At 36.2% G+C, this 232,770-nt stretch overlaps 5 protein-coding genes across 6 annotated transcripts; 1 reads left to right on the forward strand and 4 right to left on the reverse strand.

Moving 5' to 3' along the window:
• Positions 1-483: 483 nt before the first annotated feature.
• On the reverse strand, positions 484-92,959 carry dnr1 (defense repressor 1). Its single transcript, XM_069819942.1, has 7 exons — positions 92,684-92,959; positions 92,332-92,525; positions 16,948-17,191; positions 13,724-13,902; positions 7,743-7,959; positions 4,433-4,687; positions 484-1,720 (listed from the first exon to the last, which is right to left on the reverse strand). Exons 1-7 carry the CDS (start codon positions 92,768-92,770, stop codon positions 1,292-1,294), a joined length of 1,605 nt encoding a protein of 534 aa, XP_069676043.1. The 5' UTR covers positions 92,771-92,959; the 3' UTR covers positions 484-1,291.
• Positions 92,960-105,958: 12,999 nt separating this feature from the next.
• Positions 105,959-114,505, reverse strand: Vha13 (V-type proton ATPase subunit Vha13). Its single transcript, XM_069819943.1, has 4 exons — positions 114,350-114,505; positions 114,112-114,212; positions 107,929-108,027; positions 105,959-106,785 (listed from the first exon to the last, which is right to left on the reverse strand). The coding sequence occupies exons 1-4, from the start codon at positions 114,429-114,431 to the stop codon at positions 106,711-106,713; spliced, it is 357 nt and encodes a 118-aa protein (XP_069676044.1). The 5' UTR covers positions 114,432-114,505; the 3' UTR covers positions 105,959-106,710.
• A 3,593-nt stretch (positions 114,506-118,098) lies between these two features.
• On the reverse strand, positions 118,099-140,540 carry LTV1 (LTV1 ribosome biogenesis factor). The gene is made up of 8 exons (XM_069819944.1): positions 140,209-140,540; positions 139,585-139,725; positions 137,360-137,588; positions 135,583-135,757; positions 131,296-131,455; positions 128,679-129,002; positions 123,910-124,158; positions 118,099-118,433 (listed from the first exon to the last, which is right to left on the reverse strand). The coding sequence occupies exons 1-8, from the start codon at positions 140,209-140,211 to the stop codon at positions 118,320-118,322; spliced, it is 1,395 nt and encodes a 464-aa protein (XP_069676045.1). The 5' UTR covers positions 140,212-140,540; the 3' UTR covers positions 118,099-118,319.
• A 1,789-nt stretch (positions 140,541-142,329) lies between these two features.
• LOC138695766 (protein CASC3-like) lies at positions 142,330-196,883 on the reverse strand. Of its 2 annotated transcripts, none has more exons than XM_069819946.1 (9): positions 196,431-196,883; positions 196,029-196,187; positions 195,720-195,838; positions 193,340-193,576; positions 186,414-186,788; positions 181,476-181,891; positions 177,699-177,968; positions 168,824-169,113; positions 142,330-165,319 (listed from the first exon to the last, which is right to left on the reverse strand). In XM_069819946.1, exons 1-9 carry the CDS (start codon positions 196,533-196,535, stop codon positions 164,984-164,986), a joined length of 2,307 nt encoding a protein of 768 aa, XP_069676047.1. In that variant the 5' UTR covers positions 196,536-196,883; the 3' UTR covers positions 142,330-164,983. The 2 variants fall into 2 exon arrangements, with proteins under 2 accessions (XP_069676047.1, XP_069676046.1); XM_069819945.1 differs by having other exon boundaries at positions 177,579-177,968; positions 196,431-196,881.
• Positions 196,884-197,134: 251 nt separating this feature from the next.
• slbo (slow border cells) lies at positions 197,135-200,191 on the forward strand. Its single transcript, XM_069819948.1, has one exon. The coding sequence runs from the start codon at positions 197,528-197,530 to the stop codon at positions 198,662-198,664; it is 1,137 nt and encodes a 378-aa protein (XP_069676049.1). The 5' UTR covers positions 197,135-197,527; the 3' UTR covers positions 198,665-200,191.
• Positions 200,192-232,770: the final 32,579 nt, after the last annotated feature.

Below are 232,770 nucleotides of genomic sequence, written 5' to 3' on the forward strand. Positions count from 1 at the left end.
AAGAGACACCAAAGGCTTGGCAGCCAAAATTTTAACAAGTGCATTCTTAATTTTCTTTGTTCATCAATAGAAGCCTAAGGGAGAGCATTTGTGCGCTAAGCGAAGGGTCCTGGGATTGATACCCAGCCCCGGAACAATTTTTCCTTGAAATTATTCAAACCTGCTTTACAGGGAGCTACTACCTGAAAGCCAGATTTGCATAAGGTAATACATGTTAGTGATATAATCTCTGGGTTCCAAATTCCCTTTAGTACGCATTTAAAACGACTGTTCTATTTATGCAAATTTGTTTGCATCAATCCACTTCACACAGAACTGTATATTCTAACTTTTCCACTCCTCAAGCAACTTCTTGCAACCAAGAAACTAAAGAAATTAACAGCAGAAGTCCTTTCTCACTTCTTTTCGTAATTATCGATAGAAATTTACTTATTTTTCACAACTAAAACTTTTTAATTATATAAGTACTTAAATTTTATAAAATATTATAAAAGTTAAAAAATTAAAACACTTTAAGAGCTTGACCGTGTTGATGTGCATGTACAGCAGTTTCAGAGCCCATTTACTCCATCATCAGCATTTCGACTGTTGCTTGCTGTGAGTCTTGTGGATTCAGCACTGACGATGGAGTGAACAAACTTCGAAATGGCAGTATGTGCATGTCAAGATTTATTACCTTTTTTTAAAACTATTTTAACATAGTTAAGTTTTTAATTTTTGGACTTTTGTCATATTTCAAATAATTAAGAGTTGTAAAGCAAATCGATAAGAAATAAATATTTTAATTAATGTTATAAAATTATTTGTAACAAATCATAAAAAACCGAAAACATGCCATGAACAGCACGAAAATCAAGTACATGGAGCAATAACATGAAAAACACAGACTTCTCAGCTCAGTTTGGTTCCAAAGCTGACGTGTGTATCACTGATTTGTTTGGCTTTTAAGTTGTTTCAAGAGTACTCAGGTAACAACTTATTTGTTGATGAAACTTCAACTTCTATGGACAGAAATAACCCGTGTAAATAAATACTGTGTTACACAGTCATCACCACATATTATGCATGATAAATAAAATTGCTAGTATAATTTTCAAAGAGGATTACATTTAGTAAGCCACATTTCAAACATTATAATCTAGCAAGTCCAAAACTATAAGAGGCCAAATAGTGTGCACTGAGTCCAGAACCATTCACTAAATTTCTACACCAACAGACTAAACAATTAAGAGACAGACAGACATCCATCTCGACTGTGGTCAGGGTAATCAGTGCACAGTTACACAAAGTCTTAGCTTCCGTCCATGGCCACCGGCTCAGATCCAGAACTCGTGTAATTTCCTCCCACCTGCTCCTGCGACTGATTCCTGCGCAGCCTCCTCTGCGGCTGCTGGAACAGTTCCTCCGCATGCTCCTGCAGCTCTTCAGCTGGTAAGCTGGGTTCGTGGAAACTGTGGTGGCAGTCATTGCATTCTTCGAACTGCTCTTTAGACTGGTCCTGCTGCAGGAGGTGGTCAGTGTCCTGCAGTTCGATGGGCAGGAAGATTCGGCGTGAATGCTGGATAGGAGCTCTGCAGAGTGGACACCTGTCACACCGCGCACCGCACTCGCCACACGCCATCACGTGCGCGCAGGGGAAGAAGGCGGTGTCTATGGCACGGTCCATGCAGATGCGACATGACATGGCTTCCAACAGTCTTGCCAATCGTGCCTGTGTAGACTGACAAACAGAGAAAATACACGTCATAATCTTTACTCATTACTAGAGCTGTGCGTTTTCCCTTTCAAGCCTGCCTGCCCCGTGTCATTCAGAATACGTCTGATATTCCGCTCTTGACCAATCAGACAACAGGCCGAGCGCAAGCTTGCCTGGCAGTTCCCGCTCCTTCTCATACCAAGCATAGTATGACCCAAGCGAGCCCAATGGGTTGTTACGAAGCCTATGTGTATAATCTTTTCGCTGTAAGAATAATCCTACAGTAAACAATGGCACGTGACTGAAGTGAGGCTTGATTGGCCACAATTTGGCGGCAGAGATTTTCAGTAAGTGATACTGCCCACTCCTGTACATTCTGTTTCATGTTAAACATTTCCCGTTTCTCGTCAAAGTAGACCTAACCTCACTACTATGCATTCGTTTGCTAGGAAACTGTAACTTTATAATTTATTAATTGGAACTTACTATATACATTCAACACTATTTCTTTCTCTCCGCATTTGATAGGGTTTCCACTCTTATGTTTAGTAACCACACACATTGAATATGCAGAAGCCATTCTAACACGTGCTTACGAGAACAAGCTCATGTGGCACCAGCACATTACAAGAACAGACTACCTCGGCATTACTCTTAGTATTCATCCGCTTACAACGTAAATAACAAAATATAAAAGTAGCTTTTCTTTTACATAGCGTTTTACATATGAGTGAAGTTATATCTTTCGTCATATTTAATAACTAGAATTCAATTTTTATTTTCAAATAATACAAGATTATGATTTCCAAATAAGGAACTATATTTTCCTGCGTCATGTGAGTGTTTCGACTGTGAGCCAATCACGGGTATGACAGCCACGTGCTTGTGTTTACATCAGGATTTTTCTTACAGCGAAAACAGTATAGTTTAACTGTACGCTATGGATTCTCAACAAGTGCAAGACAAGTTAAGTGCGGAGACTATGTTTTGGTTAATGGGAATAGGACTGGATCTGAAGCCTGGAACAAATTCTGTTGTGTAAATGAAAAAGAAACACTAAAACCAGAGGGTGCTGCTGGAAAGATTTTAAAAGTGAAAACAGGTACCTCAGGCATGCTGCGTCATATATTATGTAAAGTGAAAAGAAATCTTCAAGATGGGTAAAATATTTAAAAAACTGAAAGATTTTTAGTGGAAAAGTGTGTGGAAATGTGCGCGAAAGACTTGAGACCATTTTTCTATTGTGGAAGGGGAAGGATTTTCAAAGTTAGGACAGGCCCTACTGGATATATTTTTTTCTCCTTAAAAACAGTATTTATTTAGAGCTATTTCAATAACTGAAGTTTTACGAGAAAGACACTTTGAAATTAACAATAAAATAAAAAGTTAATGGTTATCTTAGACACAACTTTTATATTTATTGAATCCAGCACTGACTGTGAAAGCTAACTACACGTAAAACAAAACAGAAGAGACATGATAAGAGCCTGCCTTCCTAGGAGCAAGCTCACGTGGAACCCGACACATAAACTTGCTTCTACTGTTGGGTTAAATACGCTTGTGCCTGTTCACAAGTCCAAGCAGGCTGAATGTTGCTGTATGCACAGCTCTACTTGTTACATGGATGTTTTTACTCTACTTCTGATCTCGACAAGACTTAAGCAAAGTCTTATTCAATGTTGATCAAATGCCATATAACGTCACAATTTCGTGGTAGCAGGAGTGGCATCAGGAGAGGAGTTTCAATTGACTATCAAGCTGTGCCCACTACTCCGTACAGATACTGAAAGTGCAACTGAATCTTTTTCAGAACATTTTCAATAGAATTTACTCGTGACCTGTATTACTGTTATATTTAGGTTACTAATTTTCCTTAAAAATTACTTTACAGTTTCCTTCGCTGCTGTGCATAAATCATGACTGAATTTATTATATCTTTAAATTTTAGTTTCAACTTGTTTATTTTTGCTTCACATCTACGTGCTGCATGAAGATAACGTTAATAATATGCTATCAGCATTAGTATTTAATATCAGAAGTATCTGTCTTGGGCAATAACAATATGCTTTTAAAATACTTTCAATGGTGCACAGTATAAGGAAGGAAGGCTGCAAGAGGCTCCTTGACTCATCAAGTTGACACATCCAAGTCACCTCTTCTTATATGACGCAACTTATTTATTTTTTTTTTTCTGGTCTTCCTTCGTGGCAGTGGGTTAGTTGTAACCCATGTTACATATGTTTCTATATCTTCAAGTCAATTTATACTATTATCAAAAATTTAATTAATCAAACCAACTCTTACATTTAGAAGTAAAGCAAGTACTCTCAAACAGCATCACTTAAGAAGAGTTCAACTGCAGAAATGCATTTCACGTGGAAAATTGCAGGCTATACGTTATGCAATACTAAAGAAAGTGTAGAGATATCAAACGATTTGAAAGTTACTCCCATGTTAGAACATCTTCATAATTAAAGAACAAAATGAACTGAACATATAAATAGAATGGAAATTCAAGATTACTGAAAGAAATTCTAACTTGGCAGGAACATGAGAAAAGAAGACTGTGAAGACCTAAAAAAAGATGGCATGAGAGTGGAACAGCCCACTCGGCCTAATTTCCCTGACAGGAAAACGACAATAAAAAATTACTGTTACGAAACTTGTACATGAAGTTTGGAGTAATTGGGATCACAATAGTCAGCATAAGGATGGTGATGTTCGTCTTGTTATTACCTTGCATTGTTCAGCCTGACAATTGCCATTGGAGACCTCTTCACCATTTTCATGTTCGTTCTTATTTCCAATTGAGGAGTGAGTGGAATTAATTCCAGAAGGAGAAGGGGACAGTCGAGATCCTCCACCACTTCCTGAATTCTGGTATAAAGCACGTCTTGCATTGTCGTACACTTCACGGCAGGTTCGCCTGATATCGAACACATACTTCTTACCCAGTGACGTATCTTCATTGAAGATGGACACAATTGTACCCTAGAATTGAAAATAATAATATATTATGTAATGAAGACAAGAGTCACAAAATTCAAGAAAGAGAGAAATCTTACCAAAGCTCAAAGTTATATACATAAACAATAAAATGTAAGTATAAATTTGTAATTACAATAAAAGTATCCAGCTGAGGTTAGTTTCTGTGGCAACACTATCTCTCATAAGGTGATAACGCAAAATGTCAGAGCCTCTTCTACTAAACTACTTAACGAATTCCACTCATACTCAACATCCTGAAAGTAAGTACATAAAATACAGAGAGTTACACCAGTTACCAGCATTCTTACTGAGCTGCGAGGTAGTGCATCAGGGTTTTCCAACATCTCGTTTGTTTTAAGCCTTATCAGCTGTTGCACACTTCACATTGTCTGAACTGTACTGAGCATTACGTATTTTTAAGCATGATTAAAATATAGTCAGGGCTGGGCAAAATACTGATATCCAAGTATTTGAAATACAAATACAAAATACTTAAAAAAAATTAACCAAAATACATTTGTATTTTAAATACTCAAAATACATTTGTGCGAGATCGTGCGTATTTGCTTGGTTTTCGCACAAAACCAATCCGCGGAAAGTCTAAAATTCCACATTCGGTATTCCCAACCTAACACACATAACAATTTCCCTCTCCTTACCGCTTAAGTGACATATTGATTTTACTGCTTTAGGCTTTTAACATATTATTTTTAGAAACATTCAATATAGTAATAATTATAAATTGGAAACTTACCACTGCAATTTCACCTAAATTCCACTGTTAATTATTGTTTTTAAATATTTGCAAAAATTAAGTAAACTCTACAACTCCACTAAAGTTACTGCATTCGTGATGCATGTAAAGCAGTTTGTTTTAAGTTCGCATTTATAGATTGGGGGAAAAAAAAGACAGACATATATCACGGCCTGCTGGAGTATAGTAAACACAGAAAACATTTTAAAGCAACAATGTTGAAGATAGATATTTTTGTTTTGCAAATTTGCCGTCATTGAACAGAAACCAAGATGGAGATTTCATTGCAACAGATATGTAATAAACGATCTTCGCACAAAATAATGTACGATACACAAGCGGTATGTTTTCTTTCAATTCTCGGAAATTAAAAAAGCTCAACTACGTTTCACTTTTTCAAACTTTTCCTCGAACGTGAAAACTTCAACATACCGCTCTTGTAACGCATATTACTATTGTATTTGAAATACTCGATACAATATATAGGCCTAAAGAAATAAGAATATTACTGAAAATCTAAAATATTATATTAACATTAAAAGTATTTTTACCTCGAAATTTTATATAAACACTGAAACTGAACATTCTTCCTTTTCCCAGTCAGCAATGAAATTATGCTACATATGAATAATTACTGCTCCCTTAAAAAAACCAGTTTCTCAAGAAGTTTATCAGATAAGGATCCCCTTGCTTGTGAATGAATAAATCCTGCAAAACAGAACAGTCTTTCTACAGGTGCAGAGGAAAACAAACTTGTATTATACTTTATAAAGGCTTGTTTCACTATTGGGTAATTCTCTGGAGTGCACAGGTTGTCCCTTTGCCATTGAAGATGAAATGGCTATCTGACACTGCCTCACCAAATGATAGGAAGAGGACACAGAATATGTGTGTGAAACCAGCTGAGCAGTTCTCTGTTACACCTGTTTATATCATGTTTGAATTGCAATATTTGAGAAACTGAGTCATAAAGAGAATTCCATCGAGTTGGGCAAGGAAACTGATGAATATTTCAAAATATCTGATATAATTTCTGAGGATTTGGATCTCCTAGACACATTCCATAATGCTGAACATTTAGCAAGTGTTGGGTGATGGATCCTTGATGTTGTTGGAGATTTCTTTATGGCATTGAGGAATCAGTTGTGGCAAGAAAAATAGCAGATCTGAAATGGATAGGCAAATAAGACAAAAGTTCATTCTTCAAATCCAAATCCAAAACTTGAAGGACAAGAAGAAAAAAAAAAGTATTTCAAGTATTTGAAATACAAAATACATCAATTTTATGTATTTAAATACAAAATACTTTCGAAAATCCTTACAAATTACAAAATACAAATGTATTTCAAATACTGCCCAGCCCTGAATATAGTATAGCAAAGTATTTTCCTCATTGAAACCTATCTACTGAAGAAGAAGTCGTACAAGTTGTGTTTACACAAGTTTCAGTAGTGTTTTCGAAACTACACAACCATCGAAAAGGCATGTTGTTAAATTATTTTTTTATCTTATTACAGAGGAAGGCTTGAAGGTCAGCACCGCAGCCTGAGACTTATTGTGCTTACCTCTTTTGATAAGAATCTATATATATATAATTCGAACTAGTAATGAAAATTACGGGAAAACGGCTGAACGGATTTTAATAAATCATCCCTCATTTTGAAGCTTGGAACCCAAAGTTTTTCAGAAAAATAGTAGTTTTCAGTAAAATGTCAATTTTCCTATATCATTTTCCTATTTTACAAAATCCATCTTTCGTCAGTTTTGGGAACTAATTAATTGCATTTCAGAATAAAACAAAACGCACACTACAATAAACAATAGACTATTACACGAAGGCCATGACCTACAGGATTGCTGACATACTTAGAGTTCAGATGGGTCAGATTCTTTAACATCATAATGCCAATATGTCGATCTTCATTTGTGTAATTTTTTGATAACGTATAAAAATAATTTACAGGTCTGATTCTCTGGTCTGTAGTTTTCCGAGTACAGCTGTGTATTCCATATTAAGAACTACAAAATTTAAGAATGTTTGTTGACATTTTTACCATTAAAAATGAAATATTATTATAGTTAATGCAACACATGATGGTATACCTACTGATGATATGAAAGTGAAACCTTTTGGGGCTAATCTCACTATGGAAATTTAAATAATTTTGAAAATGAAAAAGACCAAAAGGGGATGTTGTTGTTCAGCCAGCTATCCAGAAACAGGAGATAATGGTAGCATGGCCAGTTCCTTTCACCCTTCATTGCATACATTGCTCACTAGTTCCATATCACACTAGCACACACCTTGAGATCTCTTATAAACTGCGCTGTCACAGCACTCCGCACAGTCTCGCAACTGTAGAACGCGTGTTTCTCGGTGATGGCTCTGTACACGCCACTAGCTGCCTGCGACGATTCTAACTTGATCTGAAGTGATGTCTCGTGTCCATCTAAATCAGCATAGGCCAAATGAAACAGTCGACGTTGTGATGCTGCAGTCTGGATGGCTGTGTATGGAATGCTGAAAGTAAAACCTTCACATTAATATGTTATACACTGCAACAATGTAAGGGCTATTCCATATGAATCGATCAGTAAAAAACCTCGCATTTTTTATACTCTAATTTTCTCCATATTTATACAAGGTGCTGAGGAGAGTGCATTTGCAAAAATATACTATAGTAAGTCAAACGGTTTTCGTATTATTGAGCAACAAATTTAGCGTATTTTATAAAAACAAGCCTCTTTCAGCGCTCAGAACTCTGGAACCATTTACTGCAGAACATTGAACGAGAGCTCATTTTGAAGCTGACATTTGGTAGGTTATGATAAGAAGTAATCCTTATTTTTATTGTAACAGACAGATAATCTGATTTTACTTACTTTTAGCCTTTTTGGCCATTTGTAAAAATGTAAAAAATATTGAGAAAAAACCTTGCATTATTAAGAGGGATTCGGCATTGTTTGGTTAGTGGCTCGGCAATAAGTTTCGAGGGTATTAAATAAATTATTTTCACACGCCTAGACTTGAACGGCGCAGTACCGCACGCACTGGCCGAGAGATGAAGATAAACGAGTGTTGGGCGTCATTTTACTCCTGTGTTTATGAAAACCTGTGATAAAGCTAGCCCAGCTATGCGCTACTAGACGAAACATCACGTGTTTTTCTCCTGGCCTTGCTTGTCTCGGCTAGCTCCCACCTCACAGTCAGCTGGTTAGTTCACGCGTGTACTATTTATTTTCTTTATTTGGTATTTTCAATACTTTCTTATTAACGTTGCACCAGTAAAAATGTGTTTATTTGTACTTTCAATGCGGAATCTAACCATATATTTTAAAAATACTTTTTCGTGGGGAAAGGCGTCTCAATGAAGAAAAATCTAAATTTCTCCATTTCCATTAAAAAAAAAAAAAAAAAAAAAAAACTGTTTACATGTCAATATAAACTTTAACTTCTCAGCATCAAAATAAACCATGATTTTGATTATTAGGTGAAAGGGTTTCGGAGCCACAACAGTTTAAAGTTGCTAATTTTATGAAAATATGATAAATTTAAATATTTTTAATTTAAACACTATGAAGTTCTGATGCCTCAAACTTTGCACAAAGCATTATATCACAGTTGTCTACGGACAGAAAAAGTTTTATTGTATTTAAAAATTGCAAGGTCAATTTTCTCTATATTTCGGTCGATTTGAGATGGAATAGCCCATAAATACAGTCAGTCTTAAGATGATTGAATCGCACACGTTGGTTTTAAAGGCATTATTTATTGCTAACGAGTGAAGTGTGGTCACTTTAATTCAATATTACCACCACAGTTACAACTTAGTTTTCGCATTTAAAATAAACAGTAAACAAGTGAAGCGCTTCAAGCTCTCTTATTTCTCAATGCTGTTTTATTATGAGTGACATATCACACCGACTTTACTTTGCTCTTACACTTCTGTAGCATAAATAACCGATGCTATCAAATTGATAAGAGGAAAGTTCAGTACAGTTTTGTAAGCAGTAAAATAAAGTTACAGTCATGGTTAAAATTAAGAAATTACTAACAGTTCTGCTAGCCTATTTCAAAGAAAAATATCGCATTTTTGTAACTTCACTATCAGCCTGCTTCTGCTATCCGGCTATGAACTGATAGTGATCAACAAAGACGTAGACGCAACAAATAAGTCTGCTGAACTTGCAGTGTAGGCTTTCACGGCCGGAGTCTATAGATGTAGATTCATTTTCCGGGCTGAGAGGCCGTGGTCTATTAGTTGGTTTTATACCAGACGTTTCGTCTGCAACTGCGGCAGACATCTTCAGTGGAGTGGTATCCGAGGTCGCAAGACTCTTCTTGGCGTACCTGAGGCAACTGATCCTGTGTCTGGTTGTGCGGGCGTATTTATAGTGCGGCTCGCGGGCCAAGGCCTGTTGTCGCTGCGGTCCACGCCGCTTTGTTCGCTGCTCCCGTTCTGGGTTCCGTCCTTTTGTTGTAGTGGCTTCTTATCTGTTCTGTTTAGGACCAGGTACCAACACTTGTTTAGCTTTACGCCTTCTTCCTTGCGATTAAAGTTGTTGTTATGTTTATATATTTCGATCGCTTCTCTATGTAGACGGGGGAAGAAGTGCGTCGTAAAGCTAAACAAGTGTTGGTACCCGGTCCTAAACAGAACAGATAAGAAGCCACTACAACAAAAGGACGGAACCCAGAACGGGAGCAGCGAACAAAGCGGCGCGGACCGCAGCGACAACAGGCCTCGGCCCGCGAGCCGCACTATAAATACGCCCGCACAACCAGACACAGGATCAGTTGCCTCAGGTACGCCGAGAAGAGTCTTGCGACCTCGGATACCACTCCACTGAAGATATCTGCTGCAGTTGCAGACGAAACGTCTGGTATAAAACCAACTAATAGACCACGGCCTCTCAGCCCGGAAAATGAATCTACATCTAAAGTCTGCTGAACATTTGATGTTTTTGCTTGCAGGCTGTTCTGCAACTCCACAAGGTTATCTGGCATCTCAGGAAAAAAGATGTTTATGTGGCATTCCCCTATATCTTTATTGCTGTTATAATGACGCTTGTATAGCTATGACGAGCAACTTGGAGAACAAAACATGAATACAGTGCGAAGATCACTGCCTTCTACTTTCATGTGAAAATTACAGACGCTTTATTAGAAGGTGGAAGGTGTTAGTTATAACTTTTGTTGCATCTCTATTGTGTAACAAATTACACATGGAACTGTACTTCAAGAACATGCAATGAGTAACACTGTACTAGTACCAAGTTCAAAGCAAAATACAAACATGTGTACCTGATTTTATAAAACCTGTTTTTCTTTGTACGACTTTCATGTAGTGACGTGGAAAAAGAAGTGTGATTCATTACAAGTGTTCTTGATTTATATAGCTACAATCCTGAATAAGAAAATAAAACAGCTGATTATCTTGACAGATCTTTGAGCATTCTGCACATGTCTCAGTAAGCACAACTGTATCATACCTCCAACAACTAGTGTCATATACAAGGACAGATTGAAGTATTTAGATTATTGTTGGTTGAATGTTTCAAGTCTTTTGGTATTCCTTTAAAAATTTTGAAAATTATTGCTGTAGACGTAATGAAATATTCTGTTCAGATTTTACGTAATCAGCTGTACTCCTAAATTTCTTTATGCTCGACCATGCCGAAATGTAGTAATTATACACCTGATAGCAGTCCTTTAATGCATGTCATTAAAGTACACCTACTCATTAAAGTACAGGTGTTTTCAGCCAATGACAACTCAGCTTACAGGTATTCAGCCAATGACAAGTCAGCTTTGTACCGTTATAAAACTGCAAGTATCGATTATTCTCGGATATGCAATCGAAAGAGAATTAGCAAAAAGTCACCGAGGCTGGAAATCCAATACTGTCGCAGAAGGTTATGTTCTGTTACTATAATAATTAGCGTTAATTGTAAATAATATTCAAATAAATTCAATTTGTCATCTCGTTTTTCAATGTCGAATTCAATAATCAAGGTTATACCAAGTTTAACGGGATTACACAAGGTCAATGACATTATTGTTACTCGGAAAAAATCAATACTTTCGCGTCTGCGCACATCTCACAATTCACGACCTAGAACAAGGTCACTTCCGATCTTGTCAGATACAAGTAAAATGTATACATCTGAATAATTTCAAGTTAGAAATATGGTCGAGCATAAAAAGTCGTATGAAACTCGCCTATAATGGTAATTAAGAAGCTCGTATGAAAATTATGAAACGAGCTTGCGCTCGTTTCATAAACAAACATACTCGCTTCTTAATTACTATCATTATAGGCTCGTTGCATAATGTACTATTATATTCTATCTGATTACTAATAATAATTATTGAATAAACGTACTTTCCCCAGGGTAGCTTCCATTTGAAAATAATAATCATAACACAAATGTTTATTTTATTTGTTCAGTATGCTGTGTCTTTTGGCAACCCTTACTGAAGGGCAGCTACTTTTGTGGGATTTATATACTGTACAATAGAGAAACAGTATGATTCCAGTTACTTGTCTTTAATTGCTCTGATATTCGAAGGAGGAGGTGCACTGTTAGCTAAAAAGCTAGTGTATCAGCTTTCCACATTGGTAACCCAGGTTCGAATCTTGGTGAGTCCACGTGGAATTTGTGAACAAAGACAGTATTAGGTGGTAGATTTTGCAGGATACTCCTGTTTCTCTACAAGTATTTTACCATTAATCATCATAATTATCATACTCGTGCAATGCAGACCACATCTCTGGTGCACTAAAGATAATGCAAGGAGTCTTTAATTATTGTAGCATATGGGTACACTTGAGCGAAATTGAAGTCAACAGAAAAAAATAACTGAAGGAGGGAAAATAAATAAAACAATTATACAAATCAAGATTTCAGGTATAACTCCCTGTAAAGTTGATTTGAATAATTTCGAGGGAAAAATTGTTCCGGAGCCGGGTAGAACCCGGCATAATACACGTCACTGTTCGTTAACAGAAAACCACAATTTAAGTCACACAGAGTTAGTGTGCACTCGAAGTTGGTTGCTTGACGGTTGTCAGCCCACTTTGAGGTCTGTGGATATAGAGGGAAAAATTGGATCGGTGTCGGTTAGAGTTCCCGGGTAGCTCTGTGGTAGAGCGTTGGTACGTTAAACCAAAGGTCCCGGGTTCGATACCCGGCTCCGGAACAATTTTTCCCTCGAAATTATTCAAAACAATTATATTACACAATTCGGAGATTGTATAAAGTCGCAAAAATACTTGTATGGCAAATGAGTAAACAATATGCACAGAAATTTTAACGCAATAGAAATTTTAGTACTGGGTATTTTGACATCCTTCTTTTTTATGCGAGTAAAAATGTTCCTCATCTCAGAAATTGATGGAGGAAATATCTGTTTATATACATACCGCGCAAGCAATAATAAAAACAAAAACTCAGATTTACGTAAACTGCAGTCCATCACAATTTATAAATGCAGGGAAAAAGGGTTTATATATATGCTTCGAAGACTACTCAAACAAGATACCCCAAAAGAGAATGAGTTCATATTTACACATATGGATCACTTACAGATAAAAATTGAATTGCAGGTGCTGGAATTTATAGTAAATTGTTTAGTTTCTATATATCTCTTGGAAAGTGGAACACACACTTCGATAGTGAAGTGGAACGCACACTTCGATAGTGAAGTGGAAGCAATAGGGACAGCTCTTACACAACTCCCCAGTTACATACCAGTAACATTTTTAACGGGGTAGTAATTTTGAGCGACTCCAAATCAACTCTACAAGCAGTTACTCAATTGAACCTACAAATGGCAAAATTAATGAAATCCAGAATAATATTAAAATTCTCCAAAATCTACAAAAAGAAATAACATTTCAATGAATACCTTCCCATTGTGAAATCCAAGGAATGCATACTTATTCGGCTTCTAAGAACTGTTACTAAGTTTATCTCTAATTGAGAAAAAAATATTGTCACACTGAAATAACGTTTTGAGTATTTCAGTTTCTGCAATAAAAAACTAGGATTTAAACAAAGACAAATTGCGCTGTGTTACGCAATTTAACGAACTGAATTGAAAGTTTTTCTATTAACATAAATATCGAATTTATAGTATTAAAGACTTCATTTATCTTAATTCCATGTTGTTAAAGCACTTATCACAAGTATCAGCGTATCTACATGAATATCTTACTCTCTCAAGTTTGACCTTTATCTCTTGACTACAATCTTAACCTTTGTTCTTTCATAATAAATACCTGATTTTTTCTGACAGATCTTCTCCGTGATAGAGAGATATCCCGTGTGGACCAACTCCTAAGCAAGCTCCGACATTGCCTTCACCTGTAGGTTTGCTGTGGAACAGTTCTTCTCCAAAACTGTCCAGGTATGACGCTTCCTTCAATAACCAATACTCTGCTGTAGATGCCTTCATTCCCTGGGGGGATAAACAAACAGTGGTCTGACTAAAACATACTATTAAAACTTGTTTGTAAAATGGAACTTGGCATTAATGATCTTTCTAGATAAGTTATTTATTGTAAAAATGTCAGCCTAATTGATCTCAAGCAACTGTTGGCTCAGATTCATTCTTATAACGACCTGATGCAAAATTTTCAGAACTTTGGCAACAGTGCTATAAGCCATTTTTTTATTTCTTATAACTGGGTGTAAGATGTCACTGCAGTATTACAGGTCCTGCAGAGATTCATCTGCGAAGCAGAAAATAACCAAATTTCTCAGTTTGCATATTATTGTCGGACGATCAGATCTGTGCCCCTGTAAGATATGCGAACTGAACCCTAATTCCTTCTCAGCCTCGGTAATTCATTTCTCTCCCTGCATTCCTATCTCTCTCTTTTCTATCTCTCTCCCTTTCTGTCCCCCACTATTCAAATTTTAGCCTTCTTGCGGGATAATTTATTTGCACTTGCAGTCCAGTGTTGTCAACTCAACGTGAATACTGTAGCCTGGAGTGGCGAAAGAAATATTATTAAGCAAGTAATAGCAATTTGCGATGAAGAGAAACAAACAAGTCAATATCTGTTTCCTATAAATCAGGCAACGAAAAGAGCAACTGATATCACAGGTGAGGCTTATTTTATTTCAATTGATTACGTATTAAAATTACTTACTTAACTAATACTAATAATACAACATTTTGTGTAATTTATATAGGCAGGTCAGAACTCCTAATAAAGAAAATCAGGAGAGAGGGAGTCTGTGCAGGAGATGAAAAGCTAGAATCACCAGGGAAGAACAGACCAAGGGAACTTTTAATTCTTGTAGATGATATGAACCAATGTATTTTAAGAAGAAAGATACAAGAATTTTATACCGTGCAGGAAGAAGTTCCAACATTGAAGAAATTACTGAAGGTTGCGAAAAGCAATAATTTTCGAGGTTGGAGAGAAACGCTACGGAAAGTGATTCAAGACATGGGATTTAAGTTTAAAAAATGTAGAAATACAAGATGTATTTTGATTGAAAGAAATGATATTGTAGCATGGAGGACCAGTTATTTATGACACCGTTTGACGGAAGTTCGGCAACATCCCTATTCGGCAAGGTTCGTGGCCTGCTGTTTGACGTGGTGGGAGAAAGCGGGTGGAATGGAGTGAGTACAGGCGTTAACTTTTCCAAGAACGACGACAGCGCTGAAGGGGTACAGATCCGATGGTCCGACAATAACAGAATAATAAGCTGGAAAAATCATTTTAAAGAAATAACCCCCAAATTCAGTTCAGCATGCTTCGCAATTTCTAAACAGCAATATCTTAAGGACAATATATTTTGCTTATCTTCATTTCATTATGTCCTACAGAATAATATTTTGGGTAAATTCTGTAGGTAGTAAAAATATATTCTTACTAAAAAAAAGAGCAATTAGAATAATAGTTGGAGTAAAGCCTGGAGAATCATGTAGATCATTATTTAGAAATTCTGACCTTAACAAATCAGTGCATATACTTATTAGTAAACTTCCTCTTATGTAATAACAACGTGTTCATAATGTGTGTGTCCGTTTCATCTGCAATACTCGTAAATTTGACCATATAACGCCATCTTTTGAAGTTCTTTCTTGGATCCGCCTAAAGGAACGTAGAAAAGCACATTCTTTATTTGTCCTATTTAAAATATTGTTCACTTCTACTCCTAAATATCTGAGAACTCGCTTTGAATATCTTACAACGTTACAGAATCAACATCAGGCCTTATTATCCATTCCTCGTCACCGTACGTCTTTCTATTCATCCTCTTTCACCGTGTCAGTTTGTCGCCTATGGAACTCCTTACCTTGTCATGCCGAACGGTTAATCAATTTAAATTAAGAATTAAGAATTACATACTTTTACATGAAATTGATTTGTGAGTGTTAGCCGATTTTTATAGGTTATTCTGTGTATATAAATTCTCATTTAGGCCTATCATAAAGTAGAATTAGGATATGAATTGTAAATAACTTAATTATGTACCATGTTTAGTTAATATTTCATTATAGCCCGTGTAAGCTTGCTAATGTGCATGAAAATTATTTTTATATTTAAGTATGACTTTACTATTTTTGGCATTGTTTCGTTATGTATTTCACTTCTGGTAGTGTGGAAGAGAAGGCCTCATGACCTTAACTCTAGCAGAATAAATAAATAAATAAATAAATAAATAAAGAAAATTTTCCAACAAATTCTGCCATACATTGTATAAATATCCGTAGAAAGGATGATTTTCATACATCATCAAATTTATTACCGTATGCTATCAAAAGGGAGTATGATACATGGCAATAAAACTATTCAATAGTCTTCGTGAGGATATTAAAAATCATAACCAAAAGTCTGCATTATTTAAGGCAAATCTAAAAAATTATTTAACATCTCACATCTTCTATCCTGTACAGTAGATGAATTCTTGACATTTCACAGTGCTGTGTCAATATGAATGTAATAATCCTCTGTGTAAATTTTTCATACATTGAATTGGACATGTTATTTATTCTAGTTATAAAGCAACTGTAAGTATATTATGGAAAGAAGAAATTTATTCATATATTTACGAGCGGGGAAGTTGCCTGGGTACTCTCATTTCGATAGACGTTCCTTCACATCTCACACTTTACTTTTCTTCTGAAGAAGGCATACTGACTTTATTACGCTTGAAAACTAATTGTCTTCTTCAGGAATTGAACAGTGAATTTCGGATCCAGCGGTAAACAGGTCACCATTAGTCCAATGAGGACAACTTCAATACGCAGTTAGTGCTGAGATTTTCTCGAAACACTTTCGTTTTCATTGCCGCCATTCCATCTATTGTCCCAATAATATCTCACTGTGTATGTCAGACAGCACAACACACTCTCTACTTGAAATGAATACGCAAGGGAAGGGCAGACTGCTGAACAAAAAAAAAATATTATTTTTAATGATCACACAAATAATTACATATGACTCCGAAATATGGAACACTAAACAAGCAACGTACTAACCTTAAGTTCTTTGTGTTCCATGGCCACCCTATGCAAGAAGTCTGGGGGCTTGGAGTCCTCTCCAGCCCCGAGTTGGGAGCCCTGTTCCAAATACAAGTTGTGGGGTTGTGGGGATGCCAGGGGATCGAAGTCGCCAGACTCAGCTTGCACCATGAGGGCTATCAGCTTCGCAGTGACGCTCCAGTCATTTATCTTCAGCCTGCCTTCCAACAGATCGAGTCTTGCATGGAGGTAGAACTGGTGCCTGTGTACAATAAAAAAACCTCTTAACATTTTCATGTACAGGGACATCATTTTATTTTTACTTCAATTTTTATTGTACCTGAGTTTCTGAATGTACTTCACTCCCACCCCTTCTACAAATGAAGTTCAACCGTCCTCCACACAGATCCAAGACCGCATATACAGTCATAGTAGCCTTAGTCATAGTAAACAGTACGTTCCAAAAATATGTTCGCGTTTTCCAGAGCTTTCAATATTGAATCATTTTCGCACAGGACTGTCGTCCATTTGCCTACGTCGTATCCCGATTTCCCTTACCAGCTTTTATTCGCCAGCTAGTGGCTGGGCTGTCTTAGCTCTTTTCTGAGAACATTAATTTCTGTTAGGAATTGGACCTCTACGTAATATTATACAACTGTTTAAAATAACTTAAATAAAAGGGCCTTGTTAAGTAATTAACTGTCACGTGATTTCCTCCCTTTCTACGACCCTACGACATAACCACTTGGACGGACAGTAGATACCATGTCTGAGTAATTTTATGTTTTCGGATCGGGCAGAAGTGAAGATTGAATTTACAGTACGCAAGGTGCTCTTTTATAGAGTAGGTACAGAATTATTTCAACATGAGTTACTAGTACGAAGAACGAAACTGGTAATTGGGATTAGGTACAATAGTCTATAGTGCGATAATATGCACAAAAGAACTGAAGCCTGTATCGAAATGATAAAATGTGTTTAAATATCCATATTATGATTATTTTTCAATTTAGCTTCATTCTCTATAGTGTACGCTAATGTGCTGTAGACAGTATAATATACACTGCATAATGAATACGTCCACATGGATAACTCAGTTCGTGAGTAAAAACACTTATTTTTAATACTGTACTGTATCTTGATTAAACAAAAACCTAATGAAAATTATCAAACTCAAAAGCGCGATATTTCCTAGTTTACGTAAATGAATGAACCCTCCTATACCTAGTAAAGTGATTTGTTTGTATATTACGCCAGTATCATCGGACTCCTGTCGGGGGTAACAAACGGCGTTGATCCAGAGGTATAGGCAAGTTAATATTAAAAATGTTAGCAAAAATAAAATGATGTCCCTCTATATTTTAGTACCGTACATTACTATGATGTTTCACTATGTAACTGATATTTTGTGCTACCTTCATCCTAACAAAAAATAATTTTATATACAGGGTACATATACACAGGGTGAACCGTAAGTAACGTCATTAATTTCTTCGAGATATTTCAAATAAAAAAGTTTAATATAATTTTGCTCGTTTTTGCTTCCTTTTTGAGAAAAAAAAATTGTTTTATATGAAACATTTCATAGCGTGTTTTGAGAAAGCCACTGATTTAATTTTCAATATGCTCAGTCAATACAGCACTGAATTAAGATAATGAATGATTGAAAGAATTTTAGTTTTGTCCTTAAGGGAAGAATGTAGGTATCGGTAGGTCCTTATCTCCACCATGTTAAATTGGTACACTTTATGTACCTTTTTCTCTGAATGTATTTAAGGTAGAATCATGCAATTTTGCAAACTAGTAGACAAGAATGTTTTTAATCATCCTTGGATTTTTCAGATTATGTTAGAAATATTGAAAATTTTCACCAAATATAACTACACTTACTTACTTACTGGCTTTTAAGGAACCCGGAGGTTCATTGCCGCCCTCACATAAGCCCGCCATTGGTCCCTATCCTGAGCAAGATTAATCCAGTCTCTATCATCATATCCCACCTCCCTCAAATCCATTTTAATATTATCTTCCAATCTACGTCTCGGCCTCCCTAAAGGTCTTTTTCCCTCCGGCCTCCCAACTAACACTCTATATGCATTTCTGGATTCGCCCATACGTGCTACATGCCCTGCCCATCTCAAACGTCTGGATTTAATGTTCCTAATTATGTCAGGTGAAGAATACAATGCGTGCAGTTCTGTGTTGTGTAACTTTCTCCATTCTCCTGTAACTTCATCCCTCTTAGCCTCAAATATTTTCCTAAGCACCTTATTCTAAAACACCCTTAGCCTATGTTCCTCTTTCAAAGTGAGAGTCCAAGTTTCACAACTATACAGAACAACCGGTAATATAACTGTTTTATAAATTCTAACTTTCACATTTTTTGGCAGCAGACTGGATGATAAAAGCTTCTCAACCGAATAATAACAGGCATTTCCCATATTTATTCTGTGTTTAATTTCCTCCCGAGTGTCATTTATATTTGTTACTGTTGCTCCAAGATATTTGAACTTCTCCACCTGTTCAAAAGATAAATTTCCAATAAATATAACTACACTCTCCCCTTAAAATGTGCAGAAATTTGAATCTGAACAAAAGTAAGTTTTTTAAATTCCTATTCATTATTTTGTCTGCATTATGAATGAAAAGAAACGCCGTGATAGGCACCTGATTGTGACTACGTGAGATAAAATGTTATCAGCAAGTTCTTAACCTTTTGGCTGTAAACAACTGCATCTGTAATGTTGTTTTGCTTCCTTATCTGAGTTCATTATTTTCTAGTATGCAAGTGAAAGTTTGGTCATTGTCCTATGAATAGCAGAGTGCTCATCCTATCCCATAACACAAACTATGTTTTTGCTTTCTTCTTTGTATGAGAGTTGAACTTCATTTGCAAGCTGATGAAGAAACATTTATTGCTGAAACTACACACTTTAGTCAAATATTTCCCTGCGTTGTTTTACTACTTCACAGGGCTCATATTATCAACAAGCTTTAAATGGCACACAATACAAAAATGTAATGCAAAGATAGACGCCTTTAACACTCCGATAAACAGCGTGACCTTGTATTGCATACATAGGTGTTTACGAGTTTACAGTCAATGCCTCTGAAAAACAGGGTAAGACGTAAGACAAAAGAAAACGTGGGCGTCAGTGAGAAGACTTTCGCACACATCTGCATTTCCAACATTCTTCACAAGTGAGGCAAACTAACAAATTATTTAAGTATTCTATTTTTAATTACATCTTATTATTTGTAATTAGTGATTAGAAGATTTCCAAGTCGGTGATTAAGGTTTCATATACAGACAGTTGCCTAGGGCGGCAATTTCCAAGGGGCGGCATTCTCTCTCTCTCTCTCTCTCTTCCTTTTTTATTTTTATTTTGCAATGAAATTTGTTTTTAAAACACCTGTTTGTAAATCTTTTCTGAAGTTTGTTCTTGAACACATTGCGGATGTCGGATATTGTTTTGTTATCGCATTGTCGCGGTCGCGGCGAGAGTAAAAGGAAAGTGTGCAGCTGCATAGTTGTATTATAATGCCGGTATTATCGCCGCGGCCTCATGCTTAACATGTCGGCATCATACAATAACGTGCGGTGTGCTTTTAAAACATAATTTTGCGACCGATTGTTGCTCTGTAGGTTTCACTCTAAGCGTCACGTTGTCACGTCTACTTCCTCGATAAGAATAAGCACTAGTTTGTTCTATTGTTAAATTATTATTATTATTATTATTATTATTATTATTATTATTATTATTATTATTTAATATACGAGTACGTTGACATTCTTAACTCTTAATAATAATTTTTAATCACATACCTTAATGTTCGCCCTCAGCACAAGACATTGCAACCTCGGTTTTAGTCCACGTGGATTAGACAAGTAGGTGTCATTTAATAATGGATGTGCTTAAATGCGACAGGCTCATGTCAGTAGATTTACTGGCATGTAAAAGAACTCCTGCGGGACAAAGTTCCGGCACATCCGGCGACGCTGATATAACCTCTGCAGTTGCGAGCGTCGTTAAATAAAAAACATAACATAACTTTAATAATGGAAGCAGCTTATTGGATGCAATACTGAAATTGAGGCGAGTGATTGGAGCGGCGACATAAGAAATTGAAAACAATAATGCAATTAAATTTCAAAGACCTGTCGAATGTTATGCACGAGCTATTTATTTGTCTATCTGCACGAGGCCGCTTAAAGATCTGCCGAATGTTAACCATGAGAGCGCGGCGATAATATTACGTTATTGTACTACAAAACTGCTTAAATTTAACTGCTTGTATAAACAAGAATGCAATGTTGAAAATCAAATTGGATGTATGTTTATTAGCTATTTATCGTTATGGATAGTAACAACAATTCTCAGTTAGGCCTACATTTCCAATATAATTGTATCGTCAACAATACTACTGTATTTAATCACTTCCCAGCATGTGCACTTAAATATTTACAAATGGAGGTTCATTGCCGCCTTCATAAAAACCCGCCATCGGTCCCTAGTCTGAGCAAGATTAAACCAGTCTACCATCATATCCCACCTCCCTCAAATCCATATTTATATCATCATTCAATCTACATCTCGGTGTGGAGTAACGGTTAGCGCGTCTAGCCGCGAAACCAGGTGGCCCGGGTTCGATTCCCTGTCGGGGCAAGTTACCTGGTTGAGGTTTTTTCCGGGATTTTCCCTCAATCCAATATGAGCAAATGCTGGGTAACTTTCGATGTTGGACCCCGGACTCATTTCACCGGCATTGTCACCTTCATCTCATTCAGATGCTAAATAACCTAAGCTGTTGATAAAGCGTCGTAAAATAACCTACTTAAAAAACAACTCTACATCTCGGTCTCCCCAAAGGTCTTCTTCCCTCCGGCCTCTGTTCTAACACTCTATATACATTTCTGGATTCGCTCATACGTACTACATACCCTGCCTATCTCAAACGTCTGGATGCATTACCGTATATAATTCGATATTGAAAAGTTTATTCCGCAAAGAGCTGGAGTTTATTTTTCTATTTACTTTATACTTCCTAATCTTCAAATGTGCCCTGGACTTATGTTTGGTGCGCGAGGAACAATTCCCAAATTTATATTGCAGATCCTCAGAAAATTAAAGGTTCCTGATAAGACTCTTCAGACAATTGCATCAACCATTTTAAAATCTTCATTGAACATCATCAATCACCATCTCTATTCATCTTTATAATATTCAATGTATATTATTTATTTTCAATAAATTTTTATCGTTTTGATAGCTACCAAACCTTGTCGCAAAATATTCTTTTTTAAAATTTCATTATGTATTTTTTTAACATTATTTTACATTTTCTTTTTTGTCCATTTGAATTGATTAGGATGCCGATTTTTAAATCCAAGATTTGGACGGCTATCATTTCGATGATATTCTCTCTCTGTATCATTTTCTGTGTACCTTCTTGCTTTGTCTGTTTAATCGAGAAACACGGACTCTCTCAAAACTGACTGAACATAAATTAATAGAATAATTTGAATAATTTAAAGGGAAAAATTGTTCCGGGGCCGGGTATCGATCTCGGGACCAGGTCCCGGCCCCGGAACAATTTTTCCCTTGAAATTATTGAAATCTGCTTTACAGGGAGCTTTACCTGAAAGACTAGATTTGCATAATATATACGTCACTGTGTACGTTAACAGAAAACCACAATTCCAAAACACACAGAGATTGTGTGCACTCGATGTGGGTCTCTGGCGTTTCGTCAGCTCACGTGAGTTGTGTGGATATAAAGGGAGAAGTTGAGACGGTGTCGGGTAGAGTTCCCGGGTAGCTCAGTTGGTAGAGCGCTGGTACGTTCAACCAGAGGTCTCGAGATCGATACCCGGCCCCGGAACAGTTTTTTCCTTGAAATTATTCAAATCTGCTTTACAGGGAGCTTTACCTGAAAGACTAGATTTGCATAAATTAATAGTTTCCGAAAACAAAGTGTAGCAAAAAATTTTTTGGCCCAATAAGTGAAGACGTAGTTTGGCAAACAAGAAAAAAAAAACAGTGAAATCAGATCCTTACTTCCTGAACCAGCCATAACAGCAGAAAGACTCCGTTGGTTGGGACACGAGTTGAGAAGAGAAGATTTCTCACTATTAAAAGCAGCTCTAGTGCTACTGGACATAAACCACAGGGAAGACCCAACTCAGAAGGAGAGAAATATTAAAAATAAATGTAATGTTTTATTTAACGACGCTCGCAACTGCAGAGGTTATATCAGCGTCGCCGGATGTGCAGGAATTTTGTCCCGCAGGAGTTCTTTTACATGCCAGTAAATCTACTGACATGAGCCTGTCGCATTTAAGCACACTTAAATGCCATCGACCTGGCCCGGGATCGAACCCGCAACCTTGGGCATAGAAGACCAGCGCTATACCAACTCGCCAACCAGGTCGACAGAAGGAGAGATCAAGTCCAGTCTGACCTGAACCGCGTAAGAGAGAACACAGGATAGATAGAATGGATCAGACCAAAAACCTTGTTCTGTTTGAAGCACTACAGAAGTAACAGTGAAAAAATAACGAAGAAAATCATTTGGCGAGCCCAGAAATGGAGTACCATTGTTTTTCCTTGTTTTTTATTACAAATAAATACTCATTACCTACTATTTTACTAAAGATAATTACATTTCGCGTGCATAATTTTCAGATAAAATGACTCGTAGATACAGGATATGAACAACATTCGTCGAATAGTTTGGGCGAAATCTCTGTCCACAGGCAGATGACATAACCCAGATTATTATTATTATTATTATTATTATTATTATTATTATTATTATTATTATTATTATTATTATGACATAAGATATACTAAAAACGTGTATTTCCGCTAATTCTGGATATTTATATTTATAGCACTACAATACTTCATAACTGTAATGAGGAAGTAAAACTTACGAGGAACAGAAATTTTCACGCCAAGTTAAAAAAGTGACGCCGAAAAAGACATTAAAACTGATATACTGTTGGTACAGAAAAATAACTACCTATAGAGCCATATCACATTACTTACTAACGCTAGATAACACTGCACACTTTCCTTCCACAAGAGCAGGTCTCCACGCGCTGACCTAGAGACAAGATTCGTAAAAAGAATTCTTTAGGTTAAGAAGTGAAAAACAGAGAGTGGCCTGCATGAAATACAGTAGAAAAACTGGTTTTTTATTTAGTGACACCCAGTCTCGGTAGGTACAACTGTTACAGCAACACAGATTTCAGAGGTATATTGTTCCAGTGACGTCATTAATAGAATTAAGTGTTATTACAGTTCTCAAGTAAACTATAAGTTGACTTCAATGAATTTCTTGAAAAGCTTCTCTATTCAGTCAACTTTTAACTATTAAATACAAAGAAAACTAGAAAAAAAGTAACAATGGATTCATCGAACATGAAATGTGTACGCTGTTGTTTGCCACTGTTATTGAAGTAATGGTTGGAGATTTGAAATAACATTTTGATACTTATTTTCATTTGTATTTATACTCCACGCATTTAAATTTAACAAAGTGAAGTCTTCTGTAGCACTGAAATAAATAATGACCTAAGTGCCAAAACATAAGAAATTGGATTAATCTATACTAATAATAAATCTGTAGCCGAAATTTTTCTGGTAATTTTCGATTTTCCAAAAATAATTGTTCCTAACATATATAATTAACCGCCCTGAAACCGAAAATCGCTTTTTTGAAATTTTTGTTTGTATGTCTGTCTGTCTGGATGTTACCTTTTCACGCGATAATGGCTGAACCGATTTATATGAAAATTGCAATATAAATTAAGTTCGCTGTAACTTAGATTTTAGGTTATATGGCATTCAAAATATTTTATTTAAAGGGGGGTTATAAGGGGGCTTGAATTAAATAAGTCGAAATATCTCCCTTATTATTAATTTTCATGAAAAATATTACATAACAAAAGTTTCTTTAAAAATAATTTCCGATAAGTTTTATTCCATGCAAAATTTTGATAGAACCGACATTTAATGAGATAAATGAGTTTCAAAATTACAATAACAACGCCATCTAAGGCGGTGTAATGAAATAAAAAACAAACGACTTCGTCTACAAGGGGTCTTGGACAAAAACAATCGAAAGCTATGAAACATAGCCTACAGAGAATGTTTCTGTGTTTGTATGAAGTAATATCGGAAGCTAAATTAACCGATTTGTCTAATTAATTATTAATTCACCATTGGAAAGTGTAGTTTCTCTAGATGGACATAATGCTATAATGTTATTACAGTAACTTCTGAGTGAATCGAGGACAGGTAAGATTAAAATAGCTTCTTATGCACAGAAAACTTGATAGGCTATTCTGTACATTCGTTTCCTGTATTTCCTAAAATAATTTTTATGACTGAATGAGTGGTCTCTGGATCAAAATGATCGCATTTTAATTTTTTTAATACAATTTAAATTAAGTAACATATTAAACGATTTATCCTTCTATCAACCACGAATGTTCCCTGGATCAAATGTCCTATTTTAATTATGTAATTACTTTATATTTATTTCTAACGGGTGCAGCGGAGCGCACGGGTACGGCTAGTGATGAAAATAAAATTATGTGTCAATGCCTATAACGTATAAACTGGGCTAACTTCAAACACCAGGAGAAGTAGGGGAATAGTATAACGAGTTGTACCCGCCATTGTTGCATAGAACGTATGTAACAGAATATGTTTGAACTTGTTCAGTTGGCTATAGCGGCACGTGGTGGTGAAAAAGCAGTTTTCAACGCAAATTTAACCAGTGTAAGTTGTTGGTAATATTAGAGTGAAATTAAGATGAAAACGACGTAGGCTTAAACGTGGCCGAGGCGGCAACGAGAGAGCATCCTGTATTTATAAGGCCTTCGCATGACTGGGAAGAAAGTTTTAAATACGTGTGAAACAATTGCGCTGCACAAAACAAAACCAAATTAATTAATTGATTAACTAGCGGACTTACTCGTGTTAATTATGTAAGATTTGTCCGGCTTACAGCTGTTTCAGTGCTTCACGCACCATCCTCAGAGCCTACTAGATCACGGCGTCATCTCGAACTTCTCTGCCTGTTAAGTGGGTGCGTTTGATTGTTGAAAAGTGTTGAAAAGTGGAGTCAAATAGTGTGTGTGTACTGAAATTGATCTGTGTGTTGAGAATTTGATCGGGGTGTCTTTCAGTGTGTTTGTATATTTCGTATTGTTTTAGTGTGTTGAGTTTTTGGTTCTTGGGTTGTATGTGTAGGATTTCCATGTCCGCATTTATGTTATTGTATGTATGGTTAGCATTGGTTATGTGATCGGCGTATGTAGATGTATTGTGTCCTCTGGTTATTGCTTTAATGTGTTCTTTGTATCGAGTTTGGAATGATCTGCCTGCCTGTCCTATGTAGAACTTATCGAAACTATTACCGTGATGACGCCGTGATCTAGTAGGCTCTGAGGATGGTGCGTGAAGCACTGAAACAGCTGTAAGCCGGACAAATCTTACATAATTAACACGAGTAACTCCACTAGTTAATCAATTAATTATATTCAAGAGTCAAAAGTAGTGTACGCAAGATTCAAAATGGAAAACCAAAATGTTGTTATTTGTGTGGTTGTATCTTGTTGCTAATTATACATTTGATGAAATTAATCATAAATATTTGGTAAATGAGTTCTGATAGAGACTTTGCGAAAATGGAGAAAGGAGAAGTGTGAAGTACCGTACCTTTGGACTTGGTTAAAATTATGGTAACAACAACATCGAAACCATTTCATGTCACAATTATGAAAGAAACTTCTTGGACTTCAAATCTGTTGCAGGTTCATTACTGAATACCACTAACATACACATCATATAGGGTAAATGGATCAAAATTACAAATGATAGGCCAGGAATTGTGCAAGTGAAGAGAACCCTCAATGATATGGAAGGCTGGAGTGACATCTGGGTGATGAAGAAAAATGTTGGACCAGAAACAATGTTGCAGACACATATCCCTCAACTGAAGTGCGGAAGCAAACTGAAAAAATAAACAATCCAAGAGCTATGTTGCCATTCCTGGAGCGTGAGAACAGAGGATTCTATGAACAGTTATTTGAACAAGAGTGATGTTTAACATTGTACTGCGTTAGAGTGAAATTATTTTGTTCTGTAACATACTTTTGATTAATATCTCTGGCACATACTATTAATTTTGTTTCTAGTGGACGTACGCCATTATTCATGTAAATACTTCGGTACTTAACGTCGTTTCACTTTTCTTCAAATTGCAATTTTAATTGCAGGAGAATTATGCGATAATATTGGAAATTATAAATAGGCATTAAAGAATTATAGTCAATGATTAAATCATAATTTTTCTGTAAATGCATCCATGATTATATTTAATTTAAACAGTTTTCTTCTTGCCTAAATAAATATGATTTTGGTACTTAACTCGTTATTTATTTCAATGGTACAATTGCTTCCTCTAAGCCTCGAGGCAAAAATGCAACTGAAAGTCGAAACGATTCACACATCAATGACACCGTGAGTTGTTCGAAATAATATAAACATGTTATTACAGAGAAATTGATTTTCATTTGGAAATTAGAACCATAGTTCAGTATTTTAGAATTAGGTAATGTTATAACTATTTCTGCCTCCATACTCCCAGCATTTATTAATAACCCCATTTGTAAATGAATAATATTGTATTAAATTAAAATAAGCTTCAATATTTCGCTAAACTTATACGCGTTAAAAAAATAATTCTTTATGATGTTCCAGTCATTTGTTTCCCCTTTTTGTTCTATCACGGCTCGTTGGACTCGACACTACTTTGTTTTAAGTACACCATAATTTCAATCATCTAAGGCCTACTGTAATTAATAACGTCACTGCATTAACAGAAAGTCTGGCCATATTTCTCGAATGTCACACGCATTAAAAGCAATAGTTTGTCAACAAATTTCAACCAAAGAGGGAAACATTTCCCATAAAACGTTTAGATTTGTAGTTCGGAAGGATTGTTTAAATTCTTGTGTAAAGATGTCTAGTTTAAAGATGAACTGTATCTTCCTTAATATTGGAAGACAAATGAAGATAATGTAGAACTTGCAAGAAATTTAGCGGCGAAGGACCATCATTAGTTTAAAATGAAAAGAGTTTTTGTAAAATATGTAATATTAAAATATATTGTTTACTTAATAAAACGGATTATCCGTCGTTTTCGGTTAACCACCACCCTTTCCCGTCTATTATGACGGATAATCAGATTCTAATGTATATTATACTGGCAAAGAGAAAGTACCTTCATTTATTTTTATTTAACTTCTGTTCGAATTATAAATATTATTCACAGACTGCAATAGTGACGACAGAGCACTAATACTCGTATAACCACATTAACAGTCGAAGCAGCGGCGGCACGATCAGTTGCAACTAGAGTCCTGCGTTTGGTTACCTAAAGCCTCCAAGCAACCCGCAACAGTATGGAATATAGCTTGACTAAGTATACTTAGTTGAGGTCTCCTATCCATTTCATTAGGAAAGAAGAAAATGTATTTTGTGCGAGATTGTGCGTATTTGCTTGTTTTCCGCACAGAACCAATACGCGGTAAGTGTGAAATACCACATTCAGTATTCCCAACGTAACACACATAACAATTTCCCTCTTCTTACCGCTTAAGCGCGACATTCATTTTACTGCTTTAGGCTTTTAACATATTATTTTTAGAGGCGTTTAACATAGTCATAATTATAAATTGGAAACTTACCACTGCAATTTCACCTAAATTGCACTGTTAATTATTGTTTTTAAATATTTGCAAAAATTAAGTAAAGTCTACTACTCCACGAAACTTATTGCATTCCTGATACAAGTAACATTAAGGAAGCCGTGAAAAAATCAACAAGATTCAAGATGCCGATGTTATTATATATAGATTGGGTTATTTTACGACGCTGTATCAACATCTAGGTTATTTAGCGTCTGAATGATATGAAGGTGATAATGCCGGTGAAACGAGTCCGGGGTCCAGCACCGAAAGTTACCCAGCATTTGCTCGTATTGGGTTGAGGGAAAACCCCGGAAAAAACCTCAACCCGGTAACTTGCCCCGACCGGGATTCGAACCCGGGCCACCTAGTTTCGCGGCCAGACGAGCTGACCGTTACTCCGCAGGTGTGGACTCGATGTTATTACTGTAATATGTTATATAAATAATATTGTTAAAATATTAAAATGAAAAATAAATCATTACATAACCTTACCGTTTGTTTTAAGTTCGCATTTATAGACTGGGGGGGAAAAAAAAAGACAGACGTATATCACGGCCTGCTGGAGTATAGTAAAGGTAAAGGTAAAGGTATCCCCGTAACATGCCATGAAGGCATTTGGGGAGCATGGAGGTAGAGCCCCATGCTTTCCATGACCTCGGCACTACAATGAGGTGGTGCGGTCGGCACCACGCTCTGACCGCCTTTTACCCCCGGGAAAGACCCGGTACTCAATTTTATAGGAGGCTGAGTGAACCTCGGGGCCGTTCTGAAAGTTTGGTAACGAGAAAAAATCCTGGTAAAGGTATCCCCGTAACATGCCATGAAGGCATTTGGGGGGCATGGAGGTATAGCCCCATGCTTTCCATGACCTCGGCACTATAATGAGGTGGTGTGGTCGGCACCACGCTCTGGCCGCCTTTTACCCCCGCGAAGGGCCCGGTACTCAATTTTATAGGAGGCTGAGTGAACCTCGGGGCCGTTCTGAAAGTTTGGCAACGAGAAAAAATCCTGTCACCACCTGGGATCGAACCCCGGACCTTCCAGTTCGTAGCCAGCTGCTCTACCAACTGAGCTACCCGGCCGCCGGAGTATAGTAAACACACAAAACATTTTATAGCAACAATGTTGAAGAAAGATATTTTGGTGTTCCGAAGTTGCCGTCATTAAACAGAAACCAAGATGGAGATTTCATTGCAACTAATTAGAAATTCGTCTTTCAGGTATGTAATAAAGATCTTCGCACAAAATAATGTACGATACACGAGCGGTATGTTTGTTTTCATGTTCTCGGAAATTAAAAAAGTTCAACTACGTTTCGCTTTTTCAATCTTTTCCTCGACCATGAAAACGTCAACATACCGCTCTTGTAACGTATATTACTATTATCAGAAAGAAGGAAAACGTTTACCGTCGTTGATTGTAATATGTAGACTCGCCAAGCACGCGTTCATAGTTCGTTTTAAGTTTGTGCTGGTTATATATTTTCATTTGTTAATTCCAAACTTTAATTAGATTCGAAATATCTAGATGCGTTTCACTTATTGTAAAAATCATGAGTGGACAAATTCCGGGAGCATGGTAGCCATGGCAACTAAAAAAAAATTATGTGGCGCCTGAATTGTTTATTGAGATCAAAATTTTTTCGACTTCGATTTCTTTTATGTTAGTTACTACGACAAATACATAATGTTAACAAAAGCGGTTGTAGGAAGAAATTCGGGTGTTTTTAAAATGAATATCGTTACATTTGTTGCGCATCTCAAGATATTGTCCTACGTTGCTTCAGAGCGTCTTTGAGAGCGTGAGTTTGCATTGCACAGATATTTGATATTGTTTAATATACTTCAGTAAATGTATCTTTATCTTAGCTGGAATGGTTATTTCATTGCATGTGTGGACAAAATGTGGTGGCTCCTGAAAGTACTAAAAGGGCTGTCTCCTGAGTTATTTTTAGTTTTGTCTATCGCTAGTAAAAATTATCTTCTATTACCGGTACATATAAGCTGCCTTTAAAAACACTCTGTTATTAAATCCAAGCAGTATTTTTGTACATGAGTACTATTCCTGTTCTTTACCGACTTATATACACGAATAAACAAATATATCGGAGCGTATGGGAAGATAGCAGCGTGAACTGTCGGCTCGCAACTTACTTACCAAGCGATGGTAGTATGATCGATGTACAGCTAACTTGTATTCAAAGCAACCAAACGCAGGACTCTAGTTACTGTGTAACTCAATAGGGTGATCAGCGACAGTTCTCCCTCTCCGTGCCCCCAAGCTCTTACGAACTTAATCAAGGAGAACAGCTCCCCTTCGACGTGCCTCAACAAGGCTGGAAAGAGTACCGGTACTGGAAGAAGCTGGACCAGACCTATTAAAACCTAATTCATGAACGTCACTTCTGCCCATTTCAATGAAAACGCAGACTTTTTTTTCTGTATTTCAAGTTACAGTAGCAGACGATCTTTACCAAAGAAGAACGGCTGCCATTGTGACGGATATGCGGATTATCATAGGAAAACGTCCAAACTGAATTTATCCGCAAATTCCATAGATCACTCCAAAAGTACACACATTCGTCTTCTTGTAAAAAAAAAAAAATGACGCGGACAAGCGGTGATCACTAGGGAGCGAATTTTTATGTACTAAAAAATTTTAATATATTTATTTTTATGTGCTAAAAAGTACGAAAATATTTGCTAAAAATTAATAAAATATTTTTTTTAATATGACAAAAATACCTTACTTAGCTTGAAAAAAAAATGTTACTAGGTACTCAGCAACCACACTTGAGTGCTAGTAGTTGGCCGAGAATTGCAGTGAACAACAAAGGTCATCTCCAAATTCTCCATCACAAATGCATGCCGATTATCTCTGAACAACGACTTATACTGTGAAAACGATCTTTCCACATCACAGGACGTCAGACGTGCATAGTTAAATAGAGGAAAGTCACAAACACAAACAACATCAATTTCACCTATAGGCACATCCTCCAATACTTGAGCAGCTTTACACTTTTTTTTATATCCACTGTTTTTCCCAAACACATTCTGGAATTTGTCCCTTAGTACTTGTACTTCTGAACCTGGTAGCGAGTCTAGTGTAATTTCCACGACACGCACCTCCCTGTTTCAGACAACAGGTTTTTGGATGTATCGAGTTTTTTATGGTGTCACATAAAACCCTTAGATTTGCTAATAGGAAAGCCAAATCGTTTTTAAACAACCATCTTTCAGTATATCTTGAAGGATATCGATTGACGAAGCCCGATAAAAGGGAATCACAACAAGACTTATTGCCTTACTTGATAGACATGAGCGAGAGGCGAGAGATTTGTTTAAATTAAATAATGTTCATACCCATGTTGTGTTTCACAAACAAAGCGTGGAATGAAATCATCTTCAGCAGCAATAAACATTCCTAATTATGTGTCCATGTTAATTTATTCTCTAATAATAACACTGATATGCTGCCTAGCAGTTCTCAGAACTTGAGGCGATACTATTACGAAAATGGATCACGGATACACCACACAGCGCTTAGAAACACGAAGCAACCAAGAATTCTTTAAAAAAGGTAACGTACTTCTGAGTGATATAATTGGCTTAGGTTTAAAATATTTAAAATTTCTTGTAAAAAATTATTTAAGTAAAAAAACTCCAAGATTTATGTGTTTATAATAGATTTCGTGAAAAATATGTATTTACATTTTTTTTTGTGAAAATATGTGTTTTTATGTGAAATAAAATTCGGGTTTTAAACTTGAAACTTCATGTTCGGAATTTTTAACTTTGTTAATTGTGTTTTATCACACGCAAAAATAATATTTAATTACATAGGAATCCGCTCCTTAGTGATCACAATGACGACGCGTAACTGCTATAGGTTGCCAGAGAGAGGAGCCCAGGTACGAAAGCCTGGAAGGATAATGGAAATAGAGGAGTAAAGTGGGAGAATTAAAATTAAAGATGGAAGGAGAATGAGGGGGAAGATAAAAGGAGAAGAATAGAAATGGGGTGTGAGTGTAAAATTTCATATATAATATTACAATTATTGACCTCCATCATTAAACTAATGGTGCCTTTCAGGACACCCGTTATATTAATACTAAACACGTAATTTATATTCCATTGGCGCTTCGACTAGATGTGAAACAAAAATTAACACAAAGCCACCGGCGTAGCTCAGGCAGTAGCGTGAATGCTTGTTGATTCGGGGCTAGGTTCGTGCGTGGGTTCGATTCCCGCTTGAGGTAATTACATGGTTGTTTTTTTACAAAGGTTTTCCTCAACTGTGAAGCGTAAGTCGGGTAATCCCATGAGTGAATCCTTAGCTTCGTCTCGTCAACAATTCCAGAACCTCTAAATAGCCTACAGTGGTAGTTCATACAGTGTCGTTAAATTAAGCAATTAAAAAAAAGTGGCACAGAATTTGGGAGAAATTCCCATGACTGCGTATAACATCTATACAGGAATTAGTATTGGAATTAGGATAAATAAATACAATTTTCTGCAAAGTTTGAGTATGTATAATGAACGGAATAATGCCGAAGACAATAATAATAATAATAATAATAATAATAATAATAATAATAATAATAATAATAATAATAATAATAATAATAATAAATTAGAACAGAATGTATTAAGCGGACTAGTAAAGAACTTTTGTTTTGGTTATTTAACGACGCTGTATCAACTACTAGGTTATTTAATTTAGCGTCGATGAGACTGGTGATAGCGAGATGGTATTTGGCGAGATGAGCCCGAGGATTCGCCACAGATTACCTGACATTCACCTTAAGGTACGGTCACACGTCGCTACTTTTGCAGCGCTGCAGTACAAAAAACTGCGCAACTCTCGTACTGCGACGTGTGAACAACGGTGCAACCCGAAAAGTAGCGCTGCCGAACCTGCTGCCCGCTACTTTTCCATGCTGCGCGCAGCTTAGAAGTAGCGACGTGTGAACAGGGTTCTCAGAGTTGCAGCCGCAGCATTTTTGATATCGGTTTTGTTGAAACTTTTGCTGCGGTTGCAACCAGTGTTGCCACCCAAATGTGCCAATGATACTTTTATTGTTTGGATGTATTTTAATGTTAGATGTGGTGAAAATAAATTATTTGTAACAGTTATTAAATGCACAACATAGTCTGAGCATAATTGCTGATGATATAATTCATTTTTTTAATTTTCTGTAGCGTAGTTCCAAACAGGAGGGTTGCCAACATTGATTACGTGAATATGCTGTTGGTTATCATTTAAGTACATAGGCGTTTTTAAAAGCTTTATAGTAAAAATAATGCCAATTTCTGAATACTAGTTACGACAGAAAAGCAAATAATATATAAGTAAGCTTTCGCGTGAGTTTCTTAATAATGCGAACATAACCACAAAATGTATATTGAGAAGTCAACACGGAGATGGAAACCTGCAGCATGACTGCGGCTGCAAAAGTAGCGCCTTGTGTGTGAACAGACTCGCAACCTCCAGTTGCAACTTTTGCTGCACTCGGGTTGCGCAGCACGAAAAGTAGCATACAGCATGTCGGTGAACACGACACGCAACTTTTGCAGCTGCAGTACAAAAGTTGCGCAGCAAAAGTAGCGACGTCTGACCGTACCTTTACGGTTGGGGAAAACCTCGGAAAAAAAAACCCAACCAAGTAATCAGCCCAATCTTGGGGATCGAACCCGCGCCCGAACGCAACTTCAGACCGGCAGGCAAGCGCCACACCGGTGGCTGGTAAAGAACTGTTTTTGACCCACTGGCAATTAACAATTTAACTGGTATACTGTATATGTTAGGTAAATTTGATGAAAAGGCGAATTTACTTAATAATCGGTTAAAGATCACTGAGGATCAGTGGTTTGGTTTGTTGAGGTTTTTGGTAGCATTCCAAGTCATGCAATCAATCTTCATTTGGTACACGGATATTTCGTCCACTTTTTTGTCCATAAAGGATTCGTCAATTTTCAATATTGTCCATTAATATCATAGGTCCACAAACATTTTGTCCATTTTCTTTGCTCCACATTTTCTGTCCATTTTGTCCAAAGTCCATATAACATTTTGTCCATATAACTAAATACAGGGTTTGGAGTTGAATGGGTTACATCAGCTTCTTGTCTATGCGGATGACGTGAATATGCTAGGAGAAAATCCACAAACGATTAGGGAAAACGCGGAAATTCCAGTTGAAGCAAGTAAAGCGATTGGGTTCGAAGTAAATCCCGAAAAGACTAAGTATATGATTATGTCTCGTGACCAGAATATTGTACGAAATGGAACTATAAAAATTGGAGATTTATCCTTCAAAGAGGTGGAAAAATTCAAATATCTTGGAGCAACAGTAACAAATATAAATGACACTCGGGAGGAAATTAAACGCAGAATAAATATGGGAAATGCCTGTTATTATTCGGTTGAGAAGCTTTTGTCATCTAGTCTTCTGTCAAAAAATCTGAAAGTTAGAATTTATAAAACAGTTATATTACCGGTTGTTCTGTATGGTTGTGAAACTTGGACTCTCATTTTGAGAGAGGAACAGAGATCAAGGGCGTTTGAGAATAAGGTTCTTAGGAAAATATTTGGGGCTAAGAGGGATGAAGTTACAGGAGAATGGGGAAAGTTACACAACACAGAACTGCACGGATTGTATTCTTCACCTGACATAATTACGACCATAAAATCCAGACGTTTGAGATGGGCAGGGCATGTAGCACGTATGGGCGAATCCAGAAATGCATATAGAGTGTTAGTTGGGAGGCCGGAGGGCAAAAGACCTTTGGGGAGGCCGAGACGTAGATGGGAAGATAATATTAAAATGGATTTGAGTGAGGTAGGATATGATGGTAGAGACTGGATTAATCTTGCTCAGGATAGGGACCAATGACGGGCTTATGTGAGGGCGGCAATGAACCTCCGGGTTCCTAAAAAGTAAGTAAGTAAGTAAGTAAGTAACTAAATGCAAGACAAGTTGAATTGCAATTAATAGAAAACAATTTCATCCTTATTAATGTGCTTTCTTATGGTTTCTATTTATTATTGGGTTATTTTACGACGCTGTATCAACATCTAGGTTACTTAGCGTCTGAATGATATGAAGGTGATAATGCCGGTGAAATGAGTCCGGGGTCCAGCACCGAAAGTTACCCAGCATTTGCTCCTATTGGGTTGAGGGAAAACCCCGGAAAAAACCTCAACCAGGTATCTTGCCCTGACCGGGATTCGAACCCGGGCCACCTGGTTTCGCGGCCAGACGCGCTGACCGTTACTCCACAGGTGTGGACTTTATGGTTTCCATGATAGTGAAATCCAATTTGATCTATGCACCAGAACTCTTAGTGAAGAAACAATTTTATACAGCATTTCAAAGGCATTACAATGGAATATTTACTTTCTTCGTGTAAAGGCAAGCATAAAATAGTTTATAACAATTAGGCCTACATATACGAAATCCACTCATTCAACAAAAATAGAGATCGATAGTATTGCGAAAATCGTGATATATGTAATGTCCGTTGCGTCACAAATAGGAATAAAGAAAGATGTTCTTATCCGCGTATTTAAGGAAGGTAAGCACACACATGTTGGGAATGGAGCTGAAGTTGGTGCCAGAAACGTTATGGCGGGAATCAAAAGAAGGACCGAACAGCACTGAAATGAACCTCTCGCAGCCGTAATAACTGAAGAAATTCAGACCACTGAAGATCAAGAAATACTATTTAATTTATCAGGAAGAAATTCATTATTACGTACCGTGCCATCAGCTACAGATAAATTTCACAATATCGAAGAGAGGGATAAAAAAGAAGTAGAAAATAATTAATATGTTATTTAAATTTTTCTTTATTGCCTTCTAAAATTAAATTTGTAACTATTTGATTGTATTTGACTGAAATAAAATAGCCTAATATAATTCTGTAAATAATATATTAATCCATAAATATTGTGACTAAAATATATGGACTAAAAACATAATATTACAAAATGCACATTTCAGCATGGTGGACGAACTCATAAAGTGGACGATTTTTATAAGTTGACATAAATAGGTGGACAAAATTGTTATGGGCAAAAAATTACTGCTGATGAAAATCTCAACTGGACGAAAATATATGGTGGACAATCAGTTTGGGAATGTTTGGTAGGCATACTAAAAACCTGATCAAACCAAACCTAACTTGTCACTGATCCTCGATGATGTCCGCCATATTGACCAACACAGAATTACCGGCTATTATGTCTAATTACTTTGATCGTAAAATACACAGTACAAGCACATGAGAAAATCCCGTAAATATTATTATTGATTTATTGTTATTATCCATCTGAGTGTGTGTAATCACAACGCAGAACTGCACGCATTGTATTCTTCACCTGACATAATTAGGAACATTAAATCCAGACGTTTGAGATGGGCAGGGCATGTAGCACGTATGGGCGAATCCAGAAATGCATATAGAGTGTTAGTTGGGAGGCCGGAGGGAAAAAGACCTTTAGGGAGGCCGAGACGTAGATGGGAGGATAATATTAAAATGGATTTGAGGGAGGTGGGATATGATGATAGAGACTGAATTAATTTTGCTCAGGATAGGGACCGATGGCGGGCTTATGTGAGGGCGGCAATCAACCTCCGGGTTCCTTAAAAGCCAGTAAGTAAGTAAGTAAGTAAGTAAGTGTGTGTAATACCAACCTTGTATTAAACTTTTTTTTAGTTGCCGGTACACATATTTTGCGCATGCACTTATTTCTCATCCATGTCAAAGCACGACTGAATAACACATTTAAAAATATATATTGCAAACTCTCATGGATCATAATAAACTCTTCCAAGTGGGTTATGTACTATATACTGTATATGCCGACTCCCCTTGTGTTTATAGGAATGGACTTGTCCATAACCGAAGTCGAATAACAGTATACTTCCCGTTAAGCATAATCATTTCACTTCTTCTGTTAATGTTAGGTCATTTATAGAGAGAGATACTTTAAAATTGGAATAAAAATGTAATTACGATTTTACGAATGAAAAAATGGGCACTGTCTATTTATGTACAGCAGTAAGAAAAGCCACGAAGTAATTGTTAAGAGCTAAATGAAACAGTTAATTAAAGTAATTAATAAATGAGTAAATCAAGTTGGAGGTGTTCTAAGAAGATACGTTCAACTTGCACTTTCAATGTGCGATGTGGAAGATCTGCCTTTGCTCGGAAAACATGCAGAGTAACTGGAACATAGGCCTACTTCTGGAAATTCGGCTTATCTATACTAATAATAAATCTGTAGCCGAAATTTTTCTGGTAATTTTCGATTTTCCAAAAATAATTGGTCCTAACATATATAATTAACCACCCTGAAACCGAAAATCGCTTTTTTGAAATTTTTGTTTGTATGTCTGTCTGTCTGTATGTTTGTTACCTTTTCACGCGATAATGGCTGAACCGATTTCGATGAAAATTGGAATATAAATTAAGTTCGTTGTAACTTAGATTTTAGGCTATATGGCATTCAAAATACATTATTTAAAAGGGGGGTTATAAGGGGGCCTGAATTAAATAAATCGAAATATCTCGCTTATTATTGATTTTTGTAAAACATTTTACATAACAAAAGTTTCTTTAAAAATAATTTGCGATAAGTTTTATTCCTTGAAACATTGTGATAGGACTGATATTTAATGAGATAAATGAGTTTTAAAATTAAAATAACTGCCATCTGAAGCCGTGTAATGAATTAAAAAACAAATGACTTCGTCTATAAGGGGCCTTGCACAGCAACAATCGAAAGCTATGAAAGATAGCCTACAGAGAATGTTTCTATGTTTGTATGAAGTAATATTGGAAGCTAAATTAACCGATTTGTATAATTAATTATTATTTCACCATTGGAAAGTGTAGTTTCTCTAGATAGACATAATGCTATAATGTTATTACAGTAACTTCTGATATAATATAATATAATATAATATTATTATGTAATATTATATAATATAATTTAAGTTATTTGAAGGGTTCAGTACCATAGTGGGGCCAAGCGCCATTTACTGAATACGTAGAAAGCTAGGATTAAAATTAAGTTATTACCATAATTCAATGGAAACCTATAACAAGTAAAATAAAATATACACATTAAATCTAAATGATGTCATCTTCATTAAACTATGGTTGAATGTAATAAAAATTAGAAACCTGTTAAAGGAATTGTCATTGCACCAAATGAGTGTCTCTGGACCAAAATGATCGCATTTTAATTATTTAAATACAATTTAAATTAAGTAACATATTAAACGATTTATCCTTCTATCAAACACGAATGTTCCCTGGATCAAATGTCCTATTTTAATTATGTAATTACTTTATATTTATTTCTAACGGGTGCAGCGGAGCGCACGGGTACGGCTAGTATTAAATAAGGTTATCTTTGAAATTCAGATAGTGTTTTGTGTCACTTTGGTGTGGAAAACAGTTGGTAAGTTATTGGCCTATCAGCTGTCGAATGTGATCATGCCTAGAGTACAGAGGCAGACTCTACTGAAAAAGTGTAGCAGTACATGCCCCCCCCCTTGAACTTTTCGTTATTATCATCATCATCATCATCATCATCATCATCATAATCATCATATTTAAATAATTAAACACTACATAGAATAGCTCTGACTTCGTTTATAAAAACAAGAGATCATCTTTAAATAATGAAACACTGCCCATCACCGTTCTGGCTAGAGCAAGTGGTGGGCGTGTTAACTTCTTCCGAACAGTAAGTTAAACGGAAACGGCGACTTTGCCCCTGAAGGTTGTGAAGGAGCCGCCACAAGCAGTATAGTTGGCACAGAAATTGTGGCGTTCCTTTACCTATACTTTGTCCAGCGAAAGAATGAGGAGATATAAGCCATAGAACACCAACATATGTTTCTATGCCAACAAACAAAAGTCACTGCCAATTCAGAGATTTCATTAAGCCACCGGCGTAGCTCTGTCGGCTGAGGCGTTTGCCGCCGATCCGAAGTGGCGCTCGGACTTGGGTTCGATTCCCGCTTGAGCCGATTACCTGGTTGGTGTTTACGAGGTTTTCCCCAACATAAGGCGAATTTCGGGTAATCTATGGTGAATTCTCGGCCAAATCTCGCCAATACCATCTCACTATTACCAATCCCATCGACGCTTAATAAACCTAGTAGTTCATACAGAATCGTTAAACAACCAACTAAAAAAAAAAGATCTCATGGCCAAGTGCATGTGTTTACAACACTTTAGTCTTTCGCTGAACAAACTTTAATAAACTCGTGTAAATAAAAATGTGTTCGTTTTAGAATTTGTTTACATGATTACAGTCCTGTGAAAATGTCTAGTTTGTTCCTGTCTGTAATTTCGTTATGAAAATATGCATATTACGAATGTAACATGCATGTAATTACAACATTGTTGGTAAAGAACTAACCATGGAGGGCAGGTTAGAAATAAAACAATTATAGTCACGTCGCTGTAATTTCCGGCAGCCAATCACGTTGCAGGTCGGCTACACTTAAACGTGTGCGTCTTGTGATTCGCTGATGAAGATGTTAAGCATTTCGTAAGGCTCGATAAATACTTAATATAATCGCCCGCCATTTTGGCTCTTTCGTTTGCGTTCGCAGAAAGCACACGAGGACGTTATTTGCCGCTCAATTATTTGCTGAATTACAGTGCGTTTGATTTATTATCATAGGAGCTACGACATGATAATGTTTAACGGTGTGGCAAATAGATTCCTCGTCTGGTAGCTCGGCAACGAAAGAACAAATGACGAACGATACTACCTACCTAGACTTTATAGAGCCTTCACTTCCTAAGACGTAAGCAAAGAGCAGGAGTCACGCTGGGAATAACAGCGTCGCGACTATAATAACAGTTCGGTGATACCGTTCCACTCCGCACACATCACGCTAAAATATAACCCACGATAAGTGTAGCGGTGTACTCGTATATTGTCTGTTGTTATGGTCGTATTCAAATGCCCGTTGTTATGGTTACAAACAATTGCTTTCAACAAGATTTATATCAAACGACATCCCGACAACATCAACAAGGACGAGGGCTTACAACTCAGCAACTCATGGGGAAATCTATTCCAAGATCATACTTAGGAACGAGACACCAGGTCTGCACATGTACGCGGCGCCCCCCCCCTCTTCATCCGGACATCGGGCACGGTATCAAGGTCACTCTTTCGGACCTTATGAAGGCCAGTATTTAATATGAATACTTACTTCCCTTCATACAGACCTCAACCGGATTGGATAACGCAGGACCAATCAGATGCCAGAAGGAGAACCTACGCCCTATCACCGCAAGTACTCCCACCAACGAGACTACTATACAGAGTGTTTCAAAAATACGGGGCATAATTTCAGGTATGTATTTCCCACATGTAGACAATCAAAATAGTTCATTACATGTGTCCGGAAATGCTTCATTTCCTAGTTATGGCTTTCACAACATTGAAATTCACCGGAACGTTTTTCTTTCCGCAGGTCGTTGTCATTACAGAAGATGTTCAAAATGTCCACCTCCTGCTTGAATACAGACCTCACATCGATGTCTCATTGACCTGCGAACACGATCCCAAACTCCAGGAGTATTGCGTATGTCCTCAGAACATGCCACAATTCGATTCCGAAGGAATTCCAACAGTCTCCAGACAGTCGTATGAGGAACATTGACTTGCAACGCTAACCTTCGTGTGCTGATAGAAGGAGTCATGTTCACAGCCTCCAGAATCTTCTCCTGTACTTCTGGAGTTGTAGATCTTGGTCATCCCCTTCCCAAACCAGGAGAGTTAAATTTTCCATACTCGCACAGACGGTAATGGAGACGTACAAATGTCTTCCGATCTGGACATTGTCGCTGTGGGTACCTCTCCTGGTACAAACGACATTGCCGTCCGCCTTACCGTACATGAAGTGTATCTCTGCCAGCTCTTGATTTGAATACATGTCGCACAGTCTAACGCCTACACAACACTGAATGTAACCTTCGCCTCGGAATGAACTGTCAGAGTGCCCTCTTAATGTCTCCTTTGACGGCAACGACCTGCCGAAAGAAAAACGTTCCGGTGAATTTCAATGTTGTGAAGACAATAACTCGGAAATAAAGCATTTCCGGACACATGTTGTAATGAACTAGTATTCTGATTGTCTACATGTGGGAAATACATACCTGAAATTATGCCCTGTATTTTTGAAACACCCTGTATATACGAGCTCGCAGACTATTTCCTTAAGACAAATGTCGGGATGAACCCTAAAAGAAATGGGCCACGGACCTGCATTCACATCCCTATGACCCCTTAATTATTCTAAATTAATTAATAATTACATCTATCATAAATCAATCGACCTATTACTTAAAAGCCAAATTGGCTAGTCTCTTATATTGAGACAACTCATCCTGCCTAAGGTATTTCCGTGGTTTTCCTAAGGCGTTAAGACAAATGTCGGGATGAGCCCTAAGAGAAATGGGCCACGGACCTATATGCCCTTCCCCATAAAATCCCCCTTTTTCTTTTCTAACAAACGACTTAATGCCCTAGTTCAGAGTTTATAAAATTACTAAATACATGTGCAAGGTCACTCATGTAGTCGCAATGTGAAATGACAGGGAACCTTTCAATTTGCAGATTCAGAATTCACGGCGTCTCTCCTGGCGGTCTTCACTTGCCTTGTCATCGAACAACAGACGACAGAGTCTTCTCGGCTCCTCCTGCACTGCGAAATGACACAGTTCATTTCAATGTGCAGATTTAAACCAGCCATCTCCTCCTCGTCTCGTCCCGTGATCATTTTGATCACATTTCCGTCCCCTTCGCGTATGTGGTACCCAAGAGGTTACGTCCAATTTCGGCTTCCCCTTCAAAATTTTCTAGAGCTCCTTCAGTGGAGCAGCGTAACCCGGAGTGAGACTAGTGGCCAACAAGCTTGGAGCTCACATACTTAGTTTTGTACAGCCCCCAACCCCTTGCAAGGACGCGTTTGCGTACCTTTTAAATTTGTCCTCCCAATTCTCCTCTTCGATTTTTCGATTTATTTCCTTATCCAACAACTGCTCTGAAGATGGCCACAACACAGCGGTCGAAACGTCAGCCACCAACACCAAGACAACGCGGTAGAAGCCCCGAAGCTTATCCACACACCAAGATTTATATGTTTTCTGCTTTTTTTTTTTTCCTCGCTGTTAAAAAAAAAGTAGCCACGTTCAATTAGTAGGCTAGCGGTGTTAAAGAGGATGGAAGCTTTGTAGTTTCAATAATTTTAATTATGTCGCGCTGTCCATTGTTGTCGTCAAGTCTTTTGAAGGCCGCTCCAATAACTCCCCGCGGAGTATATAAACCAGAGTTGCAAATTTTAGCAGTGTGTCTTGTTCTAGTTCACAGTGAAAATTAGTTATATTACAGTTCTTTAAATAATTAATTTAAAATAAATAATATAAATAATCTTCAAATTAACTCATGCTTTGAGCAATTAAGCCTAGCCCATATCCATGTTATATTAATATATAGCAGCAACAAACAAGACGTGACAACGTCGAATTTTCATTTTATTATCGGTGCATGCAATAAAGACCTACAAATCTTAAAAGGAATGCCGCTGCCTGATAATTAAACGAGGCAACTCGCTTTAACATCTCTGGTCATATCGCGAGTTAATCTTTGGTTGAAATCCGAAGGCCTGTGTACTATTGTTGAGACTGGTTCTATTGTTGTGAACTAGATGGCGAGTGTATATATATATATATATATATATTACCCTAGATCATATATGTAACAGATAACTCCTCGCTACGTTAAAATCGGCAGCACTTTGAAGAGAACAACCGCCGTAAACGAACACGAGATGGCAGTATAGTCGCTAATGCAATTCAAATGGGAATTATGACGTGACTCCTTATGTAAGAACTAGATGGCAGCGTAGTAAATCAGACAAAAGTTGTTAACCTCAAAGCCTATAAGCCCGACATATCTGTTACATATATGTATGTATGTATTTATTTACACTGCAAGTGGGCAAGCACCCGGTGGCAGTGGTATATACAATATTATCTAGGATATTACTGATATGTTATGAATATGATTTCGGTGATGAATGAGGCCGGTGATATTCAGGGATGTTGTGGCCCGAATTTCCTGGTATTTGCCTTACGGTTGAGGAAAACCCTGAAAAACCTCAACCAGGAAATTCAACCCAACCGGGAATCGAACCCGGGCCCTCTCGTAAGAGACCAGCATGCTGACCCCTACACTACAGAGGTGGTCTTCTGCTGATTAAAGCCTATTTACTGAACGATATTTTTATTACAACAGGTGGTTGTATCAATAGGTACGCATTCTTTCGCTTCTCTTGTACATTGGTCTTTTTGATCTTTGGACAATAACCGTCGTTTCGGACCTGAACACTTCAAGAAGCATGCGGGATGCTATAACTACTGTATATTTGCAGAAGGAAATTAACCTCAACATATTACGTAGACACGACTTCAATTGGAGGATGCGTATAGGTTGTCAATTTGAAAAAGAAACACACGGGCAGGTAAACAAAAAACAAAACAAAAAAAAGAAAAAAGAACACACACACAGGTACTACATATACCGCATAACGTTTTGTTTAATCTATGAATTTATTAGTATTGTGACAGCTACACCGGGGTTCGAACGCGTGTCCGTTGGTCGCTTAGGTGTGGTGGCGAGGGGAGCATCTGGATGCCGAGAGGGTAGAGGGGCGGTGTACTACTGCGACGCGCGAGGGGAGGTTGCGCGCGCATCTGGTGCTGGCAGAGAGGAGAGGGGTCTGGATTGTTCGAGAGTGCTATCTCTGGACACGCGTGGAACTTTCTCGTCTACGTTGCTGTGGTTATAAAAGGGAAGACGCAAGTGAACGTCATTCATTCAGTCAGTAAGCCAGTCTTGTGTAGCAGTGAAGCCAGCTTCGAGACCAGAGCGCGACTTGAGTTGTGTCCGTAACTGTGGAGCCTGAAGCCCGGAGTTCGAGTGCAGTGGACCGTAGTTGGGGGACCTGAGTTCGAAGTTCAGCGGATCGTCTCTGAAGGCCTGTGGTTCGAGATTCTGTGAACGCGAGTGACTGAGCTAGAAGAACTAGCCAAGACAAACGAGCTGTGAGCTGAGAACTGACCATTCTGTGTTGTAAATAGTGCTTTGTAAATATTAGTTAAGATTAACAGTTCATTGTTGTTCGTAATAGTCCAAGTAAATTGTCATTGTCGTCAGGAGTGCACTAACGAATACTGTGTTACTGTGTGGAGAGCAAATCCCATTGTTGACGGGAATGAAATTAAATTGTAGAGAGTGATAATTATTGTTGCTTTGAATAAAAGTTATATTGTTGAGTTGGAATAAATTTACAGTATTATTATCAATTGCCGAAATACAAAATGTTACAAAGAAATGTACCCAAACACCATGTAAACAGCTTAGAGATTCCGCGATGGCTGAATGGTCAGACTTTCAGCCTGTCATGCAGGCGGCCCGGGTTCGAGTCTCGGACAGCACTTGGGATTTTTCACTGAAAAATCCAGTGACACTTGTGGCGGAAAAGGTCGCAGTTGGGGGTTTTCTTGGGGTTCTTTCGTTTCCCATATTAGGTATCTACGTCATTCCGGCAACATTCCACAGCATTCCCCGAAAGGGCCGGCCTAGAGACGAAGGGATTGCCTGCTCGAAACCTGGGTACGCAGCACTCGGTGTGGTTTTGGGAATGCGCCTAGTTTGAGGATTAGCGCAACAGAACTGCTTGCTGTGTACTGTATATTTCTGTACAGATCAACTGATTAATTATATGTTTGTATGACTGAATTTTATTATAACACTAGCCGTACCCGTGCGCTCCGCTGCACCCGTTAGAAATAAATATAAAGTAATTACATAATTAAAATAGGACATTTGATCCAGGGAACATTCGTGTTTGATAGAAGGATAAATCGTTTAATATGTTACTTAATTTAAATTGCATCCAAATAATTAAAATGCGATCATTTTGGTCCAGAGACACTCATTTGGTGCAATGACAATTCCTTTAACATGTTTCTTAATTTTTATTACATGCAACCATACTTTAATGAAGACTAACATATCACTTAGATTTAATGTGTATACTTTATTTTACTTGCTATATGTTTCCATTGAATTATGATAATAACTTAATTTTAACCCTTGTTTTCTACGTATTCAGCAAATGGCGCTTGGCCCACTATGGTTCTGAACCCTTCAAATAACTTAAATTATATTATATTATATTATATTATATTATATTATAAGTTACTGTAATAACATTACAGCATTATGTCCATCTAGAGAAACTACACTTTCCAATGGTGAAATAATAATTAATTATACAAATCGGTTAATTTAGCTTCCGACATTACTTCATACAAACACAGAAACATTCTCTGTAGGCTATCTTTCATAGCTTTCGATTGTTGCTGTCCAAGGCCCCTTATAGACGAAGTCATTTGTTTTTTAATTCATTACACGGCCTTAAATGGCAGTTATTTTAATTTTAAAACTCATTTATCTCATTAAATATCAGTCCTATCAAAATTTTTCAAGGAATAAAGCTTATCGCAAAATATTTTTAAAGAAACTTTTGCGATGTAACATTTTCACAAAAATCAATAATAAACGAGACATTTCGATTTATTTAATTCAGGCCCCCTTATAATCCCCCCTTTTAAATAATGTATTTTGAATGCCATATAGCCTAAAATCTAAGTTACAACCAACTTAATTTATATTCCAATTTTCATATAAAGCGGTACAGCCATTATCGCGTGAAAAGGTAACAAACATACAGACAGACAAACAAACAAAAATTTCAAGAAAGCGATTTTCGATTTCAGGTGGTTAATTATATATGTTAGGATCAATTATTTTTGGAAAATCGAAAATTACCAGAAAAATTTCGGCTACGGATTTATTATTAATATAGATATGCTTGCTATATATTGCATAATTTTGTATGGTTCAGCTAATGAATTGTTTAGGCTTGAAATTTGAATTAATCTGCTGTGTACTGTGTTCAACTGCTTGCTATGTACTGTGTAGTTCAACTACCGGTACTTGTCAAGTATTGTACATTCTTGTAGGGCATCAGCATAGCTCAGTCGGCAGACTCACTTGTTTGTTGATCCGGATCTGCGCTCGGGCTTGGGTTAGATTCCCGCTGGCTTTTTACCGAGGCTTTTCCCAACTACAAGGCAAATGTCGGATAATCTATAGCGAATCCTCGACCTCACGGCATCTCGCCAAGAAATTGTATAACTCTTGACTTGTTCCACGTCTTAAAGCTTCAATGCTGATGTAAGAACTATGGAATACAAAAAACTAAATGAAAAAATATATGTATCATGAAAGGTCGCAGTGTTGGGTTGTAGTGTCTCCCTCCCGAAATTCCATTCCATTCCATTCCATAGCTGAGGCGTGTCACGCTATAACGCTGCTAAGACAAGGATTACTTCAAATGGGCATATTTTCTACTCTTCGTGGCTGAAACCTTGGAACATTTGAATAATTCATTTCCAAATTAATTATTATACACAGTATGTAAAGGATGTAAATGATATTTTGTTATTGAAGTGTTGTATCAGTGAAGTGTGTTGTGTCAGTGAAGTGTGTTGTGTCAGTGAAACGTGTTCCTGTCAGTGAAGCTTTATAGTTTATAGTGGCAGTGCAAAGTATTTGAACAGTGAAATGTTTTTGAAGTGTTAGTGAAATCAGGATAGAATCAGCGAAATGTGCCGTAGTTCCAGTGCAGTGAGTGAGTTGCCAGCGAAATGAGTGTAGTGTGGAAAGGTACTTGTGCAGATATGAACATATCATACTCGTGGGTTTTAGTTCGAACTTAGATTTACGATACAAATTGGATTTATTTCAAATGTTATTTTAAGTGATCGTGCTTCATTTAATTTAGGATATTCCCTATTATTATTATTATTATTATTATTATTATTATTATTATTATTATTATTATTATTACTATTAATTATTGTTAGTATTAATTATTTGTATTAATTATTGGTATTATTATTAACTGTATTTTTAATTAATAAGTTTATTATTGTCATTATTGAGTGTAATTAGTTACCACTGCCACCGGGTATATACCCATTGCAGTGTGAATAAATACATACATACATACAAACAGAATTATAAATGTACTGAAGGGACTATCTCCCAATAGCGAAAGCAGCCAGTGCCACATCTTTGGCGCAATTTATCAAACATAACCTAAATGTGTTTTCTCTTAGAGTACAAGTACTTAAGGCTATAATGACACTTCCATAAAATGAAAGGAGTTCCTCAACACTTAACACGGTTATACGCAATACTACTGTATGTGCCAGGAGGGACTGAATGTCAGTTGCTAGGAAATTTATCAACCGCATGCATTAATTAAACGAAAATAGTAATTTAATCGTCTGTAGAATGCAATTCGATTATATGTGAAATATCAATGCAAGCTAAGGTTCACACAATGCAATGTAACTACTCTTAACTTTCGGCTTTTGTTCTCACGCTTGAATTTTATTCACCAGCCGCCACTGAGTACACATTAGAGTAATGATTATTTATGTACGATAATTGTGTGAAAACTGAGTCACGGGACAGCAATAAGGATGTTTACTGGAAATTCGCTACACTCTGGACGAATACTTGCACTCAGGCTTAACATTGGCTCATTGTGCGCTCTTCAGCCCGCAATGAAACGGTTACGTCGAGTGACGAGCAACCCTTTAGAAAAATTTACAGAAAAGTGCATAGGAGCAATTCACACACTGAATGGTAATAACCAGGGAACGGATTTATATGGACTAAAAATATATGAAATATGTAAATATATATGTAGTTATTTTTACCAAAATATGGAATTAAATATGGATTTTTACCAAAATATGGAATTAAATATGGACTTAAAATTATAAAAAAATGACTATGTACGTTAAATATTGGTACATTTTAATCAAACTAAACAAAAAATATAATGGACGTACCTTATCTTCCAATGTAGTTTCAACAAAACACAATTTTTATTGTCTGTTACCATAACAATAGGTTACAAACATTTCTTTCAAGTGCTGAAAAGTGAATCTTCTTCTATTGTCTCTGAGGATAGATTTATACTGACTAAAAGAGCGTTCGACGTCACAAGAAGTAACTGGTACATAATTCAACTTCACAATGTCTGCTGGGGATAAGTCCAAGTTAATCTTCACTGTTGATTCACCACTCATCACAGCAACAACCTTTTGTAGTTCTTCATATCCAGGGTTTTTTGAAAGTACAGTGTCCACCTTAGCTCTTACTGCATCTGCAACTTTACCTCTACCACGATTCAGTTGTTCCACAGTACTATTTATAATTTCAAAACTTTCAGATAGTGAAAGGTGCCTATTTTGGAGACTTTTGAGCGTTTTTATGATGCATGAAAATGTATGCTGAATGTGAGCTAAGTCATTCTTCACACTTATGTCACAGGTAACTGTTTTCGCAGTATCAATTGAGACTGCATCTTCAGAGTCCAATGCAAGGAGAACATTGTTAATAGAGTCTATATGTTCGGCATAATATTCAACTGCTTCTAGCCATGTACCCCATCTAGTTAAAATTGGCTTTGGTGGCAATGGAATTTCAGGGTACATTTCTTTCAACACGTTAACTCTACTGGGAGCTTTGAGAAATACTTTTTTCACTGATGAAATCAACAAATCTACTTTAGGGAAATTGTCTCTGACCACTTCTGCCACACGATGAAATGCATGCGCCACACAAGTAAAATGAGTCAATTTAGGATATACAACAGATAATGCTTGTCCAGCTTTGACCATATAAGGGGCAGCATCGCTAATAAAGAATAACACATTATCGTACATAATACCCTTTGGCCACAGGATACCCATAGCTTCGTTGAACAGTTTAACTATAGTTTTGTTATTGCACTTTTCTAGAACATCACAATGTAAAAGAATTCGTTCAGAATATTGTTCACTTAACAAACCGATAACTACATTACCAACAAGTCTACCTTCTTTGTCGGGAGTCTCATCAATGGAAACCCAAATTGAACTATCTTTAATTTCATCTCTTATCTTCTGTATTGTCTCATCGTAGATGGATGGAGCATACGTCTTCCTAAGTATTGACTCATCCGGGATTGTATGTTGAGTATATTTTTCAAGGAATTCCCTGAAGACCTTATTCTTTAGTTTGTAGAGAGGAATATCAGCAGAGATGAGAGAACGGCACAGGTCGATGTTAAACTCAGATCTTACATTCGATGTTGTTGGTTGTGTTAAAAACAATTGTCTCTGCTTGGAATTTAGTTGTTTGTTGGCCTGATGTTTACTAGTTGTAATGTGTTGTTGCACCAGGAACTTTTGTGTAGATGATACTGCACACTGACACAAATTACAAAATAATATTTTATTGTCAGTTGATAAACCATCTTCTTTAAATTCTGAAATGTAACTTGTTAGTTTTGATTTTAAATTGACTGAATGACGTACTTTTGGCATATTTACCGTCTTTATAGTATGATTTACAAAACTGAACCTATGTGTACTCTGACTGGCATTTAACTGTTGAGCTGCACAACTGAAGTCTGTTAAAAATTTTAAATTAAATTAATACAGTTTTGTAACTTACTTTCCCATTGTTGATAGGACTGCTAATTTTCAAATAACTCTGATGTTAAAGGGATTACTGAACATGTGTTTAAATCTCTATTGTTGAAATGTATTTTTAAAAGTTAATGGAATTTTGTTTTGTTTTATTGTTAAACCTAATATAATATGGACTGTTTTATATGAAATATGGAAAATATATGGAAATTAACGAAAATATGTACTAAACTCTAAAATATGGAAAAATATGGAAAATAAAAGTAGGATTTTTCAACCCTACACATTGTGAAACATAAAGATAATGCAAAATATAAATTATATTAGCTTTATAAGTAAATATGTATTTACATATAAATCCTTTCCCTGGTAATAACATACGTAGTGCTGCAAAAATAAACAGAAAAAAAAATTGTAAGTGGTATTCGTGAAGCATAAACAAGTTAGAAAATCACATCTATACTAATAATAAATCTGTAGCCGAAATGTTTCTGGTAATTTTCGATTTTCCAAAAATAATTGGTCCTAACATATATAATTAACCACCCTGAAACCGAAAATCGCATTTTTGAAATTTTTGTTTGTATGTCTGTCTGTATGTTTGTTACCTTTTCACGCGATAATGGCTGTACCGCTTTATATGAAAATTGGAATATAAATTAAGTTCGTTGTAACTTAGATTTTAGGCTATATGGCATTCAAAATACTTTATTTAAAAGGGGGGTTATAAGGGGTCCTGAATTAAATAAATCGAAATATCTCGCTTATTATTGATTTTTGTGAAAAATGTTACATAACAAAAGTTTCTTTAAAAATGATTTCCGATAAGTTTTATTCTTTACAAAATTTTGATAGGACTGATATTTAATGAGATAAATGAGTTTTAAAATTAAAATCTTGGACAACAACAATCGAAACAGGGGCCTTGGACATCAACAATCGAAAGCTATTAAACATAGCCTACAGAGAATGTTTCTGTGTTTGTATGAAGTAGTATCACAAGCTAAATTAACCGAATTGTATAATTAATTATTATTTCACCATTGGAAAGTGTAGCTTCTCTAGAGGGACATATTGCTATAATGTTATTACAGTAACGTCTGAGTAAATCGAGGACAGGTAAGATTAAAATAGCTTCTTATGCACAGAAAATTTGATAGGCTATTTTGTACATTCGTTTTCTATATTTCTTAAAGTAATATTTACGTACACTCATTTTAATCTCAGAGAATTAACGAACAACGAGAGTGTATTGATTTAGTATGCAGTAATAGTACGTTAGCTTAGCAATCCATTATTTTATAATTCAAATTTTAACTATGCTCAATTGAATCGTGTTAAAATACATAAAATATATATGCAATAAATGCAATGCAAAAAAATTGGGTAATGAGCGAAGCAGATTATCTTGCGCTGTTGTAAAGGTTATTCCCTGGATCAAATGTCCTATTTTAATTATGTAATTACTTTATATTTATTTCTAACAGGTGCAGCGGAGCGCACGGGTACGGCTAGTTCTAAATAATCCTTTGGCATATTGCGAGAAACATATACAAACTCTGCTATGATTTTTTAAATTTTAGTTGGTTATTTAATGACGCTTTATCAACTACGAGGTTATTTAGCGTCGATGAAATTGGTGATAGCGAGATGATATTTAGCGAGATGAGGCCGAGGATTCGCCATAGATTACCTTGCACTCTGCTATGATTAGGCGCTTATGAAGACATTAGATCTCCTTAAGGAAGTGGGTGTTGAACCTCAGGTACTATGCTGAATGCATACGGGCTATTCCACATGAAATCGATCAGTAAAAAACCTCGCATTTTTTATACTCTAATTTTTTCCCTATTTATACAAGGTGCTGAGGAGAGTGCATTTGCAAAAATATACTATCGAAAGTCAAACGGTTTTCGTATTATCGATCGACAAATTTAGCGTACTGTATTTTATAAAAACAAGCCTCTTTCAGCGCTCAGAACTCTGGAACCATTTACTGCAGAACATTGAACGGGAGCTCATTTTGAAGCTGACATGTGGTGGGTTATGTTAAGAAGTAATCCTTATTTTTATTGTACACAGAGATACAGATAATCTGATTTTACTTACTTTTAGGCTTTTTGCCCATTTGTAAAAATGTAAAAAAATATTGAGAAAAAACCTTGCATTATTAAGAGGGATTCGGCATTGTTTGCTTAGTGGCTCGGCAATAAGTTTCGAGGGTAGGCTATTAAATAAATTATTTTCACACGCCTAGACTTGAACGGCGCAGTACCGCACGCACTGGCCGAGAGCTGAAGATAAGGCGTCATCTTACTCCTGTGTTTATGAAAACGTGTGATAAAGCTAGCCCAGCTATGCGCTACTAGACGAAACATCACGTGTTTATGTTCTCCTGGCCTTGCTTACCTCGGCTAGCTCCCGCCTTACAGTCAGCTGGTTAGTTCACGCGCGTACTATTTATTTTCTTTATTTCATATTTTCAATAGTTTCTTATCAACGGTGCACCAGTAAAAAATATGTGTTTATTTGTACTTTCAATGCGGAATCTAACCATATAATTTAAAAATATATTTTTTCGTGGGCAAAGGCGTCTTAATGAAGAAAAATCTAAATTTCTCCATTTCCATAAAAAGTGAGAAAAACTATTTACATGTCAATATAAACTTTAACTTCTCAGCATCAAAATAAACCATGATTTTGATCATTGGGTGAAAGGGTTTCGGAGCCACAACAGTTTAAAGTTGCTAATTTTATGAAAATACGATAAATTTAAATATTTTTAATTTAAACACTATGAAGTTCTGATGCCTCAAACTTTGCACAAAGCATTGTATCACAGTTGTCTACGGACAGAAAAAAGTTTCATTGTATTTAAAAATTGCAAAGTCAATTTTCTCTATATTTCGGTCGATTTGAAATGGAATAGCCCGTATGCTTAATTTGATATTTCAAAATTATAATGTTTTTACAAAACATTTGATTTTTATAATTGTATCCATCCATCACTAACTTCACGAGCCGCTACTGTTGTGGGGTCACTTAAATTTCAAATTTACAACATTATTTACTACATATTACATTTCGATTTTCATAATCGAGTCCCTCCGTCACGAGTTGCCACTGTTGTTGAAACAACTCAAGTTTCTTTGCCCAGTCTTTTTCCATCCCAGCTACATGTAAGAGAAACTACATTAATTTTAAGTTGAGAATTTAGGTCCATTCATAAACTAGTACATTAGCTTCAGCTTCTTATTAAGGAAAGCTTAATTCGTTCCCCAACAACGATCCCATGACTTTTTTTATTGCTAGAATGTAATTCCTGTTTTATCAATGAATTTGCTGAAAATAGCCTACCAATACATACAAAAGCGTTGTTGTAAACAAAGTCATATTTCAACGTAACTTCCAGGAAGCAATAATTTTCTTCATGCCAACATTCACACAGCACATGCTGGTTAGACCGGTTCTGTAGAAAATTTTCTTTTTAAGTCCATGTTATCATAATGCTATGTCAATCGCAAAAGCGTGAAAATTAATATCTTAAGTAAAACATTTATTGTTCAAACGGAGAAAAGGAGTAAACATAAAATAAAATAAGACAAATGGTGTGATGAAAAATTTGAAATACGTTCCCATTAAACAATTTATGGCATGCGCTACGTTGATTTGAAACTCTGTAGACTATAACGTACTTTCGGCTTTTGTTGAAAAACCATTCAAGTCACGTTTTGCTGTCTGCAGAAGATTAAGTATACAACACGAAACAAATAAATAAACAAACATTTTCTTGAGCGAAGTAGATAGCACTTCGGTACACGTTCACAGCGTAAGGAGATGACAGCCCTACAACCGCTTAGTGAGAATCTTCTTAGAATAACTTAAACTTTTAATGAACATCGTGATTACTAAAACAATCGCTGCCCAGGCCACTTGAATGTAATCCATATACGAACGACGACGGTTCTTTCCTTCTTTATTCGTCTGGTACAGTGAAGTAAGCCTTCAGGCTTCCTTCCACTCAACCAGAACTAACTACTACAAACCATATTATGAAATACAATAGAATAAACTAAAATAGATACAATAAAATAATTTCACAAGACAGTAGCCTAATGACATATAAAGATTCAAATAAAGAGTTGAACCTAATTATGCAAGCTACACTAAGTAATTAATATTATCCAGTAATGAGCTATATTAAGCCTATAGTCCCGTCGCTCTAATTTCCGGCAGCCAATCGCGTTGCAGGTCGGCTACATTTAAATGTGTGCGTCTTGTGATTCGCTGATTCATTTCTTAAGGCTCGATAAATGCTTAATATAATCGCCCGCCATTTTAGCTCTTTCGTTGGCGTTCGCAGAAAGCATACGAAGACGTTATTTGCCGGTCAATTATTTGCTGAATTACATTGCGTTTGATTTATTATCATAGGAGCTACGACATGATAATGTTTAACGGTGTGGCAAATAGATTCCTCGTATGGTAACTCGGCAACGAAAGAACAAAAATGGCGAACGATACTGCCTACCTAGACTTTATAGAGCCTTGACTTCCTAAGACGTAAGCAAAGAGGCGGAGTCACGCCGGAAATAACAGCGTCGGGACTATAGTAATAAATTACACACAATCTGGGCAGTACAATTAATAGAGCAAGGAGATGAAAGTATAAGTATATATTAGTCGCGACGCTGTTATTCCCGGCGTGACTCCTTCTCTTTGCTTACGTCTTAGGAAGTGAAGGCTCTATAAAGTCTAGGTAGGTAGTATCGTTCGCCATTTTTGTTCTTTCGTTGCCGAGCTACCATAAGAGGAATCTATTTGCCACACCGTTAAACATTATCATGTCATAGCTCCTATGATAATAAATCAAACGCACTGTAATTCAGCAAATAATTGAGCGGCAAATAACGTCTTCGTGTGCTTTCTGCGAACGCCAACGAAAGAGCCAAAATGGCGGGCGATCATATTAAGTATTTATCGAGCCTTAAGAAATGAATAACGTCTTCATAAGCAAATCACAAGACGCACACGTTTAAATGTAGCCGACCCGCAACGCGATTGGCTGCCGGAAATTAGAGCGACGGGACTAATAGCAAGCGACACTGAGAAATATAAAAGAGTGCACTGTAGTGTTGTGTGAAGGAATTGTTAGGACAGGGCATTGTTGGGAGTGGGTATGAAAGTTATCAAAATGAGGAATCTGCAGCCATGATAACATTTTCGTCCACACCTGTGGAGTAACGGTTAGCACGTCTAGCTGCGAAACCAGGTGGCCCGGGTTCGATTCCCGGTCGGGGCAATTTACCTGGTTGAGGGTTTTTCCGGGATTTTCCCTCAACCCAATATGAGCAAATGCTGGGTAACTTTCGGTGTTGGACCCCGGACTCATTTCACCGGCATTATCACCTTCATCCCATTCAGACGCTAAATAACCTAAGCTGTTGATAAAGCGTAATAATATAGTAATATGAAAAAAATAACATTTTCAGATCGACAAATGTTGCAGATGAACTGTACACAGATAGGCTACACATTATGAACACGCCGAGATTGACACTTAAACCAGTAAATAGTCATAAAATGGGGCATAACGAGTCTTTGCACTAATCGCTTTTCAGTAGACGGTAATTTTTGAGCCAATTTAGTGTATGAATCAGTGAAAACATTTTCTTGATGTTCAAACTTCATTAATTTTTTTTAATAATGATAGTTTCGGATTGCATCGACAAACTGCCGCTAGAACAATGATGTGTGATGCGGGTCTCATCGGCAAGGTCCCTCTGAGGAGCAAGATACGCATGGGGTATTTTACAGAATGGTAAGGGACGTTTTTCCCGAATTACCAACATAAATGTCCGTCGCGCTGAACACATTACCCCATCCTTCCAAACTCTAAACTGGCTACGGCTTAACGAACGTAGAAATTTTCATTCTCTTGTTCTCCTTTTCCAAGTCCTTCACACCTCTACACCTACCTACCTTGCCTCCCGTTTCAGTTACCTGTCATCATATCATAATCTCTTCACACGCACGCAAAATAGCCGCATACTAGCCATACCAACACATAAGACATCATCGTATTCATCATCATACACAATCTCGATCTCGCGCTTGTGGAATACCCTACCCAGTGACGTCAGAGACTGTCGGAATTTAGTAGCGTTCAAAAGCAAACTTATTAAGCATTTTCTTACTGCGTAGAGTAGGTTTAATTTTTACTTAATTAATATGACTCGGTTAAGAGAGAAGTATTATATGATATTCTTATTGAATTTGGTATTCCCAAGAAACTAGTTCGATTAATTAAAATGTGTCTCAGTGAAACATACAGCAGAGTCCGTATAGGTCAGTTTCTATCTGATGCTTTTCCAATTCACTGCGGGCTAATGCAGGGAGATGCACTATCACCTTTACTTTTTAACTTCGCTTTAGAATATGCCATTAGGAAAGTTCAGGATAACAGGCAGGGTTTGGAATTGAACGGGTTACATCAGCTTCTTGTCTATGCGGATGACGTGAATATGTTAGGAGAAAATCCACAAACGATTAGGGAACACACGGGAATTTTACTTGAAGTAAGTAAAGCGATCGGTTTGGAAGTAACTCCCGAAAAGACAAAGTATATGATTATGTCTCGTGACCAGAATATTGTACGAAATGGAAATATAAAAATTGGAGATTTATCCTTCGAAGGGGTGGAAAAATTCAAATATCTTGGAGCAACAGTAACAAATATAAATTACACTCGGGAGGAAATTAAACGCAGAATAAATATTGGAAATGCGTGTTATTATTCGGTTGAGAAGCTTTTATCATCTAGTCTGCTGTCAAAAAATCTGAAAGTTAGAATTTATAAAACAGTTATATTACCGGTTGTTCTGTATGGTTGTGAAACTTGGACTCTCACTTTGAGAGAGGAACATAGGTTAAGGGTGTTTGAGAATAAGGTGCTTAGGAAAATATTTGGGGCTAAGAGGGATGAAGTTACAGGAGAATGGAGAAAGTTACACAACGCAGAACTGCACGCATTGTATTCTTCACCTGACATAATTAGGAACATTCAATCCAGACGTTTGAGATGGGCAGGGCATGTAGCACGTATGGGCGAATCAAGAAATGCATATAGAGTGTTAGTTGGGAGACCGGAGGGAAAAAGACCTTTGGGGAGGCCGAGACGTAGATGGGAAGATAATATTAAAATGGATTTGAGGGAGGTGGGATATGATGATAGAGACTGGACTAATCTTGCACAGGATAGGGACCGATGGCGGGCTTATGTGAGGGCGGCAATGAACCTTCGGGTTCCTTAAAAGCCATTTGTAAGTAAGTAAATAAAAAAAATGTTTCTCTCTTCTTAACTTTTACAATAAACTGTCTAGCTTTTATAAATCAGTTAATCTTTTAGTACCTTGATTTTTATTGTATTTGTAAATTTAATATTAATTGTAATTATAATTGTAATTGTATTCTTAATATTGTAGTTGTAATCCCCTGGTAGAGGAGAAGAGAAGGCCTGATGGCCTTATCTCTATCAGGTTAAATAAATAAAATAAATAAATAAGGAGAAGTAATTTTTGCGACGCGAGCAAAACGTACGAGAAAGCATACTGTCTTCTAACATCGTATTTTAGAACGAATTCGGTATCTGTAGACTATGTACGATAATTAAAGAGTTCTTTATTGAAATCACACGTGACGAGTAGACAGTAACAGCAGGAAGTTTCCTGTATATACTGCTATATTACTGATATCTTTCACAAAGTGAAGGTAAACATGACCTTTGTAACTTGGAATTATCGTGACGATTGACGACATGAGACAAAGTTCTACTCGTGCTCAATACAGGAAGTAGATAAGAGGTGGACAATCAGCTACTATACACAAGCAACCTAAGTTGTAGTATTCTGGACATCCGTACGTAGTCTCCTCCAGTACAAAAACTACACTACTGATTTCACAATTACGACTGCAGTTGATTAGTGGGATAAAAATTACGTAAAGTCAAATATATTAGGCCTAATGGGTCAGAAAATGGCTGTAATTTCACGAAATAACTGATACAATATTGTGAAATAACGAAATCCATGAATCTGGACTTGGTCGCAGTGCCAGCGTGCTGTTCTTCCATCGAGACGACCCGGCTTCGATTCCCGGCCAGGTCGTGATGGAATTTGTGGTGGACTAAGCAGACGTTCCAGAGGGTTTTTCTCAGGGCACTCTCGTTTCCTTTCTATAATTTCACCAATCCTCTCCACGTTACTCTAATTTTACTTATGGTATCTCAAATAGTTAAAAGTAAGGTTGAGGTGAAGTTTCCGATGACGCTATAGGAACAGCGTGGGGATGGGACGCCTGAGGCGGATGGCCCACCTGTCAGGATCGGATTAAGACAATCGTCGCATATATAGGACGCACAATTATATTGGGACACAAACGGCAAACCGACGCTGTAAAGCTCCTCGACATTTCCCCCGTTAAACTAAGTACAGTGCATATCCCTTTCAGTTCTTCGGTAAAAAATCTTGGCATTCACATGGATAATAATCTCAACTGGGACATGCAAATCACAGAAACCTGCAGAAAAGTATATTCTATTACCCATGTGCTAAAAAGGATAAATGTTCATCTTCCCTCTTGCTTAAAAAAGTCCCTTGTGCAGACGCTTGTATTTCCCTATTTTGACTATGCTGACATTTTACTGACTGACCTTTCCAGCGACAACAAAACGAAACTTCAACGTGCTCATAATTTGTGTGTACGTTTTGTAAGCAATGTTCGTAAATATGATCATATTACCCCATCCCTGGAAGCAATAGGTTGGCTTAAACTAGATAAGAAAAGAAATTTACATTCACTTCTCCTTCTCTTCGAAATCTTGAACTCTTCTATTCCTTCGTACCTGTCGTCTCGCTTCACTTACCTTTCTTCCTACCACAATCTGAACACACGCTCTCGTCATGAAACAATATTAACAATACCATCCCATCGCACCTCCTCATACTCATCCTCTTTCACAATAGCCCTGCCAAGACTCTGGAATTCGCTACCTGCTAGCATCAGGGACTGTCGAAATAAAATTGAATTCAAACGCAAACTTGCTAGGCACTTGGTCGGTAATTGATTTCTTGCAAATAGTTTCCTTAATCCATCACAAAATATTTCAATATCCAGTAATTTCATCACTATACAATTTTGTTATTCCAGGTTTAATTTGTAATTCAGTAAATATAAAATATTCTTTGTTTTTCTATGATAAATTATCTAGCTTTAATTAGTCAGGTAATCTTTTCGTACTTTGATTTTTATTGTAATTGTAAATTTAATACTAATTGTAATTTTATTGTTGATATTGTAGTTGGAATCTCCTGGTAGAGAGTCAGAGAAGGCCTGACGGCCTTATCTCTACCAGGTTAAATAAATAAATACTACTACTACTACTACTACTACTACTACTACTACTACTACTACTACTACTACTACTACTACCTACTAAAAGCAAGGTTGGGGTGAAGTTTCCGATGACAATATAGGAACAGCGTGGGGATGGGACGTCTGAGGCGGATGGCCCACCTGTCACAATCGGATTAAGACAATCGTCGCATATATATAGGACGCACAATGGGCCAATGCAAGCTCTTTAAGTGCAAGGATCCCTCCCAGGTAAAATCGCGAAAAAAGACAAACTATCATAGTCAATTACCAAATGCTGGATGTTATTAACTCAACGGATTGCACCAGTGGTGGAGGCTGTTCGAATATTTAAAACTTGGAGAAGTGGGATAGGAGTGTTAGTAAATGGGGCCCCTAAATTTCCAACATTATTTTTTCTCTTTCTCGTAATCTAAAACTGGCATTCGTTTGTATTACTATGTAAGTAACACGCAATTTCTCTTACTATGTCAGTAAAACGCAATATTTTCTCTATGTCCTCTTGCAAATGAATCAAGGATTCCCATAAGATGAACGTGGCGGGAGACAGAATTTTTCAATGAGCCACTGACAAATCCCCTTTCTTGTGTGTCACTCACTTTATTGAAATTATCTCCTAGTTCAGATTCATGGACTACCATAACTTGTAATGAGTTCTTTATGAAAATACTTATACTTGGCTAGGGTTCAATTACTTCCTGGTGTAGCCTATTTCTAGGACTGATTAGCCGAAATTCACTTTCAAATTGCGCACAGCCTACATGGCAAACAAAATCAAAAAGGTTAAAAATGTAAACAATATTTAAACTTCAAATATGAACATTTCTAATTTGTGCACAGAGATAAAAAGCTATCATTAATAAAATTGCTAAGGGGAAGTTGTGAGGAGATGATGATGATGATGATGATTAGGGACCGGATTTTTATGTAATTACATATTATATTCCTTTCAACCTAACCGTATATAAATAACAAACCTTTGCGAATCTTGTAATTACCGTTAATATATTAAAATTTGATACTACATATTTTTACATATTTACCTCACATTACATATTATGGCTTGGTATTACATAAATCTACATATTTAGGGGTTTTATTCATTTTTACTTCTCTAAAAGGGAGGGGGGGATATTCTGCTGGGAAAGTTTACAATTTGAAATACACAGATTTAAAAAGCCTTTTTACCTACCTAAGAAAGGATATATTTCGGGACGAAACATAACATCCTTGCAGCTGGCTACGGACTGGAAGGTCCGGGGTTCGATCCCAGGTGGTAGCAGGATTTTTTCTACTGCCAAACTTTCAGAACGTTCTGAGGTTCACTCAGCCTCCTATAAAATTGAGTACCGGGTCCTTCCCGGGGGTAAAAAGCGGTCAGAGCGTGATGCCGACCACACCACCTCATTCTAGTGCCGAGGTCATGGAAAGCATGGGGCTCTACCTCTATGCCCCCCAAGTGCCTTCATGGCATGTTACGGGGATACCTTTACCTTTACATAACGTCCTTAGTTCCAGGAAGTGGGTGCTGTGGAGTGGGACGAAGACGACATGATTTGAAAACCCGTGTCAAGTCTGACGTGAGCCGCAATAAAGTAGCCGACTTTTAAAAAGAAGCTGGAGTGAAGGAACAAAGTGGAAAGATGTTGAAACATTAAAATAAATAACTTTTCAGATTATTTCTTGATCTCTGTACTTTAAATTTGTAAATTTGGTAGATCTATACGAAAATGGGATTTTCCGAGCAATTAGAAAGTATGGGTCTCGGCTGGAATAACCCTACCCTTTTGAATGAGACAGAAATGTCACTTTTCAAACAACAGTTTGTAAATACTTAGCCTATAGTTTGAGGTTTTAGTAGGTACTTTGTTTCTTACAGGGAGCAGCTAAAATGCATGTGTCCCACATCTCCTCTTATTTTCTCCTAATCCAATAAAGCGAAACAGTGCTTGCAGTACTGTTGTGTCATTCATTTCAGTCAGTTCTCTAGTTTTAGTACTTATAGTATAAAGTGCAAGTGAGTTTATCTACTACTTTTAACTAAAATGGCCACTGTACCTTCAACCCTAACGACAAAAATAAAATCATGGATTGCGATGGACGAAGCTTTCACTGCAGATCGAAAAATAGTAATGTGTCAAGTGTGCGGTAAAAAAGTCGGAGGCTCTATGAAATCACAACTGGAGAGTCTTACATATCCTATACCTGCCAGATATAGATATTAAATATTTTCATGATTTTACATATTTTTCTTACATAAATATGTAAAAATATGTTCACACCTTGATATTACATAAAAATCCGGTCCATGATGATGATGATGATGATGATGATGATGATGAGAACGAGTAAATTGCTTTGAAAGTGTCCTCAAAGTTTGGCTTCACTGTCAATAGTTAAGCCGAATTGAGAGAGAGGTTCAATTTGGATGGGTGCGAGGTAGTTCTTCGATGCTCATCTGTTGACAGAGTGCAATGTGATGTGGTGGTGGTGATAGTAGGAGTATTTAGCAGTAAAATCAGCAACAGTAATTAATAATAGATGATGAAGATAAACTCAATTATCTGCGTAACTTATAATAGCGTGACCTCCAAAAACAAAGGCAAATAACAATGTATCACTGTTCAAAACAATTGCGAATCAGCTAGGAAATGTAACCATCTTCCAATCCACAGTGTGACACTATTGGACGACGTCCTTTGCATATTACATGCACTATTAATTGCTAACATCAATTCGTTCACCTCCCACACTTGCCTTTGTTCTTCCAAGTGACCTCTTTCTGTCACGATTAAATTAGACACGTTTTATTTCATATTCATTCCGTCCAACGTAACTTTATCTAATAAGCTCAATTGTAAAGGACGAGTTTCATTATTCTCAATCACTTTTAAAGTAGTAGGCCTATCCCCTTTCATTAGTACTAACAATTCTGCGACCATGAATGAAGATAGGCTACTACATTGTTAAGGTGTTATTTATAATACAATTCCACTCGCCGGCGATCAGGATTGAAAGACAATGGAATAGCAATCAGACGTAATAATGTTAAACGGGACTCGAACCCGGAACACCTGGAAGCCATGCTGAAGGTCAAGACCACTTAGCGAGGCCACCTTAGGGACAATATTCAAGTTTGAACGTGTGGTATTTCCCTGCACTTCTTCACAACTGTCTGGCCCCAAATAATCTTTACAAATGGCACATGTTCGCACACTAATGAGACCTGTTGCTTGTTTTGCTGAGTCATTGGACAACTGATAAAAATAACCACCTCGCATCTCCTTGACAAGCAGGCGCACGTGGACCGCTCATGATGGGTTTGTTGTCACACTTGGAGTAAGGCCATGAAACCGAATTCTGTTATCAGCAAGCAAACAAACGTCTACCTCCTCAGATAGGTTGGTTGCTATGAATTCAACGACGGCTCAAAGGTGAAGTTCCCCATGCGGACGGACGCAATTCCCTCCCAGCCAGCTTTCTTATCCTGAGCACGTGAGGCTACTCACATAACGTCATATTCCTTCCAGTCACTCCACTGGCATTACAGGTCCGGCGGGCTAAGGCTTTTCGGGCTCGGCAATTAGAATAAATCTTCTTCAGGCCTTTTCTTGAACCGTAATAACGTTTTCTTTTCTTCTCAATAATGAACATGTTAATAATAATGTTCAACGTCACAAAAAATAAACTTAATGACGGAAAACAAGTTCTACAGAAAACACTTGTCTTACGTCTCCACGAGGCAAATACGCAAGCTTCATATTTTATTATTTTCTAATTTAATGATGCATCCAGAGTAAAGTACAAAGTATAAGGCTCATTCACAATGAAAATTAAACATAACGTAAGCGTTAACTTAAGGTTACAGTAAAATCAAGAAGTCATACCATCATTCACGATGGGGACATAAACATAACAGCAAACATACTTGGTAACCATGGAAACATAACAACGACGCCATTTCCTCAAATTCTGTCGTATACTACAGTCTACTATACAGGGTGTATCAAAAATACGTGTACAAACTTCAGGCATAGGTTCCTTACACCAAAAGAAGGAAAAAAGTTCATATGAACATATGTCCCATAATCCTTTGTTTCCCCGTTAGGAACTGTTCAACACATTGGTACACTCATAATGTGCCAACACACAAAACTCATAACCAATGCTCGAAATGTCCTCCTCTTGCTTCTAGACATGCATGCACTCGTCGAATCATGGACTGTCGCACCCTTTCAAATACTCCGGGATGATGTCGAATGGTTTCGCAGGCTTCCATGACACGTCGATGAAGAGTTTCTTGATCCGGGATGTCTGCTCCATAAACCAATTGTTTAAGGTGCCCCCAAAGATAAAAATCCAAAGGATTGAGGTCGGGAGAACGTGCTGGCCATTGAACTGGTCCTCCTCTGCCTATCCATCTGTCATGGTAGACACCAGTCAGTGTATCTCGAACAAGGCGACTAAAATGTGCTGGAGCCCCATCATGCATGAACCACATGTTTTGTTTTATGTTCAGAGGCACATCTTCGTGCAGTAATTCTGGAAGAGTGTTTTGGATAAAGTCCCTGTAGATAGCACCTGTAAGACGTGCTGGTAGAACGTATGGACCTACCAGACAGTCACCTACAATTCCAGCCCACACATTAATCCTAAATTGTTGCTGATGTCTAGCCTGAAATACAGCACGAGGATTACGATCTGCCAATACGTGTTCATTGTGGAAATTGGTAATTCCATCTCTCCCAAACGTTGCCTCGTTTGTAAACAAAACTGATGAGACAAACAATGGATTGGCTATTTGTGCTAGAAACCATTGGCAAAAGTTCTCCCGTGGTGGATAATCGGCAGGCGAAAGGCCCTGCACACGTTGCATATGATACGGATACAAGAGCTGCTCGTGAAGTACCCTCCATGCTGTACTGTGTGATGTACCAGTTGCCACAGCCAATTGTCTTGTACTGATACCTGGATCGTCTTCGGCACAGTGTAAAATGTCTTCTTCGAGGTTCGGCGTACGAACAACTCTTGGTCTTCCTCGATCACCAGTCTGTGGTGCAATGGTTCCTGTCTCAGCAACGCGACGATACACAGCAACAAAGGTTTGATGATTCGGTTGTCTTCGGTCTGGAAACGCCATCTGATACAGCCGTACAGCCTCGCGTCCATTACCATTCGCGCGACCATACATAAAAATGATGTCAGCCTGCTCATGAAATGAATATCGTCCTGCCATGGTTGAACGAAACACGTTAACTCACTCCACGTTCACAATTGCAACGTTGAAGACAGACTAATGACAAATGACACATGTAAACAAGTCTCCATGGCAACACTTCGCCATCTGCAGTCCATTTCTGATACAACGAGTCACAGCCTTCTATGAATGAGTGCATAAAGAAATGAAGTTTTGAGGTTGGACCTCGAAGGCCGTTGAACGCAAACTTTTAGTAATAAATGAATAACGGGGAAACAAAGGATTATGGGACATATGTTCATATGAACTTTTTTCCTTCTTTTGGTGTAAGGAACCCATGCCTGAAGTTTGTACATGTATTTTTGATACACCCTGTATACAGTCACGAAGCTTGAGTTTTGAGGGTGCTAGAAACAATAGACTGTGACGGTTCTATTTTACATTGCCTGTAATGAGGCGATATTAGCGATCCTAGTGGTGAGCAACTATATAATGTTTGCATATTTACTACGTATTGAGCTTCGCGACTGTATATAGGCCTACTAGACTGTGCGTATACTTCAGCGCTCCACGATTGTGTTCTGTTTGCAAATCACGTAAGCATAAGCATGGAAGTTTGGAGTTCGCAAACTTTCATGTTAACATCTTACGGTAATGTTTATGTCAATGCTTATGTGAATCATTGTGAATGATCCCATTTGGTAGCCTGGGCGCAAACTCTGTGTTTATGTTACGGTTATGTTTAATTTTCATTGTGAATGGGCCTTTACATTCATACTGTCCGTTAAGACTCATTGACAATGAAAATTAAACATAACGTAAGCGTTAACTTAAGAATGTAAACGTTACGGTAAAATCAAGAAGTCATAAAATCATTCACAATGGGGACATAAATATAACCGCAAACATACTTGGTAACCATGGAAACATAACAACGGCGCCATTTCCTCATATTCTGTCGTATACTTCAGCGCTCCACGATTGTGTTCTGTTTGCAAATCACGTAAGCATAAGCATGAAAGTTTGGAGTTTGCAAACTTTCATGTTAACGTCTTACGGTAATGTTTATGTCAATGCTTATGTGAATCATTGTGAATGATCCCATTTGGTAGCCTGGGCGCAAACTTCTGTGTTTATGTTACGGTTACGTTTAATTTTCATTGTGAACTCAGGAGAAGACGAGCGGAAAGAATGTGACCTTCTTGACTATCGCTGTTGATTATTATAAACATCGCTCAGATAAGCATCCCAGTAGCCAGGTTATTTCTGTGCAGGAAACATGAGTAACAATGCGTATGGAAATTAAAGCTGAGTTGAACAGAAGGACACCTAATGTTTCCGCTTACTGCAGTACAAATATTGACGTGTTGTCATACGCTATCTGTTCACATCCCTTCCTCCTCAGTCCGCTCTCGTCTTCTCCTGAGTCACCGACAGTAGATGTCGACTTGGGGGGGGGGAAGAAGGCACTTTCTACCCCCTCAACTTATAAGGCCAACGGTGTCGCCCCCAATAAAATAGAGAGGTCTAGCGCCTCGAATAATTCGAAGACAGATTTCTCTAGTAAAATAAATTATTTATTTTTTTGGAGTAGGCCTAGTACCTAAGCCAAAAATGGTTATTTCATAGAGGGTCGGCAGTCGCAATGAACACGTTGGTGACGCAACTCAAGATGCTCTCTCCCTTTCTTTCCTCCTACATTAAATTTGAGATCGATGAATCCGCACACATGATGATGCAACAGCGATTCTATTTCTTCGTCTAGGATCCACATTTCTCTTCAGTTCAGTTCAAATCTATCAACTATTGCGATCAGACAGTAACGGTCATAAGTATTACCAAGCAGAAACAATAATAATAATAATAATAATAATAATAATAATAATAATAATAATAATAATAATACATTAACAATTAAATTAACAGAGTACTCTACTATATTTTTGCCTGATTGTTGTTTAGTCAACTGTCCGAAGACAGATCTGAACCTCACAAGTGATACCAACATGACACCACTTATGAGGCAACTAGGCCAGGAGATGATGGGGTAGGAGGGCCAGTTCCTTTCCCCCTCCATTGCATACATCGCCGATTAGCTACATATTCCACTAGTCAGACTTCAGATGCATACAAACAATTGTTCTTCCTCTGACACATATCGTCAAGTGAGATGTACTGCCTGATAATAGACTGCGGAAATTATAAAGGGAAAATTAATTTTGCTTTACTCTAAATCGCATCTGCGCCCTTTTATATAATCCCTAATCATTCTGTCAACAGTTACTTCTACACAAAATTTCAGTCAGATATCCCTTGCTATATTGCTTCACCCTAAACATCCCAACAGTCTAATAACTTATTGGGAATTTATACGACCTAAAATATCTACAAATACGCATGCATTTGTCCAAACTTACCAAAATATGACGTAAGATAAACATTACTACAAGTACAAACTACGCTATTTATTAAGCAATTTACAATATCATAATTATTGTGAATATACAATATTTGTGCAGTATAGTGTCGATCATAACATACTGTTGCCTATAAAACGATCAGAAGATAAACCGAATTAATATATATATATATATATATATATATATATATATATATATATATATATATATATATATCTCGTGATACTTTTATTACGAATTAAAAATTCAATGCCGTAACTGAACCTTCATTTTCTGTACACTTGCACTAGAGGACGGCATGCATTTTTAAAGTGTCAAACTTGAAGGGCTTCCGGTTGTCAGTAAGCAGAACCTTGTACTTGAAGAAAATGCTTTCTACACCACTCGACAAAATAGGAGCATATATTTGAAAAATATCGAATCGTTAGCGGAAAGTTCTAGTTCATTTTCATCCAATTCTGATCTGTCATGATAATTTCCCATCCAAAAGTCAATCTCCCTCTCTTCTTCACTTCCTCATAAACACAAGTTGATTCTGTTGTTATGATTACATATACATACTGAGAATTCCAACACAGGGGTTTCCTTCAAATTTGAGAATGCTTTTCTCCCATTGTACATCTTATCCAATAGAAAACAGAGTTTACGTTCTCTTAAACATAACAATCACGTTTGTCAGATTATTAAATTTCGTGGGGGGGGGGGGGGGGAAACTGAAAGGTGAATATAAGGATATGTTACAGTCTCTAAAGTTTTTGACAAACAAAAGATATTCTAACCGGTACTGAGACTGGTCGTCCTGTCGTCCTTGATACACGCAGCAGATCTCGTGTACCACGTCACTGAAGATGTCCACCAGAGCAGTGTTGCCAACAGTTGTTCGTATAATCCCGCTAGATGACTTTCGAAAACCCGCGATTTTCTAACAAATATCTCTAGATTTTAATGTATGCTTATTATTCGATAATAATAATAACACTCATGATTAAGCATCCACCCGTCAATGTAACAACATCCACCCACCAATGTAACGAATATTGCACACTTTTTTTCATTTCCAATGTGGCGCTATAAAGCAATTTTGAACACTTATCACAGACACAACAAATTTAAATTCTTATTGCAATATATAGTTAAAACCCAAAATCCGACAAAACCAGTTTCAACTAGTAAAAACTAATTTTAAAATAGATACTGTAGACAGAAAGCGAATTTTCGTCAGATCTAGAATCAATGACAGGTTAGGTTTGGTTTGTATAGGTTTTTTTTTTTTTAGGCTTTTACCAAACAAAAACCTAAACAAACCAAACCTAACCTGACATTGATTCTAGATCATACGAAAACTCACTTTCTATCTTTATTTGCTTAAACTAGTTTTTACTAGATGAAACTGGTTTTGACGGATTTCGGGTTTTAACGGTAACATATATAATATTGAATTATCACTACATTAACACATCCATTATTTCACAAAACACACACTGAACGAATTAAACGTAATTATGAAAGCCGCTTATAATGCTAATATGAATTTCATTTCAGAAACTTTAAAGATTAAAAACCGCTAGTATTCCCGCTAAGCGGGATAATACAATTTTACCCGCGAGATGGTTATCAAAAAAAGCTAGATTTAGCGTGGAAAACCGCTGAATTGGCAACACTGCACCAGAGTAGTGGACGAAACGTTTGCTCGTATTACCGACAGACCACGGCCCTCTATCACCGGAAAATACCAATCCTAATGACGCCGGCCGTGAAAGCCTCCATTCATAGAAATAGCTATTTTATGTAAATTGGTGTAAAAATTAATTACATACAGGGCGTTTCATAATTATAGGTACAAACAGCGGGGTAAGTAGAGGACAATGAAATAAGGTAAAAATAAACATAATCAATTGAATACACCTCGTGCATTTGCAACCTGATTTCTTACTTGGCAGACTTAATGGCTGTGAGAACCTCCATTTTTTTCAACATGAGCTACACGACCTTTTGGATGATGTGTCTCTATGGGAAAGGAAGTTACTGTGGTACATGCATGACGAAGCATGAGCTCACTTTCATTTGAAAGTTCGAACGTGTATAGTCATGACTTGCCAACATCATGGCCTCCCAGGTCCCCCGACTTGAACCCTCTAAATTCTTTTTGGGCTATTTGAAACGCTTTTGTATTCCAGTCCTGTTGATCATGTTATCGTACTCTAGTAACGCAGTGTCAATGGTTCTCAACTCATTATAAACATGCGAAATATTCCAACGTGTGCGATTTTCCATGAGGAAACGTGCTAATGCCTGCTTTATGAGTGATAGTCATATAGAACACATGTTGTAATAACTAGGGAGCGGATTTCTATGTAATTAAATATTATTTCTGCGTGTGATAAAAAACACAATTGACAAAGTTAAAAATTCCGAACATGAAGCTTCAAGCTTAAAACCCGAATTTTATTTCACATAAAAACATATTTTCACAAAAAAAATTATGTAAATACATATTTTCAGGAAATCTATTATAAACACATAAATCTTGGAGTTTTTTTACTTAAATAATTTTTTAGAAGAACTTTTAAACATTTTAAAACTAAATCAAGGGTATGAACATTATTTAATTTAAACAAATGTCTCGTCTCTCGCTCATGTCCATCAAGTAAGACAATACGTCTTGTGATTCCCTGTTATCGGGCTTCGTCAATCGATATTCTTCAAGATATACTGAAAGATGGTTGTTTAAAAAACGATTTGGCTTTCCTATTAGCAACTCTAACCTTTTTGTGTGACACCATAAAAAAACTCGAAACATCCAAAAACCTGTTGTCTGAAACAGGGAGGTGCGTGCCGTGGAAATTAAACTAAACTCGCTACCAGGTTCAGAACACAATAAATTACTAAGGGACAAATTCCAGAATGTGTTTGGGAAAAACAGTGGATATAAAAAAATATGTAAAGTTACTCAAGTATTGGACGGTGTGCCTGTAGGTGAAATTGACCGTGTTTGTGTTTGTGACAATCCTATCTTTAAATATGCACCTCTGACGTCCTGTGATGTGAAAAGTCGTTGTTCAGAGATAATCGACATGCATTTGTGATGAAGAATTTGGAGATGACCTTTGGCCAACTACTAGCACTCAAGTGTGGTTGGTGAGTACCTAGTAACATTTTTTTTTGCAAGCTAAGTAAGGTATTTTTGTCATATTAAATATATATATATATATGTATATATATATATATATATTATTTTTAGCAAATATTTTCGTACTTTTTAACACATAAAAAATAAATATATTTAAATTTTTAGCACATAAAAATCCGCTCCCTAGCTATCACACTCTCTTCCTCCATGCATATCGTCCACACCTGTGGAGTAACGGTCAGCGCATCTGGCCGCGAAACCAGGTGGCCCGGGTTCGATTCCCGGTCGGGGCAAGTTACCTGGTTGAGGTTTTATCCGGGGTTTTCCCTCAACCCAAGATGAGCAAATGCTGGGTAACTTTCGGTGCTGGACCCCGGACTCATTTCACCGGGATTATCACCTTCATCTCATTCAGACGCTAAATAACCTAAGCTGTTGATAAAGCGTCGTAAAATAACCTACTAAAATTAAAAAAAAAAATAAAAAATCCATGCATATCCGATGTTATGTTACTTCAGAGAACCTGTACCGACGAGACACAATATTAAAACCCCATAGAACGCGGAAACGGTTGGTTTTCGGGTCTATGCTTATTAGGACTTCTTACCTTCTTTCACTGTCATCTACTTACCCCACAGTTTGTATTTATAATTATGAAACACGCTGTGTCAACTTCAACCATAAAATGTATGTTACTTTTGGGATTATAAAGAATGCTTTTTTTTGTGCAATTCAGTGAACGAAAACGTATCATCAACTTCCGCTGCATAATACATGACTCCGTTTCTGTGAGCTTTTTAAATTTGTGTTCATAAAAATAAACTACACCCTGTAATATCATTACAGCATGATGAAGGAACTTAATTGCTGTGAACGTGAAATTACAATTGAGCACCTTCGTGGCATTCATTTCTCCTCTCAACTACAAAAGCTAATAGGAAGAGTCGCGAGTCGGTCAGATGATATGACAATGGAGGAATGGTGAAAAAAGAAGGGCGGCAGATATTGAAATAAAAGAACACCTGCTCCATTGCTGTTTTTATAATAATAAATCTCATAAAATCTACCTGAAATCGAAATTCGAACGTCTCTGGTGAGACATCTTCAATTAATTTACTGAGACACGACTGGTCTCACAATAAGTTCAAACATGGACGTGGGTGAAGTCCTGATAAATATGTGGGTGGTTATGAAAACCTCTGATAAAACGAATTTATGAGATTATAATCAATGTTCAGATTCCAAGGGTTAAACGTGTCTTTATCTAAATGAGTTCCACAAAGCGACAAAAATCGTCACAATCTGAACAAGATGTACTGATAAAAATATGCGTAAGTACGTTCTTTAAATTCCTTGGACAATGGTTTAACGTGCTGTTAAAGGGATCAGTTCTATGTACAACAGCGGCATATTGGTCGGAGTTCTTCCTCGGTATTCTTGATCAGAAATATTTCTAGTCCTCATTTTATTTTAATCTCTCGATTTCAACAGTACGTTTCCGTTGAAACTGGGTCAGCTTATCACAATTATTTTTATATACGCATATTTCTCCCGTAATTATTACAACTCCAAACACATAAAAACCAAGAATGATCCTAATCCAGGGGCGGCTCGTCCATAAGAGCTGCGGAGCTGCAGCACTCCATGCTTTGACAGGAAAATAAAAATAATATTTATTTTAATTTTTAGAAGAATTGTTACAGCTTTTATTGGTAAATTGCTTTATATTTCACCTGGCCGGGAATATGTACTATTATCTTATGCATAATCTTTTTGCGCGTCGACTGTATTGGAATTGACACTGCATTTAAAATTGTCCTGGGATCTGCAGGGTGGGCAGCTCATAGAGAGTGTGTCTTGCATGGTCAGGGGGTAGAGAGGTGAAGGGAAGCAGAGGGAAACTGCCGCTGTTAAAACCCATATTTCGCTGCAGTGACTTGCAGAGCCAGGCCGTAAGGGAAGATCTTTCCTCCACTCCCACACCGCTATTGTAATGCTACGTCAAATGGATTCTCTATTCCCTTGAAACTTAATGACAACATTTTTATTTTCTCTTCACATACTTATTGTTGTAGAATCTTATCGAGTTAATATAACGAAATTAATATTCTTTTTTTGCCTTATTGTTACGTATATATCCAGCCTCCAGTAGAACCTTAGGATTTGCCTTAACTCAAAATGATTGCACGAGTAGAATCCTTTTGATATAGCACGTAAAATACGAAAGAGACTTCTTTTCCAGTTTTAGAACATTGTTGACCATCAGTATATCTGAGTGTTGCTTTGGTGTGACGTCTTAATACCGTAACTTAACCAGTGCAAATGTGCAAGCATGAGAGTGTGTGAATTACAGAATATTAATATTATTTTTCTGAACTTTCCCTCGCGGAGAAGACTGATGTAATGAAGTGAAATTACAGGGTCGTCCGTTACCAGACTTAAATCTTACTCAAGTTTCATCCAGTCGAAATAGTGCATATATGTAAGGAAGTATAACAATGAAATTTACGCTAAGCATTTGTGGTTACGTGGATGTGAACAAAAAAAAAAAATTCTGTATTTTGTTTTCCTTGCCTCCTCTTCGGTGGTGATGCTGCATGGACTAGGAGTGGTGTGACAGATTTAGGACATTTGCCCCTAAAAATTAAAAAGAACGAAACTTCGCAGTCTCAACTGAAAAATGTTGTTTCATTGGCTATGTTAGGAAAAACTAATATTGCTGCGCAATTAAGTGAAATGAACAGAACAAACATTCTCAAACATAATCAAGAAATGAGAAAAAATCGTGAAATTATTTAAAAAAAATATTGATTGTATCAAATTTTGTGGCCAATATGAACTTCCCCTTAGAGGACATGATGAAAAAACGATTCGAAGAACTCTGGTGTATTTCGTGAGTAATCTAAACGAGTCTCTCAAAAATCATTTGGAACATGCCACTGTTTAAAGGTAATTCTAAAACAATTTAGGATGAACTGGTAGATTGCATGTTGAGTATCTGCCGATTTGAAATTCAGACTGAAATCGATGGTATCAGTTTTTTTTAGCGATTATGGCAAATGATGCCACAGACATCTCCCAACTAAGTCAGAAAGTTTTGGTTTTTCGATATGTAGTGCATTTATTTTTGTCCTATACTATTAGTAATGATATCAAGAAGTGAAATTTGTATGTACCAAAATCTACTGCAGCTCCCCCAATCCACAAGTTCACGAGCCGCCGCTGTCCTAATCACATTATTATCCATAGTTATATTATCGTGTGTGCGTTGTCTTTAATTACTATTTTGAATACTGAGACTCAGCTGCGGTGCAGAAGAAGAAGAAGAAGAAGATTAGTCTACTTAACCTGTCCTGGTTCCACTCTTACGAAAATCCCTGCTCATCTCGTCAGTATTACCCAAGAACTTCACTTTAGGCTAAGGGCGTACTAGCGACTTTTTCTGGACAACTAAACAGTTGACAAAATAGAACACATAAATCCAAATGTCAGAGCGCGCACTGGTAACTTTCAAATCGCCGCAATTAAAAAGTTAACGGCATGCTCTATTTTCATGAGTAGCCTACAACGAACATGGAGTCCACACCTGTGGAGTAACGGCTAACACATCTGGCCGCGAAACGAGGTGGCCCGGGTTCGATTCCCGGTTGGGACAAGTTACCTGGTTGAGGTTTTTCCGGGGTTTTCCCTCAACCCAATATGAGCAAATGCTGGGTAACTTTCGGTGCTGGACCCCGGACTCATTTCACCGGCATTATCACCTTCATCTCATTCAGACGCTAGAGATATTTTTTTAATAAAAAAGCCGCCCTAAATAAAGGTTCGAATAGATCAGCCTACTAATCAATTCATAAAGAATAATCATTAAAACCAATTGTGTGACAATTTGAAAGGAAAAAGAAAACAAGTTAAATGATGTGAAAACATAGGAAATCATTTACAATACAAGTTTGTTGGGTACAAATGATTACTAATTATAGCCAAGGATGATTTTAACACAGAAATTTTAAATTGTTTAAGTTGATTTAAAGTTTCTCGTTTCTCTGCCCAATGTGTGATGTGGTATTGTGCTCCGAGATGCTGACAACAAGGCTCATATATGACTTGTTTTTCACGACACACCTCTTGTGGCTGTTGCTCGTGCATCTCGAAACGGATTGTGGGATCAAGAATGACACCCTTATCCTTCTGCCGATCAATTATGATATCAGCATGTCTAGTAGAGCCATCAGAAGGGACGCAACCAACCTCCTCATAAACCTCATAGGAAGCATTCTGACAGATTGAAGATGCGATGAGAGAACGAACCTATTATGTCTGTTGATTCGGAGCAATTCTCCATGATGGCAGAAACCCAAGACGTGAGGAAGCGTTTCTTGCTCGTCGCATCTTCTTCAGTCGGGCGGGGGTTCGATTCCCGCTTGGGTTGATTACCTGGTTGGGTTTTTTCCGAGGTTTTCCTCAACCGTAAGGCAAATGTCAGGTAATCTATGGCGAATCCTCGGCCCCATCTCGCTATCACCAATCCCATCGACGCTAAATAACCTCGCAGTTGATACAGCGTCGTTAAATAACCTGAGATGTTGACAAAGCGTCGTAAAATAACCTACTAAAAAAACGAACATGACGCAATAGTAACTACAGGCCTACAACTGGCAAAACTCCGTTGTAGGAGGTTACTAAACCTTACCGCTGTGCTGGAGGCGAAGTCTGGAGTTCTCCTCCATTAATCTGAACCATTGTCGCTACAGATTAACAAGTCATCTGACGCATCACTGCAATTCAGTACGCGCTACTATTGGCTGACAATAAAGGAAGGAGGATGTGAATAGTATATACTGTCACTCATTATGACTGACGCATGCGCAGACCAACGGAGTTTTGTAAGTTGTTCCCCTATATTAATCCGCATTTCAGTTTGGTTGATAGGCATTTCCTCTCAACTCACACTCTCTACCGTCAGTGAAGGGGAATATTCTACTGTCCATCTCGACTAATTGACTGTCAACATAGTAACAAATTTTATTACTTAAAATGTTTACCGGTAAATCTATATTTATAAAGTCTATACTAAGCGTTTATATTTCATTTTATTGCTGTTTCTATCAATTGGCACATTAAAAAGCTACCGACAGCAAAAGATAAATGGGACAATCTGCACTATATCGCTTCCCCGACTTCAGAATACAAACTAACATTGTGCAAGCCTTCTTCGAAGAACGACGGGTATCACTGCTTCCCTGGCCTACACGTTCGCCAGACATGTAGCCCATCGAACATGTCTATGCATCACCTTGTTGAAACTGCATTTGTAAACCTAGTTTTAACCGTGACAACGCTTTGAGTTCTTTTAAGCATTCTGGTTATTGTATTGTATTTTTGTTTTATGAAAGATTTTAGAAAAGGGCGCAAATAGCCATAGTAGCTGACGCGTCCTTTTTAAACCCCACTAACTCGAACATGTCTGGGATACGGTTGGTCGGCAACTTGTTCGTCATGGTCCTCCAGCACCCACTCTTGACGTTTCGTGGATTCGCATACAAACTGAGAAGAGGGAGATTCCCCAGGAACATATCCATGCCACGACGCGACGCTTACAGGCTCTGATTGCAATGCATGGAGGCTCCACATCATACTGAAATCTCACGGTTCTGTAATTCTAATCATTTGTGTACTGTCATGTACCTAAGCTGTGGTATCCATTTCATTTCAGTCACATGTATCCTTCTTGGTTTGCAATTTCCACAAACATTAGTGTATACAGTGAAACCTCTCCTTACGGACACCTCCAAGGTACGGACACTCCTCATATACGGACAGATTTTTATGTCCCAACTGAAATAATATAGAAATAATGATAAATTAAACTCTCGTTTACGGACTCTCTCAGACGCGGACACGGACAGCTGTTTCACAGTCCTAAAGCTTGCTTTACCTCCTGACTGCGGACAGAACTTGGATTTCAAGACCTAATGTATTACAATAATGGAAAATTTAGTTTTGAGAACTGTACAGAAATTCCTTAACATGAAACATAACATAAGGGTCTCTTAGGCCACCGCTAGCCCAGCCGGCTACCCCTTGTTAGCTGGAAGCGGGTGGATAAACAAAGTCATCAAATTTAACCTGTCTGATGGTTCAAGGTTTCCGCGATCGTGAAATTGTATTCGATACATGATAGGGTTAGTAGGATTATTCTCTCCATTTCAATCAGTTGTTCTGTTTCGAGAGACATGGCACCTGAACGTAAAGGTTAAGTTGACAACTGTAAATTACAGTACTGCATAACTGTAGATCTAGAATAAAATTGCATGGCACAGTACTGTATTTTTCTTTTTCAGTTTTATCTACTGTAGTTCAAAGTTGTAAAGAATTTACTGCAGTACAGTAGACTGTATTTAGAATTAAACTACAGTAATACATTTCAACATTTCATTTAAAGCGTGAAGGGATACATAATCCATATTATAAATTTACTATTACATTGGGGAGCCCTCCCTCCCAATAAAGGACACCTCCCAGATGCGGACAGATTGTTACGTCCCTTCGATGTCCGTAAATGAAAGGTTTCATTGTAATATGAAACAAGTTTATTATGTTTTAGTTTATGGCACGAATCAATGTTTAAGGAACGAACGACGCAAGTGTTCTAATTTTGACGAGTTGAATAAAACATCATAAACGTGTTTCAAACGTTACTTTTTGTACGACAGCATTATAAACAATTGATAAAGGAACAACATAACATTTGTAATGATGTCTAGTTTGATATCATGGTCTATGAAGAAAGAGGTTGCTATGGCAACAATGATGTATTAAATATTATAGCATGACAAATCGTTTCATAATGTTAACTTTATGGCAAAAGTTATGCCGTTGTAAGTGATGTCATGACGTTTTAATACAGGGAGGTTATTGTACTGCGGGACTCCACTCCGTAGCTCATCCGCGTCTGCCTTGCATTTCATACGCACTCCGTTCCACAGCGCAATAACCTCCCGTTATTTTACGGCTGTGCTACAACAATGTGGCATATTATGCACGATTTTCACTAACGATAAAGACTGTTTATAGTGCTGGAATATAAAAAAAAATGTTCGTATAAATATCCCCTCATATTAGCCCTGGAGTTTGCGGTCAGCCAATTTTACAGGTCTAGACGTAGACCTATTGGGCTATTCCATATGAAATCGATCAGTAAAAAACCTCGTATTTTTAATACTCTAATTTTTTCCCTATTTATACAAGGTGCTGAGGAGAGTGCATTTTCAAAAATATATTATCGAAAGTCAAACGGTTTTCGTACTATTGAACGACAAATTTAGCGTACTCGTATTTTATAAAAACAAGCCTCTTTCAGCGCTCAGAACTCTGGAACCATTTACTGCAGAACATTGAACGGGAGCTCATGTTGAAGCTGACATTTGGTAGGTTATGATAAGAAGTAATCCTTATTTTTATTGTACACAGAGAGAGACAGATAATCTGATTTTACTTACTTTTAGGCTTTTTGGCCATTTGTAAAAGTGTAAAAAATGTTAAGAAAAAACCTTCCATTATTAAGAGGGATTCGGCATTGTTTGCTTAGTGGCTCGGCAATAAGTTTCGAGGGTATTAAATAAATTATTTTCACACGCCTAGATTTGAACGGCGCAGTACTGCACGCACTGGCCGAGAGCTGAAGATAAGCGAGCGTTGGGCGTCATTTTACTCCTGTGTTTATGAAAACCTGTGATAAAGCTAGCCCAGCTATGAGCTACTAGACGAAACATCACGTGTTTATGTCTCCTGGCCTTGCTTGCCTCGGCTAGCTCCCGCCTCACAGTCAGCTGGTTAGTTCACGCGCGTACTATTTATTTTCTTTATTTGATATTTTCAGTACTTTCTTATCAACGGTGCACCAGTAAAAAATGTGTTTATTTGTACTTTCAATGCGGAATCTAACCATATATTTTAAAAATATTTTTTCGTGGGCAAAGGCGCCTTAATGAAGAAAAATCTAAATTTCTCCATTTCCATAAAAAGTAAGAAAAACTGTTTACATGTCAATATAAACTTTAATTTCTCAGTACCGGTATCAAAATAAACCATGATTTTAATCATTGGGTGAAAGGGTTTCGGAGCCACAACAGTTTAAAGTTGCTAATTTTATGAAAATACGATAAATTTAAATATTTTTAATTTAAACACTATGAAGTTCTGATGCCTCAAACTTTGCACAAAGCATTGTATCACAGTTGTCAACGGACAGAAAAAGTTTCATTGTACTTAAAAATTGCAAGGTCAATCTTCTCTATATTTCGGTCGATTTGAGATGGAATAGCCCTGTTGTCCACTTAACAATAATATACCTCAATGCTTCAAATTACGGAAGTAAATTTATAACAGTCCTTTTTCCTAAGAAATACATTTGGCTCGGAAGTTGTTAGATTACTACTAGTGTGGCGTGTGCATTGTCTATCAGTGATTTATGGTATTGTGGTTCAAAACTTTTCCTTGGCTTGGTTTGGTTTTTCGAGGGACAGATCCAGACTCAGGGGTTGCTTTGACCCATGGTGTGCGCCCTATTTATACCACAGGTGGACTAGGTGGCATTCGTGAACTCGACGCTGACATGTGCATCACTCCGAAAGCGCCAGGTCGTCTGCTCATATTAGAGTGCTGTAGCTCCAAGGGAAAAATACGTTATACAGGGACATCATTTTATTTTTACTTCAATTTTTATTGTACCTGAGTTTTTGAACGTACTTCACTCCTACCCCTTCTACTAATGAAGTTCAACCGTCCTCCACACAGATCCAAGACCGCATAAAGTCATAGTAGCCTTACGCTCATAGTAAACAGTACGTTCCAAAATATGTTCGCGTTTTCCAGTGACGAAAGAGCTTTCAATATTGAATAATTTTCTCACAGGTACTGTCGTCCATTTGCCTACGTCGTATACCGGTTTCCTCCACCAGCTTTTATTCGCCTCCTAGTGGCTGGGCTGTCTTAGCTCTTTTCTCAGAGCATTAATTTCAGTTAGGAATTTGACGTCTACGTAATATTATACAACTGTTTAGAATAACTTAAATGAAAGGGCCTCGTTAAGTAATTAACTGTCACGTGATTTCCTCCCTTTCTACGACCCTACGACATAACCACTTGGACGGACAGTAGATAGTATGTCTGAGTAATTTTATCTTTTCGGATCGGGCAGAAGTGAAGATTGAATTTACAGTACGTAAGGTAGGCTACTCTTTTATAGAGTAGGTACAGAATTATTTCAACATGAGTTACTAGTACGAAGAACGAAACTGGTAGTTGGGATTAGGTACAGTAGTCTATAGTGCGTTAATATGGACATTAGAACTGAAGTCTATATCGAAATGAACGACCACCATTTAAAAAAAATGTGTTTAAATATCCATATTATGATTATTTTTCAATTTAATTTCATTCTCTATATTGTACGCTAATGTGCTGTAGACAGTATAATATACACTGCATAATGAATACGTCCGCATGGATAGCTCAATTCGTGAGTAAAAACACTAAGTGTTAATACAGTACTGTATTTTGATTAAACAAAAACCTAATGAAAATTATCAAACTCAAAATTGCGATATTTCCTAGTTTACATAAATGGATGAACTACTTTTCTTCCCTCCTATACCTAGTAAAGTGATTTATATTTTACGCCAGTATCATCGAACACCAGTCTTTGAAGGGGGAGCAAGCGGTATTTCCGGTTCTAGACCTTTAATCCAAAGGTATAGCCAGGTTAATATGAAAAATGTTAGTAAAAATAAAATGATGTCCCTGTATATGTCATTCCTTGCAGTCTTTCTGGAGCGAACATTGAAAGTTTGAACGACCGTATAACCTGGTTCGTAACAACGGATTAGAGAGAAAAATAATTGAGATATGCTTGTCATCTTTTACCACAATAAAAAGACCATCAGGATGTACAACATAGCTTATCATAAAATCTCATTTTCGCAAAAAATTAACATATCATCTTCTGCCTTTGAACTACAGAATGGTCCTTTTATGTAAATTTCTCCGTAACAGTAAACCAGACGGCATGATCCAAGAAAACAAGTGTCTTCTTTCATAGGGCACTGTTGCTTGTAAAGTGAAGACATTCAGTGAGCTTTCTATTGGCTGAAACTTAGCGATTTGTAAATGAGCGTTACAATTCTTAAGTTTTTAACCTGAGACGTTTACCGTCGCTTAAAACGGGAATGTGACACAAGTCGAAAGTACTCTTTAACATTCGAGGCGATGTGAGTGATCGTCGAAAGTGAGAAAGAAGTTTCAGCTAGGCAAATAAATAACATTAAAAAAAATCGGTGTCACGAAGATGACACACTTCCTCATTGCATGTTCGCGAGTCTCGTGATAATTCTATTTCTTACCATGTTCCTGTCTGTAGTTTTTCTCTTGAACTATCTTATAGGCCTACGTGACAAAAGGTAATGAACTAACTCACTCTGATAAGTATTAATGTGTTTTCTCTTAAACGGGTTTCTTCTCTAGTACTTTTCAACTCTTCTTCTTGGCTTATATCTCATTATAAATAAAAAGTATCTTGTAATATTTAATGTTTAAATAGGTTTACTAATTTTCATTAACTAAAGGCTGGTTCACAATAAACCGGGAACTGAAACGAGAACGGAAATAATGTTAAAATAAGTGTATTTAAATGTGAGCATTCACAATAGTTAATTGTGAATGCCCACATTTAAAAACATGTATTTTAACAATATCTCCGCTCTCGTTGTCGTTTCCGTTCCCCGTTTATTGTGAACCAGCCTTAAGCGATAGGCCTATTACATGTTATAGGCCTACCTACTAGTCTACAAAGAGGTAAACGGTGTTGGTACTGTACTCCAACCACGAGAAAGTCTCCAGGGAATGAGAGGGAGCGGGGCGATGCTGTGAATGAATGTTGATGTCATAAGGTGTCATAAGGTCACACACGTGGGTACTCGTATCTCTAATGGCTAGCTCTCTCAGCACAAACAATAACACTGATATACACATTTTTGTACTTCCCTAGTTACAAAATTAGATCACAGTTGATCTCCTGGTCTTTTAATTTCTCCATACAGTAAATAACATATGGAGGAGAGCGCATGATTTTTAAACTGACGTTATAACGGTAATATTATCTGTCTACTTCGCTCCAATAGATGACGCAATAGTAAGCACATTCCTTTCACGGTTTATCTCCTGGTTGGAGAACAGTAGGCCTACTGGCAGGACGCTGGCTTACGACGACCGCGGATCTGACTTCGAATCTCGGCGATAGCAGAATTGCATTTGTGGTGAACAAGTCGATTCTCTCGTTTTCTCTCGTCATTCATCCAACACTCTCTGCAATTCCCCTTTCCCCATCACTAGGGCTCGGAAGTTGATGAAATATCATCTTTTTTCTGAGACATCACATACTCTGCAGGATGCAATACAAACTCGTTTCACTTCAATACGAACTAATACAGCCTACTTTTATTTTGCACTTTTCGATCTTTCATTGAATATTGGTCTTTTTTAAGGAAATATAGTACTTTTTGTTGCATTTTTTGTCCTTTTCTTTTAACCAGCGGCGGTTCCTCTATATGAGCAGAAGAGCACGTGAACACCTTAAAAACCAACAATAATCATACATATTACTGTATTAATATTATTACATCTATTACTTTCCAATGTGTAATGACGTTCCTACATTTTTCGTCTCGAGAGAATGTCCCGTTCGTGTGTCTTGTGTCTTTAAATCTCCATTGGACAGATTGACAGCAGCTCGCACAATTTTTCTCTAGCAGGGTGAAATTGCCTGAGGCGAGAATATTTTCTGGTTTGTGACAATGGTTACAGTAGCTCTGCTCGCACAGGTCTGAACGTGCTAGTGACAGAGAAACAGAGATGCTCCATCTCCCTTGGGTCTGGCATCCTGTTTCTTTCTCCCTCTTTCCCGTTTTCTCTCTTTACTCTTTCTTTTCAAAATACCGATACGCGGGGGGCTGATTGTTGTCTTTTGTTCAGCAAAGTAAGGAAAATACAAGCTGCATTGATGCGTATTGAAATTTGAACCAGTAACACTTGAAGTTTGGAGACGGATGTGTGTGAAATTGTGTGTTAAATTAAAAGAGGATTAAAACATTCCTCCGCACCATGACAGAAGACCGATTAAGTACATTGGCTATGTTGGCAGTGGAAAAAAAGTTGTTAACGACATCAGAGACTTCAATAATAAGTTATGCATCTCTCAAAACTAGGCGCATGGAGTTTCTCTACAAATAAATCTAGATCTTCAACACCATCTACAACAGCAGTGAAGGTGAGTCCTATGAATTAATTTTACCCTACTCTACTCTTGTTTAAAGGTTTTAATTTTGGTTTATATGCGTAGATTTGGTACATGCATATTAGAAATGGTTTATCTCTGACGTGTGACTCAGCTATACGAACACCAATCCAAGAAAGGCACGAGCCGCCACTGCTTTTAACGGCCTTTCATTTACGTTGTGGTCGTAGTCCTTATTCGAGAACCTACTGCAGGTTACTTACGCAATTTGATTGCTTCATGCAGTAATTTTCCTTATGGTTGCATCAGCCTTGACTCCTGATCACGTGTGTTAAGTGCTTCCCCCCTTTCAACGCAATAGAACAAATACTGCAGCCGCAGTGCCCGCAGTCAGCATTTTATTGTACCTCACAAGTGAAGAAATACAAATAGTAAAATAGACAACGCTTTATGCAACAGTTACTGTCATCCTCTGAGGAGTTTAGTGCTGAGAGGAATGCGGTTCCGACTAGTCTAGCGCGGTACTGGAGTGGGAGGGAACAGTGACAGCGGCAGTCTGGAAGGAAGTACAATCATACTGAAAACATTCGCCCAATTTACGAGAGCAGTATGCCTATTAGTTTTCTAACGTATTTTTGGCGAGATAGAGATACAAGTATTGTAGAAAATTTTATTATTTATTTATTCATTCTGGTAAAGTTAAGGCCATCACACCACCAGAAATACAAATACAATAAAATAAATAAAAAGAAAAATCATAATACAACTACAATAATATATACATACATACAAATGGCTTTTAAGGAACCCGAAGGTTCATTGCCGCCCTCACATAAGCCCGCCAGCGGTCCCTATCCTGTGCAAGATTAATCCATTCTCTATCATCATACCCCACCTCCCTCAAATCCATTTTAATATTATCCTCCCATCTACGTCTCGGCCTCCCTAAAGGTATTTTTCCCTCCGGCCTCCCAACTAACACTCTATATGCATTTCTGGATTCGCCCATACGTGCTACATGCCCTGCCCATCTCAAACGTCTGGATTTAATGTTCCTAATTATGTCAGGTGAAGAATACAATGCGTGCAGTTCTGTGTTGTGTAACTTTCTCCATTCTCCTGTAACTTAATCCCGCTTAGCCCCAAATATTTTCCTAAGCACCTTATTCTCCAATACCCTTAACCTATGTTCCTCTCTCAAAGTGAGAGTCCAAGTTTCACAACCATACAGAAGAACCGGTAATATAACTGTTTTATAAATTCTAACTTTCATATTTTTGGACAGCAGACTGGATGATAAGAGCTTCTCAACCGAATAATAACACGCATTTCCCATATTTATTCTGCATTTAATTTCCTCCCGAGTGTCATTTATATTTGTTACTGTTGCTCCAAGATATTTGAATTTTTCCACCTCTTCGAAGGATAAATCTCCAATTTTTATATTTCCATTTCATACAATATTCTGGTCACAAGACATAATCATATACTTTGTCTTTTCGGGATTTACTTCCAAACTGATCGCTTTACTTGCTTCCAGTAAAATTTCCGTGTTTTCCCTAATCGTTTGTGTATTTTCTCCTAACATATTCACGTCATCCACATAGACAAGAAGCTGATGTAACCCGTTCAATTCCAAACCCTGCCTGTTATCCTGGACTTTCCTAATGGCATACTCTAGAGCGAAGTTAAAAAGTAAAGGTGATAGTGCATCTCCCTGCTTTAGCCCGCAGTGAATTGGAAAAGCATCAATAATATAAATGAAAATAAGAATCATACTATAAAATTTAGTGATTAGTAGAATTGAATTAAATTTGGAAAGTAATCAATTTAAATATACTGTACTACTGAACTCACTTGAGAAGTAAAACTACTTGATTTGTATTTTAAGATATCACCAACAAATGATTTTCGCATGGCATTTATAGGAATCTGTTTTTCACGATACCAATCACACATATTCTAAAATTGCAATAGAATAAAACCAAAAACTTTTTCACAGCATGTTTCCTTAAAAATGACTTATAACGGTGAAATATTTAACATGAGTAATTCATATAATATTAACATAGCTAACATCAGGGAGATGTTTGAGCAAAAATTACAACAATATATTTAATATATTAATAACAAAACCATATAGGCCTAGGCAAACAATATGTATATGAAATATTCACACACTACTACAAACTGAAGACTGCATATTTTTGGACGATTAATACTTCCCACTCCGCTTGGCTCGGCTTGGCTGTAGCAACAAAAGAATCTACCTGCAACCCCCCGCACCGATGGCAAGAATACCTCAGGGCCAGCGCTGAACTCGTTGGAGGAAGACAGTAGTGACAGAGTTTGGTGACAATATATTTTCCACAGATGGAAGTAAGCTATACTATTTTATAAGTTGTGTGAAATTAAAGAAAGTGCAGATGCAGCCAGATATATGGTGAAAGCAGGCAAGGAAATAAAATCATTTCACACAAAAATGGTTCACATAACATGCACGGCTCTTGCTATTCATACAGTGTATGAACAATGCGAGTTTTAATCTACATATTACTCTGTGAAACGATTTATTAAATCTACATACTTAGACTTCACCAAACAAAATTTGATAACACAATCTCAAGGGGAAAAATGGAACTCTCTGCATCATAATCCACAGTTAATTCCCGATTTACCACGAAAATCGTCTGTAGCTGCATTTAGATTGGCAACAGGCCATGACTGTTTGGCCAAGCATCTGCATAGAATTGGAATATATCAGTCCCCTAACTGCCCATTGTGCAACTCAAACCAAGAAATGGATTCGGAACACCTCAAAATCTGTGCTTCAGTGGCTGGCCATGACAATATCTTTGAAAAATATTGGAGTGCAAGAGGTCAAATGACTTTATTGTCAAACGTCTGGCATTAGAAAACAACAACAATTAATGCCAGTTAACAATTTGCTAAAACATGTAGGAAAAATTGGACAAGAAGTCAGAAAATGAAAACGGTATTGGAAAACAACATTGGGTACCAGTCAATGTGTAAATTCGAGAAAGTTCTGCAAAGTGAAAATTTCGACTTCATTGCTTTTGATTAAGATTTTTCACCAGGGGACCTTGATCGTTTCAAGTATGCACCATTGACGTCAGTTGAAGTAAAAAGGAATTATTATTATTATTATTATTATTATTATTATTATTATTATTATTAAAATCTTCGTCCTTTTTAAATTTGTGTCAATTTCTTAGAAATTTAAGGACATTTTATCGGTCATTTTTTTTGTGATTTTTAGATCATCACCTTCCAAGCCCTAATCATCACCGCTTCCAAACATATGGAATCTCCTGTGTTTATGAGGCATCAGAGCTGCCACAGATGTTCCTCACGGTCTGTTCAAATATTGGTAAATAAGCTAGAGATATCGATATGCCCTTCAGGTTCTCACTCTCCCCCTGACGGGGACATAAGTGAGATGAAGGTGACAATACCAGTGAAATGCGTCCAAGGTCCAGCGCCAAAAGGTACCCAGCATTTGCTTTTAATGGGTTGAGGGGGCGAAAAAAAAAAACACACCCCCCGCGCAAGGTGCATTAATTTTAAGAAACAGAATCTTTCGGTTGTAAGTAAGCAAAAAGTCAAATGTCATTTTGGTATTTGAATAACAGTTTTGCCGAAAAAAATAATTTGTGTCTAAAGTCTGAATCCCATTTATGGTAAAACTACTGGGTATTGAGACGTATGAGTGGTAAGATAGCAACATGAATAACAAGTCGAAAAAAATATTCCTTTGTCATTTCTTCAAAAAACACTTCATTTGCGTAATAACAATAACACACAAAATTAACTGATTAAATTTCCGTGACACTGTAAATGCGTTTTCAATCAGTTAATTTTGTACGTTATTATTACACAAATTAAGTTTTTTTTCGAAGAAATTACAAAGGAATATTTTTTGGCTTGTTTTTTGCATTGATATCATACCACTCATATTCTCAATACCCAATAGTTTTAACCATAAATGAGATTCAAACTTCAGACACAAATTATTTTTTTTTCGGCTAAACAGCTATTCAAATACTAAATCACATTTTACTTTTTGGTTACTTACAACCTAAAGATTCTGTTCCTGAAATGTATACCCCTTTCAATGTATATATATATATATATATATATATATATATATATATATGATTTTAGCTTAAATAGTAGTAGGTATAGGTCCATGTCTGGCCGCGAAACAAGGTGACCCGAGTTCGAATCCCGGTTGGGGCAAGTTAGCTGGTTGAGTTTTCTTCTGGGGTTTTCCCTCAACCCAATACGAGCAAATGCTGGGTAACTTTCTGTGCTGGACCCCGGACTCATTTCACCAGCATCATCACCTTCATTTCATTCAGACGCTAAATAACCTGAGATGTTGATACAGCGTCGTAAAATAACCCAATAAAAAAAAAAGTAGTAGGTATTTACGTAAACGAACATAGAACAACTGATTTATGTCAAATTGTCTGAAGGCAAATTGTCTGTGGGTACCAAAGCTTAATTTTGTAGGTTTTTAAATGGTGTATAATCATTCGAAAACCATACTAGCATGATGTATTATGATGAATATTAGACGAACCGTTAAAGTAAGGAATGACTTAGTTATTTCATTTTACTTTCGAATCACGACACCCTCAACAACAAACTTAAATTGGCCTACTCAAGACTCGCTAAATTATATCCGCTCCTCATCAAGAAATCATCTCTAAAGCTACAAAATCGCATGCTACTTTACACATCTCTATTACGACCTCTACTGCTTTATGCCTGTCCTGTCTGGGGAGGAGCTGCAATAAGTGGAATTAAACACATCCAGTCATTTCAAAATAAAGTCCTACGAATTTCACTCAATTCTCCTTGGTTTGTCCGTAACAGCCAACTACACAGAGAAACTGGTATTGACACAATCAAACAGTTTATTCATTCACAAACTAAGAAGTTCTATAATAAAAGGTAAAGGTATCCCCGTAAGATGCCATGAAGGCATTTGGGGGGCATGGAGGTAGAGCCCCATGCTTTCCATGACCTCGGCACTAGAATGAGGTGGTGTGGTCGGCACCACGCTCTGACCGCCTTTTACCCCCGGGAAAGACCCGGTACTCAATTTTATAGGAGGCTGAGTGAACCTCGGGGCCGTTCTGAAATTTTGGCAACGAGAAAAAATCCTGTCACCACCTGGGATCGAACCCCGAACCTTCCAGTCCGTAGCCAGATTCTCTACCAACTGAGATACCCGGCCGCCCAAGAAGTTCTATAATAACCTAGAAAATGTTCAAGGCGCCATCCACTACTCTCTCGGAAGGAAGTCCACATTTCCCACCAGAATCAAGAGCCGACTTCCAATGGACCTCATATTATAATCAAAATTTATCATCACACCAACCTATGTAAATAATTATTTATTAACAATTATTTTTGTTCATTGAGGAGCCCAATCTAGGCTGCCCTCAATTCAGTGTCATGTATTGTATTTATATTTTTTAGAAATGATCTGTATAGCGCTAAATGCGCTGATCGATCAATAAATTGTTAAAAAAAAAAGTTTTTCGAAACAGTTGTAATGATGAGAGAGTGAATTAAACTGGATCGGAAATGGTAACAATTAGTGTCCTATTTTAAGAAGTTTATTTTACTGACAATACTGAGAAAAACTTGTCACGACAGTGAAACTTGGAAATCGAATCTTGATTATTCAAAAAACTAAACGAAACACTGCATTAAGGCTATATAGTACTGATCAGTCAATTTCTAAGAATATATTACTAATTTACAAGAGAAGGTTGCGAAAGAGGGTAATTATGTACGCAAGCAGCAATAACATACGAAGATTTCACATTTTTCTTAGAGTGACTGATGTAGTATACAGAGTGTTTCAAATGTGAGGGTCAGCAATTTACAAATGGATAGCACAAACTAACAAGGTCCGATACACATTTGTCGAGATAATGCACATTTTCTGTAACAAACAAAATTTGATAACTCAATCCCAAGGGGAAAAATGGAACTCTGCATCAAAATCCACAGTTAATTCCCGATTTACCACGAAAATCGTCTGTAGCTGCATTTAGATTGGCAACAGGCCATGATTGTTTGGCCAAACACCTGCATAGAATTGGAATATATCAGTCCTCTAACTGCCCATTGTGCAACTCAAACCAAAAAATGGACTCGGAACACCTCAAAATCTGTGCTTCAGTGGCTAGTCATGATAATATCTTTGAAAAATATTGGAAGTCCAAGAGGTCAAGTATGACTTTATTGTCAAACGCCTGGCATTAGAAAACAACAACAACAACATTTTCTGTTGATGATTTCTCGATGACTGAGAGCAGACGTCAGACATTTCTAAATGAATTCTACCTACAGCAGGTGTTCAAAATGCTGTCCATGCATCTTCTCTGTATTGAGCTGCGAATCTTCTCAGACAGTCCTGGATCATTCCTTATTTCTGAAAAGCACGTTAAGTCCAAAACCGCAATTCCTGAAGTGTGTTGGCCTCAGAAGTGTAAACCAGGCTTTTTACATGATCCCAAACACAGAAATCTAACCAGATTTAAATGTGGTGATCTAGGAGGCCACAGTATAGGCTCTCCTCTGCCTAAGAGAATATTGCATTAACGGTTAATTTGGGGACCAATATTCATTGGAGCTCTTTTGCTTCTTTCAGTTTGTACTTTTCATTTATAAATTATTGTGGTGTAATAATCATGATGAAGATCTGGAATACATTCTTCTATACTGTCCATCCATAACCACAAAAGAAGTAAATTAAAATCATCAGTACCAGCTGCAGAAGACACAGCCCTGCAGTATATATTGACTACACCCCAACTCTGGCTACTAGCAACAGGCATCTATAATGAACACCAATCAAAATATCCTCATTTCTCGTGCAAAACAACAACTGAATAGACTACAGTGGACTTTATGTTGTCAGCAAACAGCTGGATACATTAAGAAGATTGATTGATTCATCTATAAATTATTGGCCATCACTTTTGAAACATCCTATATATGGTAAACAAGCATACTCACAAAAAAATGGAAATCACGATTTTTCATACAATGAAACACAGGAAAATAGACATCACATATTAATACATAGGCTATATAAATTATATTACATAATATGGGTAATGATTTATGCTGAAATTATACAATTCTAAGAGTTAACACTTTAATGGAATGATTAACGAATTTCTTTATTGCAAGTCTTGAGAGTTGTCCGTAAGTAAGTATAGGGTAGAAGTCCGTCACATAGACCTACTCCATTTTAAAGCAAAATCACAATCTTAACTTGGACTTAACACAGAATCCATACTACTTGCTTACTTACTGGCTTTTAAGAAACCCGGAGGTTCATTGCTGCCCTCACATAAACCCGCCATTGGTCCCTATCCTAAGCAAGATTAATCCAGTCTCTATCATCATATCCATTTTAATATTACCTTCCCATCTACGTTTCGGCCTGCCTAAAGGTCTTTTTCCCTCCGGCCTCCCAACTAACACTCTATATGCATTTCTGGATTCGCCCATACATGCTACATGCCCAGTCCATCTCAAACGTCTGTATTTAATGTTCCTAAATTATGTCAGGTGAAGAATACAATGCGTGCAGTTCTGTGTTGTGTAACTTTCTCCATTCTCCTGTAACTTCATCCCTCTTAGCCCCAAATATTTTCCTAAGCACCTTATTCTCAAATACCCTTAACCTATGTTCCTCTCTCAAAGTGAGAGTCCAAGTTTCACAACCATAAAGAACAACCGGTAATATAACTGTTTTATAAATTCTAACTTTCAGATTTTTTGACAGCAGACTGGATGATAAAAGCTTCTCAACCGAATAATAACACGCATTTCCCATATTTATTCTGTGTTTAATTTCCTCCCGAGTGTCATTTATATTTGTTACTGTTGCTCCAAGATATTTGAACTTCTCCACCTCTTCAAAAGATAAATTTCCAATTTTTATATTTCCACTTCGTACAATATTCTCATCACGAGACATAATCATATACTTTGTCTTTTCGGGATTTATTTTCAAACCTATCTCTTTACTTGCGTCCAGTAAAATTCCCGTGTTTTCCCTAATCGTTTGTGGATTTTCTCCTAACATATTCACGTCATCCACATAGACAAGCAGCTGATGTAACCTGTTCAATTCCAAACCCTCTCTGTTATCCTGGACTTTCCTAATGGCATACTCTAGAGCAAAGTTAAAAAGTAAAGGTGATAGTGCATCTCCTTGCTTTAGCCCGCAGTGAATTGGAAACGCATCTGACAGAAACTGACCTATACGAACTCTGCTGTATGTTTCACTGAGACACATTTTAATTAATCGAACTAGTTTCTTGGGAATACCAAATTCAATAAGAACATCATATAGCCTAAAACTTCTCTCTTAACCGAGTCATATGCCTTTTTGAAATCTATGAATAACTGATGCACTGTACCCTTATACTCCCATTTTTTCTCCATTATCTGTCGAATACAAAATATCTGGTCAATAGTTGATCTGTTACGCCTAAAACCACACTGATGATCCCCAATAATTTCATCTACATATGGAGTTAATCTTCTCTAAAGAATATTGGACAAAATTTTGTACGACGTCAACAAAAGTGATATCCATACTACATAATGATAAAAACTATTGTTGACATCTAAATTAAAACTATAAGCCTTATATATAATTAAAGACTTATTGAAACTTTAAGCAAATCAACATTTTCTATTTAGGCCTACATTTAAATTTGTAAAAATACTACAGATAGCAGGCAGACTAATTTTATCCAAAACTTAAAACAATACAACATACACGACCAACTTAAAAGTCAAACATCAAAACATAACGCAGTGAATTTAACATCAATATGTGGCTTTTTGATAAAACTACTGTCCTATAGGCTTGGATATTTACCTTAATATAATATGCATGCGATAAGTTAATTTCGGGGCGCGCTTCCGAACAGGGGCAGTGTAATTTTTGGTCCAGGGAAAATACTAGGAGAAACTAGCCAACAGGTATTTATTGGTGATTTTGGAAGTGAAAATAGTTGAATTTGTACTATGGGATCTTTCTGTGGAAATTGAGTTGTAAATGTAACGATATAGTCTATCTGAAGGAAGAAAAGTTGTTGGAAAATGTAGTAAATTACATTTGAAATGACTGACTTGTGTTCTTATTCTGTAATTTACTATGTAGTAAAGTAAAAGGATTAAATTCCAATAGTCATCTGTAACAACAACAACGTTTGAAATGAGTGGTGCGTCGTAAATCAAGTCTTTATTCGCTTCTTCACGTTAGCAAATTTTCCTCTTACTTCGGTTCATCGTTAAACGAAAAAAAAAAAAAATCAAGATTCTTCTTATTCCAAATACTCTGTTAAAAATATAATGCATTTAACAACACTATCTGGACACACCCAGATATCAACCATCATTGTTTATATTGTAACTGTCAAATTACCTTGTTGAATCCTGGAGGAGAAGATGAGGCGGTACCCAGAATTTTACTCGCAGAGCAAAGCGGTGTGGTGGAAGGCCCACCACCTGCCGTTCTATAGGATTGCGTAAATTGAGCCACAGTTCTTCACCTTTTGCTCCATGGTACTTAAGGCCGAAATAATCCGACTCCTTGCTTATACCAAGGCAGTGGCACACCTGACAAATATTTTGGCAACTTTAAAACCAACCTTGACAATGGTACAATAAAATGATGTTCTTCCTAAAATAGCACAGATAGTATTTTCACACTAGGCCTATAAGAGAATTAAAGAAATATATATTTGTAAAATCAGTAACAAATAACAGAAAATTACCTTTTCTAAGCATTCTTGGCCTTTTGCCTTTGGATCGACTTCAACTTCTAATATCACAGAATTCGGTTGACTTACAAGACACCACATATTCGTTCGATTAGCTAGCCAAATGCTAGCACAACACTTTCATTTTATAAACGAAAAAATGTTTATTACTTCGTTCACTGCAATGTGGATTTGGAACAACCCAAACACACAATCCCAAAACCATTGTCTGTCAACGTCCATCAGTTTATTAGCAGACATGAACAATGAATGTCCACAGTTCCGACTTTTTCCACCGTGCACTTGGTGGCGTTATTGCATAACACACATAACGTTCATTGGTCGAAGGATGAAGATAGCCCTGCCCCCTTGATGCGGTAATGGGTGCGCAGGGGAATAACAGATATCTGAATGTTCCTATTGTATTACAATTAGTTCTCGCAGTTGCAGGTCCAGTTTGATTGCTATTATTTATCCCCGCACACTTTCAAACAGCAAGGGAACGTGACAACCAAGTGTTGTGAACGTGACTTCTGTCATGGCTAAGAAGTGTTGTTTACCTCGTAAAATTGTTCATGACCTATTATTATATGAAACACAGTTTGTGTTAATATAATAGATTTAGTATGTATTGGAACTTATTTATATTTCAATAACACATGACATATAGGAACAATAAACGCATAAACGTCAGCACTCCTAGACAAGAACTTACAATACAAAGACATTGTTCCAGTTCGCACTTCAAGTTTTCCGCTTCCCATTACGATCGCGTGTAACATTGACAAACATCCTTCAAACCTGGAAGGGTGGCCATGCAGTAATAATAATATACTAGGATTGTTAGGGTAAATTTGCTGTGACTTTGAAAATAGATGAGAAAAGAAGCAATTACGTAGCTACAAAACAGTATAATTTGTTGCTTGCGCGCATAACCAGGGTTGCCAGATCAGGAATCCAAGACAGGTGATATACTGCGTTACTACTAACGTGACTACACATTTGAATTGATTCAATTTGAAATACAACTGATTTTATTCGTTTTATGTATTTCAACTAATTATACTGGGCCTAAACTTTTACTTTTGTTATGTTTTTCCTAGATTATTAAATTTTCTTAGAATTATTGATAGAAGTCTGGAAAAATAATGTCATTATTACACCTTATTTTGTTTAGAAGAAATGGATGATACAGCATTTAAATCCTATCAATAATAAATCAACTTCCAAACAGACTAAAGAATAAAGATACCAATTCTATATAATATAATACCTAATGCATACTATAGTATTATCCTTTTTATTTCAATTCAACTCCATAGAAGGCGCCAGGCGGCATTAATGACCAAAAGTTGAAGATCTAGGGTTGAAGCAACTTTGAACATAGGTTGGATAGGATCAAAGACGTTGTAGTTATATATCGGATGGGATCTTGAAAAAAAAACGAAGAAAGAATTTTAGAAATAAATAATTGATTAAATGGCGATCTTACTCGTGTTAATTGTTACAATTGTCACAATTAACACGAGTAAGATCGCCATTTAATCATTTATTTATATTCAAGTGTTAAAAGTAGTGTACGAAAGATTCAACATGGATTTAGAAATAATTTTGGTATAGAAATGAGCAACAATAAAATAAATTGTTTCTTGTATGGAAGATTGATAACTGGGCAACTTACTAGTGTTATATATTTAAGCACGTGGGCTTACAGCTGTTTCGGTATATACACAGCTGTAAGCCCACGTGCTTAAATATGTAACACTAGTAAGTTGCCCATTTATCAATCTCCTATTAATAAGTGTTAAAAGTAGTGTACGCAAGACTCAAGATGGTTTCTTTTTTTATTATATATATATTGGCATTTCGGGACAAATCCAACTCGCACCATTAAAACCCAGAACAATCCTGGAAAATCAAGGACGTCTGGCAACTCTACGCATAACACTATAGCATTATACATGTGGTAATTTTAAACAAAACTGCATGCAGATTTATTATTATGTGCTGTATACATACAAGAAAGATCTACATTCACCTCTATTTTAATTAACTGAAACAAACTAGAAGACACACTTCCCTTATGCAGCGCGGTCCGAATGTTCGTGGGTTCGAATCCTACTTCGGACACACAGGACAGAATATTAATAAGGGACATCCACCGTCCCTTATTAATGTTCTGTCCCGTGTGTGTCTCAGTGGAGGCTCCAACACTTTGCTGATTCCAGACTAGGGGAGGCCCACAAATGTGTGTCCATAGAATCGTGTCCTTCCCCACAGACATTGGTACCTATGTAAAACCTATAGCAAAGGAGGTTCATGACCAATGAAAAAGACAAGAGACGAACTAGTCTTCGGCAGTGAACAAGTGCGATCTGTTGGATTGCATTCAAATACTGTGCTGAAGAAAGTGCGTCTAAATATTTTACTTTAGTTGTAAGCTGATCATAAAAAGTTTAACTAAAGAAACGAATTAAAATTAATGAAGGGCCTGTCCTTCGTTTTCAGTGATATTTACATCAGCCTAAAAAATACTGGCTCTTTCCTCCAGATCTCATCTCGCTAAAAAAAAAATAGTATAACTCTTGCCTTGTTCCACATCTTAAGGGGAAGACTCCACTGAAAATCATGAAAATTTTTCCAAATTTTTTTAGCTATTTCACTTATTCAGAATTTATATTTTCATACCCCAAATGGATTCAGCTCAATTCTGATTACAAATTATCGTATGTTTAAATTAAGGCTGGAAGGGGGCGTGGAATTTAAAGAGCTGTCAAAATTGTTTTCCATCGAAGAATTCTTTTTTAAAATTTCTGATTACAAATCTTGTAACTTTTTGTTGGCTCCCTGAAGTTACTAGATGAATGTAGCGGAGGAGAATATTAATTTACATAAATATTCATTTTATTTTCAAATCTATTTTTCTGTGTTCATTTTTGTTGATTCAACACCAACTTTCTTATGCCAAATATTAATCAATCCTGATGAAATTTTTACTGCAAGTATTTATGAGGTAGCTGCATGTTTCTATGCATTTATTTTTTGAGAAATGCTGCATTAAGAAAAAATTAATAAAATAAACTAGCAGCATTTCTCACAAAATAAATGCATGGAAACATGCAGCTACCTCATAAATACTTGCAGTAAAAATTTCATCCAGATTGGCATAAGAAAGTTGGTGTTGAATCAACAAAAATGAACACAGAAAAATAGATTTGAAAATAAAATGAATATTTATTTAAATTAATATTCTCCTCCGCTACATTCATCTAGTAACTTCAGGGAGCCAACAAAAAGTTAATTTACTAGATTTGTAATCAGAAATTTTAAAAAAGAATTCTTCGATGAAAAACAATTTTGACAGCTTTTAAAATTCCATGCCCCCCTCCAGCCTTAATTTCAAAAGTGTTAACATACGAGTATTTGTAATCAGAATTGAGCTGAATCCATTTGTGGTATGAAAATATAAATTCTGAATAAGTGAAATAGCTAAAAAAATTTGGAAAATTTTTCATGATTTTCAGTGGAGTCTTCCCTTAAAGCTTCACTGCTAACGTAAGATCTGTCGAATACAGTAAATGAAATGGAAAAAAGACAAAGATCCTTCTACTTCTGATTATTACTTTATACGAGGGTTGATCCCTATGCTGTAGTCCTGACACACTTATAGTTGAAAAAAAAATCTTACTTCATTTTTCCATATAGTCCCCTAGAAGATTATGCACTTCTCCCAACGTTGCTCTAACATTTCCACAGCTTCCTGGAATAAGGGATATCCAATCTCTGCAAACCACTGGTTTATGGATTGCATGACTTCTGCAAATAGTCTGTCAAAATAACACCTTGACATCTCAAAAACCAGAGAGCAAAACCTTGCCTGCTGATGGCTGCACCTTGAATTTTTAGGGGTCAGTGAACCCTTATGTTTCCACAACATATTTTGATTTTTGGTTTCAGAGTCACAGTGGTGAACCCATGCCTCATCCATAGCCACATATCATTCAAGATATTTTTTTTGCTCTAAAATTTGTTAAATGTTGCTTGCAGAGCATTGATTGCTCTTTGTCGTTTTTGTGTCAGTGTCAACATTCGAGGCACCCCCTTGCACAGAGATGGGCATCGTGCCTCACTTGAGAAATAATGCCTCACTGATCTTCACAGAGCTTATCGCTCTGAGTGACATCATCTTCACAGTCCCCGTTCCTCCCTCACGCAGCTCCTAGGCGTGGGCAGGTTCTGTATCAGTTTCATAAGCAATATCAGTGGTGGCATAATGGCATTATCAAAGCAGTGTGTACGCGTTAGAAAACGATTATTTCGTGAGAAATGGGAGGAAGAGTTTTTTTGCTGTTTAGAAGGGGAGAACATACGATGTATGTTATGCTCGAAAATCCTATTAGGCATTAATAAATTTAATATACAACGACATTACTCCTTATGTCATAAAGAACATGCTGAATTAGAAGGTAAGACAAATTAAATGTTATTTTTCGTACTATTCCGAAGAAAACTTATGATCTTAACATTTGCATAGTATACTAAATATGGCATTATACCTTAAACACGCTGCACTAAAAGGTACGAGGAATTAAATATTGTCTGTACGTATTATTTCCAAAAGAAATATCAAATGTGCGTAGAAAACGAAATATGATTTTCTGAAATTATTTTAGGTCGAGAACTTGCAAATCTATTAAGTAATCTTGAGAAACGCCAGAATATTCAAGAAAATGAACGTAGACAACGCGATGGAATATTATTGGCTAGTTACGCAATTCCTCGCCTGTGATTTAAATCAATTCAATGATGGAGATATAGTAAAGAGGTTTATGATTAAAGCTGCCGAATTAATTTGCCAAATTGAATAAAAGTTTTCGAGTCTCTCACGTTAACCAAGCGCTTTCCTGATAATTCGCCACTGACCGCCTTAGCGATTACGATAAGGTGATGCAGGTCACAGCAGTTTATATTTCCCATCCTACTCTGCAGTCTCCTCTCCTAGTAAACAAACTATTTCAAATCGAGTGCCTCACATAACCGAAAATTGTGCCCATATATGGCCTTGCAGTTATTTTTTTCATGCCCAATTCGTTTACCAAAATATTATGCACACTATGATATGAGAAGCCTGTTTCCTTCACCATATTCCTGATGGTAACTCGTCGATCTTGCAGCACTAAATCATGCACTTGATTGATGTTTTCTGGTGTTGTGACAGTTCATCTTAATCTTAATATGAAAGATCTTTTGGCTGCAAAAGGGTATCTGTCGGATACAGGGACGAGAGCCATTAATCCTTCCCATTGAAGGCTTTAAGGAACCAACCTGGACAAATACCCAACGTCCCATCCCTACCTTCCCGTGGTGCAGCTGTTAGTAAGCATAATTTTACGAGCTGAACTAAAGGGAGGGGCTACTCATCAATTAGCACTGGTCAGCTTGATGAGTTAATGACTGAATTTGGTATAATTTTCCTCTATCCAATACCTAATTCCCTCTTTACCCTTTCCTATCCAGTCCTCTGACTGAACTCTTACTTTCTTCGACCCCAATGGCATTAGAGCATTCGAGGCCTAGAGGTTCATTTCCCTTTCCTTCCTCCTCTTTCTACTTTTCTGTTCCTAGTGCTGACCTGCTATGGCACTAAAATCGTCCTCCAGTGGCTTAAGGAGGGAAAGCTGGTGATCAACAAGATCTCCCAGCTAGGTCCAGTGGACCCGTCGACCAACAGCAGGTGTGGTCCTCCAGACATTCTGGGGGTTGTGTGTGAATGAAGTAGCCACCAAAACGTTAAAATATGGTGTTCACTTAAATTGGCTACAACTTGCCATTTTCACTCTAACCAAGAAATGGATTCGGAACACCTCAAAATCTGTGCTTCAGTGGATGACCATGACAATATCTTTGAAAAATATTGGAGTGCAAGAGGTCAAATGACTTTATTGTCAAACGCCTGGCATTAGAAAACAACAACAACATAAGATGTTCTCCCACATTTAAACATTCATCATCATCTTTCTACTATACTATAAGATACAGTCGATTTTCCCAAGGTACCTTGGTCATATCTTAGTGAATTTGAGTTGCAGACATTCCCTTCTTTTGCAGGTATTTAATCACAGCTCTTTGCTCGACAGGCTCATTTCTCTACTGACACAGCACCTCCGATCACTCGAGCACCTGCTACGAGCCAACGTGGACATGTACAGACTTGCAACTTGGCATGTAGCCATCAGTGGCGTAGCTTATACACTTTTGCAATGGGAATGCTGACTTTCTGGGGAAGAAAGCTAGTACAAATTTTTCTGTCATGGGGATGAAATTATATAATAAGCTTCCCAGTCAATATTATAAGTTACCAACCAATAGTTTCAAAGCTAGATTTTATAATTGGCTTTTAATTAATCCTTTCTACTCTGTAGATGAGTTTCTTAACATAAATTCATACGAAATTGTTTTTTAATAAATAAAGTTATTTACATTTAGTTACAAATATTTCATTAAGAGTGAAGTGTTTTCATTAATTTTTAGAGTTTCAAAATGTTTTGTGTTTTCATTCTAATTAAACTTGACTGTTTTCAATTGAGGACCGTTTTTGCAAAACTTGCTAACTGAAAAAAAACTAAATTTTACAGGAGAGACAAAAAACTGAATGGAGACAAGTAGATTATAGGTGCAGCAATCACACTTTGATACTATAATGAAGAGAAATAATTCAATTTTACTAAGATAACTTTAACATTGTGTAGAGGCCTGCTTTATGTTAACGAATCCACCAAAATCTCAATTTTGCAAATTTTGCAGTTAGCAAGTTTTGCAAAAACGGTCTTCAATTATATGTGTATTTTCAAATGTATGTTTTTTTTCCCTCCCTTCTGTATTGTGACGAAGCCTATCACTGTATGTTTAATGGCTTAATAAATTGAATTGAATTGAAGTGGTGTATGAAATGAAGGTGCATTTTGTATATAACTCACTCCGAACATGATTTTTTTTTCAAAACAGAAAATCAGTATATAAAATAATAATTTTGAAATAATATGCATAATGTACATACCTTAAACAACCTTGCACCTATATCAATTTTCTGCAAAAACATCCACAACCTTCCCAACAAATGCTCACCCAGAAGTCTCTTTTGAATTTCCAAAGAATTTAAACATGACAAGTGACTGTTGTTCATGGAGTTTTTGAGGACAGTTTTGAATCTTTTGAAGGTACTCATGCTTCATTCACTGCTGACTATAGTTGCTGAGATATTGCCGGAATTAAGCAGAGTAACTTCGTTACTTCCTCACAGATGGAGACTAAACCATTGTCTGTAAAATATTTTAGCAGTTCTGGGGATTTAAATGCTCTGATTCATCTGCTTACACATTATGTAATTCATCTTGTAGCTGGTGACAGTTAAACAGCTGATACAACTTTACTAATTATTCACTTTAACCTGGGCTAATGGCTTGCAATACTGGGTGTTCATTTCAAAGTGTGTCATGACGTCACTGTTGTGAGTCAGCGATTTGAAGCAAGTTTCAGCTTTTGTGTCAGAGAAGTTGCCTATTAATCAAGGCGTTCAATCTGAACTTTAGAACGTGTACGGTATAACTTGAATGTCGTAGCAACAGATGGCCGTCTGTAAAGTCTGTGTGCTACCATAACCTCTTTCGAACTGTGTTTTGCGCAGGCAAGTCGTACGCAGGGTATTTGTTATCATCGATTGCGTACGGCAACATTCCACAACACAAATCAAATGCTCCGTGTCCATGTTGACCGTCGAAGTTAATGTCAACAAATACTTAAGTAATCGTCTTAACCCTCTCCCCATATCCCGACAGTAAGAAAAAAAAAATCAGTTCAGTACGTGTTTCCAAACAGTTCACATTCTTGCCAATACTGGCATTACCGTACGTATCGGTAAGTAATCTTCAGAATGAACGCCGTACTTGCTAGGCAACTTCTCTCGCATTTAGGTAATACGCCTTTGCGGAAGTGTAGGAAGATTGAATTCTCTAGGCTCATCGGCTAGCCACATGACGGCATACAGCGAGCCATGACGCATTTTGAACTGAACGCCCAGTAGTCCTGTCACTCACAAAGTCTAAATGAGCAATGGCTTTCATTTGAACAGCCTGAGGATCTGTCTCTTCAAATGCCAGCCATCTCAGGCTATTCTTTATTGTAGTGCTAGAAATTAAGCTTTCATTCAATTTGATTATTTTCTCGACACACCTATGTGTAAAACTCTCTTTTCTCAAGTTTTCTCTATTCTTCTGATAGCAACACATATTTCCTTATGACAGGTTACGATACTTACTGCTGATGACTGCAGGATATTGAAGAGAGGGTCAATGCAGACAGAATAAGTTCCGAGAGCACAGAGCAAGATTATAAGGTTTCGGTTATACATTTGCCTTCTTTGGTCCTATTGCGCTGTTTATTGAGTCACTATCCCACAGTGAATCCTCATCAACAATTATTTCATAAAAATGACGTATAATTTTGAGAAATACTTTATATTTATCACAACAGCTCTTGAATGGAAATTCTATCTCGTACTATTAGCTTGTGGCACCTTGAAACCGTTGCTGAATATCTTTCTGCATTGGACCTCAGGCTCATTTCACCTTCATCTATCATCTTCAATAGTTTTAGGTCGACCAGGAGATGCAGATAGAGTTTTCACAGTGGACTATGGCATACCAGGAACTATCAGAGCTGTGTAGGACAGATTGCACCATGGTGAATCACGATATTCATGGTGCTGTGATCTTTAGAATGCAGCAAGACGTAGTAAATGATTTGAAAACAAATGTTGATATGAGGAAGCTGCAGGACATCAACAGGGGGATGGAGGTGCATTCCTGTTTAAGCAGACTCCATCAAACCTGAAGTGATAAGATGGCACCAAACGCACTCAGAGAAATAAGCACAATAAGCCTCAGGGCGTGGTGCAAGCCTTTGAGCCTTCCTCAGGACAAAAAAAATCAACAAAGTCAACAGAGCACAGACAAAGCTTTTGGTTTTGCTGGGATTACCTTCAGTTACTTTGTACTTTCCTTTTTTTTGCAACACCTTCTACATTACCACAGCACAATATACTTCATTTCTTTCTATTGTACTCATACTATAATCCTGTTTATGCTCGACCATGCCGAAATGTAGTAATTATACACCTGGTAGTAGCCCTTTAATGGACCTCACTAAAGTACACCTATTCATTAAAGTTCAGGTGTTCAGCCAATGACAAGTCACCTTTGTACCATTATAAAACCGCAAGTATCGATTATTCTTGGATATGCAATCGAAAGACAATTTGCAAAAAGTCACGGAGGCTGGAAATCCAATACTGTCGCAGAAGGTTATGTTCTGTTACTATAATAATTAGCGTTAATTGTAAATAATATTCAAATAAATTCAATTTGTCATCTCGTTTTTCAATTTCCAGGTTATATCAGACTAATGTTCATCTTATTCTCTATCAAGGTCAATGACATTCAGCCTCGGAAAAAATCAATACTTTCGCGTCTGCGCACATCTCACAATTCAGGCCAGTTCGCACATAACCATAACATGACCTAATTTTGAATAATTTCAAGTTAGAAATATGGTCGAGCATAAAAAGTCATATGAAACTTGCCTATAATGGTAATTAAGATGCTTGTATGAAAATTATGAAACTCGCTTGCGCTCGTTTCATAAACAAACATACTTGCGTCTTAATTACTACCATTATAGGCTCGTTGCATAATGTACTATTAACGTTTCTATAATTTTCTTATAATATTAAGCAGTGACTTTAAAGAAACTGTAATGTGTCCCTTTAACTGGCATTTCATCTGCAATGTTTCCATTACCCAGTATTTTTGTCGTAAGTCCATTTGACACCGTTATTACTATGCTCTCGTCTGTTTCAAAATACTGTCCACTTAGAGACCAATCTTGGCATTTCTTCCAATTCTTAAAGCATTGCTGGAATTTTTCTTGTGTGCGCTCAGCTCTTCTGATCACTTTTATCAACATTTTCTTCTATCTTGGGAATGAGAGAAAGTCTGAAGTGCAATACGAATATGGGTGAATAGGAAGATTTGCAAAGATGTGATTTTCATGCGTAACAAGGAAGTCACTGCATGTCACAGATGTTTCATTAGTCCTAAATAATAATATCTGTTGAATTATAAATCCTGGGGCAAGAATTGAAGAGTACAGGAGAAAAACAATCAAAGTCAGAATTCTCATAAGGATGATACTCTTGGCTCCACAAGTAAAGAACCCTGATCCACATCAGTGACAGTGGTTGACAGACCACTTAGGGGAAGTTGTCTTTTAGCTGTTGCAACGTTTCTTCCTGGCTGGACTCTTTCAATGTATTTTCTTTTGCAACTGGTTGGATTCTTTTCAATGTACTTTCTATTTACGAACAAATTAAGTCAATTGTTTAATAATAAATAATAATTTATTTATTTACTAATATTTAATGTGCTGTACAATAGACAGAGGGCCAATAACAGTTCAGCACATGACAATTTCATATTATTATTATTACTATAAATCATGATTGAGTGGTTAGCATGCCTGTCATTAGATTGAAGCGTCTGTCCAGTTTTTCATGCGACACATATGACAATCGTACCAGGTTTCATCTAATTAAACGTCATCACAGCTCTCTTATCTGTTCAAGATACGAGTACCTCCAGGCAATGATGTCACAGGCTTCAGCTCTAGTGGATTTTCTTTGCACTGTTTTATGTGAAAACCCCATACTTCCCATAAGGAAATTCGTAGTCAGTGCCACTAGTTTTCTCCCGCATGGCATATGTTATGGACTATACTGTTGGTGACATTCCATTCGTGACTTGTACACTTGTTTGTCGCACCAGATCACGTGTAAAATCATAGATCTTTTCAAACAGATGGCTTCTGTCTTTCCTCTCCCCCCCCCCCCCCAGAGTGTGATGTGTAGACGGATCTTCAATATTTGAGATTATTATTTTTTTAAGCTGCTTAAACTAAGGCCTGTCATTTCTTCCACCGATTGATTAATATTTCTCCTTTTCAAAACTCCATTTTCAATTATTCTTCTAATAAAGTTCTTAACATTTTGCACTATCAATACACTTTGTTTTCGTAACTTCGCCCCTGTCCACACCTGTGGAGTAACGGTCAGCACGTCTGGCCGCGAAACCAGGTGGCCCGGGTTTGATTCCCGGTCGGGGCAAGTTACCTGGTTGAAGTTTTTTCTGGGGTTTTTCCTCAACCCAAGATGAGTAAATGCTGGGTAACGCTAAATAATCTACTAAAAAAAAAAAAAAAAAACTTCGCCCCCCTTTCCTATTGGCCATTTATTACAATTCTTATGCTTAGTCAGCGTCCTTTCAGAAGAAGGTCTTGGTTGTGGCTGGGAGGCACTTCATCTGCCGACACTTCACTATTATTATAGTTTATCCACGGCCGAAAGAAATTAAACATTGTAAATTCACTATCGACTATCGTACTGCTGGAGACCACAACATGCTGTTACGAAGACACAAGTGAAACTGTAATGCAATGGCAGGAAAATTCTTTCAAAAATGGAAAATTCACAACACAGCATTCTAGGTGGCTTCCTGGCGATATCTTTGTCCACGGTTTCACTAATTGGGGGAGCGTGTCAGTCAGATTTATGGCTTCCTGAACCCAACCCTGCAACGAAGGTTCTTTACTTGTGAAACCAAGAGTATCTAATTCAGTATATTACTGGAAACTTCAGTGTTTTCTTATCAAAACTGGTGAAGGAGAATTATAACCACAGACAGTCATTGTTTCCTATTTTTTCATTACAAACAGTAATAAATTTTGCAGTAATATACTGAATTAGAAGACGACATCACCCTTAAGAGAAATGTGACTTTCATTGTTTTTCCTCTGTACTCTTCAATTAGTGATGAATACCAGTAATGCTTCTGATATAAAAAAAATACAGTCAATATAATTTTTAACAGTCCACAGACTTTTGGATCCGAGGAAGGTCTTTGAAACCCTCTGTGAAAATTGTGCTTTTTGTGTCAATGTCATATCCGAATACCCAGGTATTAAAATAACACCCACCATTACTTAAATTTCGCTTTTTGACTTGAAAGCTCAAAAATTATTCTTGGACCTGTTTTGTAACAATATTTATTTTCAGATTCTTTTATTAAAATCTTACAACATGACATTCTTGTCATACAAAGTCTTCAACTGCTTGCCACATATCAGACATTGGTTGAAATAAAATCATTTCCACCAAAATTTCCAATTATTTTGTTATCTTTCAATTTTTTAAGGTTTCCCTCAATCATCACCTATCCATTTGGTTGCTTTTACAGTAGGTGTTCGTAGATCCAAATTCAGCTCAATGACTATCACAGACTGCTTGAACATGTCATATTCACATGTCCTTGTGAAAGCACAATTTAATGACAAAAAATGTAGTATCCATTCATTGCTGTACAATTTTAAATAACTGAAAAATCACCTTACATTAAAGGTAAGCGTTCACTACATTGTATCGCACACATTGGACGAATCGCACGGATCGGAAAAAGACAATCTTTGCTGTAATTGTTATGTAACTGCGTTCACTACATCGTATAGCACGCATCGGCTCTCGGCAAATCCGTCCACGTTTCTCGGATGGGCAACTTTTCCGATGCGTGCGATCATGGCCTTCTTTAATAAATCAATTTTAATTGGTCAACTGTTACTATTATGTTGTGCCATGTTCAGTGTCGCGCCAAAATGGCAGACGGAAAACTTATTTCGCGTGTAGAAAATTGCGAAGAATTATATAATTTGAGGCGTTCCCATTTCAGTAATCAAGTCGTTTCTTGCAAATATATTATGTAACCAATATTTCTTTCGTTTCTTCCTCTTCAATTAAGACGCATGAAACAATTACAAATTCTTATTTGCTAACAGACGTAATTAATAGACCTAACCTCAACTCCTCTGCTTTCAGCAATGTCAATATCGTACGACGTCATGTTTTAAACAGCTGATAGTGGAATCTGATGAGGCGATGAGGTGAAGCCGTTACAGTGAATGCACTGCACTTAAAATATCCGTTGTGTGCGATTCGTACAAGGAGTGCGATACGATGTAGAGAACGCTTACCTTAAGAACATGCAGCTACTCAATGACTCGGCAAGAAACCAGAAGATAGAAAGATGTAGCACATTGGCTAGATATTAAGGAGACTTCACAGATAAATCTCGTATCTGCAGGGCTTTCTTGCAGTATGGAATTAAATACTGCATAATAAGTACAGGTGGCTTCAACATTAATGTATTCCAATTTTAACTTTTATTGTTTTAATACTGTACAAGTTCGCTTCATTGCACAAAACTAAAAACAAAGCATTTACATTACCTACTATGAAGTGACATGTCAACACAGTTACCAACATTCCATCAAAAAATATACATGTATTAAATTTTTCAAGTCTCCAACTCTGCATACTAAGTACCGATATGAAACAGGAATAAACTGACAAAATATTTCATTTGGAATGAGAAATGCAAGGAAAAACAAACAGATCTTAATACACATCAAAATGGTCTCTCACATCACAAGAAAATTACAGCCTTATTGTCATCAAACACACTGATACAGTAAAAACAGAACGTGGAATGCCTGGCAGAGGTAAATTTACAGAAGTTGGACTTCCCTTTAATGTTGACAACTTAGAATGATGGAACATGAGTTAGGTTTCATTTGAACAGAAAAGGCTAGCACTACAGAAGGAGGATGTCAAAATAAAACTAACAGCTCTGTGTGCTCGTAAGTACAAATATCTACAATATGTCACAATGTGCCTAAATTTCAAGTCTCGAGAAGTTTCACCAATTTCTACATCCATTTAAACATATACCAATTTCCAACACCTGATTATATTAACAATATAGTACAGATATATTTCAACAACTATTGAATTCATATTTCATAAAGTCACCTTTGCATGCTCTTCATGAATCTAGTAAACAAGTGTTAAAACAGAAATGTCATTTCATTTTCCTTCCATGGATTTACTTAGAAGCCTGGTAGTTCTTGTGGAGTTCAGGTTTGATGTCGTATACCAAGTCGAGAATCTGCGCTATTACCTGTAAACAGAAAGCATTTACTGACTGACAGTAGAGGAGTATCAGTGTCCCTAATGCAACAGAGACTTGTTTCTGATTAAGAGTACTGTTCTCATCGTACTTTTGTAAGATTTCCAATTTTTCTGACACAGAGAGGGCTTTTCGTTTAACACTCGTTGTAATCACATTCACAGACACTTCAATACATAAAACTGCCCAGCAAAAATTTCCAGAATTTATTACGGCCAAGTGAGGAATGCTGTTTGAGAGAGAGGGTTAGCAAGAGGGTGAGGTATTGTAACTGTATGTAGGCTTTAACCACGCAGACAAGGAGTCGAATAAGAGAGCGTAACAAGAGGGTGAGGTATTGTAACTGTATGTAGGCTTTAACCACGCAGATAAAGAGTCAAATAAGAGCGTAACAAGAGGGTGGGGTATACTAAGGTATGAAGTATGAAGGTTTAAATGCGCAGGTAAAGGGTCGAATACCAATACTTTTCAGGTTAATGGCACCAGTGAGCTGAATGACCAAGATGTTTCATTGCTGTTAACAGTATATTGCTGAAAAATACATCGAAAATATTCCACAAAAACAGTGTATTATGCGGGACTTGAGCGCAACAAACGGGGTATTATATAAAGGCGTTATATAGAAATGTGCAGGGACCAGACAAAAAAAAAAGTATTACACGGGATAGCGTAATAAGCGGGCGCGTCTTATCGAGATTTTACTGTACTTCCCTTCGTAAGATATTACCCTTTCCTTGACTAATTTTTATATTATTCAGGAGTAAAATTCAAGTTCTATGACTTTTAAAATAATGTATATATTTATTTGAAGCATCATATATCATTGCTGCCTCGTAGAATGGAATGGACACATTTTGGCAAGAACTTTCCCTCTGTAGAAAAAAACAACATATATTACACTGAAATACTCTTTAGACAACAATATTTATTTACAGCTATATGTATGTTGTATGAAAAGATTTTAACATAACAGATATAGTAAGTGTTCAATACTATTTAAATATTTTAACTGTAAAGAAATATATGTTGTAAGTATTTCTGAACACTCTATAAGAATCATACTTGATATTTAAAAAATTGAAACATTTTGTAGATAAGTTATTTAGTTGTAAACAACAGAAAGTCGTAACTCACAGCTTCCTTGTGGGTGGTGATAGCTCTGTTCATCTCGTCTATCTTGATCTTAGTGTCTGCCTCTATACGGGCTGCTACATCTTCCCTCGAACCCATGTGCTGAAAATGAAAGGAGACATTAATTCACTGTCTGACTTTTTCCATGTGGCACACATTCAGCCTAATGGCTAGAGCAGTGATGTCAGTTGATGCCCATAGGGGCAAGTGCGCGCTTTAGAGCCCAGGAGAGCCTGAGCGCTTTACAGCAGAAAGGAAAGAGACAGACAAAAGAGGTGGTATATGCCGCTTGGTCGAGCTATATACAGGGATGGCCAGCACTGATTCAATAGATAAAGGGAAGAGAACTTATTAAAACTGTATCCATGGTAATTTTTAGATTTGTCTGAGAAGTATAAGTGCATTATAAGAATGTAAGTTTTAATTTTAATGTTCATTTTTCACAAGTTTGCTTTTTTATTCAAAAGGAATATTTTCTCAACTTTTTTTTACAGAAAAGTGAAATTTTCAGATGTTTGTTTAGTAGCCTTATAGGTACTAAAACAATGTTTTCGCAAATCTAATGTATCGCAAAGTATTACTGGAGATAGTGTATTAAAATGTTTGAAAATATTCGTATGGAAAATGTTTGTAAGGAAATGAATTAACAAAGCAAATACTGTTACATCACAAACAAAAGATATGTGCCTATGTGTTGGCAAAACGTCAGCTCTATAGCTTCAGCAGATTTCGAGATAATTTAATATTCTGAAAACAGAAAGTTGCGCACCAATATCACCTAAAATCATAATGCGATAAGAGTTTTATTATGTAATATTAGTTACAGTTAAAACATATAGCCTACCTAGACAACTTTGCTTTGTACTATAATATTGTTTTGATTACTTTTATAAGGCTAGATATACCATCAATATCAATTTCAACTTATCATGTCATATTCAGTGTCTTTCTTTTGGATAACACTTTCTTCATGAATGATGTGTTTAATTCACTTAGTACAGTATAGTTGTAGTTATTATGGAATTTGTGTGAATATTCCTTCTTTACTCTTTATTATGTTATTAACGTTTAAAACACAACTGCAATATTAGGCTAAGAAATAGGTGTTAGTACTTTTGTTTTACAGACAATATAGAAAATAACAAACAGAAAGAAGCCATATAAAAATAACGACATAAAATTTCACGTTCTGTTTGAAGTTTGTGCACCACTGTTTTCTTAATCCAATAAGCTGCTTATTCCTCCTAGCATACCTAGCGTTTAATGCCCGCGCACGACGTCAAGGTCAGAAAAATGCGCTTGCTTTGACATCACTGGGCTAGAATATCAGTTTCTCACCCTGATAACCCAGGTTCGAATTCAAGCGAAATTTGTGATGAACAATTGTGCCTGGTGGTAGGTTTCTGCAGAGTACTCCCATTTCCTCTAGAGGCATTGCACCGCTGCTCCATGAATCACTATCATGCAGTACTATGCAAGTCACTGCCTACAGCAGCCATGTCATGTAGATGGGGTTGCTTGGGTGAATGATGCAAAGTCAACTATCTGCCACTGGATAATGTTTTCTTTTATCCGTACTTGGCTCTTATAATAACATTTCGTTTTTGTTATCTATTCACAACTGATTACTTCACCTGCTGAAGACGAGAAATTCGGGCAAAATTTGGTTGCTTAGTTTATATTTTTGTTTTAATTTCGAATTCACGTGATATAATTAGTGAAGTTAAGAGTTATTCAACAGTTATAGAAGCTTCGTCATTGTTTTCTACACAGTGTCAAAGTTTTGTGTCAAAATAACCACATCAACAGCCATGTATACTTACTGGCTTTTAAGGAACCCAGAGGTTCATTATCGCCCTCACATAAGCCCGCCATTGGTCCCTATCCTGTGCAAGATTAATCCAGTCTCTATCATCATACCCCACCTCCCTCAAATCTATTTTAATATTATCTTCCCATCTATGTCTCGGCCTTCCTAAAGGTCTTTTTCCCCTCCAGCCTCCCAACTGACACTCTATATACATTTCTGGATTCGCCCATACGTGCTACATGTCCTGTCCATCTCAAACATCTGGATTTAATGTTCCTAATTATGTCAGGTGAAGAATATAATGCGTGCAGTTCTGTGTTGTGTAACTTTCTCCATTCTCCTGTAACTTCATCCCTCTTAGCCTCAAATATTTTGCTAAGCACCTTATTCTCAAACACCCTTAACCTATGTTCCTCTCTCAAAGTGAGAGTTCAAGTTTCACAACCATACAGAACAACCGGTAATATAACTGTTTTATAAATTCTAACTTTCAGATTTTTTGACAGCAGACTGGATGATAAAAGCTTCTCAACCGAATAATAACAGGCATTTCCCATATTTATTCTGTGTTTAATTTCTTCCCGAGGTCATTTATATTTGTTACTGTTGCTGCCAGATATTTGACAACCATGTATACAGTACATTCATTAGCTGGTGACGAGTGTAGCATAAAATCTAAGCTCTACAGTAGGCAATGAATCACTCGGGCTCTTATCAGCAAATGAGTTAGCCTATTTATTTCAGTTATCATAAATTAAAGCCATGTGTACATAATCATCGAGCAAATAATCTTTACGCGAGATTTATAAATCACAAGTAAAATATTCCTTTACATGTTATGAACATCAGTCTGCTATGTGATCAATAAAAATACGATATCTGGGCGAATGTTTTTCTTATAGTATGAATTGAAATAATTAGAAATAAAATTCGACAGATACATTAGCTGTCTGGTTAGCAGCTAATATAATTGCGGAACATTTATTATCATTATTAGGTAATACAGGAAGACAAAGTATATGATTATGTCTCGTGACGAGAATATTGTATGAAATGGAAATATAAAAATCGGAAATTTATCTTTTGAAGAGGTGGAGAAGTTCAAATATCTTGGAGCAACAGTAACAAACATAAAGGATACTTGGGAGGAAATTAAACGCAGAATAAATATGGGAAATGCCTGTTATTATACGGTTGAGAAGCTTTTGTCATCCAGTCTGCTGTCAAAAAATCTTAAAGTTAGAATATATAAAACAGTTATATTACCGGTTGTTCTTTATGGTTGTGAAACTTGGACTCTCACTTTGAGAGAGGTTAAGGGTGTTTGAGAATAAGGTGCTTAGGAAAATATTTGGGGCTAAGAAGGATGAAGTTACAGGAGAATGGAGAAAGTTACACAACACAGAACTGCACGCATCGTATTCTTCACCTGACATAATTAGGAACATTAAATCCAGACGTTTGAGATGGGCAGGGCATGTAGCACGTATGGGCGAATCCAGAAATGCATATAGAGTGTTAGTTGGGAGGCTGGAGGGAAAAAGACCTTTAGGGAGGCCGAGACGTAGATGGGATATGATGGTAGAGACTGGATTAATCTTGCTCAGGATAGGGACCAATGGCGGGCCTATGTGAGGGCGGCAATGAAACTCCGGGTTCCTTAAAAGCCAGTAAGTAAGTAAGTATGAGGTAATATAGGATCATCTTTAAATTACCTACATATTATTAAGGCTATTGATTGGTACTCAAATTGCATTGCTGACTCTGTCCTTTACGACACTCCAGAAGAACATTTCAAGAATGCAATCGCGCAAATTTCAGTCATCAAGATTACTTAATGATGAAACTTACGGAGGGGAGGGGGGACACTATGGCCCAGCACTGCGCCCTGTAACGATCTATTGCGCTAACCCTCAAGCTAGCTGCATTTCCAAACCCACACCGGCCGACTACACTAAGGTTCGCTGTGTACCCATGTTTCGAGCAGGCAATACCCTTGTCTCTAGGCCAGTCCCCTCCATGCATCACCAGCTGGTGATCGGGAAATGCTGTGGAATGATGGCGAAATGATATAGATGCCCAGCATGGGAATGTCACTATGAATTTTTCAATGAAAAAATCCCAGACCTGACTGGAACTCGAACCCAGGCTGCCTGTGTAACCGCAGTCACCGCAGAGATAACAATGATAGTATGATTAGTGGAGGATTTTAACACTTGATATCAAAATTGAAATCCTGGTGATTTATATTTACGGGGGAAATTGATTATGAATAATTCTCGTGGCACGACAGCCCATGGAGGGCCAAGGCTGAGCAGCCAACTGCTGGCCTCCAGTTCACACGCCTCAGCAGAGATGATCATGCAACCACCATGGATATACGTGTGGTCAGCATCTGCTACAGCTGGCTTATGAAACCGATTGCACTACTTACTGCAGCTCCCAAAATTCATCACAATGCTGGGTGGGCATGGTTCCATACATTGGCCAAAATATCATGAGAAAAGATCTTCCCCCGATAGGACTCGAATCAGCACCTCATAAGAAAGAAGTTAACTCTTCGATGTTTCAGGTAAGTTAAATTAGGGTGAGATTTTTACATTTGAAAAAATTAAACTCCACTGTTTACAAGATAAGAGTGCACTGGTTTATGGCATCAAGGCTGCTTTGCATTTGATGGCACTCTACATAAAATGGAGATCCAGAAGTTTCAAGTTATTTTGTAAACTTAATATATTCGGCAAGTGTAACAACATCTTATCACAGTCTAGTATATACAGTCGCGAAGCTCAATATGCAAACTTTACATAGTTGCTCACCACTAGGATCGCTAATATCGCCTCATTACAGGCAATGCAAAATAGAACTGTCACAGTCTATTGTTTCTAGCACCCTCAAAACTCAAGCTTCGTGACTGTATATAGTAGACTGTGATCTTATATTAATTTCCAACCATTTTGAACTAAAATACAATATCTTTACACTTTATTCAGAAATCACATACCAACATAATCTATAACTATTTGGTTAATTCTGTCATTCTCTCTGATTCTAAAGCAGCATTATATGCAATAAATTCATATAAAATGATGTCAATGCAAATTAAAGAATGTCACAAAATGATCCAACAACTTCAAAAACTACAGAAAAGAATTCAATTGCAATGGATACCTGCACATTGCGGAATTGCTGGAAATGAAACTGCTGACTTTCTTGCCAAAAAAGGATCCAATTTAATTCAGAATACAAATACAAGCCTACCTTTTACATCCATCAAAAGACTAATTAAAAATAAATATAAAATCAAGCAAAACCAAGCACTATGTACCAAAGCCAAAGATAAAAAATGGAGCATTTTAATAAAAAAACCAGAAATTATTCCAGAAATCCCACGTAAATCTGCAGTAGCAAAATTCAGACTGCTTACAGAACACGATTATTTGGCCAAACACTTGAATAAAATAGGAATTTACACAAATCCAAATTGCCTTCTATGCAACAAAGAAGAAGAAATGACTGGAGATCATCTACAAACCTGTGAAGTTCTACCTGATGGATCCACCACAGAGAAATATTGGACAGCAAGAACGCTAATGGCTTCGTTGCCAAAGCCCGGCATTAGATAACAACAACAACATAATCTATAACTACAAGTAGGCCTACAACATGGGAGGGAGATGAATTTAAAGTCCACATATCACCACAAGGAATCGAACTCAGTTCCATTGGATTTATACTAACTTACTTATAAATACTCTGATTCTTCGAACTTTTAATTGGTACAAAAAAATGAAACCTAGTTTTGAGTAATTTGAGTAAGAAACTACTTTACAATTTAATAATGTAGAAGACATTTACTAAAATAGGTATATAGATACATCCAAGTTACTTTCAAATCTTGAACTGTTCTAAAATATTACATATATTTCTATTACTGTTGCTAAATTATCTATTCAAAAATGTTTATGATATTGTAGTAAGAAAACCAGTTTAACAACCAGCCTTGAGAGACTGTCATGGCAGACACTGTGAAAGTCATGTGATATTCCGGAAAAAGACCCAATTTCGTAAACTGCATCCTCTATGTTATTTGTCCATGAACAGCACTGTGACAACGTTGCAGTATCATTCAGTGATTAGCTGTAAATATGATATTTACTGTAACATAACTCAGTAATTAGTCTATAATAGACTAGAAGAGTGACGAGAGAACCAGGTTCATTATACTAACCTGTTTCTTTCCCAGATATCAGTTTAAATCTATGATTATCAAAAAACCAAAGGAAATAAAACAGTGAATTGAGTAACAAAATTTTGGAAATCAACCCTTCTGTAGTCTACATGTTCAGGTTTACCTATACCATCCTGCAACTAACCTTGGCTTCGAATTCCTTGAACTGTCGTTCTCTTTCTTGCCTATACTTTTCAATTTCATCTTGTGCTTCTTCCTTTGCTTGTTTCAACCGACGTGCTTTCCCTGCAACAGTAACATAATTTGTATTGCTTGCTATATAGGTCACACCCCCTTACTTATCTTAAAATTAGTGTTTCTGTTCAGAAACCTGTTTACTATTAAAACTGCGGGAAGAGAAAGTTATCTTATATCTAACTTACGCTTTCTGGCTTCTGAAACCTTTTCTGCAGCACGTTTTTCCGCGGCTAAGAGCTGTTGAATTCCTTGCGTCTGGCTTGCCATCTTGAATGATCAAAGGATCAATCATATGACAAGTAGTTACAGAAGTATCTAGTAGATAGCGTTTCAATTCGCATCATGGTAGCCAACCTACGTAAATTTTTTACATTGTACAAATAGCGCGGAATATGAATAAAGAATGTGTTATTTTACTTCGTAATTTGTGCAATATTGAAAATTGATATTGTGAAACCTAATTTCTCGAAGATTTAAATTTCAAGATGAGAGCTATTACCTTCGCCAAAGACTTGTTAGTATAAAGTCTTTGCCTTCGCTTACGAACACGAATCCTTGAAAAACTGCGAGCTTATGTGAAATTTATAATTGAATGTATTCTTGTTTATAAAAATTCTGCGCTGTATAACAGCTACACCAGCACGTAGAATATGTCACGCAGTTTCGGGAACGAAACTAGTTGTGTTGATTTGAAGTTTTATTTTTGTTTCTGATTCTGGTGCTTTCATGCCCATAGCAAGAAGAGATGACAGCACAAAAGTTACATTGGTTCATGGTCTAACTATTAATAACATTAGCATTCGGTTGTGGCTTATAGCCTTGTTACAGCAAGCATTTGGAATTCCGTCTTTTTTGTCTCACCATTAACCCCCGAATGGGTGCCCATACTCCATGCGTGAGAAGACGTGCTCTATGTCAAAATGAATTTTTTCCAACATTTAACAAAGGAAATGAGAGGCTTAGGACTACTTGGAAAATCTCTCTACACCATCATAAGATTAAATATAATGTTAGTATGCAAGCACAGTTCAACTTTGTCCCTTCTCATATATTTATATACATATGTTTATTTAAATGAATGTGTGTATTTCACTCACCGCACTTTCACTGTTCAACTCTCAAGACATAGACCCAGTCTTTAACTAAGACAATGGACAACGGACATTATGCCCTAACTAACATTCGAACCCATGACCCGTTTTTTTAACAATGCTTAACCCTGATTTTGAGTGTATTCAATGTCAATATTATGAAGTATTGCATCAGTGATCAAATTAAATTTTTTCAATGTATAAAAATATAACATTCTAGAATAAATATACTTTCGAACCAATATTGAAATACCGGTAGATATCTAGATTTCCTTGAGCAATTGCAAAATTTTCCTTCTCACTCATAATAATAAATTACAATGTACATATTTCCTTGCTACTCTCCAGGTTTGATATTCGTACAAATAATCGAATAATATCATGCATTGAGAGAGTTGCTTCCATTTTTATCATATTTATATCTATATTTATCAACAACAGGTTTTAGGATTATTTTATTCCTTCCAAAAAAATTCAAATCCTGCTGTTCCTCCCTTTGGGTCTTAAATCACTCATCCTGTCTGGCAATGTGTTGATCCAATGACAACGTTGTTTCTGTATGTCTTTTATTGTACTGTACATCCAATTTCTAATTTTTCTCGGATGTCGGTTTGCTTTGATGGTATAATCATGTGAATCTTAAAAATGGTCTCAATAAGTTAATTTCAGCTGCTTACAGTTGTCGATATATTTCTGTCTAAAATTTGAATTTCACATTCATATTTCAGAGTTGCTTTGGATAAAAGATATTCTGAAGCCTTCCAATTTTGTATTAATTGACATTTAATTAATTTTTTTTACGAATACCGCACTGTTGATATTATGTGTCCATTTGCACCTCTGCATACTTTTTGGCGATTATGATGAAGGATCCTGTTCTGAGGTTTGGGTAGAAATTAGATTGGATTTTGTTAGCCTTGCATGGTAGGATGATGTGAGAGTGGAAGTAGGCAGGAGGGATCAAGATAAGGGTGATAATGACGACGAAATGCTCTAAAGTTACCCAGCATTGCTCTTAATGGGTTGAGGAAAAAACCTCAACCAGGATTCGATCCCACATCCACCAGTGTAGCAGTCGGACATGCTGACCACTACTCCAAGGCAGCGGACTTATTCAAAATGTAGTATATAATATACCTGCATTTGTGCCCTAACTGTAACCTATAGAATTTTTTCAGCATTTTTTCTCATGTCAGTGACTTTTTTTTTTTTTTTTTTGACGTGTAGAATTATACTGAACTTTAAAAACAAAACAACAAATGTCTCAGGACTCAGGAGGATAAGCATCATACTATGCCTTTCAGTTTGAAATCTTTAACAGAATAAGTTTCGAAAATGTATTTATGTGAAAGATGAATCAGAAATAACGAAGAAATTGAAAGAATATTGAATAATGAGAATATTATTAGATTTATTAAAGCAGGAAGATTGAGATGGATCTGTCATGTAGAAAGAATGTCGGCAGATTGTGTACAAAAAAAAAAAAAAAAAAATTGAAATCAGAGATCCATGGGACAAGAAAAAGAGGATGACCTAGAAGTACATGGATTGATGAGACAGAAAAGGATTTAAGAAAAAATGGGAAAGAAAAATTGGAGGATGGAAGCTTTGGATTGTGAGAGGTGGGAAGCTCTTGTGAAGGAGGTCAAGGGTCGCATCGACCTTTAGCGCCAAGAAGTGAGTAAGTATGTATTTATGTGAAAGTTGACAATTGTTCGATTATCTATTTTTATTTTTCAATTTTGGCTGTCACTGGATTTCGTCCACATATAGTAACATTTGCTTTGGAAGTCAACCTTTGGTACTATATTATGTAAGGTTAATTTGATTAAATTTGTGTGTTATTTTTCCTGCATTTTTTTGCGATTAAACTGACCTGCTATAAATTTGTTCAATAATTCTACATCTTTTCAGCCAATCTGTTTGCATTCTTTTAGCATTTATTTATGTAGAAATTCAAACATTAGGAACAACCTGCATCCTGTTGTACTTTTTTACTTAAAAAATGTCATTAAATACATCATCATCATGCTTAATCGTAACATTTTTGTTGTTTCTTCACTTTCAGATCCACTTTTATGTACAAACTGTATTTGCTGATCTATGTGAATGCTCAATATCCTAATTTCTAACTCTAACTACAACATACTTCTCACTTCTTTATTGTGTTTCTATTAGAGAAAGAACTCCAGACTAAATTCTTGTAAAATTATATATTTAAACTTTTTACAACACATATACAAATGACCAGATGTACTGACTGAATGTTCAGAATATGGAATGCCAGGTGGTATGTGTTCTAGTGACCACAAACTAGGAGAAACCACTCGTGTGGCAGCGTAAGTAAACATAATATTATGTACCTTACACATTACTGAATATAAGAGATTGCAATGTTTAGCTCATACTGAAACTGCCGGACTTCCTTTACAGAGGAGTAATATTATTAGTTATTCTGCAAGTTGACACAGACACGGAAATGGAACCAGGCGTCATGTGAGAAAAGGGTTAAATGGATTATCTCTCCATTATGAACCTGATTCACATAATGTGGTCCTACAATCAGGATTGCCCACTTACAGACCTTTTATCACAGTACCATCATAAGGTTTGCTACTTACAGTGATGATTACAGAATTCCAATTTGTTACACTAAACATGTAATGAATTTTATAGGCAATCAGCAGTGCCATCTAAAGTTTCTCTGGTGAGAACTGTACATTGTCTTCTGGGCCTTTTATCTGTAACATTTGTGATTCGTCGAAATTTCATAACTAGGTTATGGATCATTGTAAGGTTTGGAGCTTTAATGCCGAAAAATTGTTCTTTAGATCATTTTAAAACTTGCTGGGCCTGCTATATTACACTGCACGATGAACAAAACCTTACATATGGCTGCTCAATAATGAATATAGCTTGCGTTGAGTGCGAGATCTAGAAGTGAAAGCAGCAGAGATGACGTCATTTACAACACAATGCCACCTGATATTTCACACCGCAAAAAGACACTCAGAACACAAAGTAGAAAGCAAGAATAAATATATTTTCAATAACGTTTGAGAATTCAAAGCATGTGAATGCCTTGGACATTCTTCTTGTTGTTTAGAATTACTTTTTCTTGTCTCTTCTTTTCCTCTTTAAAAGCAAGAGTATTTGCTTTTCGTTCCATTCTTCTTTCCTGTTAAAAAGACAAATAAGCATTAACAATTATGTCCATTTAAGGGTTCCTTCGTTAGACCACTGGCTCCCAATTGGGGTTGACAAACCATGTATAGATTTAATATTTCATTACTGCAACGTTACCTCCTGGCTAGCAATTAATTGGAGGGACATTTTCTTGTTTTCAAGTCTATCATAAAATATGGCCGGAAAATCGCATACACACATACACGATTCATCAAACCATCCCATACAACATAAACATGCAGCTTCCCGTACAATGACACACAGATTAATTAATATACCAATGAACAATGACAACTACACTGAAGAATTAAACACAATAAAATATATAGCACAAGACAATGGATACAACCCTAACATAATAGACACACTAGTAAAAAGGCAAAACAAAAACAGACCAAACCAACACAAACAGCACGCGAGAATAAATACATAACATTAACATATCACAATACCAATACCCACAAAATTGCAACTTCATTCAGAAAACTAAAATACAAGATAGCATACAAAACAAACAACACAACACAGAAATAGCTAAATAATCACATTAAACATTCAAATAAATATAATTCAATTGGGGTTTACAAACTAAAATGCAATAGTTGCCCACATTTTTACATAGGACAGGCAGGAAGATCCTTTCACACAAGATATAATGAACTTATTAAAGCTATAACCAAACCCTACATCACAGCAAATTATGCAGACCACATTATCAACAATAATCATGACTACAATAATATAGAAACAGATATGGAAATTTTACACATCACACCAAATAGTTCACAGTTAAACATCTTAGAACAATACGAAATATATAAACATACAATAGCACACCCACAACATATACTTAACACACAATTACAGTTCAATACCCACACATTATTCAACGTCATGATACGTCATAACACACAAACAACCAGCCCCCACCATAAGAGCAACACACCCCCGCCCCTACAATCGACAAATGCACATCGCAGAATTTAAGATCACCAGTAGTTCAAGAGACACTGATGAAGACGTGACATAACGTCGAAATGGGCCGTCTGTCGAAGGTATACGTATTACCTTTTTAAAAATTGTATCACTTTTTAACGTATGACTAAGTAATTTTATGTTTTTAACAAACAAAGTGTTAATGTGAACTTTAATGAAATTCATGCACCACACAGCAGGCTATACGAAATGGGATAGGAAAAGAAATGAAGATGTCTTGAACGAGCTCCAAATGATACCTGTTCTGGATCACAACATCAATATAATATCAAAGCAATTGGCTTCAACATGTAAATCGAATGTCAAACAACAGAATCCAAAAGGAATCCTGAATTATAATCTAACAGGAAAAAGGTCGTTGGGACGTCCTCAAAAACGATGGAAAGAAAACTTTGGTAGACCATTACAGTTCTTCTATTGTTTGACATTCCACTTACATGTTGAAGTCAATTGCTTTGATATTGACTATAACCTGTGAGAAAGATGATGATGATTACTCCAACAACGAAAAAAAATTCTTTCATCGAGTACACAGGATGTTTGAGTGAGTTTGTTACGAACTTCGGAAAGTGACAGGAGGTTCAAAATGGAATAAATTCTGCCAATGAATACTCTATAATGCTTCAGTGCGATGACACGTGTCCTCAGGAGCTTGGTTTCATGCCTGGACATTAGACAACTTTCAGTGAGATGAGAGGAGCTAAGAGGTAATTTTTATTAATACAACATTCTTAATTTGTTTATTTTTATTTACTGTATATATGTCCATTACATGCTTCTACACAGCTACTGATTATATATCATTAACTTATAACATAAGATCACTTAGCTCCTAAATGACGCATCGGAGGAAATGAGTTTCCTGACAAAAAAGGGGGAGGAAGTCCTCCATGTGTAGGGCTGCCAACCCTCCTGTATTTCCCGAGATCTCCGTATTTGTCCCTAATTTTTAACAGACTTCCGGCTCCCATATTTTTCTTCTCTTCAAGCATTTTCTCTCTTATTTTTGCACAATGTAAAAATTGTAATTCTAAACATTTGAGTAGTAGGTTTTTTTTAGTAGGTTATTTTACGACGATTTATCAACATCTATGGTTATTTAGCGTCTGAATGAAGTGAAGGTGATAATGCCGGTGAAATGAGTCTGGGGTCCAGCACCGAAAGTTACCCAGCATTTGCTCAAATTGGGTTGAGGGAAAACCCCGGAAAAAACCTCAACCAGGTAACTTGCCCTGGTGGGAATCGAACCCGGGCCACCTGGTTTCGCGGCCAGATGCACTGACCGTTACTCCACAGGTGTGGACCCTAAATATTTGATTTTGCCGTGAATGATGATAATTTACTTACTTACTTACTGGCTTTTAAGGAACCCAGAGGTTTATTGCCGCCCTCACACAAGCCCGCCATTGGTCCCTATCCTGAGCAAGATTAATCTAGTCTCTATCATCATATCCCGCCTCTCTCAAATCCATTTTAATATTATCTTCCCATCTACGTCTCGGCCTCCCCAAAGGTCTTTTTCCCTCTGGCCTCCCAACTAACACTCTATATGCATTTCTAGTGCTACAATATGGAGGAACTGTGCGTTACCGACCGATGGAGTAGGAGAAGGTGACGAACAGTTATTAAGAGGTAAATTGACAAATAGAAACTCTATCAGAAATAAAGTAGATTCAATCAAAACTATAGATACTGAACGAAACTACCTACTAAGAGATAGGCATCAGCAAAGACTAAATTTTCCTAAAATTAGAAACACTTATTATTAATTAAATTAGATAAGCAGACAGGTTTTGAAAAAAGATAGAATTACGTCAAGGTTTTAAAATAATAAAAATTGAAAATAGAGAATTAAGGCAGTTATTAATGTATTCAGATAGCTATATTATTTAGTAAAGGTTCAGAAGATAATTTTGACTTTATAAATTGCTTTACTAATATGTCTTAATTTCAATAATAATGCATTTATAATAAATTTAGTAGGCATTATAATAGTAATTAATTGATAATGAGTACATGCGACACAATAATGAAACTAAATTGAGGTTGATTATGTAAGCAACTTGTCAAGTTTCTTTTTAAGCAGGTATGCGGTAGTCTTCATTGAAGTTACGCAAACGTTTCTGCTGACAAGGAAATATTGTAAGAAATAAAGACAACCTACATATAGAACGTATCGAGTCAGCTAATTCAGGTTCATGACTTACAGTATGTCGACATCTGATCACCTAATTGGAATAATAAGTTATTATTAAAATAAGACCTAAATAATTACATTTAAATTGTGAAAAGGAGCAGATAAATAAGGTTTAATGTCTTAATGGTTATCATTATTGGTTTAAACATGCACTAAAACCAGACGTAAGTGCAAGTTTGAACCAATAAATTATTGAGATTTGCGATAAAATAATGAGTCTAGGAAATTGTATATTTAGTATGTAGAACTACATTTGTTTATAGATCTTTTGTTATATTATTAAGTTTTGTACTTGTGAACTATATCAATAAATCAATATGTCAATATGTCAATATATGCATTTCTGGACTCGCCCATACGTGCTACATGCCCTGCCCATCTCAAACGTCTGGATTTAATGTTTATAATTATGTCAGGTGAAGAATACAATGCGTGCAGTTCTGTGTTGTGTAACTTTCTGATGATAATTTATGTGATGAATTTTGTTGTTCAAGAAATGCATTAACATGTGCAGTCTTTATAGAAGGTAATGCTTGCTAGAAATGGGTTTTGGGTTTTAATGTTGACCTGTTTAAAATCAAACAGTGTTAATGTTATAAATTTGGAAAAAAATGGCTAGTTTCGTTCTAAGCATACCAAGTAGTAATGCTCATACAAAGGGGAGTTTCATCTCATGAGCAATAATTGAGGAAAGGTTCCAAGCAGGAGCACGACACATCTAATCAAATCAGAGCTCGAAACTGCAATTTACTTCAGCTATTACACGAGACAAAATCTGTCTCAAAATACTCTTAATTTACGTCTAGCTGCCGAAGTGTAGAATAAAGTGTTGTTTTTTAGTATTAGTATTAATATTTATTTATTTAACCTGGTAGAGATAAGGCCGTCAGGCCTTCTCTGCCCTCTACCAGGGGATTACAACTATAACATGAACAATAAGATTACAATTAATATTAAATTTACAATTACAATTACAATAAAAATTAAAGTACGAAAAGAATACCTGATTAATGAAAGCTAGACATTTTATCATAGAAATTAAGAACAAAGAATATTTTTGAATTTACTAAATTACAAATTAAACCTAGAATAACAAAATTCTATAGTGATGAAAATATTGGATATTGAGATATTTTGTAATAGATTAAGAGAACTATTTACAAGAAACCATGTCTGAACGAGTCTCAATTACTGACCAAGTGCCTAGTAAGTTTGCGTTTGAATTGAATTTTATTTCGACAGTCCCTGATGCTAGCAGGTAACGAATTCCAGAGTCTTGGCAGGGCTATTGTGAAAGAGGATGAGTATGAGGGGGTTCGATGGGATGGTATTGTTAGTATTGTTTCATGGCGAGAGCGTGTGTTCAGATTGTGGTGGGAAGAAAGGTAAGTGAAGCGAGACGACAGGTACGAAGGAATAGAAGAGTTCAAGATTTCGAAGAGAAGGAGAAGTGAATGTAAATTTCTCTTCTTATCTAGTTTAAGCCAACCTATTGCTTCCAGGGATGGGGTAATGTGATCATATTTACGAACATTGCTTACAAAACGTACACACAAATTATGAGCACGTTGAAGTTTCGTTTTGTTGTCGCTGGAAAGGTCAGTCAGTAAAATGTCAGCATAGTCAAAATAGGGAAATACAAGTGTCTGCACAAGGGACTGAACTTTTAGTAACTGAACTGAATAATTTTATTTTGACTGAATAATTTGTCTATTTCCTATGTGAAATTTTGTCGATTCCTTAGTCTCCAGTATTTTCTTCAAAAAGTTGGCAACCCTATCCATGCAAGACCTACCATCCCTCAGAGTCTGGTCCAAAGGTCCATAATCATTAATCACTCTATGTAAGTATAAATGTTAAATTTCACTTTATTTTAAGAAAAGTAAATGGATGTGACTAAGTTTCTTTAGGGTAACCAATGAATTAGACATTTAAAATGGGTGCTAATTGTAGAAAAACACGGAGATAACCTTTAAAAATAGTACTGTTTAGTAGTATACCATTTACTATTAATTCTGATTGACAGACTTCATAAAATGACAAATAAATTTAAGCTTATTCTTATCGAAGTCTTTAGTCAAATAACTTAAGTCCAAGTATCAGAAAAAACATTAAATATCTTTTAGAGAGACTTCTTCCTGTAATTATTAATTCAGCTGAAAATGGAGTTTGTGAATTTTTATAAAGACTCCCTTAAATTCTGAAGGAACAGTATATCACATGGATTATATGGTTATTTCAGGCTTCATAAGATAGGCTAATGAGTAGCACTTACCTTTCTGTATTGCCGTAAAGCTTTCTTCCTTTCAGAGCGCTCCTCTGGTGTTTCATTTTTAGGACGTACAGAAAGCATAGACAATGTTGATATTACTGATTCTGTTCCATCAGCATCATGGTCTGAATGATCGGTGTTGTTATGTTTGGCTAGGGCTCGTGCTGTTAACTTTGAAACTCCACCATCACTGCCATCTAACACACCAAGTGGGATGCCAGTTCGTCCCGAAACACGTATTTTCTTTGGAACCTTTAAATAAAAGCCGTGTAATACAACTGACAAGTTCATACTTGGCCCCTAGCTTTATATGCTTATGCAAGGTAATTCACAAGTCACAACACTTTTGAAATCACTTCAACTTTGTTAAAAATACAGTTTACATGAAAAGAAAAAAAGATCCACACCACAGACACGTTGTCCATAAGTGTCATGCTTTACACTAGTGATACAGAATGAGTGCTGGTTCGAGTTTCATGGGGGAAGAAATTTTGGCTCAACTGCAGTATTTGTCCCCCTATGCTTTAACATCTGAAGGAGTGCTAACATACTTCTTGCGCTTTTTGCGCTACCAACCTTAACTCATCTGCCTCCACTGTAACGAAAATTGTTACTTATGCCAATCTTCCTCTCGATAAAAACCCAATGCAGGTCGAGCAGAGAGTACAAGAAGCGCAAAGAGTGTAAAATACTTCTGTCTTATTACAAAGATTATGTTTGTATTAGGAACGGTTCGTCTATGGAACCGCCAACATAGGAACCGATTAAGGCCGAGTTCGAGCACCGAAAACATATAATTCATCATTATAGATATAAAAAATTACAGAAAAAGTCCAAAAACATGTACACCCAATGCTCCACTTTCGTTAAATTACAGTCTGTAGTTCGGACTCAGTGACGGCATTATTTCCTGAATTTTTAGCCCCGAAAATTTATAATTCTTTATTAGAGACATAAAAAATTGCAGGAAAAATCTAAAAACTTGTATACACACTGCTCGACTTCCGCCAAATTACAGTCTGTAATTTGGATCCAGTGACGGCATTATTTCCTGGGTTTGAGCCTAGAAAACTTATAATTCTTCATTAGAGACAGGAAAAATTTAAAACTTGTATACACAATGCACATCTTCCGCCAAATTACAGCCTGTAGTTTGAACCCAATGAAGGTATTATTCTCTGTGTTCGAGCCCCGAAAATTTATAATTGAGAAAATTTCGGCCAGTATATGGGACCAGTGCCCACCTAGTATCATAATGAATATGGGTGCTGCAGTGAGTAGCAAAATCTGGTTTCATAAGCAGCTACAAGGCCCAACGCTTTCCTCAGATCGCAAGCTCAGCAGTATTCCCTGTTATATGCCTCGGACAGTTACCACGAAATTGACCATAACTTCTATGATAGTAATTTCAGTTTCAAAAATCTGTTTAGCAGGGAAAATGTTTACAGACAATTTAAAAATGAATACAGGCACATCTGACCTGTGTCTCAAGAGATGTTCAAAGTATCTTTCTCCTGCTTCGATACATTTTTGACACCTCCATCTGAAATACTCAACTACAGTAATCTCTTCTTGCAAAACGCTCGAAATAATTTGTCAGGCATTTTTTTTCTTAACTTTAAACTCGAAAACTCGCTGCAATATGCTACACGCTGATCCCATATTGGTTGAATTATTGTTCACCTCTGCTGAAGCCTGTGTATGTGAGGCAAGCAGTCAGCTGGTAGCAAACGCCACTAAATATAAATAGTAACTATAGTAACAAACACAGAACAGTTGATGGGGAATGACATACTAGTATTGATATCAAGCTACAAGATTTCACACTCAAAAGGAAAACCTATTCGACGTTTTAAATAAATGACATGCGAAAATTTTACTAACATTTTGAGTGCGCCTAGGCCCAACTGGTGCACTGCTGGCTACAGCATCTTTGGTACACAACCGAACTGAGTCACTGGATTAACCCAGACACCCACTTTTATGCTGTACTTTAATAAGCACACTTTCTGAAGTCGAAATTGCGATAGGAAATCTGAAAAAGTACAAGTCTCCAGGTATCGATCAAATTCCAGCAGAATTAATACAAGAGGGTGGAAGCGTATTATCTAGCGAAATTTATAAACTTGTACTTGCAAATTGGGAAAAGGAAATTTTACCAGAACAATGGAAGGAGTCCATAATCATGCCTATTTTTAAGAAGGGGGACAAGACTAACTGTAGTAACTAATATCACTTTTGTTGACGTCGTACAAAATTTTGTCGAATATCCTTTTGAGAAGATTAACTCCATATGTAGATGAAATTATTGGGGATCATCAGTGTGGTTTCAGGCGTAATAGATCGACTATTGATCAGATTTTTTGTATTCGACAGATATTGGAGAAAAAATGGGAGTATAAGGGTACAGTATATCAGTTATTCATAGATTTCAAAAAGGCGTATGACTCGGTTAAGAGAGAAGTTTTATATAATATTCTTATTGAACTTGATATTCCCAAGAAACTAGTTCGATTAATTAAAATGTGTCTTCGTGAAACTTATAGCAGAGTCCGTATAGGCCAGTTTCTATCTGATGCTTTTCCAATTCACTGCGGGCTAAAGCAGGGAGATGCACTATCACCTTTACTTTTTAACTTCGCTCTAGAATATACCATTAGGAAAGTTCAGGATAACACAGGGATTGGAATTGAACGGGTTACATCAGCTTCTTGTCTATGCAGATGACGTGAATATGTTAGGAGAAAATCCACAAACGATTAGGGAAAACGCGGAAATTCTACTTGAAGCAAGTAAAGAGATAGTAGGGTTGGAAGTAAATCCCGAAAAGACTAAGTATATGATTATGTCTCGTGATCAGAATATTGTACGAAATGGAACTATAAAAGTTGGAGATTTATCCTTCGAAGAGGTGGAAAAATTCAAATATCTTGGAGCAACAGTAACAAATGTAAATGACACTCGGGAGGAAATTAAATGCAGAATAAATATGGGAAATGCCTGTTATTAGTCGGTTGAGAAGCTTTTGTCATCTAGTCTGCTGTCAAAAAAATCTGAAAGTTAGAATTTATAAAGCAGTTATATTACCGGTTGTTCTTTATGGCTGTGAAACTTGGACTCTCACTTTGAGAGAGCAACAGAGATTGAGGGTTTTTGAGAATAAGGTTCTTAGGAAAATATTTGGGGCTAAGAGGGATGAAGTTACAGGAGAATGGAGAAAGTTACACAATGCAGAGCTGCACGCATTGTATCCTTCACCTGACATAATTAGGAACATTAAATCCAGACGTTTGAGATGGGCAGGGCATGTAGCACGTATGGGCGAATCCAGAAATGCATATAGTGTTAGTTGGGTGACCGGAGGGAAAAAGACCTTTCGGGAGGCCGAGACGTAGATGGGAAGATAATATTAAAATGGATTTGAGGGAGGTGGGATATGATGGTAGAGACTGGATTAATCTTGCTCAGGATAGGGACCAATGGCGGGCTTATGTGAGGGCGGCAATGAACCTTCAGGTTCCTTAAAAGCCAGTAAGTAAAGTAAAGTTTAATAAGCATTTTTGTTTCTTTTTATTTAAGCATGTTGTTATTCATTCTAAAATTCAACAGAGTGTGGTCTATTCTTTGACCCACTACAACAGAATAGGTTGCTAGGTAGATCTTCATTTTTTCTGAGATTCCATTCAGAGTAAATGAGGCAGACTGAAAATTAAATCTGAATATTTGAATGAACTGGCGTAAAAATGGGGAAGAAATACATGTACTACACAGGAAGCTACTTCTTTTTTCTTTATTTCATTATACTTTTTTGTAGATTATTTAACAGCGCTGTATTAACTAGGTCATTTAGCATAACTGGTGCTTGTCTATGCAGATGACGTGAATATGTTGAGAAAATCCAAAACGATTAGGGAAAACACGGGAATTTTACTAGAAGCAAGTAAAGAGATAGGTTTGGAAGTAAATCCCGAAAAGACAAAGTATATGATTATGTCTCGTGACCAGAATATTCTACGAAATGGAAATATAAAAAGTGGAAATTTATCTTTTGAAGAGGTGGAGAAGTTCAAATATCTTGGAGCAACAGTAACAAACATAAATGATACTCGGGAGGAAATTAAACACAGAATAAATATGGGAAATGCCTGTTATTATTCGGTTGAGAAGCTTTTATCATCCAGTCTGCTGTCGAAAAATCTGAAAGTTAGAATTTATAAAACAGTTATATTACCGGTTCTTCTTTATGGTTGTGAAACTTGGACTCTCACTTTGAGAGAGGAACATAGGTTAAGGATGTCTGAGAATAAGGTGCTTAGGAAAATATTTGGGGCTAAGAGGGATGAAGTTACAGGAGAATGGAGAAAGTTACAGAACACAGAACTGCACACATTGTATTCTTCACCAGACATAATTAGGAACATTAAATCCGGACGTTTGAGATGGGCAGGGCATGTAGCACGTATGGGCGAATCCAGAAATGCATATAGAGTGTTAGTTGGGAGGCCGGAGGGAAAAAGACCTCTAGGGAGGCCGAGACATAGATAGGAAGATAATATTAAAATGGATTTGAGGGAGGTGGGATATGATGGCAGAGAATGGATTAATCTTGCTCAGGATAGGGACCAATGGCAGGCTTACGTGAGGGCGGTAATGAACCTCCGAGTTCCTTAAAAGCCAGTAAGTAAGTAATAGCCAATGTCCAGACCACTTGATATGATATTTGAACACCAGAGAACAGAAACACCACGTTAAAGTTGTAATTATAACCTTACCATTGGTTCTGCAATGAGTTTTGGACGGTTGTAGATATTTGAGTAAGTAGATAAAATGGATTCACAATCCCATTGTTCTTTTGTATCTTGTGGAACTTCCAATGGTACAAGTTCTTCTTCCTCTTCTCCGTCGGTGCAACTATTATCTTTTTCATGTTCTCTTGACTCCTTACTAGGTTCAAGAATTGGTCTATTAATTTTACGTTCCTCTTCCATTTTTTCGGCATACTGTAGCATTAGTTCTGAATCAGGCTCTATATGTCCTTCAATTTCATCGCAGTCTAAAGCTCCGATTTCACTTTCTCCGTAACAACTTGTAAACATCTGTTAAAACAATAAAAAAATTAGAACACTCATAACTTAAGGTACGGTCACACGTCGCTACTTTTGCAGTGCAACTTTTGTACTGCAGCTGCAAAAGTTGCGTGTCGTGTTCACACGTAAGCCGAAAGTAGCGTGCTGCACGCTACTTTTCGTGCTGCGCAACCCGAGTGCAGCAAAAGTTGCAACTGGAGGTTGCGAGTCTGTTCACACACAAGGCGCTACTTTTGCAGCCGCAGTCATGCTGCAGGTTCCCATCTCCGTGTTGACTTCTCAATATACATTTTGTGGTTATGTTCGCATTATTAAGAAACTCATGCGAAAGCTTACTTATCTATTATTTGCTTTTCTGTCCTAACTAGTATTCAGAAATTGGCATTATTTTTACTATAAAGCTTCTAAAAACGCCTATATACTTAAATGATAACCAACAGCATATTCACGTAATCAATGTTGGCAACCCTCCTGTTTGAAACTACGCTACGGAAAATTAAAAAAAATGAATTATATCGTCAGCAAATATGCTCAGACTGTGTTGTGCATTTAACGGTTACAAATAATTTATTTTCATCACATCTAACATTAAAATACATCCAAACAATAAAAGTATCATTGGCGCATTTGGGTGGCAACACTGGCTGCTTTTATTTTCATTGGGTTATTTTACAACGCTGTATCAACATCTAGGTTATTTAGCGTCTGAATGATATGAAGGTGATAATGCCGGTGAAATGAGTCCGGGGTCCAGCACCGAAAGTTACCCAGCATTTGCTCGTATTGGGTTGAGGGAAAACCCCGGGAAAAACCTCAACCAAGTAACTTGTCCCGACCGGGATTCGAACCCGGGCCACCTGGTTTCGCGGCCAGACGCGCTGACCATTACTCCACAGGTGTGGATACACTGGTCGCAACCGCAGCAAAAGTTTCAACAAAATCAATATCAAAAATGCTGCGGCTGCAACCCTGAGAACCCTGTTCACACGTCAAGCTGCGCGCAGCATGGAAAAGTAGCGGGCAGCAGATTCGGCAGCGCTACTTTTCGGGTTGCACCGTTGTTCACACATCGCAGTACGAGAGTTGCGCAGTTTTTTGTACTGCAGCGCTGCAAAAGTAGCGACGTGTGACCGTACCTTTAAAGGAAACTTCAATGAGTTCTTCAATAATTTACATATTTATTTCACTAATGGGTAAAGAACATCAACATTAAAAAGCCAATTTGTCCTTCTAATTCATCATTTTAGTCCTGGCTTCCCAATATTTGCAAGACTTGGATGCCTACCCATCTTCATGGAGCTCTCGGAGGTTGCAAGTAGTGTGTGAACAATAGTTCAATAAAAAAGAATCTACAACCAAGCTAATAATATTGCTAAATTTGTAACGAAAGAACTGTGACAAGAAATCGTACAACAAAATTCACAAAACAATTTTTTTTATTTTAGTAGGTGATTTTACGACGCTTTATCAACATCTAAGGTTATTTAGCGTCTGAATGAGATGAAGGTGATAATGCCGGTCAAATGAATCCGGGGTCCAACACCGAAAGTTACCCAGCATTTGCCCATATTGGGTTGAGGGAAAACCCCGGAAAAAACCTCAACCGGGTAACTTGTCCCGACCGGGAATCGAACCCGGGCCACCTGGTTTCGCAGCCAGACTGGCTGCCCGTTACTCCACAGGTGTGGACTTCACAAAACAATACAGCAATTTGTAGAGTTACGTTTCCATAATGATGGAGTTTTGACTCTCACTACACAAATTTCATGTAATGTCTCCAATGCTTTGCAACAGTAATAATTGTTTGGAGTTGTCAATCCAATCAGAATGGCTGAAATAGAGTATAGGAAATGTAGGCTTGCCTTTTTACTTACAAAATTAATTAGTAAAATGTTGTAATAGTCTTCTATAAAATGCACTATTAATGGCCTAGAAAACTCGAATTTACTTCCCTCCTAAAGAAAATCATATCTAGGATTTTGTCGTCTGACAAATTCATTGCCTTCAGTCAGGTTAGGACCTGAGGCACTTTAAACCAGAGGCAAGCATGGACACCACTGCATCAGGAGGAGTTCTTCACATCGCAACAAAGTTCAGGAATTTTTTAATAAGCCATACCTGAAGGTGTTAGCAATAAACAATGATTTCAGAAAAGTTTAATTAGAAGTTTGATATTTAACCTCATCTATAAGGCTAGTACACATAAATTACGTTGTGAAAGAACTGACAGGTAACAAAGAAAGGTGGTTATCATTGTTTGATGTTTAAGAGCAGTTTCTTTCGAAAATATCTGAGCAATTACCTGTTCAAAACGGTCATCAAGGAGTGTTAGCTGATCGTTTCTCCTCATGACAGAGCTCGATATTGAGTAATTCGTGAACTGTGACTTTGTTTCTTCCTCTGCAAATGTGTACTGTGGTCCATTGAGACTGCCCACATCATCATCCTCAGACACATTCATGCTGCAAGTAATCATAATAATATTTCATATCTTTAATTTAAAGACACTTCTATAAATAAAGAAGTGATATTTTATGATTTAACCACTGAATATTTACTTATACATTATTCTCATAGTATCACCAAAAGAGACCAAGTGAACACCATCAGCAATGAAAGTTCATTGTTCAGTTTTAAAAGCGAAGGTATCTCTGAACAAGAGAAGATTAATTTTTTGCCTCCAACGAAAGTTATGACTCCAGCTTTTACTCTACCAGTACAGTGAGGTTACAAACAAGGTGAAATGAAGTAGTATGTAGTGAAGTTACACTAAATTAATATTTTATACAGTACCTGACTTCTCTCATAAATTGTATGGTTTCAGTACATTTCATTAATCTTGCACAAACATAAAAACTAACACAACTCTGTAATCATTTCTAAAAACTTCCTGTTTATGAAAATCGGTATTGCTGAAGGAATGTTGTAAAAGTAATTGTTTCTGTGGATATTCAGTAAGAGGGCTTAGAAATACAGTAAAAACCCCGATAAGACGCTGTTCAAGGGACCGCGTATTAGGCGGGTATACTAATTTGACTTGTATACAGTATCTATTAGCATTTTTCTTTATTGAAATACATGATTCATGAAAGGTAATACAGTATTACTCCATTATGTAATTATTGTACTGTACGTCAAAGACATTTACAATATGTACTGTACTTAATTTTTCGGAAAAAAAGTCATTTATAGTTGTTTGCCGTGTGCATGTTCTCCAAGTCCTCATGTTTACCACACTTCAGTTTCCTGCAATTACATCCTCCCGGCGACGTCACAGCTGCAGTGATTGAGTCGTGATTTTTTATTACCGTTCTTAATGTCGATGCTGGGATTCCTAATGAATCAGAGAGTTGTTTCTGAGTAAGAGTACTGTTCTCATTGTACTTTCGTAAGATTTACAATTTTTTCGACACAGAGAGGGCTTTTCGTTTAACACTCATTGTAATCACATTCACAGACACTTCAATACACTAAAGGACAACAAACTACCCAGCAAAAATTTCCAGAATTTTATTATGGCTGAATGAGGAATGCTGTTTGAGAGCGAGGGTTAGCAAGAGGGTGAGGTATTGTAACTGTATGTAGGCTTTAAGCGCTCAGGTAAAGAGTCGAATAAACAAGAGGGTGGAGTACACTAAGGTATGAAGTATGAAGGTTTAAATCGCAGGTAAAGGATCGAATACCAATACTTTTCAGGTTAATGGCACCAGTGAGTTCAATGACCAAGAAGTTTCATTGCTGTTACAGTACATTGCTGAAAATTACATCGAAAATATTCCACAAAAACAGCGTATTATGCGGGACTTGAGTGCAACAAACGGGGTATTTTATAAAGGTGTTATATATGAAATGTGCAGGGACCGGACAAAAAAAAGCGTATTTACACGGGATAGCGTAATAAGCGGGCGCGTCTTATCTAGGTTTTACTGTAGTAAATGCTACTTCTTTAAGAGAGAGACTTTTTGTACAAACCCTTCATATGTTTCTTGTGATGACTCTTTTTTCTGTGTCAGAGGCTGCAGAACTTACATGAGTAATCACAATGAAGATTAAAAATACTGTAGACAATATTTTCTCTAAACGAAAATAGGTAATTTATTCTTTGATATGTACTACCAGTACCTATAACATTTCAACAGTTCATGAATTCTACGTAATGAAAAAAAAAGTATGTTTTAATATGTAGCATATCACTATTGTGTATTGTTTTTTGCTTACTTAACGAGTCTGTTAGCCATAACTGTGGTTGAATGATGACGGAAAGCTCATTACGACCATACTCTTGCCCATTCAGAACATCAAAGTTTTGCCAAGAACAGGAACCAACAGGTTCAACAGGCCTCCCACTTTCCAGACATGGCTTCTTGGCTGTCCCCAAATTAAAGTTATCACAAAATGATTCTAGATTTAAAGACATTGAGGCAATGAAGACCATGCTGGAGAACTTGAAAAATTACTATGAAAAGTGCTTCAAACAATGGAAGGACATGTGAAGTTAAGAGAGACCTACTTGGAAGGGAACTCGAAAAGTAAACTTTTTTTCTCTCTCACAACCACAGGTAGGATACTCTTCGATCAGATCTCGTGTGTGTATGTGTATTTATCAATACTTTAGAGCAGATCTGCAGAACTGTAGCTCCCAAGAGCGACTGCTTTACACCCCTTTCTTACCCCACCCACCTTTTCTACCAGTGTGGTCATGACGTTCTAGTTACGGTTGGCTGCATCAACGCGGAGGCAGGTATACAATACGCTATCAAGAATTACAAATGAACAGATAATAAAATCCTTAGGAACATACCTTTAGAAAGTAAGAGAAAAATGAATGAGGGAAATAAGTAAATTAAAAGATATGTAAAATAAATTTTAAAATGTTTGTGTGCGTATAATGTAAGAAGGTCTACCTATGTATATATCGTCCTATTACTAGTAAAGCCGATTAAATCCACTTTTTGTGTAAAATAAGTTAAGTACAGTCCCCGACTTGTCTTTCCGTGCTCTGTATTCTACTAAAATGAAATAAGTCCGAAATGTTGCTTGCAGGCAACAAACCAATTACTTTATTTGAAGAATTTATTATGATTTTTCGTGCATTAATAAAGTTTTAATTCCTGTTTTTACAAAACTTGCATTACTGGTCTTAACTGGTTTTACTAATAATAGGACGATAAATAAATTGTACGTTGATAAGTGAGTGATAGCTATATGATCGGATGTCAATGCTGTCATTCAACATTGTAACGTACTCCAGCCAAACAGACAGACAGATAGATAGGTAGGTAGATGGATGGATGGATGGATAAATAAGCCTACTGCAGTTTAAAGAGAACTGGAACATGGCAAAATCTAAACCCATGAAGAAATACTACTTCCAAAGGAAATAGTAATATGATTATTTTGTTGTTGAAGACGAAAGAATTGCTTGTTTACTGTGTCCCATCCAATTTATTTCTACTCGCCATTTCAATATTAAACCACATTTCAACAAAGTCCATATTAAGAATTATGGAATGCACAAACTTTCGGGTAAGTTCATTATTACGAACTGTATATTATTTATTTATATACTGTTAAATTAAGGACGTTATTTATTTTTTTTTATCCAATGCCACCAGGTTGTCTTTTCGACATTTCTGGTCTTCTCTCCTGGCTGTGGCTTAGTTGTAACCCACTTCTGAGGTTGGGGCGCCTGGAAGGCGGAGTTACATTACCCCGATGATGTGATAGGATGATTATGATAATGAGGTGCCAGGAGAGGTCTTAAATCTAAACTTAACCTAAATTCCAGACCGTGGACGAACACAGGAATAATCCCCTTTAAGGAAAAATTCCTGTGCTCTAACCGGGAATCGAACCCGGGACCTCATGAACTATATCCAGAAGCTCTGACCACTAGACCATGAGGCTGGTCATGGATGTTACTTGTTGTGTTCATTTTGAATTGAAATTAATAGTGACTTTCAAGGTTCATTACTTAATGCTATAAATTTATGTTTCCGTAGGTGGTGATAGGAGGAAAGTTTCCGAAAGTCTAAACCAGGTTAAGTGCAAAGAAATCTCAGAGAAACTACCGACAGGAAATCTAGCATAATTGTAAATCTTGAAACGAGATAACGCATTATAGAAAACAATGAATTTATTACAATCCTTTTTGAAAATTACATGCCGCCACTGATGGACCTTTGATGGCGAGAGAACTCTACGCGGAAGTCGATCATCCCCAATAGAAGTGGAGTGAGGTTGACGTCATATTTCCCTACTTACGAGTTCTGCAGGTCTGTTTTAGAGTGATAACTAAGTCTATACCGGCAACATAAATACTACTTGAATCCCTATCAAATAATACCAGGATTACACTAGATCAAGGCTGGGATTGATCTGAAAGAGTAATAATACTGTAAGTAGGCAAATAAGCTCTTAACAGAACGAAAGCAATCTTTGGCACGGCAAGTAAAAATAAAAAAGTGAATGGTGCCATGTGAGGAAACAAGATTGGACGAGTGAGAGAGATTGTATGCTCATGTCAAAGAGGGTGGAAGGGAAAAAATAATTCACCACAAACTTAATTAAACAGTAAACAGTAACATACTCATCATCAGTATCTCCATCTGCATAAGAATCAGCATCTGAATCCATGTCATTTTCACCGTCCTCAGCATTAGCCAATTCAATGAAATTATCTTCAAGTTCATTGTCTGGATCATCAAAATCAAAATCTTCATCCAATGCAGCAACAATATCTGGATCCCAATCCAACTGGGGTCCTGTTTACCATATAGAATTATAATATTAGACAATATGGAAGTTCAAATGCCAAATCTCCTATAGAAATTGGTAATCACTGTTTTCATAAAAATATTAATCAAATAATATACATGCTCTCAAGATTGATGAATGTAGAAAAGCAACAATGCCAACTCCAATAATGCAGCAAGAACAACAATAATGTCAGCAACAACAACAATGATGGCAAAACTGGTAGCAGTAGTAGCATGTAATCTTCAAGGACCCAATCCTTTTAATATGGGATTTGAATGTTCTGTCCCTACCTTTTAAAATATGCCATCCTTAACGCAACTGGGCACATTAGTTAACATTAGATAAAAAAAAAAGGTAAAAGGTAAAGGTGTCCCCGTAACATGCCATGAAGGCACTTGGGGGGCATGGAGGTAGAGCCCCATGCTTTCCATGACCTCGGCACTAGAATGAGGTGGTGTGGTCGGCACCACGCTCTGACCGCCTTTTACCCCCAGGAAAGACCCGGTACTCAATTTTATAGAAGGCTGAGTGAACCTTGGGGCCGTTCTGAAAGTTTGGCAACGAGAAAAAAACCTGTTACCACCTGGGATCGAACCCCGGACCTTCCAGTCCGTAGCCAGCTGCTCTACCAACTGAGCTACCCGGCCACCAGTTAACATTAGATATTTTCAATTAACGCTTTTTGAACAATATCACTGTGTTGGTCAGGAAAAGAAAGCGTATTTAATTACCCCATCTACCATAGAACATTTACCAATATTCAATCAGAAAAAAGTTAATAGAATTCGTTTAAGAAATCCTACCACTGAAGACAACCTGGAGTGCCGGTCCCAATTATACAGTCCAGAAGGAATGATCTATCTATTTATGTGGGATCAAGGGCAAGGGCTGGGATATATCTTGTTATTGCAGAGCACCCCTCAATTGAACCAGGGATGAAGAACTCTGATGAAATAAAAACTGCACAACACAGAGCCGGGAAGGTTACACTACAACCTCTTTTTTTCCAGAAACTGAATCCTGATCCATTAGAGTTTAAGACAAGTTCATGCTACTAGTAACAATAGCAGAAGTTGTAGTAGTGAATAACAACAACAACAATAATAGATGATGATAATGATGATGATGATAATAATAATAATAATAACAATAATAAATGTCTAATGAAGCTTGTCAATTAAAATCGATATCTTGGTTATACCAAGAAGGTTAATACGAAACTTAATTACTAGAACAGACAAATATTTCAGAATACGAAATTGTGTATTATTTGAAATATTTTATTTTTCGGAAAGTGTTTTACAATACAAGTAAAGTCTTTAAATCTGTTACTGAGGCAGCTTGATGTAATCTGGAGTAGATCACTGATACACAACCAATAAATCATATTTGTTGAGAATAAGATTATAAATATTATGAAGATAATAATAATAATAATAATAATCACAACAACGAGATAACTCCTGGAAAGACACTTGAAACCCAGCTAAAATCAAATAATAAAACCGAAGTTATTAATATAATCACCATGCGAGATACTGTAAGAGTAAGATAATAGACAAAAACTAAATCAGAATTACAGATTTCGAAGATAGTAATAAACTTACCAGAGCGAGGTGCTGCCTTGTTCAAGAGTCCGACATCTTCTTCAACTTCTGACGCAAATACAGAAGATGGTAATTTTAATTTGGTTGTTTGATTAGAGGATTGTTCAACTGGTTCCCAATCAACAGCAGTTTGGTTAGCATCTCGTAAATGTTGCAAGTAATCATAATCGTCGTCAAAAAATATTCCAAATTTCTTCTGTTCCTCTTTTCTTTTTTCTGAATCAGATGTCTAATAAAAGATATTTCAAAATTACTTTAATACAGTTACTTAATTTACCAGATACAGTACATTTAGTATTAGACGGTAAACATGTCTTGAGCTGTTGTTGTAGAGCTTACAATTAAAACAATTTTAAGCTTGTTTAACTTATAAGATGGCTCTCCATCCGAATAATCCCTCCTATCTCCCCTTCTCAACTATTCCTCTCCTTCCCCCCTCCACCCTCCACATGACACTTTTTCTTTCCCTCTCTCTCTTTTCTGTTTTCAATCTTCTCTTATCTCTGTCAACTGTTACACTCTATATTACAGACAACCTTATTATTACATTGTAAATGCATGGTGATTTCCGGCGAACATTAACCATGTTTCTGTTGGCCAATCAGAGGCCACTAGTATCCGTGAACTCCTGATGCTTCGCCAGATTAAAATTTACATACTATGTTATATTAATAAATTTAACAAGTTTTTAAAAAACTGGACATCACTGTTTTATGATACGACTAACCACTAAAGATATTGATTAGACCAGCATTTCTCAAACTATGGTCCGCGGACCACTTGTGGTCCTCGAGGTCTGCCCTTGTGGTCCTTCAAAAAAAGATAGAAGCAAATATAAAATTCAAACGACTTGTGTATCACACTACAGCTGAAAATCTCGAGTTTGTAAATAACACATGGCAATCGCCTTTCACCTTTTCTCCCAGTACTGACATTTTATGAAATTTATTTACCCTACCTGTCTATCGACTTCCCACTCTACTCTCAGCAAAAAAAAAAAAAAAAAAAAAAAAAAAAAGAGGGATTTAAAGCACTATGAACGTGGTGTTTCTCGCCATCTTTTCCCTGCACATCTGGCGTCGTGCCTGTAAACTAGCGAGGGACCACCTGAATTCATAACAGGACCAAAGTACCGAAACTTTTCATGTATTTATGACTTCCTTAATAGTTTGCACATTGAAATGGTCACGTACTTAACGTCGTACACCTTTAACAAAACATACAAAATTGCATCTTTACTTGTTGAAAATCGGGCATGTTTCTGCATTAATTTTTTTATCTATGGTTTTGCAGATGACGATATAAGAAATTTTCTTCTATTAACATTAACTTAATTAGTTAATACTAATATAAAATTAATTGAATTAATTACTTCTACATTAAAATGTAAATATATTTACTGGTATATTAAAATATGCTACATAAATGATAAATTTGCTTTCGAAGGAAACAAGAGTAAGGTGGTCCGCAGAACTGTTCTGACTTAAAAAAGTGGTCCCCACTCCAGAAAAGTTTGAGAAACGCTGGATTAGACTATTCTCCCTGTATCTGCATAGCTGGTGAACCTCCAATATTCAGCTTATTTCATAACTCCTCAGTAAAAAAAAAAAAATAAAATAAAAAACAATGTTGTATTTAATGATGCTCGCAACTGCCGAGGTTATATCAGTGTTGCTGGTGTGCCGGAATTTTGACCCGCAGGAGTTCCTTTACATGCTAGTAAATCTATTGACATGAGCCTAACACATTTAAGCACACTTAAATGCCACCGACCTGGACCGGTATCAAACCCGCAACCTCGGGCACAAAAGGCCAGCACTTTACCGACTGCGCCACTCAGGCCGATTCTCCTGAGTGGTTTATATTACCCTTCACACATCAGCTGTTATTGTGCACATGCCGAGAGAGAGGGGATGTGGAAAGAGAGGCAGAGATCACAACGTGAAAGCTGCATGGTTGGGATCCCCCAGTGCCCATACAGCATAGCAATGAATTTTAGCGAAATCCTGTTATGGAAATCAACTCTAGGTAACCATCACCAAAAGCGTCATAACGTAGCCTACATGTTTTCTAGCCCTTCCGAAAATCAATTGGACATAGTACAATCAAATATCTGGAAGAAAAAAAAAAAAAACTTATAAATTCAACGATTTTCACTTTCGAAATCACCAGAATTACCTCAGCGCTAGTTTCACCAAAAAAAGTTTCACTTTTATTATACTTACTTTACTCTTTTTGTCAACAGTTGCTGGTAAAAGAACATGTTGTGGGGCTTTTTCGTCAGCAATGAGTGGATCTTGTTGACTACGATGAACTAAATGAAACGTTACTGCATTCTTGCGATCGATGAACTTCTTAGATTTCGGCTGAAAATTAAATGTGACATTAAAACAAAACGTGGATATAGGCCTATACTAGTACGTAATTATTTTTATTTTTGTAGGTTATTTTACGACGCTTTATCAACATCTTACGTTATTTAGCGCCTGAATGAGATGATGATAATGCCGGTGAAATGAGTCCGGGGTCCAGCACCGAGTTACCCAGCATTTGCTCATATTGGGTTGAGGGAAAACCCCGGAAAAAACCTCAACCAGGTAACTTGCCCCAACCGGGAATCAGTACATAATTAAAGGCATTCTAACTTTAACGTAATAATTGTATTTATTTTTAAATTAAGTAAACTTTATTGTATATCCATTATAGTTGTGAATAATAGGAACAGAAAGAAAAGACCAAAATAATTTGACACTTGTTTATGGGCATAGCCCACTGGTAATCCCACAAAATTGTATATATGTATCATAACATAACACCATGATAATATATTCTCATTATTTATTACGTACCATTGTGGACGAAGTATGTATACTATTTCTGTAGGCTTATTTTCTGGAATATATGCTTATATTCACATGAACATAATATAAATCCTTATTTTAACCTCACACATTACGCCACATGCACCATATTGCATGCCAGTAGCCATATTCACCATTGTGACCAACAAATGCTACCTAAAAGTCGCCAAAGTAGAAGTCAAATGTCTCCAAATCAAATTCACAACACATTGTATAAAAACAGTCCTGTTCCTGATAGAGAGCTTCAGACTAAATTTGTGTTCTATTTCTTGCTCGTGTAGAAATTTAGGGATACCGTAGTATATAGTTGCTCCTGTGCATGCCGTGCATCTTGTATACTTGTGCATTGAGGCAATTCCGATTACATGACTTCTTTTTCAGGCGCTAGATGGCAGCACAGTGAACCGGAGAAAAGTTATTGCCTTTAAAGTCCATTAGGTTTATCAATTTGACAATGATCCCACAATACTGCATGCACCCTTTCTTTCTTTCTTTTTTTTTTATGCAGCCAACATTTAAGTATTGGATGTGTTTATCATTTTCCCCTGAAATAGGACGTTTTTAATCACTTATCCTTGCCTATGGTTCTTACATTCACAATCTCCCACCAACCTAATATGATTTGAATGTACAATGCAGTTTCTTTACTGTTCAGTATATTATGTTTCTCACCTGCAGTATGTTTGGGGAGACAAGGGGTGGAAAACAATATGGAATAGACATAGACCATGGATCAGCACAACCAACGAGGATGTAGGAGAAGGTGAGGGGTGGAGCACCAGATTAAATATTTAATTAATTTTTTTTTGTACTGGCACGTATAAATAATAATTCTGTGATGTAAGTACATACAAAATGTTATCTTGCCTTTCGATTTGCCTTGAATATTTTTCAAACCTATTTTCCTTTTTCTTCAGATGCCATATTTGAACAAAGAGTGCAACTAATATAACCACAACATGTTGCAATAACACATAACATTAATATCAAATGAATAAAACCAAATCTAATTAAGAAAACATACACGCAGAATATGAAAGAAATGAAAATCACTTATATCAAAAGCATAAGCTTAGATCGGGACAAATGTTTAACTGCATTTTACTGCAGACACTATTGTTGGGTACACCATGACCTAAAGTAAATCCTGAAAAGACGAAATATATGATTATGTCTCGTGACCAGAATATTGTACGAAATGGAAATATAAAAATTGGAAATTTATCCTTTGAAGAGGTGAAAAAATTCAAATACCTGGGAGCAACAGTAACAAATATAAATGATACTCAGGAGGAAATTAAACACAGAATAAATATGGGAAATGCCTGTTATTATTCGGTTGAGAAGCTTTTATCATCCAGTCTGCTGTCAAAAAATCTGAAAGCTATAATGTATAAAACAGTTATATTACCGGTTGTTCTTTATGGTTATGAAACTTGGACTCTCACTTTGAGAGAGTAACATAGGTTAAGGGTATTTGGGAATAAGGTGCTTAGGAAAATATTTGGGGCTAAGAGGGATGAAGTTACAGGAGAATGGAGAAAGTTACACAACACAGAACTGCACGCATTGTATTCTTCACCTGACATAATTAGGAACATTAAATCCAGACGTTTGAGATGGGCAGGACATGTAGCACGTATGGGCGAATCCAGAAATGCATATAGAGTGTTAGTTGGGAGGCTGGAGGGAAAAAGACCTTTAGGGAGGCCGAGACGTAGATGGGAAGATAATATTAAAATGGATTTGAGGGAGGTGGGATATGATGATAGAGACTGGATTAATCTTGCTCAGGATAGGGACCAATGGCGGGCTTATGTGAGGGCGGCAATGAACCTTCGGGTTCCTTAAAAGCCAGTAAGTAAGTAAGTAAGTAAGTAAGACCATGACCTACGCAAGACGAGGAGGACAATGGTGCAACGGAAGGAACGGTTAATTGAAAGACTTCCTCTTAACTTATTTTTATGTTCTTTAAAGAAGTCTGTCAATCATAAATATAAAATTGAAATCTATTCAATAAAACAGTATTAAAACACATAGAATAAAATCAAGTATAGATGCTACACATGTTTCAGGATTCTGCCAATTATGCTTGTAATATTATGAATACAATACAATGCTGGAAAAAATACGTTTTTATTATAATTTATGTTTATTAAACCTTCATTTCTATTAATAGAAGTACAGTTTTACAATGTAAACAAATGCAACATGTTCCACCAATTGACACATGTCAGATTGCTATGAAATATGTTCCCAGCCAGAATATTACAATGAAGAAAACTAACAACCAAACTGAAACTCTGAATATTAGATAGAGGTGCAAACATATGAAAGTGTCACTACATAATAATAAATAATGTCATAATAAAACTACTTTTTAACATAATACTGGTTATCATCCAGTGTCCGTAGGTTTCAAACACAACATGCACCACCACACAGATAACATATGTAAAAAAGTATCAACAGTAAACACACATACTAAAAATAGACAATGAAAGACTAAGATGAAAATTAAGTGTACAGTTTTCTATGTAAAAACATTGATGAAAGATATTTACATTTTCATATGAAATTACATAATATGCTCTAATAGGTATTTCTTTTGGATTTATATCGCCACTTTCTTAGATTATTATAGTGCGTACACTTATAAGAGATGGTTATCCATAATAATCACCACAAACCATTACATGTCAACTATTAAATTAGGTAAGCTAATTAAATATTAATAATAAACCATTACAAGAGGCAGTGAAATGCCAAACACCTGTTTCTGAGTCTCTAATACATTAATCATTCTCTTTTTCCCTTTGTCTAAAGAAAACTTGAATTATTGTGCTGCATTTCAATGTAATTAAATGCATTACAACAATCTTCAGACTCATTTATCCAAAGACGAGAACTAACATTAATAAATTATTTTTCTTCTAATTTTCCAAAGAATAGAATTGGAATAAAAATGCAAGATGTAAAAAAAAAGGTCAACAGGCTGACATGTAATTATATATAAATATTTTATAACATCACCCCACTTGCCTAGCAACAACATAATTTAATCTATCTTAACGATTCAGAAAGAAGTACCTCCTTATTTTTCCTTTGAATAACAATGTTTTATTTCCGCACAGAAATGGCCATAAAAATTCCGAAATAATTTTTTCTTTTTGCATCACAAAATTTCCTTACATTTCGTATGAAATAATAAACAGATATGAATAATAAATTTGCTGGGAGTAGAAGCACAGTCATAATTTTGCCATGACTATACAGGATAATCTAATTAATAAGATATAGATTTGAGGGTCAGTATCATGACAATCATTTTATCACTATTTTTTTTATATAATATCAATAATATAATCAACTCCTTGAATAATTGTGATTTTACCAAATGATTTCTTTCTTTATCGTTTGTACTATTATTATTTTCTGGTACATTTCGATGTTCTTAGATTTTTGTCTCATTGTTATTAGATTTTGGAATATGCATTATTCACTTTACATGACAGGCAGTTCAACAACCTTTATGAAATTTATTCGGATGCAGATCATGAAATAGCAGAAGAAATAAAAGTTTTCACAAAAAGCTTGTCCAATAATAGCTTCTTTGTTACACATTTCTTAAAATCAAAAGTGACAAACCATTACGAAAGTGAGCTGTGACTGACTCTTACACTCGGATCTGCCACGCAAACTAACTTGCCACAGAGATGATACTATGTAACGTCTTGAGCACAGCAGACAAAAAATTAATATATATTCAGTTAGCATCCATTTTGATTTCTATTTTCGGCCTTGTCCCTAAAAGCTTTTATCACCATATTACCAATATTATAAAACATTTTGTTCCAGTTTAATAAACTATTTCACAGAGCCCGGTTGAATAAGTAATAGGAATTCTAACCTACAATTTTTTTTTCTGATATGTAACTTAAATTTCGTTCTTGATATTCTAGTGCCTTGGATAAATATATTATATTGGCTCATTTCTTTTCGACATACACATTCATATTCCCAATACTTTTTCATCATTAAATAATAGACTTCATAAAATGTTTCTTTTACTGCATAAAGTCAATAAATTCGCCATTTTTATAAACATAATTTAGATGGAACTGACAGTACCATAACTGGGGTGAAAATATTGTATAATTTACAGATGGTGAATGAAAACTGACCAAAAGAAAAGGAAAAGAAAAAATTAATGAAAATGTTCACACTATCTTAATGACCAAGCATTATCACAATATTCTTTAAAATTACAGTAAATGAAAAAATCAACATTTTTACAAAACCATTACTCTAAACAGTTCAACTTAGAAATGCATTCACAACAGACTTATTTAAGGTAAATGATCATTATTGAAAACATCTCTTCATATCATACAGGGTGTAATAAAAAACTGGGCACTTCAGGTATGGATTGCTCATATGTACAGAAGAAAAACTGTTATATCGACATGGGTCTGGAAATGCTTGGTTTCTAAGTAGGGTTTGCAAGAATTATTATGATCTATTTTGTCCACATTTCCTTAAGTTAAGTGTTCAAAATTTCGACTTCCTGCCTGAATACAGGCTGCAGCTTGTCATATAATCAAGATCCAAACATGCTTGGCCTCCACGCTCACCAGATTTCAACTCATTGCACTTCTTTCTGTGCAGGCACTTAAAGTCGTTGGTGTATTCGACTCCTGTGGATAAAGAAAGAATTCTGCAAGGCTGTCAGATAACAAAAACTAGTCTGGAATTTGAGAGGATGTTCGGATCTTGATGGCACAAAGAGTTGCGGCCTGTATTCAGGCAAGAGGTGGACATATGAGGAAACTATACCTGAAGTTTTGTCCACTTTTTTCGTTACATCCTGTATAAATGGACACATAGTGGCTTGGAAGTTGCCATTTTCTTGTAAAAACTTGGGAATTTCTACGTCAGAATATAAAATATTGGCTTTTCTCAATTTAAAAGTGAAAATAGATCTTAGGCCTTTACAAAAATTAGTATCTGTGAAATTTGACATAAAAATAATAAACTTGACAGTGCCTCTCTCTTTCCCATATTAACAGCTGACTAGTTTAAGCTAATAACCTCCAGAGCTCAGCGCAACACTGAAGAGTACACACATTAATTTCATTATAAGTAATAATTTTAAACATATAACATTGTAAAAGCTCAACATAAGTTGTTTATGCCTTTTCATCACTGAAATAGAACAAAATATATAGTGCTAATGAAAGTACGAGGGGGATCCAGGAAATAACGACTGTTCGCGCATACCCGCCGCGCAGCTGACTCCCCTTCCTTGTTTGAAGGTCAACTGGCTTCCTTAACATGTGTTCTCAAAATGTTGTGAGTACTAGTTGCAACAAGTCGCCATTGTGCATTTTATGTTACTTCAAAATGAACGACGTGATTGATAATCCCGCCGACTGTGAGGTGAGGAGTGTGATTCGATTTTTGAATGCCCGACATTTGAAACCTGCAGAAATTTACCGGCAATTGAAAGAAGTGTATGGTGATACTGTAATGAATGAAAGAAATGTGAGAAAATGGTGCGAAATGTTCAACAATGGGCGAACAAATGTCCACGATGAAACTCGACCCGGACGCCCATCGCTCATCACAGAAGACTTGAAGACTAAAGTGGACAGAATCTTGCAAGACAGGCGCACATCACTCGACGAATTGCATATTGCCTTTCCTGACATTTCTCGTTCTTTGCTTGGTGAAATTGCGTCGCAACATCTTGGCTACCACAAAATCTGTGCCCGCCCGCACACTGCTGCTTCAACTCGAGAATTGCTGGATCAATTCGGTTGGGAAATCTTTGATCATCCGCCCTATAGTCCAGACCTTGCTCCTAGCGATTTTCACCTTTTCACTAAGCTGAAAGACTTTCTGGGTGGTACGCGTTTTGGAAGTGATGAAGAGTTGAAGAAGACAGTGAACACCTGGCTTAATGAACTGGCGGCAGAGGAGTATAACACGGGAATTCTAAAGCTAGTGAACAGATACGACAAATGTTTAAATGTAGGTGGTGATTATGTAGAGAAGTAAAGGAAGCTTCAGTTATGTAACAGACTTTGTTTTTTCAAATAAATATATTTTTTTTAATTATTACAACAAAACGGTCGTTATTTCCTGGATCCCCCTTGTATATGAAGACTACAGGAAGAAAAGGGAGAATGTCAAGATTTTCAGGAGAGCTAATTTAAAGTTCAAAACTAATTTATTCAAGAAGTGTTTTACAAATGATAAATACCACCATGCATTTTGAAAGCTGGTTAATCTAGTAATCAATATGTTCAATATGTTTTATTGTCATCTAACCATAAACTTCCAATTTTTACCATTATCTCAATTTTCACAAAAAAAGTACATTCCCCCTTTTCTTCCTGTGGTCTTCATATGTTTTCTATCAAACAATGTAATATCTCAACATAACTTGTTTATGCCTTTATTCACCACTGGAACAGAACATAAGAAACAGTGCAAATGAAAATGTACCTGCTTTCTTATCAAATTTAAGTCAACTGTTTTTATGAAACTTAACTCAGCTGTAAGAAGGCAGATTATTAAAGAAATGTAAAATATTTCTCAACGAAAATAATGAGTACCCAAAAGTCTAGTGAATATAATGAGCACCAACTTTAATTTTCATTGGTACTGTATTTAAAAAGCAAATAAATGCAAGATAAGCAAAACATGATATAATATTTATTAGTATGCGGCCTGAATGAGAAAGCATTATTCTTCTTATTTATTTCAGCAGAAAGACTTTTTTTTAATAACACAAAATCCCCATAATGTCGTGGCATTTCATTTCTCCACGTGTAATATAACTTCCAATCCAAAAGATATGATGAACAAATGAAGGAAAAGAAAGTGTTAGCCTAAGGCTCCTAAGATCAGTCTCTGTAAGTTACATAACCTTTTATATTATATTCACTACCTTATTTTTTAATGAAACTTTCATACCTTGCACCACTTACTGTTACCAAATTAAATAAATTAAATAGTGTATATATAATTAAGTGCCCAAATTACAACGGGCTGTAAATTCATGTCAGGTGGGCTTACATGAAGACAAAGATGAAATCTATATCTCGATTTTAATATAATAAAATACCCCCATTGTGATGCAGCAGACCTCGAAGCGTGAGCTAACAGGCTGAATGATTTCATAAACATAAGAACAAATTCCCCAGAAACTACATTAAGCTCTGTATGTAGAATATAGATGTTTCCCATATACAGGGCGTTACAGAATCATTTGTGATCTGTCGAGATATTAACAATAAAGAATAATAATGTACTCTAGCAATGCACATAATAGAATAACATGTTGAATCAAAAGTTCATTTACAACATATGCAGCGACCTTGGATGGCAGATTAAATAAGTACTATGCAAAATCAAATCATGTTTGTGAGCTCATGCAGTTGTTTCTAGAGCTGAGTGGCAGGACAATGTGTTCTGATTAGGAAGACTTTTGCTGTTGAAAGAAAACCAACAAATACCTGGAAAGTAAAATTCTTTCCGTGACCATGAAACATATTTAGGCAACGTGGCAAAAAAAAAAAAATGTAGCTACAGGGCCCTTCATAATGAAGTGCAGTAGAACCTTGTTAATCCGAACTGACTGGACTGAGGACAGTTTGTATTATCAAACATGGAATTACTCTACCTGAACTTAAATGTACAGTAGTATAAAATATATAAAAAGGTGGTAGAAGTCAATGTCTGTGTTTCTTATTCTGTCACTTACACACCGCTGTGAATAGGGGAGAGAAATTCATTTGATTGTACATTAGACATTTCACATATGCAGGCCTCTCTAGTCATTGAATCAGCCACCACAGCAGACACATCATACGGGCATCACAAGACAATGGACAAACACCCTAACCCATGGATGAAAGATAAAATTTTTCCATTGCCCATACCGGGAATTAAACCTTGGACCATTGGCTGGAAAGAGCACATGCATACCTACAATGCTGGACAGAAATCAATGTATGAAATTCAATATTCAAACAAGCAGTTAAAACATACAAAAGGGTACAAAGAAAAACGACAATACTCAATTTAACTAAATAATATAAGCACTACAAACAGTCCTAATTATGTACCTTCAAAACAAGAAAGTTAAACGAAAAAAAAAGTTTGCAATCTTTTCTCGTTTTCTGTCCTTCCTGGTATTGATTGTAGGCTTATTAAATCTACATACTTAGACTTCAACAAACAAAATTTGATAACACAATCTCAAGGGAAAAAATGGAACTCTCTGCATCATAATCCATGCATTTAGATTGGCAACAGGCCATGACTATTTGGCCAAACACCTGCATAGAATTGGAATATATCAGTCCCCTAACTGCCCATTGTGCAACTGAAACCAAGAAATGGATTCGGAACACCTCAAAATCTGTGCTTCAGTGGCTGACCATGATAATATCTTTGAAAAATGTGGATAAAGCGTCAGCACGTAGAGCTGAAAACCAGGGTTCAAATCCCGGCGCCGGAGAGAATTTTTCTCCATTCCATTACTCTTTCATCGTATGATGACGCAGAATATCTGCATGGAAATATCATATGTACTTCGGTACATTAAAATAATATATATGATATGCGTAAATCATTTCGTGATTTAAGACGGCGCTTATTCTGTCGGATCCCAGCCAACTAGTCACTCATTACGAGTGCACCTCAGCACATGTGTGGACTTCGGTCCTAGGTTCATAGATATCTATGACGTAGTGCAGAGGGCGGCCACTAGAGGGAACCCAAGAGTTGGAACTTAAAAACTGAGACAATTCTTCCGATGCCGGGGTGGAATCCAGTGTGGCTTAGTGGATAAAGCGTCAGCACGTAGAGCTGAAAACCCGGGTTCAAATCCCGGTGCCGGAGAGAATTTTTCTCCGTTCCATTACTCTTTCATCGTATGATGACGCAGAATATCTGCATGGAAATATCATATGTACTTCAGTACATTAAAATAATATATTATGAATTGGGTTTTACGCACAAACATATTTGAAAACTCTCTACATCTTCTAGAGGATTTGGTTACAAAACAGAAAATGAAATCGTGACCTTAGACATTTAAAAATATGCCTAAACATTAAATTGTTTACACAGCAAATAACATAAATATAATGTCCCTCTTCCTATATATATCTGTAGATAAACTTAGATACTAATAAAACAATATACAATGTTGCCATATCAATTCATTTACGTTGGGATGGTACATATACTGATTATCCAAATGCAGAAGAGGAAGTGTTCAGAATTCAATGTGCTCAAAATACATCAAACAAGGAGGGGAAGTTTCATACAGAATATCATGACATCGAAAACTGAATGTTTACAAAGACAACTGTGAGAGTTTTATATACATCTACGGAAATTTAATGAATTCACAGATACCATTACTGAACTTTGGCCCAATCCTGGGTAGCACCTATAGAGAAATTCACATTTTGATTTATGGAAGCAACTAGAGAACATGTTGTGTACTATCACATTCTCAGAAAACATTGTTTGGTGACTACAGATCAGAGTCCTGCACACTGGCCCACAGCTCAGCACTGCCAGTCCTAATGCATCAGCAGCCCAACCCACCCAAGACCAACACTGCTTGACGCGGCCGCTTCCTAGCCCATCACACTGGTCAGCACTGCACCAGTTGATTGCATTCTACTGCTTTCCTGCTTGCATGCATTGTTTTTGCTTTTGCTTGGCATGTGGCAAGAGCATACAGTTACCAGCATACCGGACACATTACAAAATTAAATTATTTTCCACTGCTGTCGAACAGAGATTTAAAAACTGTCCCTATGGTACTTTTTTAATTTCCATCCGACTCTGCTGTTTTAAACTCTCTAGCAGCGATTTTCTCCTTTGCTACTTCTTCTCTAGAGAGACTGTATTTTAAAATGTATGCTTTCACAGCCGATGTCTGTGATGAAGGTTTTCCGGACTGTTATTACACTATTAAAGTTCTTTGACAAAGATGTTTTATAAAATATATAACAGTGTAATGGGTTTTCTTTTATAAAATGTTAGTGCAGCTTGTTAGCTTTCATAAAAGATTTCTATACCTTGAACAAATATGGCGAAACGCAAATATAACTGGACTGTTGCTAACACAAAAATTCTGACATCGGAGTATGAAGGAAATGAAATGTTGTAAATAAATAATTTTATAATAAAATATTAATATTACATAATATTTTATAATAATTTGTATAACTTTTCAAGTCCTTTCATTATAGCTCTTTCAGTAAGTTCTGATGTATACCTCTCTTATCACGTCTTGCAATCCATGGTTTAACCCCTGATCACATAGGCGTTTCTTTTTCAGTAACATGCATATTGTAATAATTGAACTAAATGTAGCTAAACAAGCACAATACTGTTCTTCACTCCTGGTGTTATAAACTTAAACACAAATATTAGTATAATCAAATCATAAACTTAACGTCTAAATATTAGTATCAACAAATCCTCAGAACACGCGTTCACTGTTGTGGAACAATTGTTAGAAGAGCTCTTGTTCCTAATTTTAGGTTATGTTTGATAAAATCAGGATAAAAGATTTTATGTAGTGTAATATACAACAAATCCTATCTTTTATCAAAGATCTTTGATAAAATATTTTATCATATTCTTTGTCAAAGAACTTTGCTAGTGTAATAGTAGCCTCACAGAGACTGTATTTTCTTTATGATGTACCATAATTTGGACTCGTCTTGAAAAACAGAAATCAAAAACGAAAATGTTTGAAACAGTAGCTGATTGTCGATCGAACCGCACACACAAGCAGAGGTCCGCGCAAACTCAATTCATAAGTAACTGATGGAAGCGGAAACTTGGGCTTGATGCCTTGATACAAAACCCACAACACAAAACTGCTCTGCAAGCAGTCCGCTCCGACCCGTGCGGTGAGACTGGGTGACATCACGGGCTAATTCCATGCGGCACTGTGGAGCCCAGTGTGGTGCAGTGCTGAAGCAGTCCATGGGCTGGGCCATTGTGCAGGTCTCTGCTATAGATTCACCACAAAGGCATTTGATGGCGGTATGTGGAAAATTTTATTCAGAGCTACTTTTGCTGCAGATTTTAGTCTTACTGATTCTCCAAGGAAAATAAAATTTCCAACTACTACATTCCATCGCAAGTAAAGCCAATAGTTACCACGGAAAAATTAAATGCAACTTCTATATAAATCACATAATTTTTTATCAACAATTGGCTACAAACTCCAGAGCAATATTTTTTCTCCTGCATTCAATTCAATGCAGATATTTTCTTATATAATATCCAGAATTTCTGAATAACATAAGCAACATCTCTGTGTTAGAAGAGGTTGTATAAGCATCCATTAAATATTTAATATTCCCAGTGTAAAGGATCCCAAACATAGAATGCATTTACGTTTGACAGGAAGATCAATAAAACTGAGGAATTAAAGTAATAATGCAAAGGTAACAATGATCATTTACACATTATACTGGTGCACAGACATGTAAAAAAAAAAATTAATTTTCAGAGAAATTGTTGAGAACTATCACTGAATTCATCTCTCTTCCTATAATTTTACTGTGCTGTAGTTATATTTACTGGTAATATTCATGCGAGCAGTGACTGGATCACACAAAAGTCAGTCTTTTTGGTTTTTCGTCTTGAGATGTTATGACAAAGGATACAATAAAGTCATTGAGAAGAATCTACAGTACTTTCTCAATTTTTCCTATTATAAAGTTTGATGTCACCAAATTAAAGCTATCCACGAAACTATTAAATGAAATGCTAGTGATCCTCTTTGATCCCACGTTATTTCTACAGCAACAACCATTGTGCTGTGAAGGGCTTTGGAATAGGGCGATGAAGCTATTACGACCTTTTGCTTGTACTCTTCTCGTCTACTATCTCTGCCATATAGAACAAATATTGACAGTTCTCTAGTGAAGTACACAAATTTAAAAAAATTTCGTAAAATTTTACAGTAAAACCTCTGTTAACAGAAATTAAGGGGGCTGACCCCATTACAGATAATAAATGTATAGGCCTACTTTTTTTTTAGAGTTAGAAGGTTAAACTAAAAAAAAAAAGTTAGAAGGTTAAAGATGGGCAGGGCATGTAGCATGTATGGGCGAATCCAGAAATGCATATAGAGTTGGGAGGCCGGAGGGAAAAAGACCTTTAAGGAGGCCGAGACATAGATGAGAAGATAATATTAAAATGGATTTGAGGGAGGTGGGATATGATGATAGAGACTGGATTAATTTTGCTCAGGATAGGGACCAATGATGGGCTTATGTGAGGACGGCAATGAACCTCCGGGTTCCTTAAAAGCTAGAAGTAAGTAAGTAAGTTAGAAGGTTAAAAACTGACTCATAATGTTTGTACATGAAAGCATCAATTATATTAAAAAGAATGTTCATACAATGCATACAGTATAAACATTTCTTCTTCACTGCTGCTTTAAGAAACCAATCTACAGCAACAAGTCAGAGAGTGTAGAGGTGTGCGAATAGACTCTGGCTGATCGAGGGCAGAGGAAATGCCCTACGAATAATATTATAAAAAAGGTAGTACAGTACCAAAGGCGAAAGATGAAAAGGTGTGCACAACACGTGATAGCACAGAGTGAGAAAGTGAATGAAGATTTGGGAGAAGGATCAAGGAACAGTACTGTAGTACAAAACCAGAAGGAACAAATGGAGAAGAATCAGACAATAGAAAACTAACAGTGAGAAGATCGAAAAGCTACTAAGGAAGAATGAAAAAGTGAAAGAGAAAATTAACTGTTACAAAAATAAACTAAGAGAATGGAATCTGATAATCTTCAGTGTAAAAGAAATAGGATGCGAACACTGTTTGGAAACTTAAGAGACAGTGTACAACGTAATTTTTAATTCAGATGTGAGAGATGACCACATCAAGTGAAAGTATAGGCTGGGAAGGTTCCAACAGACCAATTCTAGTGATATTTACGAATATAAGAATTAGGGAAGTTACTTTGAATAATTTAAGAAAACTGACTGGAACCAAGGTGAGAGTAGAAAGGTACCTAACCTATGAAGTAAGAAAGAAAAGGAAGCTTCTACAGTAGAACCCCGAATATGTCACCCTATTAACCAATTGGCGGATTATCTGACTGTCTATTTCTCGCTTTTTTCCTTCTTCAGAAATAAATAACTTATATGAAGTACTGTTTTGTACATCATATTAGTAGGTTCTACATACGTTTTTGCTAGAGTGTGTTATTACAAGCCTTTATCGTTACATAGCGTTGTCTACTGTTCGAATTGCCGTTCTATAATATAACTTGTATATAAAATGTCTTCCACGGATGTTAACAGAAAACGTTTTGTGCTAAGTATCGGAAAAAAAAAAAAAATGGAAATAACTGAATGGTTTGAGAAAGAGAAACTGTGGCTCACATTCTTGCATCAGATTACGAGATTGGATTACAAGTTCGCGATTTAATAATAGTACATTATGCAACGAGCCTATAATGAAGGTAATTAAGAAGCGAGTATGGATATTTATGAAACGAGCGCTTGCGCTCGTTTCATAATTTTCATACGAGCGTCTTAATTACCATTACAGGCGAGTTTCATACGACTTTTCATGCTCGACCATATTTCTAACTTGATATTATTAATTTTCTTTGTAGCTGACCTTGACCAATGTCCCGTATGTTGTGAGATGTGCGCAGACGCGAAAGTATTGATTTTTTCCGAGGAACAGATGTCCACATTGACCTTGCTAGGCCATAAGAACCTACAGAGATAACAATGAAATTAAATTAGACATTGAAAAACGAGATGACAAATTGAATTTATTTGAATATTATTTACAATTAACGCTAATTATTATAGTAACAGAACATAACCTTCTACGACAGTATTGGATTTCCAGCCTCCGTGACTTTTCGCTAATTCTCTTTCGATTGCATATCCGAGAATAATCGATACTTGCGGTTTTATAACGGTAGAAAGCTGACCTGTCATTGGCTGAACAGTTGTAACCTGAGTCGTCATTGGCTGAAAGACCTGACCTTTAATGAGTAGGTGTACTTTAATGACATGCATTAAAGGTCTGCTACCAGGTATATAATTACTACATTTCGGTATGGTCGAGTATAAAGAAAAAACAAGGATAAAGCATAAAAAAGTATGTAAATCTACAACATGAGACCTCCTTTATTCCTATCTTTCCTGAGACAGTCATTACAAAGGGGTTCGTTGTCCCTTAAAAACCCGTCGTTGACAACCAGATTTAAATTAGTGAACTTCTGATCACTACATAGCGAGTTAAATACAAGACAATGGAGGAAATTACAAAATCTTTCATGGTACGGATTATCCGATTTTTCGATTAACTGTTTAGTCCACCCCCTTCATTACCATGGATAATAGAGGTTCTACTGTACTTCATTTATGAAAGCAGCTAGGAATAAAGTCATTGCGCAAAGCTGTAAGAAGACAAATTAAAAGTGAATGGGAAATTTTACGACATAGAATTCTGTATGGGCTATTCCATCTCAAATCGATCGAAATATAGAGAAAATTGACCTTGCAATTTTTAAATACAATGAAACTTTTTCTGTCCGTTGACAACTGTGATATAATGCTTTGTGCAAAGTTTGAGGCATCAGAACTTAATAGTGTTTAAATTAATAATATTTAAATTTATCGTATTTTCATAAAATTAGCAACTTTAAACTGTTGTGGCTCCGAAACCCTTTCACCCAATGATCAAAATCATGGTTTATTTTGATGCTGAGAAATTATAATTTATATTGACATATAAACAGATTTTCTTACTTTTTATGGAAATGGAGAAATTTAGATTTTTCTTCATTACGACGCCTTTGCCCACGAAAAAATATTTTTAAAATATATCGTTAGATTCCGCATTGAAAGTACAAATAAATACATATTTTTTACTGGTGGTATGTTGATAAGAAAGTATTGAAAATATCAAATAAAGAAAATAAATAGTACGCGCGTGAACTAACCAGCTGACTGTGAGGCGGGAGCTAGCCTAGGCAAGCAAGGCCAGGAGACAAACACGTGATGTTTCGTCTAGCAGTCATGGCTGTGCTAGCTTTATCACAGGTTTTCATAAACACAGGAGTAAAATGACGCCCAACGCTCGCTTATCTACAACTCTCGGCCAATGCGTGCGGTACTGTGCCGTTCAAGTCTAGGCGTGTGAAAATAATTTATTTAATACCCTCGAAACTTATTGCCGAGCTACTAAGCAAACAATGCCGAATCCCTCTTAATAATGCAAGGTTTTTTCTCAATATTTTTTACATTTTTACAAATGATCAAAAAGCCTAAAAGCAAGTAAAATCAGATTATCTGTCTCTCTATGTACAATAAAAATAAGGATTACTTCTTATCATAACCTACCAAATGTCAGCTTCAAGATGAGCTCCTGTTCAATGTTCTGCAGTAAATGGTTCCAGAGTTCTGAGCGCTGAAAGAGGCTTGTTTTTTATAAAATACGCTAAATTTGTCGCTCAATAATACGAAAACCATTTGACTTTCGATAGTATATTTTTGAAAATGCACTCTCCTCAGCACCTTGTATAAGTAGGGAAAAAATTAGAGTATAAAAAAAAATGCGAGGTTTTTTACTGATCGATTTCATATGGAATAGCCCGTATGAAAAATGAAAACCACCCAGAATTTGGGATGGATGAGTATATGAGAAGTAAAAAATGAGAACGAGTCACAGCGAGGAGAATGGTAGCGAACAGAGAAATGAAGTGGAGATAAATGTAGAGAAAAGAAATGAAATCTAGCTGGCATTACAACACAGCACTGTAAATTTAGAGGAAAATGACGGACTGCTGTCACGACTAAACAAACTTCAGTAAAAGACAGCAGTTAATTTTGGAGCTGAACCTTGAGCATGGCAGCTGACAGTGATAACACAGGATTAATGAAGAAGCAGACTGTGCTGAGGTCAGCAACAGCAATGACCAGAATAGAATGGAAGGCAGTGTAAACGGGTCTAATAAGCCAATAAACTTATGTGTGGCTTTATTTCCACCTAGGTTCATATCAATATCAACCACGTGGCAAAAGATCTTTGGGTCATCTGAGGAAGAGATGGCTTGAGAACACCAGTTCGTTTCAGACCATAACAGTTCTTCAAGAACTATCACATGAGAAGATGATGATGATGATGATCAAATTTAAATCATTTCTTAACCGAAATAAATCTGTAATTAAATTTATACTAAAAATTCTTTAACGGTTCTCTCTGAGACTCAGTAAGACTTTTTCTTCTCCATAAGATCCTACTTACAGAGGACAAGTTATTGAAATTACACATTAAGTCTTAGAATCCAAGAAATAAGTTTAATGACAATTACTGTAATACAATGCTTATAATATGAAACACACTAAATGCAAATTCGGTTTCATGTTAAGTTTTCTTGATTTTCAATTTAATGTGTAAACATAAGAACATTTATAAATTCTGAACAGAAATAAAGTGTACTCAGATATTCATGTGAAAATGTGGTAAAGATATAACAATTCTGAAGTTAAAGATGTTTTATTTTATGATAATATTTTCATAAAAACAGAAAAAGGAAAAAAAAACTTAACGCATATTGTTGAAATATGTTACTGCATATGAAACATCACAACAGTTCAACATGGTTCTTTCCACACGTCTGGCTAATAAACAATAAATAACATGATCCGTACAGATGACTGCATAATGAACAAGCAAATGAATGACTTAATTACTAAATCGTTACTCCTCAACCTGAGAGTTACAGATATCTATATCATGGTGAAAATACAAAATTTTCACTGAAATATGACTTTTTATTGAAAGTATTTACGAGTAGAACCACCATTAAAATTTGAGAATCCCTGATTTCACTTGAATGCACAGTAAAGGTGGCGATACTTCGAAAACTCTATTTAAGTAATTTTCCAAATGTTAACTTCTTGAACACGAGTAGTATAACAGTATTATTTTAATGAACACTAATATGTAATATCTAATACATTCTTATATCATGGTCAGTGAATGTATGAATCTATCCAGAGAATCCGTTACATCCAAATACACTCCAGAGATGTACAGCTCGATTCAACGTTATTGGCCCCTGTCCTTGCTTGTTTGTCTAGTGAGCGAGATGTGTTGCGTCATAAGAAAGAAATTTAATCATAAACGTGCATCGGAGGGGAAGAGGGAGGGGAAAGAATGAAAATAATATCTATGCTCATAACTGAGGGACACTTATGTCAAGGTCATCATGACATTATTTAGTCAACAGATGTAGTGGTTAGTAACAGGACATGTGGGAGAATATTGTGTTTTAAGATGGAGTGTACCACGACATGATAAGAAGGAAGTGTTTTGTTTGTTACTGTGCAGCCTGACCTGTGTGACCCAGCCTGCCAGCAGTGATGAGTAACTCACTCTTAGTCTATTTACTTACTTTTTGCAGGGGCCAAAATCCCTGAATCAAGCTGTACAAAGAGTAGTTTGATAATTATGTGCATCACAGAGATTATTCCCTCTCAATACACAATTTTCCACAGAGACTGTTTTGATTACTTTTTTAACTTATTTCATTGAAAATTTACAATCTGTGCAGTTCTTTCAATATATTCAATGGGGGCAGAATTTAAGATTACATAAAGCTCTTCCGGAGCTTATTCCACAAAGATATGGTGTTGTACATTACAAATACTAGAGTTTCTATTCCACAAAAGACTTTTCTGCAGTAGTACTTTACCCCTCCATACTTACAAATTACCAATGAAGTTTTTCATGATTATGTTCCAAATAATACCAGTATTTGTAACTTACTAGTGAATTGTCAAGTATTCTCTAATAATGAAGGGGAGACTATTACATAGATATACTAATGCGATTTAAATATATTTATTTAATAATATTAAGATATATTTTGATAAATGTGTGGAGTAGAATATCTTTCCTTGCTTTTATTTCCTTCAAAAGAAATAATTTCATCTCCAGTGACACCATTTCAATAATTTTGCAGTGTTTGAATTTTGTAACAATTAAGTTTGGGGGTGAAGATCGTTATTAGTGGCATTTGTTGGCTAATATGGGAAACTATCAAGGAGTATTATGCGGGGCTCACGGACAAACATGACAATAATAAGGAAGTACATTTTTCATTATTAAATAAGTAAACTAATAGTACATTATGCAACGAGCCTATAATGGTAGTAATTAAGTTGCGAGTATGTTTATACGAGCGTCTTAATTACCATTATAAGCAAGTTTCATACGACTTTTTATGCTCGACCATATTTCTAACTTGAAATTATTCATAAGTATTCATGTTATTCTTGTGCAATCTCGTAAATTGTGAGATGTGCGCAGACGCGAAAGTATTGATTTTTTCCGAGGAACAAATGTCATTGACCTTGATATAATCTAGAGAGTAAAATGAACATTAATCTTGATATAACATTGAAATTGATTTAGACATTGAAAAACGGGATAAGAAATTGAATTTATTTGAATATTACTTACAATTAATGCTAATTATTATAGTAACAGAACATAACCTTCTGCGACAGTATTGGATTTCCAGCCTCTGTGATGTTTCGCTAATTGTCTTTCAATTGCATATCCGAGAATAATCGATACTTGCGCTTTCATATTGCTACAATGGCGTATTCTGATTGGTTGAAGAACTGAACTTTAATGAATAGGTGTACTTGAATGAGGTCCATTAAAGGACTGCTACTAGGTGTATAATTACTACATTTCGGCATGGTCGAGCATAAAATAAATAACATTACAAAATTCATAGAAATATTACAGTACTGCGAATCTTTGCTGTATAACCTACTTTAAAACACATTATGATTAAATAGACAAACATAATCTAATTCGACACAGGTAAAGAGCCGTTTAATGTTATGACATGTTGATATGACATCACTAGTAGCGATTCATTGTTAATGTACAGAAAGATACAACTCCATACTTTACAACATCTTTCACCAGTAATTTGTAATGTACAACATCATACCTATGTGAAATAGGCCCCTGGTGATAATTTCTTCTTCACCCATTAGAAAGAGAAAGAAAAAGAACGTCATTTTATTGTAGGTGCAAGGTAAGGTTCTTATTTCTGCAACTTGTGATATTACGTTATTCTGCAAATGTAATATTTTCAGACTTGTTACAAGAACATATGACCTGTAATTTGAATAAATACTGGAAATTCCTTACAAAATTACGAAATCATCCTAAGTCAATTCTACAGGTACTATTACTCTTGTACTGGGGAAGCTAGTATTACAAATATGACAAACAGATGAATAAAAAGTTCATTTTTCGATTAAAGTAGTGAATAAGGAAACATATTACTACTTCACCATGCATTATAAAGCAAATCAAAACTGAAGCCTAAAGAATAGAACATGAAGTACAGATAGTATATTTTGTACTAGGGAGAACAGGAATAACACAACCCAAAATTAGATTAATTCAACTGCAAGAGTAGCAATGTAAGAAAAATTACTTGCAGCAACTTACAATTTGTTGTTAGGTGCTATCACATACATTCCCTGTATTTTATAAACTATGGAACAAAAACGAAAAGAGAATGGACATATATATCTTTTATATATTGCACTTTCTCAGTAGTGAGGGCATTTCTGTTATAAAATACAAAACAACAATTAGCTAATATGTTCAATAGCGAAATTTTAAAATTCTGATTTGTGTTAATTAAAGTTAATTAGTGTGAAAGTATACAAATATGAAGAAGTCTCAACATAATCTAAAAATGACACGATATAAAAATCTGCAATAATTAGTTTATGTACACAGAGACAATAAGGTTCGTTCCACTACTGAGTAGATAATAAATATCCAATACAAATGTAAAGATACACATTTTTCAAAACATAAAAATAATTTGTTACATAACGAAATCTGAAAGAAATGTTACGCAATGAAAAAGGAGTCACATATACCGACAGAAATAGGAATTATAGATTTTAAAAACTGTAAAAGTACTTTTGAAATTGGGAACAGGACATTGTATTTTCCAATAACAGAGTGCAACTTTTAAAACCAAATTCCAGCAACATATATTTCTTGCCAAATATATATATTGACAGAATGCAGGTTAGAGTGCCTATTGATTAAAAGTTTGGAGTTATGTTGTAATGCATAGTATAAAGAAATAGTAAAGGAATAGACATTATCTAAGAGTTACAAAAATAGCACTTGCCTCAAATTCACACTTACCTCACTTTAATTTACAAAATAGACAATTAGCTTGAAGAGATTTCATTTGATGTGTATGTAAGTGATATTTAAACACATCAAACCATTAATGCAGTCCTCAATTTAAAAGCCAGTCTGACTGGAGTACCAGAACACGTGACAACATGGCAGTACACAGGTGGAAGACCATTACTGGCCATATACCATGATCATGAGTTAAACTTCACATTTATATATTTGTGCAATTCTTCGTGTAATACAGAATCTAGAGACTGAGTAAGATTATGATTCATACAAAGTCTCCAGTGAAGATTAAATTTTTATTAGTCACATAGAAAATTTGACATGTCCAATTATAGTCAAAATACATACATCTCACAGCGCCTGCGCTATGTGAGTTCTGATCTGCTTACTTAATCTTATCTCTCAATTCTTGCATAAATATAAACTCTCTTATCGAAGAATAATTCCATCAGTTAACAGTTCTCAGATCTAGGGAATGGAGACACAGTCTGCGTTACACTTTTAATAATTTTATGTTCATACAGTTAGGACTGAAGTAAGAATTTTAGACAAAACATGTACTCTTCCCACATGGTCTTCTTATTACAAAAAAAAAAAAAAGTGATTCCATATTGAAGATCTTCAAGGTGAGATACAAAACAAATGAAAGTAAATGTCTCTTCTATGCTACATAACTGTTTATTTCTTTTTAGAAACTCCTCTAAGAATATAAAAAGTGTTTCTAAAATGACGTCTCAAAAAAGAGTAAGTGATAGAGGAGATGAAGTTCTGTAAATTGAGTATAGGAACTAATCTTTCTAACTTGCAATCTTATTCTGCTAGTCAAATGGGGTACTTCGATTGAAGTATTGCTTCCTGTGATTCACTACAAATGATCCCACAATATGCTGGGTGAATTGAAGATTGCACACTTGAACATAAGTGTGTTAACGAACATAATTATGTTGTACCCCATTTGTCTAAGAGACTAAACATTAGGGTGGAGTGAAATTTTTTTTTTTTTACTTTTATGAAAAAGTTTGGGTATGCAAAAGCTGATGCATTATGAGAGCATTTAGCTGCTAAATTTATTTCTTAATGGAGTCATATCTTCAGATGCCACAAGAGCCCCAAAAATTATATCTTCTATTAATAATATTTTAATTTTTTACTTTCATTATCATTTCAAATTTCACATACCTTGGGTTTTAATAATATTAGTGGAAGTGTAAATAGTAAGAAAAAAAAAATCTTCTCTGAAACTTCTTAGTGCTACAAGTCTATTGGTTAATTGGTTATAGTTGAAACAATATAAACTTGTTTTTGAAAAGAAAAGCTATTTATTTAAATTAAAATTAATTTATGAACATGAAAAACAAGTATGCTCACGTCAGAGATCAAGTACGTCACACCTCCACGTTAATTGTAATTTTATGCTTCATATTATAGTTGTAATCCCCTGGTAGAGGGGCAGAGAAGGCCTGATGGCCTTATCTCTACCAGGCTAAATAAATACTACTAATACTACCACCTCTTAAATGTAGTTTGTCAGCATAAGTGAATAACAAACAAACTGTAAAGAACTATTAACTCTGATTATATTAGATTTGATATTCTGTTTTTTGTTGAAATGAGGCATGACAGTCCTAGATTTCAGTCTGGCTCTGATGTATCCGTCTCTTTATGGTTCACAAACAGCTGAAGTGGCCTCACAAATAATGAAAACTCTGTGGTCTTGTGGCACTTCAAAATATTCAATTTGAGGTGCATTTTTTTTTAAGGGAATGACAGTATCGTTATAAACACCTTAAACACCCAAATTTATTAAAATACAACGAAATAAAAAAAATATAAAATAATAAAAACGGTAATTTTCTTTGTGATATTTTAAAATTTTAAGACCATTGTAGTACCTTAAGATAGCATACGATTTTCATAAAATTTCCAGGTTATGTTAGGTCTGTGGCCGGGAGGAAAAAGGTCTTAAGTCAATTTTTTGTCAAAATGAGTTTTTTTACATATTCTGAAAGCGGAAACCAATTCTCTACAATCTGGTAAAACAGCTAACGTCAAATAAGACTCCTGACTGGATTTATAGAGCGTTACCAAATGTCCTAAGTACTTTTTGAATCGAGCACACACAGAATAAAGGACGTAAGAATATTTAATACTTTATTCCTTACAAACATCATTCCCTATTAAAAAGGTCTAACTTGTATTTTAACCATTTTATCACATACTGACGCCCTTTCCTTTTAAAACTTTACACACCAGGGTAAACAGTCCTATGACTGTTTAAGACCCATTTTGCATTCCTAATAATTTAGATTTCTCATTTATTTTGACATGAAAAAGGTCTTATGTTTAATAGTCCCTTCTACTCAGTTTGGCTTGTAGTCTTAAAAGAGTTTAAGTGCGGCAATTTTTGGAAATAATCAAGAAAATTGTTAAATGAGCAACATTATCTATTTTAGAAGAAATATAAACAAATAATATCCAGGAAAAACCTCTTACTTAAAAAAACTCTATAATTGACACCAATTTCAATCTTTCTACTGCTTTCCTGAAAAGTATAAAATTTTTACTTAAGACCTTTTTCCTCCCGGCCACAGCAGTATAAAATGCAACAACTTTTGCACACTCAAGTGATTTCGATTTCAAAATACACTTTCACTCCACCCTACTAAACATGCTATCTAGATAGATAGAGGACATTTTTTATATTCAATTCATATAACATCACATTTTCTATCACATGTTATTTTTTCAGACGGCATACTAGAGACATATTCTGAACGACCTTTAAATGTGTTTCACTTATTTTACCGTAACCATTAAAGTAAGTAGTAATGTATGTAAAATAAGTGATTCTACAGGGTGATCCATTTGGGTATGGACAAAATAAAAACACTGTGAAACATTTACTACTAAACTTTGTGCATACAACACTGAAAGATGGGAGATTCCTCAGAGCTCAACATGACCCCCATTGCGCACCCTGCACAACTCATAACGGTGATGCAATTCAGCCCATGTCCGTTGTAACATAATTTACTGAAAAGCTTGAGTAATTTTTACTCTCAGATCATCAATGTTCCTGGGTTTCTGTGAATAGACAATGTCTTTAACAAAATCCTACACAGAGAAATCAGGAGGTGTTAGATCTGGGGAGTTTGGGGACCAAGCCAAGAGATAGCTGCTTCTCGTATTGGGTTTCACCTGCGACCCCCTGCATGTTTTTTAACACAGAACCTGTTTCTACAAATGTTCGATACCAACATGCAATTGTATTTAGGTACATTACGCACACCATACTCACGTCGAAATTCCCTTTGAACTCTTTTAACACTCTCAAATTTAGCATACCAAAGAACACATTGTGCCCGCTGTGGATTTGTAGTAGCCATTTTAATCATCTACGATTTTCATTTGTCCTTTCAGATTATGCATTATTGATTGTCATATATGGAAACTCCCATCTTTTAATCATCATATAACCAGCAAGAAATTTTTCCTACAATCATAATAGCTTTATTTGGTTTCTTTTGTACAGACTGTAAAATTTTTCCTTTGTCAGAAGAGAGCCAATTGTTGATCCATAGGTTTGTAAAATGAGACTTTACTGAAGCAAAAGCATTTCTCGTGAAAAACAACAACTGAATAGACTACAGTGGACTATAGTGGACTTTATGTTGTAGCAAACAGCTGGATACATTAAGAAGATTGATTGATCATAGCTCTATAATAATAAATTAATATTATCCATACCCAAACGGAGGAGACTGTACTTCATGCTAGCAATTAGTTTATTTTTTAATACTTCTTGAATTTTACCCCACAGACTAGGAGCTAAGGTACCCCTTATGGGCTAGGATCTCTTACATGAAAAAGGCTAAGTCAAGCAGTTCTGGCTTAACTGCCGAAAACCATCATTTTGCTTGCCCATCTGATAATCAGCTTTCCTACACATTTATGGTCAACCCTGTGTCTCAAAACTTGCTTCGAATTATACATATATTCAATTGTAGATTGGTCATTTCTCCTAGTGTGGTGCACATCTGGCACCAAGGCAAATTGAGACAGCCTAGAAGAAAAGTCGATATCAACTGATAGAAAATTAATTAGTACATCTGGTATTCCAACAATCGTCACTTCATAAAAATACAAAATTTGATGAGTGTACAATATTAATTAAACACAATGATTACTTATTACTGGAATGTGAGAAGCAACAGACAGAGAACTGTTAAATGTGCTGGTTTACTTCTATTCTTCTTTCAAATAAAAATGCTGTAGGTACTACAAAAGAGGAGGGGTGGAGGGAGAAGAACAGAGAAATGAAAACCTATGGGTAAAGATGAAATATGCACCAAACAGAACCTTACAAATATCCTGAGTTTATTCTTCTTTATGTGTCTGATAATGGAGCTGCCCACCTTATAAAAAATACAAAAGTTCATTTCCTAATGTTACATTACCTCTACGCTACTTTTGTAGCGGTGGGTGTTGTAGAACTAGGTGGTGGCGCTGCATCTTCGAAGTTGGAGGCTGGCGGAGGCGGAGGCGGGGAGGGTGCAGCGGGGGGAGGGACGGAGCTGTCCTCTCCTGCACCCCCCACCTCACCAGGAGAAGTTATCTCTTCTCGGTTTGTTCGGCCTCGGCCCCGGGGGACACGCTCCGGGGGCGGCACTATGGGAATAGCACTTCTCTGGCGTTTCTGTGTAATAGGGCGAGGAACTATATTCTGCTCCTCGGTGTTGTAGTACGTGATACCACTCTGCGCCTGGTACAGCTCTGTCGGAGGCCCAGCAGTAGGCTGCAAACAACAAACAAATTTATAACTCAATACAGCTCTTTACTCGCTCATTTAAGGACGTTGTATCAACTACTACAGTGAAACCTGTCCAAATCGGAACCTGAATAATCCAGAATCCTGTCTATTTCGGAACAATTTATTGGTCCAGGCGAAATTTGTATGTATTATGTGTCATTTTTCCTGAATAAAACGGAAACTGTCCAACGCGGAAACAGAAACTGTCTGCTACTGTTCAAAACAGAAACAATATTTTGGACACACTATATTTTGTAACTATATTTTGAAACAGCACGTAATTTCAAGGAATATACGAAATATGTAGGTCACTAAGATAAAAACAAGTTTTCTTTGCAAAATTCTAGAGGGTACGAGGGTGTGTTGGCCTGTCGGTCATAAATTTTATTACCCTTTTGACTAGGCAGACGAGTCCCTTCAAAGATTTTCAATGCTTCACACCCGTATACTGTCGTAGCTAAACAGAGCGCAAGTGTAGTGATTTCCAGGTAAAAAAAAAGTTGCATAAAATGTGGTATTAACATTAAGTGATGAAGTAAAAGTTATCGAGATAAAGGAAAATTAGAAACAAAGTCTATGTGAAATAATATTGAAGTACAGTTGTGAGACTTTAAAAAATAAAGATCATAATGAGTGAGTGGCTTGCGGCCAATATTGGTGACACAAAAGGAACCAGAAAGCAACTGTTTATGTGGAAATAAATGAACTGTTGTGGGAGTGGGTTCTTCACGACCTTTCAAAGAACAAGCCAATTTCTGGATCTGTTCTGCAAAGCAAGCTATTGAACTGGGAAAAAAATTAAATAAACCAGAATTCAAGGCTTCTAATAGATGGCTCCTAGTCAATTAATTAATAATGTGCAGTGATATGCAGTACAGTATTAGAGTATAGTGTTAGATATTAAATAGAATGAGATTAGTAAACTTTAGTAATGTTTAATGACTAATGAGTGAGTTACGATAATATTTATACAGAAAATGAGATTTTAATCAAGATGATTCACCAACGTAATGAGCGACAGAAAGCTGATTTAATGTGATGAGTGTTAAACAGAATATTTTGTACTTCTTGCAGTTTGCTGCGTGCCATTTTGTTTTTCATGTATATGAATGATAAAATATTCCATTTTAATGTCACACCTGAATAATACGGAAACCTGTCCACAACAGAAAAAAAAATTAAGACCATGTCACTTCCGTCTTGAACAGGTTTCACTGTATAATCTTTTCACTGTAAGAAAAATCCTAATGTAAACAATAGCACGTGACTGAAGTGAGGCTTCATTGGCCGCTGTTTGGCGCCATGGATTCTCAGTACGTGTTCCCGCCTACTGTTGTACATTCTGTTTCATGTTAAACATTTCCCGTTACTCGTCAAGTAGGCCTAACCTCACTACTATGCATTCGTTTGCTTAGGAAACATTTACTTTATAATTACTGCAATTAAATTATTTTTAAGTCTTATGTCTTCACAATGGACAGTTGAGGGTGCAGAAGCCATACTTCAGTACCACGTGCTTACGTGAACAACTATGAGCTCAAGTGACGCCAGCTTGTTACAAGAACAGACTACCTCGGTATTACTGTTGGTATTCATCCGCGTTCATAGTACATAACAAAATATAAAAGTAGTTTTCTTTTACATAGCGCTTTACATATGAGTGAAGTTAAATGTTTCATCGTATTTAACAACTAGAATTCAATTTTTTATTTTTAAATAATACAAGATTGTGGTTTCCAGATATGAACTATATTTTCCTGCATCATGTAGGTGTTTCGACTGGGAGCCAATCACGGGTATGACAGCAACGTGCTTGTTTTTACATCAGGATTTTTCTTACAGCGAAAACAGTATAGGTTATTTAGATTGATGGAGTGTGATCCCAAAACGCGTTAAGTCCATTTTTATGAAACAACTGGGCTAGTTTTTTTTGTCCACTGATCTACAGACTGAACGAGTTTTCAGGTAACATATACAATAACACAAACTTCTAGACAAGGATTGGCGCTTAAAATATGATATATATATAATAAAAATGACCAAATGGACTGAGCGAGTTTTGCAATCACACATTTCAATTGATTATAATACAACGGTGTTTGGCGAGATGAGGCCAAGGATTCACCATCAGATTACCTGAGATTCGCCTTACAGTTGGGGAAAACTTAACCAGTATTCAGTCCACACAGGAATTGAATCCATGCCCGTGCACAGCAGTCAAATGTGCCTATTGTCTGAGCTATTGGCAAAGGATATTGTGACAGCCCGTCGAGACTCGATCACGCGTCCCACAGAGGGCAGGGTGCATGTGGAAGGTTCGGGCGACGTGGAGAAAGAAGCTGCAGCCACACAAAGTAGAGGGGCGCGACATAAGAGGAAGGACAGCACGCTGAGAATTGTCCAGTAACGGAAACGTCGGGAAGGCCCGCGAAGCGTTGCCTAGCAAATAAAAAGGAAGCCAGCCTCCGAGAGGAGAGCAGATTGGGACAGTAAGCGAGTTAGTCTTGTGTAGCAGTGAAGCCAGCTTCGAGACCAGAGCGCGACTTGAGTTGTGTCCGTAACTGTGGAGCCTGAAGCCCGGAGTTCGAGTGCAGTGGACCGCAGTTGGGGGACCTGAGTTCGAAGTTCAGCGGATCGTCCGTGAAGGTCTGGGGTGCGAGATTCTGTGAACGCGAGTGACTGAGCTAGAAGAACTTGCCAAGACAAACGAGCTGTGAACTGAGAACTGACAGTTCATTGTTGTTCGTAATAGTCCAAGTAAATTGTCATTGTCATCTTTGGAGTGCACTAACGAATACTGTGTTACTGTGCGGAGAGCAAATCCTATTGTTGAGATAATAAAATTACATTGTTGTTCGGAATAAATTTACAATATAATAGAAAAATGTGTAACTAGTAGGACTATCAATGATACAGTCAGTTACACTAAAGTTTTACTATGACCTCATAGTCAGGCGAAAAACAATGTAGATAAAGCATTTACAAATAAAAACATTCATGATTTTCAAATATCCCTGGAAGAGGTAAAGTACCGTAATCATATTGTGACCAAATTAAATTAAATAAAACTACATTTGTAAAGCAAGAAGAAAAGGGTGATAGGAAAAGGGAATACAAAAACATCACCCAAACAATGTAAATATGATTGCTGTAGGTTTGTTGGACAAGTACATCATTAGACGAAAATTTTTGGAATATTAGAAGTACAGTATAGTACAATCACGCACATTGACAGTGTAAAGTGACAGCAGAATTGTCACTGGCTTAGTGTAAACCTATGTATTGTGTCCTTACTGGGAAAACCCAATGTGCCAACTATCATTGTGGCTCAGTAACTCAGGTTTAACTCTCTCTATATAATAAAAAGATTGGGCTGTAAGTCATGATACCTTTTTTTTCAAAGTTATATGACTTATACCCCAGCCTTCGTAAGCAAAATAAGCTGGTACACAAAGTATTACAACTGATCATTATACAAATAAAACTTACCACGGCAGTATATCCCTGAAAGGCTGTATATGTTGGTGGAGGAGCTACATAATTAATAATTGGTGTACCTGGTGTAGGAGCAGGTATGTATGGAGGAGGGGCTCCAGCCCCGGGGGGTAATATTCGAGGAGGTGGAGGAGCAACAAACGTGGTTGTTGGCGATGGAAATGGTGCTGCATATGCCGGAGTGGCAGGATGTGGATGGGGAGGCAACAGTTGAAGTGGTGGTGTCCCTGCCGACTGTGGATTCTGAGGTGTGTCCCCATAAACAGGCTGCTGTGTCACGTAACCTGTGGATAAGAGAGAATGTACAAATGAGTGTTACAACTATGTTAATTACGTCTTCAACAAGTTTCAAAGTATATGTATTCTTAGGCTTCTTCCCTTACTTAAATATTTCTATGTGGTATGTTACCAGCACCTCTACCAATGGAGTAGCATGTTCTTTATGGAACTGAACTGTAAGCAACCATACAAGCAATCCTAACCCCAACAAATTTTGTTATTATTACTATTATTATTATTATTATTATTATTATTATTTTAATGTTCAGGTACGGTACTTGACATATTGTCATTCACCAAATAATAGTAATAATAATAATAATAATAATAATAATAATAATAATAATAATAATAATTAGACTGTTTTATTACACACTAGCCGTACCCATGCACTCCGCTGCACTTGTTAGAAATAAATATAAAGTAATTACATAATTAAAATAGGACGTTTGATCCAGGGAACATTCGTGTTTGATAGAAGGATAAATCGTTTAATATGTCACTTAATTTAAATTGTATTTAAATAATTAAAATGCGATCATTTTGGTCCAGAGACACTCATTTAGTGCAATGATAATTCCTTTAACATGTTTCTTAATTGTTATTACATGCAAATAATTAAAATATGATCACTTGGTTCAGAGAACATCCGTTTTTGGTGCAATTTGGTCCCATCAAAATTTTGCTTGGAATGAAACGTATCGGAAATCATTTTTAAAGAAACTTTTGTTATGCAACATTTTTCACAAAAATTAATAATAATAAGGGAGATATTTCGATTTATTTAATTCAGGCCCCCTTATAACCCCCCTTTTAAATAAAGTATTTTGAATGCCATATAGCCTAAAATCTAAGTTACAACGAACTTAATTTATATTTCAATTTTCATATTGTGACAGCGACGTGAGATTCGAACTCACGACCAGCGTCCCGCAAGAAAGCAGATCGCGCGAGGACGGCGCGCGGCGGAGAGAAGTAAGGGGAAAGGGCCTACGCGGCGAGAGAGTGGAGAGAGAGTGCGCGCGCATCTGGTGCTGGTAGAGAGGAGAGGGCTCTGGATTTTTCTGGAGTGCCATCTCTAGAGACGCGTGGAACTTTCGAGGCTACGTCGCTGTGGTTATAAATTAAGGACACGAAGGAACGAGAGAGAGTTTTCAGTTATTCAGTCAGCGAGTAAGCCAGAGCAAGCAAGCCAGTCTTGTGTACTGGAGTTCGACTCGAGTGTGCGTCCGCAACTGTATCAGCATCCGAAGGCCTGAGTTCGAGTGCAGTGGACCGCAGTTGGAGGGACCTGAGTTCGAGTACAGTGAACTGTCTCTGAAGGTCTGTGGTTCGAGATACTGTGAACTCGAGTGACTGAGCTAGAAGAACTGTGAACTGAGAACTGATAGTTCTGATTTGTAAATAGTGCTTTGTAAATATTAGTTAAGATTAACAGTTCATGTTGTTCGTAATAGTCCAAGTAAATTGTCATTGTCGTCGGTGGAGTGCTATAACGAATCCTGTGTTGAGCGAAAACCCTATTGTTGACGAGAGCGTTTAAAGTGAATTGTAGAAAGAAAGTATTGTGGAAGAATAAAATCCTATTGTTGAGTTGAAATAAATTCACAATATAAATCGGTTCAGCCATTATTGCGTGAAAAGGTAACAAACATACATACAGACAGACAGACATACAAACAAAAATTTCAAAAAAGCGATTTTCGGTTTCAGGATGGTTAATTATATATGTTAACACCAATTATTTTTGGAAAATCGAAAATTACCAGAAAAATTTTGGCTACAGATTTATTATTAGTATAGAATATATACTATATGTTTTCATCTATCATTGCAATATTACTAAATCTTCATTTGTATGATACCATATTTACCACGTAATGGACGCAACCTAATTTTTCACGTTAAAAATAAAAAAAAAAAATTCTCCGCGTAATAGACGCATCTCATATTAAAGTCATAAGAGTGGATGCACCTTAGTATGTTTTAAATTCAAGTTCTTAAACAACAATGCATGGAATCACAACAATCGTGATTGATTCTTTTTTTTTATTCTTAGAACATCTGCAGTAATCAGTTGTGTTGATAAAATTGTGTTCCAACAATGGATAAGAACCGACCGAAATATTCAAGTTATACAGCGACTTTTAAGCTGAAAATTATCAAGCTGACGCACCTTTAATACACGTTTTTTTTTTTCACTAAAATTTTTTTCTCGCATAAAGGACACACCCTAGTTTTTTCTTATAAAAGAAAGTGCGTCTATTACGTGGGTAAATACGGTACTTCTTCACAGTGTTACATTATAAGAAAATGTAACACTATATTTACATGCATATCATTTTTCGAACACTATGCACTAATGTATTGAACTTATTACAAGTGAAGGAAAGGAAATAATTAAACAGTCCCATTTTAATTCAGTTCATTGCTTGTTGTACACATTACAATGTGTTCTCTGCTTGCCCTGTGGTGCAATGAGTTTGGCAAACCTACTAGACATTTATTATGATAACAATGAGCAGTCACATGTTCTGCTCAGCTCCTCTTTATCCAAACTATCTGATCACTGAAAGTATTGGTAGCTTGTAAACACGCTGCAAATGTACTTACAATGCTAAATTGCTAACTTCAAAATCCCCAACATTTTACTCGAAATATTTTTGAATGTGTAGCTCAGTTGGTAGAGCAGCTGCTACGGACTGGAAGGTCCGGGGTTCGATCCCAGGTGGTGACAGGATTTTTTTCTCATTGCCAAACTTTCAGAACGGCCCCGAGGTTCACTCAGCCTCCTACAAAATTGAGTACCGGGTCTTTCCCGGGGGTAAAAGGTGGTCAGAGCGTGGTGCCGACCACACCACCTCATTCTAGTGCCGAGGTCATGGAAAGCATGGGGCTCTACCTCCATGCCTCCCAAGTGCCTTCATGGCATGTTACGGGGATACCTTTACCTTTACCTTAGTTATAATGTAAATGTATTTAAACATAACATTACCATCTGTGAGGCAAAAAAAAAAAAACAATTTGATAATGTAATGTTTTGTGCTTTAGACAATAATTTCCAAAATCTCCCTTATTTTCAGTTTGAAAACCCTAGCCACTACACAACAATTATCAATTAAAACAATGTCAATTGATACATTTGTTTCTACAAATTGCAGCAAAACTTTTATCATCTATTTCATTCTGATTAATTACGATAACAGAAAAACAGTAAAATAATAGCCAAAAGAACAGGAGCATTCAACAAAACTTGCCACAACATAATTTCATTGCAAATTCTATCAGAACTCACCAGTTTACGAACCACAAACTATTACATAGAAAGCCACTGTCTTAGGTATTCAGCTATTTGTGTGCATTTTATTATAATTTTTGAATGCAAAAAAGTGTATATAATTTTGGACACAGAATTTTACTGAATACAGTTTTCAAAAAGTAAAATAATGACAATCTTTAATTAGGATGAAACTTAGTTATTTATAATTTACCGCATTTATATTATGGTATATGTATAAGCATGAATTACAAGATACCACTATCCAACAAAAACAAAACAAACAACACAAAACTCTTAAAAATCTCCTAATCTTTACAAATTTCTTTCTTGCATATAACACAATTATTATTTTTATGCACTTAATCACTTGTTAATTACACAATCAATAAACACACACACACTCAAACAATCCAATTCAAATTAATGAATGACAAAGTATGAATAAATTAGCTACAGAAGATCGTTCATTTACTTGTTAAAATTATAAGGATAAAGATGGACTATCAATGTTAGATTAATTCATGAAGGAAATAACAAGTTACTACCAGTGCTGTAGGTTTAACATGTTCTGAAGAGAAAACAGAGGTAGGCTAAAGAAAATGCTGCCAAATCATCTCAAGAGATTCAATTTTTTTTTATGTAGAGTTTACAAAAGCAACTGTGAATATCTGGGAGACTGAAGTAATTCTACATGTAATAAATTCCTAAATATGTTGTTGTTTTCTAATGCCAGGCATTTGACAATAAAGTCATTTGACCTCTTGCACTCCAATATTTTTCAAAGATATTGTCATGGTTAGCCACTGACGCACAGATTTTGAGATGTTCTGAATCCATTTCTTGATCTGAGTTGCACAATGGGCAGTTAGGGGACTGATATATTCCAATTCTATGCAGGTGTTTGGCCAAACAATCATGGCCTGTTGCCAATCTAAATGCAGCTACAGACGATTTTCGTGGTAAATCGGGAATCAACTGTGGATTATGATGCGGAGAGTTCCATTTTTTCCCTTGAGATTGTGTTATCAAATTTTGTTTGTTGAAGTCTAAGTATGTAGATTTAATAAATCTTTTCACAGAGTAATACGTAGATTTAGTAACAGGTCTGTAAGTAGCAGTGCTGCCCTTCTTTGCTAAAGCATCCGCATTCTCGTTTCCCAGGATTCCACAATGGGATGGTATCCATTGGAATACAATTCTTTTATTGAGTGATATTAATTGAGAGAGCATTTTAGTTATTTCTGCTGTTTGAGATGAAGGTGTGTGTTTAGAGACTATTGATAGAATAGCTACTTTGGAGTCTGACAATATAACTGCATTCTTAAATTTATTGATGTGGCAGAGAAGATTCCTGAGACTTTCACTTATTGCAATGATTTCTCCATCAAAACTTGTTGTTCCATATCCAAGAGATCTATAAAGTGAGAAGAGACAGCATGTAACACCTGCACTGGCACCTTGTTCTCTGGAGAGCAAGGATCCGTCGGTGTATAAACGAAGCCAGTTTTGTGGAGGGTACCTAATATTAATTGTCTCTAAAGACAATTGTTTCAGTATTTCAGTGTTTACTTCTGATTTCAGTATTTCTTCTGTTAAATTTAGATTATACTCTATATTTAATAGTGATTCTCAAGACCGAAGTCATTGGGTTACTGCCATATGAAACATTAAGGCTAAACTGAAAGATTTCAGAGTGACAGAAGAAGACTGCATCATTTTAACATGACTGCCGCAAGTCCAATAAATAATATAATTATTTAGAATTTCAGCCAAACATAACTTAATAATTATAATTATGCTTTGGATATCTGGAGGTGTAACATTAAAGCAATTAAATACTACTTAGTATTTCTTTCATTCTTTCTTCAGGGTGTCCCATAAGTCTGGAAACATAGGGAAAATATTGTTTTTATTGAAAACTGACATATAAGTGGTGGGTTTCAGCAAAGGAGTACGTTTCCAGGTTATTCTGATATGTTGTGGAAGAACTCTGAGAGAAATGGCTGCTGAATTCAAACAGACTGCATCCCAAATGTGCGCACATCTCATTCTCGTGTGTTTACAAATTGGTTGAAAAATTTAAGGGAACAGGTTCCATTGAAAATAAGCCATATAGTGGTCCCCTGCTATGGTCCATGGACGAAACAACATCAGTCGCCATTCTTGGCTGGTTTGCACAAATTTCCAAGAAATCTCTGTGGCAAATAGCTGCTGATATGAATGTGCACAAAAGCAGTATCCACAAGATTCTGAAGGCACAGAAATGGCACTCGTACAAACTCCAAATTCTCTAAAAATTGAGGGAGAATGATCCAGATTGTGGAATGGAATCCTGTGAGTGGGCCTTGCAAAAATGTGATGAGGATCATGTCTTCCCAAGTACCATTCTGTTTAGTGATGAAGCAAACTTTTATGTCTCTGGCGAAGTTAATCAGCAAAACACGATTTGTCATAGATCTACAATCATCCTTGCGATAAGGAAATCAAATGTCACGCAAATTTTAATTGGGTTCGATTGGGGTATAAGATTTCAGCAGTCGGTGCAATAGCACTCTGTTCTGTTATTGTTTCATCAAAGGTATTGCAGGTATGAAGTGTAGGCTATAGTAAAAACTTCTCTAAAAAGTTGTAAATTGTGTCTTATGAATTAGTAGGAAGGATTACTCATGCAGGTACTTGTCAATATACTATTCTACAAGAAACTGGTTAAATTCTAGAAGAGGCACTCTTTCCATTCCCCATGCAAATTCACTGATACGTACTTCCAAGTTCTGCTTCCCCAGAAACAAGTCCCTGTGCTGATTTTTATGTCTAGTATTCAATTCTTCAGTTCTTTCAAAACTATTAAAAGTTGCATTTTACCATATTAAATTAATACTTGATTATCATAAACACATTACCATATTTTAATCAAATGAAATGTTTGTATCGTATAACAAGTGTCACCATAAGAGATAAAAGAGTTTCCTTCTTAAATTACAGTGTTTGCTTTGAATAACATTTCTGAACTGAATAACGTTTTACCGACATATTGTCCAGTGGCGGCTCCTGCATATTTCTTAAGAGGAGGAAAGAAGTTAACAGCACGAAATGACACCTTCTTGAATGAAACATGCTACAAATTAGCCAACATGCATACATGTAAGACCAGGCAGTGTTGGGGTTGGCCTTCCCTTCTGTATAGCGATAATCTGTTCTTGTAAACTGAGTTTCCTGAATTGTCCAAAATATATTATGTTTTCACTTCCATTCTTTGTTGAATAATTGCGCAAATTAATAATTACAAGGAAATTCACAACCTCGTAGCATTTTTCGAGCACACTACAGCATCACACGTGTTGGAAGAGACTAGCTACTAACTCGTAACTGGAACCGTTTTACGGAAATGGGAATGGGAAATATTCTGAGGAAAGCGAGAACACTGCACCCACCCACGTGGTCTGTGTTGTCACATGTACATTTTACAAGTTCATTATCACATGCTTTTGAAGAATGTCAGTTCTTGTAAAGTCATACTACCGTTTTTGTTCAAAGCTGCCGGTGGCCGATTAATTTATGTTAAAAATGATGTAGTTTGGAGTAAATACTTTCAGTTTCAAAATATATATTTGTACAAAACTGACAACTTGGCTGTTGCCCTGTCTAGTAAACAATGAATAGAAGTGAATTTCAGGGGCCAACTACGTAGAACTAATTCCTCTTTGTTTTACATAAACCCGACTTTAACTTTCAAATGTCCACGAAAGTTTCAAACCATGAATAGTAGCCTAAATAAAGTGCATGAATAATATTTTTGATTTATAATTTTAAAAAAAAGTTTACATGGTGTCTTTCATAGCATTGCGTTAAAACTGTTTTTGTCGTCTCCTCCTAGATGTGTTATAGTCCAGTTGAATGCAACATCGTTAGATGGCAGTGGTAGCGAGCTTGCTGCACGACCAGTCGGTTTCTATTTCCCGCCCATGACTGATTCAGAGGAGGATCTCCTCCCTCTCCGTTCATTACTTGCTTTAAAACTCTGCTTCTTTCTCTGGCCGCTAGTGCGCTGTTGTCTATGTGTGTTAACTGCAGTAGAGGAGGAATGGAGTGCCCTTCCTCCACACAAACAATCTCGCATCTTTCTCACAGTTTTCTACAGCACATGAGCGCGCGTCGTTTAAAACTCGATCAACCGAGTTTTTCTTATAACTGTGAACTTGAAAATTATCGAATCTTCCTCGAATTTCAAGGCACATATTTTATTTGGTATTTACTTTCAAAAGAAGAAAATGTGAGGAGGACGTTCCTCCCTTCCCTCCCCCGAGGAACCGCCACTGATATTGTCCAAAGTTTAATGATATTAGAAGTATTCTATAGTTAATACAATCATCAAAACAATATAATGTATTAATAAGACAAATTGGGGACATATGACATGGAAGAGAGAAAACATTCCATTTTACAACCACTTAGTTAACATAAAAATTACAGAATGTCTTCATATTGTGATGTTTATGATTACATACAAATCTATTTTTAATTTAACCACAGTAGAAAGGAGTTAAACCTACAATAACTTCTCTTAGTCGAAATATTTTACATAATAAAATTATAGTCAATGTTTCAAGCTTCCCTAGGTATAACTGTACTTAAAATGCAATGCATAATGTTAGATTAAACTCTAAAAACTTGTCTAAAGCGACATTTAAGAAGTACAATACTAAAACAGTAAGAGTAAAAAACAGTAATACTTGAAGTGTAACATTTCGTCCGTGTTTTAGAAATCGATCCACTGACTCTCGCACATATCTTTGTATGGAGAATGTAGAAACCATGCTTAGATGTTACTTTGTGATGTGTGTAAAAAAAAGTTATATTAAACATAAGAGAATTAATTAAAAACTAATTATATCCATCGAAATGACAACTTATTTCAGGAAATTTCCTCTGAAATAGTGGCAGGTTTAACACCGAAATGACCCATTTTATAAAAAAAAATGATGGTCCCACATATTGGTTGGTGTCATTTACGAGATTCCAACCAACCTTCAGACTGTTGACAAAACAACATACATTTTAATTTAACCCTCAACTGGTATCTATGGGTGAATATAGACCCATATTGCTTGATATCTTAATGCACACTTAAAAAGCGATAGCAGTTGAGGGTTAATGCAGATGATTTAAACTAAATAAGAGAGAGCAACTTACCAGAGGGCTGGAAGTAGGTGGAGGCATGGTCTGGCTGAGGGTACACGGCTGCAGAGCACGGTCGTATCGTAGAGTAGCGCTTAGGGCGGTTGCTACCGCTGTCGCTAGTCTCTAACTCACCAGCAGGTTGGTAGTATGCTGTGCTGGGTGGTGGTTGAGCATAAGTTGTTCCAGACTCAGGCAGTGGTCGTTGACGTAATGAAGAGTAACGTTTTGGTCGATTACTACTGCTATTATCCTGCTGCTGCTGCTGCTGCTGCTGTTGATGCTGCATCCTGGGTGGTACCACCATCTGCTGTCTCCTCTCCGATCCCTGAGCTCCTTGCTGAGCCTGGGGGGTCTGCTGCTGCTGTTGCTGGTGGTGGTGCTGAGGGTGGATATTAGTATTTTCTGTTGGCACAAAGTTACAGTTGTTTTAGATTAATTTATGTAGTCTATACACTCCAGACATTAATTTTTATATTTGCACATATTGTTAGATTTTCACAACGGAATGACAAATATAAAAAGTTAGACCCTACTATCAGGCTGCAAAATTAGGGCCTGAATAAAAGATTACCTAAAATGCAGCATACTGAGTGAGTTACCTTATCTATGCCGAAAATCCATTTCTGCAGGTTCATTGCCGCCCTCACATAAGCCCGCCATCGGTCCCTATCTTGTGCAAGATTAATCCAGTCTCTATCATCATACCCCACCTCCCTCAAATCCATTTTAATATTATCCTCCCATCTACGTCTCGGCTTCCCTAAAGGTCTTTTTCCCTCCGGTCTCCCGACTAACACTCTATATGCATTTCTGGATTCGCCCATACGTGCTACATGCCCTGCCCATCTCAAACGTCTGGATTTTAAGTTCCTAATTATGTCAGGTGAAGAATACAATGCGTGCAGTTTTGTGTTGTGTAACTTTCTCCATTCTCCTGTAATTCATCTCGCTTAGCCCCAAATATTTTCCTAAGCACCTTATTCTCAAACACCCTTAACCTATGTTCCTCTCTCAGAGTGAGAGTCCAAGTTTCACAACCATACAGAAGAACCGGTAATATAACTGTTTTATAAATTCTAACTTTCAGATTTTTGGACAGCAGACTGGATAAGAGCTTCTCAACCGAATAATAACACGCATTTCCCATATTTATTCTGCGTTTAATTTCCTCCAGAGTATCATTTATATTCGTTACTGTTGCTCCAAGATGTTTGAATTTGTCCACCTCTTCGAAGGATAAATGTCCAATTTTTATATTTCCATTTCGTACAATATTCTGGTCACGAGACATAATCATATACTTTGTCTTTTCGGGATTTACTTCCAAACCGATCACTTTACTTGCTTCAAGTAAAATTTCCGTGTTTTCCCTAATCGTTTGTGTATTTTCTCCTAACATATTCACGTCATCCGCATAGACAAGAAGCTGATGTAACCCGTTCAATTCCAAACCCTGCCTGTTATCCTGAACTTTCCTAATGGCATATTCTAAAGCGAAGTTAAAAAGTAAAGGTGATAGTGCATCTCCCTGCATTAGCCCGCAGTGAATTGGAAAAGCATCAGATAGAAACTGACCTATACGGACTCTGCTGTATGTTTCACTGAGACACATTTTAATTAATCGAACTAGTTTCTTGGGAATACCAAATTCAATAAGAATATCATATAATACTTCCCTCTTAACCGAGTCATATGCCTTTTTGAAATCTATGAATAACTGATGTACATTGCTTTAATGATTATTATATATATATTATTTTTGTTTTTCAAGGCAATCCATAATTTTAAAATGATATTATCATATGCTTTTTCTATGTCAATACTTGTTATATGTAAGATTCTCCCACATTCAAGTGTTTTTTCTATTAAGTGAGTTAAGCACAAGATATTATTGACAGCAGACCTGCCCTGAATCTAGACTGTTCTTCAATTTCCATTACCTTAAATTCTTTGTCTAAGAATTATTTCAAAATAATGTGTTGGTAACTGTCATTCCTCTTTTCCACCCTTTTTATGAATCACTGATGTAACTCTGTCCAAGTTTCAAGATTTCTGGGATTTTTCTCCCATTAATAAATTTTTCCATTATTTATCTTAATCTTTCTTGTAGTTTCTTTGAGCCATGTTTCAGCAACTCAATTGCTATTCCTTGAGTATACTTGAGTAGATAAGATGTCAGAACTGTTTTGAGGTCTTGTTCAACAACACTGCGCACAGACTTATAGTTTGACAACTTCAAGTGAAACCCCGTAAAACACGCCAACTTCTGGAATCTCTCTCTTTCTTTCTTCTCTCTCCTTCGCTCCTCGTCATTCAGTCACCAATCACCACGTAAATATCTGAGAGGGTGTGTGTGGGCATCGCGACCAATAGAAGAACCACACTCCAGTGGGGAACTATTAATAATGGAATTCCTCAAGGATCAATATTAGGTGCCCTACTTTTTCTAGTGTTTATAAATGATCTTGCCCCCCTAATAAAAGAGGTACGTCATCCCATATTATTTGCAGATGACACAAGTATAGTAATTACGGGCAATAACTCCAACACATTCCAATCTTCAACAGAGGAAATTCTCTTCAAAATATGTGACTGGTTCTCAGTCAATAAATTGGTATTAAATTGTAACAAAACTAACATAATTCAATTTAAATCCTGTGCAAATTCAACGTCGCAAATTTCTAGCGCAATAATTAACAACAGATCCCTATTAGAAACAACGACAACCAAATTTCTTGGCTTAAAAATCGATAATGTGTTAAATTGGAAAAATCATATTAAAGAAATTACCCCCAAACTAAATTCAGCTTGTTTTGCTATTAGATCAATGCAAAAGATAGTAAATATCAATACCTTAAAAACAATATACTTTGCATACTTCCACTCGGTAACGAGTTTTGGAATAATATTCTGGGGAAATTCCACAGATAGTAACAGTATATTTCTATTACAAAAAAGAGTAATTAGAATAATAGTAGGTGCCAAATCTAGGGAATCGTGTAGAACTATTTTCAAAAAACTACAAATAATGCCCATGGCTTGTCACTATATCTTTTCATTAATAGTCTTCCTCGTATGTAATTGTGAAAACTTTGTAACTAATTCAACAGTTCATAGCATAAATACACGTCAAAAAAATGACTTTCATACTCCATCGGCAAGTCTATCATGCTATCAAAAAGGAGTGCGTTATATGGCAGTAAAAATTTTTAATAGTCTCCCTATCGATATAAAAAATGAAACTCAAAACATAAGATTATTTAGGGCCAAATTAAAGAAGTACCTAATTTCTCACGCCTTCTATTCTGTAGGTGAATTCATGACATTCAATAACACTTCATGAAATTGATACTAAAACTTTGTGTTGTACTAGTAGACTATATTGTAAATCTCGTCTATATATATATTTCATCTAGACTGTGACTATAAATTAAGACTTTAAATACTATTAAGTTTTTTGACTTGTTCCATATTCTGGCTGTAAAGCAATGTATGAATACCATGGAATGTTAATAAATACAATACAATACAATACAATACCACAATAACGGATTCTTCATTTTTGCCTCGACTGTCAGCTACGAAGGTTCCATTATGCTAGCATTGCAGGCAACTAGTGAACCTTTTAATGCTTTTGTTAGTAGGTTTGACAAACTGTGAGAGGACCTGCAAGTACATAGTTCATAGTGCTCTCTCCCTTCCCCCCGTGCTTTCTCACTTGCTCCTCCCCAAGACGTAGTAATTCGGTCAGGGTTTCAGTTCGATTTGTCAATCTATAGTCATTAAGAGTTGATAGTATAACTTACATTTTCATATTTCCTGGATTAATTAAATTGCAGATAATTAGCTTGAACAAACTCCGTCCAGACAGACCAACAGTAGCTATATCAGACAAGCCTTGTTACTTACTATTGCTACGGCGATGATATTCCCTAGGAGAATCTTCTTGAGGCCTGTTTGACATCTGGAAGCTGGAAGGCGGGGGCCCAGTATGTTGTTGATGATGAAGATGCTGCTGCTGCTGCTGTGCGGGGGGTGGTGCGGACTCATTGCCACTGTCATGATGATGTTGCACAGAGTCTGGCTGCAGTCTTGTCTCAGAGGAACTCCTAGCACTGCCTCCTCGACCCCTCACTGGATTTCCATGGACATTATCCACACCTCCTCCTCCACCCCTACCCTTGCTGCGACCACGTCCTCGGCCTCCTCTCGGTGCCGCATCTGTAAAGGGGCCATCACGAGTATCGCGATGAACTCGCCTGCCTGTTGGGTTAGCACTCTCTTCCCTGTTGTTCGCATTACTAATATTTGTGCTGATTTGGGTCCTATAACACAAGAAATATTATTTCAAGAATCCTACGGATCTCCAGATGACATAACAATGCAACAATACTAAAAGGTAGTTCAGCTATTTCTGTTCGCTCTTGTACCTCATAGCACTATACAGGGCATATCAAAAGTCCGGTAACACTTTCAATATTTTATTACACAAAAACTACTAATGATAGCACTTTCAAACACACGTCAGTTTAAAGTCAAACTCTCAAAGTTCGTTTTACACCTTACAGAGATTCAATGTGTGAACCACGAGTGACTCGGCAGATGTCCAAACGATAATCAAACTCTTTCCATACTCTTTTCAACATATCCTCTGTGACCGTGGCGGCAGCTTCTCTAATTCTGGTTTTTAGTTCCTCTAAATCACGTGGCAAAGGCGGTAGAAACACATGATCCTTTAGCTACCCCCATAGAAAAAAAGTCACATGCAGTCATATCGGGTGACCTTGGTGGCCATGTCATGAAACATCTGTCCCTTACTCCAGCACGTCCTATCCAACGATCAGACATCTCCGTATTCAGGTAAGCACGAACTGCATTGTGGAAATGTGGCAGAGCCCCATCTTGCTGAAAGATGAAATCGTCATCGAGATCTTGTCTAAGTCGAGGCACCAACCATTGCTCCAACATGTCCAGATATGAATGTCCACCAGTCACAGTAGCCTCAATGAAGAAGAAAGGTCCGTACAGTTTTCGTTGTGACAACGCGCAGAAAACATTCACCTTTGGTGAATCACGCTCATGTTCAATGATTCTGTGAGGTTTCTGTGTACCCCAAACACGACAGTTGTGCTTGTTAATTTTCCCACTCGTATGGAATGTCGCTTCGTTGTTGAAAATTAAGCGGCTGAATAAGTCATCATTGTCTGCTACGAGTTTTTTTGCCAGCTACAACAGGCAGCAAAGGTGAATGTTGGATAGGATGTGCTGGAGTAAGGGGCAGATGTTTCATGACATGGCCGCCAAGGTCACCCGATATGACTGCATGTGACTTTTTTTATGGGGGTATCTAAAGGACCGTGTGTTTGTACCGCCTTTGCCACGTGATTTAGAGGAACTAAAAACCAGAATTAGAGAAGCTGCCGCCACGGTCACAGAGGATATGTTGAAAAGGGTATGGGAAGAGTTTGATTATCGTTTGGACATCTGCCGAGTCACTCGTGGTTCACACATTGAATCTCTGTAAGGTGTAAAACGAACTTTGAGAATTTGACTTTAAACTGACGTGTGTTTGAAACTGCTATCATTAGTAGTTTTTGTGTAATAAAATATTGAAAGTGTTACCGGACTTTTGATACAAACATGCATGCTTACATAAAAATTTTTATTTTTATTTTTTTTGCGAAATGCAGTTAGTATGTATTTAAAAGAAATGTAAAAAGGTTGACACATATTTTTCCATTTATATATTTTATGAGTTTCACAACATTCAGCTCCTTTGTCATTGATATTACTGTGTGAAAGATATTACTGTTTATAGTTATCTTTTAACTATTATTCGAAACAAATATAGGGTTATTATAGTAACCAACATAGTCGAAATTAAAATGATTTTCCGCATCTCAGCAATAGATTACTCACCACAGCCTATATTGCTGGAAATATACAGGATAATACATAAATAACTTACGTCTCTAATCTTCTGCCATTTACAATTCATTACGAGCTTATGGAAAATTATATGTCATTGATTCAACATATGCTAACATTTTACATGGCTAAAATGATGGTATTCACAGATACCTAATACACTCCAAACGTTATCAGATATTGTTAGCAATCTTTATGCTATTTCCTACAAGAAATGCAGGACAAATATTGGCAAATGAAGAAAACGTGCCATCTGCAGACTTAAGTTTTGTTCATCATATTGGGTTAGATCAACGGCGATACAATAAACTTACTGCATAGGACACTGCGGGTGTTTTTTCTCAATAGATGGTGAGCCACCAAAATACCGTTACGTTGTGCACGGTAGACAAGGGGAAACCCACTGTGATCTAATTAAATATATCACCTCCTCTTCCCTGATGAATCACAATTGCAATACAGTGTCCTATGCCAGCAAAACAAGCCCCTAGAAAGACTTTACTTCAGTTTGTACCATTTTGGATTGCTGTTCGTAACCATTTCTCACACAAATTAATCCAGCAATATTTGGAAGATCAATATTATCTGGAGGAAGCGCAAAAATTACAGTTTCTAAGAAAAGACCAAAAGGTATTACTTACTGATAAAATAAGAGGCCTACAAGATTTTGTAGTCTCTTGATCACCTCAGCAAGATCTCTTAGCAGGAAAAAGTGATTCTGCCCTCTACATTTCAGGGTAGTTCACGAAACATGCAGCAGCTATACCAAGATGCTAAGTCTTTTGTTCAAAGCATGACAAACCTTACATTTCACTAACTCTCACCTACAATTCGCAATGACTCAAATAGCTACTGCATTACTCCCACATGAAAAACTCACTGATTGTCCTGACATTGTTACTTGCGTTTTTGCATTGAAACTCAAGAACTGAAGACGGATAGGTTCAACAAAAAGTATTTGGCATAAAAAACATTCAGAGGAAGTATGTTTCGCTATTATGGAAACAATAACTTTCAGAATGTCTGGTATTCTTCATTGAAAATAAATCTGAAAAATTTTTATTTGAACGTCTAATGAACTTAGTTTGCAGCATTTGCTGCACAAGCCACTGGTGATTATTAATTCATCACTAGTTAAAAATATGCCTTCAATTTGTGAGACTACTCAAGACAAAACGAGTTATTTCTCTTGAATCTATTGTACTGCTGCTCGCATTGTTCAACCCCATCCCATCTACCACACAACTGTACTGTTTTGCATAGTTAGCAGATATTTAGTAATATTTTTTTTTCTAATCCTACTCATAACATACAATGAAAATAATTCATTTAGAGAGACGAAAGCAAAAGATAAAACCTGGAAAAGAAAGAAGGCACTTGAAAACAACAAGCAGAAAGACCAAGAAAGGCAGCTCTGGCTATGTTTAGATTAAATACACAAACTCGATTATTTACAAACATTTCTACATAAAATAAACATTAAAGATTCACTGCACTGTAACATTTATAACAACTCTTACAAAAAAAAAAAATCAAGGATCATCTCTTTCAATGTCCCATCATTAAACAAGAGTAAATAGAAGAGATTAATCTTCCGAATTTGTACTGGGGTACTACAAAATTACCCAAAATTTGCGCCACTGAAATAAATAAATGAATGAATGAATAAATAAATAAGTAAATAAACAAGAGTAGCCAATATTACGATACAAGGTTGGGAAGTGCTTTTCATAATCGAGGAAAAGTTTGAAAAACGAGCACAGAGAATTTTTCAATTTCCGAGATTTTGTAATGCACTCCACAAACTTGTATTGGACAGTATTTTTTGCATGATAGTATATTTTAAAAATCTTAATATACAGTAGTCTAAGTACGTTACACTATGAACAGCTGACTGAAGGTTAGCAGTTTGGCCAACGCACAAACTTCATCAATTTCAATGTGAAGAATAAATATGATTCAGGTATTTTTAATATTTCGTGTTTAATTGGAATAATTTTTCATTTCTTTTTGTTAAGTGAAGTTTGAATTGTTTAAATAAAGTTCAGTACATTTCAAATGCAGTAATTTGTTTCGTATAATGTATATTAATTAACACTGCCTTTTGCATATGAATTTTACATGCATTGTAGGATTGTAGCGTACACAGAAGGCAGTAGTTTTCATTACAACTCTAAAGCAGTTATTTGTAATATTTCAACATACTTATCTAGAGAGTGGACAAATTATTAGCAAAATTGAAGATTTTTATTATATATTTTTACAAAATATGATTCTTCAATTCAGACTACAGTTGACATTTTTGTGTATTTCCAAATTATTAGCAAAATTGAAGATTTGTATTGTATATTTTTACAAAATTTGGCTCTTCAATTTGGACTACATTTGATATTTTTGCATATTTACAAATTATTAGCAAAACTGAAGATTTTTATTATATATTTTTACCAAATTCAACTCTTCAATTTGGACTACAGTTCACATTTTGGATATTTCCAAATTATTAGCAAAACTGAAGATTTTTATTTTATATTTTTACAAAATTTTACTCTTCAATTTTGACTGCAGGTGACATTTTTGCATATTTATAAATTTTTAGCAAAATTAAAGATTTATGTATTTTTACAAAATTTGGCTCTTCAATTTACACTACAGTTGACATTTCTGCATATTTCTGTCTACTATAATGATGGAAATATGCAAAATTGTTAACTGTAGTCTAAATTGAAAAGTCAAATTTTGTAAACAGAATTATCATAAAAATCATCAATTTTGATAATAATTTGTCCACGTCTGTATGTTGGCAACTCTGAATTCAGTAAAATCAACTTTCAATCATGGCGGCTGTTTGCTGTAATGACGAGAAAACACACTATCGTGCAAAAACATAAATAACACATTTAATTGCAGTAAATGTACCTGTGTGAAGCCTCAGAATTCTGGTTGTGGTGCGTCTCAGGTTCCAATGGAGGAAAGGCTTCCTGCTGCGGTTTTCGATTGCTGTTTCGGTCCTCTTTGTTATTCTTCCTACTCCCCATAGTCCTGTTACTGTATGTTGAGCCGTGTATGGGCGGGTTCTGACCAACTGAATTGTTGCTATTGTCATTATTTTCTTGCTTATTACTTATAAGAGGTGGGAATTCTTCCTGCTGATCTGAATCAAGTTGCCTATTTTGATTGTTTCCCCCTCGCCTGCCGCCTCTTCGTCCACCTCTCGCAGATGTTGCTGACACTTGGGGTTTACTGTACGCATCCTCGTCTTCCCAGTTTCTTGTATATTTATTTGGGCCTCTCCTGAAAAATCGAAACCAATAGTTAAAGTAGAAAAGGTTCTTTAGCATTATTTTTGTCAATAATTTGTCATACAACAATTTATTTTTTATTTATTTAACCAGGTAGAGATAAGGCCATCAGGCCTTCTCTTCCCCTCTACCAGGGGATTACAACTACAATATTAAGAATACAATTACAATTATAATTACAATTAATATTAAATTTACAGATACAATAAAAATCAAAGTACTGAAAAATTAACTAATTAATAAAAGCTAGACAGTTTATTGTAAAAGTTAAGAGAGAAGCATTTCTTTTATTGATTAAGTAAAAATCAAACAAACTCTACGCAGTAAGAAAATGCTTAATAAGTTTGCTTTTGAACGCTACTAAATTCCGACAGTCTCTGATGTCACTGGGTAGGGTATTCCACAAGTGCGAGAGCGAGATTGTGTATGATGATGAATACGATGACGTCTTATGTGTTGGTATGGCTAGTATGCGGCTATTTTGCGTGCGTGTGAAGAGATTATGATATGATGACAGGTAACTGAAACGGGAGGCAAGGTAGGTAGGTGTAGAGGTGTGAAGGACTTGGAAAAGGAGAACAAGAGAATGAAAATTTCTACGTTCGTTAAGCCGTAGCCAGTTTAGAGTTTGGAAGGATGGGGTAATGTGGTCAGCGCGACGGACATCGCAGACGAAGCGAACACAAGAATTATGAACACGTTGTAATCTTTGCGACTGGTTGACATTGAGGTCAGTCAGTAGAAAATCACAATAATCGAAGTGGGGCATTACTAGTGTTTCCACTAGTATTTTCTTGAGTGATAGCGGAAGGAATTTTCGAATGCTGTTTAAGGAATGTAGTATGGAAAATACTTTTTTGGTAATATGGGTTACTTGGTTATACCAGTTTAAGTGCTTATCAAAGTAAACTCCAAGGTTTTTAACACAGGAAGTAAAAGGGATTATTGTGTCGTTCAACTTGACTGGAAGAGCAGGAGTAATATTGCATAATAGACGTTGATGTCCCACTAGGATTGCTTGTGATTTTCTTGCATTGAGAGTCAAACCAAACTTTCTGGCCCATGCAGATATAGATTCAAGGTCCTCGTTAAAATTTTGTATTGCGTCATTGAGTGAGTCAGGAGATGTATGGATATAGATTTGTAAATCATCTGTGTAGAGGTGATGCTTACAGTGCTGTAGAGTCGAGGGGATGTCATTTATGCAAATAGTGAATAGTAGTGGTGATAGAACAGAACAATTGAGGAGTGCATAAATTCAACGGGTAATGTGAAAATGTTTATAGCATCTCAGTATCTTTTTTATGTAGAAAATATTATTGGATATGTTATACACCACAGTTATGCTAAGAAAGAAAAACAAACAACATGACACTTGTAGTATTTCCCTCTAAAGCTCTTCAGAAACACAGAGGGAGGGAGGAGAAAGCAAGGGCAAGGAAGAAAAAGGAACAATAAGACAGGATGCATTCATATTTAAATATATTACCATATTTACTTATGTTGTTGTTTTCTAATGCGAGGCGTTTGACAATAAAGTCATTTTATCTCTTGCACTCCAATATTTTTCAAAGATATTATCATGACCAGCCACTGAAGCACAGATTTTGAGGTGTTCCGAATCCATTTCTTGGTTTGAGTTGCACAATGGGCAGTTAGGGGACTGATATATTCCAATTCTATGCAGGTGTTTGGCCAAACAATCATGGCCTGTTGCCAATCTAAATGCAGCTACAGACGATTTTCGTGGTAAATCGGGAATTAACTGTGGATTATGATGCGGAGAGTTCCATTTTTTCCCTTGAGATTGTGTTATCAACTTTTGTTTGTTGAAGTCTAAGTATGTAGATTTAATAAAGCTTTTCACAGAGTAATACGTAGATTTAGTAACAGGTCTGTAAGTAGCAGTGCTACTCTATTTTGCTAAAGCATCCACATTCTCGTTTCCCAGGATTCCACAATGGGATGGTATCCATTGAAATATAATTCTTTTATTGAGTGATATTAATTGAGAGAGCATTTTAATCTTTACTTATGTGATAGACGCACTTTTTTCCTATAATTTCTGGATTAAAAATCCAGGGTACGTATTATATGCGAGGAAAATATTTTAGGGGGAAAAAATCATGATTACTGGCATCTGACATCCCATATATAATCACAACTAGTTTCGACATCGAACATTGAAATAATACTCAAAATGATCGATTGTACAACATCAAAAGCATCGATATATCGAACGCTTATGAGCAGTAATAATCAAGTGTGTAATATACGAAATGAATAAACAAATGTAGCATAGTATAACCTAAAACTGAATACAAATAAAGCAAAAAATAGAACGTAATGCGTACATTATGCAGGGATTTCCTTCCCTCCTACATATTACTGTAAAAAATTAGGGTGAGTGCATTATGCGATGGCATCTATTACGCGAATAAATACAGTGTTTCACTTTATATCATTTAAATTGGTTTCACTATTAGGATAGCAGCAAATTTGAAAACCTCAACCCTTACATTGTCTTCTCGGCATCCAAACTGCACTGGCATAATATACATAAGTAAGAAATTTCATGGTGACTGGAGTAAGTCGTATGAAGGCTTTTGGTGCAGTGAGTGCAAAAGATTCCACTCTATGAAAAAAGATGTGGTCGGAGGAAAAGTGCGTTGTGCTGCTCCTGGCACTCAAGACCCATGTTCCTCCTTCACTACAGTAAGTATCACTTCAAACAGAGTTTATTAGCAGCAAATCCCTGTCCGTGCATCAGGCAGAGCCATACTGCGTCAGTGCAACGAAACTACAGGCCTCATGGCCTAGAGAAATTACATCAAGGAGTTTCAGGGCTCTTCAGGATGCCTCACCCACGGGAGGTCCTAGAGAAATTTTTCAGGTTGATGAAAGATATGTGTGTGGCTGAAGGAAAAATAACTGTGACAGGTTACTACTAGGCCATCTTGCACTACTCTCTCAGAAAAAATAAGGAAATGTCGTTGCAGCTTCCTGCATCTGTGGAAATGGCCAGATTGAAAGCAATGAGAATATTTCACGTCATATTCAGTAATGAATCTACCCAGCACTATATCATTCAGAGACATGTGGTTCCAGGTACTGTGATACAAGTATTTAACTACACTCATTAGACAGTTAACAACAGTTTTAACTTTTTTCATCCTATCACGGGTGCAAATACCCAAAGAACTGAGTCATGCGAAAACAATTTTGTTCAGGACGATGAGTGGGACGAGACTTCAGTTCTGGCTTGATATGACAGAGTACTGGTGCTGCATAATGCATCCTGACACATTTCTTGACAAACTACACGAAATTGCACGCCAATTTCCTTTACTGTAATGTTTGTTACTTACAAGGAGAGGACACGCTCTGTATATCACCGAATGGAATAAGATTTTGTGAGATGAAAGTACAAGACGTACTGTTTAAAGTCATACCTGGTATGGGTGGCCAATGACCCCTCGTTTTGAAAATATTGGCTATTGTTTATGACATACTTCCGTTAGGTGCCTAACAGGGAAGCATTAGCCTGTGTAACAGCGTAGCCCATATGGTTGGATGCTGAGTTGTTATCCAGAAAACCTGAGTTCGAATCTTAACTGGTTCTATATTTTTTTCTTTTAATAATGATTAATATTGTGATCACCGTTATCTATTTACATACCTATATCATATTTCTCAATGTATTGATTGCTACATCATGTTTTAAACAAATTACTAATTAACTAACATTGTATTGTAAAGGATAAACAATGAAATACTGCTCACGTATGAAGGTAAGATGTGTCACTGGCGTCTGTTCTATTTCTGTAGCAGCTATTCCATTTCATTTTGTACCCGATTCATTATGATGTCATAAAAACACACAAAACATACATATTTCCTGCACCATGCACAGCAAATGAAAGAAGGTTGTCCACAGTCACATTTTTCCGCACTTCTGCTGCGAAACAAATATCCTTCACATTCACAAACACTTCTCGTTCGTTTATCAATTTTGATGCATGCCACGCATATTTCAATGTGGCTTTGAATATAGGAACTGACAACTGAAAGTGAATTAAAATAATAATAATAATAATAATAATAATAATAATAATAATAATAATAATCTATACTAATAATAAATCTGTAGCCGAAATTTTTCTGGTAATTTTCGATTTTTCAAAAATAATTGATCCTAACATATATAATTAACCACCGTGAAACCGAAAATCGCATTTTTGAAATTTTTGTTTGTATGTCTGTCTGTATGTTTGTTACCTTTTCACGCGATAATGGCTGAACCGATTTATATGAAAATTGGAATATAAATTAAGTTCATTGTAACTTAGATTTTAGGCTATATGGCATTCAAAATACATTATTTAAAAGGGAGGTTATAAGGGGGCCTGAATTAAATAAATCGAAATATCTCGCTTATTATTGATTTTTGTGAAAAATGTTACATAACAAAAGTTTCTTTAAAAATGATTTCCGATAAGTTTTATTCTTTACACAATTTTGATAGGACTGATATTTAATGAGATAAATAAGTTTTAAAATTAAAATAACGCCATCTAAGACGGTGCAATGAAATAACAAATGACTTCATCTATAAGGGGCCTTGGACAGCAACAATCGAAAGCTATTAAACTTAGCCTACGGACAATGTTTATGTGTTTGTATGAAATAATATCGGAAGCTAAATTAACCGATTTGTATAATTAATTATTATTTCATCATTGGAAAGTGTAGTTTCTCTAGATGGACATAATGCTATAATGTTATTACAGTAACTTCTGAATGCTCTCTGGACCAAAATGATCGCATTTTAATTATTTAAATACAATTTAAATTAAGTAACATATTAAACAATTTATCCTTCTATCAAACACAAATGTTTCCTGGATCAAACGTCCTATTTTAATTATGTAATTACTTTATATTTATTTCTAACAGGTGCAGCGGAGTGCACGGGTACGGCTAGTAATAATAATAATAATAATAATAATAATAATAATAATAATAATAATAATAATAATATCAAGCTTTGAAAAAAAAAGGAGAAGGCATAAGGATTCGAACTCGGGTTACCTGGATGACAACTCAGCACCCAACCACATGAGCTGCGCCGTTACACAGTCTAATGCTTCCCTATTAGGCACCTAACGGAAGTATGTCATAAACAATAGCCAATATTTCCAAAATGAGGGGTCATTGGCCACCCATACCAGGTATGACTTTAAACAGTACGTCTTGTACTTTCATGTCACAAAATCTGATTTAATTCGGTGATATACAGAGCGTGTCCTCTCCTTGTTAGTTAAAATGAGACAGCGAAAAATAAGCATGCATTTATGTATTAAAAATTAAGGAAAAAATGCAGTGACGATAATAAAAATAGTATAACATGAATTATAACTTAATAGCATTATATTACAATTACTGGATTAATATTCTTTGGGAAACGTGCCTCCACTGTTGAAGAAGTTGTTGTGGTCATATACAATTAATGTCTTTTCGACGGTTTCCATTGTGAAGTGCCTCCATTTGTCAGTGAAGAAAGATGTCTGGCACTATAGTGGAAGGGTAAATATTAGTGCATCTTTTGCCTACTTTTGAGACTTTGGTTAATTCCTAGCAAGACAACAAATCCCGTAACATTCAATGAAGAAAACGAATCACGGGATTATTGATATCATGGATTTAAGCAACGTTACCTTATAACAAAAATAAACTATTTACTATAATCTAATTGAGGGATAAAGTTACAGGAGAATGGAGAAAGTTACACAACACAGAACTGCACGCATTGTATTCTTCACCTGACATAATTAGGAACATTAAATCCAGATGTTTGAGATGGGCAGGGCATGTAGCATGTATGGGCAAGTCCAGAAATGCATATATACTTGTTTTTTTGAAAGATGGGACATGACAGTTAAGCGGCCGAGCTTGAAACTACAGTGCTATGTTGCCAATATGGACTACCACGCTGCCAGCTGATGGAAGCTAGCAATTGTCGTTAAGATAGCTGACGTTAAAACATTCACTGACAATTGACGCAAAGGAAAATACAAAAATTGACAGAGAATCAAACACAAAACGTACCAATGCTAACATTGTCTGCACAATAAATGTCGCCAAAAGAGCTATAAGCACTCGCCATGTGGAAACGGTACGTTTGGCAACTCAACCGTTGTTACCATAGCAACAGGCCTACCACGCTATGTGACATTCAGTTGTTTTTCCAATCGCAACGCTCCTGTCATGTCCCATCTTTCAAAAACACAAGTATAGAGTGTTAGTTGCGAGGCCGGGGGGAAAAAGACCTTTAGGGAGGCCGAGACGTAGATGGGAAGATAATATTAAAATGGATTTGAGGGAGGTGGGATATGATAGTAGAGACTGGATTAATCTTGCTCAGGATAGGGACCAATGGCGGGTTTATGTGAGGGCGGCAATGAACCTCCGGGTTCCTTAAAAGCCAGTAAGTAAGTAAGTACTATAATCTAATTATTCAGAGAGCTTATTAAGGAATGTTACCCATATCTCCTCCTCCTTCGAGCACGTGGGGGACCTTCCTCGTTACGAATATCGTAACCATACACGGCGATTAATTCTTCGCGTGATTTTGGTGCCTGTTCATCTTCATTGTAACGATCATGGCTCCACCGATTCTCGTGCTCCCGCCAAACTTTTTTGGCTTTTGAATCACCACCTCCCTGTCCTTCTTTAGATGCGCGATCTGCTGCTTCCTTGTCGTTTGTTTCTCCACCACTTCTGTACAATTGGAGGGATTAACATAAGTTATAGAAATTGTACACACATAAGAAATACACAAGCCAGATGGACGGAAAAATGTACATACAGAAATAATAACTAGTGAGCGGATTTTTATGTGCTAAGAAAGTTAAATATATTTATTTTTTATGTGCTAAAATGTACGAAAATATTTGCTAAAAATAAAAAAAAAATATACATTTTTTTAAATATGACAAAAATACATTACTTAGCTTGGAAAAAAAATATTACTAGGTATTCACCAACCATATTTGAGTGCTAGTAGTTGGCTGAGAATTGCAGTGAACAACAAAGGTCATCTCCAAATTCTCCATCACAAATGCATGCCGATTATCTCTGAACAACGACTTATACTGTGAAAACGATCTTTCCACATCACAGGACGTCAGACGTGCATATTTAAAGAGAGGAATGTCACAAACACAAACACCGTCAATTTCACCTACAGGCACACCCTCCAATACTTGAGCAACTTTACACATTTTTTTATATCCACTGTTTTTCCCAAACACATTCTGGAATTTGTCCCTTAGTACTTGTACTTCTGAACCTGGTAACAAGTCTAGTTTAATTTCCACGGCACGCACCTCCCTGTTTCAGACAACAGGTTTTTGGATGTTTCGAGTTTTTTTATGGTGTCACACAAAAAGCTTAAATTTGCTAATAGGAAAGCCAAATCGTTTTTTAAATAACCATCTTTCAGTATATCTTGAAGGATATCGATTGACGAAGCCCGATAACAGGAAATCACAACAAGATATATTGCCTTACTTGATAGACATGAGCGAGAGGCGAGAGATTTGTTTAAATTAAATAATGTTCATACCCGAGCTCTTATCTGTTGTGTTTCACAAACAAAGCGTGGAATGAAATCATCTTCAGCAACAATAAACATTCCTAATTATGTGTTGCAAGATCTCTCCTCCTTGTCCATGTTAATTTATTCTCTAATAATAACACTGATATGCTGCCTAGCAGTTCTCAGAACTTGAGGCGATACAATTACAAAAATGGATCACGGATACACCACACAGCGCTTAGAAACACGAAGCAACCAATAATTCTTAAAAAGATAACGTACTTCTGAGTGACATAATTGATTTAGTTTTAAAATGTTTAAAAGTTCTTGTAAAAAAATTACTAAAATAAAAAATCTCCAAGATTTGTGTGTTTATAATAGATTTCCTGAAAATATGTATTTACATACTTTTTTTTTTTTTGTGAAAATATGTGTTTTTATGTGAAATAAAATTCGGGTTTTAAACTTGAAACTTTATGTTCAGAATTTGTTAATTGTGTTTTATCACACGCAAAAAGAATATTTAATTACATAGAAATCCGCTCCTTAATAATGACGGTATGCCAAAAACAATCTTAAAAAGAAAAGAGAGAATTCCTCAAAATCTCGTAATGTACCCTGTACTACAACACAAAAATTATTCTCTCACATCTAGCAAAAGAAGCAATGACTAAACTCAGTTTTACAAATATAACGTGCATAACATACAACAGTAATTGAAGATTCTAATAAAAAAAAGAATTCTTCATTGCATTTAGCAGGGGCTTTTATTTTCTATAAAACATAAGTAGACTATATAATATGCAACATCTCTTTTTTTAACTGTGCATTCTTAAGCAGCCAAATTAGTGAATCTACACATTATAACGAGAAAATAAATATTTTTAATATAAGTTAAGAGTTCAGTCATGATGTAAGATGGGTTGGGTTGATAATGTAACAGACTATTACCATTCTTTGGTATTAGTCAGTAATCATTTTGCGTTTTTCTTCCGTCAAACACGTAGTTCGTATTTGTAGTTCATATAGGTGCACTATATTGACTGCATACCAACATATAGAATAGTGTCCTAAATTAAGATGGAATGAGATAAGTCCCTACTTAGAATCGTTCAAAGAATTTGTAAGACTGTAATTTAAATGGGGACAAGAGATTATTTTTCTTACCATAGATATCAGACAGGCTCTTAAGACAACATAAAACATTCGAAAAAATTGTATTGTATTGCGAACGTACTAAATGACATAACTTTAAATCTTTTACATATTGTTATATATACAGATTTTAACAGCACAAATACAGAATAAAAATAAGTGACTTACACATCTTCAGTAGCTGTTCTGTCATCATGCTCATAGAACGTACCACGTTTAGGAATATATTGTGGATTTCTCCGGTCCTCATCATCATCCAATTTTTTCTCTTTTGGAGGTATGCTTTCCTAAATAAGTGTGTAACATTAAAGAAAGAAAGCTTAATGCATAATTAAATTACAAGGTTATGCTATCGAATGCAATGATATGGTAATGTAAAAGAATACATTGGAATATTTCAACGATTTAAGATTTCGATAACTCTCAATCTGAATTCGTAAAGGCGAAGATACGCTCAGTTTATTTTGTAACAATTACCTGACCATCGCCTTCTTCTCTCTCGTATTCTACGATTACACTATCGTCATCATCCTCTTCTTCATCAACAGCAGTTGAATCTTCAGTTTCCGAATCATCCTCTACGGTTTCATACTCTGATTCTCTTGTACCTTCAGTACTAGCATTCAGTTCACCTTCCTATCATAAGAAAAATTATTCTCTTAAAATACACAAAATGAATTAAATAAACAGCTAGGAAACAAGTGTACTTATCGAATAAATTTAATTTATAACATCCCGACAATATAATTTGAACTTTCGACCTCTTTTAACCATAACAGAAGTGATATCAGGTCAACATAAGGTTTGCTACTAGTAACACATTCACGTATATCTCTAACAAAAAAGTTTATATGTCATAGTTCTTGTGCTTATCCTTACTTCCTCCGATCCTTTAATGATTTCATTATCCTCATATGAATCTTCCGATAATTTCTCTGAATCACCAGACTCTCTTGCTTTTCTTCTTCTACTCTTGTCCGACATTTTGATTTAATTTATCAAGCATGGCCTACGACACTCACGTTGGGAAACATACATTTTTCCATTTTCTCATATCATATGCAACATTATAAAGAAAAATTTCCTCCTTGAACACTTTAATGGCAATTTAGGTGGCCATGTTAAAATTAGTGGTTTAACGTTTGGCAGTGTGTACTACAGATGTCGCTAATAACTTGAATAGACACAAATTTAGTTTGTCGATTTTATTACGCCGTCGATTATCGATAGTAAGCGATACAACTAAAAGTTTACGTCGATCATGTGCTGAATCACTAATTTACTGGAAACGTCATAGTTTGACGTCACAGAGAGTTGGAATTACGTATGCTGATATTGTAAACTCCCCTCCGATACCATTCTTTACACTTGTATTCTCGTCGTTTTAGAGGGTGTATTTCGCAATGTGTATTTAACTTTCAGAATACAAGAAGTGGAAAAAAAATCCTTCCAACATTTTTCCTTAGGGCGGAGTCGCCTAAGTTGTTTGGGATGTGGAGTGCAGAATGACTGAAATCTCACTGTTTGCGCAGCATGCTTCTGCGCATGTACAGCGAACGAAGCACGAGTTTTCCTCCTTGGGATCTTGCGTCAGCCTGTCATTCGACGCAGAAACGTCGAGGTGAGGAGTTGTGTTTAGCAGCGAGAGAAAGTTAACAGTTACGTAACAAGTAATACGGTTTTCAAGTGCGTGTTAGTTCAATCACAAAAGTGGGCGTAACAAGTTGTACGGTCATATGGTAAAAAGTTACTAGTCATTATTTTCCATTCGAAACTTGTCAGTTGCAGTGCGTTTCAAGTGAAGTGACTTGTTTTCTCGCGTAGTTCGTGTAGAGGGCGGCACGACGGCTACTCTACCCGAGTATAGTTGGGACGAGGACTTCAGTTACTACTCCAGTGATACCGATAGTGAATCATCCAATTATCACGTGACAGAGCTGTCATCGCAACAAGCATGTTATGTTGGTTACAGAACAATGGATTCACCGCAGATGTATGACAACAATACGCATCCTTCAGCTATCGGACCAGCGGACGTCCACGTCGTCAATCCAAATAAGAAATCCGTAGTGAACGCCAACAACAACAACCTCACGGCAATCAACAACAACACCAACAAGTCGGCCGCTGTTCTGTTGGCGAAACAGCATCATCAGTTTCATCACGCAGATCACCAGGGCGAACTGGCAGACTTAAACACCCCGGAGATCTCCCTGGATCTGCAGAACCTGATCGACGACAGTCAGTTCAACGAAGGATTGTTCACAGAGATCCTGAACCCCGGCGGCAAGAGCAACCCGCATCACCCCGCGTCCCTGGGTCACCACCAGTCCGTGCGCGCCCACAACCCGCTGGTGCAAGGCCCCTTCAACCGCACCACCCTAGCGTATATGCCCCAGCCTGTCCACTCGGGCGCAGCAAGCTACAGTAACGCCAACAACAACTCGAACGCGTCCAGCTCGTCGGAGAACTCCTCGGCGTCGTCGGTGAGCGTCAAGGAGGAGCCCCTGGACCCCGCGGACTTCCGGAACGCGTGCCAGCAGCAGAACATCCCCTCCGGCACCACGGCGGCCGTACCCGTGCCCTACTCGTCCTCGTATTCGCCGCCCTCGGGCGCGGGCAGCAACTTCGTGAGCAACGGCGCCGGCTCCACCTTCACGACGCTGACGCCGTCCACGGTGCCCGGCGCCGCCGCCAATGTGCACCACCCGCACTCGGCGCTCCTCGGAATAGGCAAGAGCATCGCCCTCTCGAAGCCCGCCGTCGCGGCGCAGCACCAACACCAGCACCAACACCCGCACCCCCACCGCAAGAGCGGCAAATCCGTGGACAAGGCGAGCGACGAGTACCGACGCCGCCGCGAGCGAAACAACATCGCCGTGCGGAAGTCCCGCGAGAAGGCGAAACTGCGGTCCCGCGAGACCGAGGAGAAGGTGAAGCTGCTGGTGAAGGAGAACGAGCGCCTCCAGAAGCGGATCGAGCTGCTCAGCGAGGAGCTGAACGTGCTGCGTTCGCTGTTCGCCAATGTGGGGGTCGTGCCCGAGCACCTGCACCGGGAGATCAACCGGCACCTGGACGCCGTGCAACAGCAGCAGCAGCACCAGGGCTTGTGACGGACGCAGTGAACCGACCATGGGGGCACGGACTGGCGTGTATCCCCCCGCAAGTGTAAACGAATCTGAGATACTGGCTAATTTTGCATTTATTCTGGTCGACGGTTCTGAGACGTACCTTATGAGGACCGAAATTCAGTGCCTTGTGGATAATTTAACGCACCGTTACTACATTCTGATTGTTGTGAGAGTGTTGCATAGCAAGACGAGCGACGGTCAATGTATCAGACCGAAACGCGGGAGAACTGCCAGTGGCGTTTGTGTTTCGGAAAATAATAGTTTTAATCCTGCTTTAGCCAAACCTTCCTGACAGTGGGATAAAGTTTACTATAGAATTTTATTGTATTAATTTTTGAAACGTGGGTGCTTACCTATAGAATAATTTAAAGTCGTATTACATCCTTTAAAAGGTACTGTTTTCTTTGATTTGAGTATAAGATTTTTAGTTTTCATTATTATAAATTTTAGACTATACACTGTTAATAATAATAATCATAATCAAAAGTTCTAATTTCTAGTTTTTCGACTTTTGATGGAGTGACGTCATTTTACGTACTAACTTGTCCGTTCCAAGTGTTGTGATTTTTTAAAATGCAATGTATATTTGTATTTGAATATATTATGAATATATAAATTTAATTGTAATATACAATAAGAATTGTATTATAAAGAAAGATTATATATTATTTTAAAAATCTGAGCAAAGCACAAAAATTGTGTTTTTTGTTTATGCACCACATTCATGTGACGTGTTATTTTAATTGTTCCATCAATCAATTCCATGATAACGTTCTCCAGACTGTTAACGGAATGGGTCTGAAAATTTGAATATCAAAATCGTAAACGAATTTTTATATTTTGAAATGTTTGCAACATAACATACAAAAAAGCTTTTATATTTTGTGAATTAAAACAAATTGCCCATCAAAATTTCTTAGTGTTACATGTTTGAAAGTTTCTTAAAACGTTTTTTAATTGAAGTTCGGGGCAGGCAAGTTTGAAGTTTTATACTGAGAAAATTATTGTGAGAGTTTTGTATCAATATTATGAATACTTTTGTTTTATGAAATCGCTTTTTATTACGCAAACGAAAACTAAATTATTCCTGTTATTATTCTTTTGTAGATTTTGTTTTCTAGAGATTTTTAAGAGTTTTATGGTTTTTAAGTGCTACATTACTTGATTTTAAAATGAAAGTGTGGTTCACATACAATGAACTCTGACAGTACCACAAACGATGATTCTTTTCTCATTATATAAAGACTATTTCCGATTGAAAAAAGTGTTGTGCACTCGGTTTCAAAACATGAAACAAGTCATCCAAGATGGCAGTCTTTGAGAAGCTCATAAATGTAATTTTATTAATGCATACATATCTTGTATTTATGAATTAAAAGTATTTATTATTTACACTATTGTGGTGATTGTTAACCAAATGCTAAGTGAAAGAGAATGAGTAGTTCATGTGTGAAAGAATATGTGCACAAAATATATTTTGATATAAAACTTAACGATCTGGAATTAGAATGTCTTGATATTTTTTTGTTTTACCAATATAATTCCTCTTCCCTTGTATTATTTCACACCTAATATATTTTATAGTGATAAAAATTATCAGGCATTAGTATGCAGTATGTTGCATGTAAACAAAGAAATATTTTTACTTCTGTTGTCATTATAAACTTCATATAAACAACAGCCAGAAAGATTATAAAGATGTTTGGGCCCTACGTCAGATAAATCTAAAGATTTGTTTATAGATATACGTAGCATCCATTTTGTGACGCAACAAAGTTTCGGCTGAATATAATGTTCTGTTTGATATTGAACACTTCAGGTTTCATTGCATGGTACATCGATATATATTTCTTAATTAGTCCTAAATAAACTTTATTGTACAGATCTAGAAACAAAATTTGGGCCACAAAAAAAAAGAAGAAAATAACTTTACACTTGTTCATGGGTATTGCCCAGTGGCAATCCCAAGAACTTCGATATTTGCTTAGGAAATTCCTATCTAAGGTCTACAGTTATATGCATTATCTACAGCACAGAGAGGCCAAGAACTATACAGTAAGCTTATCTCGAATGTAATGGTATTTGCTGCAGAACTGGTATGTTCTAGTCACAACAGTTTTAATGTTTTATGTAATACGGGTAACAAGTTTTGTAATGGAAAGTGATGTAAGGAGGTAAAAGAAGGCGTAGCAATGTGTTAATTTTTTACACACTTTTATGGAACATAATGAAATGCAATACAATACTCAATAAGAGTATGAAAATAATATAATGTACGTATATATTAGTTTCAGACGTCATAATATCTTCAAATCAAAAGCGTCTAAACATTAAACAACAAGATTTTCAATAGTTATGAATAGGTTCATTTTATGTGTTAGTCTCTTGTTTCTTTTCTTGGAGCTATCAACAATTTACCCTATAGGATTATGAAATATCCCTACATGCGTTAAACAAAATGGTAATATTGTTCTACAGAAGTTTTCAATATGCTTGAATAAAATATTAATAAAATATCTTATCTATAAATAAACTAATTTAAGTCAATTTATTCATTGTGTTCGGTGGATGGGCCCGTAGACTTTTTGTAGTTCTTTGTGATTTATATAAATTACATTAAAACAGTATTAAGTAACGAGTTTATAGCAAGCAACTGTAATGAAATGAAGGCACGTAGCTAAGTAACGTTTGTCACTTCGAAATTATTTTGTAATTATTAATGGTTAAAATAGTTAAATATGATTTTATAACAACATAAAAAATCATATCTATTTTGTGGTAATACAAAATACATTTTTTTACGGAGTTATATATAATCTCTTGACAGTAAAACTCGTATCACGGGACTTGATTCATAGCTGTGTTATATTTCCAGAAGATTTCTTCCATGAAGAAAAGAGAAAGTCTATTTCTTGATGACAAATAGCGTATGTTAATGTGAGTTTCACTACTTTAACAGTTCTCGTATTAATAATTTTATTTTTTTTTCTAGGTCGAATATTTATTTACATAACGTGCTATAGATAGGTAGGACTCGATGATGATGATGATGATGATGATGATGAAAGCAAATATAATTCTAGAATAAAAATTAATTAAAATGCTTCAATCCCTTCAAGATTAGTTGAAAATGTTTAATATTGCTTAAAATGAATTAAATATCCCTTGCAAGTTATTAATTGTTCATCTTACTTATCAAGACTTAGTTAACATTGGCTTGTTTATCTCTCCCTATTTCTTTTCTTCTGCTTTCCTTTAGGATTTATAATTATTTTCTGACAAAATCTAGTTTGCTCCATTACTTCTGCATAATGAAAATTAATCTGATGTTCTATTTTTATTGTTAAAAAGTTCCCTAGCGTATTTGACGTTTAAATTTTTTTATGTAGATCCTTATATTTTTACATAAGTTGCCTACATGAAAATCAATTTATTATTATTTTTCAAATTTTGAAATTAATACGAGAGTTGTGATTTGTGTAACTACTCTCTTAAATGTCACAGTTTTTGTTCTCTGCTTGGTTGTAGACGAACTGTACTTTTCAACGTAGAAACCTCAACTGGTATACCCACATATCCTTACACGCGATCTGACCACAGATATTAAGGAGTGTATAAATAAACTTGACTAAAGAAATATTGAAGCTTTCTATACTTATCCGTTTTTTTTATAGAAAACCTGACCCAAGTAGGATTTTGCCAGCATTTAGTTCTATCTGGATAAGGCCCGTAACACACTTGCAGAGTTTTCGCCAGCGAGAAATGTGTTGCGAGAAAATAAAAAAATTGATAACATGGATTCAAATGGACGTCCACACACTGGAAGAGATTCTCGTTCGAGGCAAAAACCTCGCGCGAGTTTCTCGCTGGAATCGGTAGCTCAGCGAATTTTCTTGACACATTTATCAAAGATGTTTGGCATTTATACTCTTTATGACGATTGAATGTAGAAAAAGATATCACAGGTGGCGATGAATTGTATTGTTTTTATTTGAAAATGAGGAAAGATGGCTGATAATTTCAGTCAGATTCTTATCGAACTTGTACGATGTCACCCGTAGGCCTATTTATATGAACACGGGATAAAAATTATAAAAAACACGAAACTTAAAGAAGAAATCTGGAGACAAATATCAGATTATCTGAAAATAAATAGAGCTATATTTTATTTTGATGAGATTTAATAATATTGATTAAACAGTTGAAATAATGTATCTATATGTCTTAACAGTTTACGTAATTTTAATCAGAATATAGCAAAGAATTCTCTATCATATCATGAATGGAGAAAAAAACTGTGGTCCATTCAACCTGAAATAACGCCTAAACGTATCATCATTCAAATCGAAACCAGTGTCCAAAACTCGCCCTTATTTTCGTAAGATACAATGTGATTTTCAGATATTTCTGACTTTAATTTTAGGCCTACTTTTTCTTTTCATGAACAAAATATGTTCATGTAACTCCATTTCCTCATCATCCGAATACTCAGATTCAACAGAGAGTTCGTACGTAATTTGTAAAGTACGACAATATACTTACAGGTTATATATTTAAGTACGACAATATACGTAAATACATAACTTGTAATATTTCCCCCAACGAGTGATTACTATAATCAGAAAAATGCTTTCTGCATGAAGGCAGTGCATAGCTGATCATAGCGAGGTGTGATCTGTGATAGCGAGAACTCGCCAAGTGTGTGGAGGAAGGCTCTTCGCCTCTTTCTCGCAACACATTTCTCGCTAGCGAAAACTCAAGTGTGTTACGGGCCTAACTCGGAATTTGAACCTAGGTCTCTGATGTGAAATGCTTATGCCCATGTTATTCAGCTAACGCGTTAATTTTGTATTGTATTGTATTGTATTTATTAACATTCCATGGTATTCATACATGCTTACAGCTAGAATATGGAACAAGTCAAAAAACTTAATACTATTATAAAATCTTAATTTATAGTCACAGTCTAGATGAAATATATACAGACGAGATTTACAATATAGTCTACTAGTACAACACAAAGTTTTAGTATCAATTTCATGAAGTGTGATTGAATGTCATGAATTCACCTACAGAATAGAAGGCGTGAGAAATTAGATACTTCTTTAATTTGGCCCTAAATAATTTTATGTTTTGAGTTTCATTTTTTATATCGATAGGGAGGCTATTAAAAATTTTTACTGCCATATAACGCACTCCTTTTTGATAGCACGATAGACTTGCCGATGGAGTATGAAAGTCATTTTTTGACGTGTATTTATGCTATGAACTGTTGAATTAGTTACAAAGTGTTCAGGATTACATACGAGGAAGATTATTAATGAAAAGATATACTGACAAGCCATGGGCATTATTTGTAGTTTTTTGAAAATAGTCCTACACGATTCCCTAGATTTGGCACCTACTATTATTCTAATTACTCTTTTTTGTAATAGAAATATACTGTTACTATCTGTGGAATTTCCCCACAATATTATTCCAAAACTCATTACCGAGTGGAAGTATGCAAAGTATATTGTTTTTAAGGTATTGATATTTACTATCTTTTGCATAGCTCTAATAGCAAAACAAGCTGAATTTAGTTTGGAGGTATTTAGCATGGGGGTAAATATGAAAGAAAAATTATAGCCCTGGGAATTCGTGATTTTCTATAACGTAAAAGAGAAATTTTAAAATAAAGTTACCTACATTAAAAGCATTGTCATGGCAACAGCAAGGCTTTCATCGAAGTAGAATGAGTAAGGAAATTCCTTCGAGATGCGTAGTACGCAATATGAAGCCATTGGCAGTTCATAAATTGGCAGCTTTTAGATTCTTTCCACGTTCAGTATGAGATTGTAAGGTCCTGGTGGTGTTGATAGTAATTGGTGTGAGGCGTACATGCTACTAGTACTTCACGTAGCTTAATGCCTACCGCAAAGCGTAACAACAAACAACAGGAAGTATTAAGGATCTACGTGGAAGTTTCCATTACAGGACGCCGCTCGATCACAGTTGCACGAGGTCAGGAGAAGCAACAAGTCATCACAAGTTTCAGCACAGAGCATTGCGGCGGGCAGTCAGTCAATCAGGGGAATTAAATATACAACAATGTGTCGTACTTTCAGAACTTTGTGTTCTACTTCTTTTTCCCCTTACTTCTTCTTTTTCTTTTCTGCTATATTTTTCTATTATTTAGTTATTTTCTTTATTGTTTATTTATTTCTTTACGCCTTTGCTATCTTCTTTAATTTTTTTCCTTTGCTACTTAATATTTTGCTCTTATTTGTCTCTTTTTCAATTTTCTTGATTTCGTTTTCCTTTTCTCCTCTGTCTTTTCCTTTTCCCTATTTGTTTGTTCTATGCCTTTTCAACGGGAATTTTACTGGAAGCAAGTAAAGAGGTAGGTTTGGAAGTAAATCCCGAAAAGACAAAGTGTATGATTATGTCTCGTGACCAGAATATTGTACGAAATGGAAATATAAAAATTCGAAATTTATCTTTCGAAGAGGTGGAGAAGTTCAAATATCTGGGAGCAACAGTAACAAATATAAATGATACTCGGGAGGAAATTAAACACAGAATAAATATGAGAAATGCCTGTTATTATTCCGTTGAAAAGATTTTATCATCCAGTCTGCTGTCGAAAAATCTTAAAGTTAGAATTTATAAAACAGTTATATTACCGGTTGTTCTGTATGGCTGTGAAACTTGGACTGTTACTTTGAGAGAGGAACATAGGTTAAGGATGTTTGAGAATAAGATTCTTAGGAAAATATTTAGGGCTAAAAGGGATGAAGTTACAGGAGAATGGAGAAAGTTACACAACACAGAACTGCACGCATTGTATAAATTCTTCACCTGACAGAATTAGGAACATTAAATCCAGACGTTTGAGATGGGCGAATCCAGAAATGCATATAGAGTGTTAGTTGGGAGGCCGGAGGGAAAAAGACCTTTAGGGAGGCCGAGACGTAGATGGGAAGATAATATTAAAATGGATTTGAGGGAGATGGGATATGATGGTAGAGACTGGATTAATCTTGCTCAGGATAGGGACCAATGGCGGGCTTATGTGAGGGCGGCAATGAACCTCCGGGTTCTTTAAAAGCCAGTAAGTAAGTATGCCTTTTCAGTCTGCAGTATCTTCCTTCCATCCGTTATCCTCTTGATTGTGCATGGTTTGTCTCTATCTTTGTTTCTTTTTTCTTTCCTTTATTTTTTATTTATTTCGTTCTTCTTTTTTTTTTCGCGTGTAACCTCTATAATATTCGATTTATACTAACAGAAAAAAATGAAAGGAATTTGTGAACCGGAAATTCGACTTCTGTTGTCATGGAAATACTTAAATGACAGCGACGAGTCCATTCCTATATACAAGGGGAGTCCGCATAGTACATAACCTACTCGTACTTGGAAGAGTTTATTATAACTTAATTCATGGAGGGTTGCAGTAGGCCTATATTAAAAAAATAATGTTATTCAGTTTTGCTTTGGCATGGACGCGTATATGCTTAGCTACAGAAAACTGATACAAGCTTGGCATTGTTCGCATACAAATGGATGAAAACAATAACATTTACAGGATATCCCCATGTGCTTATATACAGTATACCATTTAATTAATAATTTGTTATTGGCTCAAAACCAGTAGTTCTTTACTCGTCCTCTAAATAGTAGGTTACATTCTATTTTAATGCATTATTATTGTTATTATTATTATTATTATTATTATTATTATTATTATTGGCCAATGGTTGTTGTACAGCACATTAAGTATAAGTAAATAAACAAATAAATAAATACATAAATAAAATTATTATTACTATTATTATTATTATTATTATTATTATTATTATTATTATTATTATTATTATTATTGGAGGATTGGCTGTTATTCATAGCTTATTTCATTGCGTTCATAATAACACAAACCTTTCAGTAAATTGTACTCTTTATTTATTCCAATTCCATTATCTAATTCCTGTAGGCCTATAGACCAGGGTTTCTCCACATTTTTGACATTATTTTAGTGCGGTCCCCTGATCTAAACGCCTAAGGTGTTGAGTAGAAAACGTTGTAATGTGAAATTTGGCATTAATTTAAAAATAAAATAATTTAATTATGTTTTTATTTAAACCAAAATATTCGGATGTTTTAATTTTCATAGAACAACTTCTAAGAATTATTATTATTATTATTATTATTATTATTATTATTATTATTATTATTATTATTATTTTGTTTGCGTCTTTCCAGTTGAAAATCACTGGTATAGACGTCATATGCAATCATAGGAATTTCCTCAAATTCTCTGTAACTTTTTCTAAATTATTGGTTACCGGCACTATGATTTCTTTTTCTTAATTTATTACTTAGTTTTTGTTTCTTTCGTCATGGCTTCCTTTCTCTATATTTTTCTTTGTTCCCTTGCCACTTCCTTCTTTCCTTCCTTTCTGTTTTCATTATTTTTTCTTTCTTGTCTTTCTTGCTTTCATTTCTTCACCTTCATCTTCTAACCTCTGTAAGAATAATAATTATTTTCCTTTGAAGCAGAGACGTGTCAATTAAAATTATTATAGGCCTATGTTACCACGATGGAGACAGGCCATAAAAATAGACACGTTAGAAACTCCCGAATTACAACATCGCCAACTTTTTTGATTTCATTTGACACAACAATTCAAAATCATTCCTCTTCAGGAATCCGGAGCTCTGTCGCTGTCTCTAGTTTCTAGCTCTCCGAGTATTAAACCGCTTTGTATAAGACTGTGAGGTTCGCACGTGTGCAATGTATCCCTTGAATGAGTTGGTTGCTTGATTCAAATCATAGGTGTGACGCTGGCTATTATCTGTCTTGAAAGCCAACGGCATTACCAATGATCGGATTCTTTTATTTCATGTTATATTACGTCATATCTTACTATACAACAAATTACTGTAAGTTGCATCATACTGCAGCGTAAAAATTGTACATGATAAGTGGAACGAGAGTCTAGCTATGAGTTAGCATGTACTCGAATGATATTCTTAATGATACGGGACTTTGTGTGATGTGATCTACATCTTCATTACAATCACCATCACCGTTATCATCGTTGTATGCAAGAGGAAAGAGGGCCTAAAGGCTCATTCACAAAGAACATTAAACATAACGTAAGCGTTAACTTAACTTTACAATAAAGTCAAGAAGTCATACCATCATTCACGATGGGAACATAAACATAACAGCAAATATACTTGGTAACCATGGAAACATAACAACGACGCCATTTCCTCATATTCTGTCGTATACTTCAGCGCTCCACGATTGTGTTCTGTTTGCAAATCACGTAAGCATAAGCATGAAAGTTTGGAGTTTGCAAACTTTCATGTTAACGTGTTACGGTAATGTTTATGTCAATGCTTATGTGAATCATTGTGAATGATCCCATTTGGTGGCCTGAGCGCAAACTTCTGTGTTTATGTTACGGTTATGTTTAATTTTCATTGTGAATGGGTCTTAACAGTACGGTAGACTAACTGCCTATACTCAAATGATGACAGGGGATCTGTGATTTACTAGCTCATCATTATCATCATCATCATCCTTCGACCCTCGCTCTTCCTAGGATTCCATTGATCTTCTTGAATGTGGACATTGTGAACAGTTCATCTAAGGAAATGTAAATAGAATGCATCACAATACTTCCAGCAAACACACGTACTGGAGTGCACTCCGACCATACTTGCAAGTCCTAATCAGAAACCAAACATTTCTGGACTAGGGTTACCAACTTTTTTTGAAGAAAATAGGGAGACAAAGGAATCGGGAAAATTTCACATAGAAAATAGACAAATTATTCAGTTCAATTAAAAAGAAAACATTATCCTACACTTTGATAGTTAAGCTTAAATTAAGAGTGTTTCGAGACAGATTTTGCGTGCGTAATGATTTTTATTTATTTATTTTTTTTTTTTTTACAAATTGAAAAAAATTATTCTCTGCATGAGTAACTGAAGTTAAGTGCGTTTTGCAGTTCTCAGGTTGATAAGATGTGTCGCACTCCTGTTTGAAACATCTGTCCACAGATTGTTCATGAGAGAAAACACTACTTCTCTCTCTCTCTCTCTCTCTCTCTCTCTCTCTCTCTCTCTCTCTCTCTCTCTCTCAGCATTACTACCCGATAAGGTAAGAACAAAACTCACCAGTTTTTCCAATATTATTATTATTATTATTATTATTATTATTATTATTATTATTATTTATTTTTTTTTACTTTAACCTGGTCAACATTGAAACCCATTTGTGCCAAGCATTTACCTCCATGCATGTATGTATGTATATGTATGTATGCTGCATATTTTAATGCATCTCTGGAAAAACAAAATCCATCATGTAAATCATCTTCATTCACGGCAAAATTAAATGTTTGAAATAAAGCTTATACATTATTAAAAATAAGAGAGGAAAATGCTCGAAGAGAAGAAAAATGTGGGAGCCGGGAGATTATTGAAAATTACTGCCAAATACGGGAGGTCCTGCGAAATACAGACGTTTGGTAACCATATTCTGAACTCATGTTGATATTACCATTTTTTCTTCTATACATATGAGGAATCCATGTATGGTGGGTCCCTATCACCACAGCATGGCGCAGGGAGATGCACTATCACCTTTACTTTTTAACTTCGCTTTAGAATATGCCATTAGGAAAGTTCAGGATAACAGGCAGGGTTTGGAATTGAACGGGTTACATCAGGTGCTTGTCTATGCGGATGACGTGAATATGTTAGGAGAAAATACACAAACGATTAGGGAAAACACGGGAATTTTACTGGAAGCAAGTAAAGCGATCGGTTTGGAAGTAAATCCCGAAAAGACAAAGTATATGATTATGTCTCGTGACGAGAATATTGTACGAAATGGAAATATAAAAATTGGAGATTCATCCTTCGAAGAGGTGGAAAAATTAAAATATCTTGGAGCAACAGTAACAAATATAAATGACACTCGGGAGGAAATTAAACACAGAATAAATATGGGAAATGCGTGTTATTATTCGGTTGAGAAGCTCTTATCATCCAGTCTGCTGTCCAAAAATCTGAAAGTTAGAATTTATAAAACAGTTATATTACCGGTTGTTCTGTATTGTTGTGAAACTTGGACTCTCACTCTGAGAGAGGAACATAGGTTAAGGGTGTTTGAGAATAAGGTGCTTAGGAAAATATTTGGGGCTAAGCGGGATGAAGTTACAGGAGAATGGAGAAAGTTACACAACACAGAACTGCACGCATTGTATTCTTCACCTAACATAATCAGGAACTTAAAATCCAGACGTTTGAGACGGGCAAGGCATGTAGCATGTATGGGCGAATCCAGAAATGCATATAGAGTGTTAGTTGGGAGACCGGAGGGAAAAAGACCTTTAGGGAGGCCGAGACGTAGATGGGAAGATAATATTAAAATGGATTTGAGGGAGGTGGGATATGATGATAGAGACTGGATTAATCTTGCATGGGATAGGGACCGCTGGCGGGCTTATGTGAGGGCGACAATGAACCTTCGGGTTCCTTAAAAGCCATTTGTAAGTAAGTATATACATGAGGAATCCATATTTGAAGTTTTGTCCACTTTTTTTCGTTACACCCTGTATTTTCATAAATACTGTTAGAGCCATTTAGTGTTAACTGCTCTAATTCATGATGTCATGAATGACAGATACTCAATCATGGAAATATACATTTTTATTATACACAGAATGACATTTAAAAAGATGGAAATTGAATTAAATGAACGATTATGGAAGTGACATCCGTAAAATTAAATTATTGGGTGTACTTTTTTCCGAGGAAATTGATGTTGACTGATTATTAATTTTATGTGTTTATATATTATTAGGTTATGAAGCGCCTCATTCATTTGTGGAAACAATTGCGAATCATCAGCGACAAGACAAAACTGACTATATTATGAAATCGATAATATTGCAGTGATTGTTGACTCTGATTGGTTGAAATTCAAAGGATATTTACACTCCATTGGTGAATTGGTGGTACATGAGCGAAATGATCACTAAATATAAACGAGCCATCTGCTTATAGTGATAGTTGAGATCTGTCACTGTTACTAATGATCAGCCACTGTTACGAATAACCTTGTCGCTTACTTGAATAGCAGTACTTGAGTCTCTTATCATGTCACTTAGCACAACTTCTAATCCAGTTAACGTAGCCCACCTCTGTCTCTTTGCCAGCAGGTCTGTCGGGTTATTATCACCCGTATCTACAGTAGTAATTGTCTTACTATTTCAATTATAAACAGAATTTATATACTTCACATGGTATTAAATGACTACATTAAAATATATTTATATATTTTTATTTTTTTCACATTACTGATAATATATTTTTTTTCTGTCGTTTTGAGGGCGATAAATTGCTTTAGTTGCTTTCTAGGAATTTAGTAATATTTAAGATAATTTAATTCGCTCTCGGTTCATAGAAGCACATTTCTTTTTTCATTTTTTTAGTAGGTTATTTTACGACGCTGTATCAACATCTTAAGTTATTTAGCGTCTGAATGAGGTGAAGGTGATAATGCCGGTGAAATGAGTCCGGGGTCCAGCACCGATCGTTACCCAGCATTTGCTCATATTGGTTTCAGGGAAAACCCCGGATAAAACCTCAATCAGGTAACTTTCCCCAACCGTGATTTGAACTCTGGCCACCTGGTTTCGCGGCCAGACGTGCTAACCGTTACTCCACAGGTGTGGACAGGACATTTCTCTAGCCTATATTTCTACAGAGAAAAATTGTTTCATAAGAAAGAAAATTTATACTTCGAAGAGGTGGAAAAATTCAAATATCTTGGAGCAACAATAACAAATATAAATGACACTCGGGAGGAAATTAAACACTGAATAAATATGGGAAATGCCTGTTATTATTCGGTTGAGAAGCTTTTGTCATCTAGTCTGCTGTCAAAAAATCTGAAAGTTAGAATTTATAAAACAGTTATATTACCGGTTGTTCTGTATGGCTGTGAAACTTGGACTCTCACTTTGAGAGAGGACAGAGATTAAGGGTGTTTGAGAATAAGGTTCTTAGGAAAATATTTGGAGCTAAAAGGGATGAAGTTACAGGAGAATGGAGAAAGTTACACAACACAAAACTGCACGAATTGTATTCTTCACCTGACATAATTAGGAACATTACATCCAGACGTTTGAGATGGGCAGGGCATGTAGCACGTATGGGCGGATCCAGAAATGCATATAGAGTGTTAGTTGGGAGGCCAGAGGGGAAAAGACCTTTAGGGAGGCCGAGACGTAGATGGGAAGATAATATTAAAATGGATTTGAGGGAGGTGGGATATGATGATAGAGACTGGATTAATCTTGCTCAGGGTAGGGACCAATGGCGGGCTTATGTGAGGGCAGCAATGAATCTCCGGGTTCCTTAAAAGCCAGTAAGTAAGTAAGTAAAGAAAGGAAAATTATTTTTTTACAATGGAAGATTTTTATTTCTTACAAAACTTGTTATTCCTGACTGGATAGGATAGTGCTATCTGTAGCTTCAAAATTTTATTGTAATAGATCTACAATATTATGTAATTACGAAGTTTATAAGTGTATGTATGTATGTATGTATGTATGTATGTATGTATGTATGTATGTATGTATGTATGTATGTATGTATGTATGTATGTATGTATGTAGTTAACCACGTTTATAATCGATCGTGATGAATATCGATAAGTATCGATGGTATCGAGTGTCATTCTTCCCACAATAATGCTATGTGCAGTATCGTTGTGAAGTGATGACCAAGTGAGAAGCTCTCAGTCACTCTACCACCTGAGCTACCTCCGTCATAACAGAGACAAAAGGAAAAGTCCAGCGAGTTAAAAATAGCTCCATAAGCGGATTGGACGCTAACACCTGAGCGAGGCCGTGCTGAAGTCCGCATCACTTTCCATGAAGAGAGAGTGGACCTCTCCGTCATTTCCCGAGTTCGTCCTTGTGGCCTTCCACCTCCGAGTCTCGCTTTCCAGTCACTTTGTAGGCCTACAGATCATGAGAAGTACCTATCATGACTATTACACAACAGTAGGATAATCAAAACGCCAAGGAAATGAACTAAGGCTCTCTAATGACATTGCATTTTACAAGTTACTTCGTGCCTATGAATTCTGGACATTTACAAAACAGGAACAATAGAAATTGGAAACAATAGAAGTTACCAACTATTGGGTGATGTCAGTGGTAGTGTACAGTACAAGTCTAAGCCACATCTGACATATCTCCCGAAGAATTTCAGGCTTGTCAGCATTATTGCAAAGTTGATCACATTCTTCTGGATTGATTTCCAGTTTATGGAATACACAATGGGTCATTTGTACTCTAGTGCTACAGCGGTAGTCAACACCCTTAATTTAGAAGTAGATTCTATTTGTATCCAGATTGTATTCAGTAACGTGTCGATATCAAGAGCTATCAGTGCTAAGGAGACCCGGAAATGGGGCGTGGAAATTTCCTAGAATCGTACGTTCAAGAAGTTTTACTCTTATATCCTACTTGAAACCAGCGAATATGTTATTCAGCGTCAAGTGAAGTATTAGATAGTCTCAAAAGCTAGGGAAGAATATTTTATTTTCAGAGAAACTTTAGTCAATTGTTTCACTATTGTTACTATGGTACATGAAATAAATAAACAGTAACTCAAGTTATTCTTAAGTGAGTACTTTTTTATATTACAGCTTTATAAACAGTCTTAATCGTTAGTGAAAATCGTGCATACAAGCCACATTATTGTACCAGAACCATAAAATATTACCATGCCTACTAAAACGTCATGACTTCTATTATAATGGCGTAACTGTGCCATAAATTTAATATTATTTTTATTATTTTTTTTTCGTTGTTGGTAACTCTATAGCACCTATTAGATGCTTTACGGTTGTGCTAACAGATAGAGTTACTTGTCAACAATGTGACGCTGAAACGTGTGTTCAGGTTACTGCCCAGCAACAGTCCTGATGTACTTTTATATTGTGATGATTGGTTAATTAATATTAACCCGGCACACTCACAATCACACTCACATTCATACAAATTTCCAGACTCTAGATACCAAGAGAATTCCTCTTCTTCAAGAAAAATTCACCGAGAGCCTAGCCCGGGAATCGAACCCGGGACCTCCTGATCTGGAAGCCAGCATGCTGACCAACAGACCACGGCAGTCAAATTTAATATTATGAAACGATTTGTCGTAAAATAATATTTAATACATCATTGTTCTAGCAACCGTGATAGCAAACTGTCCATCATTAGAAATCTGATGTTATTTCTTTCTTTTCATTTTTTTACTGTTATTTATACTCCCTTTTACATCTCTGGTCATATCGCGAGTTAATCTTCTGTGTGAAATCCGAAGGCCTATGTACTATTGTTGAGACTGGTGCCATTGTTGTGAACTAGATGGCGTCTGTAGATGTTTACTGATTTGATATGAATATGATTTCGGTGATGAATGAGGCCGGTGATATTCAGGGATGTTGTGGTCCGAATTTCCTTGCATGTGCCTTACGGTTGAGGGAAAACCCTGAAAAACCTCAACCAGGAAATTCAACCCGACCGGGAATCGAATCCGGGCCCTCTGCCTAAGAGACCAGCATGCTGACCCCTACATCACGGCGGTGGTCTATTTCTTTTTTGTTTATAATACTATTGTACAAAGAATTAATGTATGAAACACGTTTATAATGTCGCACTCATCAAAATGAGGGAACTAGCTTCACACGTTTCCTAAACATTGACTCATGCAATAATTTGCAAATTGATACCAGGAAATATGTAATTATTTTGCTCTACAAATGCGAATTGCCCTATTAAGTGTTATGAACATAACAGAGATAGTTCCAGATGAGGAAATGTGGAATCTAAATGGATTGAGGCATGGACTTTGGAATTAATTGTCGTCTTCATGAAAGCTTGTGAAAGAATTTGAAGGTATTGCACAAGATTTTCTTCTGAATAGAGACTACTAATGGCAGAGGAGAAAAATGGCGAGCACGTCTAAACGTTTTGAATTGATTCACACCTGAATAAAATCTATTCTTTTATTTTATATTTTTATTTCTATATAAACTTACTTCCTAGCAAAGTTAGAGGACATTCAAATCTTTCCTGACTTTTGAATTATTCTGTGCATCAATGCGCAGACATTTTCGAAGCACATTGATATTGCCCGCAGTGCAAGCGAATTGACACTTACGTCGTCGCATTGCAAAGCGCTCTGGCTTATTTGAGTTGTGTTTGCAATGTACATACTGTACTCTACATATTATAAACGAAGTTTTTGTTCCCATTCGTCAATATCTTATTTTTAAATCCACGTAAAGACATAAAATATGCGATTGTGCAGAACGTAAGTATCCAGATTTGTAGTGCTATAAAATTAAGTTAAGTTTTACATGCAATTTGTGACACATTAATTTCTGTGTTCGTGTGCTGAAATAATCTAAAGTCACGATTACAGACTTGAAGCAACACTAAGCTTTCGTTCCGTTGTATACTGTTTGTTCTGTGTTGTCTTAAGTGCTGGAATTTTGTCATGTTGACCACAAATCCAATCGAGCCCTGCTATTCGTGAATGTTCACAAGAGCTAAGTTGTCTGAAGGTCTAAATCTTAATTATTATTTGCAGTAGTGGTTTCTTTAGGTCACATGTCTCAGAAGAGGTGAACGATCATTCAACCAGTACAGAGGTATCGTGATTCCACAAGTCATTACAGCTGGTTTACAGAACCGGACGTTCGGTACCTATCGTAGATCCCCAAATTCTTAAGGATGCTGACTGGGCACCGGTGCTATACACTGACCGAAATTTCACGAGAAACTTCTTTACCCATGAGGACTCGAACCAGCGCGCATTCCGCAATACGAATCCAGGCATGATGCTACAGCGCGGAACGGTAACTATGATCTACGGACTGAAGAGAAACTGACAAAACAAGAGTACGAGTATTATAGGAAATGTCTTACGACACCACAATCGTCAGTGTGTTCGTAAGTTATATATAGTAGTTTATTATTATTATTATCACTAACTACTGAAAATTACTAATAATTTTTCCTTTCTCATTAGAGAAAATATCGTGATGTCGTTAAATGTATTTCGAGATTTCCATGTAAGAACACGTTTTCAGCATTCCTGATAACGAAAAATTAGGTTTGACCTGTATTTCTATGTACAGAGATTTCCTAAACTATTTGTCATATTCAGTATCAACTTCTAAATTTATCCGGAAATTATGCACATGAAATATTATAATGTTGTTGTTGTTTTCTAATGCCAGGCGTTTGACAATAAAGTCATTTTACCTCTTGCACTCCAATATTTTTCAAAGATATTATCATGACTAGCCACTGAAGCACAGATTTTGAGGTGTTCCGAATCCATTTCTTGGTTTGAATTGCACAATGGGCAGTTAGGGGACTGATATATTCCAATTCTATGCAGGTGTTTGGCCAAACAATCATGGCCTGTTGCCAATCTAAATGCAGCTACAGACGATTTTCGTGGTAAATCGGGAATTAACTGTGGATTATGATGCAGAGAGTTCCATTTTTTCCCTTGAGATTGTGTTATCAAATTTTGTTTGTTGAAGTCTAAGTATGTAGATTTAATAAATCTCTTCACAGAGTAATACGTAGATTTAGTAACAGGTCTGTAAGTAGCAGTGCTGCCCTTCTTTGCTAAAGCATCCGCATTCTCGTTTCCCAGGATTCCACAATGGGATGGTATCCATTGGAATACAATTCTTTTATTGAGTGATATTAATTGAGAGAGCATTTTATTTCTGCTGTTTGAGATGAAGGTGTGTGTTTAGAGACTATTGATAGAATAGCTGCTTTGGAGTCTGACAATATAACTGCATTCTTAAATTTATTGATGTGAAATCAAAAACACAAAATGGCGCTATACTTCAAGAATCGTCATATATGAATTCAAGATAAGAAAACAAAGATATCTAATATTTTTAAGGACCCTTTGAAAATATAACACCAGACTTTTATTATGTTGTTAGAACAGACTAAGTTTATGTATTTAAGCAAAAGAGAAATGAATAGTAGCCTATCATGCTATCTTACTACACTAAATTCCGTTTACTAGTCGAACAACTGCAACAATGTCATGTAGACCTAATCTTTTGCAGGAATCACATTATTTTATGAATGGAAAACATCGCAGTCGTCATGGAGACCCGAGAAAGTAAGAGACTTGATGGTTTCATTTACGCCTGCTCTGGTCATCGGCTTCAGCTGGCACGTTGAGGACTAATTACTCAGGCAGAAGTACAAACTTAATAAATTCTTCTCTGGAAATGTATCCGAAATTTCGTAGGCTCGCTGGCTGCACGCGTGAGGACGAGTCACGCCAAGGGGTGGCGTCGCGGCGGCAGCACCTGTCAATGGCGTGAGGCGCCTCTCCAGCAATCAACGGTCACGGCACCTAATTCGGAATTCCCTTTCTAGGAACGCCAGCCATCGCGAGGTGCAGCGCCAGTGGCGGATTCGATCAACACGGCCCCGCCTTCTTGTCTAACCTGCGATTTTGTTTTGTTTGTGTCAGTAGGAGTGTTAATCACTATACAGGGTGTTCAGACTTTAGTACAGACTTTAGGACTGTGTAGGATGTCCAAGTTGAACTACTTCTGAACAAAGCCTTCATCCGACGATTTCAATTTGCGGCCATATGAGACTCCACGCACCCACCCCTAAATTGTATTGCGGGTAGCACAGTCCTGGAATAATTACGCATTTCTTCCGTGGCTTACAGTACTCTTCATTATTATTATTATTATTATTATTATTATTATTATTATTATTATTATTGGCGCACTCAGCCAAAGGTCCCGGGTTCGATGCCCGGCCTCAAAATACGTTTAGCTTAAATGTAGTTCTGTTTATAAGTATGCATAAGGGTGTAATTATTTGTCTTATTTGAACTGTTGTATCAGTGAAGCGAGGTGAGTCAATGAAGTTACGGTTTTACAGTGCAGTGAATAGTTCCGATCAGTGATAATTTATAGCGTCAATGAAATGTGTTCTATAGTGTCAGTGAAATGTGTCCTAAAGTGTCAGTGAAATACGTCATAGTGCCACTACAGTGAGTGAGATGAGAGTAAAGTGAAAGATTATTATCAGTACCAATGTGAAACTTATGTAGGGCCTGTACATATGTAGGTTGTATTGTAAAGTTAGGTATTTTATGTTTTATTATTAATTGTAATTATTGTGTCAAATTGTGTTGTGTATTCTTATTTTATTGTGTATATAATTTTATTGTGTATTGTATAATTGTATTGTGTATTGTTTATATCGTGTATACCACTGCCACCGGGTGCTTGCCCACTTGCAGTGTAAATAAATACATACATTATTATCATCATCATCATCATCATCATCCTTCACGAATTAGGGCTCTGTAGACCTGTTTCGGCCCCATCTAGCAGTCTTCTTAAAGGTCTTCCTGGTCGACGATGTCCTCTAGGTTTATACTGCATCATAATTTTTGGGATTCTTGAATTTTCCATTCTTCTTACATGATCTAGCCAATTGAATTTGTATCTGCTGATTTTTTCTTCTACTGACTCTATTTCTAATTGTTCTAAAATTTATTATTATTATTATTATTATTATTATTATTATTATTATTATTATTATTATTATTATTATTATTATTATTATTATAATATCAGAACGAATTCCACTGTTTGTGTGAATTGTAGAAATTATAACTATATCATCATCATCATCATCATCATCACTTCCGAACTTTACAGTATCTTACTTAACGTTTCTCTCTGCCTTAATTTCAGTTCACAAGGTTAATGTATACAGCATAAAGCATAACAATTCTATATGGAAGCGGCCAAGTAGAAAATGATCTTGCTTCGCGGTTAGGGCAATGCTCTTTACTTCTTTCTATTTGTATTGGAAGGAGGGATTTCCTTTGTGCGTTCAAATGTTTGTATACCAGCAGATGATAATATACTGGTTTGGGAGGTACCAGTATATTGTGGTGTTACATCATTCTTTGACAAGTTTTACATGGCGATACGAGCACCCTTATCCTAAAACCCACGACCATGGTAAGGAGTTCGAACCTCGCATGGGGTATAAATATTCTTAAGTTGTCTGTACAGACGTGGAGAAATTATTAGATTAAAACATTTTCTTTGAAACATAATATAATTCGTCATATCAACTATCAGTATAATTCAGAGAGTCTCTATTGTTTTTTTTAAGTAGATTATTTTACGACGCTTTATCAACAGCTTAGGTTATTTAGCGTCTGAATGGGATGAAGGTGATAATGCCGGTGAAATGAGTCCGGGGTCCAGCACCGAAAGTTACCCAGCATTTGCTCATATTGGGTTGAGGGAAAACCCCGGAAAAAACCTCAACCAGGTAACTTGCCCCGACCGGGAATCGAACCCGTGGCCACCTGGTTTCGCGGCCAGACGCGCTGATCGTTACTCCACAGTCGTGTACGTCTCTATTGTTGTAAATATGATTGTTTACATCTTCTGGTATATTTTTCCAATGGTTAACTATATTTTTTCTGGCTATATTGATACTATCCGGTGTTTTAATTATATACTGAAGAAGATATTCAACAGTCTGTTCTTCCATGGCCTGCAAGAAGACCGGACATGAACAAAATTGAAAATCTGTGATCTATACTGTAGAAGAAAGTGAACAAAAAAAGAGGCTTACAACAAAACATGGACTCATTTAAGCACTGTCTGATATCTGGCTAAATGATGCTGATATTCAAAGAAAGTGTCAAACTTTGGTTTGCAGCATCCCTGACAAAATCACCGTGTTAATAAAGAATAAGGGAATGTTCACAAAATATTAGTAACCTCCGGACTCAATTTTCTGTTCATTATTTCTGTGCAAAACAAATTTTTTCTTTCTTTCTACCGATAAATACAGCTTCGTTGTAGATATAGTCTAATAATTTGTCCACGTCTGTAAATTATGTAATGCATTGTGCCGTCGTAGGAGGAGCTCTGGTGTCGTGTTGACCCACGTCAAAGGTGCCACACCTATAAAAAAGTGGAGATACTGACTTTTGGAACCTCTCAACGGTTGTAAGCGCTGAATTGATTTAAATCAGTTATCCGACTCATTGAGTGTGGCCTTCTTTTTTTTTTTTAGTAGGTTATTTTACGACGCTTTATCAACATCTTAGGTTATTTAGCGTCTGAATGAGATGAAGGTGATAATGCCGGTGAAATGAGTCCGGGGTCCAGCACCGAAAGTTACCCAGCATTTGCTCATATTGGGTTGAGGGATAACCCCGGAAAAAAACCTCAACCAGGTAACTTGCCCCGACCGGGAATCGAACCCGGGCCACCTGGTTTCGCGGCCAGACGCGCTGACCGTTACTCCACAGGTGTGGACTGGCCTTACTTGGAGAAACTAATAAGCAAATATGCCGGTAGCTAAGACATGAAGTTGTAACTCTGCCTGCAAGTCGCGAGCGCGGATTCGAATCCCAAGCAGGGCATGGATGTGATATTCTGGCGGTGGACACTGGGCGAGAAGCTGAAGTTGTCTGAAAGAACTGAGAATTCCTGAAAGAGTAAAAGACCAGATTCTGACAAGTGTGAAATGTCTGGCAAAGAAAGGACAGAAGTTAGATATTAGTGAACAATTCATTCAAGTCAATGGTTCGACTCAGTAAAGGTGCACTTCGAGCAGCTGATAAAGGAATCGTCAGCATTGTCCAGAGTGGAGAAGCGAAGTTTTAACTCTGCCTGGAAGTTACGGCACTGACATATCGCCCTACAATCTCGCTAACTTTTCAACAAAAAGAAGCTAAATCTCTCCAAAGTTTGTTTAAAAAATCCCCAGAAATGTCGCTAAAAATTAATAATAAATATCACTAAATAAAAATAAGAAAAACATGCATAGGCGGAGAAAAATATAATTTCCTCGTCGTCACCTCTTCTGCGGAGTCTGGTTGTGTTGTTGACGGCTGTGATGTTGAGGTGGAACAGCTGATTGTGAATACACTGCACTTGATCCAATCACTGACACTACACTTTCTGGCAAATTGTAACATATTTTAAATATATGTTATATATATATATATATATATATATATATACTTACTTACAAATGGCTTTTAAGGAACCCGAAAGTTCATTGCCGCCCTCACATAAGCCCGCCAGTGGTCCCTATCCTGTGCAAGATTAATCCAGTCTCTATCATCATATCCCACCTCCCTCAAATCCATTTTAATATTATCCTCCCATCTACGTCTCGGCCTCCCTAAAGGTCTTTTTACCTCCGGTCTCCCAACTAACACTCTATATGCATTTCTGGATTCGCCCATACGTGCTACATGCCCTGCCCATCTCAAACGTCTGGATTTAATGTTCCTAATTATGTCAGGTGAAGAATACAATGCGTGCAGTTCTGTGTTGTGTAACTTTCTCCATTCTCCTGTAACTTCATCCCGCTTAGCCCCAAATATTTTCCTAAGCACCTTACTCTCAAACACCCTGAACCTATGTTCCTCTCTCAGAGTGAGAGTCCAAGTTTCACAACCATACAGAAGAACCGGTAATATAACTGTTTTATAAATTCTAACTTTCAGATTTTTGGACAGCAGACTGGATGATAAGAGCTTCTCAACCGAATAATAACACGCATTTCCCATATTTATTCTGCGTTTAATTTCCTCCCGAGTGTCATTTATATTTGTTACTGTTGCTCCAAGATATTTGAATTTTTCCACCTCTTCGAAGGATAAATCTCCAATTTTTATATTTCCATTTCGTACAATATTCTGGTCACGAGACATAATCATATACTTTGTCTTTTCGGGATTTACTTCCAAACCGATCGCTTTACTTGCTTCAAGTAAAATTCCCGTATTTTCCCTAATCGTTTGTGTATTTTCTCCTAACATATTCACGTCATCCGCATAGACAAGCAGCTATATATTAAAATCAGCAAAAACTACAGTCTCATTTGCTTCACACGAACTGTCGGCACAAAATTCCAAAACTCAACTGCCTTGGGTCGGTTCGGAGTGGAAAATCTCCACGTTGCGGGGAAGAACCAAGAATTAGCTGTACTTCACGACTTGTCACGTGCCAATCAAAGTTGCCGCCGTTTATCGGTGTTGGAGCAGTAGCATTGAGAGAGAAACCTGACCCGTGAGAATCATTGAATCAGCATCTTCCACCCCTGATCACTGCTCACAAATATATATGAAATAGGGCTTTCACGTATGAATCATTAGACTACTCAACATGCACCCATGCCTCTTCTAAAACTAAGAAGTGCATGACTTCAGTTGAATGTTTTAACTTAAAAGAAAGGAAAAAGTGGAAGAATATAAAAATCAGCAGAAAAGTCGCTAATTGTATTTTACAAAATTTGTCGTCGAGACTGATTCAAAATTCCCTAGATTTAGCGACTTATCGCTAAATATAGCAACACTGAGTTACGTAGTGGGGTGGAATTCCACGTATGGCATGAAAATGTTGTTCTGGATAGTCTCATGTAAAGAGTTGAAATTTTCTGAAAGAGTTAAGTTGAGATTTCTTGATATGATTGCATATTATTTTAAAACAAAATATTTACATTTAGTATTCGCCTAGGTCATAGGTCAGAACAGCGTTTCTCAAACTATGGTCCGCGGACCACCTGTGGTCCTCGAGTTCTGCACTTATGGTTCTTCAAAAAAGTCAGAAGAAAAAATAAAATTCAAACGAATTGCGTATCACACTACAGCTGAAAATCTCAGAGTTTGGAAATGATACATGGCAATCGCCTTTCACTTTTTCTCCCAGTACTGATATTTTATGAAATTTCTTACCCTACCCGTCTATCGACTTCCCACTCTACTCTCAGCAACAAAAGAGGGATTTCTCGCCATCTTTTCCCTGCACATCAGCTGATGACATGTGGCTAAGTACATTGGCTTGTCTTTCAGATGTATTTTCAACACTAAACGAACTAAATCTCTCTCTACAAGGCAATTCTTTGACTGTTCTCAATGCGCATGAGAAATAAAGATGTTCGAGAGGAAATTTGGTTTGTGGGTCAGTTCCGTAAAACAGAGCATTTTCTTCACTATTTCCAACCCTAGAGTCCTTTTTTTGGTTGAAAATGATTTCGTTATTGGAAAAGAATTGTGCAATGACATATGTTCACATCTCGAAACACTGAGGTCACAATTTGAAACTTATTTTCCAAGTAAATATGACAAATTTTCATGGGTTTGTGACTGCGATATTGAAAATAAACTTTCATTTGAGTGAAAGAGAGCAGTTAATTGAACTCTCGAATGACACCGGACTTAAAATGAAATTCCAAGCGGAAGGTATGGTTAATTTCTGGACCTCATCACAAGTGAAAAGAGAATATATTGAACTGTACAGTGGTGCTTTAGAGATTATAATTCAGTTTGCTTTTACGTATCTGTGTGAGAAAGGGTTTACATCACTAACTCTAATAAAAACAAAGTAGGCTACCGAAATCGACTCGATGTATGTGACGACCTCCGACTTAAGCTTACCAGCGTACGTCCAGATATGGAACTGTGCAAGAATCGGCAGGCTCATCCATCTCATTAATGTGAGTACCAACATTTATTTATTTTGTTTAGTTAATAAGTTAAAGATTATCCAAACTCAAATAGCCTTGATTTATTAAAAAACGAAAATGATTTTTTTCTATTAACAGTAACTTAATTAGTTAATATGAAGGTAAAAGGTAAAGGTATCCCCGTAACATGCCATGAAGGCACTTGGGGGGCATGGAGGTAGAGCCCCATGCTTTCCATGACCTCGGCACTAGAATGAGGTGCTGTGGTCGGCACCACGCTCTGACCGCCTTTTACCCCCGGGAAAGACCCGGTACTCAATTTTATAGGAGGCTGAGTGATCCTCGGGGCCGTTCTGAAAGTTTGGCAACGAGAAAAAATCCTGTCACCACCTGGGATCGAACCCCGGACCTTCCAGTCCGTAGTCAGCTGCTCTACCAACTGAGCTACCCGGCCACCAGTTAATATGAATATAAAATTAAATGAATTAAATTAATTTTAATTAATAAATTCTGTTTTAAAATATAACTATAATGGTATTAAAATATGCCACAAAATGATGAATTTACTTTCGAAGTGAACAAGAGTAAGATGGGTTCGCGGACTTAAAAAAGTGGTCCCCACTTCAAAAAAGTTTGAGAAACACTGGGTTAGAATGTTCTTGATTACATGCATTGGTCCTTAACTCGAGATACCTGTCTTGGAATTTCCTCATACGCATCACTTTTCTACATTTTGTTGTGGTAATCCACGGCATATAGGCATGGTTTAATACACATAATTGAATTAACTCGCAAGCAACTTCCCTCGGCCAGGCCGCCATGTTTTTTTGTGATTATTGGCGCCATAACATTTTCGAATCTCATTGATCAATTCCTTTAAACAAATGTCAAGCCTCCGATCGATCATGTTCTTATTTACTCAAGACAATCAAAGACTTTTGTGCGAAATCGTGGGTATTTGCTTGTTTTCCGCACAGAACCAATACGCGGTAAGTGTGAAATACCACATTCAGTATTCCCAACGCAACACACATAACAATTTCCCTCTTCTTACCGCTTAAGCGCGACATTCATTTTACTGCTTTAGGCTTTTAACATATTATTTTTAGAGACGTTTAACATAGTAATAATTATAAATTGGAAACTTACCACTGCAATTTCACCTAAATTGCAATGTTAATTATTGTTTTTAAATATTTGCAAAAATTAAGTAAAGTCTACTACTCCACGAAACTTATTGCATTCCTGATACAAGTAACATTAAGGAAGCCGTGAAAAAATCAACAAGATTCCAGATGCCGATGTTATTACTGCAATATGTTATATAAATAATATTTTTAAAATATTAAAATGAAAAATAGATCATTACATAACCTTACCGTTTAAGTTCGCATTTATAGACTAGGGGGAAAAAAAAGACAGACGTAGATCACGGCCTGCTGGAGTATAGTAAACACAGAAAACATTTTATAGCAACAACGTTGAAGAATGATATTTTGGTTTTCCGAAGTTGCCGTCATTAAACAGAAACCAACATGGAGATTTCATTGCAAGTAATTAGAAATTCGTCTTTCAGGAATGTAATAAACGATCTTCGCACGAAATAATGTACGATACACGAGCGGTATGTTTGTTTTCATGTTCTCGGAAATTAAAAAAAGCTCAACTACACTGGTGGCCATAATTCTGGAAACTTTTTGTTTCTGTACTGAATTATTATAACATTTGTATTAATTCACAGATTTATACAATAGAAAATGTTATTTGTGACTGACCCGTTACCGATGGGGTTATAATAAAGATATTATATTAAATCATATTTTAACAATAAATTATCATTACTATGTGGGAAATTATGTTCTTGTCGTTTAAGATCTAAATATTAATTTCAGATTTCATTATAATTTCCCATTATTTACTGTTATAAAAACTAGTCCATTGTTGAGTTTAAGATTATTGTTGATCAGTAGAAGTATTGTTGAGCACTGGTAGCATAAAATATGGGCATTATTAATTTGTTTCTATCATTAGTCTGACTTAAGATTTCGTTAGGTGAACATCTGATTGCTTTACAACCTTTATTGATCATTTTATCACAATGGCTCCACGAAAGGACTGAACACCTTCTAGGGCAGCCATACTTCGAGAAGAAGGCTACACAATCAAGGAAATTGCAAGAAAACTTGGTAATGGTGCTACATTGCCTGGCGTCCAGAAGATATGTGAGAGGTACAAATCCATAGAATCTTGTAAAACAACACTTAGGACTGGTAGAAAACCTAAAGTAAGTCCAAGAGAAGTGAAGCAGATTTGTCGATTAGCATTGAAAGATCGAAGGAAACTTATAATGAAAATCTGAAATTAATATTTAGATCTTAAACGACAAGAACATAATTTCCTACATAGTAATGATTATTTATTGTTAAAATATTCAGGATTTAATATAATACCTTTGTTATAACCCCATAATTAACGAATCAGTCAAGAGAAACATTTTCAATTGTATAAATCTGTGAATCAATGCAGATGTTATAATAATTCAGTACAAAAACAAAAAGTTTCCAGAATTATGGCCACCAGTGTACGTTTCGCTTTTTCAATCTTTTCCTCGAACATGGAAACGTCAACATACCGCTCTTGTAACGTATATTACTATTAAAGCATTGTAAGGGATTTGTAGCAAGTCTTGAAAAGTCTTGTGTAATGTTGAATTTGACGAAAATCTGATCGTGTACAAGCCACCCCCCCCCCTTCAATGCAGGATTTATCACAATTATCGGGTTCTAACCTGGTACTGGGCATTTGAATCGGAGCCGATGTTCTTGTGCCGAGGAGCAGCAGAGCGAGCGAATTTCGTAATATCTGTCGTCGAACGAAATATCGCACACGGATAGTAGCGACGATCTACGAGGGAAAGTGGGTCAGATGAGCGCATAGACCGACACTTTCCACGTTGCTCGGAACCGGGTGGGCAGCGGCGGCAGGGGGGAGGGGGCCACCATGCCTTGCCACTCAATTGTTATGTTAAATTATTCCATAAGTTATTATTAAACCAAGTCACGTGGTACGCACGCCAAATATCCAGATGCACGTGCTCCGGAGGGGGGGGGGAGATCTGCCAGCTACTCTTTTTATCACTGTTTTGTAGATAAACACTTATTCCTGTGTTTTTACGTGCTGATTTTATGTCGTCGGGATAAATAACAGAACAAAGTTCTCTCCTTCTGCAGTCTCGTGTAAGGCTATCATCTTGTTGATCTGGATAGTCATTGTTGTCTACCAGGAGTTCTTTTTCCTATGGGATCCTAAGCTGCTGCAGTTTTCATAAATATTCTCTCTTCTGTCCTTGAATACGAGGAGCATCTTATTAATCTATTCACTTTCTCATCTTCTACATCCTACATTGCTCTCTTATATTTGTTGCCAGGTCTCGACCCTCTCTTTTCTCTTTAATGTTTGTCTCTAGTTTCTAAAACAGTTTTAGTTCGTATCGTGTTATGTAACAGCAGTCTAAACTTGAATCAAAACCGTTACATTACTTGCTACGACTGCAAGCACAAACATCATTGATAGAGAAATTAAAAATATACATTTAACTCCGAGGCTTATGATATTCTTATTGAATTTGGTATTCCCAAGAAACTATTTCGATTAATTAAAATGTGTCTCAGTGAAACGTACAGCAGAGTCCGTATAGGTCAGTTTCTATTTGATGCTTTTCCAATTCACTGCGGGCTAAAACAAGGAGATGCACTATCACCTTTACTTTTTAACTTTGCTCTAGAACAGGCCTGCACAAGGTTTGCGCTCTCCGAGCCGGCTCACAGCTCATGAGCGGAGGCAGATATTGACTGCGCTCTGTATAAGGGTCGACTGGAAGAAGGGGTGGATCTCGTACAAAATATACACAAAAGGAAGTACTGTTACGAGTGTTCATGAAATGAATTCCCGTTCAGTGTTTGCAAAACTATCTTGGACTATTAAAGAAATATTTATTTTACAGAAATAATAGAAATTTTATAGCTACTTAAATGTACAATATTATTTTGTTATATTTTTATTTATCAGTACATTAAAACGAGGTTTTATGCTGTTGGCAGCTGAAAGGAACAGTAGCCTACTGATCGTAATGAAACATCAGTTACAGATGTTCGATGTCTGCCTTTATTAAAGTTGATTATAGAAAACAGTTGGTCACAAATATAAATGTTGAGCCAAACATAGCAATCATTTTCACAGCCAGCCTGTGTAGTCGTGGATATTATTGCTAATGTTTAGTCTTGTAAAACTCAACCAGGCTAGTAGTATTATTCAAACGATCTTTAGCCCTTAGGTCACATTGCAGATCAATTAGTTCGAGCTGTAAATCGTTAAATGTTAAATGTTATGTTCCGTCTTTTAGATTCCTCCATACTGTACTGTAGCAGTAGGTAAGCAACGTGAAACAGTTACTGAGAATAGGCCTACACACTGCACTCCACTAGATAGCTGAGTGGTCGTTTCCCTCTCCTCTACCTATAGTAAGGCTATGTCATTCTGACGTTTCCGTTTCGGCGGGACGTAAACACAGCTCTCCCGCTCCAAAGGAGCGCGCGCGCTCGTTGAGCGCTGTTTGTGCAGGTATGCTCTAGAATATGCCATTAGGAAAGTTCAGGATAACAGACACAGTTTGGAAATGAACGGGTTACATCAGCTTCTTGTCTATGCGGATGACGTGAATATATTAGGAGAAAATCCACAAACGATTAGGGAAAACACGGAAATTTTACTTAAAGCAAGTAAAGCGATAGGGTTACTAGATTTACTGACATGTAAAAGAACTCCTGCGGGACAAAATTCCGACACACCGGCGACGCTGATATAACCTCGGCAGTTGCGAGCATCGTTAAATAAACTGTAATTTAAAATGTTTCCATCATCTCATCTCATCTCATCTCATCTCATCTCATCTCATCTCATCTCATCTCATCTCATCTCATCTCATCTCATCTCATCTCATCTCATCTCATCTCATCGCAGGTGTAGCATAGACCAGCCTCCTATGGCGCACCCTGGGCAACGACTCTGTTGGTAAATTGGTCTACATAACAGCTTCATATGGGTGAATGACGAACAGTCAAGTACACTCTACTGTTAAAAAAATATTATCTTAACTGACACTCGTTTTTAACAGTTCACTTGTCAAACAATAAATAAATAAATAATAAATAAATAAATCAATAAACAAACAAATAGATAAATAAATAAATAAATAATAAATAAATAAATCAATAAACAAACAAATAAATCAATAAATAAATAAATAATAAATCAATAAACAAACAAATAGATAAATAAATAAGTACATCAATCAATAAATAAACAAATAAACAAATAAATAAATAAATAAATAAACAAATAATAAATAAATAAATAAACAAACAAATAGATAAATAAATAAGTACATCAATCGATAAATAAACAAATAAACAAATAAATAAATAAGCAAATAATAAATAAATAAACAAACAAATAAATAAATAAATAATAAATAAATAAATCAATAAACAAACAAATAAATCAATAAATAAATAAATAATAAATAAATAAATCAATAAATAATAAATAAATAAATATCAAACAAACAAATAAATAAATAAATAATAAATAAATAAATCAATCAATAAACAAACAAACAAATCAATAAATAAATAAATAATAAATAAATAAATCAATAAACAAACAAATAAATAAACAAACAAATAGATAAATAAATAAGTAAACAAATCAATAAATAAACAAATAAACAAACAAAGAAATAAATAAGCAAACAAACAGATAATAAATAAATAAATAAATAAATAATAAATAAATAAATCAATAAACAAACAAATAAATAAACAAATAAATAAATAAACAAACAAATAGATAAATAAATAAGTAAATCAATCAATAAATAAACAAATAAACAAACTAATAAATAAATAAATAAATAAATAAATAAATAAATAAATAAATAAACAAATAAATAAATAAACAAATAAATAAAAATAAACAAATAAATAAATAAATAAGTAAATAAATAAATTAATTAGTAAAATGAATAAAAATAAATAAATAAACAAAGAAACAAATAAATAAATAAACAAAAATAATAAATAAACAAACCAACAAACGAAGAAACAAATAAATAAATAAATAAACAAATAAATACATAAATAATAAATAAATAAATAAACAAACAAATAGATAAATAAATAAGTAAATCAATTAACAAATAAACAAATAAATAAATAAATAAATAAGTAAATAAATAAATTATTTAATAAAATGAATAAAAATAAATAAATAAACAAAGAAACAAATAAATAAATAAATAATAAATCAATAAATATTAAACAAACAAATAAATAAATAAATAAATAAATAAATAAATAAATAAATAAATAAATAAATAAATATCCTATTCAAACGCTGTTTGAAGTCACAACTACCCGCCTAATGTATAAGCTCCCATTTAAAACAATGTTTAGACGCCAGTCGACACGACTTCAGTCAGCAACGATCTAATGGCGAAGTGGTCGGCGAAGTTTATGTCATATAAAATGCAGCCTGCAATACACAGCAAAGGGGAAGGTAGGATGGAGAGAATATATGAATTGCTGAACACTGAATGAACAAGCAATGGCTAAGGGGAGGGAGATCACTCCTTACTCCATCCTACTTGTGTACTAAGTGATTGACTCGCGAGTCAAGAAATGCCGACCACTGATCTCACCAAGTGCAGCCACTTAGTATGAAAGCTTCCATTAAAAACAATGATTCACGAAAAATTTCCACTGATGGATCGCAATCGATTACCCGGTGCGAAAGGGTGTATGAGATAAACATTCGCAGGTTCTAATTCTATCTAAATAATGGATGTTTGTTCATTGTTATGTGATATCCTGCGTTTTCTTGAGGGTCGTGCTGACACGTCACTGGAATCCTTCCAAGTGTTAGTCTACTCTTATGTCGAAGAATTCCCAAACATTGCGGTAAGGGTAAAACTCCGAAGAAGTACGGAAACACTCGATTCACACAAAAAATTTATGTCTGAACACATGCGTTCTTGTGAGAGGCAATTTAGTTCTTGTATGACAGCTAATTGCACACAACTAGTCTTCGTGTGAATTATTATCAAATTATAGTTTCATTTAAAGACGCTCGCAACTGCCAAGGTTATATCAGAGTCGCCGGTGTACCGGAATCTTGTCCCGCAGGAGTTCTTTTACAGTCATGTCAGTAAATCTAGTGACATGAGCCTATCGCATTTAAACATACTTAAATGCCATCGACCTGGGCCGGAATCGAACCCTCAACTTCGGGCACAGAAGGCCAGCGCTATGCCAACTGCGCCAAGTCTTCGTGTATGTTTCTGGTTTTTGCATAATCTTCATGGAAAGTTTCACATATTTTAATTAATGGGATTTTGATAAGGTTCCAGTATGTTTACTTACTTACTTACTTACTTACTTACTGGCTTTTAAGGAACCCGGAGGTTCATTGCCGGCCTCAAATAAGACCGCCATTGGTCCCTATCCATTCTCTATCATCATATCCCACCTCCCTCAAATCCATTTTAATATTATCTTCCCATCTACGTCTCGGCCTTCCTAAAGGTCTTTTTTCCTCCGGCCTCCCAACTAACACTCTATATGCATTTCTGGATTCGCTCATACGTGCTACATGCCCTGCCCATCTCAAACGTCTGGATTTAATGTTCCTAATTATGTCAGGTGAAGTATACAATGCGTACAGTTCTGTGTTGTGTAACTTTCTCCATTCTCCTGTAACTTCATCCCGCTTAGCCCCAAATATTTTCCTAAGCATCTTATTCTCAAACACCCTTAACCTATGTTCCTCTCTCAAAGTGAGAGTCCAAGTTTCACAACCATAAAGACCAACTGGTAATATAACTGTTTTATGAATTCTAACTTTCAGATTTTTTGTCAGCAGAATGGATGATAAAAGCTTCTCAACCGAATAATAACAGGCATTTCCCATATTTATTCTGTGTTTAATTTCCTCCCGAGTATCATTTATATTTGTTACTGTTGCTCCCAGATATTTGAACTTCTCCACCTCTTCAAAAGATAAATTTCCAATTTTTATATTTCCATTTCGTACAATATTCTCGTTACGAGACATAATCATATACTTTGTCTTTTCGGGATTTACTTCCAAACCTATGTATGTTTGCCTTAATAAAATGTAAAAAAAATTCGGCTGCATTTTATAACTTCTTCTTGACAGTTTTCAAATTTAAGGAATCTGATAGCACCATTGGATTGTCGTATATTGGTGTTATATCTATTATATCAAATTGATCCAGACCGTGTGGAAACCTTGTAGTGGGTGAGTGGTTAGGTCTCCGGTCTGTTACGCAGGCTTCGAACCCCGGTTAGGTCTGGGATTTTTCATTGAAAAATCTATAGTGACGCTTATGGCGGACAAGATCGCAGTTGGAATTTTTCTCGAGATTCTCCCGTTTTCCCATATTAGGCCTCTACATTATTTTGTCATCATTCCATAGCATTCCCCGATCGTCAACTGGCTTAGGGACGAGGTAGGTTGCCTGCTAGAAGCCCGAGTACGCAGCGAACCTTAGTGCAGTCAGCCGGTGTGGTTTGGGAATGCGCCTAGCTTGAGAGTTAGAACAATAGATCGTGAAAGGGAGCTTACACTTTAGGCGACTAGTTGTCACTTCAAACAGCGGTTGAGTAGGATATTTATTTATTTATTATTTATTTGTTTATTTACTTATTATTTATTTATTTGTTTATTTATTATTTATTTGTTTATTTATTTATTATTTGTTTATTTATTTATTATTTATTTGTTTATTTATTATTTGTTTATTTATTTATTTATTATTTATTTATTTGTTTATTTATTATTTATTTGTTTATTTATTTATTATTTGTTTATTTATTTATTTATTATTTATTTATTTGTTTATTTATTATTTATTTGTTTAAATATTTATTATTTGTTTATTTATTTATTATTTATTTATTTATTTATTTATTTATTATTTGTTTATTTATTTTATATTTATTTGTTTATTTATTATTTATTTGTTTATTTATTTATTTATTTATTATTTATTTATTTATTATTTATTTATTTGTTTATTTATTTATTTGTTTATTTATTATTTATTTGTTTATTTATTTATTATTTATTTGTTTATTTACTTATTATTTATTATTTATTTGTTTATTTATTATTTATTTATTTATTATTTATTTATTTGTTTATTTATTTGTTTATTTATAAATTATTTATTTGTTTATTTACTTTTTATTATTTATTTTTTTATTTATTATTTATTTCTTTATTTACTTATTATTTATTTATTTGTTTATTTATTATTTATTTGTTTATTTACTTATTATTTATTTGTTTATTTACTTATTATTTATTTATTTGTTTATTCATTATTTATTTGTTTATTTATTTATT

This window comes from Periplaneta americana, chromosome 3, assembly GCF_040183065.1.
Source record: "Periplaneta americana isolate PAMFEO1 chromosome 3, P.americana_PAMFEO1_priV1, whole genome shotgun sequence".
In the NCBI taxonomy this organism is placed as follows: Eukaryota; Metazoa; Arthropoda; class Insecta; order Blattodea; family Blattidae; genus Periplaneta; species Periplaneta americana.

Excerpts from the sequence above, each read along its gene's own strand:
- dnr1 (XM_069819942.1), bottom strand. The coding sequence starts at position 92,770 with ATGTGGTGTCTTGTAAGTCAACCGAATTCTGTGATATTAGAAGTTGAA. Across the intron at positions 13,903-16,947 it reads TGGAACACAAAGAACTTAAG|GGAATGAAGGCATCTACAGC; the intron begins GTTAGTACGTTG and ends TTATCCCCCCAG. Across the intron at positions 4,688-7,742 it reads AGTTTATAAGAGATCTCAAG|GGTACAATTGTGTCCATCTT; the intron begins GTGTGTGCTAGT and ends TTTCAATTCTAG.
- Vha13 (XM_069819943.1), bottom strand. The coding sequence starts at position 114,431 with ATGGCAAGCCAGACGCAAGGAATTCAACAGCTCTTAGCCGCGGAAAAA. Across the intron at positions 108,028-114,111 it reads TCAAGGAATTCGAAGCCAAG|CACATGGGTTCGAGGGAAGA; the intron begins GTTAGTTGCAGG and ends TTTCATTTTCAG. Across the intron at positions 106,786-107,928 it reads TCACCACCCACAAGGAAGCT|GTAATAGCGCAGATTCTCGA; the intron begins GTGAGTTACGAC and ends TTCTGTTTACAG.
- LTV1 (XM_069819944.1), bottom strand. Across the intron at positions 135,758-137,359 it reads CAAGGCAGCACCTCGCTCTG|GACCCCAGTTGGATTGGGAT; the intron begins GTAAGTTTATTA and ends TATGGTAAACAG. Across the intron at positions 124,159-128,678 it reads AACTCATTGCAGAACCAATG|GTTCCAAAGAAAATACGTGT; the intron begins GTAAGGTTATAA and ends TTTTATTTAAAG.
- LOC138695766 (XM_069819945.1), bottom strand. The coding sequence starts at position 196,535 with ATGTCGGACAAGAGTAGAAGAAGAAAAGCAAGAGAGTCTGGTGATTCA. Across the intron at positions 193,577-195,719 it reads AGAACAGCTACTGAAGATGT|AAGTGGTGGAGAAACAAACG; the intron begins GTAAGTCACTTA and ends CCAATTGTACAG. Across the intron at positions 169,114-177,578 it reads CACCTACTTCCAGCCCTCTG|GTTACGTGACACAGCAGCCT; the intron begins GTAAGTTGCTCT and ends TCTTATCCACAG.
- slbo (XM_069819948.1), top strand. The coding sequence starts at position 197,528 with ATGGATTCACCGCAGATGTATGACAACAATACGCATCCTTCAGCTATC.